The 288358-nt window shown below is 43.1% G+C and overlaps 10 protein-coding genes across 20 annotated transcripts; 6 read left to right on the top strand and 4 right to left on the bottom strand.

Moving 5' to 3' along the window:
- The first annotated feature begins 70465 nt into the window (after positions 1–70465).
- LOC140992102 (sodium- and chloride-dependent GABA transporter 2-like) lies at positions 70466–87453 on the top strand. The gene is made up of 15 exons (XM_073462352.1): positions 70466–70526; positions 71647–71894; positions 72206–72340; positions 75150–75290; positions 75384–75471; positions 75551–75683; positions 77712–77846; positions 78654–78757; positions 79204–79328; positions 80350–80462; positions 80560–80697; positions 80807–80909; positions 83824–83924; positions 84831–85001; positions 85183–87453. Exons 2-15 carry the CDS (start codon positions 71678–71680, stop codon positions 85336–85338), a joined length of 1860 nt encoding a protein of 619 aa, XP_073318453.1. The 5' UTR covers positions 70466–70526; positions 71647–71677; the 3' UTR covers positions 85339–87453.
- Positions 87454–93191: 5738 nt separating this feature from the next.
- On the top strand, positions 93192–109368 carry adamts5 (ADAM metallopeptidase with thrombospondin type 1 motif, 5 (aggrecanase-2)). Its single transcript, XM_073462474.1, has 8 exons — positions 93192–94271; positions 103506–103638; positions 103874–104041; positions 104561–104844; positions 106731–106914; positions 107009–107184; positions 107274–107449; positions 108637–109368. Exons 1-8 carry the CDS (start codon positions 93192–93194, stop codon positions 109325–109327), a joined length of 2892 nt encoding a protein of 963 aa, XP_073318575.1. The 3' UTR covers positions 109328–109368.
- Positions 109369–115963: 6595 nt separating this feature from the next.
- On the top strand, positions 115964–122238 carry adamts1 (ADAM metallopeptidase with thrombospondin type 1 motif, 1). Its single transcript, XM_073462752.1, has 8 exons — positions 115964–116930; positions 117808–118148; positions 118257–118389; positions 118502–118959; positions 119177–119363; positions 119561–119739; positions 120025–120200; positions 120315–122238. The coding sequence occupies exons 1-8, from the start codon at positions 116306–116308 to the stop codon at positions 121054–121056; spliced, it is 2841 nt and encodes a 946-aa protein (XP_073318853.1). The 5' UTR covers positions 115964–116305; the 3' UTR covers positions 121057–122238.
- Positions 122239–127854: 5616 nt separating this feature from the next.
- cyyr1 (cysteine/tyrosine-rich 1) lies at positions 127855–138025 on the top strand. Its single transcript, XM_073462527.1, has 4 exons — positions 127855–128202; positions 132280–132379; positions 134126–134286; positions 136499–138025. The coding sequence occupies exons 1-4, from the start codon at positions 128115–128117 to the stop codon at positions 136630–136632; spliced, it is 483 nt and encodes a 160-aa protein (XP_073318628.1). The 5' UTR covers positions 127855–128114; the 3' UTR covers positions 136633–138025.
- Positions 138026–138276: 251 nt separating this feature from the next.
- appa (amyloid beta (A4) precursor protein a) lies at positions 138277–177415 on the top strand. The gene is made up of 17 exons (XM_073495478.1): positions 138277–138470; positions 157095–157262; positions 159413–159542; positions 159788–159900; positions 160012–160202; positions 160544–160878; positions 161437–161604; positions 165440–165573; positions 166444–166518; positions 166612–166770; positions 167975–168103; positions 168205–168304; positions 169237–169449; positions 169892–169945; positions 171286–171377; positions 174369–174515; positions 174874–177415. Exons 1-17 carry the CDS (start codon positions 138411–138413, stop codon positions 174973–174975), a joined length of 2370 nt encoding a protein of 789 aa, XP_073351579.1. The 5' UTR covers positions 138277–138410; the 3' UTR covers positions 174976–177415.
- A 738-nt stretch (positions 177416–178153) lies between these two features.
- Positions 178154–180362, top strand: atp5pf (ATP synthase peripheral stalk subunit F6). The gene is made up of 4 exons (XM_073462762.1): positions 178154–178229; positions 178912–179081; positions 179366–179490; positions 180257–180362. Exons 2-4 carry the CDS (start codon positions 178912–178914, stop codon positions 180283–180285), a joined length of 324 nt encoding a protein of 107 aa, XP_073318863.1. The 5' UTR covers positions 178154–178229; the 3' UTR covers positions 180286–180362.
- A 2395-nt stretch (positions 180363–182757) lies between these two features.
- jam2a (junctional adhesion molecule 2a) lies at positions 182758–198623 on the bottom strand. The gene is given in 11 exon segments (XM_073462696.1): positions 182758–183745; positions 183949–183982; positions 188666–188681; positions 188843–188950; positions 189441–189543; positions 189767–189954; positions 190043–190192; positions 191565–191675; positions 191871–191936; positions 198229–198322; positions 198324–198623. Coding segments are annotated over 11 exon segments (966 nt in total). The 5' UTR covers positions 198387–198623; the 3' UTR covers positions 182758–183712.
- Positions 198624–203530: 4907 nt separating this feature from the next.
- Positions 203531–211347, bottom strand: mrpl39 (mitochondrial ribosomal protein L39). The gene is made up of 10 exons (XM_073462633.1): positions 211186–211347; positions 209855–210061; positions 209599–209738; positions 208448–208547; positions 208119–208186; positions 207334–207446; positions 207083–207148; positions 206770–206923; positions 206265–206312; positions 203531–203683 (listed from the first exon to the last, which is right to left on the bottom strand). Exons 1-10 carry the CDS (start codon positions 211220–211222, stop codon positions 203600–203602), a joined length of 1017 nt encoding a protein of 338 aa, XP_073318734.1. The 5' UTR covers positions 211223–211347; the 3' UTR covers positions 203531–203599.
- A 1768-nt stretch (positions 211348–213115) lies between these two features.
- LOC140992329 (ras-related protein Rap-2a-like) lies at positions 213116–226958 on the bottom strand. Its single transcript, XM_073462634.1, has 2 exons — positions 226645–226958; positions 213116–213380 (listed from the first exon to the last, which is right to left on the bottom strand). The coding sequence occupies exons 1-2, from the start codon at positions 226956–226958 to the stop codon at positions 213143–213145; spliced, it is 552 nt and encodes a 183-aa protein (XP_073318735.1). The 3' UTR covers positions 213116–213142.
- Positions 226959–229262: 2304 nt separating this feature from the next.
- On the bottom strand, positions 229263–288144 carry mbnl2 (muscleblind-like splicing regulator 2). Of its 11 annotated transcripts, none has more exons than XM_073495481.1 (10): positions 287944–288144; positions 277184–278079; positions 251641–251805; positions 249836–250039; positions 246427–246687; positions 242660–242713; positions 242125–242275; positions 239359–239394; positions 238137–238231; positions 233091–233193 (listed from the first exon to the last, which is right to left on the bottom strand). In XM_073495481.1, the coding sequence occupies exons 2-10, from the start codon at positions 277355–277357 to the stop codon at positions 233179–233181; spliced, it is 1155 nt and encodes a 384-aa protein (XP_073351582.1). In that variant the 5' UTR covers positions 277358–278079; positions 287944–288144; the 3' UTR covers positions 233091–233178. The 11 variants fall into 11 exon arrangements, with proteins under 11 accessions (XP_073351580.1, XP_073351581.1, XP_073351584.1 ...); XM_073495484.1 differs by having other exon boundaries at positions 238137–238189; XM_073495479.1 differs by lacking the exon at positions 238137–238231 and having other exon boundaries at positions 229263–233193.
- Positions 288145–288358: the final 214 nt, after the last annotated feature.

Here is a 288358-nt window from a genome sequence, read left to right as displayed (position 1 = left end):
TAATTAGAAAATATATATATGTAGAAAAGTGCAGAATAAAAGTATCTCTTTTCTTTAAAATCATTATTATGATTGTTTCTACTTTGTCACTATGATAATCCAGATCAGTGGCGGTCTCAGGATGTTTGAGGGGCAGGGGCGAAAAAAACTGAAGGGGCACCAGCACGCAAAATGGCACTGGAAGGGCACCTCGAGGGCACTTTATCATGTTTTATCTACCATAGGGACAACCAAGAGGGCACTCAATCACCACCCTGTTGTATATTGCCAATGTACGTGTGATGGATGACCGGCAAGCCACTGAAAAATACAGTTAACACTAATAGTTTAATCATGTAGCTCACTACTCCCCAACACTGATATCTATTAAATATGTACACAACACTGAAGCTTACGTTTATCCTCGGAGCATTATAAATCATGTTAAACCCACCCAGCAATCTGTAAACCAGCATTAGTGTGTACCATGGGACCAGATCTGTGCTCATCAAGACATGCAAATACTTCCAGGCAGAGTTACACACACACACACACACACACCGGATCTGAAAGTACATTTGCCAGCATATGTCAGTATGTGTTTATCCTGCAGTTAGTGGGCTGTGAAACCTGAATGAAATGTCCCGCTGTGTGTTAGCATGAACAAGGCTCTTCCACATTGTAAGCCTGACGTGCGAGGCAAGTGAGTTTAAACCCTTGTAGGACACACTTCCTATACTTGTTTGCTTAAGTCAGAGATTTATAAACTGGCCTTTTTGAATGCAGAAAGGTCAAACTCAGTTGTTTCTCTGTATCAGGAGACGCTTGTTCTGATTCCTCGTGGCCTATTTCCTTTTGTCTGTTTGTGTCTGCACTTATTCTCTGTCTCCTCTCTCTAAACCAGACGCCAAAACCACGAACAAACAGCTCTAGCTGCCAACCAAATTTGACTCAGCCACTATAGCCTAACGATATTAGATGCCGTTTAACCAACCGGCCCCGGGCCAGTGACGCTGTTTTGCATATTCCACACCAGGATGTATTAACTTGTGGAGCGTTCTCCGAGGCTCGTGCCTCTCTGACACTTTAATGATCGAGGCTGATCGACTAAGCCGCGTAAACACCATCCAATCCAACATCTCACAGATTGTCAAAAGAGAGTGTGTCCATGGATGTGTGTGTGTGGAGCCCTCCAGATGTGCTGAAGAGAAACGGCTGCTCCTCAAACAAACTTTCCGTCACATGTTGCTCATCAGAGTGTGAGACACGCTCTCAGCTGTTTGGCCCGCGCTCGTTTCTCTCCCTCCTTGTTATTTTTAAAAATCGGTCCGGCCAACGTTTACTGGACATAAGCTGGTGTTGTCCGGTAGAAATGTTACGCATCCCCAGTTGGGCCTTTTATTGTTGGCTGGATTTTATACTCACTGTATCAAATTCCTCTAAAGGTCATATTTAGTATATTCTGCCGTCCAAAATTATGATTCTGTGTCCATGCTCCCAGAAAAAGGTTGTATTTCTGTCTGTTTTCTGGTGATGAAAACTAGCTACAGTGATACTGACATTAAAGGGGCTCTGTGGAACGTCTGCGTTGTGCTCAACACGACCAATAAAAGGTGATTATTACAGGTAAATTGCTACAGATTGTTCCATAGAGATGGATTTTTCTTTTTATAAATATTACCATGATCTTTCTTTCTTTCTCGGCCGTGTCTGACTCTGTAGAGATCATGCCCTCTGCCTGTATTTTCCATCTTTGTTGACATTTCTGGGCATCAGCCTCTGGGCAGTGCTTGTGTAGCTCCCAGCCAACAACAGCGCTCAGGGTGGGAAGGCGGGACGCTATAAAAATCCAGCAACCAGGTGCCAGATCGTAAACATACATCCATCTGATATCACCAAGGAGGACGCCAACTTTCAATGTTGTGTTTACAAACCGCGGAGTCATCCTGCCTTTAATCAAGTGTTATAGATGTCAAACCATTAAGTTGATGTTAAACAGCAGTCAGAGTGTCTTTAGCGTCTGTAATGTGACATACTGGTGAGTGAAATGGAATATATGGGCGTTGTGTTGCAATAAAAAATGAATAAATGAGACCATGAACATGGTTTTTTTTTGGAAATGTAAACAGAGTTATTGCCAACTGGCATCTAAACACACTACTCCAAACCATTATATTGCTCTGTAAGCTACTATGGCTCAACAGCTAACAGTCAGGTGTGATTTTACATTATGGGAAGGGTTAGCTAGTCCTGCCAAATCACATTTAATTACATGTATATGCCCCTGACTGCAGGATGAGTCACTAAAAATATATGAACATTTTACAGGAAGAGAAAAGAGAGAGACTTTGAGATTTACCAACAATAACAGAACAATTAAAGCAACAGTATGTGACTTTTTTACCTTAAAATAACAGCTTGAAAATCATTTTGATGGTACAGTGTCTTGTAACAGGGTGTATGGTGTCTCTGTCACAGATCTGACAAACAGGAGCGGACCGCCCAAGTGGCATCATCATCATGTAGCCCACATGATGATGATGAACGTGTCTGGTGTGGGCCAGATCTGGGTCACAACAATTACATACATTACAACAAATTATGCTTATGTCAGTGGTGTACTCAGTTGCACTCAGAAACTGTAGGGGGCGCCAAATCCCACAAAATGCCAATTTCTACATAATGTTCCTTTAACACAGAATAAGAAGAAGTTATTCCAGCAATTTAATAATTTACTTCCAAACAGTTGGGTCACCCATAAGACGCAGATTATAAAAGAATCAAAATCAAGTCAGTAGGTGCAGATATCCTGAGTTTTTGTGCATAGTATATGACAAGCTCCAAAGACACTGGATCCTACATTTCCCATAATGCACTTCCATAGCATCTTATTGTTTGTTTTGTTAAAATATCCTCCCTGATGAATGTTCACATCTTACGAACAGGGACGTTATGTTATATGGTATGTATAAATAACCCTGATGACATCACTATGGCATCATCAGGCTTGTTTTTAAGACTTGACAAAGCTCCTCTAGAGCCACATGAGACACCGTAGGACTGTTTTCCCAGGCTGAGGATCACTCTACATGACTAAACCTACCCTCTGGTAACCCCCATGAAACACAAGTTGTTTGTGTGTCGTCTATTTGTGTAAAGAAATAGACGACAGTTTGTGGGGCCATTGGGCCATTAAGGACACACTGAGCCTGAAGCAGCAGGTTCCTGATGCTGGTCTATATACTCACCACGATTCCATATTTTCTGAAAACTTGTCTTTTTGGATTTTTTTTTCCTGCAAGACACTGCAAAATCCACCCACCCCCACCCACCCATCATTCGCTCCTTCCCCTAGCTGAGCCCCACCCAAGCTGGGCAAATGCGGTGCTAGGCCTCCCTGGAGCTCCTCACCACCGGCTCTGGTCACCAGCAGGTCAGCCTCACCACCAGACCTAGGTCAAGGGCTTTAATGGGTCCACGTAAGACTGGAAAAACAGCCTGAGGCCTGGAGAGAGAGCCTGGGAATCTGGCTCGTACCTGCTGCAGAATAAGTGGAAAGACGGACGGAAAAAAAGAGAGAGACACATTAAACTTGACATCTTAACAAGTCACTTAATCTAATATTGTGTGCTCAGAACTTGTTTTTGTTAACGCGTGTGAAAAAGTGATGATGGGGTGAGATAACTGCACCTAGTTCCAATACTAATCTTGTTTCAAGAATTTTGTTTCAAGACATTGTTGTTCTTTATGTGATCCACTTAATTGGGTTTTATGGTATTTCGGTGTTGGCTTTGTTTTCAGTAATCTCATTACTGAAGCAAGAGCCCACATGAAAAGGCATTTGTTTATGTCTTTGGAGAAGAATGTGTGTTTATACTTACAAAAATAGGGAAAAAGTCTTAAGATGGAAATTGTTTGGCATCACATTGGCTTTAAACTAATTGCATGTGTGTATAAGTGTGTCCATATGAATGTGTGCAGCCATGGGTTGGGCAGGTCTGTGCGGTTGCAGTGCTGCGGTGCTGTCGCTGCCACCCAACTGCCCTCTGCATTTTGTCCCAGTTGGAATGAATTTTTTCCATCACATGGCAGCTTTTTTTTTTTTCTTTGCCTGCTTTTAAAAATGTCAGTTTTTTAAATTCTTCTAGGTTGGTCAATCAGTGCCATGTGGTTTATGGCAGGCGAGAGGTCAGAGGTGTAGCGGGCTGGTGAGCGGCTGGAAAAAATGTGCACTCTGGAAGTTATTGAGGAAAATTCTTCCATTCTCTATGTGACTAAAGATTACAGATGAGCACAAAGACTTTGCCTCAATCTCCCTCTTAACTCTGTCCCCTTCTTTTCTGCTGGTTTTAACTGAATGCTGAATCTCAACTACTGGATAGAAGTCTTTCTCCTAAACAATTGGAGCTCGTGCACCCGCTTCAGCCTGGTGAGCGCTAAAGTTTTAAGCTTACAAGCTAAAATGGAGGTTTGCTTTAAAAGGGTGTAAATTGCCTCCTTGCAATGTTTTTCAATTTCGAATTCTGGGAGCTTCGATCGGCATGGGGATGAGTAAACAATGACAAAATTTTCATTTTTGGGCGAACTATTCCTTTAACTGAACCCAACATGATTTTTTGAAAAGAGACCCTATCCTAAAAGGACAGGAAGATGATTGAACATGTTGCAAATACACAGAAGGACTATTAGTTCAAATCTATAATGCTGTTTTCCTGTACTTTGCAGTTCACGCCCTGAAAATAAAAGAAACGCTAACACCAGGAGCAAAGTTAACCGTATAACACAAGTGTTACGCTTCGCCTCGTCTAAGTGTGAAAAGTCTCATTCTGTGGTCGGTTAGCAATAGTCAATATGCAACATCCGGTTAGACTTTCAAAATAAAGCTAGCTGAGAAACATATCAGGTGGCGGTTGCAATTTGGTAAGATCTGGCCACCAAAAGCACTTGGCTAGGTTTCAGAGAAGAACATGGTTTAGGTCAAAATAACCACGTCCCCTAAAGCAATTAACACTGACCTATGGTTCAACAAGGGACACAGACAGGTATTATATGCAATGTTTTGGTCTTCATCCAGTTTGTTTTTTTGTTTTTAAAGCATTTGTTTTTTATTTCACAGCCAATTGACCTTTTCTACCATTTTCTACCTTTTCTTAACTATAACAGTTCCATGGTTTCCATATAATGTTTGATATTTGAGAAACAGACTTTCTTTCAAAACCTCCTCTAGAAAATATCATCCTTGTGAGCAAACTTGAGTTTTTCTGCCCAGTATCAATGTTCTGAAAGGGTTGCACCCCTACAGGAGGACATGGACTAGTTCCGAGAAGATAAAACCAGACCTGCTACGTCCCACTATTTTATCAAGCACTTCAAAACCTTCTTGGGAAAAACATAAAGCACATTTTTCATAATGCACTCTCTATTTCAGGCAGCGCTCTTATCTGGACCGTTCTTGATTAAAACAAGGCTTAAGTTAATCCCTTTTTATCAGAAGTTCAAAGTTCAGTTAAAAAGCTTCCAGGTAAAGGTTTGCCCTCAGGGCAGAAAACATTTGGGCTTCCATATCAGGGCTTTTCTCTCAAAGGCATGCACTTTGTCAACATTCCTGGTTAATTAAGGGTTAAATAAGGGGGTATGCAAAGAAATGACACTGCTGGGTTTAGGCTCAAAATAGAGTATTTCCAAGGGGTTTTCCATAAAAAGTGCTAAAGTTGCAACAAAGTATTTCTTATCAGGTCTGCTTTTTCTTCCATGGGTATTTATTTGTATTTAAAGAAACCGTTGTTAATTATCTTTACTCAAGAAAAAAGAAATGGCATTCCAGTAAGCAGGCATGTAAAAGCAGCTCTCCATATCACTGCTCAGATAAAACAAAAAGTTATTTATGTTGAGGAAAGCATGTAATAGCTAAAAGATGGTCGTTTAGCCGGCGCTCATTCACAGAAAACATACCATAGAGACAAATGTGACTATGCATGCGCACACACCCATGCATGTACCCAAGGTCATACCTACAAAACACACCCTCAAATTACTGTTTGGCTTACCAAGCAGGAAGTAGGTAAGCCTACTCAATCTGACCGTTGTCGCGGCAACGGCCAATGGGAGCGGGGGGTTAATGAGGGGGTCAGTAGCCTGTCTAGCCAAGTGGGATTGTCAGTCATTCTCTTTGTTGGCATGAATTCAAAGAATGTGGGCAGAACAGCAGTGGACGGGCCGAGCAGACTAAATCGGGAAAAAAAGAGAAGGAGGATGTGAGCAGGAGAAGAAGAAGAAGAAGAAGAGAGAGGGAAGTGAAGGAGGAGAGCTGAGGCTGGAAAGCACCTGAAGTGTGAGTCAGGGGAGGAAGAGGAGGAGGAGGGCTGGTCGCAGCTGCAACAACACTGTCTGGCAGTCCGAGGGGGAGCTGCTAGACTTACAGCGCACTGTGTACACACAGACTCACACATATACACTTAATGTGCATGCTCGTCTATACGCTCTAAAAACATTCTCTCATCCGCCAAGACTCACTTGTGTCATACTGTGTGTGTGCCCTTTAGAAAACACATATATAATAAGCAGCTGCCTCCTCTCTCTCAACACAATGCAAGAAATACGCCTGTATATGTCATTATAGGTATATATACACACACACGGACAGGCCCAGGTCAGCTAGTGCAGCCAGCCACAGGCATGGCCGCAGCCGCTGATCCACACCCCCACATCTGGCAGTCCGGGGTCTGGCCTTGGCCTCGGTTCACAGCCTGCGGTGGTCTGCTCCGGGTCTGGGTTTCCCAAAAGCATCGCGCCTTGCGTCTTGTCTCTGCGTCTTGTGAGACATAGCTGGACTCGGAGGACTCTTAGAGGACGCTGCGTGCTGTTTACTTTGGTCATAGAAGCACTAAACAAGAGTGTGAATCTTGAGTGTTGGCATAATTTGAGGTCAGGGTGGTAGCAAACATGACGTGGATGTAGACGTGTGGGGATAGAAAGGTCACAGTTTGTCAAGTTTCTGTGTTTTTGCTTTCTGTTGTGCTTGCAGAGGTGCACTGAGAGGCTGGGCTGGGTTTTTCCTTCACCTGAGCTGCTGACACACACACACCTGGAGCAGGTTGGCAATCAGCGCCTGCTTAAAAGCCCTGGTCTTCATGCTACCTGCTGCCAGATGATTGTGTCAGTTTGACGTGGTACATGGCTCCTGCTAAGTCGCTTCATAGCTTCTACTCAGTGTTTTTGTTCTGTCTCTCAGAGATCTAACTTTTTCTTAGTTCTGCCTCCAGCGATCACCTGTGTTCCCAGCCAACAGCCTCGCCCTGTGCTCACCTGAGCCTCCACATGCCAACGCTATCCACCAGCGCCACCGTGAGCAACCTCTCCGCCTCCTCCTTCCTCTCCAACAGAGTCTCCAGCCAGAGATTCTCTCCACCCTCACCTGCATATACCTTGCACAGTATAAAAAAAACCTCCTTGCACTCAACTCCCTGCCTCTTTGTCTGCTTCTGGGTCCTACCAAACACAACTGATTGTAACACAGTTCAAAGAAAGTATTCAATATGTGGTGGAGACCAGGCTGGATGGCAGCTACAGTTGATTTTGTCAAGCCTTGGTTGACCATAAACAGTCCTTTTCTGTGCAGCTGTTGGGTGAATGTGACATGTTTTCACTCTGGTGATTATGTAACCTCACTTTACTCGCTTTGTGAGTTCACTCACATTTAAACTTTACTACTCTGGAGAGTCAACCTCCCTCTGCAGTGGAGCTCAGCGTAGAAAGTAAAAATGTCCTCTAATGAATTTTTGTGTTGAGTTTGATTAAACCCATTCACCGATCAGCCACATTAAAGGGACTAACAGGTGAAGTGAATAACATTGATCATCTCATTACAATGCAATGTTCTGTTTGGAAGCCTGGTACTGGCAATCATGTGGATACTACTTGACATGTACTTGACCCGGCCACCTAAATCTCCAGGCACAAATCTGATCAAGCATCTGTGGGACTTGCAGGAACAAGTTTGAGCTATGGAGGCTCCCCCTCAAAACTCACAGGACTCAAAGGATGTGCCACCATCGCCCTGGTGCCTGACACCCCAGAGGTCCTGTGTCCATACGTGGTCAGAGCCCAGTCCAATCAACGGTGGGGTCTCCATGACATCTGGGGAATTTAGAGTCCATGTTGATGCCTTGATCTCTTTGTCAAGTTCCTCCGGCCGTTCCTGAAAATTTTTTAGATCAGTGCAAGGTGCATTGTGCTGCTGGAGGGTGCATTCAAGTGGATGCCGCTTGAATGCACTTGATCTGGCAACCTGATTGCTCAGGTCCTTATCTGATTGAGCATCCGGTGGACTTGCAGGTACAAGTCCGATCAATGGAGGCTCCTGCTCACAACCCACAGGACTCAAAGGATCTGCAGCCATCATCCTGGTGTCAGATACGCCAGAGGTCCTGTGTCCATACTTGGTCAGAGCCATGGATGTGACTTGTTCAGGCCAGTCCCATGGATGCTCAACCAGATCGAGATCTCCATGTCGATGCCTTGAGATCTTTGCCATGTTCCTTGGGCTATTCCTGATCCTGCGTTCTTGCACGATGCATTATCCTGCTGGGGGGACATTTATGGATGCCACTTGACACGCACTTGACCTGACCACCTAATCCCCAGGTCCAAATCTGAACTAGCATCCATGGGACTTCTCCTGCCAGGGGGGCGCTGCCATTTGGGAGTGTCGTTGCCATGAAGGTGTGTACTTGGTCTGCAACAGTGTTTGGGTGGGTGGTGCATATGAAGTGGGGCCTCCATGGATTGGCCAAATACAAAGATGAAATAAATAGAAGCACTAGATTGGTTTAACTTGAGTTTCTTCTCCCTTTTCACCCAAAAGTGAATAAGAACTGAAGACAAACAAATACAGCACTTCTCAGTTACACAGTAGAGAGTGAAGAAAAAATGCTAAAGGAGCTGTTGATTACACACCACAGTCCCTTCATAAATCTGCCCAAGGCTTTTGATATTAAAATAGTTTGTTAGAAAAGCTTTAGCTGAAACAGACATCATTCCCTAGTCTAAACCACAGTGTTTTTGATGCATCATGCCACAGTCCTGACCTTTGTCTGCCTGCCATCCACCCCCACCACCTCACTGTGGCTCCAGTGTGGTGAATAAATGTTGCCGCTCGTTTCTTCTGAACATTATCCAGCCAGCGATTACGTTTTTCATCACCATGTAATTGGGAAAACAATTTAGTAGCATATAAACATAATTTCTAGGAGGCAGGGTTAGCGCAGCTGGTTCATATCATATCGTTCTGGTTGTTGACCATGGTTTAAAATCCAGTCTGTTAATGGCTGATGAAGGCATCCCACAAGGATCGAGATTAGGTCCCCTGCTATTTACAATATGTATTTTCAAACTTGTTTTTTAACATTCCAAATAATGATAAAACAATTATCTCTAAAAACTCTTTACTCTATTTCCACTGTCACAGACAATTAAACTAACAGAGGTGTCAAAGGAAACATATAATATAAAGCAAGATGCTTCTAACAGCTGTACAAAATGAACAATTAAGACAAACATTAAAAACCAATTAATCCAACAGGACACAGGACTCAAGTGTTTTCCTTACTTTTTCACCTTTGTTTACAGCTGTTTTCATCTGAGCTTGATTTGTGTGTTTTAATGTGCGCACTAAAAACACTTGCCACTACACAGTTGAGTAGAAAAAGAGAGAGAAAAAAAGAAAGGAGAAAAAAAACACATCAAACAAAGATGAAAGCAGTTCCAGGCGCAGGAGGGAAAACACTTTGGGGAGGTATGTTTATGAACGCAGCTTAAGATCATAATCGTGAAAACACAAGCTCACAGTGAGGCCTGAGTCGGCTGAATGCCCTGCGTCCGGTGCTGCGAGGGGAAAAAGCTTCTCCTGCTGTAACACTGAACTCTGCTCCTGCTGCCGCTTTTCTGTGTGCTCAGCAGATGTCTCCCACTGATGACATGCACAGATCTGAGCGTTAGACCCGTGAGCCGGCCACAGATCAGCGTTCGGCTTTGTCAGAGACAGCACAGAAAAACAAGGAGGTGTTTGAACGTGGTTCATGTGATACTTTCACCTAAAACGTGAGGAGCAGCAGGAAAGAGAGAAGAAAACACTGATCTAGTTCAGGGTCACTGTGTATAATATGTATACTGTATGTAGCCTATCCTACATTCAGGCAGTATTCACAGGTGAACCCAGTCTCTAGCTGCACCCTCCAGGGTTGACAAATGAAGCCAATGCAGAAGTGCTAAAACTGCAGTTCCTCTAATGACCACTTGAGGCTGGCTAATTTTCCAGTTTATGACAACTGTATGGAGGAAGATTTTTTTTTTTTAAATAACTTGCTAACTAAATTATACTAATGCTTTAAGTCGCATAATAATGCAATAAGAGAGCTGGTGTTGTGAGAGTCTCCAGCCAGAGTTTCTCTCCACCCTCACCTGCATATACCTTGTGCAGTATAAATAAACCTCCTTGCACTCAACTCCCTGCCTCGTTGTTCTGGGTCCTACCAAACACTACTGATTGTAACACAGTTCAAAGAAAGTATTCAATATGTGGTGGAGACCAGGCTGCTCTTTGAGTTGGCAGCTACAGTTAATTTTGTCAAGCCTTGGTTGACCATAAACAGTCTCTTTTCTGTGCAGCTGTCTGGTGAATGTGACATGTTTTCACTCTGGTGATTATATAACCTCACTTTGCTCTCTTTGTGAGTTTGTGAGAAAAGCTGCTAACTGTTTGCTAGGCTTCACCTCTGCTAATTTGAGTCACTGATCCTCACCTCTCACGGTGTTTGTGGTGTTGATGCCTTTTTGATAACTTTTAATGCAAATATTGGACAAATAATAATAAATAATAATAATAATATGGCTTGCTGTGTGGTTATTTAACTAATTAGCAATAGGGTTTCAGGAGGAATAAACACCAGGAGCTGAGGAGAGCACATAGTTTATGTTTTAAATGTTTGGGATTAAAAGATGGATTCATCTTCACTCTGTTCTGTGATTCTCTCGTAATTGGCTGCTGATTGGAGTGGGAAATGTACTTTACGTAATTTGTATACAGAGAGGAGATGTAAAAAAGAAAAGACACTGGAGGATAATGCAAAGAACCAGAGTTTCTGGTGAGTGCTGACTTTAGTCAGAGGCAAACCAAACACAAACACCCTTGTTGTTGCCTGTTGTTGCTCGCTGGCCTACAACTAATGTACATGAAGGTATCCTGGCTGTTTGGGTGAATAAACCTGCAGTCAGACTCACCCAAGTGTGAACACAGCTAGCTTATTAGCCTTAGCTAGCTTGGTAGCTTCCAGCTAGGTGGGCGTGATTCAATAACCAGGCTTCATTTGGCCTGCCTCTGCTCCACCTACACGCCACCTCTTTGTCCAATTTCCAAAAGTTAGCCATGTGAGATTTACACCCACTCTTCAGAAACCTATGGATGACATCTTGGTGTCCCTGTCATCTATTTTTTACAGTCTATGATCAGTATTTAAACTACTCACATCAGCTTTTTATGCTTTGATTGAGGATTGTAGGTCAATATCCCACTGTGGAAAGTTCACACAAACATTTCTTATCATGCTCATTCTGTTGCAGGAAATGTATCTGTAGATTAACCCAGGAGTAATTTCTTCCTGGAATGATTATCAACATGAACCCTAGTAAACACTTTCCCCTCCATGCCTCATTTGTCCAGTTTCTTTACTGCTTGTTCCTACCCGGGGTCGAGGCTGCCGTATCCCAGCGTGCATGGACCAAAAGGTAGGGAAACACCCTGGACAGGTTGCAAGTCTATTTGGAGGCTCAACACTTTGCCAGTATAAAAATACACTCCGCCAGACAACAGACAACAATGCTGTCCATGTTAGCCTGCTAGCTCGTTAGTGATGCTGTAGTTTACAAGCAGTCTGTTTCTCACTGTGGAAAAGTTTTTGCAGCCGCTCGGAGGCCAATCTGGTCCCTGTAAACAGGCTACTTATTCAGATTATTTACAGGGGGCATTAAATCATAAGAGGGCTCTTCCTGTGTGCAGGATACACACTGTGTATAACCACTGTGTCTCGCTCTCTCTCCCACTCTCTGTTGGTGTCCCTCTCCCTTATTGAGCAGCTTTTTGTCCTCCGAGGGGTCTGCTCCCATGAAAATGCTCTACGATAATAATGTGGCGACTGGAAATTCAGTTCCTCTCATAAAAGTCTAATTGCTCCTCCTGGTACTTCCGTGCGACCCCTTCCACCCCTCTGTCAGACAATCACACACACACGCACATAAACATTAAATTGTCACACCACAGCGCCAAATGGAAACACCTTTCGGATTAGTTTGTCATAGCTGCTGGCGCGGACGCCGGAATCTTTGGATTTTAACACAACGCTGTTTCTAGTTTTATGCAGCTCGTTCACCGGGATGGGCCGCGTCCACAGAGCATTTAAACATGCAGAATCGTCCCTTAATAAAGCTTACAAGACCCTAAATACCAATAATTAACTTCATAGATATCAAGGTCCAAAAACAGCTCCACACTGACTCGCTGTGAAATATTCTAAATGACATAACAACATGTTTAGACTGTTTTGGCCATCATGAAGGAAAGTAATTTACTAAAAAAAGACTTTTCAGTTATGGTTGACATGTCACTATGAAAAGAGCTGTTTTTTCCAGATTCCTCTGGGCTGAAGCATGTCACCGCTGCCGTAGTGCAGTAGCTAAAAAACAAGTCTGACTCACAGAGCCACCTTTATGGTGCACCAACAGCCAACTGGAACCCAGCGAAGGACCAGGGGACTTTTGCCACTGCATCATACTTCAGACTGAGGGGGGTAGAAAAGCTGCACAGTGTGCAAAGATGAGTTTTCTATGTGATCTAAACTTGCATTAACAGCTCTTGACTAGAACTTAGAGGTGTATGAAGTGGTCAGAGGTGAGACCTATAACTCATTTAACAAGCCTGGTTTCCAAGAATGAAAAAAAACACACACACTGGGAGTAAACAGAGAAAAAAGACTCACACAACCTCTGCCCCAAATTCAAACAGCCTTTAAATATAGAAGACGAGGGAAAGAAATATAAAAAGGCACATAAAATCTCACTCTTTTTTTACATGACTCAATATTTTTACTGTAATTTTAGAGATCATGTATTCCACTTCACTTTTTCCCAGTGGCCACTTGTGGTATTGCAGCAAAAGCAGATAATGCATGCTAAGTTCACGGCTTATCTTACTTTAGCACGTTAGCATGCTAACATTTGCTTATTAGCACTGACAGAAAGTACAGCTAAGGCTTATGGGCATGTTTTCTGGGTATTTGTTCATAAACCAGCGTATTGGACAAAACAAATGTGTTCATATGCTTAAACTGCTTTAACAACTGCTTAAAAGGCAATAGTGATCTAATTTATTTCTCTTAGCACTGGAGTGGTCACATCAGCACCTCAGACATCACTCTGGTGCATTCATTCGTTAGCAGCGGTAAATTATGGGTAATTTTTTATGTATCAAATTCTGTCGAGTAAGTTACAACATAAATGTTCGTGATCTGGAGAAACTCACAGAACATGGGAGGGGCTGACGTCATAATGGCAGTAATTACATCTTCAAGCATTTTTCTTTTATGACCTGCATCGCCATTATGGGAATATTGGTCATCAGTGGTAATAATAGTGGCTAAATCTGACTGTTTCACAAAATTCACAGGGAACCTGCTACATTCCTCCAGGAAACATGAGAGTGAAAGGGTTAGAAAAGTTAACAAATAACGCCACAGGCCACACCTGACAAGTGGAGCTGAAACGACGGACCACACAGTGTGCGCCCCGAGAAACTGGGCTATAAGATCTATTAACACAACAAACCACTGGGTGTAATTTCCCCACAGATGAGCCAGCTTCGCTCTGCCAGGGAATGTCCTGTGGATGTCAGAAATAAACCTCAGAAATGCTCTGATTCTGTGGAGGAGGTGAGGGTTTCGTGGCATCAGTTTGTGTGTAATGGAGAACGGAGAACAGAGAGAAGAGCCTGGGAGAATGGTATTAAATCCAAGTAGGAGTGAGGACTCAGAGGCTGACCATTTTTGGTCGCATATAGACAAAGATCCAGTTTGTAGTCATGGGAAACTATGTAAACTACATCATCAATCAAAGAGTTAATCCAGATAAAGCTACCTGAAGCTGAGACATTCATATAATGAGCCCCAATCCTAAACATCTGTCTAACTCTTCCACAATGTCATACTCAAGGGGAATGTAGTTTTATGGCATATACATGTATGGACTACAAAGTATAATGGAAGAGACAGAATGAATTGCAGTTATGGACCAAAGGAAAAAGACATTTCAGTGTTTACAGTATGCTAGCAGCTTTTCAGAGGCTGTATGGCTCAACAATGGTTTAAACCAAATGCTAACATTAGCATGCTACCATGCTCACAATAACAATGCAACCTGCCAGGATAAATGTTGGCAGTGTACATCCAGCAACCCATGGGTACCTAACCTTTTTTTATGTTTAATAATCAGTTTTATGTTGTGACGACGCTGTGCTTAGCCTGGTTAGCTCGACCACCATTCCTCCTGCTGCCATGAGAGTCAGCATCTTGACATGAACGTGATATTGTAGAAATGTTGACATGAAACGTGCGACGCCAACATTTCATTCTGGCGACGGGGCTGGACCATGCTAGGTTTGCACGTCAGCATGCTAACGTTTGCGAACGATCCCTGAAAAGATACGAAAATGAAAAATTTAAACCAAAAGGTAGAAACTCTTCTGCACCCTCGATCCAAACGTTTCTTCCTTACCAACTTTTCGTCCAGATCTCTGTGGAGCTAACATTTTCAGTGCTCTGAGAGAGCTAGCTTTAAGTGTTTTGGTACAGTATGAGGAATTCAACACTGGGCAGCTCTTTAAAATCCCCTTGTCTTGTCTTGTGGTGTTTGATGGCTCATTCAGTGCAGATACAAGAGGTCAGTTTAAACAGTTTCACTGATGAACTGAATGACAGAGCCACTCTCTCCTCTATTAGACTCTACACTGATCTCTGACCTCACGTGGAACAAGATGTACCGTAAGCACATGGTTCGTGTTTTGCTTCCTCTGCTATCGTTCATACATCATATATGGTTGGAGGGGGGCGAGTGGAGTATTCCTTACAAAGAAAGCCCTGGGAAAGATTTGTGTCCTCATTAGAAATATGTATTGTGCACTGAGATCTGTTTTCAGCAGCGAGTTGGGAGGACAGATGGGTCCATTTCTGTAATATATTATGGGCTATCAGCACCCCTCTAGTTTGCAGAAGCCCCCGAAGGTATTTCTTGCCGTAGTTCCTCGAAAGGAAAATGTAGAACGAATGGAAAAAACATGAGCGATAGTCTCAAACCACATGCTGTGACTTCAACTTTATGGAAGTTCTTAGAAAGTAATAAAGAAGAAGAGAATGGAAAGAATGTTTGTGGCAGGTCCACTGATTTTTTTATTTCACCGATATGCAGCGTTGTTTGTTGTTTAAAGAAGGTCCAATTCTGCCAGAATTTTTTTATATACTGTATATAGAGTATAGCACCGAATGGATGTATAAAGTCATACATGTATCAAGTTTTTCACTGTTTCCTGGCTTAAAGGAGACATACGATGCTCATTTTCAAGTTCATAATTTTATTTTGGTAACTAGGAATAGGTTTACATCAGTTTTCTCATACTGTCCAGTGTGTTCTACCTCTGTTTGGGATGCCCTGTTTTAGCTCCTGTCTCTTTAAGGCCCCCCCCCCCCCCCCCCCCCCCAAATACCTACCCTGCCTCGCATTGGTCAGCTCACACACGCCTGAGCCAGCACCGCTAACCCTGTCTCCCATCGTCTCTGTCCTGTTCACTTCGACCGTGAACGTTGGCATAAATCATGCAAATGTGTGACACGGTGATGTAATGTGATGTCACAAAGTCACTGAATAAAAGGCGGGGCTACTGACGAGACGTTTCAGGAGCAGTTTTTTCAGTGGGAGAGAGGAGCGGACTTTGGACTTTTTAACTTTCAAGACTTTTTATATACACAAGAACGTATTTAACACACTGAAGGAAGGGGGGGGGGAACAAAATAAAAACGTAATAGGTCTCCTTTAAAGTGTTTCAATTCACAGAACACTAACAAGTGTCCTTGCTTCTAAATGTTGCTTATTTTTCATCACGGCAACCTGCAGGTAATCCTGGGTTAGGCTCTCTCTCTTGACATTTCAGCTCGTACCCATTTAACCGGTGGCAGGAAATAAAGTGAAACCTTAAAAGGCTCCGACACCTCGCAGTTTTCCACACCACCTTGGTATTTCAACGGCGGCTTCGAGCTGGGTGTTTCAAAGTCATGCGCCAGGAGTGAGATCATCCTGAAGTTGCTGCACCGAGAGCGCTGGGACAAACTTATTACACATGTGGGCCCCAAGATTAATGCTGCGTCCACAGCGTGTGGGCGTCCCAGGAGATATGCAAAAGCACGGTCGATATTCTTCACCCACTAGATGTCAGATTCACATACAACTCATGCATACGACTCGCACATACTGTATAATGTGCTGTTTGTTCATCGTGGTGCACACACTACAGGTTTTAGAGAACTCTCCCTTTAAAGAGGCCAAGCCGAGGCATTTATTTATGACAGATGACAGCAGACCGTGTCCAATCACTCTGCTTTGTTCCTATTGACTTCCTGCTGTTAATAACACCCGCCCCCACCAACAAACAATCTACGCTTTGAAAGGAAACCCTCGTCAGGACGCTGACCGGGGCCAGCTCCAGCCAAACAGTAAAGATCAGAGGTCAAGTGTCAATGTCAGGGTTCATCAGATAGATCAGAGACAGAGCAGTTTGAAGGTGAGGGTTAGGTCAACATTTTGTTTGTCTTTAGCTGAGCCGGACCTCAGTGTGTGCATAAATTATGAAATGGAAGGCGATTGATTAGTTTCTAACCAGAACTGTAACAACAAAAAGACAAAGATTTAAAGAAAATTAGATTTTTGCGTGTATATTTGCATGTCGGGTCAGAAAGAAGCACTTTGAAATCTATCTGTGAATCAGTAGTATGACGGTGCAACACAATCCTCCTATTCTTTTTTTGATCATTAATTGCTTCCTCTGTGCATTCAGAGTCAGTCAGCCGTCAGCCTCTGATGGGATAAACATTTCTGTTTTTTTCTCTTTTACGCACCTGCTGGTTTTGGCTTTGTCCTGTGGGAGGCTGCCCATTAGACCAGATTAGATTACACACACACACACACACACACACACACACACATGCGCTCACACTTGCGAACTTCAGTCATTAGTCACTGTGGTATCGTTTTCAGTTCTCAGAGTGGTTCTGGGCACGTCCCAGTCCAGCATGTGGAACACGATCAGGGACAAAACGGTTCTCAGAGATCTTATGATTGTACATTTTGTACAATCATAAGATGTTGTTCTTTCTCTCCACTGATGGTAAACTTGCATCATAAAATGGGATAGAGTGGATTTGCCCAGTGGAAAAGCAGGACGTGGCTCAAATATGTGCAAACTGACACACATGCCTCCACAAGAACTTGATAGGCATGAGCACCGATACAAAAGCGGTATACTGACCAAGTTGCATGTCATCTTGGACAATGTGTGGTGGTCAGCCACAGGAGTACACTCAGTCCTAGACTGATCCCACCAAGATGCACCACAGAGCGCCACAGGAAATCATTCCTGCCTGTGGCCATCAAACTGTTCAAGTCCTCGCTCTGAGTGTCAGACAGTCTGAGTCAATAGGATGCCTCTGGATGCTTTGTTTCTCAAATAATGTGCATTAACCCATATTTCAACTGTAGCATTATTTATTACACTGTATATACAGATATATTTCTAGTAGAATGTGCATTTCTTACATTTTTATTCTATTTCTATTATTCTTGCTTATATATAGTTTTATTTTTCTGCATATTTTCTAAGACTTTTGAATGGGAGCAGCTGTAACGCAAGCAATTTCCCCTCGAGGATCAATAAAGTATTCTGATTCTGATTCTGATTATTATTATTATATTATTCTGATTGTTAGCTATTATGCTAACAAATGGGATGAAAATGCGGCAGAAATGCACACAGACTCACACTTCCAGCATGTACTTGCATCGATTCAAACACACACACGTTCCCGCGAGTAATGTACAACACCAGCCTCACACACCCATCGTGCAAATTGCCTCGTTTTCACCCACCGCCTCCCCCCTGCGCTCTGTTAACAGGGTACAATCAATCAGGGTCATTTCCTGCGCAGAGTGGACGTCCTGTCTCACAGGATGTGGCTTAAGAGGATCATGGGCACAAGAGACTCGGTGGGCAGCGGCAGAAACCCCCCCCCCAAGCCCTTCATGTCAGGAAATCTCTACATGCCTACTAAATACTAAACTGTATGTACGTGTGTTATGTATACCCAGGCGCCTGAGTGCAATAAGGAAATATCTGGACATTGGTTCATGTTAATATAAACAGTGCATGTAGTTGCATGTTTAATGGAATGGGAAATTGAATCTCGGTGCTTGTTACCTCAACTTATAAAACACTTTGCAGCGCCTACCTTGCTAGTTTCAAGGTCCTGTTCCCCTCGCTAACTCCCAGTAATACCAGGGTGAGAGAATGGAAACAGCATATTAGCGTGTGTGGGTGCAGGTGGTGCCTTCAGCATGAGACACGGCAGTGTGAGGTTGTGTAATGCCGGTGTCGAGCCGTGGATTCGCACTCGTATGCGATACAGAGCAAGCTAACTGTCAGAGACACGGCAGCTTCTGGCTTTTGGAGGATCTTGAGGGACGCTGGATTCCACAGAAGTCAAGCAGATTGTAATCGTCGGACGATCCAGCACCACAAGCCGCTTTTTCAGCCTCGGTTTATTGCATTCGAGCTCTTCTCGCTGGTGGTCTGCAGCAAATTGCATCCATGTAAAGGGGCCTGAGCTTCTGTTGAGACACTTTCACACCTCAGGAGGATGTCTGCCTCGTATAACAGCACACTTGTGTCAGTAAAAGCCCTTTAAAGGCCGACTCCAAATGAAGATGAAGGAACTCGGATAACTCTCACAATATGCTTTCATTCATTCGTTCGGCCTCGTTTTTCATTCTTCCAGTTATTCCAAAGAGGGACGTCTGCTCAAACGAATGGTTTCAGGTCAGGCCGCGGAAACTTATGTAATGATGAGTGAACTTACGCGCTTTCGGAAATATTTCACAACGTTTCGGGGAGGGCAAAGGACGAGCTGCTTCTGGGAAGGAAAAAGTGGAAAACGGTAACAGTGGAGCGATTCATGTGACGCCAGGGATCTGGTTTTTAATGTGGGGATTTGTGTAGTTTAGAATGGGGTTTGGCACAGTTCGGGGATGCCATCTGTGTCCCAGGTTAAGTTTATTACTGTCAGTGGAACGGAGGCGAGATTATCCTGATGAACTTCAACCATCTAAAGCAGATCCCTGATGAAACTCACAGAATTGACATTTCAGATTCCCATAAGTCACCGAGTACACAAAAGTAAAGGTCCAGTGTCCACCGAACACTGGCTCTAGAGAGGGCTTTTCAAATTTTTTCGCGTTTTTGCCAGCAACCATAGGGGAGGGTGAGACGAGGGTTGTTCAGCTGGTTGCATTCTGCGATCTAACCACTAGATGCCACTAACTCCTCCACGCTGCATCTCTAAGAGCAAGACTAGATAAACCTGGTAGGGTGCCCCGGGGCAGAAACAAGTTATTGCCCTCAGATGAGCACCAATTCCTCCTAACAGGCAACACATGGCAACTTAATCATACACAGTTTGTGATTTGTTTTAAATTTAAAAATAAGTTTTTCAGGAATAGACGTCAACTAACAACTAGGAGTAAGGGCTTGGAACAGATACCAAAGCAAAACTTCTTCCAATTGGTTTACTTTGAAAAATAAAAACATGTTTTTCTCAAAATCCTTTTTTGATTTACAAAAAAGGGTCATAATTTCTCAAATGTCAAATTGTGTCTGCACAAGCAGCTGCAGTAAAAACTAATTGCCTATAAATGTCTGCGATTGGAATGAACAGTGAACCATTTTGGGTACTAGGCCGACAGTGTCACTGTTGCACCCGATTCCTACATTATTCTCCAGTTTCCAGTTTGCCTGTCTAGTTTCTTAACTTTACAGTTTTAAAGCAGCCTTTAAAGCATAGATTTTGAGACAGAGAGACAAAAAATATCCCATTTACTTTGGGATTACATCCATAGTGGATGATTCAGCACTTTGTGACTTATGTACAATGCCAAAACTCAATGCCCATGCAGGAAGTAGTCTACTTTAGCCATTTGTTTACTTGTCATCACCATGTTCTTCACCTTACCTTACTTAGAAAGAATTTTTAAAATGCTGAAGCTGGACAAAATCCAGTGTTCGACCAACACCAGCATTCCTATCTGGTGATAACTGGTGCATCAGATGCTGTTTGTTCACACTGACTCTGTTAAATATACACTTCTGTCACCACCACATAACCACATACCTGTGATCTGTGCACTCATGATCAGTCTAGAGACATGACCACTCCAATAAAAGATGGGTAAGTACTTGGTATCTTCCCATGTTTGTACTTAAACACGTCTTATCTTGTGATATTAAGCTCCCTGGCAATCTACCTCCAGATGGGTTTATGAAGTTAAATGAGGAGGTATCATGCAAATACTAATTATTTAAACCTAATGAATCCACCCGTCCTTGCAGCACTTTCACCGCAAGCGACAGGAATAAATAGAAACAGGGTGCAGCTCAAGAAATGGCCAGTTAAAAACGTTCCCACAGAAAACAATGCTATCAAAACGGTTTCATCTGTGATGCTCACTTACAGTACTTCACATTCAGTTCGGACAGGCAGGGCAACTCTTTTGGTGGCACATGCATCCAAAAATCTGTCAGGTGCGACTAAAAATGTTCAAAGGTCGCACCGGTGCACCCAAAATTTAGATCTGACTACAGAAAAATAAAATATTTTTGAGGTTATCGCAATTTCTTGGTGCATGTGCTGCGATTTAAATGAAGAAAAACATTAATCGGCACCATTATCCCTCTTTACAATCATTTAAGTTACACTATGCAACTTTTTTACAGGCCTACATACAAAAAGACGGGGCTCTTGATATGTGGAATAGATGTTTGGAGGAGCTTCAGATGAAGGCCTACTTTAAAGGGGCACTATGTAGTTTTGGGGAAGAAACTTTAATATTAGGTAATAATACAAATATTTTTTCTATAAGTGAATAAACAAGCTGTTCTCAAAGGAAAATAAGGTCCTCAGGACACTGTTTGAAGCTAGGAAGGTGGCAGGGTCCGCCACATATAAACAAAGTAAAACAGTATAAATTGTGTTGTCCTTTAAGGTCAGTTTGTTTATTCAGTCATGAAAACAAAGAGAGTTTGTTTACTTAGTTGATCTTCTGATTAAAATTTTTAGAGATGAAATTAAAATGTGTTGTCATGGCCCCTAAACAAAAGTTTAGGGGCCACGACAGTGTGAAAAGTTGGCCCCTGAGAGAGCTCACCCTTCTTGATGGTAGTCCAGCCTCGTCTAACAGGACTAACATGGCTCTTCCACAGCCTCTCCAACTTTATTCAGATGGTTTTTTTCCCACACTGCACCACCAACACTGACAGAACTAGAGTCAGCAGTGATTGCAACTTCCCCGACACTACTCTGCCAGAAAACTCAGCATGCACATCACAACATATTTGAGTTACTTATTCAAACAAGTTGATGTGCATTTTTTTTCCCCTCCACAGTGTGGGTGCAGCTAATGAAGACGCTGACAGCCAGTCCTACGCAGGCGAGTGACTCAGCCGCGTGCTGATTAAGGGATCCGCCGGCAGAGGAGCCATCAATCAAACCCGGGATCACTCCTACTCTCGCTCCGCAGACCGCGGCTGTTATGTCGTGTTTATCCAGCTGCTGGCTCGGTGCCGCGGACAGAGACCCCTGCTCCTGTCCTGCCCGCCCGGCTGTCTGACGGAGGTGCGCAAAAGAAAAGCAGGAGAGGGCTGGAAACTCAATCCACGCGGTGTTACATCGCCAATTTGAGTTTGGTTTACAGTCATATGTTTAAAAGATTACTGCTAAAAAACTGTGTCACAACCTTGTCTCCGTTCCAGACGTACAAAATAAACAATGTGCGTGTGGTGTGTAAAACAATAAGCTTTTGAGACCTTTTCATGCACCGCTTCCAGTAAGGAGAAAACACACAGTCCAGCGAGGCTCTGGGAAAGTTGGAAAGAGTGCGTTTCGAATCTGAACTCACCCACGTCGATGGGGATTTACAGCTCAACACCCAGCAGAACAGACATATGGCTTAGCGGTTTGGAGCTGAGATGTGTCGGAAGCAACGGAGACTGAAATCAAGAATGCAGCGAGAGAGACGACACAAATGGAGAGCAGATTCATTTCTATTTACTTGGCCGTATTTGACAAGGTTACTGCTGCTGAAAATGAAAACCTCGCTAAATAAGACAGTCTGTGAAATGATACGATGGAGGTACTGTGCAACGGATTGAGATCAAGTGAGCCGAAGAGCTGGGAGAGACCTGAACTTGTGAGTTTTGCACGTCCCCTGGGAGGCTAGATGGAGTTAAGTCAGAGAGCAGCTGCAGTAGGCAGGATATAAAGCCAGCAACTCCCATGGAATCCCCCAAACTCCTCCAACTAACACTGCAGTAAGCCCAGCTCACTCCTGGGCTCCGGGGAGTACATGACACCGGGCGAGGAACGTAAAAAGTTTGATTGAAGTCACTTAAAACTCTAAAATAATATCCTGCTGATTAATACTGTGGCTGTCAATCAAGCAATCAAGGTTTATAGGCTGGAGAGATGCCAGAGGAAGCTGGAACTGTAATGACACCCAACAATCAGGAAGAAAATCTCTAGTGTGCACTCTCTACGGGCCGCACAGCATGGAAGATCCAGGCTTTTCCTGTTCAAGAAGCGGCCTTCAAAGTTGGTCCGGCACCACGCAGTGTTCTCACTTGTACTGCTTATGTCTAATCTCCTCGACCGAGCTTGGATAAATGTTTGAGCGTAACACATCTACATCTCCTGAACCTTATTCAGTAGCGGGTTGACCAGTTCTCCAGAATTCCTTCACACTGGCGACTAAAGCACGAGTCACAACTCAAAACACTTGGTTCGGTCAGGGATGTGTCAGTGTCAGCCTGCCCTTGAGACAGAGATCTTCTCCAATACAAGTACATCCATATTGGATGATTCAGCACTTGGTGACTTACGTACGAAGCCACACTTACTCTGTTAAATATACACTTCTGTCACGTCATGTAAACAAAGCACATACCTATCATCTGTGCACTCCAAAAATGTTTGACTCAGCTGTTTGCAGGATGCATAGCAATGAGCTAATGTATCTCTTTGTTAATAACTGTAATTTGACAAGTAAACGTGCTGTGAGAGCGCTCAATTCATCCAGCATCCACCATAAAAAACTGTTTTATTACTTATCCGACTTGGATAGGTTGTCCATGTTTGCTTATGAAGGTCACATAAAAGCTAACGGCACATGGGATACAGGCTGTGAACACTGCACCCAGTAGCACCAGCTATATAAGTTCAATCATAGCTTAATTCGGTATGCAAGTAAGTCACCATGTAGCATAAAGTTAAAGCAATTTCTAGATATTTTGGGAGATTGCTCTGAGCATCTTGCCGAGAGTTAGACGAGAAGGCCGATGTCACGCTCATGTCTGTCTGGTAAGTAGAAAGCTACAGCTAGCAGCTGGTTAGCTTAATGTAAGGAATGGCATGTTGAAGTGTCCTTGAGCAAGATACTGAACCCTAAATTGCTCCTGATGAGCAGTTGGGATGGATGGATGGATGGATGGATGGATGGATGGATTTGCACAGAGCCAAAGTTGCCCTGTTTCATGTCTTATGTGCAGCTAAGCTAACAGGCTAACGGCAAACTTATTTTTAACTATGGGCTGTTTGATGCCCACACACACACACAGGCAGATAGATAAAGAGCCTCAGAGGCAAACCTACACACACTCAAGCAAACAGGTCGACACCAAAAGCACCGTCAGCGAGTTCTCAGTTTGAACCTTTGTTTTGTCTTTAGACTCTCCCGACTGTGAAAAGCCATTTCCCTGCAGCCAGCAGACGGACTGATGAGAGGTATTCTCAAATCCCACACCACCCTGAACACACACACACACACACACACACACACAAGAAAACACACATTATTGTACTTGAACGCACACTTTTCCCAGCCTTCACCGGGACTAAATCAGTAGCCTGACATCACTCATGTTACACATTGAGACAGACAGCTTGTCCCATGGGATTAGTCTGGTGTTTCCCCCCTACACACACATACACACATTGACATCATCTGGTGCCAGCCATGGCCACAGTGTATAAACTGTTTGTCTGTGTGTACATGTGTCTGTTGGCCTGTTCATATGTGCAGAACATTTTTGTGCATATTCCTTTGTTTGTTTTGTCATCAGGGAGAAGGTCAGAGAGGCCGCGTAAGTAGAGAGGTCGCTACTTCTGTGAGTCAAGGCAGCATAGTGCAAGAGCAGCTGAAACACTCGGTTGTGTGTCCAAAAGAAGATATAAAAAGAAGTTTTATAGCCAGCTAGCCTGGCTCATCCAACTCTTCTGTTCTAGCAGCGTAATCACCAACACGTGTCCAGTGCTTCGAGCTCCCAGTCCGGACTGCTAGCTGCACGGCTAACTGAGCTAACAACAGTTACAGTTGGCAGCAGTTAGCGGTTACTTTGATATGCTGCACCCTATTTTTATTTATTTATTTTTGAGTATGAATTTAACAGGTGGCCAATTTCCAAATATTGCACCTTGAATTATTACATTAATGGTTTTGCAACTACAGCTTTGTCTCTTATGACCAGTATCTTATGCCGCCCAATGTTAGCAAACATTAGCTAAACGCTATTTAACATTTTTTGGCAACAATAATTGACATTTTATATTTTTGAAAATCATTTTTGAAAACCTGTTTTTTTTTTCAAAAGGTTTTAAATTTTGAGGTTTATTTTTATTTGCAACTTTTTTGAACTTTTGCTTTATTTTAATTCATTCACCCATTTTTTAAAAATATTTGACATTTTACCCTGCGTTTTATTTATAGTTTTAATCACCCATTATTAAGCCTAATTCCTCTTCCAGTTCTTATGTCAGCCTGTTTATTCATACATTTATGTGTATAATATTGTTACTGACTTTATGGCTTGTCTTGATTCGTGTACCTGTACTGCTGTCAACATTTCACAAGTAAACACGGTGATCTCTTTAAAGCAACACACACAGGAGAATCGTTGGAAATAAAGGCAAATACGTGTTTTTATCCTGTAATACCGCTGACGACCACAGTGGCTGCTGTTCCGCAAAAGTTGCATAGTCTAGCTTTAAAGAGTTAGTTCACTTAAATTACCAAAAAAAAGGATATTTTCTCACTTTAAACTGCTGGTATCTGGTCATGTGGATAGTTTTGGTTATACTTGCCTACATTTTAGTTTTTAATGGACTTTAGTTGCGTTGTTCAAAGTATTGGAAAAATTACATCTCAGAGCTTTAAAAGCAATTTGTCTCTCCAGAAAAAAGTGTCTTCCTGCATCTGGATAATCTACAGAACAAACACACAAAAACATGGCTTAAAGCTACTGTAAGTGATTTAAAAAAATTCAATAAGTGTTAAATAGCTCTTAATTCCAGCTCCATGTTTCCCATATCCCTCAGGCTCACATGATGTATTTGCGCTCTCCCACTGACATGACTGTCAGTCATCAAACATTACGATGACACAACCAGTATGTGCACTTCTTTTCTTTTTTAACAACTGAGCCTAACTCTGAGTCGGGGGGCTCTGCCTGCCTGGACTCCCCCTCTCAGCAGCTCTCTGTTTTTGTCTTCTCTCGTCTGCCTGTCACGTCTGGAGAACAGATTAGAAGCAGAGAGCAGAGCCAGTGAAAAGAGGTCACACATGTCCTCCTGTCTTCTTCTCTTATTACTCTCCCTCCAGGTTCCATCACTCCACGAAAATATCTAACCTGCCCAGTGCTGGAATGTAACTAAGTACTTATACTCAAGCGTTGTCCTAAAGTACACTTTTTGGGTACTTTTACTTTACTTGAGTTACACTTGCAAGCAAAAAGATTGGAATACTTCTGCCACCAGTGGACCTACCTCACGGTGACTCCTGCTAAAGGGAGATACACAGTTTCTGGCTGCGTCCGGCATCCCACTGTGTGGACTGACCTCACCGACTGACTGTCTGTCTGTCTGGCTCAGCACTTTATCTTGGTCGGGACCGGCCGGACGGATCAGGCTGAACATAGAACTGAGGGACGTAGATTGTAAATAGTCATCAACAGAGATGAAGGTTGTTGTTCCTCTGACAGTTAAACTTAACTTTAAGTCCATCTGGAAAAGAGCGTCGACCTCAACATGACTTCAGATGTTTCTCAGGTTTGTTTAAGAAAATAAAAAATCACATTTGAATGTGCCATAAGTGATATAAACTCAGCCAACCTCAATCAATTCAGTGTTTAACTGACATCATTGTAACCAGGGTGTAATAATGATTCACCGTGTGGCTTGTTTATTAGAGAAGACCCATTGAAGTTCATGTTTGAGTTGGATGGACTTCTAGGAATTTAAAATCTATGTGCCCCCCAAACATGTAAGCTTTAATCAGAGGTGCTGACAGAGGAGTTTTTATAGTGTGTGTGTGTGTGTGTGTGTAGGGAGTTGTAAGTCGTAACAATTAATGGGTCTCTGCTGACAGACAGGGAGGACTCTCTGTCGGGAGGATGGAGACTGAGAACACCCACACATACATGAGAAAAACATGTACAACATGGACACAGATAAGAGACCGACAACACATCTACACATGCAGCACACACACACACACACTCACATATGTGAGCATGAAAGCGGTGCTGGTGCGTGAAGCTCATGTCTGATGGCTGTTATCTTTCAACGTCTACCACTGAGGTGCACATGAGCAAGGCACCTAAGGAAGATCAAGTGGCTTTTTCTCAGCTTAGCAATTTTTCCAAGGATTTTCAGTGGAGTGACTGAATGGGAAATTCACCTCCAGAGCCAGGGCTGTTGAAAAGGTGGGTGGTCACTGTTGAATCTATTGGACACACTCCAAATATGCTGCATCCTACACTTCCCAAAATGCAACTTGATAGTGTTTTTTTTTTAATTATTTATTAGACCCTTCCAGCCAGTTCCTTCATTTGTAAAACTGTTGGAGTTTTGGATGAGGGATTTAAAAATTAAATATTGACATCATATTAATAATACACACAGGATTAACTCTCTCACATCTGCCATTGTAGGTGGTGGGTAACGCACCTTAATGCTGGTTGCCAAGCCACCATAAAATTGAAAAAAGAAGAAGAAGAAGATCCAGTAACTAGCTAGTGTGTGGCTACTACCGCCATGCAAGATCGTTTCGTAGGAGATGATAGAAGAGCGAGACACGGCACCAGAAAAAAAAGTTAGTTTGCCTTCACTGATCTTTGAAGGGAAACCAAAAAGGATAAAAATTCAATATGTTGGTTGGAAGCCAGCCTGCAAAATCTAATGGATGCATTACACAAACAAGCTGAGTGATAATTTTAGGCCGCAATTAAAAATAAGAATCATAACCAATTGGAGAGATGACCCAAAGTGTTTCAAATAAAAACTCCAGAATGCTCCTTTAATACCCAGATTCCCCGGTACCCAGCTGCAGGACACTTAAAGCAGGACATTGCTTTCCTTGGACGAGTTAAACACAGTGTCCAGCGTTCATATCCACACCTCTTCCACTCTAAACACCCTCAGTCTTGTGAAGTTTTATCAGTGCCAGCCACAACTAACCTCTCACCCCCAGCTATCTTCCAGGACACTCCCTGCTTGATTAGATTTCCTGCTGTGGGTCAAAATAATAGAGGGAAGGAGGAAAGGTAGAGGGAGAGAGAGAAGGGGAAGGAAAAGCAGGAGGGCGGAGGAGAGCGTCGGAAAAGAAAGTCAGCAGCTTCGCTCCTTCGCTTGTCTCGCGCACACTTTCGGTTGGAGAATATGGGTCACAAAAACACATTCCAGCCTCTGAACGTTCATATGAGTTCTGTGAAAGCAGATGAGAGGGAAGTAAGTGCACTTTACTCAGAAAGCATGAGGAAGGGGGGGGGAGGAAGAGGAGAGGAAGACAGGAAGACGGGTCAAGAGCAGGTAAAGATGAAGGAAGAAAAGGAGCCAGGCAGTAAATCATTGAAAAGGTCACTTGAAACTTCATTTCTGAGCTGCGGGTTTAACTTTAAGAGATACAGTAATCCTTAGATATGACATGCCTGACTCCCGTGAAGTGATCTGGACTCCCGCTGTTTGAAAGCAGCCCGCCCCGGTTCACAGTGTATCACTTCAGACAGTCCACGGATGATGGATTTGCCTCCATGATCGGTGACGGATTCCATAACATCTCTTTTCTCCCGGCTTTTAAATAGTTAGGATTCACCAGCAAGTGGCAAATTCTCCACTTCAACACGAAAACCTGCGTGTGTGGATGTACTGTATGTTTTAGCCTCTCGCAGCTGAACTCGGCACCGGCTGTACACCGGCTTTTTTCAGCCCGTGGTGTTTTTGTTCTGAGCTTCTCCAGGTGCGAATGATGTCTCACGTCTGTGTCCTCACACCGCCTTGCATTGAAGGGCCGCATTCCTGAAAAAGCTCCTGATCCAAATCTGTCATACTTAATAAAACTTTCAGTGTAAATCATAAGCAAGCTAGCACCACAGCTAGGGAGCTAATCTCCTATTGACCCCTTTTAAAGAGCTTGTTTAGCGCAGGCTGTGTGTTTGACAGTGTTGTTTTAGAAGGTTTTCTTTAAAGGTGCAGTATGTAAGAGTTGGCCACCTGTCGAATTCATACTTTAAACAAGTGGAAGGTAGAAAATCACCAGAGTGACCACTAGCTGCTGCTAACTTTAGCTGCCGTCAGCTAATTAGCTTAGTTAGCTGTGCATCTAGCGGTCCTATTGGCGTCCACCTCCGGAGGCCTGAGCTTTACTGTAACGTGGTGTTACAAGCCAGGACAGGACTGGGCTAGCTGGTTAGCACGCTAAATTAATTAGATAGCTCGTCAACACTATACATAGATATAAGGTCAAAAGGGTTATTACTTTACATTCTGCTATAAATGTAGTTTTTAATGTTGTAAATAATGATCGACAGTATGGTTTTTCAAGGCGGATAATACCAATTATTTGTAATCAAAGAGATCAATAACAGATATTTGGAACCGATATACCGTACATTTGCTGTAAAAATGACTATATTCTTAGTTTTAAACGAAAACCCTTGCATCTTGAACCTTTAAAAAGTACATATGGAGGTTTTTTTTCTTCTTTACAGTGTTGCAGTGTTGTTGGCTGTTCCTCCTCCTGCAGTCATTTAGAACAGACTCTGGGACCTGTACTATTAGAACACACTTTAAAACATCCCTGCTTAACTTTTTGAAATCACAGTAATGTCAATTAAAAAGATTTTGCAGGATTTTAAATGGAGCTCCTCTCTGCAGTGCTGCTGTGCAGAAAACTTTTAAAAGACAGGACTTTGTCACGGCTACATCCACAAATGCATTCTGACATGTTTAAGAGTGTGAGAGACGCTCAGCTGCTGCAGAAATGCCACAGCATGTCAGAGCGCTGATAAAGACATGACATGCACAAATACACAGCCAGTGGCACTGTTGATGTTAAATGTCTGGCTGACATGAACCATGCTGCTACTCTGGTGTTTGCTTTGTACTGTATGTAATGAGATAGTGAAAACACGCCCGTCGCTCTGTGTGTGTGTGTGATTTCCAGCTCCCGTATGGATTGTGTGTGTTAGATACGGCTCGAGCAGCATCGTTGCAGCTTTCGTTACTCAGCACAGCGAGGTCAGAGGATGACACCGAGTAAAGATTAGAGTCAGCTCACACCAGATATTCAATAAACCCAGTTTCAGCGGAGACAGGATGCTGGTGTGTTTTCGCCTCGTGCCATTTTGATTAGCGTGAAATGATGCTACGGTCACAGACATAGAGTAATCAGAAGGGACGCTTACTTGAGTTCATTTTTTATAATTAATATGTAAGTGCCTTACTTCTCTGACATCCCCTTAACTTTTGATTTCAGCAACTTTCCAACTGGTTTCAAAACTGATTCAGGCTGGAATGTTCCTTTAATTTCACACCCCTGTGTCCAGATTTATCAAACACCATGTTTTGGCTGTTCTGATAATTGCGGTGCTGTGTTGGCAGCCTGACCGCTGCCCATGGGCGCTGACCTACTTCTCCAAGTGCTCGCTGTTCTTTTTAGGCAGCTCATAATGATTTACCAGACCAGAGCGTGTGTGCGTGTGTGTGTGTGCGGGTGGGTGGGTGTGTTTGTGTGTGGCGCTCGGTGGATTTCATGCGTGAGTGTGTCAGTCTGTCAGTGTGTCAGTGTGTCAGAGAGCACCAGGCATGGGCGGGTGACACAGTTTGCCAACAGGGCTGGCGACTTCCTGTCATCAATCTTTTTCAGACGCGTACGCACGCACACTTAAAGCATGTTGACAGACGCAACAGGGAGAGCCCCCTGTTGAGGCACTTGCTATGGGTGTCCTCTCTAATCCACAGCCCGCTGTACTGTAACCGAACCAGACGGGGACTCTCGCAGGAAGTCGGCCTTTGACCCCGAGGTCGTTGACCGTGAGACCCAGACGCACAACAACAGGAAGCGTTCTTTTTTTTCTCGCTGCTAAATCAGGCCAACAGACGCTGATCCTGCACGCTCTTCCACACATGCAGCAGAGGCTGCGAGTGACCGCGGCACGACATCAGTGCCGAGTCACACAGCCTCAACAACAGCCGGCCAAACAGAAGGGAAGAGGGCCCACAAGTTAGATATCATATTATCAGCTACAGCTTCATTTTCCCGTGTCGGTGTCGTGTTTTCGCCCTCTGAAAATGCAAAGAATGCCTCAGTAAATACAACCAGACGCTCTGCTCACAGCTCTGCCACAGAAGACAAACCGCTAAGGCCCGATCGACTTCTGACCCGCGAGTCCAATAACATTCTTTCATGTGGAGAAGTCCATAAGAGGAGTTCCCACTTAGCGCAGAATAAACAGTCAGAGTCAAGGGTTGACGCGCTGATAGACAGGCGGCTGGTGAGCTGACCCGTGCGAGGAAGAGCACCCAAACATCCCCGTCCAAAGATACAGGGTGTGTTTTTATGAACTAGCATGTCCAAAACTTTGCAACTCACACCAAAACAGTCTAGACGGATGAATGGCACTACAGGAAAGAGGCTTATTACAACTTGGTGCAGTTGTAGGAGGAATCCAAACGGCTGTGTTTAGCCAATTCTGCCATTCGTCCAGGGGTATTAGCCGGGTGGGAACACGATCCTGGAAGCTGGGGAGCATCAGGAGCCATTAAAGGGAGGTGAGGAAAAACAGAGCACAGCCTCTGGACAGCATCACAGTGAGTCCACGACAGAGGGAGGGGAGGAGCGAGTGGTTATTGTGGAGGTTAAAGAAGGATGTTGCATCAATGATGTGCTTCATTGGAGAGGACATATCTGATGTTTGAAAACAAACGCTCTGGCAGCTAAAATGGAAAAGCAAGAAGTATTTAGATCAGAGTGCGAGTTGGCTACTGATGAGGAAAGAATTCAATAATATTTTGAAGTCAATCTGAAATATGTGGAGGAATGAACCCACCCATCTGGCAGAACAAGCTCGCACAAGTGCTCCAAGTCATTGACACAACCGAAATTACTCAACACGCTATTCTGAGTCCAAGCCGTGTCACACCAGAGAAACCGACTCAAAAAAGGCACCCAACAAGAGCATAAAAGAAAAAGCAAGGCGACATTTCATCAGATCTCTGAGGACTGCTGAGCGCTAAGCTGCGAAGTGCAAAGTTCATTCTTGAAGCGAGGCGGAACCGGCGCCCGCGGTGAAGTCATGGTTGCTTCCAGGGATGAGGACATGCGAACAGCTGCGGCCGCTGACCTCGTCCTCTGGCCCTCGCCTGCTGCAGCAGCGCTTACACAATCCCTATGTAACGTTGTGAGAACGCTGGTTTGGCACCCGCAGCTGACATTGCCACACGCTAATGCAATGAGAAAGGAGAAGAATTCATATGTGCGCGATTAAGCAAGTGAAACACACACACACACCTCAAAAAAGACTGGGGTTTATGGGAAAGAGCAGCGTAAATCACCGTCAGCTGACCACTAACTATCAAAGTCATTTAACCATTTTTCATCCTTCTCTTCAAACGCGACCAACGTAACCGACCTGACTCATCGTACAACCACTAAAAGCAGAAAGCTCTCTCTCTCTCTGTCGTTCTCTCACCAGCATCCAGCTTTTCAGCCCCCCTGCTGCTGAAAACTCAACAGTCAGCATTTTGACAGACACATACACACACAAAGAGGCGCAACACGCAGAGTGCAGATCGTCTCCAGATGTCTAATTGGAAGAGAGACATAAATAGGGTAACAATGGCGGCGAGGGAGAGTCACAGAGTCAAGCTGAATCAGATGAGAGGCTCGTGGCCGCCTGTCTGTGCAGATTAACGATTACCGGCACACACATGTTCGTACGAATGCAAGAGCACACTCCGACATATGGAGCGAAGGAGAAGACGAAAGTCTCTTAAAATAGAAATGTTTGCGTAAAGTAGGCCTACCTCAAAATTTAACCCATGCGCTGTACTTTAAAGCCCCTGAAATCTAAAGTATGTCCACCTTTATCTTAATGATGTCATGGTTTGTTTGTCGATTTCCTGTTTTAATTCCTAGTTTTATCCTCTTGTGTCTTGTTGTCCAATCTGCTTCCTGCTCACCTGTGTTCCCAGTGTTCTGCAAGGAACCTAATAAAGAAAAAAAAAGGGTCATATGTCATCGAATCTTGCTTTAATGCCAGAACGTGGTGTGACTGATGTTTTATATCGACAAGTCGCTTGTCCCTTGACTTAGTTTGTGAAAAGCTTGTGTATTTGCAGTCTTATCGTAGATATTTGGTCGGACCTGCCCAGTTTGGTCATGATATTATTGTCCCTAAAAGAAATCAGTCGTTAACCTACTCTCTGAAGTGTGCTCTTTGACGTAGCATCTCTCATAGACTTCAATACAGCTGTCACCGCAGTCTGGCACCAAAGCAAGACTCAGTGACGTAATGACCCCTATTTCCTTTTTTAGGTTCCTTGCAGAACACTGGGAACACAGGTGAGGAGGAAGTAGAAAGTGACAACAAGACACTTGTTTTTTTAGGTTCCCTGGCGTTCTGTTTCCCTCCTGTGTTCCTGTGCTCCTCTCCAGCCTGATTTCCCTCCTCATACCTGCCTCACATCAGCCTCGTTAGCACTGCCCTGTTGTCAGTGTCTCTCCAGCTGCACCTCATCCCCTCATTAGTTTGTATTAAAGCCTGTGTTTCATACAGAGCCCCCTCACTTCCCTTGTGTCAGTCCTGTGTCTCCTGTGCTCCTGTGCCTGTTCCCTGGTCCTTAAGTGTTTCCTGTGTTCCTGACTTGTTCCCTGTGGTTTTCTGGTTGACCTCAGTTTTATTATTTTACTAAATTATTACTTAATTTTCCTTTGCCTGCCTTTTGTTGTTCACACTTCTGGACTTTAGACTCACACTAGAGGTTTCTTGTCTGTCAGGATATAATATATTGTGAAATCATAATAAAGCATTTGTTCAACCTATAAAACCCTTCTGTTTTCATTCCTTTAAGGGTCATTGTAACTGACATTCTAACAAAGCCCAAAGCCTGCGGGCGATGTTAAAGATTATGAAGGGGCCAGTGTGAAGGGTTATCTCTGCGAGCAGCCGGCTAACATTGCAGGGAGGTTCTCACAGATCGTATCTCCATGGGAGACAATGAACTCTTCCAGCGCTCTCCATTAAAGACCGACATGGCTGGACTTTCTCTGCCCGTGTCAGACTCCCGCCTATTAAATGTGATTGCAAATGGTTGCTGCTTTTAAAGGCCACCTCCCAGAGACCTCATCGGCCCATTCAAATATCTATGGGCAGGAAACATTTGGTACACCAAGTTTGTCGGTATAACAAGACTGAAAATGATGGAATTTAAATGGACTTTGGTAACATACTTTGGTATCGATGTTCTAACTAACTTTCCACTGATTTACATCACTAATTATTTTAAATAGCCTACGCAATGTGTAGCATTTAAAAGATCCTGTCCTTAATTTTTGGACATCATTTTAGTTAAATTCACACAAATCATTGGAGAAATGGTTTCAACATGTGAAGACATGGAAAAAGAGACATTGTGTTGTAACCAGCAGCCACACCACAGTTTGGATAATAACAGCTAGCTTAACGTTAGCCCTAGGGACTAAGAACAGCTCACACTCCATTCCAACTCTGATCAAAACTAGGTTTTCCTGAATGTCGACATGCCTGTGGCTGGCATTAACAAACCAGCTGAATTTTGAGACAATTTTGGAGTGTCCCGCAGACATATTTCTCCTAAACGCCTCCGGCCCTCTTCAATCCTTGCGTCAAGCTGGCATGTCCCAAGCTAACCAGTCTTAGTCCTTGTAAGTCAACATGTTGACCCCCGAATGGTCGAGGTAACAGAGCGTTATTGAGGTTAGTAACTGTAATGTAACTTGCAGATTGGAATCCCTTACACTGCTCGTCACAGAAAAATAATTCACTAAATAATGCGTTACTGCCCAAAACTAGTTATTGATATTAAATGGCACAACACTACCTGACGAAGCCCATGTGTGGTACTCGCTCCATGTAAAGAAACAGGTCTCCAGAGGATCTGTAAATCATGGACGCATTAAGAAAACTGTCCACCATGTTCCGTTAGCATTGGAGTCATTACTCTGATTACAAAATCTGATCTACACCTCTTCCTTTGAGTAACGGTTGTGTGGGAAAAAGTCTTCTAGTGATGGTCAAGTGACCTGCAATTCCCATTGTGACCACTATGTGAATAACGAGGCAAAGTCTCTCCATTTGCTGTTTGCCCCATCGGAACCTTATTTCGAACGGGATCTAAAAATTAAGTGCTTCCCGTCGTTCACTACTTCAGGTATATAGGCCAGCTTTTTTCTGAAATAGGGTCCCATGGTGGTCCACCAGTGGAGGAGGGACCTCGCTGCTCTATATCACCTCACAGCCCAGCACTTTCCTCTGGGATTTGATGTTAATCTAGGTGGGTTGATAGCTTCAGAAAGAAAAGAGGGGAACCTTGCATGAAATATCTGTTGAAGGGGCCTCCAGGCTGTATATCATCCTCTGTAAAGCAAAAAGAAGAAACTGTAACATCATAAAAAGAGAAGGAGGGAAGGAACCGCACTTCCTCTTACAACAGTTACCATAGATGGAAACGTGGCCAATGGAAACAAGAGCGGTGGTGTCAGGTAGAGGTGAACCGTGCCACCTGACACCTGCGCTCATTTGTTTGTTGTAGTTAGGCATCCGCTTAAAACCAAACGGTTACTCATGGCACCTTTAAAGTCGAGTTCAAACGTGCTGGGTGTCTCAGATACGCATTCGAAGCTGGATCGCACCGTGATTTCAATATTGGGTCACGTCAGTTTATGGAGCCGAATCAACCGCTGTAACGTACTCCAGCTGTGTTTCCCCTTTTTAGCTCGATTCCTGACTGGTGTGCTTTCATGAAACCCTCAACAGCATGCCATCCTGCTTTTAAAAGTGGGTTATATTGGGAAAAAACAGACAAGAGGAGAACTGAAAACCACATAAAGGTGGTAGGAAATAATGGATGGATGAGAAAAGAGGCACGTGGCTAACGAGAGCCGGATGTTTTCTGACGGGAGGACGGAGAGAGAGACAGACAGAAAGTGAGGACGGATAAAGATAGAGCGTTTCCCCCGTCCCTGATGTGGCCAGACGAATAGAAAGAGTGAGGGAAGATGAGAGGACGGACGACCTGCCAGCCGAACGTCATCTGGAAAGCGTTTCGTCTCTCCTCGACAGATGTGGCGGAGCGTCTGACTCTGGTTCGGGGAGAGGAGAGGAGGACATGACGTGAAAAACAGAAAGATGAGATAAAAGGAGGGAGAAAGAGGAGAGAACGGGCCCGTATCACATCTCACTGTACGTCTCCACATTATCCTCCCTGGATGAGAATGAAAAGCATTCCTGAGACCACCGTGGCCTCTTTTAAATGAGAGTTTAGCTTTGGTGGCGTTCCAAAGCAGGGACCTCCTGTTAATCCTCCGTTTATTGACAACAGGTGCTGGGGTGGGAGAGGCTTACGGCTGCTACGGCTGTTTGTATGTATGTGAACTGAGACAGGACATGACATACTGTAGATCTAACGTTATTCATCTTGTTTCTTCAGTAGCGTACCAGCAGCTGGAAGAGCTGCAACCAGCAATTACTGTCATCATCAGTTCATCTGTTGATTATTTTTCTGATGAATCAGTTAATTTTTAAGCTTCTAAATGGCAGAAAATTCAGTTTAGTTTATTTTCTGAAAGTAAAAAAAATCTCAATTCTTTTGTTTTTTAAATAACCAGATGTAATGTTTTCATAGGTAGGATAGAGATGTATTTTTTATCTCCTACGCCACCTGTTGTCCTTGTTTCCATTCTGCATGCTAAGATAAACTAAGCATCTGCTTGATGAGCACGAGAAGAAAGCTATTTAGCGTATTCCCCCAAAATGTTGAACCACTCCTTTAAAGGTGTTTCAGAGTTGGCCACATTTGTAGTCCAAACAAAAAGGGGGCAGCGTAACCACTAACTGCTGCTAATTGTAGCTGCCATTAGCTAGTAAATTCTTTTCTCTCGGGACTGGGAGTTCAAAGCAGCGTGGGGAGTGTTTGTGCTGTTTAAAGTTAAGACTAGGGGGCTAGCTAGTTAGCATGCTAACTTATCTCTGCAGCGCAATACAGAGACATCTTCAACATAATGTCAGAACAGTTATTTCATTTCGTTTTCTTGATATTTTTAGTAAAGTTTTTGAATGTTTTAAACTGAACTTCCAGTTCTTTTTCACACTAAAGATCCCTGCCTTGTGATAATCTGTCTGTGGCCTTGACTGACTTATATTTTGCATTCTTTCTTTAATTATGAATTTATCGATTTCTAAAATAGCTGTAAATGAATTTTCATTGATTAGTAAACAAACTATTTTGTCCATAATTTATGAGGAAACTCCTTCCTTCTGTTTCTTCTGTCTCTGTCTCCTATGATCAGTACAGTGTGTTGCATGCTTATGAGTCCTAAAAAGCAGTCCACCTTCCACCTGTTCCTAATCACATTAGCCGAGCCGTCTTACATCTCCGCTCCGATGGCCAAACTGCGTGACCAATCAGAACCCGTGAGTGATATCACCGTGGCCATTATCATCATCACTGAAGGCAGAGAGACATTCTTTTGGCACTCGGGACGGTCCGGCGGTCTGGGCCAGCGAGCGCCACGCACGGCATATTTTTTCAACAGCTTCCCAGAAGACCAAACCAGAACCACATGACTGGATTTTCTAAGAAACGACCCTGTGGAAGCACCTACATTTTTCACTGTCATCTGCGCCGCTCAAACATGCCTGTAAATGTCACACAGGTGTAATGCAGCATTTATTGACATAGAATGTAATTAGGCAAAACGTCAGCTGAGAGCGACTCTGGGTGGTTCTAACTGATGAATGCTCGTTGTGCGTCCTCATGTCTCATGCATGAGCCTGTCTAATTTGTTCAAATATACTAACGTTGAATGGCATGTTATGCTTATACTGAATCCTAAAAGGTCTGCTTCCCCAGGTGGGATGATTTACCTGACGTACTCCGGTCAGGGTATGTTTCTTTAAAGCTAAAAACCAGACCAAATTCGCTCAGTGACTTCTGTAGCGCTGGGAGTTGTTCTTCATGAGGCGTGACGTCCAGCAGTGCTTTTGCTAACAAATTGAGGGTTTTCTTACCCTGAAAGTTGGAGGATTTCGAGCTTCCACGGCCGCACTTGTGGACCCGACGCAGATCAAACACAATGTGGGCGTATTGATATTGGCCCGCTGAGTGTGTGAAAGAGGAAGCTGCTCCTGTCACCGGGGGAGAAGAGCAATGTGTACAGTATGTGTGTTTCCATATGTGTGTGTGTGTGTGACCGCAGAAGATCTCCCTGGCTGCATCTAAAAAGGATCCTTCAGCGAGGGGACCCTCCCTTCCAAGCTTTCCGCTTCCTTCGCCCCACACCCTCCAGACCCTCCACCCAGGCCTCACTGGCTCTGTCGCCCAGGAATGGGCAGCCGATCCAGGGCAGCGCTCGCTGATTGTTCCCCCGTGTTATTCCTTCAAGAGGGTCAAGGCGAGCATTTGCATTGCATGTATCGATGGTGTGTGTTTTCAGGCCGTTTGCGAGGGTGTGTCAGTGCCCACAGACAGGAAGAGGACAAGGTAATGACCGCCATCTACGTCACGATGTGTGCACATTCATTAGCCCTTGGCCCTTACTATTGTTCAGCTTCACACATTGATCTGCCCCGGTGTGTTTTCTTAGCAGAGATTGGACATGGATATGACCTCATAGGGTGTTTTGTGTGTGTGTGTGTGCGTGATTGCTGACTCATTTAATGCATTTCCAACTTGGAGAATCTTGCTGTGTTGAGACAAATCTCATATTTCTTCCCTTATTTGCAAGTTTTTTCCCTTACATTTGCAATTCGCACTGACCTAACGTTACTTGTGTGAACAGAAATAAGATCTGTGACACTTCTGCAGCTCGTGTCGTCGACCAATGCACGTCTCAGAGCTGTTGGAGCAGTGACGTAAGCGTATTTTTCAGGAAAATCCCAAAGGCGGACACACTGCTTCCTCACACCACACATGCCACCTTGAGTGTGTGTGTGTGTGTGTGTGTGTGTGTGTGTGTGTGTGTGCATGTCCTTTTCAGGCTGTGGGAACTGTAGTTGTTTCGCATTCCAGCCCCCACGCCCATGGCAACCAAGGACAAACTTCATTTTTTTCTCTGTTTTATGAACACCACACACATGGGGCACGTCATGTACAGCCAAGTCAAAATTTAGAATTTGAAAGCCTATTAAAGATTATTATAAAGTTCCTTCAGGTGTGTACATTATCCCATATATTTCCAAAAGTGCTCAAACTGTCAGGTTTACTCAAGGTTAATTGTGTATTTCATTTGATCGCCTGTCGCTATAACTTCAGGAGAGAGACAGAGTGTGGAAGTCGGCTCAGGCGGAAATAATGTGAGTAAAACATTTCTGCCTGAGTCATGTAGACAGGTTTTCATCAACAAATGTAACTGTTTAATGGTGTGTTCACCAACAATGAGGATAACTTTACTGTGCATTAGCCGTGAGCTAGCAGGCAATGGCACACACTGTGAGGTTTAGGTCAACCTCTCATTGAAGTCAGCACGCACCAGAGGCTCTGGTTCTCTTTTTTTGTTTTCCCACTCCTCTCTGTATCGAACTGCAGTGCCGCAGAGCACAGGTTGATAAATGAGAGAGAAGATGAATCACTTTTTAATCACAGTAGTCAAACCTTTTGCACACCTGTGGATCGACAGGTACGTAGGAGAAGGAATCGAGAATTCATTTTAATAGCGTTTCGGTACAAAGACCGTCAGTTATCGTGAGATAACAACGTTTTGGTACATGAAGAAATGGCATTAATATGTGTATTAATTAATCTTTTAATTTTATAAAAGAGTCATACTTTTTGTTTACTTTTATCTGCAGAAAAGAGTAAAAAAAGAAGTGTAATATGTCATATACAGAGGAATTCTATGTGTTGCACCACATTTTATCAATTATGTCTAATGTGTAAGTGCGTCTGTGCTGCGTTAAACCAGCAGAACAGGAGCCCTCCTATCAGCCCTCCGACCCAACAGTCTGCTGAGTTCTACACACAAAGACAGGCAGGGGTCAGGGGTCAAGCGCACGCACATCATCACACACCCGCACCTTTCATCCATCATAACAGCACCGGGCGGAAAAACAGCAAATCCCCCTGCAGACTTTAAACACAACTTGCCCATTGACCATCTTGTCAAGATTGATGAATGATCTCTCGGTGAGTGAGTGTGTTTGGGTGAGCGTGTGTCTGCAGTATTCAGACTGTTCACATGGCTCGTCAGGTGATGTACGTGGCCAGCTACCTGCTGCGCAGCTGCAGACTGTTTTTGAGTGCAGGTCTGGCACCAGAAATCCGAGTAGATACACACTCGTATTGGGAAGTGGGAATAAACCCAGACACATCACACGCAACTTAAATACACACACGCACACACGCACACACATCAGAATCATATGGAGAATCTCTTTAATTTACACATACACAGAATTCAACTTAGATAACCTGCGGAAACAACACAAGACGGTTACATAACACAGGAATGGCACAGTACATTAGGTGCATGTTAAGCCAATCAAGACGTCACATATAGTGCAGATAAACACACCACACACACACAATGTTAAACACCAACACTGCTGCCTAAAACTGATGTAATGGCATTAGCAAATGTGTTTAGAAGTAAACCTAATGACACCTGGGTGTGTGTTTTTATAATAATATAACATGCATATAATAAGGTGTTTGTATTAAATGTGCCTGCAGACATGCATTTTTCTTGTTTTCTGTACACTGTTCTCTCCAGGAAGGTTAAGTGCGATTGAGGGAACACTCCACCCATCACAACAGAGTCTTGCTCGCAGGTCTTGCGGAACACTTCCGCATGAACACGAGGCTCGTGGCTACATTGGCATGTAGCATAACACACCCAGATCTCTGACTAAACTGTCAGCGGGTGAGTTGCATTGTGAGTAATGTTGGCACCAGGTTTTGACAAGGATGCAAAGAATAGAAAAGATGTACAGTTTGGGATGTTTATATGATTTACGTTCAGGCTTTTTATATTGGATAAATATTGAAAAATGTCTTCTTTTTTTAGTTATGTTTGACTTTGTTGTGCTGTAGATACCCAGACCCTGCACAGGGTCTTTATTTTGAAAACTGACTGGATGCTCCGTGTCATTCCTGGCTCCACCTGCTCTTTCGGAGACACTAGAACGGCGGCAACAGCTCCGGTGGCTGTATCGCGGCCACAACAGGACCTGTGGAATCTTGGATGCAGGTCGCCCAATCATGACCTTCACTCTATGATGTTTCTGCAGTATAAGGATGAACATTCAATTCAAAAGTCATGGCAGAAATATTTTACAGTGTATTTCCTCCAGTAGTAGTAGTAGTAGTAGTAGTAGAAGTATATGAATTATTTCATAGGAGACAGGGTTGCGAACACACTCAATCATATTCCCACCACTTCATTCTCTGCTTCATACATGTTCCCTTTTTTCATTTTATGACACAGAAGATACTGAGTTTGCAAGTTTTGAGTTTTATTTGTGATAAACATTTTGGACGTTTCTGATTTGCTAAGTTTGAAGGAAGAAAGATATATGAGGGAAGTACGGTTTCCACTTCACTGTCAATATGTCGAGACAGTCATCAAAGCATGATGAAAAGGGTTCAAAGAGAGATGGGAATAGATATTTTGTGGTGTACAGTATATGTGCATCTTGGAGGTGAAATGATATGAGTGACATCTCAAAGGGGAGAGTATTTTGAGTAATGACAGACCTGTTTTTTGACGAAATTTGAGAGGTTTGCTGAGGAAGTGCTGTCTGCATTCACTACAGAACTTAAAGGCCTCATATCATGCTCATTTTCAAGTTCATGGTTTTATTTTGAATGTGTTTTAATGTGCGAAAAACACATTATTTATCTCATACTGTCCGTTTCTGCAGCACCTCTACTCCCCCTCTATCTCCGTTTTAGCGTCTGTCTCTTTAAGGCCCTCCTCCTGAAAAGCCCAGTCTGCTCTGATTGGTCAGCTCTCACAGACCTGAGCAGACACCCCTCACCATGTTTCCTCATCAGCTCTGCTGGCGATTTTGCGACCACGGCCGTGCAGGGGGGCATGGCTGTATAGTTGTGACATCACAACCGGCTTGTATGAAGGCCCAGTTTCTGAATACGGGCTGTGTCCACTTCTCTCTGGACTGTTTTGATACTTCCACAGTATTTATATAGCAGCTAGACCTGCTTTATAATCAAAACATTAAATCCCACTTTCTACAATATGGGACCTTTAAAACACTGAGGGTGGCAATTTGGAGAAAAAGACAGATGGGAGGGCTGCACACCTGGCAACCAAGATAATAGCGAGCATGTTTCCATTTGCAGCATGATGCCAAGCTCACGGTATAACAAGCGTGCCTGCATGAATGCATGCACACACACACACACACACCTTTGCACAATTGCACCTGAATCATTCCGTTGGTGCTGGTGTGACTCCAGCACCAAAAGAAGTCCAAAAGAAGCCGAGACCACAGCCAAAGAACACAGCAGCAGACTGTGTAGAAAGAGCAGTGTGTGTGCATGTGTGTGTGATGGGTTGTGTGTATACCTGATTGCAGGAGCGTGAATAAGCATTTCGTGCATGTTCTCCGCCGTGTGCGTGCCTTTGAATTGGAGATCACACACACACACACGCTTGGCGGTGCAGAGCAGTGCAGCAGGTCGGGAGTGTGTGTGTGGGCCCCGGCCCTGGACGGCTGAATAATAATGTCAACGGGTTGATGTGGTGAGGCCTGTCATGAGAGCGCTGTAGGTTCGCGCCGTCAGCTGTGCTTCATCAGGGAAAGCCTCACCGCCAAACCTCCCGTCTTCCTCCTGGGCTGCCGCGCTCCTCCTCCACCGCTCTGTTTTCCAGCTCTTTTCCCCTGTGATCCTCCATCTGTTCTCCCCCTCGCCTCCACACTATCACCTTTGTACTTTCCCCCCCTTTTTTATCAGTTCTTTGCTGGGTCGCTGGTCAGATTTCTTGCGCTCGCTCCTCTCGGACATTTTCACTTTTGTCTTTCAACAAGTTGTAATCAAAAGTCACAGAACATGGCAAACCGGCTACCTTCCTCCTCAGATCTTCATGCCCTATCCTCTTTCTGTTTAGCACATCTTCAACTTGTTGCACCTTCTGACCTCAAAACATCACTGGCATCCATATCAGCTTCTGCCAGAAGCTCCAACAACGTTTGATCTGGTTTATTGGACACATCCACTCTCCGTATGTACATGTGAGTTTTTCTGGGACCACAGCAGAGGAAGGGAAGGCCCCAGTTCGTATTTCCCAGAGGATGTTGAAGACTGTTTTTCTCACGGTGGTCTGGGCTGAGCCATAAGCTGGCACGGCGTGGCATGGGTTGGCACAGGAAATGGCTGCCTGAACCCCGCAAGGGATTCAGGCCAGTTCCACTTCCTGTTTAACATCCTCCCAGAGGAAAGGAGCTCTAGGACATTAGAGATAATCCCACAGTGGGAGCAACAGAGTACTAATGGACTCACTGCAAATTTTATTAAACTTCAATCACAGAGTAAAACACAGTGCAGCCAAAAACAGTCTGTATTTGTTTAAGTCTGGGTTCACCCAAATTACAAAAAATATTCTTGTGTAGCAGTGCTACAATTACAAAAATCACCCCAAAAAGCCTCAAATCAATAATACTAGTGCCTGTGATGTGTACTCTGTGTCGGGACTGTGGTCCTAAGAAAACAACAGCATCATCTTTTAACAAATTTCTCGAAACACCTCTAGAAAGACCTCTAGTGGTCATAGGAAGTACTTAGAAGTACTTAGTACCTTGTATTAAATGAGCTTATTGGGTAACTACTCGGTATGATGTCTCATTTTACTTAAGGGGAAACTCAAAGAGTAACTAATGATTAAGTTATTAGTATTTAATAGGTCATTACTAGTTCATGTCAATGAGCAGGTGCTTGATAGTTAATGAAGAACAACTCTTGAAAAAAGTGGTCAGTACTTGTTAAGTAATTATTACCTAATGATTCATTAACATAGTATATTATATTCTGTTCTCCAGTAACTCTTTATTATCTACTATAAAGTCCTCGAACTAGGATGGAGAAAATACATTTCAACCAGTTAAATGAACAGTAGGAGAGCCTTAACACCAGTGGAGCCAGTTTTCCATCAAGAAAAGCCTTCAGTGCCGTTCTTTGCTCTTCTTTCGATGAAATATGCTCTCCAGTTCTGGTACAACTTCTGGTAACCGATGCTACAGCAGCTCACTTACCTCTTGAGGAGTGTTTCGTCAACTCCAACTACTTCAGATTGCCGCTGCCAGGGTCCTGACGAAATTTGACCATATTACACCTATCCCACAATCCTCACACTGCCTGCTGGTACCTCAGAGAATTGTCTTCAAATTCCTGTTACTTGTCTACAAGTCAGTCCATGGCTCCGGACCAAAATACATCTCTGACATGCTCTTGCCTCATGAACCATCCAGAAGCCTCAGGCCATCTGGGAGAGTCAAATCTCCCATCAGATCATCATTTTGTTATTTTGCAACCAGGCGTGGATAATCTCCCTGTTGTCGTTAGACAAGCCGTGACTCTCACTTCTTTTAAATCACAGCTGTTTTGCACTGCCTGCAGTGACCAGTAAGGGCTAAAATAAATCTTCTAAACTTGGCTTTTTATTTTATTGTATTTCTTTTCTTTATTTAGTTCTACACTTATGAAGTGTAAATCTTTTTGTTTTGCTGTATTTTCATCCTGTAAAGCACATTGAATTGCTTAAATGTATGAAATGTGCTATACAAATAACTTGCCTTACCCTGACTTGTTTGTTTTCAAACCTTGCCTGTAGCAGCTGCCTCTAGCTACCATCAATTCCTGAAAAGACGCTAAATGGTTTGATGCCTGTGTGTTCAGCTATAATGCTTATAGCCTGACAAGATAGCCTTGCAAGTCAGCATTTCAGACTTTTTAATGTGTACAGCCATGACTGCCCTCCCAGACATTAAGATAACGACACACCCCTCTCTGTTCCTGTTGGTTCCTTGGAATCACCATTACCGAGAACCTATCTTCGTCATCACTCATCACCACCCTGGTTAAAAAAGCACAGAAAAGGCTCGACTTCCTCCGGAAACTTCAGAAGGCAAAATTCCGGAGCAAGAACCTGGCCAACTTTTACAGAAGAGCAATAGAAACCATCCTGACTGGAAACATGACAAACTGGCATGGGTCATGCACTGCCCAGGACAGGAAGGCTCAACAGGGGGTGATTAAAACTGCCAAGAACATCACTGGTACCCATCTATGGAACATCAGTGACATCAATGAAGTGAGATGTCAGAAGGATGCTGAAAGACGACACCCACCCCAGCCACAGTCTGGCAAAAGATATAGAAGTATCCAGTGCCATACCACCAGACTACAGAGCAGCTTCACTCTCCACGCTGTTCATCATCAACACTCCATTTTCTAAAATAGATGTAGCAGGACTCAAAGGATTCTTGCCATTTAAAAAAGTGAATGTTTGAATGTCCACATACGGTCCGGTAGGGTTCTTCTAAAACAGATTAAAGTGTTTTCCCTGAGAGTTTTAATTTGACCCATATGGCACAAAAACTCAACCACACCCATTCAACTTGTTTGGAAGTCTTTAATTGAAAACTATATTTACAAAACAGACTGAAGTCAGAAAGAAATGTCATTTGCATATTATAAATAATTGTCACGAATGAAAGAATTGTTTTGATGTCATAGTTGTTATCTAAAGAAGCCTGTTGGAGATCTTCCCACAGGTATATTTACGGTATCCTATTTTCCAAGGGCTCATATTCCATTAGGCCAAATTCTTCTCCATCAGATAACATTGCTGCACAAATCCTCACGGCTGATAACACGAGACATCTCTGGATTTTCTCTTGGGGGGGGGGAATCATGTTTGTTTCTGCCAGGGTTTAGCCACATTTTTGTGGGGCATGCTCCGCTATCTCCTGCCGCTGTCTGGGTCTCTGTCTCCTCGGCTCATGTTTTCTGGGTGCGGGCCAGGCGAGACGCAGGGCAGAGTTTGCCTCTGTGGTTTTCGGTCATGCATTCTCTTACACGGCATTCCAGACGGATCTCCTTACATCCACACATTTTGCCGTTTTTTCCTCTCTCTCTCCATCCTTCTTTCCTTGAGCGCAACATACCACACAATTAGCGGTTGCCACAAATAGACTAAGCAATTTGTCTGTTTGTTTGACTGCATTAGGAAAGTCTTGCTTATCAATGTAGCTATGTACTCACTATTCATGAAGATCCACTAGTTCAGAGTCTGAAACATCCAATCACAACATGACTGCTGTGATACGAAGCTTCATTTGGAGTTAAACTCCTTGTGTATGTTCTGCGGTGCCAGCACCGCTGAACACAAGGCCACAGATTCACGAGGAAAAGCCGTTTTTGGTTTTATGACGTGCTAATGTTGAGGAATGCTATTCAGCCGGCTATTAAGAGCTTAGATAGGAAAGAGGCCCTTAAGTTCAGGAAAAAAAGAAAAAAACTGGATTCTCCTAATAGAAAACGTGAGCGGCGGCATGTCGTGCAAGGTCAAGTTTAAACTATGAGCCGAGAGTATCAGCGGAGAGAAATTTCCTCTCACCTTGTAAGGGGGTCAAGTTCATTCTCTTGATGTACTGCCTTATTTTGAGGACATTCCTTGAGGTAAAGGCAATCGGCCCTGGTTTTTATCAGGGAAAAGTAAGACAAAGCAGCTGTGCAGGGACAATTCTCAGCGTTGTTTGATAGATTTATGGTCAGAGGAATGCAAAAGAAGACACACTTATTTGGTTAAGAACCTGCCAACCTGCGTATTGAACTTTGCATTCCTTAAAGTTCCAGTTCTGGCCTTGAAGAGTGCCATCACTTTTGCGAGAGTCGGAGGACGGCGGGTTCCTATTGTGTCTGGGGGCAATTCATCACGAGGGGAAGGTAATGAAAAGCCTGAAGGGGACGTGAGAGGTGACTGTAAATCTAGCCAAGCCGCAACGAGCTGCAGGCCGGAGCACTAAGTCAGTGCGGATGTGCCTGTCTGTCAAAGTGTGTGTGTGTGTGTGTGTGTGTGTGTGTGTGTGTGTGAGACAGCTCCTCACTTATTCTTTCCATTCCAGCAACTGCTCACAACATTACATGCACCTTGATCAGTATTTTATGTTCATTATAATGTTATATAAGTTTGTTAGGGTTGATGTTTTGCCGGACCCACATGCAGAGAGCAGAGACAGACGTGCAGTCCAAAAAGAGTTTATTTACAACCAACAAACTCGGAGGTAGAGGAGCGAGGAGGGCAGGCGGGATGGAGAGGCTTGGTGGCAGCATGGCGAGGTTCCAAAAGTGCAGGTGAGACTGCGGGCTGAGGAAACAGGTAGGGAGGAAACAACTGGAAAGACAAGAACGAAACAAGCTGCCACGGCACACACCGTGTTGATGTTGCACACACTTCATATCAAAACTCTGAACATATATTGTAAATAATTGCCCATTTAAAGTTTTATTTACCCCCCCCCCCCCCCCCCCCCCCCCCCCATAATATTTAAAGACAGACAACCAAATGAAACACACTGTTAACTTAACCGCTGTAATAACATATTATTTTGGCTACATCATGCCACATTTTCAACAAGTTTCCATGCTTTTCTTGTCCTTGTCATCAGTTTCTAACCACTTATCGATTTCGTTCTCCACACTGAACGACCACTCTGTAGTTTTGAGGTTTGGTTTCCTGTGTTGTGCGTTTGTTGCCCAGATGTTCCTGTTGTCCTCCTCAGATATGATGATGACGATGAAGTGTTTTCAGCCTGACCCAGACTATAGAGAGCATGTTGGATTCTATATTGCTCCCTTGCTGTCCGATGAGGATCTGTACAGTGGAGTTTTGCAGGAGGTTACTATTTTATTACGTAGCTCCATTTGAAATTAAACACTTGGGCTTTTCATGAATCACCGCTCTTGGCTCGGATGAGGGCAAAAGGACAGAAACTACACAGAGGCTTTTATAAATGAGGTCCCGGCAGAGGATAGTAAGATTGTAAGCCTAGATTTGGACCAGAGTAGCGGACCCTCCCTCCAGTTGTCAGATATGTTTCCTCTCCTGCTTTGACATACTATGAATACATGGTGGGTCACAAATCCTATTTGTCTTCTTCTGCTCAGCTTGACAGAACTTTTGCACTACGAGATCAGTAAAGCTTTCAAGGGTTTCGAAATGTCCCACGTGCATTCTAACAATTTAAATTTGTCCTTTAGCCAAAATATCATAAACACATGCCTCATTCCACGACACCACCCCTGTCTTCTTGGTTCTCTTTACATGTTCTCTGAATGCTAAGAGACTGGAGTCGTGTCTTGACAGCAGGATTGTGGTCGTTGATCACAGACCTTTTGTATACTGCTCAGGAATCCAAATGTGTCATTAAAACACAAGGCTCTGCTCCCCTCCCACCGCCTGCTCTGTTTAAATAAGTGGTTGTTGAAAGACCAAATCTCAGCGCTTGTTTTCTCCCACAAGAGCTTGTAAATATTTCCCCCATAAAGAAATGACTTCAGTTTACAGGTGTATGCTACAAGCTAGATAGGCAGCTGGTATATGCTCTTCTGTTTGTCATGATGACAAATTATAGGCCTGATTCTATAATACAGAGATCTGACAAAGTTGAACAATCAACAGAATGTGAACAGTTCTGACATCTATGTACCTTGTTGCAGATATATCTACTGAAGTTAGCAAGCTAATCAGCTAGCCCTGCCCTGTAAACACCAACGCTTCCCAGTTTTTCCAAACTCCCACTCCGGACCACTAGCTGCATGGCTAACTGAGCTAAGTGGCTAGTTACTTAGCAACAGTTAGCGGCCACTCTAGTGATATGCTGCCCCATATGTCTTTTCTCTTGTACGAATTAAAGGGAAATGCGCTGTTTGAAAATACAAAGTGTTAGCATGCTAATCAGTCTGATCTGCCTTTTTTGGTTATACCTACATATCTCAAGTTCTCACTAACGCCCCACTGCAATTAAAAAAACAATGTTGTTTCTTTACTTCCATGTCTTCCATGGGGATCATCCGCTAGTGAGGATGCTAGCTGTTCTCCTGGAACGCAAGCGACTTTAGCCTTAGTCTTTTTGCATAATACCATACCATCAAGTGCGCATTAACGACCCCATTAGGGTTCTAGTTTTAAAACTAGTCATTTGGAAACATTAAAAAGTCAGTTGGGGGCAACATTAGCAATTAGCACAATTAGTATACAAACCAGGTGCCTTTTGTAAGACTTGCTGACTGGTATTTTTGTTTGCGTTGGGTGCAATATGTGAGATTTCTTGTCTAAAACGTTCAAATATTACATTTTCAACAGAAAGAAAGACAGAACGGTCTTGACATTATGTAAAAGAAGTATATGTGTTGTGTTGGAGAGACATCTATTGAAGTTAGCATACTAACCAGCTAGCCTCTTGCCATTTTGTGACTCAGGAAGTGTGAAAGTAAACAACACCAACACTCCTCCGGTGCTCCGACCTCCTGCCAGGGCAGACTCAGCTGATATGACCGCTAGCTGCATGGTTAACTTAGCTTACTAGCTAATGGCAGCTACAGTGGCAGCAATTAGCGGCTATGTTTGGAGTTGTTTAGAGTATGACAGGTGGCCCATTCTTCCATATTGCACCTGCCCATGTGAACAACACTATTTCAATAAATGACATCAAAAATGTAACGTAATGAAAGAATAACAGTGGTAGGAACATTTTTAAAAATATACGTCTTACAGTTGTTGACCTGGCTTTCCCCCGCCATTTTTGCTGAAATCGTCTACTGCGTTGGCTGCAGGTGCTTTTACAATAAGGTCTTGGTCATGGTTTAAGTTGTGGCTCTGTTATTTCCTGGGTTTTTTTTTAAGTTATACCCTCAGGTGTCACGTCTCATTTTTTGCTTCTCACCTGTGTTCTATCGGTCAATCACCTTGTGTATCTAAGTCCTTGTCTTCCTCTTTTTTGTCTTTGTCGGTTTGTCTGTTTTGTTGTCCTGAGTCTGTTCCTGTGTCTCCCTGTCCCATCTCCCCATGGTGTGTTTCTGGCTTTTGATTCCTGGTCTGTACTTTACTTTGATTTGTACTTTATTTTTTGGTTATGCCTTTGTTTCCTGGATTTGTCTGGTTTTGTTATTTGCCTTTGCCTGCCTTGTGTTGTTGCTGGAATTTGGATTTCATAGACTTTGGTCAGCTTTATTTAATAAAGCTCTCTTTTTGTTCCTCGCCCGCCTGCTTGTGCGCCTCACGCTTGGGTCCAAGTCTCCACACATTTATTTCAGATGGCGCCGTGCTAGTGGCAGCCTGTTGTAGCAGCTCCCGGTACACGGCACCTTATCCTCTCACACCTTATGTTCCACTTACCTTTTCTCTTCTACCTCAGTATTTTTATTTTACTGTATAGCTACTTAAGCATTTTATTGTATATAGTATATTATTGTGTTTTTATATTGTATATAGTACATTAATGTTGCTATCTATCTATCTATCTATCTATCTATCTTGTGGAACTTCTCAACTCCTAAACTTTTAAGCAAATTTTGGATTTGCCATCAATTTTGGTAAAACTACCAGTGTTTGAGATCTACACAGTAATTTCTCGCAAATAGCATATGAAAATTGTAAAAAAAACTTGTTTTGTGACCATTCCAGCGCTTTGCATTGTGGGACAGTGCATGAGGTAGACTGGTCCAATGCACAACTGAGATTTTTTTCCAAATCAACACAACATTCAGGTATTTTCAGCCTATTGCAGGGTTCGCTCTTGCTAGCATACTGAATTCTATATGCTACATTTGGCCAAATAGGCGGTTTTGAATGCAACCAATGACTTTTAGTAACTATAGCACTAGGACATCTCACAAGCATTTTACACGTGTGTTTGTATGCTTTTAGCTTTGCGTGTGTTGGACTAAACTGTAACTCAATGAAGCATCTGTAATCCCTCAGGTGACAGCATGTCAGACTGTAGTAAAACCCTTTGAGCAAATATTCATGGTATGCATTTCTCCCATTGTCAGAAAGAAAAAGGGTGTGGATACACAATAAAACTGACTACACTTTAATAATACAGTAATTACAGCTGACAGTTCAGCACAGTGATCGATGAGGGAATTGTCATTGTCCTTCCATGCTGAATATATTTGATGTGTCTCTTAATCTGACCCGCCTATCATAACGTTCTATTCATCCATCATAAATGACATCATCAACGCCACTAATACAATTTGAAGAAAATTAAAGGCATGATGTATCTCATTCTTGATTATATTTACAAAATTACACAAACTAGCTCAAGTGAGGACGCTGTTGATAAGTTGTTTCATATGTCTAAGTGTCAGATGAGTTATTGGACACACTGCTGTGCAGATTTTGGAAGTTATTTATTATGCCAAAGGGATAGAAGTGTACATGATGGAAACAGGATGACAAACACTATGTGTTGCTCATTATCCAGAGACCCACATGTTTGCTATTGCCTTTTTTTCCGAAAGCCTTGACAGTAAATCTGACTTCGATTTCAAGCAGCAAAATCAAGCTAACTGGAAAAATTATTCATAATTTCAGGCCTCCAGATCTGGCTTGGCAGTTGTGTTGTGGCAAGGCTCGGCATAGCTTTATTTGGGTCTGATGTGATTTTAAGCAGGCTGTGGAATACATACTTGACAGTATTGAAGGTTATTGAATGAAGCAAACAATTTAACCACAGACTAAGTGCCATGTTTCCCCGTTTTCTTGCCATCTCTTTGCCTTTTTATTGCCTCTCTGCCTCTGTGACCACGGCGCTGTGCCAAATGGGTTTCTGCAGTCTGTCCATTTCCATTCCAGCTCTGTGACCCTAAACAACCAGATAGAAAGAAACAGCAGACTGATGCAGTGCAATCTGGGTTCTTCCATTTCTGAAGGCTACGCTGGAGCCAGAAGCTCCAAACCTTGAACATTAAAGGGCAGCTTCACCAATTTCAATTCTTCACACATTAGACCTGTAAACAGTCATATAGACCAGTCTACAGCAACCATCTGTTGCATAGCTAACAGGATTTTTTTCCAGCTGACTCCATTTTGCAAGACACTGTCATAGAGCTCTTTGGACAAGTTTAGGAAATACTTTCCTCAAGAACATGTGTCTGCGTTGCACAAAAGTCTGACCTCTGGCTCAGTGACTGGGAAAATACATAGCCAGATATACAAGATACCAACTCCGAGCAGAGGTTACATTATGTCATCCTTCAGGAATGAGACGAAGATATGAAGAGTGCACACAAGGACAAGAAGGCAGTCTGTGAGGTTGATATCAGCTGGAAGCATTTCAGCTGCAGAGCATCTTCAGGCAGTCCATCCTTCGTCGGCCATCTTTCAGTATTGTAATTGGTTTGCAGGGTTTTTAAGCCACGCTAGAGACATTTCACAGACGTTCATGGTCCCCAGAAGATGAACTCTAATTGCACGGGTCTGGTGCCACCATGACACTGACACTTGTTGTTTTGAGTGGAAACGTCTCAACAATTGTTTGCTCGTGCACCAAATTTGGGTGAATCGTAATAACCTTGGTGATCTCCTTATCATCTACCACTGTCATCAGGTCAAAACTTCCGTTTTCACAATACTTTGGTTTGTGGCCCAATTACTGGCAGCATTTTCCCATCATCCTCAGCTGTACTTTGTGTTTCGTGCTAATTAGCACGTGAACCTGGCCAGTATTACCAAAACATGTCAACATCGTCACTATGAGCATGTTAGCATGCTGATCTTAGCAACTAGCTCAAAGCACAACATTATTTACACCTTTGATGCACAGCTGAGCTTGGGCTAACGCTTTTAGCTTAGCCACGATGAAGAGTTGGCTTTAAAAATGGTGTAGATAACATTGTTCGTCTTAAGGCTTCGGGCGACTTGGAAAATACCATGGGGCAATATTTTTTTTTTTCCAAGCCACTTCAGTTGTTTAGGAGAATCCTGCAACGGCATGGGGATGAGTAATACTGACGTAATTTCTTTATTTGTTGGTGGACTGTTCCTTTAATACACAATAACGCATAATACATCTTCTTTTATGTCGCCATATATTTAAAGTCACATAGACATTCCCGTGACCTCCACTGACATTTGGAAGAAATCGTCAAAAGTGAATTCAAGGCAGAGCTACAGAAGGATTAAGATACGGGAAAAAAAAACAGGCCACTTAACCAGAGAGATGCAGAGGGAACGCCGGCGACAGAGCGCGGTGGAAAGCTGGTTATTAGAGCATGTTGGTCTTGTTTTGATGGGGCCCTGCGCTCCTAATGACAGACCGCTCCGGCCTCTATCAGCCGGCATCTCTCTCTCTCTCTCTCTCTCTCTTTCTCTCTCTCTCTCGCTTTGTCAGAAAACCACTGAGGTGAAACAGATACAGGCTTAATTGGGGTTTTACAATCACGTACACGGTGGGGAGCATGCATGCGCACACACACACACCAAGATCCACAACACACTGCAGCCTGGGAGGGCCAAAAGTTTAAGGCTGACAAGACTCGTTTCATCGATCAAGCTGATTTATATGTTTTGAGGACTGCTTGTGCTTCCATTAAATCACCACTCTGAAATAGTAATATCAGTGGTAAGTTACTGGGAACATACCGTTTCTACCTGGACTCCACAGAAATGTTGTAAACCTGTGTTTACATGAGCACAGCCAGCCTGTATGTGTTGAGATTATAAAGCTGTAGGGGGGTCATCAACGTGCCACAATAGTCTGCGATGACAGGCCAATAAATGACAGAGCACCAACAGGCTAATGTAGATGTAATAAACACAGACTGTGGAATGCTGTATGTGGCTGCTCCTCACTTCTTTTCACTCTTTTATAACACTAAACCTGTCTCTCTCCTTCCTCTGAGACAGAATTATGCACCATCGTTCTCTGAAATGTTGCCGGACAGCGCTCATCACCACTCCAAGTAATTGTCTCGAGGTCCTGACGGCACCCTCCCGTAATGACAGGGTTTCTCTCTAAACGCAGGCAGCAGCACATTAAGGGCGCTGGTTTTGGTCTCTGCCTGGCCCGCTGACCTCTATGAGGGATGTTTCCATGTACAGCTTCTTGGCAGAGTAGAATTTAGCTGACAAGGCAAAAGGCAGTAAGAGCCACATCCTCTGGTCATACAGTTAGGACTATTAGCATGCTAACATGCCAAAATAGGAAGTAAAGACATTAGTATGCTAACTCTAAGCACAGTTGGGAGTACAGCCTGTTGACTACTGTATTGTTGAAGTTCTATTGTGGGAGTGACTTAAATCTGCATTGTTTCTGAAGGTCAGCTGAGAGTGACTCCACTGGTTGCAAAAAGAAGTCTGATTGTATATAAGGTTATGAGAAAACAACTCTACTTCTCACCTAATTTATTACCTCAGTAAACAGTTTCCTAATGAGTTTATGGTCTCAGTCGCCGGTGTCCAGAGTCAAATAGATGAAGTCGCTACGACAGCGTCTTAGTCGGATCCAACCACAATCCCATGCAGCTACAACCTGATCATGGTCATCGTCACATTTCCAGCAAGAAAACACATCTGCTAACGTTATATTAACTTAAACAACACGTATTTTCCATATATATTGCTTATAAATTGTTCTAAATTTCTTCTCCCTGCCAGGAACCCCGCTGCCTTTCCATAACTACGGCTAGTTACGGCTAACGTACATCAACGCTGCTGCAGCTGACGCTGCTACACAGCGCTTGGATGGGGTGCTTTTTATTTATTGCTCTGGTACTTTTGGCTATTTTTCACAACCAAACCACTTTATTGATGTCATTTACAAAAGGCAAGGACTAATAATAGTTGAGTCCAACAAAATTACAAACATTTTTGTAGTTGGCTGACACGTTACCGGAATATTTCAAATATGAAGCGATGGCGGTTGAGGTAGTCGGATGGTGAGAACTTAAAACTGCTTCCACCCTTGTTGATCAGTAATAGTAACTAGCATATACTGAAACATTATCAGAGACAAATCCTTCCAATACGCAACCGGAATATGACCCTTTAGGTAACATGAGAAGCTCTGTCTTGTATCTCAAGCTTGAATGGAAGTGTAATATAATATTCTATACATCCCCCGTGTCAAACACTCTCATCCACAGGTACTGTAGGTTAAACAGGACATTTTTAATCAGGTGCATCAGTCATGAAATATATTTTTTAAAATTCTACACACGTATTGTTTACAGAAAGCCTGATGCCAAAGCAAACAGCAGACACTGCCATGCAAATCTCTAGTGGCTGTCTTTAAAACCTGTTGTACACTATAGAGTAAAACCTGTTTTCTCACTTCACCAACCTCATGTGGCCTGCGGGGGATAATGCACTCATTCTTATTATGTGTACACTGCTGTTGCCAAGTGATCAAGAAGTGTGTTTGCACACACAATTACAGTCACTGTGTATACTCTGACCCATGTGTCATTTTAGGTATTTATCCAGCCTTTAGCGGCTTTTTTATTTGTCAAGAGCCGGACCGAGTAATGTTTCTGAAGTGACAGGACACGTTGAGGTAAAGCTTTTAAAATCATAAGCACATGGCCTGTTCTATGCTTATCAGTTCAGGGTCAGTTTGTCTTTATAATGTACACAAAATCATTGTCTCAAATCTTTACACTGTCAGTTTTACCTTAAAGGGATTTTTTTTTTTTAATTTTGTCTGTCATATCTGCTAACATCTGTTTCTAACAGGGCTGCTGTTTGCAGACTGGTGAGGCCAAACAATGCACAGTCATGGTGAATAGTAATAGATGAGAAAGAGAAACCAGTAGTCAGTGATTCAATCTGGTTGCACTTGAATACCATACGATATGTGGCTGTTAAGTAAGTAAAATACTGTGCAGATAATAGTATATATATAAGTATAAATGTAGTAAATATCCGAATTTTAGAGCCACTTTGCAATGATTTAGCCATTAAATGCCATCCTACACAAGGTGTTCAGTGTAAACTTAGAGTGGACCTGTGTGTGATTCAGAACTCATGCACACACACGTTCATACTTCCACATCTGCACACCCTGAGTTGTTTAATCACTTGGAATAAAAGAAGCTGATTAAAGCCCCTGAAGAGCTCAGAAAGGAGGTCACACCCTAAACAGACACAAAAGGAGAAGAGAAGACGAAATCACTTCTGATTTCTCACATGATCACTTTATCGGTAAACTGCGCACCAGCCCTTTCTCACTTACTGTACGTCACTAGCGTAGCTGTTTTAAAGTATGTATGATAACCAAACCACAACCGTTTCACAACGTTAATAACAGTCCAAAAGTCATAATATGTGACCAGTTTGTCAGCAAGGTTTATTTTGAATGTCTAACCTGACATTGCCTATTACGTGTTATTGCTAATTCTATTAGCTTAAAGGTACAGTGTGTATTAAATTGTGTATTTAGCCGCATCTAGCCGTGAGGTTCTAGATTGCACTCCATCGCTCACCTCTCCCTTTCCGAAGACGCTGGCGATGCTCCAGAAGCTACGGTGACACATAAACACAACTTATTTTCAGGTGATTATCCACTAAATAAAACATACTTATGAATATTTTGTTCCATTTCTGCCAAGTCTGTTCTGCTAGAAGCTGACAGCTGGCTTTATGGGATCAGAAGAAAAAAGAACAAACTGTGTTTAAACCTCGTTGGGCTCCTGACAACCTCATTTTTGCAGCGCTCTTGGGTTTTTAAAAAGCATCTCTGACCAAGTACTTATTGAGCCAGGGCGACACCAGCCACACCGACTGCCTCAAGGCTCTGTCAGCTCCTCCTCCTTCATCCAATACACCTGCGATGTCTTTAGTGCCCTCAGCGTACTTCAACTCAGCTCCTCTTCAAGAGAGGACTGTCATTGACGGGCTTTGAGCCATAACCAGATGAAAACAAATCCACCCCACCTGAATGTTTGAGGCTTAGCTCCTCCCTGCCTGTCCTATGTGTGTGTATTTACTGCAGCTACTGCACTGACTGATTTCTGTGATCCAACACCTGAAAAGACTACAGACAGAACAAGTTTCCACTGGTAAGTACAAGATATTAACATATATTTAAGATATATAACAACAGTATAATATATTGTATAAAATATGTTAAGAAGGTTTGTTGTGTCCTGTGTTCTCCTGTGTCTCACCACTCCGTGGCCACAAGCCCACAGCCGCATGACACAGCAAAATATCAATTATCATAAGTCACATTATCAACAAGACTGTGATACAGATACCTGTAAACACATTTTTTTTTCAAATAAAAGCATGAAAATAGCATAATGAAGGTTACAATTTACCTGCTTTCCCAGGTACATGGCGACATATTTGAGAGAATGAGAACAGTATGCTGGTCCAAGACACCTGTCTGTATGTTAGAAGTGATTTATGTGTTTATACCACCTGGTTTTGTTTTGAATCATTGACCATGTGCTGTAAACACTAAGATAACAAATGCAAATATTACAGTACTCGTGGACCACGTGAGCTCAAATACATGACACGGACAAAAACTTCATTTGAAGCTGTAGAGATGTGAACAGGGTGAAAGACAGCGACGTTCAAGACAATTATGTCAATAAATCCAAAGCAGTTTTACCTGAACATGACTGCATTGAAACCTAGTATATGGTTGGGCCATGTATGGTCATATGCCCCTGAGAATGTAACTGTAAAACTTAGGACAGATGAAGTTGAAGTCATTCGCAGTCCATCCCGGGAGCTGAACTGCATTGCTTCACCAAGGAGACTTTAAAGACACATTATGTAATTTTTTTTAAACCTCAAAATAGCAGCTTTAAAATCATTTTGATGCTATAGTCTCCTGAAATAAGGTGAATGGTGTGTTCAGGTTAACAGTATTTTTTTTCTTTTCTGGGGACTGTCATGAATTCGATTTAATTTATTTAGCAGATCTTGTAAGTACTCTTCTTCACACCCAATACCCATAAACCACACAAACTGTTGTCATTTAAGGGTTGATGGTTATAATGATAACTAGGGATGTCCCGATCCCGATCCCGATCCCGATTGCGGGGCCAATTTTGAACGTGGACCCAAGCCCGATTATTTTTACGTCAGCTGTCGTCAACGGAGCACAATTTGTGGCAGAATGCAGTCGTGCTTGTAACGTTAGTCTGGAGAACCTGTGGATAAAATGTCTGCAGTGTGGAAATATTTCAAATTAGAAAGCGAAAGCAGTCCAACGGCAACACGTAATATCTGCAATACGACCGTTTCGCGAGCTGGTAACAAAAGAGCTGCATTTAATACTACAAAAACATGAGTTCACTCAAGCAATACAGGCAAAGGCACCGAAGCAACAAACACTCGCGGATACTTTCAAAAGGAAAGAGAAATATCCTCGAGTCAGCGACATGGCCACAAATATTACAGAGAAGGTCATTGAATTCATCGCTCTGGATAACCAGCCCACTTCTGTGGTAGAGGATCAGGGTTTAGTTACTGACTTTGTTTACTTGTTGTTTTTGTTAAAAAAAAAAAAAAACTAATGAAAACCAATGTTGCAATATGCAGAATAAGAAAGAGCCATATGAAAGTATTTACTTTGTTTCAACAAAATAAAAAAAGCTATTAAGAACAGCTTGGATGCAAGTGATTTTTTTCTTAATGCAGCTGTATTATCTAAGAAAATATTAGTTAGGGCTAAGTATCAGATCGGGACTCGGTATCGGCAGATACTAAATATTAAATGACTCAGATCGGGATCGGGGTAAAAAAAAAACCTGATCGGGACATCCCTAATGATAACATAATGAAACGCTGCCTTAATTTAGATAAAAGCAGGATATTTAATTTAGCAGTGTTGGGCAGTGTTTTTTTTTGAGCACCTCCAGCTTGTGTGTTCTCCTGTATCTTACTGCTTTCATATTGGCTGGGAGCTAAACTGCATTGCTTTTATATTGGCTGGGAGCTAAACTGCATTGCTTTCATGTTGGCTGGGAGCTGAACTGCATTGCTTTTATATTGGCTGGGAGCTGAACTGCATTGCTTTTATATTGGCTGGGAGCTGAACTGCATTGCTTTTATATTGGCTGGGAGCTGAACTGCATTGCTTTTATATTGGCTGGGAGCTAAACTGCATTGCTTTTATATTGGCTGGGAGCTAAACTGCATTGCATCATCAAGGAGAATTTAAAGCGACATTATGTAATTTCTTCCCCCCTCAAAATAACAGCCTCAAATCATTCTGATGCTACTGTGTCTTGGATTAGGTTAAATGGTGTGTTTAGGTTGCCAGTATTTCTTTCATGTGTTTTTTTTTTGTTTGTTTGTTTGTTTACTTTTCTGGGAACTGTCATGAATTAGATTTTAATTTATTGTGCAGATTTTTTGGAAATAACCCTTTCTTTTTTTCCCACAGAAATTCCCAAGAATCGCACAAATTGTTGTCATTCAAGGGTTGATGGTGTTAAGTCCAACCTGACTTTTCTTTTGAGCTTGGCTAGCTAGGGATTTAGCTTCATTGGGTGCCTCCTGTTGAAACATGTCCAACCTTTAATGAAGTCAATGCACTCACACAAGAAAAAAACGGACTAGACTCGCTTGACCTGTTTGATAATCTATTGGAAAGTTGCCTTTATTTAGATGAGGGGAGAGATTTTTTTATCAGTGTATATGTTTGGCAGGTTTGTTTTTGAGCACCTCCAGTTCCTGTGTTCTCCTGTCTGACTGCTCTATTGTATGAAAGACTTCCGTGTGCTCCATGACCACAAACCCCACACCTGCATGACTCAGCAAAAGTTCAGTTTATCAGGAGTCAGATCATCATCAGCGGGATTATGATATATGTAAAGCATGATAATAAATAGCAACATATTGAGAAGAACACTTTGCTGGTCCTCTGTCAGTACATGGATTATGTCAGATCTTATTTATTAAGATCTGACATAATCCACCTGGCTTTGTTTACCTGAGTAAGAATCCTTTACCATGTGCTGTGGGCACTGAGCCTATGTGAATAGCTGGTGGGAACACTGCATGTAGTGTTGTGCAGTTTTGCCAACAACATGGTTGCTACATCTATACAGATAAAAACACATGTAAGTAATTTCTTCACCTATACTTCACCTCTTTGTGCTACTACAGTATGATGTCATTTGTGTTACAGTGGTGGGTGGGTTTTATTCGCCTCATAGACTTTATAACGCCTGCCAATATTTAATTTATTAAAAATAAATTAAATAACGCCTGCCAATATGACCACGGATCTGTGATCCAACCACAGCAGCTGTTTGGATTTGGCAAATGCACTTTTCTGTCATCACTGTGTGGGAGGAGAATTCAGCAGAATTTAACAAAATAACCGTAAGCAGTCATATGGGCCCAGTAGCCCCCAACAGCACTGAACAGTCGCCAAGATTCACTCGTAGACCCACTGTATGTCAATGGGACAGGGAGGAACTTGTTGCTGAGGTGTGTTTATGAATCATAGCTGTGTACATATGAGCTAATACAGCTGCAGGAGGCTGTTTCTGCTCTGTATCAGAGAAAGTATTCATCTGTGTCATCCTCCCATTGTGGGATGAGGAACTTAATTTGAAATGTGTGTCAAAGAGGCTATCTACTGAGGACATTCAGTTTCCTGGCCTGCACTCTCATATCCCAAAAATAAGATGAATCATCTACATAGTGATAATATTTCTACTAGTGTTTGTGGTGTCTGGGCAGAATAACAGACCTAAACTTGGAGATTATGAGATTATGCAAGTGTATGTAGTTTCATGCATTTTGTAAATAAGGAAATGAAGAAGTATAATGAGTTTTTACACGTTACTCTCAGGCAGGGGTGTTTTGAGGTCGGAAGATGGCATTTATTTTGCCAGGCGCCTGAATATTCCCTCAGAAAAACTAATGTTAAGTGTGTTCAACGGTTGTTCAAACACCCACTTTCCCTAAGTACAGACATGACAGGATATGAATTTTTGAACTTTGAATGCACCACGCTACCTTTCTCTGCCATTTTTTTCAGAGAATCGAGGGGCCCCTCTACAAATCCCCAGTGGAGCAGAGTGGCCCTCAGAGCCCCTTGACCGCGGTGCTTAACCTCTATTAAGTCTCTCGCCATCCGAGCGTACGTAACGGCTGTCAGTGGAATGCAGTACCTTGCCAGCGAGAGCAGAGAGCTCAGTAATGAAATAATCAAATCAGGTTATAATGGAAGCGATGGCCTGTAATGATATAATTACCTCGCAGGTACCCCGCAATGCTGTCATGCGCGCAAGAACTGAGATATGTGGGGTTGAAGTCACTGAAAATTAATCAAATTATTATTTTGACGACTTAGCAGCTTCCATCCAGTTAATTCATCAACCTGCCCACAAAGTTAGATTCCCGCAGGGTTTTCTTCTTTAGTTTTCTCCCGTGGGGAATGAAAAACAGGAGTCTTTGTGTTTGCTGTCAGTGGTAGCGGGACGGGGGGCTTATTATTTGATGTTTTGAGATAATCCAGCGCTGCATTCCTCCCTGGGGCAACCTCAGCCCGGAGTGTGAAAGTCTGGGAGCCTCGCCCACACTTTCACTCTTATCCGTCTTTTGGTAAAAAATCAATCTAAGCAGCCCCATGAGTATGTCCAGCACCGCTGATACAAGTATCAAATATCGTACTCGTGCCCTGTATGATATATTCTAAATAAAAAAACACCACCGTTGCTGCAGCGTTAAGATCAGCTTCCCGGGCGACACAAAGAGGATGTGAAACGGGTTTGGTTTGTTTAGCGCGCCTAGACTTCCCAGTCAGCCTAGACTTCCCAGTCAGCCTGACTCGGCAGAAAGCTGGATAGGCGGGGCTGTACTCGCTTGTCTGTAAAATGATCCCGATGACCGGTTGTAAATAATACATCACATCAAGGTGCTACACTGAAGGCTTAGTGAGAATCCACATGAACAGAGGTAAGTTCAGCACACGGACAAGACTTTGAATCTTTGCTTGAGAATCACACTGATATCAGTGTTTCAGCATGATTGTATCTATGATTGAGTAACTTAACTTAAGCAATATGTGTAACTATAATGTGCGATCATAATGACTGCATTGTGGAGGCTCATTTCAGACTATACGGTAATTCCAGGATGTAAGGTCTTTAAACTATGTAGTAAACATTCATCATCAGTAGAAACATGCTGGCGTCCCATGAAACGATGCTCAGACTGTTTTTAAATCACATTCTCTGTGTATTTCGTTTGTTTTAGATGCTGGTTATAGCATGATATGAGGCTCTGTCCCAGAGGGGATGTTGGCAGATATTTTATATTTTTTGCCGAGAGTCAGATGAAAAAAAAATGATACTACTGTCATAGCTGCACAGTAAATGCAGCTGGAGCCAGCCGACTGTTAGCTCAGTGGACTGGAAAAAGGGGGGAACTTGCCAGCTTGGCTCTGTCAAAAGGTTTCAAATAATAAAAAAATCACCTTTATATTTTTTAGGGTTTTTCTTTACAGCTTAACGAATAAATTCTACTTTTTTAGCTAGCTTTCACCTACTGCTTTCAGACTGTGATGTCTATATGAGCAAGCAGACAGTAAGCTCAGCATGCCGACTGGAAAAAGGGGGAAACTGTTAGCTTAGCTTTGTCAAAAGGATTTAAAAAATCACCGTTATATTCTTTTTATTTTTATTTTTTATTTTATTTTATTTTATTTATTTATTTTATTTTATTTTTTATTTTTTTTTCAGCTTAACAAATTTAATTTAGCTTTAGACTGTCATGTCTGTAAAAGCCAGCAGACTGTTAGCTTAGCGTGTGTTCTGGAAAAAGGAGGATCCGCTACTCTGGCTCTGTAAAAAGTTGTTTTTTTTTTAAATCACCTTTATATGTTATCTTTACATTTCAGTTTTTGTACAACCTAAAAAAAATTGCTTTGGACTTTGCACTCCTGCTGTTTTCCGACTTAGCTAAGCTAACTAAGCAAAACTGGCTAATCATTTGCATTAGGTGATAGATGACTTAGCTGATTTGCACTATTTTGCCTATAGTCGAGTGTGCATTTCCACAGGTGGAAATTTACTGTACACACTGAATAACAATGTTCCTTCTGTGAATTGACTGGAGTAGGTTAGCATTGGGTTGCAATCACTTATTGGTCCTTCTGAGCAGCGTAGAGAGCAAATACCTCTGATAATACATGAAAGAATGTAAATTGGGCATTGTTCCATATCATCACTGCTCTGATGTTGACTGGTGTAAGAGTGTATAGACTCCTTAATCTGCACATACACAAAGAAATATTCATAAGTGCTTTAAATTGTTTGTCAAAGCACTTAACCACAGGTGCAGACTGACCAACCTTGCTGATCAAACTTTTGTCGCACAGAATAGCACTCACATATTAAGTGTGGTCTTGGAGCCAGTTTTAACTCACAACCAGTACAAAAGAAGAATTAAGACCAAAAAAACAACAACAACAAAAAGGAAATGAACATTACCTTTGAATTTCCGCTCTGAAAGCAGCACTAACACATCACAGGGCAAACAACTGTGGTTATAAGACTCATGCAGGGACTTGCCCCTCAAAACATTCCCATAAAATCTACAGGAAAGATTATCAGCAGCAAATATCTGGCCTACCACAGGCCTCAGGAGAGCGCTGTACAGTGTGGACATAAGGCCAGAGGTTACATTTAAATGACTCCTCTTTTACAAGGTATGCTTTTCACGCAGGTTGGAGAGGAAAGGGTAGAAGCCACAGGAATGTTTACCTATTTAGGATATGGGAAGTAGAGTATGGGAAGGAGGTAAGGATCTAGAGGTCTGATGTTGACCACATCAGGACCTCCACTTGCAAAGGGTTCAAAGGAGGCACTTCAATTTCGTACAGTGTGTTTGATGTAAAGGTTGGAATCATCCTCCAAGTACTGAATTACATTCACCCAGGGACAGACATAGACATTGTGAAGGGGCAGAGGCTCAAGAGAAAAAAGGGGGCACTCGCCCCACCCACAAATTCTCTATTTCCACTCCGATATTGCCAAACGGCATTCACAATGGCATACTGTTCATAACCGCCAGTGAAGAAACCACAAGTTTGTCTGCTGCTATCAGACCAGGGCCTTTCTCTGTTGGAAATAAAAGCACCATTCCCCAGGAGCTGCTTTTAGGAGTCCGGACCCATTAGAAAAGAAAGCACGAAGGCAGTTGACTGAAGATGTTTTCAAGTTATAGCCGACCAGTTTGGCGCGTACAAAACCAAAGAAGTCTGTGTACTTGATGATAAAATGTGCCTAAACAAGATACAATGTCGAAATGTAATAACTCATCTGAGAAGGTTGTCATACAGGTAGCTGTGGGGGGCGAGGACAGATGCTGGTTAAACCCTTAATCGAATCCAGCTCCAGCTCAAATCCAAAATATTATTTTTTAGATTATTTGATGGGATATTTTTGATGTTTCGACTGTCTGGAGAATACAGTATCTGTGTGAAACAAGCTGGCATAACGCATTCAAGAAGATGTTTATGAGGTTTTGGATAGGGGTGTGTGCCTGATAATAACAGGGGCATGAGACGGTTGGTGAATTAGCAATACAATAACAAAGATTGATTGATGACATGCACCTCCAACCGATGCTGGCAAGTCTACAAAATTCCCAAACCTGCAGAGACGCCACGCCATCTGAGTAGACTAGATAATTAGCGATGAGCGTCCCTTCATCACTAGTTTGATGACAAATGACAATCGCAAGGAGTGGCCTAGTTTTGATAATGTGGCAGTTTTTGTTAATACCACTGTAGGCCATGTTTTCCTCATAATGTTAGTTGAAAAATAATAGCCTATATCAATTAACACCAGACAAGAGGGGTCTATCTGTGCACGTGTCTGCACTCACCTGTCTGGTGTGAAAGTTAGCAGACTAGCATCAAACGGATGGTCTCGTGTTGTCGAACATTTACACTGTCGAGGGGCTTTTGAGCAAGTCAGCTGCGATGTAGCTGCACCGCACCAACCCTGACCTCCGATCTCATCCGAGGACGTAAAGAAAAAGAAAATCCGTCAAGTAACAAATGAGAATTATTTAGTTAAATCCTGTGTAAAGCTGTCAAACTTGATTAATTTTAGTAATTTTGTGCGTTTCGGCGGGAAAAGAAAAGTTCCGATGTTTTCTTACAAAGAGTCAAACATCTTAGGAAACACGTTTATTAATTTCCTTTCTGATAATAAAATGAGAAGCTCAATATCAACTACGTCTGTGCGTTAACTAGCTGGAGCCAGGATGTGCTTAGCCTAGCTTAGCATTAAGGCCGGAAGCGGGGGAAGCTGGCCTGGCTTTCACAAATTTCATATACCTAACACCTCTAGAGCACAGTGTATCTTGTTTGTTTAACTTGTTCTTAAACAGAAATGTCGAAAATTGTGATTTTGGGGGGAACTTCATGCTATAAAGTATTCTTTGGCTAACAGGCGGATGTGGTGAATGCAGAATCGTGTCGATACGGTGCCAGTAACGTTTGTCAGGATGTGTTTATTTGTTACTATCGTACCTATACGTACAGAGGCCTATACAAAAACCTGTACTCACGGATCTTATCTGACTACCCACGCGACTGGACAGGTAAACTGTTACATACCACCCTACACATATACGTCATTAGCTTCTGGAAGTGAAAGGTTAGAGATTGTTCGCTAAGATTTTATCTGGCAGTGAATTCCTTGTAAGACCCACAAAACAGATTACATCTTTTTCAAAAGATTGTCATAGTGCAAAATCATGCCTGTCACATGGAGCAAACCTGTCCGGCTGTCTTTACACTGATGCAACCCTTTGTGCCGTACATACCAATAGCTCTTGTAACTTGCAGGTCATTATAGCACTAGAAGGGTGAGTCTGTGACAAGTAATCATGTCTCTGAGCCCAAAGTGTTCCTACATCAGGAGTGTGTTTGTATAGCCATGTCACCATAGACATCTGGTGGGCAGCCATGCGGTTGGCTTACAGTGAATGAGCAGGTGTCAGATATCTTTTCTGAACACCCGACATCATGAGACATCACTGTTGGACGCTGTAGTGAACCTGAGACCTTCCGCTTGTCAGACGATCTCTTTAACCAATCCCAAAACTTACAGCCATTGGGGTCGGGTGATAACTGTAACTTAAAGACCTCTATTCCCACAATTCCTTTAACTTTAAAGGTGCAATATGTAAGAATTGACCACCTGTCTATTCAAAACAAATAGCATATTGCTAGAGTAACCACTAACTCCTACTAACTTTAGCTGCTGTTAGCTGGTTAGCTCAGCTAGCCATGCAGCTAACAGACCAAACTGTGACTTTGGAGACCTAGCACAGGAACTTCTGACCGGTTGGGACTAGCTGGTTAGCATGCTAACTTCAGTTATCATCTTAAATTTTGAATGTTTTCTACTAAATTTCTTACATTATTGCACCTTTAAGAAAATAACAGTTTTGTCATTTCGATATCTATGTACTATGTTGCAGAAATATCACCTGAAGTTAGCACGCTAACCCACTAGCCTCTGCCTGTCTCGGTCCAATATTCCTGTGCTCTGAGCTCCCACTCTGGACCGCTAAATGCACTGCCAACTGAGCTAACTAGCCAACGGCAGCTACAGTTAGCGTTTAGTCTGGTCATATGTATGTTTTGAGTATGAATTCGACAGATGGCCAATTCTTACATATTGCGCCTTTAATTTCACTTCTAAGTTTTCATATCTAGTAGCTGAACTTGATTTGGACTCAAAAACTGTGTGTAATATGAGCAAGTATTTCATTGAGTGCTATAGTCATATAGTGTTTTCATGTTTCTGAATTTCTGCCACTTCCTTTTCTGCTGCAGAGATGCTTCCTATTAAAAACCTTGCAGCTTTACAACATGATAGATGCAGGCTGGAAGACTTTCACAATGCCTACCACTGTATATCAGGGACCCACTAACCTTGTCTTGGATGCCAGACACCAATAAAAGCAGCCATAAAGCATGCAGAAACTGTGTACGGCTACGGCTGGTCTGAGTTACACGCCGTGGCACCACATTTACAGGGGCTACAGGTTTGTCAGGACAGAACAATGGCGACTGTATTGAAGGACCCTTAATGCTGGGAGTTTTATTTGGCCCCTGGGAGGCAAAGCAGAGTCTGAATTTAAAGAGACGATATGCAGGCTGTGCATGTGCAGGCCTATTTAAGTGGAGTGTGCACGTGTAAGTTGAGGAATTTGTGCATTGTATATGATTGTTAGACTTTTTACCACTTCCTGACTCTTGACCCTTGACTTTTAGATTTTTTCTTTAAGGAGGTGGGGGGAGTGAGGGGGGTGGCTCTCGGCTAATGAGGGCGACTAAAGTAAATTTTGACATAATTTAATGAGGGACTTAATTGCAGACTTAAGCCGAACATAGAAATAGTGTTATTTTAACAGGTCTGTAAATCTTTTCTTTAGCTTGATGAATGTCAGTGTCTTTGTGGATATTGTGATTTTATTACATTTCTCAGATTTGCAGTAACTAAAGTAGCATTGTGTAACTTTTTTACCTTAAAATGACAGCTTCAACATCACTTTGATGGTACAGTGTCTTGAAACAGGCTGGATACCGTCTCCGTCTCAGAAACATAAGGGGGTCGAAGTGGCTATGTAACTTAAGAGGGTAAGAGGGAATCACACCGTCATGTACACGTTTACGTCAAGATACAAGATTTTAAGACATGAAATTGTTGTGGTGTAATGAATTTTGTTTGTAGTTAGCGCCTACATTGCGTCTGACAAATTGGGATTTGTATTTACAACTGTGGCGTTGCACTCAGAAACTGTGGGGGAGCGAAATCACCCAAAATACCAATTTCTACATAATGTTGCTTTAAATATTTTAATATATATTATTATTTCAAATGTTTTATAAGTCAGGAAGCATGCCCCTTTAATGCTAGAATGGCACTCAGTAAAGTGCATACCTGTACGCTCTAAACTTGAAACCGACCATAGCTGCTCAACGAAAAACGCAGCCCGTCTCGCAACATTAAAAGAAGTTTGACAAAATTCCTGGTTCCATCCGTCTGGGCTGAGACCCCATCCTTCATTCAAGTTTTGTGGGTATCTGTTCTGTAGTTTTTTTGTGTAATCTTGCTCACAAACCATTCAACCAACCAACAAACAATAGGACACTTGTGTATGCACCCAGGGCTGTAGATAATAGGGTTTTTCCAATACGCCATTGGTGTTTTGTTATGCATCTATGTGTATGGACTTGTGTATGTAGTTATGGGTGTGATGTGAGAGTGTATAGATGCATGCTTTTGTGTTATCGTTGCCTTTTGTCATGTGATCTGAATGCATTATATTTAATATTTTAATGGTATCCACTCATAACCCCTTATCATCATATCCATAAAGGGCTTCCATCCACAGAATTAAAAACAAGATAAGACGTCCTGTTCCCGCTATCTTTGAGCGATCATGACATCAACACTGATGACACAAAAACTGTTTTGATTCAAACCACTCATTTGATACGAGGTAGTCAGAAACGTGTAGTTTTTAGAAATCTATTTTTGAAAATTAGTTTTGTTTCATTCATGAAATCTGTTTAACCCATCTGAAGAAACATCTTCTTCTGTCATTGGCAGCAGTACTCCCTCTCCCAGGTGTAATTACTGAGGATCCCACATTCACAGTAATCAGGAGACACAACTTCCTTACTGATAATATGATGAAAACACACCAGGAGTCTGTTTCCTGTAAAACCAGCTTTCCCCTTTTAGCAGATCAAGTCAGACCTGCCAAGACAACAGATAAGAGCTACTGTAATTAGCAGAAGTGAAACTAGGATTTGTTAAGGCCTAGAGGTATGTTAAATACAATAGCAATGAGAATTAAGAACACTTGTGTACTATCATTAATGTCACTGCTATATCACACACCCCTCATAACCTGAAACACAGGTATGCATGTGTGCATATATCCACAAGTTCGAGTACAATGAATTCCACTTTAGCATGTGATTTATACACCTAGTAATATAACCTAATAGGATTATACAGTGGAATGCAAGTTTTTTTTCTGAATGAAGTCCTTGGAGCAGAGTGTAAGCTGGAGCCTGGACTTTTTACTGAGGCTGTAAATGCTCAGCTGAATGAGCTCAGGCAATGACACAGGCCGTTAAAATTTGCTGAGAGCTGCTTGAGGTGGCCTAAATGGTTAAGACGCAGAGACCATTTAAAGGACAGGGTCCCTCTGTGCGGAGATATTCTCACATGAGTGTGTCCATATTAAAGGATAAGTTCGCCCCAAAATATCAATATTCAGTCATTATCTAATCACCCCCATGCCCATGGAAAGTCAGATGAAGTTTCATAGTCCGCAAAACATTTCTGGAGCTTCACAGCAAAAAAAGTGTCCTTCTCCTGAGGAACTGAGGTAGATTGGGACTTGTCTGACACTCTTTTTAAAGGGGCACTACGTGGTTGCAAACTCAGAATTTCAATATTTACAATATTAATGAGGTAATAATATAAACTCAGAAATATTTTTTTTTCATAAGTGAATAAACAAGCTGTTCTCAGAGGAAAGTAAGGTCCCCAGAGCACTGTTTGAGGCTAGAAAGGTGGCAGGGTCCGTCACATATAAACAAAGTAAAACAGTATAAACTGTGTTGTCCTTTAAGGTCAGGTTATTTATTCAGTCACAAAAACAAAGAGTTTATTTAGTTAGTTTGTTTAGTCATAAAAAAAACAGTCATGAAGATCTTTCTCTTCTGATTAAAATGTATTCCCCAAAACTACATAATGCTCCTTTAATGCTGAAATTTTGACTGTAGCTGCTAAGCTAAAAGCTCAGCACACCCTGTCTGAAGTGGGTGCACAAGCACAACCGTTTGTCGAGGATGTAATTAACATCTTTTCAAATCAATTTGGGCTCACGCTTGAATTACACTGTAATAGCTGTATGGAATTTTGTTTTGTTGTTTTAAAAGTGGTCCCCATCTACTTCAGCCCCACGATCCAGGACATTTTTGATTTTGTGACATTTTTGTTAAACAGTTATTTGTGGTTGTTTGTTCAGTTTGTTTAGGGATTTAAAAAAAAAAAAAAAATCAGCCAATGAAGATCTTTCTCTTCTGATTACTATCAGTCTTCCCCAAAACTACACCGTGCACCTTTAATGCTGAAATTCCTGTTTGTCCTGTGCGTGATGGCGTCACGACTTAAAGCAGCAGGTTGAAATATACATAACGGAAGTACAGTCACGATTCTACTGTAATATCCTCATTAGCCGTGTCAAAGTGTCTAAAATCATGACGTTGAAGATAACTTTAATAACACGTCTCAAGCTCCATTACTAATATACACTGTACGTGTCAGAACTTTTGTTAAAATTATTAATAACTCGCTGTTTTATAACATTATCTCCTGGGTCCTTTCATAACCTGCTCGTTGCTGGGAAGTAAACACGCGCGGGGTGCGCTATCTCCCAACATAACGTCTCTGGAGTGAGCCTCGCGCTGCACCAGCGGCTCCACACACACAGCCCGGAACAAACCATTCGACCACCCGGACACGGGGGTGGCGGCGGGGTAGAGACCTACAGGAAACGCAGAGGTAGGCAACGTAACGTCGAACTCTCCGCAATTTATCCTTTCACACGACATACCTGGATAAGGTTAATGTACAGTTTGGCGGTTTTACGCGTGAGACATCAATTACAGAGCATCTTGAGCCTCGAACCACGCCTGCCTGCATTTCCTCACAGATAGCGTAGCTTTCTTACGAGACGGTTACATGTGTAGCCTTCAATTTAGGGGACAGACGTACCTATAAATTAGCCCGTGTGTTTATGCAATGTCATTATCCTCTTTATTCAAGCTATTTTTATTCGTTACTGGAGTGCCAGTGTGGCTTGTGCTCGTTGCGTTGGTATTGTGTGTCAGCCGGCACAGCAGGGGGACAATGTGGAAGAGGAGGAAGGAGTGGGACTGAGGTCATGGTCACAACTATCAGGCGAAGAAGTTCTCCTGCTGCCACATCTGCGGCAAGTGCAATAACCCCCCAACCATGTTATGACTGAGGGGTATGATCTTGAAAGAGTGGACATGTACAGGGTTTGTATGACAGAAAGACAAATCACAGCTAAACATGTCTGTCTGGTACTAAATGCATCATAAAATCATCCAATAATACCACATGAGATGACATTAGAAGTGTGAACAGGTCACTATCAACAAAGAGTTGGACTACAATGCACAAAGACGCCCTTTTAAGTGGACATTGTCATTTTTGTCATCCGGCTTCAGGTCAGACTGTCAATAAAATCTTTCTTGAATTAAAGTCATGAATAGAAAAAGATGTACTTCGAGCTACTTTTTTTTTTTTCTCGTGAAATAGTGAGAAAATAGCGGGAGCAGTTGTTCCCAGCCAGATGCACGTCAGAAATCGATGTTTTAAGTCCTTGAGCGTGCTTGCGAGGTACAGATAAGGGACACACACCCAAAAGTCTGTCCTTGAGACACATCACAGATAAATGAGGCGACCAAACCAACTGTCAGAAAATACACCCAAACTCTAGTTACTCAATCCCGGCTGTGAAGATGTGAGAACCTTTATTTGCGCTCTCTCTTCCTTTTATACAATAAGTTACCTATCTGTCGCTTGAGGGATTATATTGCTTTGGGTGCCTGCCCCTTAACTTTTCTTTACATTTCTTCTCTTTGTCTTTCCTCAGGGGTGTGTGTGTGTCTCTGCCAGAACCAGTGATGGTCGACAAAATGCCTCCAGAGCAAGGAGACTCGCTGCTGAATAAGTTCCACCAAGGGAGCCTCCCCAACGGGAAAGAAGTCGTCAAAGAAGACGGCCTGCAGGCCAGGGGCCAGTGGGCCAGCAAGGCTGAGTTCCTCCTGGCCGTGGCGGGGCAGATCATCGGCCTGGGAAACGTCTGGAGGTTCCCTTACCTCTGCTACAAGAATGGAGGAGGTAAAGTGTGTGGGAGAGCAGAGGAGGGGAGGGAAGAGAGAAAGGTTCAGCTAAGAAGTGTGAAAAATGTTCATTCTTGTAATGTAAATTCTGCCCTTGTCTATCATCTGTCCTTATCTTCTTCCTCTTTCTTTCTTCCATCTGAGAACTGGGAATGGAATTTAAGTTAAGTTCTATAGCAGTGTAAAGATTAAGTTTGGATTTCAATAATAATAAAATGGGGTTAAAGTTATTTCAGCGTTAGATAATTGACTGACTGTAATCCCTGAAGGTTCTCACACTAACAGCACCTTCATTTATTCTGTGTCCAGGTGTGTTCTTCATACCGTACATGTTGTTCCTGGTGCTGTGCGGCATCCCCCTGTTTCTCATGGAGACCTCACTGGGACAGTTCACTAGCCTGGGAGGGGTCAGCGCCTGGAGGACTATCTGCCCATTATTTGGAGGTACCCCTATCTTATTAGGTCATCAGTAGACTATTTTTGGCTGCAGATGTGCTGCAGATGTGCTGTTGTTGTTGTGTTGCATTACATATTGTTACGTGTACCCAGGCTAACGACTATTTTCGTTATTCTTTTGTTGTTCTTATTCGTTATTGCTATATTCTAAAAATATTCTATATTATTCTATTATTCTATATTCAAATGAGCATATTTTGGTGCACCAACTGATGTTGAATTGACTATTACTGTATGTGAATGTAGGTATATTTTGTCAAAGTACCAATTGTCATCCCTATAGTATTGTCACCATATCGGTATTTTGTCAAAAATATTGTGATATTTGATTTTGTTGTGTTTTTTAGATATTTATCATGCATATAGTCTACAAATGTGCAATATTATTTAGGGTCATACGGCCCAGTGCTAGCTGACACATATATTTGCAAAGCAATTAAATTAAGATTAAGCTAAAACACAGCGATAAGGTAAAAGCTTGAACACACATGGAGACAGCTGCAGTATAATAGTGGCTTTTGGTTTGAGGTGGCATGCCTCGGGGCTTTAAACCCGCCTGCTGCCACTGTTTTCTTTTCCATCTTTTCCTCCCTGCTTGACTGCATTTCCTTTCTTCCAACTCTCACTTCCTCTCCCTTCTACTTTCTCCTTTACTTCCCCTTGTCTTTTTTCCTGATTCTTCTCTCTATTACTTTGTCAACATCAATACAAAACATTGCAGACACGCCTAAAAGCAAGTCTGACCGCAATCTGAAGTTTTGTCGTGCCATGCCAGCTGCTTGCGTGTTCAGACCATATTGAATTTCAGTCTGTGTATCAAAACAATTTAAAAGTTCAGAAGGCAACAGGCTCACTGCCTGCCAACAGAAACACTCTTGTTTTCATATCATCCTGCTATCCCAACAAAGGATTTTAGTTGATTATTAACCAGCACACAATGAAACCGGTGGAACAGAACCTGCTGAGATCAATGTGATGATTTTTCAGAGAAATAAACTTATCACAGATGATCCAAACCCTTCAGTAATGGAAGTAGGTTTACCATTAAACATTAACATTAAACAGACTCCATTTGTTTTCAGTTTTCTTCTGGATATCAAGCTGGACCGCTCATTAGTAAAGACACATTGGTGGACTTCGATCCACCAACCTGTCCAGCTGTATTTATGTATAGACACAGCTCAATGACTGATTATTGGGTAAATTATAGGACTTTAAACAACATTAGCTGATATCCATGCTGCCATGTGTTGACTGACTGAGCTGTGATTGGTTGATGTTTAAAGGTGCAACATGTAAGAATTATAGATGACGACACTCGAAAATGAACTAGTTATCAATGTGAAGGAGGCATCTACAGAAGTTAGCATGCTAACCAGCTAGCCCAGGCCTGGCTTTTTCATATTACCTTAATAAGACTGAGGAAAGAAGCTGCGAGTTGTCATCTGGTGGTACGGTAGTAAGACAAGTTTACTCTGTTTCACCGTTGTTGTTTTACGGTTATTATTTTACGTAGCCATGAATGGATAATTACAAAACCTAGTACTGAACATATGTTGCCTCTTTCTTTCACCAGCTTTTAAAACAAATGCACATTCGAGCCAGATCAAGATCTTTAGACACAAAGCGGTAGTGCTTTACCACCTTTGTCCACAGGGGCCGCCAGAATCAACACAAAATGAAAGTTCCCTGGAGCCGCTTTAATGTTTAAAAGCCGATGTTCAAAGTTTGTTCTCGACTCTGAAAACAGGAGTTCTGCAGACAGTCTCACCACAAGATCATTTAGCTGCTGTTCTGGAGCTTTTCATTATGTTACATGACCTTCCATGACAACTGGGCAAACTCAATCTGCTTATAAAAATCTGGTCATATGATTGAGAGAGAATAGCCAGAACAGCTACTAAACTCATCTTGTGGTGAGATTGTGTTCTTAAATTTTGATATTTGGACCTTTTCAAGAACAGCCCAGTTTTAAGTCGACAAGAACTCACTTTTGCCACTTGGCTACCATGCAGTTCAGCCGTTCAGGAGGCCCAAAGAGGTTAGAGGAGACTAAATGTTCCAGTTGAACTCATTTTTGTCCGTTTCAAAGCTCTTGTAAAGCAGGCGTTGACATTCTCATGTGCAGGTGCAGCTAGCGCCAATAGCATGCTAGCCGGACCACCTGGGAAACACATATGTGTGTGCGCCATACTGCTTTGTTTTTTCACCCCTACTCATTGACAAATATTTATGAGTGTGCCAACATGTGCTGCTCTGCCCCTCGGTCCATATGGCCTGCAGATACACACACACATTTGCACATGCTCACAGTGTTACCAATGCTCTGTTGACAGCTAGTCGTGTGAAGGCCATGTGTTTAGCACAGGGACAAACTCTGCTGTACCAGAGACTGTGCAGCACTGCCTCTGGCACATGTGGTTCTATATAGACACCCTGGTTTGCACATTGAATGTGGCGTCATCAGATAATGGCTTGAATTTCATTAGAGGGTACCACAAACAGCTATTTGTCTCCAGCCCACACCCTCAAACCCACTCAATGCATCATAAGACCATCATTCATTCTTAATAAAGATGTACTAGATGTGGGCTGCAAGTGGAGTGTCTCAATCAATGGATGCTTTCATTTGAAACTCAAGTGACTTGGAAGTGATAACAGATTATTTGTGCATGAGTGCTTTGAAGGCGATTTATTTGTGTCACTGCCACCTATCTGGTTGTGTTTATCCTGCTGTACATCAGCCAGCGATCACACCTTATATCTGTGTGTCTTGCATCTCCTTATGTCTGTGCAGGTCTCGGTTATGCCAGCCAGGTGATGATCCTTCATGCTTGTGTGTACTACATCGTCATCCTGGCCTGGGCTCTCTTCTACCTGTCCTACAGCTTCCAGGCAGAGCTGCCCTGGTCGCACTGTAACAACACATGGAACACCGGTCAGTAGAGACGTCGTCGTTGCAATTTAAGGCAGCTGTGTAAACCTAAAGGGGTAATTAGAATGTATTGTGTGTGTGTGTGTTCACCTGCAGAGTCCTGTGTCCTGTTTGACCACAATCAGACAGGCAATGTGAGCAGCCTGCCTGAGAACGCCACCTCCCCTGTCATGGAGTTTTGGGAGTGAGTGTAGCATCCTTGGTTTCTCATCAGTGTTTTTTGTGGTATTGATCATGCATTAACAGCAGTTTGTGTGTGCCAGGCGGGAGGTGCTCCGTCTCTCCAGCAATTTAGACGAGCTTGGTCCAATCAGCTATAAGCTGGCTCTGTGTCTGGCCGTCGTCTGGCTCATCTGTTACTTCTGCATCTGGAAGGGAGTCAAGTCCACTGGAAAGGTGAGCAGAAAACACAGCGACACCATCACAATGCAGGATGACAACTGCCTTGCCTATTTGTCTGGGGACATCACAGCTTCTAGGTTGTCTCCTGGCTGGTTTCTTAAAGGGTAACTCCACCAATTTTACACATTACAGTGTGTTTACAGGTCTTTGTGGAGTACAACTGTGTATGTGAAAAAAGTAGCATGAAGCCTTTTGTTCGTGTGATCTGATAAATTACCTCCAGTGATGTCACTCAGGGGCTAAGTTGCATTGTGGGTAATGTATGCACCAGGTTTTAAAAAGGAAAGAGAATGCATGAAATAAAGAAGGTGATATCTCTGGTTCAGTCAAACTGTCCTTAACGAGTCCAGCAGTGTTATAGTGCAATGCTAGACAAGTGGACTGCTTTTCAAAACATTGTGCCTATAATACCCACAGTGCACCACCACTTAGTGACATCAACGGAGACAATTTATCAGATTACATGCAGCTTCCTCTTGAGCCACAAAAGGCTTCATCCTTTTTTTTTATCACATATGCAGCAGTACTCCCCAACACCTGTAAACACACTTTAATGTGTTAAATTGGTGGAATTACCCTTTAATTTTATAGATTTGTTTCTGATATGAATATTTCACCATCATCCTAGCAGCAGCAAGGACGTTTAGCAGCGGTTGACAGGGACAGGTGCATGCCGGCGTTTTGAGAACAACAGGAAGTCAGTTAATGTGGCTTTGCCGTGCTTATCAGCCTGAGGTTACAACAGTGGCTGTGATGGAAAGTTCATGAGGTCAATGAAGATTTCCATCTAAAACTAATCTGAACACACAGACATACTGCACATATTTACAGATTCACATTTTATGATGATATTATCTCTGTATGTATTAAAAGTCTGTAAAGCAGTTTAGAAATCATATAAAACAGATGCCTTTTAACATCACATTTACAAAGTAATCCAGTGATAGCTAAAACATAATAAACTGCTTATCGCTAATTTGGCTAATAAGCCAAAATAAAAACAAGTAAACTCGACAAGTAAAACGACAGAGCTCATGCTCAAGCCCACAGTGACACTCACTGAATCCATAAGAACATCTCACAAAGCATTATGGGAACTGTAGCTCCAAAATTTAGAGCATGATTATCCCCCAAATAGACAAGGGGTACTGTTAGAGAAATCAAAATCAGAATCTTCTTTTTGTTTGCCTGAGTCTTCAGACAGCAGAGATCCCAAGGTCAGATAAACAGCAGTGTCCATGAAACTGGTAGCGTCTCAGTGTCTTGCTCGAAGGCTTTTCAGCAGAAAAGAAGCAGATGCTTGCTGCACATTGCTGGAGTGTTGATAAAACATTCCTCGCTCTAAGACCTGCTTTTTTTGCGTATTCCTACCTGAGCTTTCACTGGATCTCAAGAACTCTGTAGAAAGTTCAGCTTGATTTGTTTGAGATGTAGTTTTTACACTCAGCACTCAGTAGAGAAACTGTAGTCCCAATAGTTCCCGGGTGATCAGAAAGTACTGACGCAGGAAGTATCGACCAGGAAATGTTGTTTTACTGGTGGCCTTATTTTCCAGTTACTTTTTATTTAGTACCTTTCAATATAAATGTACTGTTTCCGCTTTGAGAGAAGAGAATGTGCACACAGGGCCATGAAGGAAGTCATTTGATTGAATGATTACTCTTTAGAGATTTACGATTAGATATTGAGAAATCCTTTAATTTCTTGTAGCATAAACTTGTGCAACAGGAAGTCTTTTTTTGGAAATACCAAAACACTGACTGTTGGCAAAGTGGAAAACAGAACATAAATCTTCTTCTTTCATATGGCTAGTAAATGAAATGAGGGACTGGGCACTGCAGTAATTCTGTAGAGCTTGTTTGTTGTGTCACTGCCACCATCCGTCAACAAGTTTTTAAGACTCCAACTTTCCAGGGTTCCCTCTAGTAGTATTTTAGCTCTGTTTGAGGACATCACAGACGTGTCCCTCCTGTCTCCCTGGCGTCCTGACCACATCCCCCCCGCTCACTGTGTACATTCTAGGTGGTGTACCTGACAGCCACCTTCCCATATATCATGCTGTTTGTGCTGCTGGTGCGCGGTGCCACCCTGCCCGGAGCGACCCAGGGCATCATCTACTACCTCAAACCCAACCACACCCGCCTGGCGGACCCACAGGTACAGACGCACACACAAACACACACATGCTTTGAATGTGTTTAGACTATGCACCACTAAAAAAAACCTCTCTTTTGGAGAAATTCTTCCAGTCATTCTTCCAGGTGGTATAGCAGCTCCTACAGTCAGGGGGCCTAACCTGTCAGGTGAGAAGGTGTATTGTCAGGTCTAGGAAACGATTGTGGACTCTTGTCTTAGCATCGCCCCATGCACAGTCTCTACTCCCGAAATAGTGAAAATAAAGTGTTTCTCATCACAAAAAACAGATATAACAGACCCCGTGCCCTTAGTTTTAATTAATGGGAGCTAGTAAGAGACACATTATTTCCTCATACAAGATAAAATGATAAGTTGATTTCATTTTCATTTCATTTTTGCTGAATATACTTGAAGACGTTTGAATTAGAAACAGATATATTTGGTGTTTGACAGGATACAGGAGCAATCGCCAAAACTACAATGAAACACAGATTATTATCTTCTGTTGTCGCTGTACAGACCGCCGAGATGTTGACAGGTTGATTTAGCTCTTCTGACTTTAATGAATTCTCAGTTTTATATAAATCTGCACCCTGGTTTTGCAGACCAAGGACACCCTTAGTACTTTATATGTTCACACATTAACAGAATAGTGAATGGGAGTTAATTATGGATATTCCTGATTAGTCGACTAAAGGTCAAAATTGAGCATCATTATCACCATAATGAAATGTAATGGTCTGATAAAATATTGCCTGTATATTTTTGCTTTACTTTAGTCCAAATAAGTCCCTCTCTGTCTCTCTCTGTCCCTCTCTGTCTCTGTAGGTATGGATGGATGCAGGTACCCAGATATTTTTCTCATATGGGATCTGTTTGGGAAGTCTCACAGCCCTTGGCAGTTACAACAAATACAACAATGACTGCTATAAGTGAGACACTTTGTCATGCATGAAACACACAACAGCCGTCCCTTAGCCACTCAGCATCTCCTCACACTCCACTCCAGACAAACCGCGTTCACTGAAATGTACGATGTGAGCTCCCACCGGTCAGATGGCTTCCACAAGGAATGGCTGGAATGGTCAGAGAAAACACACTGACATAGCCACACCTCAAAAGAAAAGCCCTCGCTGCCATGTTTCCCACACTCTGGTGCTCCCACACACACATAGGAAGAGCGCTTTACTCTTAGTGTGTATTTACAGTAACAGGCCAGAGCTCTACAACACAAGGCCAAAGACCAAGATCAAGCCCTCACTTGTTTCTGTTACAAAGCCAGTTCAGCTAAAGGCACTTGCTACTTTTTGGCTTTTGTGTCACGTTGTCTGAACTGTGAATCCAAATTCTTATATTTTGTGTATGTGTGGCCTTCCAGGGACTCTTTCCTCCTGTGCCTCCTGAACAGCTTCACCAGCTTCCTGGCTGGTTTTGCCATCTTCTCCGTGCTGGGCTTCATGGCTGAGGAGCAGGGCGTGGACATATCCGCCGTGGCCCAGTCAGGTAAAAAAAAAAAACGGCGTTGGTGGTGGAACCAGGATTTTCTCTCTCAAGAAGCTAAACTTTTTAACTAATGAATTAATCCACTGCAGTATTTCATGCTGACCTTACCTAAAATTAATCTAGAAGTATGAGAACAAGGCAAGATTAAAAATTTTAGGGCTTAGTTGAAGGTATTATCACATGCCATAGCAGTCTTAGATAAAGGCTTCCCTGGGTGCACGGGTGGCACAGAGGCTGGGTTTTTGCTAGGTCTCGCATTCCAGCTAAGCCTCATTGGAAAAAAAAAAAAAAAGTGATACAGCAAAATGTAATCACACCAAATAAGTTCATGCCAGTCAGGAGGTTTTTTTATGAGAAAGCGATTCCTGCTATCCATAATAAGGAAAGAGCGTTTTAAATGTTATTAACATTGTTAGCTAATGAGAAGACCCACTATCGCTGAAGTGGAGTGAATCTGTGCACACAGACGCAGAACTTAATATATCACCAAAATATAAAATGTACAAATGATAATTAATACCATCAGTTGATGTTTTAAAGGAGTGCCACCTAATTTGTGACAGCAAATTAATGTCACTGTGTCACTTTAAGCCACTTAAAATATTCCATTCTTCCATATTTTGCTTATTGTCAAAAACTTATAAGACCAAAGCCAACAAATGAATTGATCCTACCAGCGAGTATCGTCTGTGTCCAAAGCCTGAAATAACTCATTCCTCTGTGCCATAGAGCTCTATAAATGTCCAGAAACCTTTTAATCTGTATTAATCCGCGGCTGAAAATAGTCCCAAACAAACAGCCACGCCACTGACATAAATCCAGCCTTCTTCTTACAAATGCATATATTTATAATATTTATATTTTCCTTTATTTTACACAAAAACCTCTGCGTGTATGGCTGTAAATGGTGTGTTTCACAACATAAAATCCATAAAATCAAGACAGTACTACTGTTTCACATTATATGTTTGACAAACATGTATTTTCATCATATTTTTCCTCTGGTGGCGTGTCCCCTCAGGGCCGGGCCTTGCCTTCATCGCCTATCCGAGAGCTGTAGCCATGATGCCTGTACCCCAACTCTGGGCTGTCTGCTTCTTCCTCATGATCATTATGCTGGGACTGGACACACAGGTAGAGACGAACACGCCGACTATGATTAACTACTTTTGGTGGCATTGATGTAGTATCATGTAAAACGTATCGACCCCGCGTCCCCTCTGTCACTCAGTTTGTGAGCCTGGAGGCCCTGATGACGTCGGTGTCTGACCTGTATCCTCATCTGATCCGACGAGGCCACCGCAGAGAGCTGCTGCTGCTGTGTGTCTGCATCGTCTGCTTCCTGCTCGGACTGGTCATGGTCACGCCGGTAAGTGGATGGATGTGTGCATGTGGTGTAAATGATCCTCCGACTTATTTATCATGGAATAATGTCATTTTCTGTCTTTTGTGTGCGTGTTTGTCTCCACCCGATGTAGGGTGGTCTGTATGTGTTCCAGATCTACGACCACTTCTCCTGCAGTGGAACCAGCCTGCTGCTCCTCGCCATCTGCCAGTCTGTGGCCATCGGCTGGATTTACGGTACCAAACCCAACTCCTCTCCTTCCTTCTTTCCTCTCCTTTTCCTTTCCTCTCTTATCCTCTAATTTCCTTTCCTTTATTTCCACTTCCTTGCCTCCCATCTACACTAATTTCCTCTCCCCTTTTCTCTCCTGTCATTCCTTGTTTTCATTGTTTTTTTTCCTTTCTCTCCTCCTAATTCCTCTCTTCTTACCTTACCTTTCATTTCATTTCCTCCTTTCCTTTTTTTCTTTCCTTTCCTTTCAACCTCTCCTATACTCTCCTCTTCACTTTGCCTTTCCTTCACCTCTCCCTCCTTTGTCCTTACCTCTGCTTCCCTCTTCTCCTTTCCTTTCCTTTCCTTTCCTTTCCTTTCCTGTCATCTCCTCTTCTACAGCCTCACACAGTCACTTTGTTGTTTTTGTCTTTTTACCCTGAATCCTGTTGCTTCTTAACCCATTTTATCTGTAGAAATGAACCCACCCTCCCATCCCATGTCTGAATTTAATGAAATTCAGTTGAGTCTCATTAGTCTGACAATAGGACTCCAGATTCTGCTAAATTAGAAAATGCCTTAATAAATCTCAGGCTGATTGTATTCAGGACATAAAGAAAATATAAAGAAAGAACAGCACCGAGAGCTTTTATTATCACTCCACTAATGAAAGTAGTTCCTAAAATCTGATAAACACACCCAGTCAAACGGTCCACTTCCTCCCCTCCTCCTGCATTCCACTTGGAGTCAGTAGACAGTATATTAACATGGCTGCAGCTACCCACTGTTGTAAGGAGACTGGCTCCTAGCCAGGCCCCTGTCTGTCTCCTCCGGGCCCTAAATCAGCCCCCGGGCCCCGTCGCCTCTCAGTCTCAGCCTGGCGGCCCCAGGGAGCCCCTATCCCAGCCAGACCTGGGGCTCAAGAGCATTTACAAAAACATTGTTTGTTTAAGTGTGAGATGGGTGGAATGTGCCATGTATGTACATCAGGACAGTACATTCAGTTCTCAAACATTTGGACAACTAACTTCGTGTTTGGTATAGAATTAAGACCCAGAAAGGTTGTGAAATATAAAAAAAAACCAGTGTAGTGCTATCACAGGTGAAAACAAATATGTCAAGTAGATTAGCAGAGAGTGTGTGTGAGTGTGTGTGTGGGGGGGTGAATATGAATACCAAGGAAGCCTGTTTTTACAGCTCTCCCAGCAGTAGGTGAGTGGAGCAGCAGAGTGGAGGAGAGGGGTTTTAAGTGGACCGGGTAACACAGCGGTCAGGACTCCAGTGCACCTTTCCCCTCTTTTTATGACTGTGGGATTTCACGGTTTTCTAAGGACTCTAACATACACTGACACTCCTCTGCTCCGCCGCTGGTTATGTGCTCCTGAAGGAATTTCACTCCACAGGTTCTGTTGTTTTAGAAAAGGGACACCTACTGTCAATCAGTGAGCCATCAAAACGTTAAAACCTGCTCACAAAGAATACATACAGAAAGGGTAATTACTTGTATTTTAACTTACTGCTGATCATTACGATGATTACGAGGAAACGACTTCTTGTTTTCTCGCGATTAACGAGTTGATTCATTATCTCCAGAAGACAAATCACGCTTTCTCAAGGAAACGAGATAATTAACTCATGATCTTGAGATAATGGGGGGAAGCATGGTGGTTCTTAGCTTCTATAAATAAGACACTTTGTGTTTTTCATTATCTAAGGGAAGACAATTCATGTTTTCTCGAGAACAACTTAATTAAATCGAGATAAAAGGGGGGAAAAAACAATTTGCGAGCATGCCAGTTCTTGTCTTCCGTACATACGACACTGTGTTTACTGTAAAGCACATTAATGTCAAAGACAGCCATGTCTGAATGACAAATAGCCGTCACTTTAATACTGGATGAAGCCATCAGTTCCACCTACTCCATGTCTGAAAAGGGTTTATTACTACTTTACTACCAGTACTTCAGTTAGTGCTGCATGTAGCAGCAGAGATAAGTTCTGCTACCTATGGCAGCTTTTTTAGGATGATTTTATGTTATGTTATGTTTATGTTAATGTCAAAACTGTTATTTCTTCACATTCTGTTGATGATTTTAGTTAGTATTCTATATTGTACGCCTTTTTAATGAAATTTTCTTGCATCCTCGTTTGTTATACCTTTTATATTTGCCAACAAAATAACTGAGATATAGAGCCATAGAGTGTCAATACAATAGATGTCACTAGGGCAAGTCATCAGACATCAGGCTATAATTAAATCCTTGAATTCAAAACAACGTAATTGGAAGTGAAAACCAAAGTGAATGTTGATGTTATTTCACAAACTGTCTCAAGTAAATGTCCATTCAATCTTTCCGAGTTACTTCCTGTTTTGACTGAGATGTAGAACTACTACAATGTTTGCTTTACTAGCTTCTCCTACAGCTTCTAACCACATCCAGTGATCTTTATCAGTGGATTAAGTTTGTTCAGTCTCTAAATAACATATGAAATATAATTATTATTGTATATATATCTATATTTTCAATGGTGTGTTTTAGTTCTTTCTGTTAAAAGCAGTGGGCGATTAAGTATGTAAGTTTGTGTCTTCATTTACTTTAGATAACTGATTCCTTCTTTCTAGCCATTACTACTACAAGTACTGCTACTACTACACTGCTTAACTCTTCTGTCACTACTTATACTGCTACCATTACTGCTACTTATCACAAACACTACTGCACTTGTTCTACAGAGCAGAAACAATTCAATGTCAGATAAACATTTTCTTTTTCAAGACCTTTCTCTAGTACCTTCCTCTCTTGTGGTGGATACTGGCAAAATAAAAGTATTCTAACCAGAGTCAGCCACCGCCACCAAAAACAACAAGCAAGTCATAAACCAAACCATGATGTCAAACCGAGCCACAACCACTCATGGTGTAGTTGTTCTTGCCCACAGGAACCGACCGCTTCAGTGCCAACATCAGGGACATGACCGGCTACACCCCACTGCCTGTCTTCAAGCTGTGCTGGAAGTACTTGACCCCAGCTGTGTGCACTGTGAGTGACCCCCTTCCCTGCTGACAGCACACACTGTTTGGTGCCTGCTTGCTGTGAAATAGTATACACATAAACGCATGTTTGGGATGGCATACAAATTCCTGCTCGTGCCTGTCAATCAGGCACAATCTGCCGTGACACGTGTGGTCTTTCCATGTGTCCACATACTTATGTTATACCAATCAGTGACTGTTTGCACTTCTTGCCACCACCATTCCAGAACCATCCCAAAAAATATATTTGTAACCATCCCAAAGTGAATGTAAACCATCCCAACAACAAAATGCTGTTTCTTTACCAAGTTATTATCAAATATTGGCATTCAAAGTACTTCAACCTTCAAACTGTACTCAGCTGAAGTACTTTGGTATGTTTATATTTTCATTTTTTCTATTTTTACTGAAAACTGTGTTCATTTTTATCTGACAGACGTCTTAAGTCCTGCTGTGTTTTTAGCTCTGTTACCTCTCAGCTCCATTAGCCAGACAGGTCGCTGCTGCCCACCGCCTGCTAACAGCTAATTAGCTCTCCTCCTGCAGATTTCAACACAGATTTGTTGTTCACAATGTAACATTATCAGGGAAAAAATGGGGTGAGTCTCCCGTCTATAGTGAGTTTTCTGCAACCTTTTGGATTTTTACGCACCAAATTATTTGCAGGTCTCCCGATGAGCAACCAGCAACGATAGTAACTATAGTAACTCCCTTGAAGTCAGCGCTCGGTTCAAGTTTGTCATTTACAAAGTGATAGTTATAGATATACACATACAAAAACAAAAACTTTCATCCCGTCAAGTCCTGACGAGAGTATGAACATCAACTGCCTTGACGTGCGTGTCAACATGAATTGATTCAGATTCTACTTGCAAAGACTAACTGACCCACTCCTTCTTTCTGTCTCCTGCAGGCTACCTTTCTGTTTTCCGTGGTGCAGTGGTCTCCACTGAGCCTGGGCAAAGGTCTGGTCGCTCCAACCTGGGCCACCGTACTGGGCTGGCTCCTTACGTTTTCCTCCGTGTCCCTGATTCCCATCTGGGCTATCTATGCCCTGGCCACCACCCCGGGAACCCTGCCACAGGTTACACAAGAACTCTTTTTAATTAATTAAGTACCATGTGCTACTGATTATAAATGATTAACTCAGGCAAGGTTTTTTTTTTTTTTTTTTTTTTTGTTAAAAAGAGATTTTTCTCAGTGATGAAGATTAAAAAATAATCAACTAACTGTGTTTTTTTTGTTTGTTTTTTTTGCCCCCCCAGCGCTTCAAACGTGTGTGCAGCCCTGCCAAAACCTCATCGCTGCCCTCCCGCCACTTCCCCACCAACAACTCAGCACTCCCCTACGGCCCTGTACTGCCCCTGACTGAGAAGCCAAAGCAGCCAATCACTGACATCATCCAGGATCATATGACCTGATAATGGTCAGTGGCGATGTAACAGTGGATGCTGGTCAGCCAGTCAGGTGTGGCGAAGGGGAGGGTCGAGGTTAGAGATAACGCCACGGGTCCCAGTTGAAGGATAAGCTCACCCAAAAATGAAAATTCTGACGTTATCTACTCTCTCCCATGCTGATGGAAAGTCGAGTGAGGTTTCATAGTCCACAGAACATTTACTTCCGTAACTTCTGTGCATGACTATGTGACAGGTGTTATATAAATATATATATATTTATATATATATATATTATAAAACATTTACACTCCAGTCAGTCAGCAGACACACAGTTGCTACTGCTGTAGCGGCATTATTTTAGATCACACTACCTTGCTCTGCATGACCCACCCTACTCTGCCTCTGATTGGCTACATCCTGCCTGTTAAGTAATGCACATGTGCAGCTCTCACCAATGATTGAACAGAGGCGAGATGTCTCACAACGGAGCGTTTAAGACACGGTGTGAAAAGGGATGCTGCAACAATGCACCATATGAGAAAAATAATGTTTTTTTTTTACTTCTCTTTAAGAAGTTATAAAACAACAGAAAAATAAACATAAAATGGCTCCATACAGCTTCCCGGTGTAATCCAAGTCTCTGGAAGCCCCAAGATCCCAAATTGATTTTAAATCTTCGCTGTAGCTGCTAAGCTAAATTTAGCATGCACCCCATCTTAAAAACCCAGTATTAAAGCAAGTCCCCATCTACTTCAGTTGTTTAGGACAATGCTGCTACGCTGTTTTGCTGTGAAGCTGCAAAGCTTTACCTGACTTTCCACCAGCATAGGGCTGAATAGGTATTGAATTTTACTTTACAAGCGATCTGTTACTTTAAGGTGCACTATTGTAGACTAAATTTGGTGTAATAGACTGCAGATGCCTATTTCACCTCAATGATCCATTATGTAATGACGCATTCAGGCAATTCTTACAAGGTACCTAAATTGGGAGACAGTTTACTTTACCCTTAAGACCTGCCCCACCTCCTGTTACCGGCTACCAGAGTTAGTTATTCTAGACAGCACACACTCCTCAATCTTGACAACTTTGCTTAAAATCCAAAACATTTGTTTACCAGTTAAATCACTGTACTCATGGACCATTTAATCACAGCACTTCTAGCCATCAAGCTAAACAATAACGCTAATGTTTTCTTTTTCTTTATTTTGCCAGCGTTAGGGTAACTCAGCCTACCACTTTACTCTCTATGAGAGATGACAGCGTGTGTTAGCTTGTGTGCTTAGCGTTGGCTCTCCACTGAATATTTCTGGTATCATCTGACTCTGTGAGTCGGACATGTTTTTATAAAGTCATTTGTCTTTTGAATGTATGCTGCACAATCTGTGATTGGCATATCATGGAGTTCAAATGGTTCATAACATGCCTTACAGTGAGACCAAGTGGTGCTAATGCAAGAGTTGCATTAGACAAATACAACTTCTTACTGCCAATATATCAAGTGCTTAACTTGGTGTCATGGTTATACGTTATCACTGACAAAATGATTGAACTGTGCAGTAGCTGTTTTCATCCATTCTACACATTTGTCCTGGTTAAAGAAAGTGGGCAAGAAAGTTGTTAGTACGTTTTATTTAGTTGTTAGCATTAAGTGTAGTTTCTGCAAAATAAAAAGCATTGTTAGAATATCTTTGTACTGTACCAAAAATAATTATAACTTATCAAGCTGGGAAACATGCAATCATAGTATCTGAACCAGCATACAATTTCACAATATTGCTGCTGTCATGTTGACAAAACAGTTTTTATTCTATGCTACAAATGTTTAACTTAAAATTTCAAAGTAGGTTTTAATGAGAAAATGATTGCAAAATAACTTAATCACTCCAACGTGATTCATTTTTACAGGATATTAGAATGTCTTTAATGGTAACATGCAGTAAATGCAGAAAAGACCTCTCTGCAGAGTATGGATGTTTATATTTTTCAGAAGAGTGTGAAGAATCATGTTCAGATTTATAGATATGTGGTACCATGTTTGTCTTTTTCCTTCATTGACCTTCTGATGCAGAACGAAAATAAGAGATTAAAATGAACAGTGCTGTGTTTCTATCAAAATAAAAGACCTATCTGCTTTTAGTTCATAATAATCTCCCCTTACCTTGTACATAAAAACAACTTCAGTTCATAATGTTTCTTTTCATATATCACTTTTATAGAGGCTTTAAAATGTCAGAAGGCAGTGTTTCCCCTGGGAATTTTAACAGCAGTGGTGCTGAAATATGTGTGTGTGTGTTTAATTTTGCACCAATATTTTGCGCGTCTGTTCACACGAGAAGGGCTGTCGAAGTACTTTAGCAATCTACACAGGAAAAAAATAGTAACTCCCATCTAGCACTGTCATATTTTACATTCAGGATACAACATTCCTGCCTCCCCTCTGTCATCAGTGCGTCACCAATCTTTCTTTTCCTTACCAACCAGTTCAACAAACTCATCTGAAAATTAAGAAATACATATATATAATTCAATTAACAAGCTAAGTGTACAGGGATTTATAGTGTTGGTCTGTCAACACTAGCCAAAATTACACATATTTTCTATCTGAAATAAATACACAAGTTGAAATGTGTTTGAAATTCGGTTTTTAATGAACATGTGTTGAAAATGTGGACATTATTGAGAATTATGCCAATGAATCAGCCAAAACCAATGCCTGCTCCGCATTAAGAACTCCCAGTCACATCCACTGCCAAACATAAAAACTCTCCGTGGCCCTTTTTACACAGAGATCACATAAGAGTGCACTCTTTACACTGCCTTTGTTTATTTACACTGAAAAAAAAAATAATGACGGTATGATGGCAACCCATTATGTGATTTTGGATAGCATGCCACATTCCACCAGCAAAGCAGGCGTGTGACAGGACAGCAATGGCGTCCAGTGTGACGTTCTACACATGCTACACATCCAGAGAAAGTAGGGTTTAGTGTAACTTTAAGATATCTGATGCTTTGGATATATATGCTCTCTCTGGCTATGCAGTTAGCTAAATTACAAACTGCGCATAAAGACAAATAGGATACTAACAGACTAAATGATCCTCAACCTTCCCTGACTCTTGCTTCTTTAAAGGTGCAACATGTAAAAATTGGCATCCTGTCTAACTAATTCTCAAAACATAGGTGGGCAGCAAATCAACAGAATAACCTCCCACTGCTGTGGACTGTAGCTATTGTTAGCTAGTTAGCTCAGTTAGCCGTGCAGCTGGTAGTCCGAACTGTGAGCTTGGGGATTTTTGTTACATACGCTGCTAGCACATTACATTCTGACCGGCACAGGCCATGGCTAGCTAGTTAGCATGCTAACTTTGTCATGACATCAAAACCGTTATTTCTTCACACTCTGTTGATGCGTCGATGTTTTCAACTAAAATGATTACATATTGCACCGTTTAAGTAGAGATAGCGAGTTTATTGCGCTTTATGGAGACTCTCATAGAAGCAAATCATTTAGCCGTGGTGCTGCGCTGCTGTTAAATGCATCCAGGGGGAAACACTGTGCAAAGAAGGTGTTTTGAATAATTGACTTTGCCTTTGCTTTTTTTTTTTCATCACCATGAGGTCTTTCCAGAGTCTCAGTGGGGTTTAGGTTATGACATCACCGTGAACTTACTGTACCTTAAGTCGAGGACAGAATGTACTCTTCACTGGGAAAACATGTTAATATCCAAAAGTTGAGGGATGGGGAATATTTCTTGGGTGTGATGTGTTTGATAATACAAACTTGAAGCTGCTGTGTTTCCTCAAACTGTCATTCAATTGAGATCCTTTCAAAACGCTCCTCTGAGATTAATTTAACGAGAAACAAAGTGCTAAACCCATCTGGTGTCTTTTAAAAGGCTTTCATTTACTTCCAGTTGATCCAGGTGTGTTGTTGTCTCTGTTTACAGGTGTAGAGATGCACCTCTTTATTTGAAAATGGGCTTCTTTTGTATGCACTATTGTTATTTTCTTTTTTTAAATTTGAAATATATATATATACATTGTGGATAAAAGAGTTTGTGTTGTCATTTCTTTCAAGTTGCATGAGAAGCTGTGTGTGCGCGCCACGTGTGTGTGTGTGTGTGTGTGCAGGTGTGTGTTTGAGAACAGTATACCTGCGGTCGATGCTGGCTGTCACCCAGGAGACGTTGCGCCTCTCCCTCGGCGCCATGGTAACAGATGCTAAGAACACACCTGGCATGTATATATATATATATAAGAACGATGGAGGAGAGAGGAGTTGGGAGAGTACACACACACACACACACACACACACACACACACACACACACACACACCATCAGCCATTCAACCATCACAAGAACAAGCGCTGTGATTGCCTTCATCTGAAGCGTTTTCATCCTGATGGGAATTACCGGTTTAACATCCATGAAGGGACAGAAGTGAAGGACGGAGGGAGAGATGGAGCAAGAGGAGGATGGAGAGTGTATGTGTGTGTGTGTGTGTGTGTGTCTGTAGAGGAGGAGAGGGAGTCATGGAGACTAAAAACGGGAGGGAGAGTTGCAGCGCCGCGGGGGTGATGAATTCTGACACCGCCACTTAGATATAGCCTGGCGGTTATGTAAACGGCTCGGCTTGTCAATTAACCGTATTGGATTCCCTCCCCTCCCAGCCGCCGTAGGAAGTGGGCCGGTCCCACACACACGTGGCTCGGCACGCGGGGTTTCGCGCACACAACTTGTTTTGGTGACGCTCAATACTGTATGCAGACTGCTTTGCACGTGTGATCCGGGTTACTGTGTAATTGTGTGTGTGTGTGTGTGTGTGTGGATAACGGGGGCGGTTTATGTCCATATGGTGGCTTTGGCATACATCTCGGTTTCAGATGATAGGGATTAAAAATGATCCAATGGGCTGAGTGTGTGAGATTCAAAGGGGAGAGAGGAAGAGGGAGGGAGAGGAGGACATTGTAGGGGTATGAGCCAACGCATGCATGCATGTGTGTGTGTGTGAGCGTCGTTCCAGTATAGCATTGAAAGATTCTGTGGAAAGTTGCCTAATTTGTGCTCAGGCTGTGCCACTATACATTCCACCACATGTATTAACAATCCTGTTTGTGTATATAAACACATCACACTTAGTCACATGTCTGAATAATGTCAGGAACCACTGTCACACGAGGGGTCCGTCTTGACATCACACTGTCCTGATCAAACATCCTCTCTCACACACGGCTCCGGTTTGCTCCAACTTTACGGGCGTCCGGATTTTTTTTCTTTTTACTGCAGGTAATACACTTGACAGTTTGGTGTAAAGGAGAAGCAGGCGGCAGCGGGGGGTGGCGGCTGGAGACGAGACTCGAGGACAGAGAGGAAAAGAGGCGGGTGGTGGGGGCGGGTGGTGCGTTGCATAACAGTAGGGTGATATGGACGTGGAGTTCAGCTCAATACTGGATCCACTCTGCAGTGGTCTACATCGTGAAGTTGTTGGAAGATGAGGTCACGGTATTTTAATGTTTGATACTGGGCAGCAGGGCCGTAGCAGAGATTTTGGTAATGGGGCCCTAGCCCTCATTTTCAAAGGCCCCCCCTGAAAACAGAACAGAGTAACAAGAGGTTGTGGTTGAAATATCCCTCTAAGGAAATGGGACCACCCTTCAAGACCCTCATATGTCACCAGTGATCCATGACTTTTGTGAAAACAGACGTGACTGGACATATACTGTTTCAATCCTGGTATTCTCGCGATGACACAATGTGAATGCTCGCAATTATTTCACAACTTCACGCTATCAAGCAAGTCAATAAATAAAAAAAGAACACTTGCATCGTTTAATTTGGGGCGTCACATGTCATCAAACGGGGGGAATTCAACGTCAAAATGCGGAAGTGTCGTGCACAAAGCAGCAATACCAAGGTAACGCAAGCTAGCTATGTAGTTCCCTATCGAGGCATCAGCAAAGTAGTGGCGATTGTTTTCTGCTTGTTATGAAGAAAAGGACCATAACACATTGAAATGACAGAGTTCTAGCCATGACACTTCCCAACAAGAATTTACACACCCTGCCCTTAGACATGAAGCACAAAACGGAGAGTTAGCGCTAAGTGGTAGGGGCTAGGGTAAAGGTGTGTATAGGGATCGAGGCCCCTAACGCAACCTGACCCCTAGTTTTGACCGGCACAAGAGAAAAGTCCATACAATTTTCTGATCATGTGGATTCCCACTGTTCAGTTACACTTCCTGTAAATGTGATCTCTCTACATAAAATGTTTTTTTAAGCCCTGAAGGTAGTGAAATTGACATGTCTAAACCTGCTTCTGTTTTCTGTCGGCTGAACCTGATCCGTCACCGTCTCTCTGGAGGCTCATCTGACCGCGGAGCTCGTCCCCTCGGTGTGGGACGTTTCGTGTGTGGATCGTACCACGGTGGGATTTGACAGGGGCGGCGAGGCTTACGGTGGCAGCACACCGTGTTCCGCTTTTTGGCCGCATGCGCTCCCCGCCGTCCGCCCACGCGCTCTCACGCCCACCTCCTGGCTGCGTCCCCTCGCATGCAGCGGGCCATACTACCCACACCGCTCAGTCACGTAGAGGGGGCTTTGGATTAAGCGCGGCGCTTTAGGGAGAGCCGCCGTGGGCTGTCGCCGTTGTTCGACGCGAAGCTGAAACGTAATATCTGTTCTCGAGTGCATCCACAAAGAGAGGCCTCCCGTCTCGGCATGCAGGCACACACCGAAAACCCCCCTCTGCGGTGTGCAAAGGTAATAGCTGTTAGGTGACTCAGCAAATGAGCAGTGTCTCGGAACTTTTAGGACTTTTAAGAAAAGCCACTCTCCACTCGGCTGCCCTCTGAGAGTGTGTTTGTGTGTGTGACACAGAGTGAGCTACGCATGGCTAAATCCCTCTCGGCGCACAAGTATGACATCCCATTGGCACCGGCACACACACTTCCCTAAAGGCACGATAAACAACCAAGACAGCTCCCGTCACACACCTGCAGACACACACACACACACCAGTGGTACTGTATGCACGCTCACACACACACACACCATTAAACGTCTCACACAGGAACGGTGAACTCCCAGAACTCTTATACAGGCACGGCCATAAATTATCTATTTCCCCTCTAGTTTGCTGAAACTCCCGATTCATGTTGGACTTTCAGCCTTCAATTATTAAAGGAGTCGAAGTGGTAGAAGTGTTAAAAATAACAGTTTGGAGCTGACATTAGTGGTGTTGGACCTGGTGCTTGTTTTTGTTGATACCATGAAGTGAGTCACTCATGAGTTTCTGATTTATTCCCTCAGACTTTCTTCCTCTCGGTATGATTTTAAAAGAGGTTTGTGCCGGACCCCTTTTTCCTGCGCTGAGGCACTGGGAAAACCCTCCAGTGACAGCATTGTTCAGGTTTTTCTCTCCTCTCCTTCAGCACTTGACTTTACTCTGATTTGAGGAAGAGAGGGAGAGAGAGGGAGAGAGACAGAGAGAGGGGGGGGGAGAGAGAGAGAGGAGAGAGAGGGGGGGGTGGAGGAGTGGTGATTGAGCGCAAAGGGGGCAGGACTTTTTCTCTCCGGGTCCTATTAAGAGCAAACTTTGTGTTTTTGTTCTCCAAGTTCAGCTCAGTGCTCTCCAGCCTGCACACAGTTCCTCTCTGCTGCTCTTTTTTCTTTTTCCATTTTTTTTCCTCCCTCTCTCCTCCTCAATGGTTTTGTTTGCTCGCCTGTTGGTTACTCCTGTGTGTGTTTTCATGGGGGATTTGGACACCCGGAGGATGCGCTTTTTGGAGGAACGCACGCTCAAAGTTGTCTCTCCGGCCGGTCCCGGCTTGTTTTAGTGGATACATAGATGTTCTTCGGGTTGGAATGAACAATGGTGCGGCTCCTTGGTGCTCTGGCCGAGGGCATGCTCTGGTTTCGGCTACTGTTGCTGTGCGTCGTGGAGCTGGAGCTGGGAGCCGGGCTGTCTACTTTCCAGGGTTTCTATCTTCCACCTGCGAACGGGTCGCTCCTCGCACCTGCCCGGAGGACAGACGGGGTCGTGCGGACCATTGACCGGATTTACCACGGAGGAGGGAAGGTGGGCTACCTGGTGTACCTGGATGGGAGCCGCTTTCAGCTGGACATGGAGCGGGACGAGTCGGTGCTGTCGCATCATTTCAGCCCCCAGTATGTGCTCGCTATGATGGGGGACAGCCCCGCGCCTCTGCAGCGGGAGTGCGTGTACCGCGGGACAGTGGACTCCAACCCGGAGTCCCTGGCGGTCTTCAACCTCTGCGGAGGGGGTCTCGAGGGCTTCTTCGCCGTGAGCCATGCACGCTACACCATCACGCCGATCATCAGGGCGAAGGGACACGAGCACGACGTGCGCGCCCTGCAGGACAAGGACGCGGAGAGCGCGCTCCACGTGTTCACGCGCGAGAGTTTCAGCTTCGAGGCCACGCGCGAGGGTCGCGAGAGCTGCGGGACGCGCGACGGGCGCAGAGGACGCAGGGATGCGGTGCGGAGACGCCGGCAGAGAGGTCGCGGGAAGGGGACGCGGGACGGAGATGACCACGGAGCGCGCGGGCGGAGGCGGTGGAGCCAGCTCTCCAAGGCGGCCGCTCCGGAGCGTGGCGCGCGGCGCAAGAGGTCGGTCTCTCGCGCCAGGCACGTGGAGCTGCTCCTGGTGGCCGACGACACCATGGCCAAGAAGTACGGCAAGGACTTGAACCACTACCTGCTCACGCTGGCCTCCATCGCCTCCAAGCTGTACGGGCACGCCAGCATCGAGAACCCCATCCGGCTGACGGTGGTGAAAGTGACCACGGTGGCGGAGAAGGAGAAGGGGCTCGAGGTGTCCAAGAACGCCGCGGCGACGCTCAAGAGCTTCTGCAAGTGGCAGAACCAGCAGAACCCGCTGGACGACGACCACCAGCACCACCACGACGCCGCCATCCTCTTCACCAGGCAGGTAAACAGACTCCCCTTCCTCCTCCACCTGTGCGCTGCCCTCGCGGCGGCTCGGTGTGACGCCACGGTTTGTTTTTATTTTGATGGTGCACGCGGTGGCAGCTGGCTGGCTGCAGCTAAGCGGCTGCAGATTAAGCTCCGGGGGGCTTAATGCAAATAGCTTATAAACGGCAAAACACACTGTAGTGAGAAATGACTGACACACATCATCTGCTTTAGTCTGACTGCTCACACAAAGTCATGCTCCACCTGCTCCACGCACGCATCCACCCCTTCTGTATGTGTTGTCTCTCCCTCCTTCTCATTCTTGAATCCTGCGCGTAACGCAGCGCAGCGCTCCAAAAAAACTGTATTTCCTGCGCCTGGTGTTTTTTCTAGGCGGGCTCTTCTGTCTCCAGCCTCCCCCTCCCAGTCCCCTGACAGCCCCAAAGCCTCCAAGTGTGTGTGCGTGTGTGTGTGTGTGTGTGATGTGAGGCGCGTGCACGCACATTCTTCTCAAGGCAGGAGGTTTGAGATCAGCCGCTGGGTGCACTGCAGAAATATCCCTGAAACTCCCCCTGAAACTGCACTTAATTAGGCAGTCATCCCAGCCTCTCCTTCTCTCCCTCCCTCCCCGCTCTCCCCCTCCCTCCCTCATCACTCCAGTCTGCACATTTTTTCCCAGTTACTTCTCCAGCGTCTGTCAGCCGGGGCTGGGGAGCTGTCAGAAAAACAAACACATCCGTCCTGTGAGAAGCCGTACGTTTACCGAGACCACACTCATTTATCCCTCCTCCTCCTCCTCCTCCATCCCTTTCTTTCCCTGGTGGAAAGCCTGCAGGGCAGCAGCACATCTCCGTGCATTTTTCACCTCTCCTCGGGTGTGGCTTCATGGTGGTTTTGCTCCAGTTGACGTGTCAGATAGCTCGCCTTGGACTGCGGTGTGTTAAGCTCATGCAGGATCTCATACTGGCCTCGGGCGGAAAAAAGCAAGCGCCAGGGGTATTACCTCGGATCTCCTCGGCGTTTGGCAGTGGCCTGGCGGCGTCATGCATTGGCAGGGCAGCCGGTAGTTCATACCTGAGGTCAGCGAGCTGGCGAAGTCACCCAGTTCTCGTGTGCCAACCTTACTAACCCTGTTGCCACTACACCTGCAAGGGCAAGACTGGGCAGAAGACGGTGCCATTCTCTGGTGGTTGGGTTTTGGCAGGGTTGGCGGGGTCAGGCGGGCATGGAAACAGTTATCCAGATACTTCTGAGGCAGCCTCAGGACAGGAAGGTAAAAGTCAATATGGACGGGAAACTAATTGAAACATGACAGGTGGTGTACTGTTGATGTTACTCTATTATTCCTCGGCTGTGATCCTATTAAAATACCCATTCTAACCCAGGCAAAGCAATCCACACTCTATCTTTCAGTTGACGTAAAAGGCCTTTTCATCTCCGAACACTTAATATCTCATACTGATGTCATTATATTAGACCCTTTTCATACCAAAACCTTAAAGGGACGGTTCACCATAAAATCAGAACTACATGTATTTCCTCTTACCTGTATCGTTGTTTATCCATCTTGATTGTTTTGGTCTGAGTTGCCAGATTTTGGAGATATCAGCTGTGGAAATGTCTGCCTTCTCCACAGTAAAATGGAAGCGACAAAAAAAAAAACTTTTAAAAAACTCGAAAGTAATCTCTCTTTCCAGAAATGACGTTCCGGTTATTCAAGATAATCCACGGACCTATTTTCTTTGTACCAAATTACACCCGTTAAATGTATCACTGCGCAGAAAGAAGCGCGCGTCTACTCATGGACGAGTGGCTCTTGCTAGCATGACATGTAAATATGGCGTCCTCCAAGGCTGAGCTGTAACGTTAGCTAGCCTCTGTTAGCTAGCCTCTCGTCCATGACGCACGCTTCCTGCTGCGCAGTGATACGGAACGCTAGAAATGTAAACATTCATCAACATTTTCTTAAGTTTTATAGACCAAACAACTAATTAGTTAGAAAATAATCAACAAGTTAATCGACTAAGAAAATAACCGTCAGTTGGAGCCCTGAAGTGCACCGTATTACACGCAGAAGGAAGCGTGCAGATACTATCTAAGCTAACTTAGCTAGCTAACATTACAGCTCAGCCAGGGAGGACGCTGTCACTGCCGGATTTGAGTAGCGAGTAGCGTAGCTCATCCACCATCTTTGACAGCTAGTGTATTGTATTTGCCAACGATTATTTTGGGCAGCGGTAGCATAGCATATTGTTCTATGTTTATGTTGCGATTATTGTGTATTGTCAAAGTATTCTGACAAGTTGTCTTATATTTTCCGTTTTTACTGAAGTTTTATGTGTGATTGTCCAAGTGGTGTTGCCGTACCTAGCTAGACAAGATGGCGGACACACCTGTGCATGCGCTACTGAGATCCAGCAGCCACTCATATCGGGTATTAGCAGACGACATTAATGTTAGCGAACTAAGCTAGCTAACGTTACAGTTGCGCTGAGGAGGACGGCATTAACGTTTACATCTCCAGTTGTCAAGAGTTGAGCCTCTTGTCCATGAGTACATGCAGTGTACTAGATGGATAAATAGTGCTACAGGTAAGAGGAAAAATGTGTGTTTTTGCATTTGGGGTGAACTGTCCCTTTAAAGTCTATAAAGTTTTCTTGTGATTTTAGTTTTTTTCAAGAGAGAAAAGACTCTAAAACTGTATGTAGACACATGAACAAACAATTTAACCTACAGTTTTAATGAATGGAAGAAAGATATTACCGGCCATTTGATGAAGAATTAACAGTAAGTTTAAAAAAACAACAAATGACCAGTGGAGTAACTCAAATATAAGTTTTGCAGACTGTGTTTTATATCCCTACATTGGCCTAACCAGCACTTAATTTCTGTCTCACCTGTCGCAGCACTTGCATTATTCATTGACCTGTCTCCTGACCTTCATTCACACACGACTCATCTCCACCGTGGAGGTCATACTGTAGATGTTACCTGTCAGCAGTAGAACCAGGTGATCCCACTCTCATGTGCACAGAGCATATAATCATCTACCATAGCACTGTAACACAGAACAGACCTCTGTTATTGACATTTCTTCCCTAAAACTACATAATGCACCTTTAATAAGCCAAGAAAAGCAGACACTACCTACCTTAACTTGCTGTTAAAGGCCATTTTTTCAGGATTCTGTGAGTGCTTAGGTAGTTTTACTTCACCTTGTCGATCATCACAACATGCCAGAGGAGCCTGCCCCGCTCCTCCAGCTGTGTGATTGAGCGAAAGTGAAATCTAAAGAGTCACATTCTTGACTCATTTTCTCGAGGAATGTGTGTTTGCAACGGTGCTGCGAAGGAAACGAATGTGGAATGTGAAGATGGTGACATCCTTTATGAGAACCACACTTTCATTTTGCCATCAATCATTTTAAAAGACCGGCTGTGAGAAAAAGATTCGGTGTCGAGAGCTGCACAGAATTCATCACAGGACTCGGCCGTAAGAGTTTCCACTGACAGAACGCCACTCAGGAAATAACTCGATTTTGCTCAGGTGCGTCACACCTCGCTGAAAAAGCAGTTGCAGATACACGAGGCGCTGTAATGTGTCGGTGATTCTCTCATGCCTCTCTCAGGAAAATAACTCTGGTTGATGGAATCCTAACAGGGAAAGACAAACACTGATGTGCTGCAGATTCAGTTCAGATGTGTTATGGGAAACTGTCTGCCTCCATTGTACTGAAAGTCAGAGGTGTCGAGTAACCAAATAGTAGTTTATTATGTCTGAAAAGAAATAACCTTTTTCATCCGTGTACTCGGAGCGGCTGTGAAGCGGTCCGCTGAGCTCGAACTGAAGCCCACTGAAGACTTTGTGACTGTGAAGTCAGACCAGCCCATTGTTCCCAGATGGGGAGGTGGGAGGAGGAGTGGACAGGGCTGGAGGGAACTCGTCTCTTTGTGGTCAGGTCCAATTACTCTAACACCCCGTACCCGCAGTGAGCTGACCCGTGTGGCGGTGTCACCCTGTTCCACACATACCAGCACCGGAACAAAACAACGGGCACATTGAAGGGACTCGGGAGCGTTCTGAGCGTGCATTCGTGTATATGGGAACATTAAGTGTTATGCATGGCTGTGTTCAGTTGTTGTGAGCTCGGACAGTAGACAAAGCCCTACTGTAAGGTGGCCAGAGAGAGCTGCAGGGCTGCGGACATACTGACGTCCACGTCCATTGATATTTTTTTTTTCATTCGCTTCTTGCAGCTTTAGTTTAAATATTTGGATAGACATAACTAGCAGGTACTTGCGATGCCAGAGATATTGAAGTGCTCACCTTTTCAACCTGGTCTGAGGTCAGGACGCTGTCAGATTTGTAATAATACCTGTGAATTATGGTGCTTTTTTCTTTACATTTTAGGCATTTAGCTGACTGCCTTGTCTAGAGTGAATAAAAAAAATAGAGCATACATTATTGCAGAGGTTAAGAAGGAACTTGAAGTGAGCTTATTAAGTATTTTTGGATCATCAAACACCAAAAACGTCTTAGGTCGCCATCTACTTAAGCTCCTCGTTTGCTGATGTTATTTACACCCTGGTCGAGCTTGTGCACCAATCAGACGGCGTACACACTAACGCTTTTAGCTTAGCCGCTAAAGTAATTGCGCCTTTAAAAAGTGTAAATAACATCTATTGGTGTCTCTGGGCTTCTGGAGACTTAACCCGACGATCTGTACAGAGCCATTTTATGTTCTTTGGGTTGTTTTTACGTTTTCAAACGAGTCCCCATCTACTTCAGCTGTCAAATCAAATTTTCCAAAGTCATTATTGTATACCACAGCTATGTGATACATGAGCCCAAAGAAAAACAGATGGCACGATAAGATAATTCTGTGTTCTCACCATATGATTCCACTGAGAGCTGATAATAGACTGCAGAAACACATAGATGGCCCTTGCATAATAATGATTGATGTAGACATAACATGTACGTATACACAATCAATTTCCTCCACACGTGTTAAACACATAGTTAAGTCATTCAGAATGTGCACGTGTACAGTCTGGACTCCTGTGCACTTGTCTTCCTCCTCTCCTCCATGTGTTTGTGTGCGTCTGTGCATTAAAGTGTACATTTCCCAGCCCTCGCCCCCATCACAGCTAGTCCCTCTATTTGTTGTAACTGTTCTTGATATTTCACACGTGCTATACGTCCACTGGCATATGTTGACAACCTGCAGACAGCCCTCGGATCCCGAGGCCTTGACCCCAGCCCCGGGTCTGTCGACAGACACGGCTGGCCCGACAGTAACAACACATGAGCCTCACCCTCTTTTACACTGTGATGCATCAGTGACTGTAAACTGCACTCCTGTTTACCGTCATGACCTCAGGTTTCCATTTAAGCAGTAACGGTAGGCCTGTTTCCTTACCATTTACTCAGCTCAACTAGTCATACTTTTAATGACTTAGTAAGTGGTTTCATTTCTGCTTTTAAAAACTTGATCCTCGCTCAAACAGAAAGCAGCCAAAAGTTTTGGATGGTACCAATAGAACGACTCCGCTCCATGCCATTATTCACGACCCGTCTGTTGAGGTTCCAAGTAAGCTGAGACGATGCTAAAAGGTGAAGTGAAAACACTGCAGACCACTGATTTGTCTGAAAGAACTGGAGCACAGTCGTCTTGTCGTCTGTGCTGTAATGGAGGATTTCCCAAACTCCTGTTTTTTCCAGCAGTCTTGTCGCGCAGCCTGTTGTCAGTCTGGCAGTAATGTGTAGTATAGATTACAGAGTGTCAGTCGATACATACTGCAGCTTCTCAAGACAAAGAAAAGTCTTGTGTTGTTTCCAAACTGCTGGAAAAGCTTACCTATAAGAGTACTGCCTGCTGTCGAAATGCAAAATAGATCTCGGGTTTCGGTACGGGTTTCAAGGGTACTATACTCAAAGTGTTTGGTGGAAACAGAGCTTTAGGGCGTTTTAGGAACATCATGGATCTCAAGCTGGAGTTTAAGTGGTTTGGCTCATATCTCAGTGGCGGAACTTAAACTGTGAAATACAGTAATGTTGCAACCTCTTGTTCTAAAGTTAAACATGGTGTTCCTCAGGGATCAGCACTGGGACCACTGTAACAGCTGATGGTTCACAGCTGGCTGAATCGTTGCTTGTTGGTCAAGACAGGCATTTACAAGAATGTCTCTGTTAATCTTGAAAGATTTTTTTAAATCTGAATTTTAACTACTTACCTTAGCTGTGTGATGAAATTGTGGAGTAACAACACTAAATTTATACTATTTTACGCCTGGCGCCAAGTGGCGCCCATCTGTGCACCCATGAGTGTGTTAGTCTTAAAGTGAGGTGGGGTGAGGCGCGTTGATGGTGCTGTAGTAGTAGTTTTCCTGCTATTTTAAGGGCTCTTTATTAAGATAGTAAGATGCGCTTACACATGCAGGTTAACCATGCACGCACAATCTGATTTAATGATTGGAGAGGCTGCTTTCAGTTATGTTAAACATTTCCATGCATGCAAATCATGGCCCATTTAAACAGCAGAACTAAAGTCTGTAGTTATAAACTTGACAGGACAGAGGAAACTCTGATGGAGCTTTATTCTGAACAATTTTACTGTCCAAATCTTAACTGTGTGTGTGAGGTTGCGATGTGTAGATGACCACAAAGCATTTATTGAAATTAGATCCTAGCTGAACCTGTCAGGAGATCTGAACAATCAGTGAATTTAAGCTACTGCATCTTGTGCTTAATGCGCACGCTTAGTCTGGATCATAGTGGTTGACCAGCGGTCCATATTTGCATCTCTAGAGCTCTGAAGCTAGCGTGGCTAGAAAGTGCAATCTTTCCTACTGATATATAATAGAATACAAGTATAGTATAGTATGCATGGAATGAAATATACAGACAACCTGTAAATCACTGGGGACCAATCATGAGTAAGAGATAGAGAGCTGTTTTGTTGATTTTGATTAGCAGGTTTGTTGAATCAGCCTGAAGTGTGTTTTCATCACACAGACTGAGCTAAACTCTGTGAGAGGTTTTGTGTGTGTGTGTGTGTGTGTCTGGGTCTGGCTGGCTGTTTGTTTAACACACGCCTTGGCTTAGATTGTAAGTGATCTTGTAACACACACACACACACACACACACACACACAGCTCTGATAGTCTCCTGACCTTCGCAGCCAGCTTGCCACCTGTTCTCATGTTATTTCTGCCAATATTTCTGTAACTCATTGTTCTCTCAGTTCTTCTCTTTAATTTCCTGCAGCCCTCCATCCCCACCCACCATTCCTGAGCACAGCTCTCCCTCCCTCCCTCCCTCCCTCCCTCCTTGTATGTGCTTGAGAGGCATTAAGACTCTAAGGGAAGGGAGTGAATATCACACAGTTATGATTTGAGTTTTGGGGTAATTTCATTTATTTTTCATGTCACTGTTTAATTTCCAACGGGAGATTTCCACTTTCTGCTTCTCACCCACGTGTCTCCTCTTACACTGTGTTGTAGTAATGAAAGCCGTGTGGATGAGCAAGATCGAAACACTTCTCGTACGAGAGCGTGGGAGGGGGGTGAATGAATAAATAAATGAAAATGGAGGGAGGCGTAGAGGACGTCGGGTTGAAAGAGTGTGGGAAACAGGGGAAAGAGAAACAGGCGAGATATGAAGACAAACGCCTCTATACGTTCTCCATGTGAAAACAAACAGGCTTGATGCTTGTGTGGAAAAGTTCAGAGAGACTTCAGCACAGTTTGGCCCACATCAGCTGCCATCCATGCAGCGAGTGTGTTTGACTTGCTCTTTGTTTGCTTCATGTGTATCCAGCAGACTTTTGGCAAAAAGCTGGCACTCTCTTCCTGCTCTCTGTATGTGTGTGTCTGAATGTGTGTGTCTGTGTTGCACACGCTTGTATTTGCAGGTACGTTCTTCTGAGTGTGCTTGCATGTATGTGTGTGTTGTGTGTGTGAGGTGGTCCCACCCAGTCAGTCATGTGTGTGAGCGCAGAACACAAGGCAGTTTGTTCCAAACCGATCTGCCCTGAACGGGTAAACACCCTCCCCAGAGAGCCTCTCACACACGACCCAGCAGGCCTGTCAGCGCCACTTAACATGACGATCCATCCTCTCCGCGGGATGTGTGTGTGCTCCCCCCTTTTTGGATGTTCTCATGTGCACATTGCATGGATGTTTGTCTCCATATGTCTGTAATGTGTGCATTCAAAGCATGCTCCGAGTGTGCACACAGACAGGCCCGTGTTCAGGCGCATGAGTCCGGCGTGATTAAGTGATCGATCTCTGGGCTGAACAGTGCACCCCGAGGCCTCATCTGCATGGACATGTGTGGGAATCAAAACAAAGATCAATAGTATGTACTGTGGCACCCCGTGAGGCAGACAGAGAGATGGTGGAGGCACAGGAAGGAAGTTAATCTAAAGGGACGCTCCACTGACATCACTTGAATATCTCAGCTTGGGCTTCTGTGTGACGAGCTGGGGTTGTGGAGTTTGAAATGCAGGGAGGCTCTGAAGCATTGCATTATGGGAGGTGTACCTACTGTTTTTGGAGCGTGACTGTCTTGTTTAAATCTGTCCCTCACAAGCCCTCCAGCTTTATGGCATTGCAATACTTAATTGCAGGAGAACCTCTGTCGGAGACGCTCTGTTTTACAAAATGTGTATAGCAAATTGAAATTCGGCTTAACAAAACTCTATATAATGTAGGCTATTAGTCGTGACGCGTAACCAATCAGATCAGGGTGGGATATTGAGACGCTTGAGACAGTACTGCACATGATTTCAGGTACAACACTAGTTGTAGGTACTGTATGCGTACTACTCTTGCCTGTATTTTGAGTTTGAGTTGCTCCTGTGTCGTCTCTATTCTATCCTTGTTCTTATTATATCTGTACTTGATTTTGTCTGTGCTTCTGTGACACCCAGATTTCCCCTCTGGGGCAGTGGCAGACTCAGGATGTTTGAGGGGCAGGGGCAACAAAATATAAAGGGCACCAGTTGTATGTGGTGGGGCACCAGCACGTGGAAAGGTCACCCTAGAGGGCACTTTATCATGTGTTATCTCCCATAGGGGCATCAAGGAGGCATTTATTCGAACATGGGGGCACCAGTGCCTCTGTGGATAAAATAAAGGATTATCTTGTCATAAAATCATGTTTTACCATTTGAGAGGGGCTATCTGGATACAAGACTGATTGTATTTAAGTTCTTATTTAAACTTACAGTATTTCCTTTGTCCAGGACCTCTGTGGCCACCACTCCTGTGACACCCTGGGCATGGCGGATGTCGGCACCATCTGCTCTCCGGAGAGAAGCTGCGCCGTCATCGAGGACGACGGCCTTCACGCCGCCTTCACCGTCGCTCACGAGATAGGTAGGCATGGATACACAACACACACATAAGCATGCAAAGATATAAGCGTGCCAGGGCATGCATATGCACATCTGTCAGCACATCTCTCTTGTTGATTAATATCACGGGAGTAATGTCTGATGTCATGTACCTGATACGCCTCAGTGCTTGGTGTTCTTTTCCCAATCTTGCTGCATGTGCAAACACGACACATCAGGACCCGTCACTTATCTCTCACCTCCTCTCTGTGCCACAGGTCACCTGCTCGGTTTGTCCCACGACGACTCCAAGTTCTGCGAGGAGCGCTTTGGCGTGAACAGCGACAAGCGGCTCATGTCGTCCATCCTCACCTCCATCGACGCCTCCAAACCCTGGAGCCGCTGCACCTCGGCCACCATCACAGACTTCTTCGACGATGGAAACGGTGAGTGTGGGAGAAAAAAGTAAGCATGGGAATAGAAAGGTTCTTTCCCAGCCAGTACAAGTTGTATTTTCTCAGTGTACAAATTGCATCCATGCGAATTTGCTTTTCTCCCACAGTACCTGTCACTGAGAGCTGTTTACTAAGAAACAAAGCTTTAATCTCTGCTAATAAAGAGTTATTTACAATCCTGTTAACTTCCTAAAAAATGTAGTTACAGTGCAGCCAAAGACAGATCACTGGCAGCAAATCTAGATGAGTCATTCTTTGCTTTCCCGTTTCATCAAGTAGTTTCATTCATCAGGGCCATAAAGCATCGCTTGTTGACATTTTGCTAAGAAACGAGTTAGGCATTACTCATGTGGCAACACCATTGTTTCAAACTCGACAGTGCAACTGCTGCAGCTCCAACACTTCTGGTGACCTTATAGACTAAAATAGATTGTAATATGCCACTCACCAGCTCAGAGTATTCAGGTAGCAGAGCCCTTTTTTAAAATCCCTCTCTTCTTTTTTCCACAGCCGAGTGTCTCCTAGACTCTCCTCGTCAGCCCCTGTTGGGCCCCGAGGAGCTCCCAGGGCAGAGCTACGACGCCGTCCGCCAGTGTCGGCTGGCCTTCGGCCCCGAGTACACGGTCTGCCCGGGCATGGACGTGTGTTCTCGGCTGTGGTGCGCCGTGATTCGCCAGGGCCAGATGGTGTGTCTGACCAAGAAGCTGCCGGCCGTGGAGGGGACGCCCTGCGGGAAGGGACGCATCTGCCTGCAGGGAAAGTGCGTGGACAAGACCCGCAAGAGACACTACTCGGTAAGACAGATGGACAGTATCAGAATATAAGGTTTTTACGTTACACTGTGCTTATGGCCTGGTTAGGTTTAGGTACAAAAGCCCTTAGTTAGGGTTAGGAAAAATCGTGCTTTGCAGTGGCGGCCTCATGGTGTTTGAGGGGCAGAGGCGGAAAAAGAAAGGGGCACCAGCGAGCAGAAAGTCAGGTTACATTTATAGTGAACTGGAAGGGCACCCTGGAGAGTATCGTGTTTTAATTGCCATAGAGGCATCCAAAAGGGCACTTTTGCTTTATAAAAAGCTTAAACATCGGGGGCGTATTTGCAAGTAGCACAGGTGCTCCTACTTAAAAAAAAAAACTGGGTCGCACTGTCTCCAAAAATGGCAACAAAATGTGACTAAATGGATGCAGTCTGGACTCCTCAATTGAGGTTATTGCAATTTCTGCTGTGATTTAAACGAATGAAAAACATTTGTCTGCACCTTTATTCCCATTTAAATGTATTACTGGGTGCACCTAAATTATGTGCTGGTGCACCCAAAGGAAAAAAGTAAGGCGCACCGGTGCAACCAGTGTGAAAAGTTAGTCTGGAGCCCTGTGAAAGTCCACTCAGAGGGATTTGAACATAATATGACAAGTCTTGCAGAAATGTCAATATGATATGTGTCTGCTGTATAACCCCGTATTGATGTGGCTTGGCAGGAGTGAGGATTGGAAGAAGACATGGAGGTAGACGGTGAGACAAAAAGAGAGACAAAAATTTAAAATAGATTCCTTTTTATAGTTCAAAAACTGATATTTTAAGCACGTATTGTCCAAATTTGTCTGCTGAAGACAAAGAACACAGGGCAGCTAGGAAAAGAAGAAGTAGAAAGAGAGAGAGACACTTGAAGAGGAAAAATAAGTCTCAGATTCTTTATGTGACTTCACTGTGTGGTCTGTGTTATTTATGCCACTGCTGAACTGTGCTATTTATGCTCTTGGCCTCACTTAAACAGATCTAAATTGAATTTGGCCATAATGAGTTAAAGGACCAGATCTGTTCTTGGCAGGCTGTCGTCACTGCGGGTGTGTGTGTGTGTGTGTGTGTTGTGGAGGGAAAGAGAGTGAAAGTCAGAAAGAATGAGAGAGGGAGAAGGAAAAAGTATTTTCTTTGTGATTATTTGTCACATGACATTTGATGGGTCTGACCCGATACTTGGCAGACGACTGTTCTGTGTGGATGCGGCCCAAGTTCTGACACGCTTCATTTCCACTGCCTTGTATGACGACCAGTTTACTGCTCGGAGCGACGTTAAGCCCCTCCATTTTAGACCTCAGACTCTTTAAACCTCCATATATTTCTTGTAGTATGATTGCGGATTAAGTAGCCTTTTACTGTGGAAAGAAAAAAAGGCCTCGGCAGTGGAACTAAATGGAAAAGCCTTTTCCCCAAAAGCTTTGCAGAACTAAATGCTACTGATCCAGTGGTTTTTATCACTGATGACTCATGTAGCACTGGTTGGAAAAAAAGCACAAAAATAAGTTTATCACCTGAAGTATTTCATTCAGGCTGTTTTCCTCAAGGGAAGCATGTGAGCTGTTACGCCACAGATCCAGTCATGCTGTCTTAATAAGGAGAGCCTCGTTCCTTTTCTGTTTTCCACACCACAATTATTGCCACATTTGTCTTTATCACAAATCTCTCTCCAAAGGGCTTTCCCTGTGACACGTGGCTTGGCCGCCAACTGCTCTGACTCCCGGCATGATAAGCACTAATTGTCCTCTCTCATCTCCCCGTTCCTTTCTCTTCATCCCTCTCTACTCTCTGATCTCTCCTCCGCTGTCATCTCCCCCCCCAAACTCCTATCTCATCTTTCATCTCCTCCTCTCCTCTTCGCTCCTCCTCCTCTCCTCGCTCTCCCAGGCGTCCAACCACGGCAGCTGGAGTTCCTGGGGTCCTTGGGGTGCGTGCTCCAGAACGTGCGGAGGCGGGGTGCAGTTCGCCCAGCGTCTGTGCAACAATCCGCCGCCACGGAACAACGGCCGCTACTGCACGGGCAAGAGAGCCATCTATCGGTCCTGCAGCGTCACACAATGTCCTCCATCAAGTGAGTGTGACAGCTTTACGATAGTACTAATGTTTATTCATCATACAGGATACAGAGTTTGATTTGTAACCTTTCTAATGGAACTTTTCTGCAGATAAGAGTTTCCGGCAGGAGCAATGTGAGGTGCGCAACGGTCCCCAGACAGATCCTAAAGGGGTGAAGACCTTTGTTGAGTGGGTGCCAAAGTACGCAGGAGTCCTCCCTAAAGATGTGTGCAAGCTGACCTGCAGAGCAAAAGGAACAGGATACTATGTGGTGTTCTCTCAGAGGGTAAGTTAGTTGTTTTTTTAATAAGAGTACGGTGTATTTAATGGAGAGAAAAAATGGCAGATGTTGATTTTGTGACTGCTCGTCTTCAGGTGGTAGACGGGACCGAGTGTCGTCCTTACAGCAGCTCGGTGTGCGTGAAAGGGAAATGTGTGCGGACCGGCTGCGACGGCATCATCGGCTCCAAGCTCCAGTTCGACAAGTGCGGCATATGTGGAGGCGACAGCACGGGATGTATACGCGTGGTGGGCAACTTTACCAAGAAGAGGTACGAAAAATGAGCCTTAACTGTGCACTGTATGTCTTTATATTACATGCACATACAGGCAGGAGTCTCAGTCCAGTGGAGGCAGGTTAGCACACGCAGAATATGGAGAAATATTGAAAGTATTTTTCAGAGGAGATATCTCATAGGTTTCACAGTGTGATGACATGATAATGCTGCATTCATTTCATGTGGGCAGAATGGGAAGAGCATGAAAAAGCTCCCGAGACAAGGACACGTATATTGTTTGAAATTATTTGAATGCAACCCACATGGCCTTATCCTTGTAGGTACGTTGTTCACTTAGCTCACAGCGCCTCTGCTTCCTCACTTGAATAACAAGCTAACAGGTCGCTTCAGATTTGTGGTGGTATTGCTACTATAAGGATTTTCCATGTATGGTGTCAATGCAACAGCTTTCTTCACATTGTCTCTGATATGTCTTGGTGTAATGAATCCATTCAGCACGGCTTCCTAGTTTCCTACATTTTGTATTCGCTAACGGAGTGTTGCTAACAGAGTGGTGCTACATACTAAGATTTGTTTCAGTCGCTATCAAGTAATAGCATATTCAAACAAACTGTGTCTAATTCCTTATTAAGGCAACATCGAGTTGAAATTTGTATTTTTTGTGATTTTGCGTCCCCGTTTCCGAGCGCAGCACCTCTATCCCTACATGTCAGGTGGGCTAACTTCAAACGTAAACATGCATGCTCAGACATTTTTTTTCAGTCGAAGTCTGCTCAAGCGTCAGAACAGTAGCATGCCAAGCTAACATAACCGGAACCAGAGGCAATATGCTGCTAACACCTCGCTATAACATTCTACCAGCTAAACCTCTGTCTTAATGGGCTAGCTTGGATTGTCATCAAAAACAGATGAGTTGACAACTTTGCTAACAAAGCCAAAGAAAAAGCAAGTGCAACAACACAAGACATTAGCAAACCAGCTAATTTACTTAATGAACTTAGTAGTTCAACAGCAAGAAGTCCACCTCAGCATCTGAATTAGCTAAATCGGCTTTATTTGTGTTAATATTAGCTTCTATTTTGGTCTAAAGCCAAGCCAGCAACAAAATTAGCAAACCAGCTAATATAACTAAGGGGTCCAACAGCAAGAAGTTAACAGCACGACAACACTGTTTTGCGTATAATTCTGACCTCTCTTCTACTTTCTTTCTTGCCAAACAGTAAGGGCTACACTGATGTGGTGAAGATCCCTGCAGGCTCCACCCACATCAAGGTTCGTCAGCACAAGGCCAAGGACCAGACCCGCTACACCGCCTACCTGGCCCTCAGACGCCCCAACAACGAGTACCTCCTAAATGGCAAGTTCATGATCTCCACCTCTGAGACAATCATCCCACTCAACGGTTCTGTGCTCAACTACAGTGGCTGGAGCCAAAGGGACGAATGGCTTCATAGCATGGGTCCCGGGGCCCTCCAAGAGGCCTTGGTGGTCCAGATTCTAGCGACAGATGCTAAAAAGCCCCTGGATGTTCGTTATAGCTTCTTTATGCCTCGCCGGATAGCCCCACAGCAGCCGTCAGCTCCGCTCATCCCCAACCCAAAATCAATCCCTGTGCAGAGCACTACAACAGTCTCAACCACGACAAGAACCACCACAACCACCACCAGTCGCACAACTACAACTGCTCCCCCCGGCCTCCTCCCGGGGCCACCTACAGCCCCAGGTCCCTCCACCCCAACCCCAGGGCCCCAGTGGGTAACGGGGACCTGGATGACCTGCTCTAGGACTTGTGACACTGGCTGGCAGAGCCGGACAGTGCAGTGTAAGGACCGGGACGGGAAACTGTCCAAGGGCTGCCTGCTGGGTTCCCGCCCCTCTGCCTTCAAACACTGTCTGGTAAAGAAATGTTGAGGCGGCAGGAGAGCAAAAACTTTTGTCAAACAAGAAACACTTTGTTGGAAGAACCTTAATCTGTACATTTGATAGAGGTCTCAAGAGCTGGAAGTAGGACTGTGGACCAATGAATTTAGGTCATAGAACCTTCAACAGGACTGTGAATGTTGGCTGAAAGCGCCTAGGGCAGATACACAGAGACTCAGAGACAGATTGGCATGGATGTGCCTGACTATATGCCAGAGGAATGTCCTGGAATCATAGTGGCTATGCAGAGCACAAGTAGGACGGAGGACAGTTTCCGTATGATAATGACAAGTATGGGCCTGGCATAGCTAAGGACTTAATTGCATGTCATTTCCACATGGACAGTAACTGATTGTCTTTACTTCTGTCTCCAGATCCCGGAGGCTTAGTGTGTGTTGCCCTGTAATGGCATGCGTGTCGTGTTTTTTTTTTTTTTTTTCTATGCTATTCCATGTGTTCTAATCACTGTGGGGATTTGGAAGTCACACCCCTGTTGTCTTTTGTTGTGTGTGTGTCCGAGACAAGAGCCCCAACGATGGGAAGCACTCGTTATTCACCGTGTCGTAATTTCTGCCTGTATTGTAGCCCTGTCCCACCACCGTCATGCTACATTCCATGGTCCTTGACTGTAATTCCCCAGCACTTGGACATTTCGGTGACTGAATGGCTCACTGGATGCGAGAAAGGTCTTCGAAAACATGACAAAGTCAAAGGCTGCACAGGATTATTTTTCGTTGACCAACTTCGGTGCATGTCGGCAGCGGTGCTGTCAGTGGTACTACTGATTGCCAAAGGGTGTATTTGGGTGTGCGTTATTACTGAAGAGAACGGTGGTCTCCTTATCTTCCAGGTGCTAAGAAGATTGCCAACCAAAAATCCTCCCTTCATGAGCCGCTAAGTGACCAAAATGTCCAAGTTGCAGGAGATGTACGTACATCGTTTGTATGACGGTCCTAGATCAGGGCTACCATTATGCCCTGACTATACATGGTCATGTCTTTAATTGACTGATCTATCCAGCTGAATTCCAGAAAGGGAGCCCAAGGAGATGGTTGAAGGTCGAGATGTACCGATACCATTGGTTACTTCCCAAAACCAATTCTGATACCTGAACTACCTGTGTATTGGCCAATGGCAAGTACCAATTTAGCAGCTATTGGCTACTTGTGCAGTAGCAAATCTGTCAGCTTGCATGCAGGTGCACAGGACGCTATTTGGACGTAAAGGGCTCCATTTCTCATAAATAAATTATGTGGTATTGAATCGGTGCATAGACTTGCCGATACCGATTCCAGCATGTATGGTATTGCTATCGGAAGAACCCTAATGGGAGGTTGACTTTGCGACCAAAACAGATTGATTGTACCCAATCTTTAACTGTTCAGATACTTCTTCTTTCTCAAGCCCTTGAGAAGTTGAGAAGAAAAGTCTTCCTAATAAAACTAGTACTGATTGTGCTGAAACTGATAATCAACTGTACAGTGTAAAAAAAAAAAAGTTGCATGGTGTGATGGGATGGGAAAGGGAGCATACGGTGGCCTTCAGAGGACAAACTTTTCAACAATTAAATTGACAAAGGGGCAAAGTAACCACGACACTCCTTAACTTTTATGGAGGTTAATGATGACTCACAGGTTTGGGGCAATGCTTGATTTTTATGCGTGTGTGTCTGTGTGAAGTGTGTGTGTGTGTGTTTGTGTGTGCCAGCACATTCACGTTTCCAGGCCTGTGTTTTGTCAGCACTTGCAGTATGTACCAGGAACATGATGTTTTCGTCCTCTAATGCGTCTTGAAGCTTACTTCACTCTCAGTTCCATTTGTATCAATCATTAAGCTGGTGCTGGGAGGTTTACGGTCCTCATTTCTTTGTGTTGGTCAAAATCTGTTTGTTTGTCTGTTTATCTGTGTAGGAAGCGATGCTAATATGACAATGTGTGCCCTGGATACTCGCAACAACAGCAAGAGAGATACTAATGCATTCATTAATGTCCTTTTGCAATTCAACTCTCTCTTCATCCTCCTTTTTATCACTCATTCTGTATTTTACTACTTTACAAACCAGGATTTAAAAAAGGTTGTTTTAACCTGTTTCATGATGGGTGCTGTTTGCCACATTACATCAATTGTGCCACAGATTGGATGATTTTAAAGGGTCATTTCACTCAAAATACAACCCCAGTAGATGAATGGAGAAATTTGCATCTCCAGGAAAAAAATACCTTCTTTGGTCAGACAATTCACAGACCTCACTGTTTACAATATCTTTGGAACTACTTTGTACTGAAAAAAGTCCCTATGATGACTGCAGGACACTGATTTTGGAAAGTGATGTTGTGGTTGGCATGAAGAAATAGTTTAAGATTTTTGAGAAACAGTTATCTGTTCTGAAAAAAATGAGAGGATTGATACCACTCTCACACCTGTCCTTTAAATAAAAATCCAGAGGCAGGCAATGGTTAGCGTAGCTTAGCATGAAGACTTAAAGCAAAGGGAAACAGCTTGCCTGGCTAGGTCAAAAAACTGAAAATACACTTGCCAACACCTCTTAACATGTTGTTAATTAACATCTTGTTTTTTTTAACCAAAAGCCAAAGTGTAAAAATTACTATTTTTCCCCTGTTTACTCTCTTAATGCTAAGCTAACAGGCTACTTGTTCTAGCTTAATGTTGAACAGACATATTCGAGTGAGGTATCTATCATCTTGTCTAATTCTCAAGACAGTGAATAATAATGTTTAATTAATCTTCTAAGTGAAAAAATAGAATGATCTGCATCACTATATACCAGTGGGGTTTAAATGTGAAAATGTGTTTTTGTGTCATTTTGGTGAACTTACCCTTTAAGGTCCTCCACCAAAAGCTTTAATTGGGTTATTTAATAAGCAAGGCATTTAGAAGGTAGACAATGAACATATGCCTCAAGACAGAGCTTCCGTTGGAAATAAAATATGAAATAACATTTGTGTAAACGTATAAAAAATGTAATGTACTCTTAAAGAAAGAGTATTACCTCAACTTTCCAAGCATTACAATGTGACCTTAATTACATACACCTAATGGACTTAAAATACCTTCCTGCAATTGTGTTTACATTTCTGGCACCCGTTACATTTTCCTGTGGTAAACTTCACCCATCTGTGCAGGAGAGAACAAAGCATGAGAACGGTTCTCACGTGACCCGGGTCAACAAACCACTTACAAAGTGTTGTCTTTTCTCCCCTCACACATTCAGATTTATTTACATTATGTAGACATTTTTGTACAATGACTAGATCGTTCATATATTTGTTAGTATTCAACCATATTTACACCGAAATGTACACACACAAACACACGCCATCGAAACAATCCATTGACGCAGTATTTCTGTATTTCAGAAAACCCTCTCACACACACTCCATACACACAAACACAAACACACAACCTACTCTGACTCTTCCAGTGGGGAAACCCCTCTCGCTGAACAACAGAAACACAGCACTGAACTTGTAATTTATTGTTTGTACAACTGGTATGTGTGAATAAAAAAACAATGAGATGAGTTTTATTTATTATAGTAATTTTGTATCAAATTACTATTTAACTTAGGAGTATGACTGTGCAGAATCATTCCTTTGTAAGAATATAGTGTTTCTTTTCTAGTCATCCACATGAATATATGTACATAAAATCTATATATTTAAATATCTTTGTGTGTGTGTTGTTCATTTTGTCATGCATTCATATTGTACTGACCTTACATGTGTTACAGTCACTGTCGTCACATGCACACTCAGCAAAGTTGAAGTTGAGGAAGCAGGACTGGATTAACTGTATTAGGGCTATAATCATATCAATGCAGAGAAGAGAAGACAGGAACAGGAAGATGTCAATATGTTCAGCATATTGAAAATCAAATCATGCTGTAGTGAAAGACATACTCAAATCTACAGAAGGAAAAGTAATACCTTTTTATAAATATACTCCATTACAAGTGAGCACAGTATGTAATATCTGCAGCTGGGGTCTCAGTCAAAACAAATTAAAATATGTTAGTAGTGTGGGATCATGGGAGTTGCTGTCTTCATTGTTAAACAACCACAGTTGCTAATGAAAATATCAATAAAGGTTTAGTAGTCTTTAGATATTTTATTGCAGAAATATTTATATCATATATCCAAGTAAAAGCACTCATAATCAACATTGGCCCATTTGTCACTATATATATAGGATGGTTATTAGTGATGATGTACTGGGATGTAAGCAGTACAATGTTTCCCTCCCAAATGTTAGTGAAGTACAAGTAGAAGTACTTAAAGGGGCAATATGCAAGAAATTCAGTTTAAAACATCCAAACCATTAACGAAAATCATCAACATAATGTAAATAAATAGCAGTTTATGTATTGTGTTTTAGAGATATCTACTGAAGTTAGCATGCTAACCAGCTAGCCCCGGCCTGTCCAGGTTCAAAGCTCCTGTGCTTACACCAAGGGTTGTCCTTGTCCTCACTAGCTACACGGTTAACTGAGCTAACCAGCTAACAGCGGCTATAGTTAGCAACAGTCAGCAGTTACTCTGGTAATTCTCTGCCCCGATTTGTTTTGAGTATGAATTTGACAGGTGGCCAATTCTTACAAATCTTTAAGAATTGTACTTAAGTACAGTATACTTTAGTAAATGTACTTAAATACTCCACCACTGGCAATGGATGTAAAAAGATGTTATAGCAGCAGGAGCATGACTTCTACACCCCGTCAGAAACACTCATCAATTTTGGATATCACATTGATTGTTACTTTAATATTTATGATAAATAATCTATTAGAAAATATTTTAATTGCAGTATCTCATGCTTAATGCAGTATATCTGTCATAGTTTGATCTTACAGGTCAGGGTGGAAAACAGTCTTCTCTACCTCTAATTTCACCCAGAAGCCTTAGTTAGAAACTGCCTGAAGGTTATTGTAGTGTGCTGGTTTCTTTACACTGATAGTAAAGTGACCTTAACTCCAAATGCAACTCATACAGTTAGTTACTTACTTACTAAAGTGGATAAATGTGCACCATTTTGATCTTCTCTTAACATAATAACACTTCTTTACACAAATAAAGTTCCCCTTGCAGAATGAGCAGGTATATTCACCTCATCCAGACCTAAAATGAAATGGAAAAGATACTATCCACTGTCACCTGTTCATCTCCCTAACCTGCAGTTCTGACCCAGGATCAGCGCTCTCAAGCAGAGGCACCATTCTCCACACAGCACATTAGTGAAGCATGGCTGCCCCCTTGTGGAGCGTTTTACCTTTACAAGCTCCCAAATGTGATGCCGAGGCGCCACCTGTCGGATGAACTTGTGATTGGTCCATGAAGTCATGGAAAAACTCCACAGTAGTTTCGTAAACTCATGCCTACCATCTGCTGGAAAGTTACAAAATCACATCTATTCACTGTTTGTGACCTGTTGCTTTTAAGGTGGACTTCCATAATCCGTCCCTTCAGAGGCTGATCAGGGAGGTTTGCTCCACTGAGACTAAAGTTACACTACAATGGAAATCACCATCATTTTTGGCTTATTATATGATATTCTTATATTTTGATCATAATTCTATCATTATTTGTTTAGTTTCGGGTGTAGGTGATATTCTACCCTTCAACATATTACAAGAAATATCAAAAGATGTATTAACTTCCATAAATAACTGTTCCAGAACAGTCTGAATTACACAAAAGAAGTTATTTTTATTTGCTGTGAATGGAGTTTAATTGATTTCTGATGTCTCTGGCTGCGCAGTTGATAATAGGATTCCAGTGTTGCCAGTTATTTTTAATGAAACTCCAGCGTAAACTCTTCCTGTCTTCTGGAGAGGGGGAACAGCCCGGGCGGGCGGGGTGAGATGCCGGAGGACAGGGGCTCTGCCTGCCTGGATTTGCGCGCGGAGGCAGCCCGATGGAGCGCCCGCTCCACCTTAAGACCTCGGCGGCCCCTCTCTGCTCCCTCTCCCCGGGGAGCAGAGCTGCGGAACCCGGCCACGGCGCACCACAGCCGGCTTGGCACGGGGAAGGTGAGTACGGCTCCCGGAGCCTCGGCCAACACGATATGGTTACCATTCCCGACCCGCTGCCATCTCCCTTCTCCAGTTGCACTGACACTACAACACTGCTCCACATCAGCCACTGCTGCCTGTCAGCCTGATTTATGTTGGGACAGGAATGAGCTTAATAAGCGCTTTGTCTCTCATTAACACAGTTAGAAAGTAGAACAACTGTGAATAAACACATACACTCATGGCACATGTAAGAAATCTTTGAGGCTATATGAGAAATATGAATATACTCTGTAATAATATTTGTAGGTTGTGAGTGTATGTAGTTCACATCTTGTGACAGACAAACAGAGTTTGAAGAAGAGCTCGTTTCTCTGCCCAGAGCTTTCTTTCCTCCACAATGATTGATTATTATCGAAACGCTCCAGATCACTGGTGCGTTTTCGTTGCGCACGGGATTTGGCCCGGCTCACATCAAAGGGCCCTCAGGAAAGGGGTGGTCCCGAGGCAGGGGGATATAAAGGAGGCACCGGCTGTGTTCTGACTGCAAGGCAAGAGCAGAGAACAGACTAAACGGGCCAGCAGAGGAAAAACCTGCCCCCTAAACTCAAAGACAGAGCTAGAAACTGAGACATCTGCTGAGTTTTGGAGAGAAGGAGACCTGTTGGAATTTACTGCCGAGAACCAGCTTTTATTTTCATTTCATGAAATGACTTTTTTTGCAGCAAGTCAGACCTGCACATAACTTTGAATGAGATTTGCACTGGATTTGATCCCTTTTTTAGATTTTTATACGCGTGCGTAATTCTGGGGACAGTTTTGTGGAAGTTCAAAGACTTGGGGTTTGTAGCTTATAGTGGAAAACCTTTTAAAGGATTTACTTGCTTCCTCGTAGAGACTTTATAATCAATTTATATTTCCACTTGTCGGATTTCAGTTATATGATGATGTTTTTACAAGTTTCCATTGGTGTGATCGCCGCTCTGTGCGTCGGCATGGCGCACAGCGCCTGGGAGGAGAGCACCGTGGTGCCGGTCAGACTAGACCCGTCGGCCCGGTCAGAGAGCGAAACCGAACCGTGGCGGACTCTCTCCCCTGAGGAGAGGGAGAAGGAGGCGGAGATGAGGGTGTACCGGTTGGACGTATTTGGAAAAGAGCTGGTCCTGACACTAGAGCCTGACCAGACTTTCTTGGCACCGGGTTTTGTCTTCCACATTGTGGGGAGTCCCGAATCCGAACCGACGCAGGAACCCAAGACAGGAGCCGAGCCGGGTTGTTTCTTTTCGGGCAAGGTGAACGGAGAGGAGCACTCTGCCGCTGCGCTCAACCTGTGCCAAGGACTCAGGGGCGGATTCTACTATCTCGGTGAAGAGTATTTTATTCAGCCCCTTAACTCCAGTGACTTCCTTGGCACCGAGGAGGATGTCCACTCAATCCGCCGGAGAGGTCGGGCAGCTTTGGCTGAGGAGGGGAGCACCAAGTGCGGGGTCAACGAGGACGAGGAGAGGGTGCCAAAGAATCTGGAGAAAGAGGCCAGGCAGGGAGCCGCTAACGCAGACCAGACAGGTAAGGCTGGAGAAACACGTGCGCATTTTTCACACTATCACTCAAAAAAAAAAGAAGAAGAAGAAAAAGACAGCTTAAATTATCAGATCAGAAACTTTAAAATTGGACAAAGAAACAAAGAAAGTGATTTATTTCAGTCATAAAGTGTCGTGAAATGTACTCCGCTTTTCTATAGCTGAACACAAACAAGCAAATTACTTCTAAATAAATCACTGGCTATAGCGAATATGCAAACCAAACTCCTGTCAGATGGAGTTGTGCGTGCGCCAGAGCGCACAGCATGCGCAATGAACTCCCTTTCTTGACAGCGCCTCTCTGCCTTACCAGAGATGAGGAAGGGAGGGGAGGAGAGCAGGGAGAGGGGGGCAAACTTCTTCAAGGGGAAAGAGGAGGAGGAGGAGTGACGGAGGAAGGGGAGGGGAGCAGCGGGGTTGGGACCAGCCAGAGCCCGGCAGCGCTGAGACGTGTAAACTCGCCTCCTGGTACAACTCGCACCGGCAGACATTTTTCCCAAGAAAGGATTTTCTCCCGTCGCCCTCTATAACTCGCATAATTTTCCACCAGAGAAGGTCATTGCAGGAATGTGGACCCTGAGGAGGAGGAGCCGCCGGTGGTGTGAGGCTGAGTCACAGCCAGGCTCCTCCAGGCACATCCGGAGCTCTTTTTGGAGCCTGAAAAAACAAAAACTAGCCATTGTATCTGCTATTTAGAGCACTGGCAGAGCTTTGCAGTGGGCAGAGTGATAAAAAAAATAAACCATTTCTATAAAAATGCTCCAAAAGTTAAACTGCAATAGAACCACAACTAAAACCTGATATCAGCTACATGACCCATGAACCTAGTTTGGTCTGACCTCCCCTCTCTTCTCTCCCTTCAGCCCACCACAGGACCAGGCGTTTCGTTTCCACCCCTCGCTACCTGGAGATCATGCTGGTAGCCGACCAGTCCATGGCTGAGTTCCACGGTGCCGGGCTCAAACCCTACCTCTTGACCATCATGGCAGTGGCATCCCGCCTCTACCGCCACCCCAGCATCCACAACTCCATCAGCCTGGCAGTGGTGAAGCTGCTGGTGGTGTATGAGGAGGAGCGAGGCCCTCAGGTGTCATCTAACGCGGCCATGACCCTCCGCAACTTCTGCCAGTGGCAGCGGCAGCACAACCCACCGAGCGACCGCCACCCCGAGCATTATGACACCGCTGTGCTCTTCACCAGGACGGTAAGTTGAAGTGGAAGAAGAGGAAGTTTGTTAGAGATGAAAAAGAGGAAGAGACGCAGCATTCAAGAGTAATCTAATATTAACTTTATTCTTTCTCTTCCTGTTTAGGACCTGTGTGGTGCCCACTCATGTGACACTCTGGGCATGGCTGATGTTGGCACAGTGTGCGACCCTGACAGAAGCTGCTCTATTATTGAGGATGATGGGCTGCAAGCAGCATTTACTGTGGCACATGAACTCGGTAAGTAGAGAAAAATCCATGTTCCTGTGTGTAATAAACCTCTGAAATGCATTTTATATGTCACTTGGATTAGAGGTGCTCAAAGAACTCTTATTTCATCTTCGTCCTGCAGGCCACGTCTTCAACATGCCTCATGATGATGCACAGCTGTGCTCTGGCGTCAACGGTGCCCACTGGGGCTCCCACATGATGGCCTCCACCCTATCCAACCTGGACCAGCAGCAGCCTTGGTCCCCTTGCTCCGCCCTCATGGTCACCACCTTCCTGGACAACGGCCATGGTCAGTGCCTGCTGGATAAACCGGTGAAACCTCAGCCACTGCCCCAGCCACTGCCTGGGACGGTCTATGACGCTGACCATCAGTGTCGACTGACCTTTGGCGAGGACTCCCAGCACTGCCCGGATCTGAGTACCACGTGTGCAGCTCTGTGGTGCACTGTGACTACATCCAACGGTTTGCTGGTGTGCCAGACTAAGAATTTTCCCTGGGCTGATGGAACATCATGCGGACACGACAGCTACTGCCTAGCTGGACACTGTCTCACCAAGAGCCAAGCAGCCAAACACCAGGTAGGAACGAGTCCCAACCCAATTACACTTGAAAACATCCAAAAAACATGCATTATCATAAAGTAGTTAAAATATTGCAGCATAATACACAGCAAAAATGTCTTGTGCCTGTTCTATTTAGCCTGCATATTTAATGAGTCATCTCTTAACTTTTGAATTGATCAGCTAACTCCAACCCAGTTCAAAATTATAATTGTCATGTCTCTTGTGCTTTCAGACTCCTGTCAATGGTGGCTGGGGAGTGTGGGGTCCCTGGGGTGACTGCTCTAGGACCTGTGGTGGAGGAGTGCAGTATTCGTTTCGTTCCTGTGACAACCCTTTGCCTAAAAACGGGGGCAAGTACTGTGAGGGCAAGAGGATCCAGTATCGCTCCTGTAACACTGAGACCTGCCCTGATACTAATGGTAAGAGATATTTGTTTAGAAAATAATTCATCTCAGATAAGATTTGAGAAATGTTCTTAACACTTTCTTGGAAGTTTATTCTTTAGCTTGAGTCTAGAAGTCAGGTTTTGATGTACCTTGCACATTAGTGTGAAAGTTAGCGATGCGGGTCAGGCTGACCAAGCAGTAAATCTGACCTCTCTGTCTCTCTTTCTCAGGCCTGTCATTCCGTGAGGAACAGTGCCTGGCCCACAACGATATGTCAGCCCAAGTGTCGCTGGGTTCAGGCGAGGGTGTCGAGTGGGTGCCCAAGTATGCTGGAGTTTCACCCAAAGACCGCTGCAAGCTGGTGTGTCGGGCCAAGGGGACTGGATACTTCTTTGTCCTCAAATCCAAGGTGAGAGTTGCTAGATGTTAGATTTTATTAATAAACTCTTCTCATTACTTTGTTTTAGAATGGTGATAAAACACCCTGGGGATCTTATTTTATCTCATAGCAGTCCTCTTACATGTGTAGACCTGCAAGTTGAAGGTTCAGTTATTGTAATTTCTCTCAGCCCCTAGGCTACAGTCTTGCTGGGAGAAAGACTTTTACTTTTTACTCTTTGACTCAGACGCTTATGTAACAGCTTTACTAGACATAAATCTAAAAGTTCCATTTGTGTTTCTCTGCTGCCCCCAGGTGGCTGACGGCACACCCTGCAGCCCAGACTCCACCACAGTGTGTGTTCAAGGCCAGTGTGTCAAGGCTGGATGCGATCGTATCATCGGCTCTAGCCGGCGCTTTGATAAGTGTGGTGTGTGTGGTGGAGATGGTTCTACCTGCAAGAAAGTGTCTGGCTCTCTGGAGCGTGCTAGGTAAGCATCCAACAGCCTTTTTTGTTAATATCTTCTTGAACCTCATTACATGTATGTCAAAATATAATATATATTGTAATGGCTGAGTCTGACCTCTGTCTGTTTCTGTTTCAGGCCTGGGTACCAGGATGTTGTAACTATCCCTGCTGGTGCCACTCATGTGGACGTCAAGCAACGTGCCCCAGGCAATGGTCGTCATGATAACAGCTACCTGGCAGTGCGTCGCCAGGATGGAAGCTATCTGTTAAACGGTGAATACAAACTGATGACCATGGAGACCGACATCGCCTTGCGAGGGGCACTATTGCGATACAGCGGCTCCTCTGCCACCCTGGAGCGCATCCGGAGCTTTGCCCCACTTCCTGAGCCCCTCACCATCCAGGTGCTTTCTGTGGGGGAAGCCCCAAGGCCCCGGGTAAAGTACAGCTACTTTGCACCTAGACCCAACAATGCTGCTTCCGGATCCAACAGTAACGGAGGCCGCCGCCAGTCCATCAATGCCATACGAGAGGTGGGTGGAGCTGAGTGGACCCTGAGGGAGTGGGGGCCATGCTCCCAGACCTGTGGAGGGGGTACGCAGCAGAGAGAGGTGGTGTGTCTAGATCCCCATGGTCGTCCCTCCAGAGATTGCCCTGAGGAGCTGCGCCCCTTGGCCTCCCGGTCCTGCGCCACTCAGCAATGTCCCTCCTGGCTTCTCGGAGAATGGTCGGTATGCTCCAAAACCTGTGGCAGAGGCTTCCGCAAACGCCAACTGCGCTGCATCGGCCATGATGGGCGCACACTAACCCATGACAGCTGTGACCCCAAAGACCGGCCGCGACCCCTGCTGGAACTGTGCAATCAGGGTGCCTGTTAAGGACTGCTTTCACAATCTAACCTCCTTTGATACAACCAGCTTTCAGAAAGACTTCAGATAAAGACTCTGATCTTCATTGCCTCTTTTCTCCCGTGGACAAGTAGAGGCTGATGAATGTTTACATCCAGAGCAAGATCACTGCAAAAAAAGGGGGTTCCAGGTCGTCTGACAGTCCCACACGTCAATGGGTCCACAGTGACTGAGACTGTAAAGGCCAATTTTTACCCATTCCATCCATCCTTCTTGAGGCCAGACATTGGACCACAGCGGCACTGCCACCAAGTTGCAGCAATAAAGACTGATAGCAGCTTGCTGCCTGTCTGGCCTCAGTGCAGCAGTGGCACATTTTGCCTCCCATTAGGGGAAGAAAGCATGGACATTCCTGATTTCCGAAAGGAGCGTGCTGCTTACCGTGCCAATGTCATGCTTTTGTGTGTGTGAGTGTGAGACTGTGTGTGTCAAATTTTTTTAATGCATGTATATGATGTTTGTCCAAGCTGGGCTGGACCAACATGTTAAGGGTTGGGGTGGGGGAGGTTATTGCAGAGTATATAAAGAAACAAATGAAAGAGAATAGCTCATATTCTACTTGCTCACCCCATCAGGTATGGAAAATAACATAGCTTATAGTCAGAGTGTTTATGTTAAAACTTGCCAGTCTACGTTTATTTATCACAAACCTGTAGCACTTCATCTTTGTTTTTTTGCCAGCGGCACATTGTAACACCCAGATGTCTCTAAATGCCTCAGTACACAGTACTTAATCCTTTAGCCATATCTTACCCTCATCTACACAACCTTCAATGAGGGAACTCTTCAAAGACCAAAGAGGAGTGTGAGAGTGTGCGAGTGCATGCGTGAGTGTGTGTGTGTGCGTGTGTGGAGACCTAAAGAGGGACTTGTCTCCTGCTACTACTTCATAAGTAAGTCTCTCCTGCCTTCTGCGAAGGCACCTTGTTTTTTTCTATCAAGTCTTTTCCTTTTGTACAGAATATCCAAACATTATTTATTTTTGTACAGCCTGTTAAATATAATCATGTGGCTTTTTTTTTAATATTATTTTTTATTTGTTATTGAGATCACAGAAGGGAGTAGAATATATAGAGTATTTATACAGTGTTATATTGATATATATATATATGGTCCTAGGTTCATGAATAAAGTATCACATTGACTTGTGCAGCTAATGTCTCTAGAGTGGTTTGTTTGTTTGATGTTGGAATGCGCAGTGATTTGCGCGCACACACACATGCACACACACACACACACACACACACACACACACACACACATTTTAAATCCTTTATGTGAATCCACCAATTGCCTTAACAGTGTCTGCAGGACTTGAATATTTACAGACGCCTGACATATTCTTTGGCGCTCAAGGGTAATACAGGACACCACCACCTACGCCAAACAAATTTCACCATCTGTCTAGCTTTTCTTTGGTAGGAAATCCAGTCATAACCCACTGAAATTCTGTTTGTGAACATGTCCAGGGTTGCCAAATATCAGTATCACTAATCTACATTCATATCTCGTAGCCAACTTACATTTGTTGATCAGTCTAACAGAAAAAGCTTCATCCATGCACAAGTTGAAAGCTCATCTCTGATTAACACTTCTGCTTTTATCCAGAAAATCAATCAACACCAGGAGTGTATGATATGTTACAGAACAGGTCATGAGAAACATTAAACCATCCATACACCACATAGGAGTGTTTGTACATGATATCGTCTCTTGGTAACCCCTCTCTGACAGCACAATGTCACAATGAGGATGGTTATTTCCAGAGCACGATGTACTTCTTAGGCAACACCTGTAGTATGGCTTTCAAGGTAAAGCAGTGAATGGCTTCAGCTACAGCTGCACATCTAATGAGACACTGTGGTGAACAAAGTTAAGAGAGGCCCACTCACACTAACGCACACTTTCTATACTTGTGAGGACCCTCATTCACAAAGTGCATTCACTAGCCCCTACCCTTAACTCTTAACCATCATTGTAAAATGCCTACCAACCCTTATCATGAGACTAATATAAGATGTTTCTAACTTTAACCATAGAAACATGTCTGAAACGTACTTTTAATTAGTGAGGACACAATGATTAATCTAATGGAAATTGATTTGAGGCCAAATATTTTCTATTGTTTTTTGTTTGCTAGATGTAGTTATCAAGACAGGGGTGAAGTAAAGTCCCTGTAATTGTCTCTTGTAAATCCTCTGGCTGCCTTTAAATAAAAAAAAAAAAAAAGGAAAAAATAGTGAGGACAGGCCAAAATGTCCTCACAATGTAGAGATGTCCTCACAAAGATGGTATGAAACTGGTCCTCTCAAAGACAGCAAAACAAGAACTCATACACACAAAAACAAAAAATATGAGGGAGTTTAGGGGACGCTGTTTGATAGCTTAGCATAGTTTTGGAATGATGTGCTGCACCTACCCAAAATGTAAACACAATTCTTTTAATTCAGGTTTCATCCACTAGATGGGAGTATTTCAGCATGTCATACAGTTTGGACGCCCAATCCCTCCACAACCTCTCAACATTTCATGAAAAGGGCACTCCAGTCAGAGCTGTGTCAAACTGCTAGAGGGTAAAACTGAACTTGTGGGCTCATAATCACTTTTTTCATGGCCCCTATACTGTCTCAGGGTTATGGGGTAGTCTGTTAGCCAGGTTTGTAAACCAGCCCTGAGTCTAAAATTGCATTTTAAATGGTGCTTTGCTAGTATGTCTTGCAGCCAGACTCACATCAGACTGTGAGGTATTAGCCTGTCATTCCTCACCCAAATCAATGGGGCCAGATTCTAATGTCCTTTTGTTACATTGATCCAACTTTATGAACCCTTTTAATGTAGTTTTTATGTCGGTCTAGACTATATGTGCTGTGTTTCCCCTAGATACAAACAGCAGAGGCGGTGCACGGCTACTGAAATCTGACCGCCGCTGCTGAGGAGGGGGAGAGAGGAGAGTGTATAGAGGGCTGGGTTTTATCTCTATCGTTTTGCACTATGGATGCTCCATATCTCGGTCAATTAACTCTTGAGAAAATGTCATATAATTGTCCCATCCATAGGTGATATTTGATTTTCTTTCAAAAGACTGGCTCTATGTACTTAAGAGTCCCTCTGCTTCCAAAAGACACATAGAAACCTCCCGGACAGCACACAAATTACCTTTCGAATGCCAGAGATTTATTTTTACGTTTGTAGCTTCGTTTTAAATTCCCTGTGGTTGGGCATCTCCCCTGAACTTTCTGGACCCCAGCTGGGACTGGAAAAATATCTCAGCGCTGTCACTAAAAGCTGAAGCCTGCACAGCACTTCCTGTTGGGCCCCGAGGAAGATGCTCTCCCGCCTTGTTGGCTCCCACTGCAGCACAAAGGAAATCATTATCCTGTAATTATAGATGGTTAAGAAGAAGATTGGCCATCTCTGTAATCTGCGTAATAGCATAATGTGTCAGCAGACTCTGTAAATCTAAACAACTGCTGTAGGCGCGAATGTAGGCTATACCGCGTTTTTTTTGTTTTTAACATTTGACAAAGAAAAACACACAATAGGTGGGGAAAATGTCTTCATTAATATGTATGCCTAATTGCATGCCGACTTCTTTACCTGCTTGTGTTTCCATGTCTCAACGTCACGATTACAGCTTAAAAGGAACATCTGGAAGGCATTATGAATCATCGCTGCTCAATGTGGGTGGCATTTCCTGAGACCAAATTATCTTCCTCCTTTTGCCACCCTTGGTTTCCCATAAAATTTTGTTTGAATTGTGGCAAATTTCATCCAGTTTTCAAACTCCACAAGAAGCAGTGTTCCTGTTTGAAAGGTCTAAATCCATTGTGACCAAAAGCTTCAATGTGTTTGTGCAATAAATGTCCAAGCAAAATATTGATTATGCCTACGCACATTTGTGTAACCTACCAATAAAATCTCATAATTAAATCATATCAAGAAAATCCATTTTAATTGTCCAGTCAGGACTCCAAGCATACTGAGTGTTTACATTGCTGCTGTCTGGTTGGTACTAATTTAACTTAAAATCAAGTATGGTTGCAAAATCATCATCAGAGCAAGTTTACACACTATTCTTTAATGCACACCATTTTTGGATGGTGAACTGTAATGGTTACTAAAGTTCACAGCCTACCACTGGCCTTTTCCGAATTGTAATTTAGCTCTTTAATCATCAGTTTAATGACTGTAGTTAAGTCCCTACATGTTAGCACAAGTCGCCTTTTTGATCCCAAGTATTCCCAGCACAGAGGGAGGAGTGTGGGGGTTGGTGGTCTGCTGCTGCCCTTTTTCTCTATAGGTGCAAGGGTGTCGTCTGTATGGAAGTCCACTTCTGCCCATGTGATGAAAAAAAAACAAAGATCCTGTGAGGCATTACAATGAGAAACTTTCTTGAAATTACTACTTCGTATCTCTATATTATTACTCAGTATCTCTTAATAATTACTTAGTTGAGTATCTTAACACAATAACTTAGTGTCTCAAAATAATGGCACAGTATGCAAAAATAATTACTTAGTATCTGAAAGAAATATTTAGAATTTCTTAACAATGACTAAGTATCTCAGAATATTTAGTTGGTAGCTCAAAAAAAATTAGTTAGTATCTCAACATAATAACTTAGTATCTCAAAGTAAGAGTACGAGTCCAAGACAAATTTCCCTACGGGGACAATAAAGTATATCATTTCGTAACGTATAATGACATTATCTCAAAACAATTAATCAGTATCGCTTAATAATTACTTATTATTTCAAAATATTCAGTTTGTATCTCAAAATAATGACATAGTATCTAAAAGTAATGACTTAGTAAATCCATGTAGTCTTTAATGATGGTATCCATTTGGGTTTGATAAGCCTGGTGCCAAGTGGCAGTAGCTTATCACTTTTTGCCCAGTTGGAAACCCTGCCAAGGTTGTGAGAGCATCAGTTTCAAAGGTAAATCAAAGCTTTATTTATTCATTTACTTTAGATGTTGTCTTCCCACTATATTGCCCCTTCATTGCCCTCTCTGCTCCATTTACTGTTGGGTATGGCCCTCCAGGTCGGGGTTAGATTATTTGTCTGTGCCCCTCCTTACCAGAGATAAGAAGAACTTTGTGACATCAAAACAACAAAGAATCTCTCCAGTCTCATCAGGCGTGTGTCCTGTTTTTCACAAAGGCTAAAAGCTGTGTGTCGCATTAGTGTTAATGGGATGATGTTTTCAGGTTGCCAGATCTCTGACATAGTGGCTCCGGGAAACATTAAACCAAACAAGAAAACAGAGCGATTCATGTTGTTTTGGTTCCTGAAAATAGCCCTGAGTCACATCGGGTCATTTCAGTCCGGCTCCTCTTTCATCTCAGTAAAGGTCGTGATATGACGGCAGCATGTAGAGCAGTGGACATGCACATAGGAGGGTTAGGGTTAAGCCTGTGCACAGGCGTTTTGTCTTAATGAGTTTGACAAACACAACAAGAATAAGCCCTGAAGTATGGTAATTCAGCCTTCAAAATAAAAGCATATCTCCAAAACTCTGTTGTGGCTGTTGGTGTTAGTTTTTGCAGTACTTCCCGCACTTTTGGCACTGGTCGGCCCCTTGTCGGTGGGTTTTCAGCCGACTGAGCGTGTTGAATCTGAAGCCCATCAGTTTGACTGATCAGCTAAGCCAATCAGTGCACAAGAGGAGAACGGAAAAAGAAAGGGAAAGCCCCTTGAGCAAGTCACTGAAACATCTCTATGACCGATAATTTCAAAACCCAGAAACTCACACCAAAAACAATCTAGATGGATAAATAACTACAGGTAAGATTTATTTTTGGTTTAGGGTGAGCTGTCCTCTTTAAATGTACCATATTGAGAGCATTATTAAGGAAACAATAGGCATACATGTATGTCATACTTAAAAATTCAGAAAATTGAACAGTGTGCTTTTAATGATGAAAACTGTTTTTTTTTTACATCATGTCAAAGGTGCACTATGTAGATTAAGGTGTTTTAATCTGAAGAGAAAAGTCTTCATTGATTGATTTTCATGCTTAAACACACTAAATAATCTCTCTTTGTTTCCATGACTGAATAAACAAAGCGATCTTAAAGGACAACACAATTTCATACTGTTTTACTTTGTTTATATGTGGCGGACCCTGCCACCTTTCTGTTCTGGGGACCTTATTTTCCTCCAAGAACATCTTGTTTATTCAGTTATGGAAACAATAAATATTTCTGAGTTTGTATTATTACCTTATCAATATTGTAAATATTATTCTTCTGATTTTCTGAATTATTTCCCCAAACTAACTATTATCGGCATTTATAAACACTAGTTTTAATATTTGTTGTCGGGAGAAAAAACAAAGACAACACACTTACAGGAGGATTTATATTCGAAAATGAGATGAAAAAATATAATAATTATGGGTTAGAGATACATACAAATAATAATACTAACCATACAGGACTCAATTAAAGTCTTATTTTGAAAATATTGACCAGAAGCCTTTTCTTCAAATGTGTCTCACTTCACACTGCTCTCTCTCTCCCTCCCCCCCTCTCTCTTTCTCCTTGTCTCTCTCCCCCCTCTCTCTCTGTCTCCCCCTTTCTCTCTTCCTCTCCCCCTCTCTGTCTCCCCCTCTCTCTCTGTCTCCCTCACTCTCTCTCTCCCCTCAAGAGTAAACTCTGACGGGTAATCTGAGCAGTCGGGGCCTGGCGGGGGGAGGGGAGGGGAATAAAAAGCCCAGCGGGCAGTCGGAGGTGTGGGAACAGGACGGAGCAGCGGCTCAGAGGAGGCTCACACGTGGAGGAACCCGGAGCTCCACTGCTGCTGACGGAAATGTGAAGACGAGCCCAAGTCACGGAGACCAGTTGGCTGAGTTCAGTAGTGGGCCGGGGGGGAGGAGGAGGAGGTCACAGCAATGCTCCTGGAAGTAGAGCCGAGGAGGTGACTTGTTCCAGCCCCGGAGAGGAGCGCTGTCTGCCGTCTTCTGTCACCGAGTCAGAACACACGAGCAGCCCGCAGAGAGGGCTCGCAGGGACCGCAGGCTCATGGAAACCCTCTGGAGGAGGAGGTGGAGGACGCAGGCGGTGAGGTGGAAACTGCTGAGGAGCTCACTGCTGCTCTGTTTACTCACCGGTGAGTTTTCTGTCCGCGTAGCCCTGTCCATTATTTACCACACAGTCATGTTTTATTACTGATGTGACTCCTGCAGCCTCAGAACAGGGGAGAGCAACTCTCAGAAAGTCAAGAAACTCCTTTAAAAGTCAGTTTAAAAGCCTCCAAATACACAAACCAAACCTGAGAACTGCTGCAAACTTTAAAAATCTGAGTCAAGTTTGTGGTACAGTGCTGTGGAGGGGGGCAGGGGAGAGGACCAGAGAGGGTGGTGGTGGTGTGAGAGAGAGGGAAAAAAGGGGGTGGGGGTGAAGGACATGGTGCCATTGTCTCCAAGCGTGTGGAGAGACAGGAGCCAGGACCTCCGAGGACCACCCAGACAGACGGAGCAACACCAGAAGTCTGCCTCCTTGTAGGCATTTACACGGAGCTGACATGCAGGGGTGTAGTGTTAACTCTCTGACCTCCATCATGGAGGAAACATCCATCAGAGCTGGCTCGGACCACAAAAAAGTACAGAAAAATGTGTGTACACTCACTTTCCTCTACTTTTTGGAAAATCACTTGTTTTCCGTGTGAAGTTTTCAGCCTCTATGTGGACACCATGTCTGGAAATGTGCACATACGCCTCGGGGCACACATCATTTGAGTGTGTGTGATTGCTGAGAGAAGGCAGATCCTCGGCAAACACTGACACATACGCACAGAGCTTGTTTTCTTTGCAGCGTGTCCCTCATTTGAAGCGCGCCTTGACGCTCTCCAGATTGTGAGACAACTCGAAATATTGTCAGCTCACGAGGTGGTGGTGAGAAGCCTTCCAGTGTAAAAAGGCTTGTGTCGTGGCAGCAGGTTGAGACGAGTACACAGAGGAGCGCAGCTGTGTGTACAATGCCTTTTTTTTTTTTGAATATGGCTGAGCAGGAAGAGGTGGGGGTTTTGTGTAATGAACCACATTAATCACACACACACAAAAGCGTGTAATAGATCCAGTGTGCAGGAATAAGCATGTTGCATGTGACACGGTCGTGCTGGTGCATGAGTGGTTAAACATTGGCCCTTCGAATCGTCTTCGTACGACCCCCACGCAAACACACGGCAGTGGTCCTGTCTCCTGTTTTAATGACCTCCCACTCGAAAAGTAATTAATTCAGTCGTTGGATCACTGCGGCTCACGATTCAGCAGCAAGCGCACAGTTTTCACGCTCTCCATCTCTGGGCAAGGTTTTAGAGCATCCTCCATCGAGCTCCCAAAACACTAGATACACTGGAACTACAGCTCCCAGAGTGCAGTGCTGCCTGGTAAATGCATTGACCTTTAACTGTATAAAATATGGATGGAGCTTCCGGGTCTGAAAGTGAAGTAGACGCTGACATCCCTTAATTCTGCTTTCTGTCTAATGGCCATTAAGGGGCTACTCCACTGGTTGCAAAAAGAAGTCTGATTGTATGTAAGCTTATGAGAAAATGACCCTATATTTTTTACTTGATTTATTATCTCGTTAAACCTTCTCTCAATGAGTTTATGGTCTCAATCTCAAGTAACAAGTCTTCTTCAATACAGCATGAAGTTCATTTTGTAGATTATGGTCCCATTGCTTTAAGGTGTGGCTACCTTGTGATAGTCAGTATCCTCCTCAGCTCCACCCTCTTGTCCAAATATGGTCACTTCTGGCCCCAAAAAACCAAGATGGCGACAACCACATTGCCATAACCGAGACTTCAAAATGGTGGTCCACAAACCATTGGGTGACATGGAGGTGGTTTTTACCAAGCTCTTTCATAATAGTCCCCTCATGAGGAATAAACTTACCCTCGTGTGTTAAATTGGAATGCCCCTTTTTAGACATAAAGACATACTTTCAATTAAACTGACTTTATTTATTAATCCTGCAAAGATCTCCTGGAGAAAATATTTCTGTTAGGACCCTGACACGCCAGGCGATCATTAGATGTCGGCCATGTTTGGGCCTTCAGTGAGCGTCTGCATTAGTGCATGAGAGTAGAAACAGAAAAAGAAACTTAAACCCTCTCTATCCCGTCGCTGTAGAGACGATGATTTCACCCATTAAGTGTGGTTTCAAACACTGTATATCCCTGTTTGAGTGCTCCAGTTGACCTTTTTGAATGATGAAAACAGTCTACCGCCACCTGTTGATAAGGAAAGGTACTGCCTCCTACAACAGTACAAGGTAGTCGGACGTCGGCTGTAGTCTTTGCGTTTGGTTTCATGTCCAGCTTTATGGCGGAGACACAGGCAACATGAGACGATGCAACAGTCAGCCTTTGTCGCGTTGCAGGCTTTTAAACTCTGTGTGGGAGTGTCCTTACAGAGTCGTTAAGGACATGTGTGAGCTCTGAGTTTCAGAGTCTTTAGGGCCACTTGTGGGTCTTTGATCCAACCGGCCTTCATGTGGGTTGCTAGGGCTGGGTGAGCCCAGGTGTGAATGGTTGTCAAGCTGTCTGGGGAGGGAACTCAGTACTGCATTGTAAGTGGGTCACAAGTAATGTCTTAGGCCACCTCCTCTGTTCAAAGACGGTCTTTCCAGTTTGACACAGATGGATTCCTTTACTCCTCTTTCAAACCATCTGTCTTCTCTGGCCAAGATGTTTACATTGTTGTCCTTTAAAGGGCTAGTTCTCTTATATCAGTTGGGCCCGTCTGGCCCCCTTATGGTGGCACTAATGATTATTTTCATCACTGACTAATCTGAGAAACTGGAGCCAGTGAATGTTTGTCATCTTTGCTTGATGATTAACCGATTTTTAAAGCCGGTTCATTTTTCTGCGGCTTGACTCATCATTTTAATAGACAGATTGTTTCAGCTCAAATCTCTAACAATTGTCATAATGGTATGAAAGTGTAAATCAATGGCCACCGAAATCCCTTTTGATCCATATCTGTCTGCCAAGTTTTATCCAAATCCCGTCATCCAACAATCCTTCTGACAAGACAAACTAATCAACAGATGGATGCAAACTTTCATAAAAAAGCAGCTATTATGTCAGCAGATTCCAGCAAGCAATCCTGGCGACTGAATATGGTCCAAGCTCATCAATAATGCCATGCTATTATTATAAGAAAATTACTAATTTTTCAGGCTGTGACAAACGCTCGTCCGTCATAATGTTGGATTCAGCTGCTCGGCCATGTGTGCTGACTCGCTGTGGAAAAACAAATTAAGCATGTCTACTATTAACTCAGCGAAATGCTGCGTGCATGGCTTTTTACACGGCAACGATCGCTTGTTGCCATGTAATCTTTGTTTTGTATGATATGTCCACTCTCTGAGGCCATTTGTACTTGTGAATTCAAGACAGGATCAAATCACCACAAACAGGACCTTGTCGCCTTTACAAATCTCTGCTTGAAAGACAATTGGAAAGCGTCCTGCTGCTGCTGTAGATGGAGACTTATTTAAACCTCCCAGTGGTTTTATTTTGGCTCCTGATTAAAAAATCTCGAATGTCGTCGTACAGACCCGCAGGGGTGACCGAGTTTATTGGCTCAGAACCCCTACGTCCCTGTTCAAGTTCACCACAGAGATCTTTTTCTTTAACTTCCTCATTTCCCCCGACGCTCCACAGGTATTGATTTGCTTCTTTTTTAAAACAGGCGAGTGCTTCTCCAGTTCTCTGAGCTCATAATAAATCGACTGTCTTCGTGCCTTTAAATCAGTCTTTGAAGGTATAAATAGAGGCTGCTGGTTGAGGGATGTGTGCTTTGAGGTTCGTTCATGAAAGCTTTCATTATAGCTTTCAAGGTATTTTTTTTTTTTCATCATCTAAGGGACGGGAAAAAAAAAAAAGTTTCCCCAGATAACGAAACGTGACTTAATAGTTTCTTTTGAAGGGCTTCTTTATTTATAAGTGGACACTTCTGACTTCTTAACAGCTTCAAATATACAAGTGCTGAGGATTCTTTCTTAATAACCCTCTTTAACTTGAAAAAAAGTGTTTTTGTCACAGGCTTTTTCTGTTTTCTACTCTATGCACCAGCACTCACTCAGGGGACTTTCAAGCGATCTTTGTTTCCACAAAATTTACCACCCTCCAATAGCAGATTCTTACAGTGTGTGCATGTGTGGATGTGTGTTGCAGGTGGCAGCGAAGCCCAGTGTGAAGGCTGCATAGAGTACTGCTGCGATGGAACGCCACCCTTCTGCTGCTCCTACTACGCCTACGTGGGGGACGTCCTCTCGTAAGTTAGCGCCTGGACACAAGAACAAGCACATTAAAGAGAATAGACCAGTAGGGGGGGCAGCATGTCATTATAGTAACCACTTACTGTAGCTGTCGTTAGCTCAGTTAGCTGTGCAGCTAGCGATCCAGACTGGCCAAGCCAAGCTGGTGGTCAGACTAGACGCAACGTAGTGTTTCATGTGTATTTACTCAATGTGGCGGACAGTTGCTGTTGGATCAGCATGCTAGAGATGGCCTGCAGATCAGAGGCAAAGAAGGATGTGTTGTTCACGGGCGTGCTAGTAGTGTGGCTAAATGCTACAAGGGGAACACAGTAGACATTTCTTTGTGTAACGGAAAGGTTTTCCTATAATCACTAAGTTCAGTCTTGTGCACCAGTTTAAAACCCACTGAAAGTATATATGTCTTATTATATATAAGCAAATGGGCCATGGAATGACCGCCACACAACCCTGCCGCTATTTGCTGACATTACAGGTCATCAAAATGTGACCTTTTCTTTATTGTTTTTGAAAAGGCTTGATATGTGATTACCACAGGGTAAACTTTTATAAATAAGGCTGAGGCGAGTTACATGGCCATCTAGATCTGCAAGTGGGTATACATGTGTCCAAGCAGCTGGTTCAATATGCACTTGTTTATATTCTCTAGTCCTGGGCCACATGGGCCATGGAGTCCATGCTAAAACTAACCTCAATTAATCCTTTTCCACATTCAGAAGTGATGAAGTGTCTCCTGTTATTGGTTCTTTTCTAGCCCTTTTTGTGTCTGAATCTTCATCATCATCATCTTTGACAAATCTGTTTGTCCTTTGTGAAGACAAAACCGTGACTGACTTGAGGCCTCAGTGCAGCTGTCCAGCCTTGGATTTGCAGGGATCTGAAAATCACTTTTTTATACTTTCGCTGTTGTCTTAACAACACAGAAATGTCAAAACAACCCATTGTGTTGTGCGATTTGCTATCAGAAGCAAGAGAACACATGACACGTTTTGGTGGAAATCATCTGTACAGCCAGACTTCTGACCAGATAGTGTGATTTTGCACCAACCACCATTCAACATGAATATTTCCTTTTATTATTTGCACACACAGCCTGTGGTTTGTTGCAGTTCTGGGTCCGGCGGTAAGATTCAAATGAGAGAGAACAACTAACTAACACACCAGCTGTCTCCTAGCATGCCAGAGGACCCTTCAAAGGATCTGACCTATGACCTCTGCCTGCCTTGATTCAGCACAGCTGCCTCAACACTTTCACCCAGTTCTCAGACTTCTGTTTCCTTTAAGATAGGGTAGCCTTTTTTACATACGTTTTGAATGATGTGTGTATTTGTAATCTCTGGTTGTAAAATTGTATATTTGTATTAATATTCTTAACGTAAACTGGTGAATGACTTAGTCAAAGTCAGGATTTGCTGCTCATGAAAGAAGCCTGGGCTGAATCTGACATGCTGACTAACGCTGACTATGAAGACGCAACAAACCTGCTAATGATGAGTGTTTTCCTCTGGTGCCAGTTGACAAACTCCTCTGCAGTGACACACACCAATGTGCACACGAGCTGTCACATCGTCACACACTTTTGCACATGCACACATCACACCGCTCGGTTACATCAGATGCTGCAGTCCATCTCCATGGCAGCGACTAAGAAGTACTGGTAGCATGTCTGTTTGAGACAGCTGCCTCTCATCACACTTGACTGGGTGGCTCACAGTTTGTTTGTATGTGTGTGTGTGTTCCAGAGGCACTGCCATCTCCGGTATCGTTTTCGGCGTGGTGTTCCTGATGGGGGCGGTGGCGGCCTTGTTCCTGTGCGTGTGTATGTGCATGAAGAACGGGCGGGGAGCGCGGGTCGGTGTCTTCAGCACCTCCTACATCAACACTGTGACCCAGGGTTACCCAGGTGGGTCTCCAGGGATCATACACACATTCATTTGTGTCTGGATAAATGTAAACGGCAGCAACAGGGTGGTGATAATATGGTCGGCATCTTCAAATTAAAACTTCAACATGAGGTAAACTCTGCTCGTCCACTTTGACTGTGTTTTAGCATCAATGATGTAAACACGGAATCCACCTCCTCGTCCTGCCAGAGTCCTGCACCGTATCGGCCTCGGAACACGCTCCACCTGTAGAGCGCGAAAGCGTGATCCAGGATGGTGCGGTGGAGACGGGTCTCTGTAAACATGTGGGCACAACCATCTCTGATTTCCTGTTGCTCGGCCAGCATTAGACCCATTTTGTTCAGTTAATTTTCCTGCGACCAGACACTGGCGCCCGTCCTGGATCTCTGTCCTCACCTCCCTGGGTGGGCCGGCTGCTGTGGCTGAATGGTCAAAGGGTGGTTTGGGCAATGATCGTCTGGAAAAATCCACTGCTCTTAATCATAACCCTATAATACATTTAATATACTTACTTTAAAAATATAGTCAGCCAAAGCTATTTTTCACAATATAAATTATTTCTATCACTGATATTTTATACATTAATAAGTCATTAATGTTAGTGAAGCATTACAGGGTACAACTTTCCATACTTGGCGTCCTTTCCACAATACTTTTATTAAGTTTTACCTTTGTAATAATTTCTCACTGATCTATAAATTACTGATGAATAAAGCTTTAGTTACGACTTCACATAGTATTACTAATCAGTGGCTCCCATGTTATTATCATTGTCTACATAATGATTAACTACAAGATCTGTTACACACTTCCACAGTGACGCCTCATCTCCTGTCCTTAGGCGACCACATGAAAAGAAAACGGCAGCTATAAAAGATGTATTGCCGTACTGTGTTGCATGGCCCACCTTGGCCTTGAGCACTATTCCTTACTTGTAACACAAAGAGAGCTATTTCTGTTCAGCCATCTCAACTTAACCATGAGCTCAATGATCTTACACACAGAAATTCACATAAATAAGCCTAATATCTGTTACCTACTGCCTCCTGCACAAGCATGATATTTTTTTTCTGTTCCACCCTGTGCCTACATTGTACTCGCGGGAGACATCGTCTGCACATCAGACTCTGTGACTCTGTACTCTGTGACACTCTCCAGCCACAGGAATGCTGGGTTTTTTTTCTGGGGGATCATCATTTATTCATCACGTTTCATTCTCCTCGGTGTATCGCCTTCATGCTACACTGGACCGGCAGTCTTCGCTCTCTCCTGCAGCTCTGATCATGTTTCATAAACATGACGCTCAAACACACAAAGCGATGCAGTATGGATGCATATGCATGTCGCTGCAGTGATATGAATTATTTTCAGTCTTGACAAAGGATGCGAGGAGGAGTTGTGCTTTTATTTTCCCGATCAACTTGCCACAAAGAGGAGTCGATCTGTATTTATAGATGGTTTAATCAGAAAGTGATGTGTCGATTTTTAACGGGGGGATGGAGCCAGTTCGTTTCATTCACTTGCAACTAACGGACTGACTCTTGTGGGTTTTTTGGGTCAGATGAAGGATCAATCCGTCAGGCATACCAGACGAACATATTCATCTCAACAACGTATTTGCTTCCCACAAATCGCTGTATTTACGTAACAGTGTTCTGAAAATGTTAATTATTTATCAAGTAGCCTTTTAATCGGCTTGCAAAGTCTAATTTTTGAAAAGCATCTCGTTTCAGGTCAGCACTGGACATTTCAAAATAAAGCTCCCTCTGCTACCTGTCAGGCTGAGCCTTATTAATAATAATAGTGTCATAAATGTGAGGTTTAGCTGATGCAACCCTTTGGTTTGGAGCCAGGCCTGACTAACTCCATTCATCTTTTCTTTTCATCTCCGCCGCTTTGATGTTTCAGTGAATAATGTAAGTTCCCCTGGTGAGACTGATGCATTGTGGTCAACAAAAGGACTTTTTGCTGCCATATTTTTTGATCTACAGTGCTGGTCCCTCTCTGCAGGGGGGGGTGCAGCGTCTCAGTTCGACCACTAGAGGGCGCAGCTGTCCTATCAAACCATCTTGTGAAATGGGGGCATGTTTCCCTGAGCTTAAATGGGCCTCATTCACATTCTAACATGTTTGTAATAATGGAGGAAAGAAATGACTTCGACCTCCCATCTGAACTCATGCTTCTTCATATCTGCCTTTCTCTTGAACTCAGGTCCTCCGCCTCCATACACCTACGACTACGAGATGTACCCTCCCGCGCTGCACCCGCCGCCTTACACCCCAACTCAGCCTCGGCCGGCCAACTACTCCCCCCCTCCTCCTTACCCGGGTTGCGCTCGCAAGTGAATCCCCGCGGCACAGATCATCCATCGGCCAGCTCAAAGGAAACTCTTGGCGTGGCTTTCCAGACCTTTTAAAGCAGTGCTGTTGCTAACAGGGTTAAAGACAGTTTAAGGGGCTCACAGAAATCTCCATATTTTTCACAAGAAGGGTGGCCCAGTGCAATATTGTTCAGCAGGCCTTAGTTCCCGCGACATGCCTGCAGGGGTGTTAATGTCACTGCATTTCTGCTGTCTGAATCTGGACCTAATGGTGGGGAAATAAAATAACATTTAACACGATGTTTGGCAGGAGAACCAGCCCAACACGTTCACGTTCTGACGGACTCACCTGTAAGCAGCCATGCTAGCCCCGCAGCTGGTACTTTTCCCACCCGCTAATAACCGATATCTTTAGCTGTCCCCGGCTGTGCACATCAAAGGGACGGCGCCGCTTTGATGCAGGTGAAGACCACTTTTGTCAGCATGGATGGCTGTCTCACCTCACGCCACTGGAGGACAGAAGTCTTTCCAGGACACAATGGAGATAGACTTAGTGAAAGTTATCTATTTTTTTCCCCAAAAATTTTTTAAAAACTTGATTTATGTCAGTGGCTGAGGTGGGAGTTGAGGATTAAAACAAGTCAGGTCTGGACCTGTCATGTGTGGACGCAAAGACTTGAATATAATGCATAATAACACTGACATTAAAGGTGCAGTATGTAGTTTTGGGGAAGAAACTTAAATCAGATTTAATTGACTCATTTCTAATGCCTAAATAAACAATCTCTTTGTTTTTATGACTGAGTAAACTAAATAAACAACCCACCTTAAAGGACAACACAATTTCATACTGTTTGACTTTGTTTATATTTGGCAGACCCCGCCACCTCTCTAGCCTCGAACCTTCTTTCCCTCTGAGAACAGCTTGTTTATTCAGTTCCGGAAAAAATAAATATTCCTGAGTTTGTATTCTCACCTTATTAATATTGTTAATATGTTTGAATTTCTTCTCCAAAACTACATAATGTGCCTTTAATGGCATGGATGACTTGAAAGGACTGTGCTGTTGGTAGTGAACTGTTCTTAATTGCCTTACTTGAAACTATGAGTGTGAAACTGAGCTGGGGGGTCGTGTTCATTTGAACCAAAGTGGATTTTATTAAAATGTTTGTTTTTTTAATTGTAAATCTTTTCCTTTTTTTTGCAAAATTCCCGAAAATGATGATGCATCCATCTTTTGAATTGCAGTTTCAGGCTGATTAAGGTTGAAACTGACCTCACAGTGCTGTGACTGATTCGTGTGATGGATGTCTCTGATTGATGGAAGGGATTTAACTGTTAATAAATGATTTCAAGTGTTTCCTTAATGTTTTTTTAGTGGCTGTGTTGTAAATTAAAAGATGCGATTGAGTACGAACGGTGACGTCTCCTCTCCATTTCTTCACATGAATGATCAATAATGTTGACTGTGGGAATTTTTGGTGCGTAAAAAACAGGCGTGTTGATGGAGGCTGCGTGCGTGTGAGTGCGCACAGAAGATAAAACCGTGTGTGTCAGGGAGATAACGTGGTAGACTGTGTGTGTGTGTGTGAGAGAGAGAGAGAGCGTGCGCGTGTGTGTGCGTTAATCCCACTCCGCTGTGGTCAGGTGATCCGGCGCTGAGCAGCTGTGCAGCCTCGGTATCGCTCTCCATCAGACAACGGGAGTCACCGGCGCCGAACACACTCCGCTTCTCGCCCGTACGCAAACGTCAAACCGTTCGGTGAAACGCTGCCTTCAGGAGCGTCGTGTCAGCGAAACGACATGGGGGACCGAGTAGCTTTGCTGCTGCTGGCCGTGGCGGCGTCGGCCCTGGCTGCCGAGGTAAGAAAAATCCCTTTTTTTTTAGTGCGAGAATTTGTAGTATTTTCCACCATATTGTCGAGTCAAGCTAGCTGGCGTTAGCCGCGAGGAGACCGGAAGCTAATCGGTTGCACCTTCAGAGCTAAAGCTAAGAATGTGTTTGAAGGGGGGATTTAAAAAAGCAGGTCACTTAAATTAAATCAAATTAAGTAGTAGAATTGTATATAACAGCATTAAGTTTGTTGTTTAAATCGTCTGTTGCGTGTGTTAATTTGAATTTAACGTTAACCATTTACATCTCAATTCTATAAAGGTCTTAATAGTGCGAAAATGAGTTATATAAAAGCAAAAGTGATATTTTCACGAATAATTGAAGCCAGTATAATTCCCACATTGCTACTTAGCAAAGTGAAAACTGAAAAAAAGAGCAAGGTCTTTCGCTTGTCGTTTTATCTTGAAGGTTTTAACCGGAAGTCTTGTGTAAAAAAAACTCCCCATCTTGACCCTGATTGTGAACACTTGGGTATTTCTAAATCAGAGACTTCATACAGTTTTGTACATTACACAACCATTACGGCATTCTTCAAATATTAGTCGTCGTTTCTTTTGTAATTAATCACCTCCAGAAGCACGAGATAAAGATTAATAACCGCAGATTTGTTTAAAACGCCTGTTCCGATGCTCCGTAATGCCTTCTCTCGGGTAAAGTCTCCCTTTAAAAGGCTGTTGCAACTGATTTATTGAGACTGTGTGACAATGGGGAGAACGTCCCGACACCCTTGATTTAAAGCTACACCCACAGTGTTTCTTTCCCCTTTGTGTAAAAACCCAGAAGCAACTTGCCTCCTTTGCTTGATTTCAACGTTTCAACCGAGCTGCGCTTGTCAACAAATGATTTACCGTCAGTAATTCTGCGGGATAATGGTCCTGAACGCAGCACGCGTTTTTAACTGGCCATCCGGGCTAATTCAATCTAGCTAAAGTCATTACGGGGAATAAAAGTCCCATTTTCCATATCCCCAGGGCTGATTTTAAGGGAGTGGGCGTGTTTTTGGGAATGAAAATAAGCCCAAATATAATAAGAAGACGTTTTGTTGCTTATTAATGAAGACCCGGTGGCTCATTCTGTTGTGGTCAAGTGAAAGAAGCCGTGAAGATGACACCATCCCTCGCAAAAACAAACACGATCATCGCTCTCCGTCATATTTCAGCCAGGAGGAGAGAGGAGAATAGAGAAGTAAGATGGCGGCGGTGCACTGCAGCATTTATCGAGGGGTCGGGAAACTGGGAAGCCCAACAGGAGCTGTGACTGCCTTTGCTGCCTTTTTTTCTCATTTATGGCAGAGTTAACGTGATAATAGCCACGTTAGGAATACAAGCTGTCCTTTAACAATGTCTTAACAGTGTCACATAATCACTGCTCATCCATTTTTCAAGCCAAGAATATCGCTTTGTTGATACACACTGCAAAAAATAGCCCATCTATTTTTAACACGCCATTCAGTCCTGTGCTGACATGTCACTCAAATGACTCAAATCCCCCTTATGTCACCAAATTCAGCCATTTTAACGCGCACAGATGCATTCAGATGTCATAACATCACTGTGTAATTATCTTGGTAGTGCTTCAGTTCCTCTTTTCGTGGAAGGCTGCAATTTTTTTTTTGCGTCTGGAAAATTCCCAACACTGGTGAAATACTTGACGCATGGGGCATTTTTTTTGTTTCACCCATTATAACGGATGATTTTAGCACTTAAGGTCGAGCTGCTGAGGGGAGTTCGGTGTGGGCTGCGCTGCCTCAAATATTCACAGTGTGGCTTTGTTGTGAGAGAAATGACACATTCCTGTGTGACCGCCGGGTGCCACATTGTTTCAGATGGGACCTGCAGTTGTGGTCAGGGAGCAGCTACAGTTCAGTGTTTTCTTGTGGGATTCCTGGCTGTAACCAATTACAGCTCGTTTATGATAAAGGTGTTACTCGTAATAGGTCCACACTGCCAAACGATTGCGATCGTACCCCCTTCAAGGCCTCCTGTTTTCCTGAGTATTTTTTTCCTCAGATGAATCAGGTGAAACGTGGAAGCTGACCTTCATTGTCTCCCTCACGCAGCCTATAATCAGTGCGCTTGGAATGAATAGTTTGGGCTCCTCATCAAGCACAGAGTTGGCTTTGTTCATAATCCGTCGCTTAGCTTACTTAAGGCACTCTTTACCCTTGGACTCCAGTATTTACATTACAAGCATCAAAGGCACAAGTGATGAAATGCGATGGAACACTTTTGTTTAAAAGTTTCGGGAGTAATATAAGGAAGATTAAATCAGACTTAAAAATTAGACGTTGCAAGTTTTTTGATCTTGTTCGGGCCTGTTTATAGCCTTTCGCCACTGCACACACACACTCTTTTGAACACACGGCTCCAGGAAGCTGCTTTTCCTGACGGGCCCGCGGTGTGGAGCGTGGGAGTTGGATGCCAGCCTTTGTGTATTTGTAAATCCTTGGGAAATGGCTCTTGGATGGGCGCAGGCAGTCTGTTTGTGTGCATACTGCAGTCTTTCAGCCTGGGGCGGACCAGCCCTCTCCCCTTATTAGTGAGTTTAATGCCATTATCCCTATTGGCACTGCCAGTGTTTCTCTCTGGCACCTTCTCCGCTGCTCACGCTGCAGTTTCATTTCTTTGAAGGAGAAAATCCAGCCGACACTAATATATCTCCTCTCGCTTTCCATTTTCTTATTTTACTTTTTACTGGCCCCACTTACGACTGCCTCGCCCCAAACTTCTGCTTCAGTTTGTAATTTACATTTTGCAGAATCCAGCGTTGTCCGGTGTGAGAAAGCTCTTAATCAGACTGCAGCACGTCTTATGGCTGTGCTGTATTCAGGTCAGCTGAGGCTAATGTCGGTGAATAATTCAGTTTCTCAATCTGTGGATTTATTTCTGATTGTTGACTGTTGGGCTGACCTGGTAACAGACGCCTTTGCTCTGATTCTGAGAGACTTGACACCAAAAACCAGATGTTTGCTGCTGTGTTTGTTGTCTTTTTTTCTATATCTAACTCTCTATATATCTATCATCGAAACGGTTTCAATACTCATTTTCTCCAGTATTGATAAACCCATACCAGCTGAGCTTTCTCGGTCTCTCCTCTGATACATGGAACGTCATGTTGACCGATCACTCATTCGATTATTAACAAACAATCAAGTTTAAAAGCACTCAGAGCTGCCAGACATGCTGGTTTCAGATTCTAGATTCTCTTCTCCCTGCAGTGTCTCGTTGTAAAGTGAGTGTACTTCGGCTTTGGACTGTTGGTTGGACAAAATGAGCAATTCATACTCTTCACCTTCAGCTTTCAGAATTTGTCATTGACATTCTGACCACACGATTCATCTTTTAAATGAAAAAGCTGCCATAGAAATGAGAAAATAGGTTCGGGTCGTGCCAGTCAGTGTAGTGATATTAGCTTGCTCTCTATGTGCCTCTCTGTAAACAGTGGATATTGTCATGTGGCAGGACTGGATGTTCTCTTCATAATGAGACATGAAAGCAGTTAGTCTCCAGCACTTCCTGTTTTTCTCTTACGTCCTTTGTCTTAACCTTCATGTCCAACCAGTGTTGAAACGTCCCCTGTTCAAACGGCACATATTGTCCATCTTGGTTGTGTCAACAACAACAATGACACCGCAGCGCTCCCAATTAATGTTCCCCTCTGTATCCCCCTCTGTCTGTCCTGGAGAAAAGAATTCCTGACCTTTTGATACTGTTGTTTCTGTTGTCATGGTCCCTGGAAACAGGGATGACACTGATGTGTTTGCTGTCTTTTTGGAGCTGCATGTCCACTGCTTCCCTTCTCTGTCCACCTAATGACACTTCAGACAACCGAGTTCCCTGGTAGTGATGGGAATCAGCTGTTCATGAACACTGAAAATGGTTTTATCTAATAGTCTTTGCCTCTTTTTCTGTGGCCATTTTTGCATAATTCCCCCAATCCTGAGTCTTCTTTGTGTGTTTTCCTACTGAAAGGTAGCATCCCCCCTTTGAAAGCATGTGAGGAATCTGGTAGTGCTGATTTCAGTGGTAACAGACCAGTGCGTCGCTCAAAGGCATGCTTTGTGTTTTGCAACCAGGTCTCTGAATGAGATACGGTTGGATGCCAGAAGGTTTGATTAGATTCAACAAGTATCTGATGGCAGGAGAAACCGTTTACTCGCACGTTGACTGAAGAGAACATTCTGATTTATGGTGCAGGTCTGTGCTGAGATGCTTTACTGAGAGAAAAAATGCTGGCCACTGAGCAGGCATACAGGGTACTCAGCCACTGTTGTGAGAATTATTCTTTAGCCAGTTTGGGGATCAGATCGAAGGCTCATTTGTGCTCAACGTTAGATACGTACAGGGATACAGTTGAAGCCCCGTCTCTACTCTGTGACCATTTCATCCATATTGTGGCCATTTTCTGAATGTGTATGGACGCAGACGACACAGCGGTACCATCGGAAAACATGCGGGATAGTGTGGCGAATAGTTAAAGCAAGACGACCATAGGACATGAGAAAGAGGTTTGAACAGTGCGTCTTCCGAAAGCACTTGAAACGATGTTCTGTGTCAGTTTCTCTCATTGGTAATATTGGTGAAGATAATACTCTGTCCACAATTTGTGGTGTATTTAATGGTCTTGACTCTGAGCTGCCCTTTAGTGTATGTATTGCTGAGCATTCATGCCAACATAAAGGATGCATGGATGAACGTGAGCAGTTATGGTTACATCATTTGAGACAGATTAAGCTATGTAAAAGCATTTTTCAGCCTTAAGAGCCTAATTTTCTGACTGCCATGAAGAGCAAACCGATGCTTTACAGATACAGTACTGCCAAGTTGTAAAAGATGGCTTCTACATGGTTTTCTGCAGAGTTGAAGTCTGGTTGCATTAATCATGCCAAGACAAAATGTGAATGATACAGCTTGTGTACAGAATGTTCCAACTCGCTACTTTGAAGTTGCGAGTCAGTCCCAGGAAAAGCCTCTTCGGCACGCTCACCTCTTCATGACTGGCTCGTAATTAGCTCCATTAGGTCAAACATGTACACACCCCTGGCGTTACCGCCTGGCGGTCTTCAGGGAAACCAACATTATCCCTCCCACTTCTCATATTAGAGCCAATCTCGCACCAGGCAGCACCATTCATCACCATCGGAGCGTCATTTCCATCTGTAAATATCAGCAGTGCGCCACGAAGACACACACTTCATTTTCGCTGCTGCTGAGTAAGCAGCTGTTGGTAGAGAATCTGAATAATAAGCCGAGAAAACAAGTCGCTCTGACCTGCGCAATTACTCAGCGGCAGCGGCACATCCAGCTTTCGCTTCATCACCGAGGAAGCCGCACACACAGTTTTCACGTACATCTCATCTCTATATGTCTCCATAAGTGTCAGGTGTCCCAGTAAAGGCTGTGGTGTGTTGTGTTTGTGTATGTGTGTGTGTGTGTGTGTGTGTGTGTGTGTGTGTGTGTGTGACTGACCTTCCATCTGACCTGAGATATGACCCAGCCTGTCATAATCTGACCAAGGCCAATACAATCAGGTGTTAATCATGGATTTGGCCTTACAGATGCAATGTTGTCAGTGTGTGATGGATGAGTCAGTATATAAATTTAACTGTGTATGTGTAGATAGTGTAGATGGTGTTGCAATCAGTATATTATATTATACACACATCCTGACTCGGCCTCGCCTCAGAGGCATCTGACTTAACGATGCAGCCCATTCAACAGGCTGCTCTGTGTTGGATCCCAGACTGGAGTCGTGTAATGAACCAAAGAAAGGCCGGCTCACCTCTAAGCTCTCACTTATAAGAGAGAAAAGGTTCTGCCCGCACCTCTGTGCCAGTTTTGATATTTATTTCAGGGTAAAGTGCATTAAGGCTGATATGAAGCGGCTGGCCTTGAGATGACTCCATGAAACCAGAGTGGCACGCAGCATATTTGATACCTCTGTCCTATAAAAGCATACTCGAAAGTGGGTTAGAAATGCATCTCTATTTTCAGTTTAGTAGCTAAGGAGAATACAATATAGTCGCAACATCCCAGATTCAGTTTGCAAGCAGATCTTTGTTGCATGTCTGCCCCCTTTTCCCTCCATGTATCCTATCTGCGATCTCTCCTAAGTAAAACGAGTGACAAACCAGCATTATAATGGAGTTCTGTAGTGCTGCAGAGATGCTCTGACCTATAACAAAAACCTGTTTGTTTGGTAAAGACCTCAACAAATGTCATATCATCATCATATCAGGCTGAAATATCCCCCAAACAGTGGGTGTATTCAGACAGGATTTAGAAATCAGACTTAAGTCCTGTGCTAGCCATTACAACACATCCACATTAAAAATAAAAAAAGAATTAGATTAGAATTATATTAGTGCCCAGACAGATTGTATGCAGGCGTCAGAAATTTGTCATGCACATATTTCTACTTTGAATTAATAAAAAAATCTCCCATAAATTAATATTTAATTCATGAATGTATTAGTTTAAATTTGTAAGGCAGAGTTCAAGAAGAGCGCGTACTTCTAATGCAACTTTCACTGGCCACTGCCAACTCCAGACACGTTGCCAGAGGCTGTCGAGGTTTGCGACCAAAAGGTCAGACAGCCACAAAAAGTTCAGAAACGGACCACAGAAGTGGGAGGGGAAAAAAAAGTATGTCCCTTGATGTTTTTGGATTAAATATCTGCTTGGTTTTCAGTCGGAGCTGAATTAAAATGAAAGAAACACATTTAATTTAGAATTCTTTATATTATTGCAGCAGTTTAATGTGACAGCTCAAAGCTCAAAGCACAATCTTTCCATCAGAACCAGTACAAACCAATTCCTCCTAATGAACCTTAGAGATATTTCCTGGAATCACAGTGGAGCTGGACTCTCTGTTCTCTCCTTTTCCTTTTACTAGCTTCCTTCGTTCTCATATTTTCATCTTCTCAGCACTCTTATTTTTTTATTAAATGGATTCACACCAAGAAATCGCTTTGCCCCAGCACATCTTTGATTCCTGCTGAGGTTGCTGACTCATTACTTTAAAGATGTGGGCTCTTTTTGAGAAAGTTTCTCCTCGATGGTGAAGTTCTTTCGTTTAACCAACTCCACCAGCACACAGAAATGCCCATGAGGGCCCTTGTTTTCCTCCATTTCAGAAATGATCTCATCACCTCGTCCTCTCATTTCTCTCATCCCAGTCTCCTCTCCCCTCATCGTCCTGGGTGTTCAGGGTTGCCATAGCACTGGAGTCTTCCCCAGGTGCCTGGCACTTGGACTATAATTAGGCTGCTGTGTGTTATTCCCGTCGTTCTTCACACCCATTCCTCCCTTTCTCCCTCCTTTTACCATTTTCCACCAGAGCGATTTCTCACATTTTTCTTTTTTTCTCCAAAACGCTGTGTCATCCATACGGTATGTTACTGATGTGCTGCATGCCCTCGGCTTGAGATTCACAGTTCAGAGGGTTTATGAAACTAGTACCTCTTCGTGTCGGGCGACACACCATCAATTGTAGATGACAAGTCCTCTCGGAGTCCAAGTGTGAAATTGGAACACTCGTTTAAAATGCCAAGTTGTGTGAGTGCGTGTGTGTGTGTGCATAAGTGTGTGTGTGGGTGTGTGGGTGGGTGGGTGTAAATGAGAGAGGGCGAGATGGAGATTTGCGTCAGAAAATGGACCGGTATTCTTGACCGTGTCCTGCTATTTTTGGATCCGTTTCCTGTTTGGTCGCCATGATACAGGCGGACTTCCTGTGTTTGTGAAGTGGGAAGGCTTGATGCAGAACTAGCCGTGTGTGTGGATTTGTGAAATACAGTGTTCTCTTCTTGTTAAACCAATATTAATCATAATTGTATTATTTTAGTAATACTAATGAATAACCTAATGTTGAAGTAGGTAAGTAGGACCCTCTCGATACAGCAAGTGTATGTGACTAATTACTCTTTGTTGCTGATGAGTATCCTGGTGGAAATACTGACTGTGTTCCCAGTTTACCTGCCGGTCCTGTGGAGGCGGTGCTCATAACCACTGATGATAATTCCAGTCATACACACCCATCAACACCCCGGGGCCCTGATTCACAATGACGCTGATTAGGCGTTCCCTCGACTCGCAATCATATTTTTCGCTTTAAACATGGTTATTTGGCTTCTAGTTTATACATATTTAATTTCTGCCTTTTTTTAAATGGAACTCTGCAGTCTTTTCAAGGACAGAAAATTGCTGCTTTCAGCTTCATTTAGCCTCTTCTGAGATTGATGGTGGTGAGCACATTAGGGGAAATGGCTAAGTTGAAGCAAGTCGTTTATTTTGTGCTTTTTTTCCAGCATTTTTGTCTGATAACAAACGATTTTCATTGTTTCCAGTTGGGTAAAAGGACACTCTTACAATTAGAGAATGAAGATGCTGTTGCTACAGATGCATGGATGGGGGAAGGGTTGACATGTACGCACCCAACAAAAGGTTAGCTAAGTATAGAGTTCTCCAGGGACGTTGTGTTGTTGCAGACAAACCTGGAAGTTAGTATCGCTCTGGTTCTGTTAACAAAAAGCCAATAGGATTTTTCAGATGGATTTTGGATTATTGCAGAAAATAATCTCTGTGGCAAGTGAAAGTCTATGATACTTGCATGTTTTGTCCTGTATGGTAATCTCCACTTCTTCAATCTCGGCAGCCTTTATTTTAGGCATCTAACCAGAAAAACCCTTTCAAAAAACCCACTGACTTCAAGAAAAGGGAACTGGAACTGCAAAAATGCCAACGTATGTCTATGTTTTAGGACTCACTCCTGTGACACTCTATCGGGAGTTGTTTTGTTTTTGTGACATAGCCCATTGCAAACATAAGATGATGTAACAGGATGTAAAGCGGGGGGGTATTCTAATGTGTCTTCTAGGTAGAATAATCTTCAGAAGAAGGCGGGAATAGTTGCAGGAAAACAAGTGAATAATATTTGATCTCACTCATCCATCAAGGTTTTCAGCTGCGTTCCTCCCCTCACTGTAGATCAGCATCATTAAAAGAACAAGCTTGTATCACGGATCGGCTCTGACTCGATCATCAGTCAGCTATCTCATGACACGGGACAGTGATGCATCTTTTCAGTTTTGGCAAAAACAGCCATCATCAACATATTTTTAGGTGCGATCGTAAACAGATTTTCCCAAATTCTGATCTGAGCGGCCACAGTTCATGGTGTGATCACTGAGTGCCTCCTCAGTGTGCGTGCGTGTCCATCTGTGTGTGTTGGCGGTCCTCTGCTGGGTGCCTCTAAGCCGAACACCAGTGAGGTCAGAGTCAGTTTAGCAGTCTGATACCGAACGAGTCGGCCATTACACCGGCTTAATCTGAATTCTTATGGTACTCAGAACACCTACCCACACACACACACACTCCGTTTACGTCAGCAAACCGACCCGATGATGAAATTCCTGCTCCCAGGTGACTTGGATAATGGGTGTCGCTCAGAGGGAGGTTATAACAGGCAGTTCCCCCAAGGCTTGAGAGCTGGCTCCATCTGCATGGCGATTATAACTAAGGAAACCAAGAGTCCCTCCATCACGTCTAGACGAATTAAGTGTGCAGAAGTCAGAACTGTTTCTCTTACACACTTCTAATCAGATTTGGAACAGATTTGTCTGCGATGCTAATTCCCGAGGAACCCCCCGAGACAAAGCTTAATCGCATTGCATATGAATGAAGATAATGCTTCAAACAAACTTAAAAATTTTTTTCCCTCACTGACTCCGTGAAAACTTTTGAAGGGGAGGACTGCTGGGACAAGCACGAAGAGAGCCAGCACCAGGCGGGCGTGGTTGATCTTAGATGTGAGGCAAATCAGCATGTTTACAGTCTGAAATAATGCAATGGGTTACTTTGAACTTTTATGCTCGATAATCCAGGAGATCAATATTTATCCCACGCTGACTCAGATCTATTGATTTATGCCCGAATGAACATGATGCAATGGAGTCTAAGGTTCTTCAGGTGCTCGGGTTTCATCATAACCTGTTCCACCTCCCAGACTTCACTTCAGCCTGCAGGAGGACGAGCCAGACAACCGGTCCCACCTCTCAGGAGTTCATTTTTTCCATCACATATTTGGTTCAGAGCTTGCGTTCGCCCCGGTATTTATTTATTTATTTGATGAAGGCATTCCGTCTGGTTTTACATCAGGTCTGTAATTGAACGTTCGGCCAGCGGGGGAGTGTGAGGGGGAGGGAAGAGGGTCCGTCTGCTCTGTAATCAGTGAAACGCACTAGCCACTGGATCTGCTTCCCAAACATCAGGCTCAGATAGCATCACACACACACACACACACACACACACACGCAGACACACCGGAGCGGGATAATTTAGCACCCACACTTAAAGTCCAGTCAAAGATGATCTGAGGGGTTTAAGTAACAGCCACGTCTGCTTGCCAAGGTGACTCCAGAGTGTGTCTGTGTGTGTGTGTGTGGACGTGCGTTGCTGCCGCGAGCGTCGCGCCTCTCTGTCACCTCGCCAGTCTTATCTAATTCAGCCGTCACACATCCTCCCGAGCTAAAGCAAACAAATTCCCACAGTGATGCATCTTGTAAACAACCCGCAGTCAGCCGCGCTTCTGCTCGATTCCACCGCAATTGATTGATTAACGACTCAAAGCGGAAGCAATCTAAGTTTATTGTATTGCATAACACGTTATCCCGGTCATAAATGTTTAAAGGCTACCCCGGATAACTCATAAAGACCCTTATTTGCATTGTGTTGCTGCCTCGTGCAAAGAGATGCCTTTTTTTCCTCTCTTGGGAGCCATTGTCAGCCGTCACCAGTTGACAGTATCTTGGGCGTGGTGCATTGTGTCCTCAGCCTGGACAATAAAGCCTTGTCTTGTTAGCTACTAGCCGGACATAGCCACAGATTCCTGTTAAAGATGTGTGCCAGCAGAGAGGGAGAGAGAGAGAGAGTGTGTGTGTGTGTGTGGAGCTCCTGCGACACATCTTGCTCACCAGGGAGTCTCCCCCTGGGATGAGAGCTGATCTAAAACACCCTCCCCCCTCGTCGCCCCCTCCTCCACCACCTTCACCCAACTCCCCATGGCAGGCCTGGGCCACTCAGATAAGACTGTACAATTAATAGCACCGCAGGACCAGCGCCCACGGGGACACTTTAAACCGTGTGTGAGTGAGAGGATGCGCGCATGTGTGTGTGTGTGTGTTTTCAGTTTGTAAGTGTGACGCAATATTTCTCTTTCTGACAATCCCCATTTACATTTAATGGGTGATAAACCTTCTCCTGCCGTTTTCTTAGCTTTTTTAGTGCTGCAGATCACATCTGCGAATGTGCCAGCCACAAGCGGGTTCGTTCAAATGTGTCGGTCCCTTTACACAATGACTCTTGGATGGGAATGGTTAGGCAATTTTCCATGACGGGGGAAGAGGAGTTATTATGTCTCACAAAGAGCCACACATGTAGAGGGGCTGTGCAGTTGCATAGAAAGAAGAGCTGAAAGTCAAACAAAGAGAGGTCTTTCTGTGGAGCAGAGCTGCAGCCATTAGTTGATTAATGTAATCAACTATTTCAATAATCAATAGTCGTTTTCAAGCAAAATGTCAAACATTTGCTGGTTCCAGTAAGTATTTGCTGCTTCTCTTTGTCATTTATGACAGTAAATGAACAGTCTTTGTGTTTTGGACTGTTGGTTGGTCACTTTTTGAGTGATTAATGGGATAATTGTGAAAATGACTGACAGATTAATCTCTAATGAAACATAATCGATGGTTGCAGGCCTAATGTGGAGTCTTTTCTGTCCGTTATGACGACATGGTAACTTGGTTGCAGTCAGACAATCAGACAGGTTGTAAACAAACCAACATTTAAGACTGATAGCCATTAGCCAGATTATTTTGACTGAGGATTTTCTCTATTGATCAGCCCCCTTAACTCAGTGTTTTTCGATCCTGGTCTTGAGTGCCCCCCCCGCCCACACTGATTCAAATGAATGGGTCCTTATCAGGCGTCAGCAGAGCTTGATGACGTGCTGATCATTCAAATCAGGTTTGTCGGAGCAGGGAAACATCTGAAACATGCAGGGCAGGGGGTCCCGGGAACAGGGTTGAAAAACACTTCCTTAACTCATCCACACTTCAAATAGAAAAAAATAGTTTGGTTTATAATGACTTCCATATCTGTATATATATATCTGTATAGTTTTTTATGAGTAGCATGTAGGGACTACAAAGTTCTTCTCATTATACAACCCTGTTGCAAAATTAATTAACAATTAAAAAATAAATTAATCTTTAATCTTAAAAATAAATGAACTAAAAATGAACTTTTGCCCAGATTTGTGGCCTCCACTGCACATACACTGAGGATGACTTTACAGGGAAGTAGGAGACATCTTGTGTCCAGCACTTGTGAAAGGAAATGATGTTGATGGAAAGCTGGAAATTTTAATGAGGGATACATTTGAGGATTTTATTGTAGTAATTATACTTTCCTGCAAAAGTCATGTCAGACACACAAACATTTGCAACAAGCAATGCAGCAATCTGCAGCATTCTGCAGCATGGGGACTTGATTTAAAACTTAAACAACCCACCAAAACCCCATAACATGAAACGGCCCCATACAGCTCGTTCAGCGTAATCCAAGTCTCCAGAAGCCCCAAGATCCCAAATTGATTTTGATAAGGCGTTATTTACACCCACTACAGACCGGCTCTGCGCTAACGCCTTTAGCATAGCAGCTACAGTGAAGATTTTGTTCTAAAATAGGTGTAAATAGCATCTTTTCAAATCAAATTGGGATCTAAGGGCTTTCGAAGAGTTGGTTTAAGCCCGACGAGCTGTATGGAGCCATTTTATGTTGTCATTTTTTCAAGTTTTAAAACACATCCCCAGCTACTTTTTTTTTAAGAGAATGCTGCAACGCCCCACGTTGCTGTAAAGCTCCAGAAATGTTCTGTGAACTATGAAACTTCACCCAACTTCCCATCTGCATGTATATAATGACTAAATTTTCATATCTGAGTGAACTTCTCCCTCTTTACATGTGTGTAGTTGATTTTCAAGGCGGAACATTTGACAGCCTGTCTTATCTTTGCTTCGCCTGGGTGTGATTCAGGTTGTGGTTTCCAGCTGTGGAAATGGGTCACCTGTCTGAGACGGGAGCCTTGATTTCGACTCGTGGCGTGACATTAAACTCACATGCACAGTTCACGCGAAACGCGAGCTCGTCGTCCTCATCACAAACCTCCTCAGGGTAGCAAAGCACTCTATCAAATTGCACTCGCAAATAATCTCACTTTAATCGCTGCACAAACTTGTATTGTTGTTGTATTACATTATTAGATTGTTGCTCTGTCCGTTTGTGTTTTCTTTCCTTATGTGCCTCCCTCCGGGTAAAACAAATTCCATTCATCCTCAAATTATTATGGGGATGTTGACTGCTTTGTATAGTTTATAAACCAACATTGCTTGCCCAGCTTTAACAACTCAGACATGGTCTATGTGCAATTTAATTTTGTGGTCCCATATGCGTCAGCAGGCCTGGAAGCTTAGGTCTGTGTTTTCTTTCCGTGACTGACTCGATTTTGGACACAAGGCTGAATGTTTTCTGTTTTATTGTGGAATTTGTTTGCTAGCTTCCCTCGACTGCAGTTGTTTGGTCCGTGGCTCCCGACTATAGAAGCATTTCATCAGACGGCGTGGATAATAAAAAGCCGCAAGAAGCTGGGAAACATTTTTGATGGATCACTGCTTCAGTTGCATCACTTGTATTTTCTGTTGGGGGGGGAGGGAGGGGGAATTAGCACGCCAAGCAGTATGTGAGCAGGGTTTCTGCTGACTTTAATTCAGCTATCTTTCTCGGGGTCAATCTCATAAAGCATCAGCCTCCTTTCCCCCTGGCTTATTCCCTGTCGATACGGTGATGGCTATCATGCCAGATTGAGACCAAAGGGGGATATTTCTCCTGACCAGGCTGCCGTCCTAATCCTCAGTGCCCAGATTATCGCTCCCTCCCCTCCCTGCGGGACAACCAGGCTGGCAGACTGGCAGTGCTGTGAACCAGAGCTGAGATCGGATAAAGATGGAGAGAGGGAGAGGGAAGGAGATGAGGGAAGCCTGCCGTCTCCTGCTATAATATAGATTTGTCTAACACTCGGCTGCTGATGTGTCTCACCATTTGTCAGTCTGCCTTTCTTTCAGTCCATCTGTTGCTCGCTCGGTTGTGGATTCCCAGCCCCGCCAGGAGAAAACAAAAAAACAACCCTTTTACTCTCGCTGTCATTATCTCTTCTTTTACGGGGAGGATTTGCAGAATGCAAATTGAATGCAATCCCTTATTTCTCCAGTCGTTTGAAGACGCAGAAGGGAAGTGCTGTGATTATTTCCTGCGCGCACTATAATCAGCAGCGGTGCTGTTTGTCTGGAAGATCTTTCATAATTTCATGGTAACCGGCGCTGAACTTAACCGAGAAAAGATGCAGTCATTCTTTTTCTCTAAACTACCTCTGCCTGACACCAGAATTCCCCATCCTTTCTCCACTCAGCCCCGCCTGATTTCCTCCAGCCTCCCTCTCCGCCTCTCACCCTGCGTCCCCACATCCTTTCTGTTTTACAGAGCGCTTGACCTTCTTGCTCGCGCCCGAAGGCTTATTGTCCAATTCATCTGTTCTCCAATCTCTCTCCGTCTCTCGGCCATTGTGGTTATTGTTCTTTCTCTCACTTTCTCCTCGCGCTCTAGCCTTCGCCATCATCCTGGGACCCTGATTTATAAGCTTGCAGCGAAGGCTTGGCTGATCCTCCCCCTCCTCCCCCTCCTCCACCTCCTTCTCCTCCTCTTCCTCCTCCTCCTCCTCCTTCAGCAGAAGACAGAGCAGTGGAGAGATAGCGGTGGAGAGGCTGAGAGGCAGGAAGGAGAAGGCAGAGCGATTTGGCGAGGATATGATTTGCCAGCCAAAAGAGGATGACACAAAGAATTTGAATGTCAGCGAGCACTTGGCACTGATTTGCCTACCTGTGCCTCGAGCAGAGGGGAAGCTCGGTTATCTCTTTCAATAAGCGACAGGGAGAGGCCAGAGGGTGCGCAGATAAGGTCAAAATGAAACTGGGCACCCAGAAAGTAAGTTAATTAAAAGATAGCTCACATGCAAAAGGACTTTTTAAAAGATTGTTTGAAAACTTTCTGCTCTCCGTTTGCCTTCGGTTTAATGAGCAGGATGGGATTTGATCTATGCCCCCGTTAGCGCTGCTCACTCACAGATGGCCGTGTGGGAATCGAGCGGCAAAAACCCCTAAATAACCCTGTGTGGTGCAGATGGCTCAGTGTCAAGACTGATGACCACCAGTGTTAAGTTGCCATGTGTTGGAGCTGAGGAGGGGGCAAGAGGGGATTTTACCTACTCTGTGTGTGTGTGTGTGTGTGTGTGTGTGTGTGTGTGTGTGTGTGTGCGAGGGATTTACTCATTTCCGTGCTACTACAGCTTGCGGCTCACCATGTCGGCCTGTGACGGATGTGAACTTTGCAGGTGCATATTTGACCGCTGGAATCAGGTTACGCCGATCTGTCTGTGTGCCGTTACTACCCCCCATCTGACAGTTGGTCGGTTGGTGTCGGACCTCCAGGAACACATTTTCACACTGTTATGATGGCTATTCATTGAGAAGCAGAAATGATGAGTTAGAGAAAATGATCCTCAAGGCTCCAAACTACAGTCAAACGTTTAGGTGACTGACTTTTCTTTAAGTGGAAATTAGTTCAGAGTGAAAGATAACTGCCCCCAGGAGACACATTAACATAGACCCAATGATATGGATACAAGGCTTCCTTACATCTGTTAGTGGATGTAAGCAATCTGTTGATAGTTTTGTCAATTAATTAATTAGTTGTTTTGTCTTTTGTCCACAAAGGAGTAAAGAAACCAGAAATGATTCACGTTTTTCTTTTCTCAAAACCCCTCAAACCAATTGATCAATTAGTTTTGCAGCTCTAGTAGTAGATAAATAGCCATGTCTGATGACCACAATACAAAATCTGAAGCATTAGCAGATGTAAACCTTGATGAACTCTCATATAGTTGAAAATAAACCAACACACACCCATCCCGAGTGAGTGTATTTCTCAACAGCAGAGGTGTGACTCCAGTTCATGAACTCCAGGGCTGTTTTGCAAAATAAACTCGAAACACATTTTGCAGTTATTTTCTGGTGACATTCTTAAAGGCTGAAGTAAGCAGGAGGAATCTGCTCACTGACGCTGTTCAATGTTGAAGTCATAAATGAGTCACAAGGAAAAGTCATGTGAATAAATGTCGACAAATGTGTAATATATCAGTGGAATAGTGATCATTCTGCTCAGTATTAGAACATATTTCATCCTGCGTCTTATCACATGAACAGATGTTTAATGCAGGTCTTTTTTTAAAATAACAGTAGCTTTTACCTCGAGATGTCTGTCTTATTTTCAATAATGCCGCCATTCTTCCATTTCATGAATATTAGGCCTTAAAAGTCATTAAATAGTCCGTGCAAACATTGAATCTAATCTCATTTATCCACCTTTGTATTTCTCTTTTGTCAAAACGAGTCGAGCTCCTCCGCTTGAAGGTCCACAATGCTGATGTTACAAATCTTCAAACATAACACTGAACCTAATGCTGTCTATTTACCATATATCAGCACTTACCCGTTGGCAAAATGCAGATAAACATAACTCACTCTGATAACCATATTCCCACAAAAACCCTTATTCTGCACATTCAGGACCACTTACCTTTTTACTGTGCATCAATAAGAAAAACATAAGTCATCTTAAATTTGGTGAGAAATGAACTGGAAAAGGTCTCAAAATGTAATGTCTGTGGACACCCTGAATCAACGGAAACGTGACTAAATGAGTGATTGGCTTTTGCGTTAGTCGATTTCGTACAGATGCAAAGTTATCACCTGGAATACATTGTGATGTCTGCTGGTCTCAGGTGTGAATCTATAAGACAGGAATAGTATCAGATGATGCACAGGTGATCACACTGGCAATCCAACACGAAAGCCCCGCAATAAATTCTTTGTTTGTGAATCTTATTAATATTTTGCATCCGTCACAACCTCCACCATTCACCTCTGGAGGCTCGACAAAATATGACTGTGAAATATAACGCAGAGCGGTAAAGCAGCATCCTATAAACACATCACATCTGAATTAATCACACAGGTGTTGATTTATGTGAACCTGAAGCCCCTGTTCTGCAGATCTGAGCCTTCTTCCTATTCTTCCACCGAGTGTATAAATACAGCTGATGTGTATAAATGGTATATAATAGAAGCTGATAAAGTTCATCTTTCCACTGATAGAGCAGGTAGACGCCTGCTAAATCGATTGAGGCTTTGAGCTTCATATGTATCCAAGCCGATGGCCCCCAGCAGCTATTCTCATATTGGAGGGAGGCCTTCATGCCCCCCGGCTGCTTCAAGTCTGGAGGAAAAAATATGCTATCCATCTCACAAAACAGCATTTGTTTGCCTGCCAGGGCCTTCAAAACCATTAACAAGATTAGGGAGCACACAATGGCAACAGTCCCTCTCCTCCCTCCCTCTGTCTCCTTCTCTTCCCCCCCCTCCTTTTCCCTCCCATTTTGTTCTCGCTCATTTGCCAGTACAATGCAGACATTCAGTGGTTTGTCTGCACCTCCTCTCCTGAGGGAAGTTCAGCACAAAACCTCCTTATGCAGGCAGACAGCAGTGGCACACACACACACACACACACGCAGAGGCAGAAACCAACACAGGAGCGTAAATTAACACAAAAATTAATATATTCATGCCAGAGGCGGACTTTCTGTGTCTCACACACACACTCGCATGTTTGCACACACACACACACACACACACACACACACGCACACACACACACACACACACACACATTCTCCTTCCCTTCAGCCAACCTGCTCACTGTGTGCTGCACTAACAGAGAGAAATGAACCAAAAACAAATCAACAGAGGTTACATAAACACTATACTGTCCTGGAAGCACTCTTTTTAAAAAGCCTGCACGGACCCAGAGATGTACACTATTCCCATAAATGGTGTTGCGCAGGGCAGCTGAGTGGGAGTGTGTTCTTGTGCATGTACATCATAGACAACAGAGGGTGTATTGGATTGCTCCAGGCCTGTTGTTTGAGGCAATTTATTCCTCTGAAGCTATTGATTTTTGTGTCCATCACAGTGTTTTTCCAGCATTTCTTCAACAAGATCTTTGACAACTCCCAACGCCAGATATGAACAGAGGCATCCAGCATGATGTTAGCACTGCAGTGGTTAAGAGTTTGATGATAGGAAAACGCAGATCGAACCTGAAATGTCAAAGAGATCGGGCGAGGAGAATTTGCTCCCGTGCTCCTTTTCGCCAGCACCTCGTCTTCGGCTCTCCTCGTCTTCTCCTCCCTCCGCTCCTCTCATCTTACTTTTCATCTAACGCGCTAATCTCCTCTCCTCTCCCCTCTCTGTCTAAGCAATAAAATTTAATTGCATCCGTCTTGCATTTTTCAGCGCTCAGTGCTCAAGGAGGTTTAACATGAGTGGTATATCTCATTAAATCTCCCTCTCTCGTCTGTGTCCTCACTCCTAGGTGCCTACAGACGTTTCCATGGGTCTGCTGGCGGAGCCCCAGGTGGCCATGTTTTGCGGCAAACTCAACATGCACATCAACGTGCAGAGCGGCAAGTGGGAGCCTGACCCCTCAGGCACCAAGAGCTGCATCGGCACCAAGGAGGGCATCCTGGAGTACTGCCAGGAGGTAAAGTGTGGGGAGTGTGTGGGTGTTTTTATATGTACAACTGTTTATTTCCCCTGTAGAATCAATTAAATCTGATATTACACAGTCGTATTAATCCACCCTTTCAAGCCGATATGAATCATAATTGTGTATTCTACTAAATCTGCCTAAAGGGGTATAGATATATAGATAGAGAATGTAGGGGTAGTTAGGTTACTGACCATTTGTAACCATCATTTTTAGTGCCTGTCATACCCTCAAACGGCTCTCATTTGGCTACGTGTCCTGTGATATATTGAATCCTTAAACTGTAATTACCCAGTGTTTATTTTGTTCTGAGAGAGCAATAAGCCCGGGTGATAAATTTTTATAGTTGTGACATTTTAGTTGGATTTTTGGGTCGGATAATTTACATTTCAGCCGTTAAGCTGACACTCTTGGTGCAAATTAGAATGATTGAGCAGGTTGCAGCGCAGATACTTTATTGAGAACACTTTAGGGGGAGTGCACAGCAAGCAAAATTGGATTGTGTTTTTTTTTTTTTTTTTTCTAGAAGTTTCACAATTTTATTTTGGCAAAAAAAAACTCAAAATGTGAGTTTTTCTCCGCGTTTACACAGCAGGAACATTCCCCAACGACTAGGAACCTTTGGAGGAATTAAGTGCGTTTCCACCGATTGACTGTGGATTGAAAGTCCCAAAAAGTCCCTGCTGGAGAGGGCTGTACTTTCCAAAAGTACAGGAACTTGCAGCTGAACATTTCTTATTGGTTGGGTACTCACAGTATTTTGTTTCAGGAACCATTTTATCAAATCTGCACCCTCGAACCAGTTTATTTATTGCGCTTTGACACATCAATATGGAGTTACAGAAGAAAGCATACATCGATGGACTTATGATCATCATTGTAGGATACTCACGCTAAAATGATGTAAAGACAGCTTTTCATAGACTCATTTGCCTCATCTTCTTGAGTCGATAGAACATTAAGTTCCTTAAAATCACGTTCCCTGGAGTAAAAGTTCCACTCTCCTCTCTGCAATCAGCAACTCAGCAAAAAGAAAACTACTGTGGATATTAGAGGGCAGACGGAACAGTTTGTTCTCGCTCGTTTGAGATAATATGAGAGCTCAGCAAAGTGAGTGGGTTACAGAGTCTGCGAACAGATTTGTTTTTACGCACCAAAATCCCCCAATTTGGCAGGATGACACGAAGCCAAAACTCTGCTCAGTAAACAAGCTGCTTAAGTCCTTGTGACTTCATTTTAAAAGCTCTGGATGGCTTTTAATTAGGCGGTGTGAAGCTACCAAACCAAAGGCAGGAATACACACAGTGACCTCGTTGTTTGGCCAAAGAAAAACTGAAGCTCTGAAGACACCACTCATGGCTGGCGGTCATGAATTAACTGTCGTGGTGACTGAAACTGCGATCTTTCAGCTACTGTAGTCGTCAACCGCAACACCACACGTCTGTGGGGGAATATTTCAGCAGGCTTTCACTGAACAAATGCACTATGTCTGAAAAGTTGTCTGATAAGAGGTGATGCATAATAAGATTGCTCTGAAAAGCATGTAAGAGAGACTCGAAGGAAGATAAGCTATCTTTCTGTTGTTACCACTGATAATAAATCCAGTGATAACAAACAAGTCCCAGCTTTACACGTTTTAACATTTTGAACTTATTATATCAAAATCGAAAGCAGAGATACGAAGAGCTGTGAGGATTTTCCCTGCCCGGAGCTGAATGGAAAAGCCGATTTTGGCAAACGTGAGAGTGACAAGGAAACCAAGGGGGAATTATTATCTGCATTCGGAGAGGCTTGAAGGGAGAGAAAACAGAAGAGGGGGTGTCATGAAAAAGAATGAGGGGAAGAGGTACTTGGGGAGGGACGACACGTCGACTCAGAATATATTGTGCAGAGGCAGATGTCATGCATGGCTGAGAGGAACATAGAGGTAAACACAGCCGAGTCTGCCAAGCGGAACCGGCATCAGGGAACACCGTGGTAATGGAAAGATGGAAATATCTTGGAGAAAATACAAATTTACAGAAGTAGCGGAGCAGAGTATGTAAATGTCAAAGTAAAAAAAATGGCTCAAACAAACTATTAAGAGCTTTTCAGATGTTTGTGACTATGCGACGCTGTTATAATATTTAATTCTGTGTGTGCAGGTGTACCCAGAGCTCCAGATTACCAATGTGGTGGAGGCCAACCAGCCAGTCAGCATCCAGAGCTGGTGCAAAAAGGGACGCAAGCAGTGTCGCAGTCACATGCACATTGTGGTGCCCTACCGCTGCCTGGGTGAGTCCCCTATATATTTTTTTTTTTACTGATTTGCAGTTTTAGCTCTTATGTGAAGCATTTCTAGGAAAGCAAGAGAGACATGAAAAGACCGGATCTCGCTGTGGTTACAAGAGCTGGAGTCAGCTCTGCTTAATGGGAGTTGTCAGCGTCGGTTAAAGCGTGTCTTCAGGCCGTCAGAAAGCCGCGCTGAAGCTGCCCATTGTGTATGAATTATAAATATGAATATTATTTTTTTGCTGCAGTGGGAGAATTTGTGAGCGACGCCCTGCTCGTGCCTGACAAGTGCAAGTTCCTGCACCAGGAGCGCATGAACCAGTGCGAGAGCCACCTGCACTGGCACACTGTAGCCAAGGAGGTGAGTACACACACACACACACACACACACTAAAAGTTCTGGGTACTTTCTGTGGAAACATAGTGATAGACTTATCAGGGCCAGCAACTGATGTATTCTGTGTCTCCGTAGTCCTGCGGAGACCGCGCCATGAACCTCCACGACTACGGCATGCTGCTGCCGTGCGGCATCGACCGTTTCCGAGGCGTGGAGTTCGTGTGCTGTCCCGCCGAGGCCGAGCGTGACGCCGACAGCGCCGAGCAGGACGCCGATGATTCTGATGTCTGGTGGGGCGGAGCGGAGACTGACTACTCTGACAACAGGTACACACGCACACACACATACATTCACACACACACAGATAAATGAGGGCACAGCGGCAGCAGAGTAATACATCAGCGCTCAGATGATCATAGATACTGCCACTTTCATTTTCAACATTGCCGTGAGGATAAAATTTCTCTCCTTGGAAGCAAACTGCAGGTTGGTTCTAATTTAAAGTCTCTTTCCTCCCCTCCCTCTCATTCATCCTCCCTGCCTTCCTCATTTCATCATCCCTCTTTCTCTGTCACCTTTCCTTCCCCCAATCGCTCATGTTCTCTCCATATGTCTCTTTACCCTGTCCCTCCCTTACCTCCATTCCCCCCCCTTCCTCCTCTCTCAGTATGGTGCGGGAGCCTGAGCCAGCGGAGCAGCAAGAGGAAACCAGGCCATCTGTGGTAGAGGAGGACGAGGAGGAGGAGGAGGTGCCCGAGGAAGACAACGAGGAAGAGGAGGAGGAGGAAGAGGAGGAGGACGTGCTGGACAACGACCAGGACGGAGACGGCGAGGAGGACGAGGAGGCGGTGGAGGAGGAGGAAGAGGAGGACGAGGAGGGAGACGACGACGACGACATCATCGACACGCTCGACGACAGCGACGACGAGCCCACCACCAACGTTGCCATGACGACCACCACCACCACCACCACCACTGAGTCCGTGGAAGAGGTTGTCAGAGGTGAGGAACACTTCAGACGTGGGCACGCGTGTCGAGTTTTGGTCTTCATCTTACATATAGACTTATCAGGCTGCCTTGAGGTCCTTGAAAAAGCTCTGGAACTGTTTTAAATTTAAGGCTTTAACGAAAAAATCAGACGACAGGTTTCTTCACATTCAGATTAATTTGGAACAAGCTCGGCGGTACAACATCGGAACATGTTTTCCTCTCCATTTTTCATGCTTTGCTAAACACAACTGAACCTCGTGTTCCTCGACAATTAATTTCCTGCCGTCATTTTTCTTATTGTGCTCATTTGTCATCTCAGAGCTTCTATTAGCTACGTCCCATTAGAACCGGGATTGGTTGTTCCAGCCTTGTTTCTTCATTTCAGTTGTTAAATTGCTCCTAAATTCCACTGCCCTGTTCTGTAACATCAAGTCTTTGATTTTAATGTGTCTCTGAATTGAAGTGGCATGTTTTATAGGTGAACACGCCACAAAAAGATGACGCTCTGAAAGGGATTATGGTGAGCTAAAGAGTGTTGTGACAAGTGTGTATATGTGTGTGTTCTCCAAGATGTGTGCTGGGCCAACGCAGAGACCGGTCCGTGCCGGGCCATGCTGCCCCGCTGGTACTTTGACCGCCAGGAGGGCCGCTGTGCTCAGTTTATCTACGGCGGCTGCGGAGGCAACAGGAATAACTTTGAGTCAGAGGAGTACTGCCTGTCTGTCTGCAGCAGCGTCAGTAAGTCCTGACCTCGACCGGCAGCTCGCTGCTCTGAATGCCGGTCGTTTCAATCTCTGGTTTGTCTCTAACCCTCACGTTTACTGGCCGTCTTTCCACTCGCCGCCAGACCTTAACAGCTGCTCACTTGGTGTGCTTCTCTTCCAGACCTGTCGGCTCCCTTTCCTGGCTAACCTTTACTTATTCACTCACTGTGTCTGTGTGCGTCTGTCAGACAAATAAATGTTTGCACTAAAAACAGACTGTACCTTTTCTTGTAATCCCTTGTGGATTCATAAAGCCACCAACCTGATTGTCTCACTTTTCCCTCTGCATTCACGCTCAGTTTGACACTTTGTAGGTGGAATCCTCGTAGCGTGTAAGAAAGCTATATGATGTTTTGTGAAACACATGTTCCCTTGAGCCAAACTGTACCTAGTTGTGTTTTTGAAAGCTGAGAGCTGCAGAGGTGTTTTAGCAGTCGCTGTGTTAAAACCACAGCGATGAAAAGCTTTTTCTGAATCCTGAGTAAAGGAGTCTCCTAGAGTTTGGTATTTCTGATTGCCAGATTAGGTAAAACTTCTTAGAGCTGCGAGGATGGATTGTTTGGTCCTCAACTTTTACAGCTACTTTCATAATCTATCAGTCGGTTTAAGTTCTTAAGAAAGAAAAGTCAAAATTCTTTGATTCCAGCTTCTTAAACATGAATATTTCCTGGTTTTCTTTACGTCTCTATGACAGTGAACTGAACATCATCTGATGAACGTTTTCCACCATTTTTCTGACATTTAATAGACCAACTACTGATAATTAATCAAGAAAATAACTAAAGATTAATCGTTAATGACAAAGCCCTAAAATTGACTGATATCCACATTAGTAGTGAAACGTGGCACCAAAAAACTGCACAGTATGCCCTGATAACTACGGTTGCATACAGAAGACTTGCCTTCAAGGCTGAGTAAACTCTTTACATTGCCAGGTTTACAGTGTTAAGAGCAGGTATGATAACTACTGTAACTTCTATGATTGCAGTCACCTCATGGGCATCATCTCGCATATTACTTTAACATGAATATGAGCTGTAAAATCAACCAGGCAGAAATTATGTAGCAGTAATCCTCACCTGGCTGCACACCCTCCCTTCACATCCCTGACGTGTCGCCGCCTTGCTTACATCACTCCTTCCTCGAGGAAATCAGCTGTGGTTAATGTTAAATTGCCGTGCTGCGATTTGTGAAAATAAGAAACGTTTCCAAGGTAGCGGTAAGGAAAAAGCTCATCAATACATCATTACACGCTCTCAGCGCACACCTGCTTGCTACATCACACTATGATGATTGATTTTCAGTGGCAACACGGAAGCCGGGGAGTTTGCTCGACGGTTTTCTCACCTTGTCACAACGTGTGGCCATTAGGCTTTAAAGAAACAACATTTCTCGCCACTTCCTGTTGAGTTTGACGCAATCATTCAGTCACAAAATGAACTGATTAGATTTCAAATAGTAACTCCTGTGTTTTTATTGCCAGGAGAGTGTGTGTGTGTGTGTGCACAGAGGGAGGGGGGGGGGGCGGTGTTGTGCGTTACAGATGAGGAGAGGAAGGCAGTTTAAGTGTTCAGCTCCAATGATGATTTTAGTGTTGTGTAAGGTTCAGCGACCTTGGTGTGTGTGTGTGTGTGTGTGTGCGAATGTGTGTGAGTCTGAGTCACGAAGTGCATGATATGCCCCGCAGCAAAATGGAGTCCTGCTATCTCCATCTCCCTATATTTTGATCTAATTTTAACCAGAGTGAGTGTGTGTGTGTGTGTCTGTGTCTGTGTGTGTGTGTGTGTGTGTTTAGGTGTGAGCGTGCATGTGCATGTGTGTGTTTTCGGGATGGGATTTCTGCTCTGCTGAGCATAGTGGAGGTGAGAAAGTGCTGCAGTGTCTTTTTTATCCCCCGAGCCAGCACACACACACAAACACACACGGACACACACTGCACTCGCATGTGTGGTTAGCTAACAATGATTCACAACTGTTCTATTGTTTAAAGCAGCTTTTTGAAAATATAAAGCATATGGTAATTACATAAACAGGCACAGAAACACTGACTGACCACAAATACCAACACATTTGTAATAATGTTAATATCTGTGCAGCCTTGGGTTGAAAATCCCATTTTGTATCTGTTTCTTTTTATAGCTAAGGTACTTTTGATACCACTGAATGCTGATATTGTATCATTTAAACACATGGTATCAAAACAGTAACCTTACTGCCATCACTTTGCACAAGTGCTGGGCAATACGGCCTTAAAATAACAGCCTGGTATTTATATTGTTTGCTTCTGTCTTTTGAAATCTCCATTAAAAAATCTACCATATACCCCCATATCTTTGACAAAATACCTCAATGACGATAGTGCGACAGTATTGAAGGGATTGGTACTTAATATTAGCACAATGGGATTTTTCATAAATAATCATCAGTAATATGATGACTAAGTGGGTAGAGGCAAGTATCATTAAGTAAATTGCATCACTTAACTGTGGTGAAGCCTTTTAAAACCAGGAAAAGAAAACACTTTTGCCGTATCAATAAATTGCCCAGCCCTACTTTGTGCCAGCAGTGACAGCTGAAGTGTCTCATAACTATAATTTAGACAATTATGGCATTGCATTGTGGGATTTTTAGCTAGAAGTAGTATATATGCTTATGTATACAGCATTTTTTATCTCCTTAGGCTGTTTTAATGCACTTGGGGGAACTCGGATACAAGAGTGAAAAAGATCAGGTAGCAACCAGGGAATAGCAAAAGAAGAAATGTCACAGTGCTTCAGTTTTTGAAAAAATGTACAGTCTAGAAACACTACAGCGGGGGGAAAAAAGGGGAAAATCTAAACAAGGAATTAGTGGATTACCACTTTGCAGTGGAGTGTACAGGATCAGTTCACCCAATTACAAAACAAGGACATTCTCACTTACCTCTCATTTTATCCAACCATGCAGAAATAGCCCCTGTGAAAAGTGTTCAGTGTGTTCTGTGGATGATCCAGAGCAACAAGAAGTTTTTTAATCAGAATTTTCAATTTTGTGAGCACCACTAGCTAAATCCCCTTCACCTCCATTATATTGGTTGGAAGCAGAAATCTCAGAGATTTCTAAACTGGGTAAATAAAACCAAGACTATGATCACCAGGAAAATGCTTCATATGTTGGGTGGACTGATCCTTTTTGAGTGATTTTAAGGAACAGAGGCTAACAAAACACTCAGCTCAGGTCAAAGGAAAAAAAACATCTCCCCGTTGTTTTTCTGTCTGGTGCAGTCATGCGCTCTCATCCGACATAACCAATTTCACATGATGCACAGCCGTCACACACAGATTCACACACGCACCGCAAACCACTTTTGATAGAGCGCTTGTGAAAGATAATCAACTTTCCACCGATTAAACCCAGGTTTCATGCAGTTGGCGGTCCATTTATATTTCTCGCTGCTGAGTCGACCACAGTTCAGTCTGCTTTTTGAGCCCACAGGATATATTCCAGCACCAGTGTTTATGCACGAGAGCAGCGCTGAATAAAGTTATAGAAATGAGAGAGCGGTTTTGTCTCTCTGTCACAAAGGACTGAGGGTCATCTGAGGCATTCACTTGTTTGCTTTTGGAGGTTGCTGGCTTCCAGCTACAGCTTCTATCTTGTGTTCTTTCTTTCCTGATCTAACACTAACCCTATTAACCCATTTTGGACCTTTTGTCTTTGTCTGTGCCGAGGCAGCACAGCCAGTCCTAGATAAGCTAAATGAAAAGCTGCTGCAGTGAAAGTCTTTTCACATCCCTGCCTCCTTTTTTTCCTCCCCCCTCTCTCTACAGTACCCACAGCCACACCTAGCTCCCCTGACGCCGTGGACCACTACCTGGAGACGCCCGCTGACGAAAACGAGCACGCCCACTTCCAGAAGGCCAAAGAGAGCCTGGAGGCCAAGCACCGCGAGAGGATGTCCCAGGTACTGGTGGAAAGAGGCAAAGGAAATGAATGAGGAAGGATGATTTTATGCTTTTACTTTTAATTCAGTAGACTGAAAGCTGATCAGCAGGGAGAACAGAAAGCAGGATTTTCTTTGGGAGCAGGCGAAGGACAAAGATATGTCTATGAATAGAACGGAGGTGTGTCAAGTAAAACGAATAGGTGTGTTTGTTAATCCCTCCCGGGTGAGCCGACTGAGCCAATTCAACTTTAATTGTATTCTTTAATCAAGGGGCTCGCTCTCCGGAAGAGAGCCAGATGGTCCGCAGCAACGTCACCGTTTTTGTTTTTTGTGCGCCTCTCTGGATAGCTCTGTTTGTTGTGCATGGGTAGCTACAGGCGCAGCGTCGTCCGATTTCACACAGTTGGCTTCACCCTCAGAAATATTGTCTTTAGTAAAGTCCTCGGTTGCATTAAAGAAGCCACCCAGTGAGTCAAGGAGGATGGAACTGAGGCAGGATGTACAGTCATCTCTCAGAGGAAGATGTAACTAGAAAAAGGGGAATAGAAACTGTTGATTTGTGTCATGCTTCACTTTGACCCAACATGTAAACCCCCCTGTGATTTTAAAAAAAGCAGAAACTCCCTCATATCAACATTCTCAATCTGAAAGGATTATATACTCAGACGGGAAGGATGTGATATTCCCTCCTGCAGCCCACACGTTTCATAGCCTTGTAAAATGTCAGATTGCCTTCCTTTCTGACAGCCGTGCAAACATCACATCCACGCCACAAAGAGCGCTGACATGTTTCACTCAAGTGTAAAATCAGGCTGTGTTAAAACATATGGAGCGATAAAGCAGATTGACAAGTATAATTAATGTTTGCCTTCCTTTTCCTGTGCTCAGGTGATGAGAGAGTGGGAGGAGGCTGAGAGGGAAGCCAAGAATCTTCCACGGGCTGACAAGAAAGCTGTCATCCAGGTGAGACCTGCTGGACACGTATACAGAAATACCTCTGCGCTTTTGGACCTTTGGTCGATCTTAACGTTGATGTTTGCGCGCGTGTGCATGCAGCGTTTCCAGGAGAAGGTGGAGGCGCTGGAGCAGGAGGCGGCCAGCGAGCGGCAGCAGCTGGTGGAGACCCACATGGCCCGGGTGGAGGCTCTGCTCAACGACCGCCGCCGCCTGGCTCTGGAGAGCTACCTGACCGCGCTGCAGCAGGACCCACCCAGGGTACGATGTAGAACAGTTCAGCAGCGACACAGTCATTATCAAAGTATCTCCCCTTGTGATTATCAGCACTTTTTAATCTTTGTCCTGCCATTTCCAACCTCGTCGCTGGTGTTTTTAAGATCGTCAGCTACTCATCAAGATACTTCTTGTTCTGTTTTTATTTGAAGTGAGATATTTTCATGATTCTCTTAATCTGAGCTGCTCATCTGCTGCAAAACACGAATAACTTCCTTGCTTGTCAAAAAATTTAAGGGTAGGAGGGCTTCCTGGACTCAAATTGAGTGGAGATGCATGTAGAGATAAAAGTCACAAGAACACTCCACAGCAGTCTCTTTTAAACCTTTAAAATGCCGTTATTTTCACGGTTAGACGTCGACCGTAGACTAGTCTTGTCTCCCTGACGAAGGCCTAACATTCTGTGACAATAAAGGCATTTTAATCGTTTTGTCACTGTATAAATACACTCAGCTAATGGAGCCCTTCATACAGTAGATGCTTTTAAATCAGATAAAATGTGTTGGATTCCAATCTATAAAAACATAGTTTTTCTCCTCCTTGGAGAAAACTTGGCTAGACTTGTACTTTTCCAATTAATTAACACAATAAATCAAACGCCACCAAACTCATACACACATTAAACTCAGTCCTTAAACTCTAATGCACCGCCATTCTGAAGCATTTGACGGATGTGTGAGGTTTGAGAAACATTATGAATATATGAATTAAACTCATCTTCTCAGAGAAGAGAATAGAATTGGAGAAAAACACGAAATGTACGTGCACAGATTATTTTGGTTACTGCCTTTATTCAGAAAAAGAGAATGTTTCTACTCGAGTGTTAATTAAAATTATTCCTATTTGAAAAAGTCAGTGATGTGATAGCTGCGCATATCCAAAAATGTTTTGATATCTAAGTTCGTAATGTTTTAGAGTAGGTATGTTTCTCCTCGCAAACTCTGGAAAAAAAATGGAAAATGCTACAGTCGGAATGCAGCCTAATTGGGAATATCCATACAGAATGAGCTGTTTACATGACCCCTATATTGTCCTGTTAGTATAAACATAGTCACTGTTACAGACTGATTTGGGGATTTGGATCAGCATCATGCAAATTTTGGCTTCAGCTTGAAACCCCACCACGTGAATCCTGTCCTCTGCTCTTAACCATCAGTCTCGTCTTGTCCTCTCTGTGTGTCTCCTGTAGCCTCGCCATGTCTTCAGCCTGTTGAAGAAGTACGTGCGCGCCGAGCAGAAGGACAGGCAGCACACCCTCAAACACTTCGAGCACGTCCGCATGGTGGATCCCAAGAAGGCTGCGCAGATCAGACCTCAGGTAGCATCGGACACATTACGCTTACTCTTATAACATTATGCATTTTTTTTGTTTTTCTGAAGAAGCTGATGCAGTTTTATATGTGTTTACGCGTGTTAAAGGTGCTGACCCACCTGCGCGTCATCGAGGAGCGCATGAACCAGTCTCTGGGACTCCTCTACAAGGTGCCCGGTGTGGCCGACGACATCCAGGACCAAGTTGGTGAGTTAAAAATTCATCCGGTGCCATTTGGTGACTTAATTTGAGCGCAAACATAGAATCCAGTTTATAGTAGACACTGAAAGTAAAACATTAGAGACTTTAAAACATCCAGGATACAGTCAGATAACTACAGAAGTTAAACTGAGAAAAATAGAGAGGAGTTTTTGGCTGAGAGAGCAGTTAACAGGTAAAAATCTGACAGAATGACACAAACCACATCCTGTAAATCTGAGCTCTGGATGCCTTTCCCGCTGACCCTGACATGAGAGAGATACGAGGGAAGACACACTGTCCTGATTGTGCGGCATGTAACAGAGAGATTGAATGCTCTAAATTCCAGCCCGCAGAAAAATGTAATTTATTTATTTTTTTTGGTTGATAAGGTTTTGGAGCCATTTGGCCTAATTCTTCTGCTCAGAGTCAAATGAAACTGTTTGTAGGGAAGATAAATCCCCTCCCTCCCTCCCTCCACCCCTCCCAGCCCCTGCGTTTGTGAGGTTTCTGTGGGTTTTTGGGTTTATTGGAGTTGCATGCGTCACGCAGCCATCTGTGTCTCTGTCTCGGAGACTGTCACATTCTGTGCTGCACGGCAAAACACACACGCACACAGGAACAAATATACACAGAAGAGAAGGCACCATTCAGTCACTGCTGGGTGCCAGGTCTATTACAAAATTAGAGCGAAACAACATTTCTTGGAGGCCGTCTGTCCTCTCCGACATTGTGTGGGATTTTTTTTTTTTAAGCACAAATATAAACACATTAGCAACTTTAAAGATTCCATCCAAAAAAGATCCACAGAAGTTATTATAGCAATATTTTTATCAAAGAAATGTTAAAAATAATTCAAAGCAAAGATAAAGGAAGTCCCCTTCCCTCTCCCTTCGTCTCGTCTCCTCTGACCTCTCTCCTTCCTCGTTGTGTCCGTCCAGAGCTCCTGCAGAGGGAGCAGGCGGAGATGGCCCAGCAGCTGGCCAACCTGCAGACGGACGTGAGAATGAGCTACGGCAACGACGCCTTGATGCCCGACCAGGAGCTGGGAGACGGCCAGACCGACCTGCTGCCCCAGGAGGACACGCTGGGCCTGGGGGGAGTCGGCTTCGTCCACCCCGAGAGCTTCAACCAGCCCAACACTGAGAACCAGGGTACTTACTGAAGCACTTACACTTTGATTCACAGTTGAGGCTGTAAAGCAACATGCAGGGTCTGAACAAGGTCTTGAAATGCTTATTTTTAATCGTTGTATTTTCAAGGTAAGGAATATGCCTGGATTTGAAGATAATCCTTGAAAAAATATTGATTTTCATTACCACAGTTGTTTCGTCCATGTACATGTACATCACTCATGTAATCCGAAAAATCTGTATTTTTCACAATTGCATTTATAGTAACAATGCAGATGTGATTATAAAGGCTTTGAGAGTGTAGAATCCTTTGGTTTAGATACCTTAAAAGTGCTTGAAAAGTGCTTGAATTTTTAAAAAGCTGTATGAACCCTGAACGAAAGATCTAATTTTGGTTTTGTAGGATCAAACACATTTTCACAATTTTGTGCTTAAAATAAAAATATTTTCTCTCTCTCTCCAGTTGAACCAGTGGACTCTCGCCCCAGTCTTGACAGAGGCATTCCCACACGGCCAGGTTGGTGCTATTGTTATACAACTGTGCCAATATTGCATATTTAAATGTATTTATGAAACCAGATGGATGGGGTCTATGGCCTGCAGATATTAGTCTGTTGCTAGGCTACTAACTCTAAAGTGTAAGGACTCCTTCTTCCAGGTCTATTATCACCGTTTGCTCACTTATGTGTAAAGATGGTTCTTGATATGAAACAGTACACCCTCTGGTGGTAATACTGGAGGTCCTGTAGCTCTGGTTTGGTGGCCACACATGAGTCACAGGGCAATAAAAGTTAAACAGCTGATTTAATCATAAACCGTCAGATTTAGCTTTATGGACATGGCTGAGTTAAATGTATGTGTCCCACTCTCTAATAAATCATCTTTTAAGGGTGTACAAGTTGTAACTAATAGCTTTATTCATTACTTACTCTCTCACAGTGAGACTTCATAGATATGTTAAGAACTTTTTTGTTGCCAGGTTGTAAAAAATCTCTTTTATTGACTGTCATAATTGCTGATAACTTTAGCAAATGGCCTACAATAACATGATACATTCATTAAGATTTAATAATTACTTTATTTACACGTGTAACTGCAGAATTGGAAGCAAATTTCCTCTTTATTAGTAACTTATTGGCATTTATTATGACTCAACAGCAAATAGTGTTTTTCCCCCTTTGGCAACCTAAAAGTTGTTCTTAATAGGTGGCTTATTACTGCTCTATATAATTAGTAATTTATTTTTTACTCACTAGTAACTTATAAACCCAAAATAAAGGGCGCTCTGTAAGAGAGTGCTACCCACATGTATAGTTTGATTTGGACTGTAAATGATATTATCTGCTTTGCTAGGAGGCATTGTCATGAAAACATACAGTATATAAGCATATATAGGTAATAGTATGTATCGTAATCATGTATAGATTTTACCTAAAGTTCAACAATGATTGTTAAAGAAGCTTCCAGGCTAAAAACTTACATTTGTTCAGGTTGAGTCCGTTCCCTTAAAATCCATCACAAGATCGTTTTAAAGTAGATTCTTGTGGTAAAGTCAAGACAGTATTTCTGGACTATCTCTTAGCCATTATTTGCACACAGCCAACTCTACTTGACCTCCATGAAGGAGCCAGTTGTGTTTGTCAGGAGACTTGCGACAGCGCTGCAGGCTCTGTGCTTACTGTGCTATATATATGTGCCATATTCAGTTCATACCACTGTTACTGCCAACTCTCCGCTGTCTGTCCGGCTTGTGTGGGTGAGTTTGAGTCCAGCAAGAGTGTGTGTGTCTGTGAGATAAAGAAAAAGCGGCTGAGTGTCACCATCCATAATAGATGGTACTTTTCCTTCCCCTGCCAGTGACTGGAATGAAGATGGAAGCTATGCCTGAGCTGCGAATGGAGACAGAGGACAGACAGAGCACTGAATATGAAGTTCACCACCAGAAATTGGTAAACAAACAGACACACACACACACACACACACACACACACACACACACACACACACTCAGCAGCTCACTCTGACACAAGTAGACTCATTTAAAATTCACAGATTCATACATAAATAGACACAAACATGCACACACACACAGGAATATGCATTTACTGACACATGGGAGTTTGCACTCTGCCCTCTCATATCCACAAGCACACACACACACACGCACACACACACAGTCAGGCCCATGTCTCCACTCTGTCCTCCTGGTAAACTCCCAAGGTTGTCACCATGGAGACAGGTGTCCATGGAGACGGCCGCGATAATGCGTGCGTCACACTTCTCTGAATTCCTCCGTCCTCTGATCAGAGCGAAGTTGCGTGCCGTCTGTGTCTGTAAGTGTTTTCCTGGTCAGCCACAGGTTATTGTACTCAACATTCCACGGCTTTCTGACCCACTTCAGCATTCATTCATTCATTAATCTCATCCTGTATTGTAATGCCAGCACAAAAACCTCAATCCATCCTCAGTCAAATCCAAATCCGCGTACCTTATTCCTCTCACCTAAAGGCTTTAATCTCTTAATCCCTACATTTTATTACATATCACATTTCTTGCATTCACAATGAGCAGTCGGAGTGTCGGCGGTCTCCTCAACTCAACTCCTTGATTTGATATTCACGGTAACCCCAATCAGCTTTCTGTAGGATTATTCTGGAGGAGGCTCAGCAGCCCCAAATTAAGTCCCCACTCTGTGCAGTGTTTGACACCAGCAGGGGTAGCAGCGCCGAGATGTCAGCACGCATTTCTGTTAGATTATCTGCAGTTTAGTGCTGTTTTGAAGTTGGTGCCAGCTGACTGCGGTTCTGTCCCGTTATCCCCAGTCAGCACAGGTGGATATCACGAGTTGTTTTCCTCCCTTCAGAAGCCATTTGCCTCCATTTTTTTGTTCTGTTCGACAGAGAAGCATAATCTGTGACAGAGGGAGGAAGCTTTCATTTGCTTTTTGTGATTCTTTTTTTCTTAATCGTATTGTTTTGCAGCTGAGTCATGCTGCATCACTGTTGCCTTATGTTCTGCTCCCCTTCCTGTAAATCACCTGACAGCCACAGGAAGAAATTAAAATCTCCACCAGTAAAAATTACCCCTCAGAAGTCCCCCCACGGTTATTTTAATGTGTGTTTCTGTTTCACATCTTTTTTTTCCCCCAGAAGCAAAGTGGTAATTTTCACGCTAGATTTCACTCTGTAATGATTTTATTTCAAAAAATGACAAAAAAAAAAAATTACACACAGCATGCACTGCAAAGTGATTTAAGCAAATGAAAAGTGGAAGGAAGCGGAAATAAATGGGATGGAACTCTGAATGTCACAAGTAATCTCCCCCCAAGTTAGTGACAGTGATGGAGGAAGTATTTCAGATCCTTTGACACAGTAAAAGTGCTAATACTCCTACAAGTACTGCATTGAAAATGATACAAGTATAGTATAGTCATCAGACTATAGAGTGGTGTCGGGATGACGTATTTTTTGTAGGCTAAGCCGCAAGTTAGCATCAAAAAGCCTTTGGGATTTTTCAATTGGATTTTGGATTATCGCCGAAAATAATCTCTGTGACAAACACACGTTTATGATACTCACACGTTTTATTCGGCAACATAATCTTCACAGATCAACACCACTTTTATGATTTTCGAAGCGTGAATTAAATCCCTAGAAGAAAGAAGCTAATGTTAGGCTGTGAACAGACTACATTTTGGTCGCATGACTTAAACGTCACCACCACTCAGCGTCTTACTACACAGTTACTGCACACGTTTTCTATGAACTGATCAACCTACAGGTGTAAAGTTAGAGTTAGAATAGTTTGAAACTAAAGTCCACCTGTAAAGACGGACTTGTGAGTTGGTGACGTTTAATGTCCCCTGCTACCTCTGTAGTCTCATTTAGCTGCTTGTTAGCAACTGCCGTTTATAAGACACGTAAGTGCTTTATAATTAAATAATAGAACATTTAATGATGTACTTTATGTCATAGAACAAAACATGTGAATATTTTCAGCCTGTGGTAACCACGGACTGTATTTCAGACATTTAAGTGAGAATCAATTAAAAAAAACCCACAGACTTTGACTACAGCACTCTATTATGACTCATGCATTAATGTCAAAAGCAGGATTTTACAGTTGTAGTTGGTTGAGGTGGAGCTCAGTAATGATTATTTTCATTATGGTTTGTTACAATTCTTAAAAAATAGTAAGAAATACTGTCACTCAGGGCCCACGGTGGCACCTTCACAATGCTTATTTAGTCCCAGGAGTAGTATAAATTACATTTTTTTTTGTTTTGTTTTCAAAATGATTATTTTTTAATAGCAAAATTATTACAAATACATTAAAATGATCAAATCATTCAAAGAAAAGCAGGAAATGATCACATTTGTGAAGTTTTAAAATGAAAAAAGACTTAAACCATCATCAAATTAAGTGAAAATTCATTTTCTGTTCAATTGACTAATTGATTAAAAAAACTGCTGGATAGTTGAATGCATAACAAAACATCATATTTTATAAACTTCATATTTACAAAAAATGTAATCAGTAAAGTAACTAGTAACCAAAGCTGTCAGGTAAATGTAGCATATTACAATATTCCCCTCTGAAATATGGTGGAGCTGAAGTAGAAAATGGCATGAAAAGAAAATACTTATGTAGAGTACAAGTACCTAAAATTTGTACTTGAGTAAATGTATTCAGTTACATTCCAGCAGTGGTAGTTGCAGCTACTGGAGCTCACTGGACGAGAGAAGAGACATGCAAAGTATTTCTAAGCACAGTTAGCTGTCTGCCCCGCTGTGCTGAACGCTACACTCATACACTCAGAAAAGACCTTGGCGCTGCATTTCTACTGTCCATGTATTAAAAACCATCCCGCTGGCTGCGATTGGTCGTGTCCATGTGACTGACAGGTCGCCCGACCACTGTCTGTCCCTCGCCTCCCACAGGTCTTCTTCGCCGAGGATGTGGGCTCCAACAAGGGCGCCATCATCGGCCTGATGGTCGGAGGCGTCGTCATAGCGACCGTGATCGTCATCACCTTGGTGATGCTGAGGAAGAAGCAGTACACCTCCATCCACCACGGAGTCATCGAGGTGAGAAACGGCTGACCTGTGCGTTTGTGTGTGTGTGTGTGTGTGTGGACAAGCTGTTCTATACGGCACGCAGTCTGGTGTGTGGGGGGGGGGTGATGCTGTGCACATGCATGCACGTGTGAGTACAATCTGTTGTATCAGGCTATATATATGTATATGTATGTATGGATTTGACTGTACACTCTTCACACTAATATTTTGAAATTCTATCTGTTTACAAATAATAAAAGGATTCATTTCCTGCCTTCTCATCCAATTAAAAATCACTTGAGGAGGCATTCAAAAGGTCTTAAAATGTCGATTGTCTTTACATTTATGCGTGCTGATGTAACCCTCCCCCTCTCTGGCTCCCCTCCAGGTGGACGCTGCGGTCACCCCCGAGGAGCGCCACCTGTCCAAGATGCAGCAGAACGGCTACGAGAACCCGACCTACAAGTTCTTTGAGCAGATGCAGAACTGAGGAGAATGTCTCACGTCCACACACATAAACACACACAAACATCTCCTCCCCCACACATCAAGCACCTCCTCCCCTCTCCTCTCCTCTCCCTCCTCCCTCCTCTCCCTCCTCCTCCTCCTCCTCCTCCTCCCAGACGAGTCCCACGTCTCCAAAAGGCAGTGTGGCTTAGACGATTTGCGTGACTGAAATAGTCGGTCACAAGCGTACAGAGCGACTGTAGCCAGGGTTTTTATGCCTGGGCGGACGCTGCGGCCGAGGCCAGTTTGCACCAAGTTTGTTCACTTTATCGGAGCAGGACGCCTTTTAGTTAAAGAAAGGTGTTTTTATATGTTTGCTCCATCTGGGCCTGCTGACGTATGGAAAGAAGGCCCCGCCCAGTGCATCGAAACAAACCCACTCTCTGGGGGAAGAAGCGTGCTCTCTCCACACTGATTCAGGGCCAGTGTATACTTGGGTTTTTTTGGCTTGGGATGGTTTTAAGGTGTGGACTTGTGCAGGCAAATCTGACCACTGATCAGTAGGATTTTTTTGGCACACGCTCACCTGGGCCTCATTTACAAAAAACTGGAATCATCAAAAATCATCTCAAATCATTTGATTCATCATATTGTAGTGATTATAGAACGAAACAACGGCTTAAACCAAGCAGCATGATTTTTCTAAATGATGCCCAGCGTTTCCCCACAAGATGCACCACTACTGCACTCACTCTACAGTCTACACTGGAGTATAAGTGAGCCTCCCCTCCCTCCCCCCATCCTCCTCCTCCTCCTCCTCCTCCATCATCCCTCCCTCCATCCTCTTTTCTTTACGCATTCTTACGACAGCTGGGCTGTGCTAAGTCACACAAGGCTCTTAAGGATATCTGGAGACGCTGACGATAATGAATATGTTGATGACGACGGTAGTAATTATGTATTCTGAATGAGCTGTTTTTATTTTTTTTTTCCTCTTTCGTTTCCAGTTTTGTTTTTCAAAAAAGAATGAAAACGGAGAAAAAAAAGAAGAGAAGTCAAAACCGATGTAAAGTCCTTTTTTTAAATTGCGTGTAATGTTACTGAAGTAATGCTGAAGTCTTTAGCTGTTCCTATGTAGTGCATGACAACAATGACAACAACAAGGATTCGGAAAAACAGAAAAAAAAAAATCAAGATCTTATCGCTGCTCTCTCTCGAGATCCTTTTCTCACGTATAGATTGTCATTCTAGCAAGATTGTACATTTAGTATCTTCTCGTGATCACGTGACTTCAAACAATGATGAAAAATATATATAAATCTAGATGAACGGGCTCTGCTTTGATATCATGTAAAATACACATTTAAAAAAAAGATCTGTGATTTTTGGAAATTAAGTGTGTTCCTCATTTCTTGTATTAATTTTTTATTTTTAAAAAAACCACGCTACGTTCCTGAAGCTTACAGGAGGGGGGCTGGCTTCATCTCTGTTTGTATATTATTCACTGAGATATATTGTGTTATAAATCATCCCCTTTCATTTTTGCTTCTTTGTTCAATCCATGTCACTGTGTATTTTTTTTGTTTTTTTTAAAAGGGCATGTTGTGGGCGTGAAGGTTAAAGGGAGCGGGAAGGGGAACGTGAAAAATAGGAGGAATCCAGTATGGGGGGATGGGTTAGGATTATCTCTGCCTGTATGTGTTTTGTCATTTTCAGTCTGGTGTTTCGTCCAGTTGTAAGCCGACGCTGTCTATTTTTTGTAATCATTTTGCCGTCTGCTGATGGAACAGGTGGAGCACTGGGAGGAGGAGGAGGAGGAGGAGGAGGAGGAAGGAGGGCGAGGTAGAGAGGAAATGACTTGCAGTTCCGGATGGATAGTCAGCCAGGCAGGCAGTCTGTATATATATAATGGATTTTCACTCCCCCCACAGCACCTCCCTTCCCTCTCCCTCCTTTGCCTTCACTTCCCCTCAGGCATGCTGCTCACCTCTCTGCCATCAACGCACACTTGACTCCTCAGAGGCAGAGCACTGTAGTCTGTATATAGATGATAGGCGTTCACCATCGAGGGAGAGCTGAGAGGCAGGCGGGGGACGTGAAAGCAGGGATCGAGGTAAACGTTAAGAACCCCCCGTTCATCTTCATACAGTCAGCTCAAGGTTTGCCACCACCGAAAGAAAAACAGTGTGACCTCTCTCTCTGTTATTAGAGCTAATGGCGAGTAAGATCTTCGAGGGAATGGTGGGTGAAGTGTACATATGGAGGCTGCAGTGGGGTGGGTCCTTGGTTTTCAGAGGGTGCTCATTAGAAGCCCAACAGAGGGCAGTAGAGTAGAAGAGGAAGCAGGATTTTCTTTCTATCTTTTTCTGTGGATTATATATTGGTTTTGTTTTCCACTGTGTAATATTGTGCAGGCCATTTGCATTGACTGGGAAAACGCTTTCTACACTGTATTCCATAATAAAGTTTTGAATGTACATACAGATGCTGCGTCTTTGTGTTTTTATGATGTTTAAATCACAACACATTATATTTTCATAATCGGTGTCTATGTATGGTCTTTAATATCAGGCAGGTGATAATAATGTGAAAATTGACTCTGAAGGGGAATTTTCTTTTTCTTCCCTTTTATGTAAAAGAGGTCAGAGGTCAGACGGAGGCAGAGAACAGCAGAGTAGAGCTGACAGGGCTTCCTGACACAGATGAACCCGGCTCGTCTCACTAAAGGTTGAATTATTCTGCAATAAAGTGAAACCCAACAAAATGTTTTGGGTGGACCAAAGCCACAGTCACACCAACATGATATATGATTTTATTAAATGAAATAAAACCAAAGTCAAATTAACAATGGTGTTTATAAAATGACTAACAAGTGAGAATGTTTAGCTACATCTGTAAAGCTACTTGTGCCTTTTTTTCAAGTAACATTAAAAAAGTGTAAGTGCAGGAAAACTGCAATGACAGTGGAGTTAAAAGTAAAAAAAAATACATAAATAAATAAATAAATAAAATACTTTAGCTCAACTAGGACCTTCTGCTCTGTCGTGATTATCAAACAGCCACAGATAATGACACAACATAAAAAACATTTTTCCTGTTCAAATACATTTATAGGATTTGCTGCTGTAGTAGATTAAGGACAGCTTGGTGTTATGTGAGGTCAACCTAAATCTGCGCAGCGCTGCGCAAAGGAGCCGCCATTTTGACGTCCGCGAACGCCTCCTTTTCACCCCCACAATCCCACAATCCACCGCGGTCCTCCACATTTGGATTCTCTGCTAAAGTGTCAAATCCAAGGTGAGTACTGCGTTGCTGAAAGAAATGCTATCAAACATTTAACTTAGCTCTGTCTGTCACAACGGTGCATACTAACAGACGCATGTTCATTTCTGTAATGAGTGAAACGTTGAAATCATTTATTGTAGCTCAATAAACGACGGAGGACACAGTTAGAAGGCTGTGTCGCGTCAGCTAAAGGTAGCTTAGCATGTTAGCAATAGCAGTTGTAAACATGTAGCTTAGCAAGCTGCAATGAAACATTCTAGCTGTCTTGACTTTATTGAGGTAAACTGACAATTACATTATGCTTTCCAAAATTCCTTATTATGCTGCAACTGTGTATTATGTAGCTAACTCAATGTCATTAAGCTAAGCAAGCGTTGTTAATGACAGCAGCTAACTTATATTAACTTGAAAGCTAGCTAGCGCCAGCATTAATTTGCTCCAGCTAACCAGCAGCACGTCCATATTAGTGATGCTGTAAGGTTAGTAGGTGACGGAGTCCTTCAAGTTTCGATACACTTAAATGATTTAGCATTTTATTATACAGGATTTCGCTTCCAAACCCCAGCTAGTTGTGAATTAGCAGCTACTTCCTCCTAATGCAATTCCAGGCTGCGTATTTCCTATTGACTTAAGTGTGATCTGGAGACAGGGTCACAGTGTATTGTCCTGACAACACGGCTCCTTGCTCCTTCAGATGGCACTTCACCGGCTATTCCAGCTGTCCTCCGTGCTGCGCTCCGCAGTGAGCCTCACCCTGCGCAGGAACATCGGCATGTCTGCTATCCTCTTCCAGCGGGCCAAGGAGCTCGACCCCGTCCAGAAACTCTTCCTGGACAAGATCCGCGACTACAGCAACAAGAGCAAGTGAGTGGATCATACACAACTTATGTCATACACCCACATTAAATGTCCCTGCTTTGTTTAGGCAGCTTAGATTTTAGACCAGAGTCCAGATAGAAGTTCAGTCACTAGTGAAATATTAACTGTATGCCCTTGAAAGCTGTTTGAAGCTACTGTCTGGCTTCTGTAGCATTAAATGTTATTTCAGTCCTCGTTGTTTGCATTGTATTCATGGCATCTCCTCCACTCACTGCCATCACACTCATCTCTCGAACATATGATGATATTTGATGCCTCGGCTCTCCCAGGACCTCAGGTGGCCTCGTGGACGCAGGACCTGAATACCAGAAGAACGTGTCTGAAGAGGTCACCAAACTGCAGAGGCTATATGGAGGAGGAGACCTCGTCAAGTTCCCCGACTTCAAGTTCACAGGTTAGTTTGAGCTTATGCTGGTTTTCATTGTGTACTTTGTGTGTTTTCTGCCTAATTGTTACATATAGTTAGTGGCAGGAATACGTACAAAATTACATTTAATTTAGACGGGGTTTAATTTACTGATCATTGCTTAGAAAATATGAGTATAGGAGTCACTGATTCAATTTTTAAACATAGCATTACCAGAGCAATGAGCAAAGGTTTAACGTTGGCCTTGGCTTACTGACGTACAAAGGAGCTTTTGAAGGACAAAGTGACACAGACACTTTATTTCTTGATTGTTTTAGTCCAAGCTGAGAGCTGCAAATGTCTAAAACAAGATATTGGACAGAAATTGTCCATCACATCACAGGAAAGTTGTGACGTTTGATGTGCCACACAGTCGGAATGATAATTAAAAGATTGTGTGTGCTTTGAAGTTATTCTTTGCTCTCACACAGTTCCCCCCTCATAAATATTTATCCCTTGCCACTGCAGAGATGCACTGTGATTTGGGGCTTTGTCTGTGTCTATATATAGTGACATGTATCAAAGCGAGATGATTTTCTCATTCTGTTTGAAATTGGTTCAGGAAGCCTTTATTTCTGAGCTTCACTGCATTTTTGATGAACCTACATCTAGCTAGCTGCTATATATCGCTGTAGTCCATGTCTACATGTAAAATATCATATCAAGGGTATTGTACAGCCACAGTATGTCTCACTTTAGGGGATTCAGTCATCAACAACTATCACTAATGGTTGTCTCTTTACTTTTTTTTCAGATCCCAAGTTGGATGAAGGAGCCAAGTAAATGCTTTCCATGTTGTATATCTCCTACATGTCACCAATATGTTGTATTTAATAAAAAGATAGTGGCTTAAACCATTATACACTTGTTGTCATTGAAGCTGCTTCTTGACTATTCCCACACATTTTGCAATGCTAAAATCATAACTGCACAAAATATCTCCAATTATAATGATGTCACATTTACTGTTATGTAACTTGTCAAATATCTAATTTTATGTTTTGTGATCAGTCAGAATATTTTCAGATACAATACAGGCTGCTGTGCCTGCCAGAAATAGAAACTGCCATGGATTTGAAAGTGTTTATTCAGACGAGTAAAAGGTTGCTCAAAGTCCAGCTGCAATGATTAATCAATTCGTTTTCAAATTTTTAATTAATCGCTTTGAGTAGTAGTATCTTTACTCTATGATGGTAAACTGAATATCTTTGGGTTGTGGACAAATGAGACATTTGAGGACTTCATCATGGCCTTTGGGAAACACAGATCAACATTTTCCCCCAATTTTCTGACATTTTATTGACCAAGGAAATAATCGATTAATTGCCATTAGTGTCGCCCGTATTTTAAAGCTCATCTGTAGATGTACCCACATATGCTATTTAACACAAGTGAAACTATGCTACATTTGCATTAGAATTGGTTGTAATTGATATGCAGATATATTTAAATAAATGATATATGACAGTGTGTCAAGTGTTGATTGACCTAGATTGAAATTGGCTATCGCTCTGAATTTTTCATAAGTGTGCTGCATTATGACAAGGTCAGAGATACATTAAAGCCCCTCCCAGGATGAGTTTTTGAAAAAGCGTCAGAAAGGGTGAGTTTCCGTCTGACCTGGTGCCTAAAAATTTTAGCGATTGTGCAGCCGAGCTTTAATGTCGAACTCAGAAAATGGACCGAGATTTGGGTCACTGATCTGCAGCTATGCAGGGTCCAGATTAAAAGAAGGCACTATATGCATGTTAAATCTTAAAAATCCTAATCTTAATCAGACTTCATTTATTCTGATGGCCACCAATAGATAATTCATGGAAAAGATCATGTGAAAGGTTCAGTGCTGTGCTGGTATAATCAACAACCTTGTGTGAGATACCGCTCTAGTCCATATTGAGTGAATTATTTAAATAAAACTCAAGTGGGACGACCTGCGGGTTAAAGCATTTTATTTATAGCACTTACTTTTAAATATTGAACTGTGATTTGGGGACTGAACTCTCGCTCCAAGCTATAACTGTCTGTCAACCTGTCTCTGACGCTACATGCCTGTCAGCAGGAAATGCACTTGAAAGATTAATGAACATCTTTTGCTTGCTGAGCTTCAGTATGTCCCTCTGTGGGGATACAGAAGAGGCTTTCAGCATGTATGTGATAATGTGTGGATGAAACAGATGCAGTTGCTTTCAGGAATAAGGCACTAACAATAAAGCACAGCTACAAAAAACAACTTGTTATCCAGCTTTAGTGTGAAATATCAGTGCTGTGCTTCATCATTACTACAGGTGGGGGTCATGATAATAATTGCTTGTCATTTTGATACTTGTGCTGTAATTGCGGTGGTGGAAAAAGTAGTAAAATCCTTTTATTTATGTAAAAGTAGCATTAGATTATATACACGAGTACAGTACGTGAATGTAGGGAGGGATGGGGCAAAAAAAAATGATTGTCATGTCAGTTATCAATCCTGTTTCTTGAATAAAATAGATATGTTTTGGACATTACATGTTGTAAATACACCCACATATGTTACATGTGCATTTACATCAAAACAAGGTCATAAACTCAGCATAATTGTGGATCTGAGCCACTGTGACAAGTCTTATAAATGCCTAATTGCTGACTAATGTTAAGTTTAAGCCACAAACAAACACGTTGGACACAAAAGCACATTTAGACAAACATTCTCTCTGAAGCTAACGCACAAAGATTACAGTTAGCAAGTCCACATAAACATGGTTTTACTGAAAAGTATGAGTTTTTGCCTTTGTTCAAAATAGTCTATTTATATATATATATTGGTATTTAACTGTGGCTGTTTACCCCTAGTGGACTCATTTTACCCCCACCTTGGGCCTGTAGGACTACTTTATTTGATTGGTCATTGTTCTGAAACCATCATAATTACATATCTTATTTAAATGTCCATGGGTACACAACAACCTGAGGTATATATAGTAACTATTATTTGAAAAAATACACCTTTTTGCAGTAAAATAAATGTAAAATGTAAAAAGTGGCTCATTTGACCCCGTTCTCCCCAACTCCTAGCACTTTATAATAACCATCATGAACAAAATGTAAATTTAAAGTTAATTAAAGATTAGTTAAGTAATTTCACTGTCAATGAAACGCTTTATAATCTGTTTATGAAGCAACTGTTCAGTACAAATTTGTATGCAGGACTACACATGCTCTCGTTAAGTACTCTCACCACTGTGTTATGGTGATTATAATAATAACGGCGAGTGCGGCTTGAATAGAAAAACCTTTTTATTACTGATACACCATTCAAATAAAACTCTGAACAATCCATTCACACACAGTCTAAAAACAGACACTCCATTTTGATAAACATTGACAAACAGTGGCACAAAAATAGAAAGACAGAAAAAAGTAAGGCAAGTTCTTTACAAAAAACTGTGATCCATAGATAAATATGACAGACAAATTAAAAAGGCACAAGGTATATATATATATATATATTTATATATATAAAAAGACCATGCAGGCACATTAGGATGGAATGGGGTTGGTCTCAATATAATTGGCTGGAGGGGCTTCCCGTTCTCTTGGGCCTGGTTCCATGTTGTTACCAAGATCGCGGGGATCTTGCGTTGGCCCTCGGGAAGCTGCGGCCCCCAGTGTTACAGAAGACGAAACATTGGCAGACGCTGAGGTAAACTGCATTTATGTTTGTGTGGATTGAAAAAACAATGCTCTCCGTATGGCTTCGAGCAGAACTCCCTTGTGATGATTCAATCTTGTAAAGCAAAAACTTAAATCAAAATGGTCAGTCTTTGGTAAAGGAAAACAAAAGGTAGTTAAAAAAGATTGGCCTGCAGAGGGAAAAAACACAATCTGAAGAAAAGCTCTGCTGGACCCTGGATCATTCAGATCAACTGGAATTTCACCGTGTGACCACCAGGGGGGAGCAGAGTGCCATGAAACTGGACTTAATCCCATAAGAGCAGAAAACGTCACTGACAAAAGGCGACCCACACATCAAAGCAAGAGTAAAAAAAAAAAAAGCCTTGTAAATTTGCTTGTCATAACCCATCCGAAAGGAAGTGGAAGAGGAAGATTGAAATTAGCAAGTTTTGGAAGATCAAGAGCTCGTTCAGAGTCCAGAGTGAAAATAATAAATCAGAGAATCCAGTGTTGGCACCTTATCACGAGGGTGATGTGTTCTCACAGGAAGGCCAGCTTCTCAGAGCATGAACGACTGGGTGTGTTTAAAATCCTGAGGAGGAAACAGAGAAACAAGTCATTGGATTGTTTAAGAATTATGGCTCTGTGACTGTGTTGTGATTTCAATCAAAAACACAGCAACGTTCATTAGTAAATGTGAGTCGCCTGCGCTCGAGTCAGCACTTTTTGCTCATGAACCCAACATGAGGAGAAACCGGAGGGGAAGGGGGGACGGAGAAAAAAAAGACAACTTACTTCTTGGGGCGGAGGGATGTAGTTGACATTGGACCTGAAAGACATAGACATGGTAAGCACATCGGACAGTTTGACACAGTCACAAAGAGGAGAAGACACTCGAGGCGGACAGCTGTATCCTGACTCATGTCTTGCCTTGCATAAATAATGCACATCATACATGGCAAACCTACCAATGGGTATAAAAAGGAGAGCCTGACTGGACTCTCAACGAATGAGCAGGATTTTAATAAGCTGGAGAGGAATGTGTAAGGAAAGTGGACTTCAGTGTTTTTGACAGTTTAAGAACACCTAGCTCCAACTCAAGCAGACTGATAGAGCCACAAACTGCAGTCACCAACAAAAACTGAACATTACAACCTTCTTTAAAGTCAAATGTATGTCTGGACTGTTGTATTAGGCTGCATTATATCAGTCAGGTGTTGCTAATAAACTGGCAACTGAATGTTCAAAAAAAGATTATTTAAATCTTACACGCACTTGAAAACTATTTCTAAATCTTAACCTCTATTGAATACTTAAAGGAATAGATCGACATTTTGGTAATTATGCTTGTGCTGCTGTCTTGTCAGGCAACCAGCAAAGATTCCAAAAAGTCACCACCAAGGAATAGTTTGGCACACAAGCCTCCGTAAAACTGCTAATTGTTCATTTTCAGTTCTTTTTTTGAACAGGTGAAACAAATGAGACATCACCTGTGATAATTACAGACCTTTAAGGGTGTTAGTAAGCATTTTTTTTACCCTCAGGAAGAGCCAAGCTAGTTTTTTTAGCCTAGTTGCAGATTTATATTTAACAGAAAAGATATGAGAGGTATCGATCTTCTCTTCTCTCGGCAAGAAAGCAAAATGGTGTATTTTTCAAAATGTCAAACTTCATGTTGAAGTATAAATAGCAGAATTCAGAATTAAGTTCAAGATTTTGAAAAATACGCCCTTTTACTTTCTTGCAGAGAGTTAAAGAAGAAGATCGATATCACTCTAATATCTTTTTGTTAAATATGAATCTGCAGCTAGGACACTGTTAGCTTAGCATAAACACTGGAAGCAGCTAGCCTGGCTCCACTGAACAGTAAAATATCTGCTTACCAACACATATAAAGCTCACTAATTAACACTTTGGACTCATATATATATTGTATATATCGGACTCAAATAATTATGGCTGTTTATTGCTTCTGTATATGTCTTGTTGGCCTAAGGGTCACACTCACGTGTCCTCAGTTCTGTGCAGGGTTTGGCTGCTGATGTGGGCTGCACCATGACACTGGGAGATCCAAAATGACCTGTGTGGGTCATTGTGTTGGCTTTAAAAAGGGTCAACAAGAGGGGGGGTAACTTTGTACTCACACTGCACACCATGCTTGATTGGAGTGGGGGGTTATTAGTATGTAATAATTATATCATTCATAAAGGTGTGCTAGAAAATAGACTTTTATATTTGATTTCAAAGGATGTGCTTTAAAAGAAGTTTGTCGCCGTGATCCTTCTGTAAAATTGAACATCTGATTTGTACCTGTGTTTTTTGTTTTATATATTATTTTTATATATTCAGGTCATTGCTTGCAGGTTTATTTTTTTAATGACAAACTAATCAACCTACCAACAAACATGAACAAACATTAAAATAGAAATCAAATGTACAATTTACAGAGCTAGGTTTACAGCGACAAACGCTTTGAAATAAAAAAAAGCTTAATATTAACATTATGGACTCCATTTTCAAGCGCACGTTCATGAATGATTTAATATTTCACACTAGTGGCAATGCTGTATAGACATGCAGCCGATCGTGATGCAGCAGAGCTGAGCGAAATGTTGCGGTGAGCAGGTCAAGTGGTGAGCCAATCACATGCAGCAATCCAACACCCCAATGTTTAAATCCAATGAGACTCATTTAAAATGCCTTTCTTTTAGGTTTGCATTACAGCTGTGGAATATATGGGTGGACACCTAAACATGCACACTTATCGTAACTGTGTGTTTATTCTTAGGTGGCGTTCTATGTTCGGTGTTCCCCAAGGCTCCAATTCAGGCCCCTTAGAGTTTGCTTTATTTATTCAGTAAAGGAAAATATCCTGGCATGCCATCACACAAATCACTTGTTTTCCAATAAAAAAAGTTTAATCTGTGTATTAAAATGTTATTTTCTTAATATAAGAATTTAACTTTACACTGATTGCCATGGTTCTTTCTTTTATTTTCTTCTACTGTTTTGTGATGCAATCGCAGCTGTTTCCCACTAAAAGATTTTCTTATGAATAAATGACAAAAATACAAGCATAACTGTAGCACAAGGAATGTAACTTCAAATTGTAGTGAGTCCTTTATTTTATTTGGAGAGAAGTCAGACATCACTACGGTCCATATCTCCAAAACTCAGCAACTCACACCGGCACCTGCTTCCTGTGCAAACTCTACAGCAAACGTTCACAGTCATCTCAGTGCTTTTTCATCCATAACTTAGTTAAAATAGTCTCAGCTTGCATTGTATATATGAATGGTTACCATTTGTTTTTGTACATAGTGTTTTTAACATTTTAGATCTTTTAGATAGATAGCCATTAGCGATGTTATATCACGCTCACATTAGGGTCGATATGGCTCGTTTTTACACTAGGTGCTAAGAATGAAAGTGACTGATGTGTGCCATCTTGTTAAAAAAGCAGTAAAACTCTGACTTCAATGCTGGATATGGGGTTTAAATCACAAATCAGACAATATGGTGAATGGTTCTTCTATTGTGTATATGCAGCTAGTTGTGTAACCTTGCTAGTTGAAAACACCTAGGCCTACAAGATTATCTAAATGATCAAAAATGTTAAAAACATTATATACAAAGATGAACGGTAAACTGTTAACAATATACACTACTCATAATGAATTAGGGATGTTTGGATATTTTAGTGTGTCACATGATTGTGTTTTCTGTGACATTTTATTTTGTGTTTTGTGAATATTTTTGGTCCCCATAAATAATGTGACACATCTGAATTTTATAGCAGTCCATGCACATGCATATGCATAACACCCCTACCTAATTTTGAGCAGCGTATACAAAGCGAACTGCGAAAGGTGGAGTATTTTAACTCAGTTAGGAATGAAAAAGCACTGAGATAACTCCAGACGTATAGTGTAGAGTTGTAAAGTGGATATACATCACACTGCATTGTGGGTGAACTGTCCCTGTAGTGTACCTTTTTGGTATAACCACTGTGGGCTCATGTTGTTAAACTTCATGGTCGATATTTATGTGACATTTCATTTGAGTCGCAAAGTGATCTGTTACTTTTATAACATAATTATTTGGCACCACAAGGAAATGTTGTCATGTTTATATTTGCGTCGCCACATTCCTCAATTATTCTCCCCTCTGGTCCTACTAATGTGCCAACCACATAGTTAGGCTGTACAACTTTCAAAACTGTCAAACTGAATGAAGCGCTTTTCCGAAAGCAGCGGTGACGTCCGAGGCTTTGGGCGTCATCAGCCACGTCATACTCCTCATTTGAAACACTGCATGTCAGTGGAGGGAAACAAGCTTCAGAGCTTTGGTATCATCCGCCTAGCTCTAATTTTAGGATCTTAAATTTCAGGAAAAAAAATGCACAAATTCTCCTTTCTCACAGCAATCATCAACAATTTAAAACTGGTATGTGGTCAGTATGACACAATCTGACAAACATTCATCCATCTAACCAGTTTTTCCTCTAAAATCCTAGATCTGCACTTCTACTCCATTAACTTGTGCCTACTATTGGTGCATCAGATATCATGTCACATTGTCTTTGAGTCTTTGTGAAGAAGCCTGTTCTATAAATAGGAAGTTGACACTGACAGCTCCAGTTAGCTCAGTGGGATAAGCATCAGACTTTAACCTAGACAAAGAGCTTTCGCATCGGCTTCAAGGGGAGCTCCGCGATGACTCTCCATCAAACGCTCGCACGGTAACAAGCCAGTAATCAAATAACATGGAATCAAGCCAGTGAGGGCCAGTCACATGAGGACAGGCATTTATATCTCTGTGGTTTTCTGGCTCAACGGCCAGTCAAGCATCAGAAAAACGCCCTTACGCCCACCCACTGTGGTGTGTTTACAGGACAGGGCCTTTTATTGTGTGTAAAGGCACACAGCACTAACAGCTCCTCTTTTACACCACAGTCTCGTTCTTCAATCTCTTCAATATCTAAATCATCCATTTCAAATTACCCATCCAATCAGTTTAATTGCTTGCAATTCTGTCTAATGCCAATATTTTCCTCCTTCTGATTAACAGCCGGTAATTATTCCATAATTAGGTTGCGCTGATTATTTCTCCTCCTGTAATTGTCTGCATTTTTTCTTTTAGATCGTCTGTCCCACTACGTTTTTTTTGACACGATTTCAACAGATGCACCTCTGCCGAGAAGTGGCGATCGATTTGAAAAGAAAAAAAAACCTTTTCCCAGGTTTTTTTTTTTTACATCTGTCGGCGCCAATCACAGGATGAGTAGAAACACAGGCGCTGCTGTGGGCTCGGAAAACACACACATATAGGGCACACACACGGCCACAGCTGTCACTCTGTACAGTCCTGACTCAGCACGCAGACACGCAGTCTAAGTGCAACAACACACCCATCCTCCCCCACCCGACCGCCTCCTGTCTCGATCTCAGTGTGTAGGGGTATTAGCCTGTGTTTGTTCACATCAATGTTAATGCAATCACAGAGCTCTTACCTTCCTCTGTGTCCTGCTGATGGATGAGTCAAGAGCAGCGTGGAAGAGAAAACAGAGTGAATGTCAATTTTGTTTTTTGGAGAGAGAGAATAAAAGACAATATCTCTATTAATTGATTCTGTTCATGCAAGCAGACTTATTGGATTGGACTAGTCTGAACTACAGAGGCAGACTCACGGCTGAAGAAGCCGTTGCGGTGTAAGAGGAATCCCCCGCAGCTGCAGATCACGATGACCAGGCAGACCACGACCACTGCTGCCACCACGGCCGAGACGTTGACGTCCTCTGGAAGTGACAGGGAGACGGGGACGGCGACTGAGTTATAGTCAGTTTAGCACATGCAGCAGTGAACGGATGGATAAAAGCTCTACATTTCCAACAACTGTACCTATAAACTCTCCAAACAGGAAGGGCACATTTAAATGCAGCCCTGTCTGATGCTGCTCCTGTACTCCAATAATTTATTAAGTGCATAAAATGCTTGCTTGCATTAACCTAGAGTACATTATATAATTTATTAGAAAGCTTTTTTTAAACAAAGCAGCGTCATTTCGGTAATTTCTCCCAAAATAGATGCAGTTGCCCTTTAAATTTTAAGTGAGTTTGTAAAGGTGCTTCAGATTTGAGGAGCAGGGTGAAATAAGTGGTGTTTCCTCTCCACTGCATCCCTGATTTTCTCCAGTGCTGAAAGGTGTGGGGGAAGAGGCAGGATGAAGTGTGGACACACACACACACACACACACACACACACACACACGCACACACACATACACACCTATCGTCATGTGCTTGCCCTCGCACATCTTGGGCTGCCCCACTCCGTTGGAAGCCAGGCAGCTGTATCGGCCGGTGTCCTCTTTGGCTACGGCCTTAAACTCCTGAGGTGGAGACGGAGAGGGAGGAGGAAGAAAACTTTTATGCTGATGTGGTCAGAAAAAGACGGTGCTTAAAATCTGAAGCATCTGCTCGGCTGAAGTTTCAAGAGCAAGACTCAGAAACGATACTTGCTATCAAACCACCTTGGATAAAGCTCGACAGGCTCATTTCCTCGACATGGAGACAGAGTATACACATTTTCCTTATCTGCGGACACACACTCACCAGTATCCCTGTGTGTGAGTTGATTACATAGGTGGCGTTGGCGTGGCGGGGCGCGCTGATTGGCTGGCTGTCCTTGAACCAGGAGTATGTAGCAGGCGGGATGCTCTGCTGGTCCCTACAGCGCAGCTGCACCACTGAGCCTGTCACTGCCCCGCTGGGGATTTCGCAGGACGGGGTGTGTGGGGGCACTGGAGAACAGGATAAGGTAGTAATTACAGAAACATAAGCAAAACATTTTATCAACCTTTCATTTTTATTATCATCTCGCAGTAGTACCCAGGACTTTGAGCGTGACGTTGGTCTCGCCCAGGCTGACGGAGTCATAAGGAGCACTGATCTCACAGCGGTACTCCCCAGCGTCCTCCTGGGTCACCCTGTGCAGTGTCACCGTGGCCCCGTCGATGCTGGCCCGGCCCTCGAAGGGTCCTGAGAGAAAGGACAGAAGATCAAGAAGATCAGGAGGAAGAAATGTCTTCACTGGCTGCGGGCTAAATCCGCTGTAATCCACAATCTATATTAATGCAGCCTTAATATGAAACATCACAATTTAACAAGGTTCAGACCTCATGATATTATTAAAGCAGCGATAAGAGGGATTTTTACAGCAATACTGAATGACAATATGAAAGGAGTCAATCATAGTGATGCAGCAACAGAAAATCAGCACTACAGGAAGTTGGTTTAACGTAACAGTTTTGTCTCACTCTCACTGCTCTCATAGCAGATTTTTGGCCGCAGTGCGCAGCTGTTTTCAGAGTAAAAGCTCTGAAAACCCACCGCACACTACCTGCTCAGCATCAAACGGCAGACAGACGCAGCTCGAGGCTAGCTGGTGAGCATAGTGGAGCATTTGGCAGCTAAAGAGCCGAATATTTCCCTCAGGAGCTGGTGGAGACCAAAAACACATTTGAAAAGAGAGTGAATTTTATATTAATATTCCACTGCTCCATACCAGCTGGATGTGTGAAGAACTGTTTGCAAACAAGTTGGCCTCAACATTTCATAATACGATGATATGTCCATGTTGTTGTCATTTAAAAATCCTCATTGTTAAAGATTATTTTAGCTCAACTGAACCAACTGGGCACAGTGGGCAACGGCCCCCAAACCCCCAGACCTCCAGGAACCCTGAGGCCCTGGAGGCCCCATAACATGATAATCCAGTGTATAAATAATGTATTACTTTCATTTTTATTTATAAACTTATATATTTATAACTCTTAGTTAGTCTGCATCTCTTTAACCTATTTCTTGTTTGTCCTTGTTTTTCTCTGTTTCTTTTTACATTGCGGATGGATCCGTCATTTATTCATTTATTTATTGTTTCTTTGTTTCGGTTAGAATTAAGAGTTCCCACAATATTAAGATTATCAGTTTAAAGATGATAATCCAGCAAGTGGGATGACTTTTCATACACTTACAAGATACTTGGTTGCCAGTTGCTCTTTCCAGCCTTGACATATTTGAGAGAATTGTCAGGCTAACTGCGCTGTCTATAAAAACGACTGACTGGGCGACAGCTACTGTATGATTCATTATTTATTTCTCCCATTAAATCCACATCCTAAACCACAAAGGAGAGGAGATCAAGGAGAAGGGACGGGTTAAGATTTTATGCCTTGACACCATTGACAGTGCTGCAATCTCCCTTAACTCATCATTCCTCTCTCGCTCGCCCTGGGTGGAGTTTTTCGCTCATCCTGTGTGGCAACAACTTCCAGCTGGTACTGCAAGCTGATTAAAACAAATGCCCTGTTGGCCACCCCAGGGGATAAAGAACAACAGGCCGCTTTCACACCTTTGAACTGTCCATCAAAGTACACGAAGGAAACATCCTTCCCCTTCTTCTTCCACTCGATGCGTGGGTTCGTATCTTTCTCGGTGTGGAACATGCAGGACAGCACCGCATCTGAAAAACAGCAAAGCGAGTAATGAGATATTTATGGCAGAACAGCAAAACCTTCAATCAGTGGCATTTTTAACTGCTTGGTCTATTTATAGCCTCTGTCGGAGAGATTCTGACAGAAGCTGCAACTCTTGAGGGTAAAAATGCCTTGAGAGTGAGACGAGGCGGCTCGGAGACGAGCTGCTTCTGCTGCCTCACCTGTGAACTCGCGCACCTCCACCTTGTGTCTGTTGGTCGACACGGTGACAGGAACGGAGGGGGAACCTGGTGTTGGTGGAGAAAGAGAAGGGGAGGGAGAGTGGGTGATAAAAAAGAAGAGGGGTGAGAGCAGTTCAGAACGCAATATTGCTTGTCATCCATTAGGGGGCAAGGTGAATTAGGTAAAGTGCTCCACGTTGCCCGCCAACTGCAAGAGGAGAATGCTTAATGGCCGTCTTTGGTCTCTCTTGCACTACTGTCTGAGGCAGTCCGAGTCTTTCTCCAGGAGATTTGAGGTGATGGCAGGATTACTCCCTCCTCCACTATAATCCGGCACGGTTAAGGAGCAGCCCGCCGTATGTCAGTTTGAGCTCAGGTTAGGACAAGGTCACCAGGACTCTCACCAGTGGCTTGTCCAGATTAACCTGATGTATGTGGCGCACGGCGCGCTGCCCATGTTTGTTTGCCCTGCCATCTGTGTGTCACTGATACCCCACACCCAAACAGGAAGAGGAAGCAGGAGCTGCCTTTCCTGTGAGTTGATTGGTTTACGGGGTGGATTATTGTCTGGTCGTCCTGTTGTTAAATACAGGTTAAATGGGGGTGAAGGATACCTGAGGGAGAAACAGGTTAGAAAACATGTGCACTGTAAACACTCTCTGCTCCAAAGCCAAGAACATCTCCCAAAAGCAAATTAAGAAAAGGAGGGAAGATTTTTAGATGGAAGGCCATGCATTTTTGAAATTCAATTATAAATGTTGAATGGGCTCAGGGGTACTTGCTCAGAACATTACGAGCTACGGAAAAAAAAATCTAAGAAACTTCTAATTTGGCGTAATAAAGACGTCGCCTTCATATATTCTTGATAGCAAAAAGCTTAACCCTCCCCACGAAAGTCAATCTCTTCCTGCCATTGTCCCTGCAGACGGTATGGAAACACACAGATTCAAATCTCGCCCTTCTAAACTTAAAGGAACAGTTCACCCAAAGATGAAAATGTAGTCATTATCTACACGCACCCAAGCAGATGGAAAGTCCGGTGATGTTTCGTAGTCCAGTAAAACATTTCTGGAGCTTTACAGCAAAAAAAGTGTCACAGCGTTCTCCTAAAGACTGAAGTAGATGGGGACTTGTTTTCAAAGGTAAACAAACAAAAATAATGGCTCCATACATTCTCCTGTGAGATCCAAGAGATGTCATTTACACGCTTCTTGAGGCCGAAATCTTCACTTTAGCATTTAAGCTAAAATCATTAGCATGCACCCTGTCAGAAGTGTGTGCACAAGCTCCTCAGGTGTATAAATAATTCATTTTCCAAATCAATCAGGGATTTTGGGGTTTCAGACTTGGATGGAGCCATGTTAAGTTTTTTCTGTTGTTTTTTAAAAAACAAATCCCCACCTGCTTCAGTTGTTAAGGAGAATGCAGCTACGCTCTTTAACAATGAAGCTCCAGAAATGTTTTGTGACCTACAAAACTTCCCCTGACTTTCATCATAGCTGAATTTTCATTCTTGGGCAAACTTGTCCTTTCCCAGCCCACGGAACACACTCTCTTACACACAACATCTTTAACGTTTCCTGCCATTGTTTCGGCAAATGGCATGACACATGCAGATTCAACTCCTCCACTGATATAACTGTTAGTTGTCCGGTTTCCTGTTTGTTATTAAATTCCTGTGAAGGCCCATTGTTACTGGATTACTATGACTTACAGATGTTTTCTCTCATGAAGGGAGGGGCGACGTAGAAGAATGGAAGGCAAACTGTGTAACAAAGGGCAGGAAGTGTTGAAAAGAACAGGAAGGTGGCCATGTTGGGCCATACGCAAAAAGCATGCCGCTTCTATGCATACCCAAAGGCACTCGCTCTAATTTCCACGACAACTGCTATTTTAAAATTACCTTTTAAATAAACAACAGCCTATACAATAATAATGCCATCTGTCAAATGCAGCGTGACGCACGCTCAAGTTTTTTAAAAAGCTTTTCCTGAAGCTGGCTCAATTTACAGCGGCTTCACTCGGTCAAACTTTGAGCTAAGCGAATTAAAACTGCACGCCCTCCCTCCAGACGCTCCCGTCTTCCCCTTCGCTTTGCCATGTGTTGACTCCTCGACACCCTCTGAGGAGCATTGTCTCACTAAAGGATGAACAAGACGAGGGAGGGAGATACAATGAGATTAAAAAGGGACGAGAGGGAGCGACAAAGGAGAGATGAGCGGCCCTAAGAATAGAATACAAATGAAGTGGAGTGGAGGAGAGCGAGGCGGAGGGGGGACCGGGTGGAGGTTGGTGGAGGGGGGGAACCAGAGACCCGCAGAAGCATGAATAAAAGAGAGAGTGGGATTGAAGGAGAGTGAGATCCTCTTAGACAGTAGGACTGTGAATGGGAGAAGCTCTTGTCACATAGTGTGAGACCAGGCCTGCCGCCACCTTGAAGGGTGTCTCTTTTAGAGAACAGAAATGTAGCAGGGCTGACAACATGCCCGCACTTCGCCACTGCTCGACACACACACATAAAAGCGCACACATCAAAAAATGAGCAAAAAAAAGGCTCTGCATGTGAGGTCCCGCTGCCCCCGTGTCGTGCTCCACTGTGTGCTCTACTGCTATGAACACTGTCAGCTCCAATGGCCTCAATTAACTACAAAGGCGTCGAGGCAGACAATGAACACATGGCCTGTTCAGATCATTTCACAACTGCATGGTGGGTAATGTTAACATGGTGTAGCTGCCTAAATAAAAGGCCTGTTGTCCAAGAAGTCAACAAGACATGTTTGGAGACAAAGTGCCTGGTAGCATGCACACGTTGACCCGTGGAGTGCTGGATGTCACTTCGGTTTTGTTCGTCCGGTGACGCTCCGATGTAGCTCAGTTTTTTGGATGTATTTCCTCGCAGTAGCACGAGTTTAAAACATGCAAACAGCTTTTAGCAGATTAAACATGCATGAGACATCCGAATGTAAAATATAAACCCACGATACAACCACTGACAGCTGAAGTGAATTACACTGACCGTGCCGTTGCAATGTGCTTCTGGGACACCTCGGGTCCTGGAATTGACACGCACCACCCACCCAAACACCGCTGCAGATCAAGTACAACCCATCAAGGAACGGTCCAAGAAATGAAACATTAACCTCAAGCGTTGACCTAGCCTACAAATTCCCTAGATCCCGATCTGATCAAGCACGCATGAGACAAGCCAGAAGTCCAATCAATGGAGGCCCCACCTCACAACCCACGGGACTCTAAGGATTCACCATCAACGCCCTGATGCCAGACACCACAGGACACCCCTAGAGGTCCTGTGTCCATGCCTCGATGGGTCAGAGCCAAGTCCGATACATGGTGAGGCTTCCAAGGATAGGACTGGCCCCGACATGTCCCACAGATGCTTGATCCGATGCGGATCTGGGGAACTTGGCGGCCAGGAGGACGCCTTGAGCATTTTGTGGACATTGCCATTATGGAGTGCATTTGCTATGAGGGGGTGTAATTAGTCTGCAACCATGTTGGGGTGGGTGGTGCGTGTCAACTCATTGGTAGTCTCATTTTAACCTTGTAAAAGTTGAAGAGGTTGTTTTTTCCCAAAGTAAATCAACATAAACTAGCTCAGTAGTGAGTGAATAGCCAGCTGACTCAGGCTGATTGCAGCTGAGTGTCGGCACAGTTGGCTGTGAGGACCAACTCTGAGCTGGAACTGTCCCATATATGGCTGCCAAATTTGGTAAGGTGACAGCAGTGCAGACTCATTTGGGGTAACAATCAGCTCCAGTTAACAACACTTGAGCCCGATTTGGACCATCAGTGGAAGCCAAAATTAAACCAAGATTTCGTCATCAACCCATCAGGGGGTGAGTCCAGAAACAGGCCTGCCGGATATATATCGATGTTGGGCCGAGGATTTTCTTCCACCTGAGCAGCTAAATGTAAACTTATATCAACTTAAAATGGCTCAGTACTTCCTAACAAAGAAGTACTATTACAGATTTACTAACATAGAGCTATTAAAGGTAGTGTTACCCTCTGGCTGAACATCAGCACACTTGACTTTGAAGACCTATCATGGGGTGAATCTGGTTCTTAAACGGCAGCCAGAATTGGTCAGGCATTGGCAGTCTGGATTGATTTGGAACCATAATCAGCTCCAGTTAGTAGCAGTACCTGGACCAGAGTCGGGCCAGTGTTGTCACCTGGAATTAGCCTTAGATTCCATCACATCACTCTTTAGGAGTGAGTCCAACAACAACAACGGGCATGCCAGACTTGGGTCACTGTTGAACCCAGCATCTTTGGCTACCTGAGTAGCTGGCGGATCTGGTGGCCTAATCCAGCCATGTAGTGTTTATTTCACTACACTTGCCAAAAAGATCAAAAATGGCTTCTATAGACTTTAAAAAAAAAAAGAACTTTTTCATGTGTTTCACAGCAGAGGGTCTCTAATGGTCCTCCAACGTGGCATCAGATATGGCTAGTGAACTAATTAAAATGCTCCTGCTATGGGCTTGTTGTGGCTCTGAAGCACAGAAACATCTAGACAAAGGCGTCAACACAGACAAGCTTACACACACACACACACACACACACACACACACACATCTCGTGCGTGGCATTAACATCAACCAAAACACTGCGACAGCTTAAACTCACAGAGGGACAGCCACCCTCTTGCCTGAGCAAAAATAGAAAGATGGCACACTCGCTCCTTGGCACGCAGCTTTCCTCTCATTACGTGGTCCGTACTGAGTGTTACAGAGACTGGGGGTGGGTGTTGCCAGGGCTGTGCCGAGGTCAAAAGCATGGCGCAGTAATAATTAAGGCACTTATTCAAATTAACAGGGAACAAATGAAAGAGGAAAGGAGATGGACCCGTAGGACGTACCCTGTCTGGCTGTGTGATATAGATAACGTGGACGGCGCACACGTTTCAAGGCTGTTGGGGTACAGAGAAAAACAGGGTGAGGACTGAGAGTGTGTGTGTGTGTCCGTCTGAACAAAGCCTCTCTGTTTGACTGTAGCCCTGTGAGCAACAGCTGTCTCAGTCAGACACGGTGTGTGTGTGTGTGTGTGTGTGTGTGTGTGTGTGTGAGGGGTTGACATAGGGGAAGCAGGGTCTCCTGCCACAGTGTCCCACCCAAAACATTTCCTTCTGGATTTTTTGGTTTCAAACAACACACTCCACAGGCGGCCAGTGGAGAACGAGGCCGATCTGATGCTGCTCTGTTGAAACTGGTGACATCTATCCGTGCAGCAGTCGATGAGTGATTTCTGTCAGGTTGTCAGAAGCTGGGCCTGGACACACACACACCTCTGTGAACTCTTGACCTGGTAGCCTGACAGGTGGCAAAATGTGGACAACACAGAGTAAAATGTGCATCACTCACTCTCACTGTCTCATCACATCCTTCTCAAACTGCTACTGCTCCCTTGGAGACCCAACGGCACCTACACTGCTTTCTCTTTTCCCTGCGTGTCACACAGATTTCCACACAGGATCACCAGGGAAAGTTAGGTGCTTGTCTCTTAATAAAGAAAATGTTTTTTTCCACTTGTATTTTTCCTGTTTTTGTTCTCAAGCCTTCAGTCTCCTGGTAACATCACCGCTATGAAAACACCTCGTCACGAGGAAAAACAGTGTGAGGGTTCTGGTGCTAATCCAACCCAATGACTTCATGCACGGATCCGCCACCTTATCTGCCAAAATGTGTGCCCACCTGCCACCGCCGTGCCGCCCACACCCTAAGGTGGCACACGGCCAAGCACAACTTTGGGGCCAACTTGAAGGGACCCAGCATGGCTGCATGGTCGCCACAGCCCACTCTCACAGAGAGGCTTCAACTGAACTGGGAAAGTGTGGAAAAACACCTAACAAAATAAAAGCACGGAGAAAAAAAAAATGTTTTCTTTCATTTTTCAGTTTAACTTGAAATTTTTGATCGTGCCACAAAAAATTCCAATGCACACTCACGTTTCTAGATGTTTTTATCTTTTTTAGAGACAAGTGTGAGGCAAACTACGGCTGAGAGACTTTTAAGAAAATGCCATTAAATCAAAGAAAAAGAGGAACGCTCCTCAGTAAATAAGACTTGAAGTCTAGAGCACTAAATTAAATGACTTTTTTGCAGAGTATTGATCCAGGATGTAAACAGACAGTTATTGTAAAAAAAAAAATTTAAAAAAGGGAAATAATTATAAATAAAAAGTAGCCGGATCAGTTAAAATACACTAAAGCTGGAATCCACTACTTTAATCATCTATTTCCTGTCTTTTACACCGTGGAGAGAAGTAGAGGAACACAAATACAAACAGAGAAACAGTTATTCCTCTGAATGAATAGTTTCCATTTGCCACTTACATTGCATCAGTAAAACAACAAAAGGAAGATACAGGGACGTCCCCTCCATCATCGTCCACAACTCTGGCTGAGTCTTGTCTTCCCTGGACGGAGCGAGGCGGCAGATCCCGATCCTCAGCTTTCTTCTCGCACTTGTTCACAACTCTCCAATAATTCATCCAGCTTCCAGGGAATAAACTGTTCTCCAGGGGGGAAGCGAGCGGACCTGCCCGGCGCTGATCGGAACGGCGCGGAGCTGCTGGCAGGGCGAGCGGATGAGCGGGGCGCACCTCCGGGACTGATCGGGGCTGAGAAGCCGGTCTCCTGGCTGAGAGGTTTTGGCTGGGGAGCCTCGGGTACAATCGCAGACGCGGATGGACGTCCTCTCTCTTCTTGCGGTGCGGTTTCGGCGCTGGTTGAGGTGGAGATGGAGGTGGAGGGAGGGCGGAGTGTGCTTTCAGACGAGCAGAGCGGCGGAGCGCCGAGAGCGCAGCGCCGTGTCCAAGACGCGCACTGCACTACCAAATGGCCACATAGCGGGAGGCAACTGGGTATGGCAACAAGGTGTGGCACCCATCATACCTTGGCCCTGAGTGGGACCCGGTTTGACCCTCAAAATATCAGTAGACAACATAGATTGAGCCCGCAGATTTATCTGCAAGCCACACACTGAACATTTACATCAAAACGTCTAAAACAGAGTCAGATTTCCTGTTTCTCATCATTTAGGGACTTCTATGGAACCTTAAAAGTCATTATGCTATTAAAGAACCTGGTAATAAGGAACCTTTATAGCCTAAATGATTTAAAATGAGATCTAATTGTTGTATTTATGGTTAATAAATCATTTAAAAACTAACTTATCCGTTACAAGACATTATAAAACAACTTTCGGGTTGCCAGGTCTCAAAAAAACCTTTGATTTACTTGATATATATAAAAGGCCAGGACCAAAATCAATTAATAACAACTAAATAAAGGAAAAGTTCACCCAAAAATAATAAATGAATCATGATCGTCCACAAAACATTTGTGGACATCAGTGTTGAAGCATTCTCCTAAACAACTGAAGTAGATGGGGACTTGTTTTAAAGGGGCTCTATGTATGAATTTGCAGCAATTTATGTGTATTAATCACTTTTTTATTGGCCATATGTTAGCAGACTGTACCATGGTGCGAGACATTAGACCTTCCCGTCTCTCTCGTTGCCTAAACAAACCTGTGGATGATTTGTTTAAGGTGTTTAACGCTGCTGGACTCTGGATTTCTTTGTGAAGGACTCAGTTTTTCAGTTACGGTCCAAAGGATGTGACTTTACCTACTGTACATTATCGAGTGCCTCGTCTCAGCGCCTCTCTCCGCTCCGCTAACGGAGAGCAACAGTAGTTTCTTGACTGGAGTCTGCTAACGTGAACTAATGACCGACTTCCAGATTAATACAGAAGTCCCACAGAGCCCCTGTGAAATGTAAGATAAAGAAACATGAAATGGCTCCAAACAGTACAGTCAAAGTCTCCAGGCGCTCCGAGATCCCAAAATGATTTAAAAAGATGTTTTTCAAACTCTTTTTTAAAGCCAAACTCTTTACTGTAGCTGCTAAGCTAAAAGTATTAGCTCTCTGAAGTGGGTGCACAAGCTCGACAGTGCGTCAAGTGTATTAATAATGTCCTTTTAAATCAATTTGGGATCTCAGGACTTATGCCGGGCAAGCTGTATTAAAATGAGTCCCCATATACTTCAGTGGTTTAGGAGAATGCTGTAACGCTGTTTTGCTGTGAAGCTCCAGAAACGACTGATTTTAATTTTTCCTTTAAGCATTTTTTTAAGTGGATTACCAACATGTATACAGAAAACAACACCTCCATTTAAACCCCAGCCAAGGGATTTTTCCACAACCTGGCAACAAAGCTTGTTCTTAATTAGAGCTACAGGCCCACCATCTATAAATCATCAAAAACAGCTCATAGCCACTGGTTACATATTAACATGTTGTATACAAGTTCCTTATTAGAAAGTGTTATTGTGAGCAGACAGGTAACAGCAGGTGCACAACAGGCTGAGAGACAACTCAGATGTAAAACAGTCTTTATTCATCTTTTGTAAGGTATGGAGGTGTTTCAAGGATTCCCTGTTAACTCTAAAAATAATCTAAAAAGCTACAGTAAGCACTTCATCCGGTCTCTAATTGTTAAGGTGAAGCTGAATTCTACCCTTAAAACGTCCCTATTAAGTGTTGAGAGTTTCTGAAGATGATGAAAACATGTTCAGCCTCGGATCAAGATGATGAACTTGAGAGAAGTGCAACCGAAAGAGAATTAAAGGTTCATGAGACAGAGGGAAGGGTTGGCGCTCTCTCAAGGCCGAAATCAGAAATGTATTCAGTGTATTCAGAAACTAATCTTTCTCTAGATACTATGAATGCAGGGATTACATTTATACTGCGAAGAAATGTTTCTGTTTTGGCAGGAAAAGGCTCTTCCTTGTCAGTTATCACTTTTTTTATGAATAGAGGAATTTATTCTGAAGAGTGAAAACTGTGGCTATGTTTTTGAAGATTTCTGGCCCCTTTTTATTTGGAAAATGTTCAGTTGTGAAGGTGTTTGTACTCTTCATGTGATAATCTAATATTTCAACTTAATGGGTTTTTTTCCCTTCAATGTTCAACTGTTATTTAGAACTACAACAATTCATTGATAGAGTAGTTGCCAAAAAACTACACTACAAACTATTGTGATTGTCAATTTATCGGTTTGCATGGGATCTAGATGTACGTGGGCTATTTGTTTCTAAAGCATAGCATGTTTTTCCTCATTTTAAGTTGTTATTTTCTTGTACTCATCTCAATGGAGGATGGACATTGCTAGCATTTCTTAAGACAGAGCACAGTCATGAAGTTTAGGGTTGTAACCAAAGGGTAAAGTGCTTTTAAGAAACGCTAACACCACATTTGAAATGAGAAAAAACGTGAACATCAGTTACATTTCTGAGTAAGAAGCTCAGCACGGATTAATAATGGTAAGTTCAACTAATGCAGCGAACAGAGAACTGTTTCATTAACCCGAGTCCAGCTGATCAATGATTCCCCAGTGAATTACTATTGACTAAGCAGGTGTTAACACTGAACACTGGATCGGCCTACATTAAGACCGAGCTTGACAAACACTTCCACTGCTTTCCATCAGTCCTTTCACTATACAGTTAAATGAGGGAACCTCTAGGGTGAATTCACTGACTTCATGGAATGGAAAACAGCAACACATTATGAATTCATTTCCAGGAATGCATTATTCCAGAGTGTTTTAGTCGCTATTCAAATTTAATCATGTTTGAGCAGCGGCATCGCGGGCGCGGCAGGCGTTCCTGAACATCTCTCGAGTGCTGCAGCAGCAGCGAGGAATTCAGGGCACCGATTCAAACATCTCAATCGGTGCTGGTGGTGTGACTGGCTCTAAGTCCGAGGCATATGTCCCTGGGTGTGTCTCACACATTGTCAGTGTGTGTTGGTGTGGGGGTAGTGGTGGCGGGACTAGGATGCTTGAGTGGGAGCAACAGCTGCACAGAGGCTAACTTTTCTGGCCCGAGGCTCTGCTCGGTCTCCAGACGTCTACTGACGAAGGGTTTGGACTGTGATCGAACGCTGGAAAAATGTTCCCCCGTCATTGAGAAGTAGAACATGAGAACACTCCTTAAATCATCTGAACATCAAGGTGTTTTTTTAAGGTTTTAACGTGACGTGACTTTCACTTTTTGTTGACAGACACAGCGGGAGAGGCTCGAATGTCAAACAGTGATATGTAGCGTACAATTGGGGGTGGGGAGAAAGAGGAGAGGGTCTGTTTGTGTGGCTCAATTTCCTTTCTGTCATTGGTGATCATTAAACATTAGCAGCTGTCTGTTACCACCTGTACTGTTACACAAATGTTGGGCTTACAGCACCGTGCTATTAAAAACTATTGGTATTTTAGTATTGTAAGAGTGTTTACGTTGTAGCTAATGCTTTATTAATACTGTATATCACCCAGCCAGACTCCAAAGGTTTAAAAATACGTCTACGACGAGCTCTAATGCTCAATAATCAACATTTTATGTCTTGTTTGTTTAATCTGATCACATTACAGACGGAAAAACAATAATTTGTGAGGAATTTGCTAATTCCTTCTAGAAGAGCCATTAAAAGACCACCTTTTTCTGCAAGGATCTTTGTCTGGTGTTTATCCTCTGTTGACCGACTACATTTTATCATCTTGGCGGAGAGAGGACACTCATAACGTGTGATATTGATCGTCTGAAGCCACCTGGAGGTCACGCACACAAGCAGAGCAGCAACTGGAGGATATCATCGTTTAGTCCGCCAAAGTATTTATTTGATTTAGATTGAACATATGATCTATGAAATGTCAGGAAATAGTGGAAATGGCTCATTAGGTTGTTGTTAGCTTGTTGTTGAGCCACATGTATCGTCAAAAGCTCAAGGATATTCAGTTTACCATCACATAAGATAAGGAAAGCAGTAAATTCTCTTCTAATTTACATTTTAAAACGTTTCATTACCATCTGTTTCTGCACAATTGGTTGTTTATTAGAACGTTAGAAACATAATGACCCTTTATCAATGGATTATTAGAAACCAAAGGACCCAGGAAACTACAAAGATTGTACTCAGTGAGTGACTAATAGACATTAATCAGAACTTATAGTGTTTCCATAAAAAGCTGTATCATTGGAAAGTGCTACAGTACCATCAGAGCCTGTATTTCAGAGCATCTCTACACACTCGTGATGCACAGTGGCAGCAGAGGGTTTGTTTGATCACAGGGTGATCTCTGACAGAAACCGGGAGCGTTGTGTCTAATGTGTCAAATCGCCTGGAATCCTGGAAAAAAAAAAAAAAAAAAGGAAAACGAAAACCGCCTCATGGCTCCGATCCTCGGGCCTGCTCACACTTTCTCACACTTGACTCACAACACACTCTGAGGATTGAGAGCCACCTGTTTGACGAGTGACAGACACAACAGCTGCACTGCTGCCTGACCTTCATCCAACACACACACACACACACATACACACCCTTTCGCTTTTGTTGTTAAGCAAACTGCTGACACACACACAAGCGCACATCCACGCGTTTCCATTTTCATTCCAACACACCCGCCATCAGCTGAAGTCCTTACCCTCCCCCCCCCGGGGTGTTTATAACATTTTTTCAACACACACCGCAACAAAGACGCGCGTGTATTTTTACGACAATGAAGTCACGTAAACGATTCCTTTCGATTTGCAGCTATTTCGATAAGAACGAGATAAATGAAGTGATTTGTCAGATATTTTTTACACATTTATTGAACAAATAGTACAGTCAGATACATGTCGTGTGTATGTGTGTGTGGAAGGTTACACAGGGGTCGTTACAGGCTGGTCAGAGGTGGAGTCAGGTTGAGAGGGTGGAGCTGCTTCTTTGGGTCTCGACACCTCAACCTGTATGAAACAAAAGAAAGAAAAAGTCAAAAATATGTAACAATCATGTAATCTATTATTTCTAATAATTGTTACGTCCTCTCCAACATTTTTTCTGTCGTTTATGTGAGTTTAATAAGCTTAAAACCATCTTTAAAAGGACTTCTCTACAGAGGGGGGTGTGGAGGCATCTGTTTGTAGCGTGGGCGGCTGTGTTTTGAGCGCCAGCTGGAGGCAGACGGGGAACATGCCTCCCTACTGCCTGCAGCCGGCTTACAAAATGCGCCTGCCCACGCCTCGCTGCTTTCATAAAGCCGTTTCTGGTAAATTCTGTACATACAGAGGGTCTGATGTATTACAACAGTCTGAAAAAGTATAGAGCTGAATCACTGTCTCTTAAAAACAGTCTCTAAAATGTTTGGCTGCTGGACAGGATTGCATTTGATTGTTTCTGTTCTTTTGTCCATCTGGATCTAATGGAAAACAATGATGTGCGTAGTTCCAAGGCTAAAAACTGCTTATACAATATGAAATGTGTCCCTTCTGAAACTTCTAATCCAAGTCGAGCCACAACAAAAGATTGTTTTGCTATCAAACTGTTTTAGTTTAAGTCAAGAAGTTTAAGGAAGAAGAAAACAAACTCTAAACAGTACAACGTGCTGACCATCCTTTGCACACACAAGATTATTAACAACATTTTGGAAGAGCTCGCTTTTAGTTTGACCTATAACAACAATGATTTAGATATTCTGGCTACACTGCAGGCTTGTTCACAACTCGTGATTATGGGACCGCTCGTGTTTTTTGCTGTAGTTGTTTAACATTAGCCTCAGCTAACTGAGACACATGATCTCTCTGACAGTTTCATTCCTCATTACATTTGGTAATGCTTTTGATCACAGCCTGTATATTAAAGTGTAAATATTCTGTACATATAGGCTACCAATGAAAAGCACCTTCTACTACACTTTCATTTGCCGCATGTAATCGAACTACCGACCCAATTTTTTTGTCTGATTACCTGATATAAATGTAGCTGTCTGTTAAAAACTGATTCTAAGGGAAACTTCAGGTTGGTGCCTTCATAGGTGAACTACGACACCTCTACTTTGAATGTTTTGTTTGCAAAAAGCAGCTGACAAAGCCTGGACAGTTTGCCTTTAAAAATTAAAAAGGACAGCTGAATCTTTCTCCATGTCTTGTGTTAAAATTACAAAAGCGAGATCTAACTTGTAACATGTGGATAATACTTGAATGTGTGAGAATTCTGAAGTGAAATACAGATGAGCCCATGATTCAGACTGTGTTTTCAGTCCAGTCCTTGTAGCCGTTCGTTGACAGTTTGATGTCTGTCACAATGTTGGCAGTTTTTCCAAAGAAAGAGGAAACAGATATTTTAACTGCCAACACTGAGCATGACAAGACAAACAAGTCTCCTGTGGTTTTATCGTTAAACGATCTCAGAAGCATCATGTGCATTAAGGCTTTATGTGACTACATATAGTGAAAATGCTGCTGTATAAATGTCCTTCAGAGAGATTCAGTTTATAGCTTCTCTTCTGATTAGTGGTGATGCTCTGTTAACACGTAGGACGAAAAGGACAGAACAACTGCCCTCTATACATATCGAATACACAATCAACACAGTAAACATGTAGCGCGTCAGACGATAATATGGAACAGTGTCCTCTCAGACCATAAAACTGATGTCCTGCAGCTCCTGCAGCTCCTGCAGCATGCCAATCCTGTGCTTGTAAAAACTCCGGAAAGACGTGATCCAAATATACCCCGTTTTAATGTGGTTCCAACTCTGACGTCCACACTTTTGTCTTTAATAAAGTGCTATTTCAACTCCCGGAAATAACCGACACTCTGTGAAAATAAAATGTAGGCCACAGAGCACTGTATGTCATCAGTTGCCAAATCAAGTGTGTCTATTAATGAGTACATCTTTTTTTTTTTTTTATCATTACGCAATCAGTGATGCACAGAGAATGCCAAAAAGGCTGCAGCAAAATATATTTCGCCTAGATGGCTCCATCCAAAATTAACTCGTAGCCTAGTTTGATTTTGAAGAATTTATGCGTCTCTTTAAGCGCTCCAGTCCAACTTGGTTATGCTCAGACAGAGCGGATTCAGCTGCATCAATCTGTGATGTACAACGTCGTGGAATGAGCCTTGAACCTGGAAGGATTTAAAAATACTTCCTCCTTGGATCTTGTGTCAGCGTCTCTGTCTTTGATGTCGAGTTCAGAAAAACAGCAGTTTGTCCTTCATGACGAGGACGACACCTGCTTTTTCCTCAACGCTGCAGCCCGTGTTGAGTCTGCTCGCTCTGTTTTTGCCAAAATATGAATGCAAACCAATAAAAAATAACCATTAAATCCTGTCCTCTGGCTACTTTGTGAAATCTGAAGTGATGGCGGCATCCAGGGTGAATGTGGACCAGGCACTCATTTGGATAAAATCCAGCATCTAGACCAGACTGCTGCCCCAAAACACTGACATCCCTCCTTCTCTGAGTTGGCATCAGTGCTTTGGCTTTGATGTCACTGCCTCTGGAATAGTGTGAGGTAGAGAAGGAGATCATTTTTGTTCTTACCAGTTTCTCTGCCCGCTGCCTCAGTTTCCTCCAGACTGTGTGATGAGCCTGCAGAGAAGATGACAACGTGACTAACAGACACATGTAGACACAGATAAAGTCCTTTTTCTGTGTTATTATACAGGATGCGCTTTGATATAAAAAGACAATTAAATGCTGCTTTAATTAATAATCTTGAGGCAAACAACTGCAGACTGCTAAATATATATGTTAACAAAAATAAACCGACTTTCCCTTGGTGACACTGAAACCTGTGAAGGTGCCAGCAGACATTCCACACCAATAATCACCTTTGAATTTGACATTTTTTAAGCTACAGAAACCGTGGTGTAATCAGCTTTCCTGTAAAATTTAGATCATCCCAAGTCTAAATCCTTGTCCTAATAACACTGAAATCAATGGTCAAGTATTTTAAACAAGATTAAAAAAAATAAAAATGAAACAATCCAACACACACAGTATTTAGGTGCCATTACGTCACCATGTTCCACGCACACGTCCCTACCTGCAGCTGCAGAGGCAGAGAGAGGCCCTGTGCTCGACGGTGGAGACCAAACGGTCCCTGTCCCAGACTGTGGAGGGCCGTCACCTCGTACTGGGAGCACAGGCCTGTCCTGGCCACCAGGGGGTCCCCGCTTAGAAGCACATGATCACCACATCTTCAAAAGAAGACAAAGGGTAAATGATTAAGATTGGAGAAGAGGTGGGACATTTACAAAAGACATACCCTCCTTTAGAAAAACATGAAACTGACAGAACACTGGAACAATGAAGGCAGAATTTAAGTTTAAAACCACAACATGTGCATGAAACGTCACCTGTAGAGCATCACTTTCCCTCTGGCATTCTGTGCTGCCTTCTCTTCCACCTCTTCCTGTTTACACCTAAGACAGAGAGAAGAAATTCAACAAAAGTCATCATGTGGAGGGATGATGCAGGAAACAAAGAGACCCATGAAAACTACAAAGAAGGAAAGAGGTGTGAAGTGAGAGGAGGTACAAAAATAGCCAGTAGGCAGTGAAAAGAGCTATGATCAGTATCAGTGATAGACAGGACTGAGTCCACCTACCTGCTGTGTGAGAAGACCTCCAGCGCCACAGAGGGCGCCACCTCTAGAGGCTCCCAAACCAGGTCCTGGTGGATCAGCTGCTGGGCCCCTCGGGTCAGAGACCGCAACGACTCCTGGAGAGGGGAAAAAAACATGAACATTGGTTCGCAAACATCTTTCACTAACAAAAGACCAGGACAGTGAGCAATGCAAGAGCTCCACAATCTGAGGCACGAAGCAACAAATAAAAGCTCTGAGTCATTCCTCCCCTGCATCTGCTGGTGATAATAAAACTAATAAATCACCAGCTGTCTCCTTCTCACGCAAACACACATTTAAATAAAGACAAAAATCTATATGAGATACTTAAATACCCAACAAGATGGTCTTATTTTTGCCAAAATATGGCTAAACAGAATTAAGCAGGAGTTTAAAGGAGGACGTGAGCACAATACAGAAATAATAACTGCATGACGACTGACTGAGCACTCGCAGAAGTTTCTTTATCTGAGATTTTTGGCCAGTGTAAAATCCTGTTACCATTGGAATCCATTTTAACCCACGTGAATCTAATTCACTATAGTGTCTGTCATTTGTGAAGGACACGACCTTTTAAGCCTTTGAAATCTACAACAGGCGAGTATTTGCTACACTGACTCAACATCAGCTGAAAACTTTCAGGTTTTGCTGACCTCTAATGGTTGGAATTATAATGAACCGTTTTCAATACTGGAAAATGTTTGCAAATAGATGGAAACATGCGAGAAACGAGTACAGAGGCATCACACACACAAACAGACACACACCTCAGAGGGAGTCCATGAATCCAGCTGAGGGTCGAGGACCACGTCGCAGCAGAAGGCTCCTGATGTGACTGCAGGGAAACACATGAAAACTGTTAGCTAAAAAAACAAACACTTATGTTCAGTCAGTCTAAATTATTATTTTTTACAGAAACATAACAAACCCATCTGTCAGAAATGTTGTTCTATTTGTCCATCTGTTATCAGGCAAATACCAGACACAGCATCTAAGTTAGTTCCTGGCAGTGATCACTGATGACTAAAGCTACATTCTGCAGCTATCTGACGGCTGGTTCAGGGTACATTTGAGATATATAGAGAAGCTCCTCTACCTGGCACCTCAGGTGTGTTCAGCAACTCCACAGTGAAGTCGTCCTTGAACGCAGACTCCAGCACCTGGCCTAACAAGGCCGCACAGGAACGCCAGTAAGCCTGAGGGGGAATAAAAAGGACACGCTGAATGAATCTTTTAATGATGTCGTTCAATGATTTGTGGTAAAATTGAGACCCAAGAGAGGTGGAGAGAACAGGCCGGTGTAGAAATGTCTCAGTTTATCAGTTTCTGTTGTAGGGGATTCATATCATGTTTATTCATAGTGCAGATGGTGGCACATACATATACAAACATACACCCCAGGCTAACCTACGCTAGTGTCTCTGTCAATGGCATTTCTGCAGGATACATACAGTGGACAGCTGTACACATTCATGACTTTTCCAAGACTTTGAATAACTAAGTCAGAGCACTTCAGGACACCCAAAAAAACAATTCCTTCCTAATTAGTTGATGTCTAAAGGATAGGTTCCCTTTTTTCCCAAGTAGAAGACTCACATATTTATATTTAAAGAGTTATTATTAAATGTAATTGTCACCCTTAGTCATACTAGCTGCACAGACATCCCTTCTAAAAGCTATTTGAATGTGTGTGATCAAGGACAAACTCTACAGTCTTCATTCTCTTAAAAAAATGCATTTTAAGTTCATCCAAAGAAAATATGAATTCCAGAGGCCTAAGTTCCCCAAATCCAGGAAGTTGTTTGGTACAAATTCACTCCCCTCTGGGCAGAACTGTTCCTCTGAGCAAGCAAACACTGTTAGAGGCACAAGAACCTATTTTACTATGAGCTCAAAGATGCCTACAAGATTTGGTTCACTCAGACTTCCAAAGCTTCATAATAGCTTTGTCTGAAATAAAGAATACATTTTTACACAGAAGAAGGACTGTCCCACATTAGTAACACAGAAGGGAGGAAGGGATCTCTTTATGGTCCCTGTAAACAAGAGGAACAATGACAGGAACCAACACTCTGGATGTATAATAGTCATGTCAGTGTTGTATTAAGATAGACTTTGTGAATGTTTTAAATACATAACAATTACCTATTTCACCTGAAAATGTATAATGTAATGTGTTTACAAAGGAAAAGGAGGAGATGCAAAGAATTTGAAATCCTTTTAAAGCACTTTGTGATGTAAAAGTACCTGGTTGACCAGCCGTGGGTCACTGTCTTTAAATGTGAGCAGAGTGAGTGAGCAGGAGTGGGTGAGGGGCTGGTGGAGAGGCCACGGTTCCCCGTCCACCAGGGCCAGCACCGAGCTTTTCACATGATGCTCTGTCAGGTCTGAGGGAAACACAGAGGAGTTCATCCGAGTCCAAAACAAGTATTTAAATAGTGAAACACACAATAATGATAAATGTAAACAAGCTGGTTTTGCATTCACACTCTCTTTTACTCACGTCTGGCACAGCTCAGTGGAGTGGACATTCCTTTGTTCATGATGAGCAGGGTACCGTCCAGCCCCGGGCCCTGCATGGACACCTCTATCTTCTCGATGCGAGGGTACAGAGCTCTCTGTCTGTCATGCTCTCTGGAGAAGATGGCGTTGCGCTGGCTGCGGACTTCAGCGGCCGGTGGACGCACAGCCGCTGCGGCAGAGGCAAAGCCTGGAGGGGGGAGAGAATGGATGGATGGAAGGTCTCAAGAGTAAAACATGATGCAGAAGAAGTCTTTCATTGTTAAACATGGAGATTCCCACATAGAGCAGCATACTGTTTATGTCATATATACACCAATTTATTATTGGTGTTACGCAAAGGGATCCCTTCATAATTTGACTTGTAAAAATCTTGGAGACTACTAATCTTACGTAAACAGTTGTGTTTGACACTACAGTTTATATCAGAAAGCCTTTTTATAGTGTGTTTCAAAGTGGGGTTGTGGACTTTGAGGATACAGGCACCAAACAAGCTATTAAGTTGCATTCTGGGAAGTGTAGGCTCCAGTGTTTTTGGAGCTCGACCCATATTAAGGGAAACGTCAGGATATGTCTTTGCTCTAACTTCATAATTCATGTCAGTATAAACTGTTCGCCAACTTTAACAATATTGACTATTGTAAATGAGGTGTTTTTAAGGTTATTCACAACCTGCTTCGTTAGCTTTCGGGACAATATGTATAAAAGTCATTGCAGTTTATTACACAGTCAAGTTTAAGGTTAGACTATCTAAGGACATGCTAGTGATTACACAGGTTGTCAAGTTGAAGTTTTTGATATATTTTTTGCAAGGTTATACAATAATTCAACCTACTACGAGTATGAAATAATAGAAGAATAACTGGGTGCCAAGAGTAAATCCTGAGCTAGCAAGCAGCTTGCTAACCGAAATTATCAAGGCTTATTAAAAGGAGTATGCTAACTTATGTTGTATTTATGACTTAAAAAGGCGACTTGATATGACATACGACATCTTACAACTTTTAATAAACTTTAAAACGACGGCAGACATTTTAACGTTATGGCAGGAAAAGCACAGACGTATTAATAAGGTTAATTATGAGGCGTCCTTGTATTGTGGACTTAGCTTAAACGTTAGCCACTCGGACATTTCATGATAAAAAAACATCATTAATGTTAGTAATTATGCTTCTCCTGCTATGTCAAGTCAAAGTGTCTGCTGTTAAATGGTCTATTTATACAAACCCAACTGCAATATGCAGCTACGACCTGTCATTTTAACCTAGCTAGCTCACATGCTAACGCTACGTTAGCTAGTAGTTAGCTACTCACGGCGTTGGAGCACTTGACACACGGTCCTGGTCGCCATTGTGAAGAATATTCCTACAAATATATACAAAATAACTTAAAATAGATACAGAGGGCGAATAGATAAATGTCTGTCACTTATGCCTCTGACTGAAGGACGCCATGCCTGTTTCATGTGCAACTAATATTTAGGTCCGTGCAGGAACTGAAGTCAGTCGGTGGAAAGGTCCGTGTGGCCCCAGAGGATGGAGTGCTGTGTCAGGTTTCTGACAGCAGGTGTCGCCGTTGGTAGCCGTTTCAGTGAAGCTTATGTAAAGGAATAATACTGCAATAATTATTGTACTCTGTAGATAAGAGAAAAAATCATCTTCTCTGTCAGCAACATTTAAATCAAGACAGTCCCTACAACATCATATGTCTCTCTATAATACTTCTTTGATTTTCTTATAGGCACTTGTACTAAAGTTTTCATATTTATGGCGTCCCTCTTGAATTTATTTCTGAATTACCTCAGTGTCTTGTCTCCAAGTGTTGAAAGACTGTTGCTCTTATGCTGATTGGATGGAATCCAAAGTTATGATCTTGGCTCCAAAGTCTCACATGTCCCCAATTTCATCCTCTAATGGACTCTAATGGCACTCAGAATTTGACAAATGCTTGTTGGAGTTTTTCAGGACCAGGATCAGCAGTAAGTGTTGGCACCAATGGCAGCAGCAGGAGCGGCTAGGAACGCCGGGCCAGGGAAACGCCGCCGCAAGACCAAAACATCATAAATCACGTCGACGCGGGCAGAGATAGAGCCAGATAATCGCTAAATAGCAAAGCTGAAAGGCTCTTTTAACAATGAGCGCTAATCGTGTGACCTCTGGAGGTTAAAGGAGAAGGAGAGAGGGAGCTTCAGAGTTGGAGGCAATAGGAAAAATACATTTTCATTCAAACAGAATTGAACACACGCGACACATTTGTGCATAAAGATTTATTTTTTGTTGAAAATAAGTGTTTCTGACATTGAACCACTAACATATCTTATGTGACTTAAGATAAATGAACTATACACTGACACTGATGTTCACTTCATACAATGTAACAAGGCATTTGTATCATCTGTAAGGTGTAAAGACAAGTGTCCGTACGTTTGAATGACTGATTGATTGAATGATTGATCAGCTGATTGATTGATATTGTCTCTTTGGGTGAGTTTGATTGTACTCAATGTCAGTGTGACAGTACAACGTCATGCACGCGTCATCCACAGTATGTCAACATTTGGGATCTTCTGAGTGAATTTCCCCAAAGGTGCGTTTTTTTTTTTTTCTTTTTAAACATTCGTTCAGCTATTCATTCATTCGTAAGTTAGGCGGGCCTGCTGTAAAACTGCCTTCCAGTACGACTCCTTCACAGTGGTGTTACTTGACATCCGTTCAGATACTTGGTGACTGGTCTTGCACTGTCAAAAAGGTCCCAAAAGTGCAAAAAAAGAAAAACACAAGCAGAAGAAAACAGGACCGATAAAACTGCTGAGCACACTTCCATCCCTGCTTGGGCCTATGGCTGGTTTCCCGAAAGAATTTAGCACTCTGATCCTCTTTGTCGATGGCTTTTTAAGATGGTTTTGGCACCGTGCTGCCTTCGGGAAACCCCCGAAAAAATTTCTCTCAGGAGGGCGGTGGTGAATGCGGGAGGTCAAGTGTTGGTTTTTTTTCTTTCAAGGGAAAATCCACCCTGTGTCCGAGGAGTGATGCATGTTGAAAATAAATTTTCCCTTAACCTTCTGCTTCTGATTTTCCTACATTTCCCAGAATGCTCATCCACAGCACAGGCCTCAACTGCTAGATACAGAAAGCAGGTAGAAATAGTTTAAGAGAGAGTGGATTTTTCCTTCAAACCCCTCCATCTTCAATCTATCAAACATGAATTCATTTGCATTCTAATTTCTAACCGTCCTCCCATCCATCACCCCTCCAAGCGGACCCATCGGCTGCTACTGTATGCTGCAGGCGGGGCAGCAGGTCTCCCTCCGGTCCGGCAGAGGGCAGAAGTCCATCTGCCTCACGATCTCGGCGAAAAGCTCGTCCACCATGGTCTTGCTTTTGGCCGACGTCTCCATGAAGGGGCAGCCCCAGTCCTCGGCGAGCGCCTGGCCCTCGCTGGGGGACACTTCCCTCTCCTCCTCCAGGTCCACCTTGTTGCCCACCAGCACCACCGGCACCTGCTGGTACCTGGAAATGAGAGAGCGAGAGTAAACATCTGAAATGTAATACCTTCTCCCCCTGCTGGGTGTGCTTTGAGACTACAGGAACTTCCTGATACCAAAGGGAGAAAACGGGAGGGAAAGAGAGACTGAGTGACAACGTGTGTGTGCGTGTATTGTTGGCCTACATACTGTATTTGTTAGATGCTGAAACAATAAGGTTTGTGAACAATGCACAATGGAGCAAGAGGAGAGGGATAAACACATTCAGTCCAAGCTTCCCGGGGGGCTTCCATCACTCTGCGGGCGTCTAATATCAGCAGGCGGTCCCGTTAGAAAACTGTCATCAGGAAAAAATAACTGCCTCGTTTAAACGCTGTGATGTTCTATTTATTCCCGGATACATTATACATGTGTTAGCACGGCATGCGAGCTGTACATTTAATGGATTCCAATTCTTGTTTAAAATCATTAGCTCTCCACTCCGCATCATCTCCATCACGCACTAAGCATGTCTTAACGGATCAAAAGCTTTCTTCTCCTCAGCGTGTGGCTGACGATCCCAAGTCCTCCTCCATCTGAGCCATCAATACGAGGAAACCAGGCTGGGGAGAGTAATGGTATAGGTTATTGAATAATTGAATAAAGCTAATGTGCTGCTCTCACATGAGGGGACATGAGCGTCGGCCTCGTACCTCTGAAATAACAACAGTTTTTCTGCTTAATATTTCTCTTCCGTGTGCCTTCATTTAAAAACTCTACAGGGGAAGTTTAATGGCAAAATTTAATGTGGAGTACCTGAATATTTTAGGGAAAGAGCACTTACTTGTAATTCAATAAGTTTAGCCAAAGAGCAGCTCCGGCGCTCCTCGGTGGAAGCTGCTATCTAACCCGCCAACCTGGTTACTCGTACGTTAACGTAAAGTGGAATTACACATTTACACAAAAAATGGGTAATCGCCACAGTTTTAAAGAGGAGGTTAAGTTATAAGTAAAATTATTACCCAAGATATGATTTATATGTTAGTTTTGTAAATTTGTACCAAGGTAGAGTTGGTATAACGGGAGGAGGATTTGATATGGAGAACAGGTGTTGTTACTGAAGTAGAGATATTTGATTAAAGCGACTCTATAATCAGTATTTTTAAATTAACAGAGTACTTTAATGTGAGAGGGGGAGCTCATAGCAACACACCAGCAGAGTCGCTACTTCTTTAAAGTGTCTTTTAGCCTCTTTTAGCCAAAACTAGCTTTGGTTTAGTTAGCAGCTTTATTGTTTTGGTTCATCGTCGTCACTCCAAAAACGTCGTCTTTGGCCCCAGCAGCAAAAGAGGGCTACAAAAGGTCTAAAAACCCATTCTGCACTTCATATCCAGCAGCAAAAGGCAAACAGAGCGATGAAGTTAGCGAATAGCTGACAAACATATTGGAGCATTTAGCAACAAAAGGGCCAGATGTTTCCCTCAAGATTTATTGGAAACCAAAATACAATGAAAAAGAGTGAATATTGGTTACTGTTACTGTTTAGTGAGCTAAACATTCACTTTATGCACAGTCACGTTTGTTGACTTCCTTCCTCCCTAGCTTTTCCAGAAGTTAAGGGAGCCCGATAAAATGAGACACACCCTCGCCTGAAGTAAACGTGTACATTTCTCTGGGTTTGGACATTGGAAACGTATAGGATAATTTAGATCTAGTCTTTTTTAGACATTTTAATGCAGAAATGCTAAATATATCTCTAAAATGTTCTGATATTGGAGTGTTAAAGGGGCTCTATGTAACTGTTTGTAGCAATGTACATGTATTTATCACTGTTTTATTGGCAAGATGTGATTTGTGATTGAGCAACAGTAGCGGCGTTAGTTTAGAAATGCAGCCCTCGAACGTAAACTAGCAACGGACCTCAAGCACAACGGAGAGGTTCCACAGAGCTCTTTTAAGTTTGCTGCCCCCAAGTGGCCAAAAAGTTATTGCAAGTTCATTGCTCCAACTGACAATGACATTTAGCAGAACGGTGAGCGCTTACCTCTGTTGCAGTTGTCTCGCAAACGTGTACAAAGACAGTTAATGTATTCAGATACTGGGTATTTCATTTCAGTTAGACGCCCTTCATGTTTTCTCTGATTAAATAACTACAGCATGTCAATTACAGAGGGTATATATTCTCACAACAGGTAATGGCGCAGACCACCTATTAGCCTCGACCATCAGTCATTCCTAAGTGCATTCAGAGCCCGGGCTTATTGATCTGCTGGTGCTATTGAGAAATGGGCTCTTATCTACAAATTGGTGGCGTGCTGCCACACCGCTCAGCTGGGAGAAGAGCTGAGGCGTGGAAAAGAGCTGGCAAATGTCTCACTGAGCTAAAGAGGGCCAGAGTGCTGGAGGAAATGAGTGCAGGCAGCGGGGTGGAGACGAGCGCAGAGAGGTGTAGTGCACATGCCGGACCTGCTGAAATGTCCTCGAGCTAGACAGTGAGAAGCTTTTCTCTGGCTGAGCTCGACTTCTGACGTCCCAGTGGAATTCACAAGAGAGGAAGCCATCGAAAAGGCAAAAATGGGAACTGATTCAAAATGATGTCCGTGATTTCTTTATAATTAGTCCACAAACGTGCTTTAAGACCGTCGAGCAGAGCAGCCTCGCTCAAATGCCAAAGACTTCCCCTGCAGCTTGACATTTTCTCCCCACAGTCACTGCACTGCAACAACACACACGCATACAAACAGCAGCTGACCTCAGCAGGACAAGCATCTCGCATGGACTATGTGTTTGGAAAGCTGGAGTCTAGAGGGTGTGAAGTGTGAACAAGGAGAGCACCATGCAGACAAATGCAATCTGACAGCTTTGCAGGAGAAACTCTATATATAACTACAAAGACACAGGGAGAGCCAGCTTCTCTTGGGCGGGGTGGGGAGTTTGTATTGAGAATGTTTGTTGCAGCATCAAACTACCGCTCCCTCCTCAGCCGATGAGGAGAAACTGAAGCAGCTCAGCGCAGCGTGAACAGAAGTTGCCCCATGGCTGATATCATGTATTATTGAGGAAAATGTCAGTCAATGTTGAGGGCAATTGGAGTATATTACAGTCTGTTAGCTGGGGTGCTACGGTGTTATGACTGAAATGTTAACTATTTTTACATTTTTATTTTTTTTGTGTCTTTTGTACTCTTTCACTCCACTATACATAAAAAAAACATGTGTTGTCTTGCTGAAGACTAAACTACTCCACTGTACATACAGTAGATGAAATGAACTCCACCTTGGCCAGCTACAACATTAAAATGTACATGGTAAGGTTTAAGTAAGAAAATAATATAATAACATAGAGGCCATTGTTTATAATTTGTGCTTTTATTTTGAAATTGTACAGCTGCATTATTCAAAATTTTATAGTAACAATCTTTGCTGTGTGCTTTGTGCTACTTGGTTAGCTGCTGAACATCAGGCTCAGGGGCTGTGTGCTTTGTGCTACTTGGTTAGCTGCTGAACATCAGGCTCAGGGGCTGTGTCGAGTGAGCGCAGCGCATTGTTGTCATTGCTAACATTATCATAATCATTTAAACAACCAAAATGGCTACTCAAGCAAGAGGCTACTCACCGCTGTCAAGCTAGCAAGTTTGCATTGGAAAATGTTGGGCTGCACTTTCCCTGCCATTATTGTGCGACTAGCTTGCTTAGCTTCAGCAGTATAACCACGCCGAGCCTTGTGGGAGATTCTGGTCATGATCGGGCACACAGGCAGAGTGTTCGCTGGTAGTCAGGTAAATACACAAGCAGGTAGGCCGCAATAACACATTAAAGCACATGCCTACACTGCATTATAACACATTATGAACATACTAATAATGAGGTACGGCCTTATAAACATAGACAGACACACTCATTACTTTTCACAATGCTTTATAACAGTAATCATGACTTATTATTACACCAATGTTTATAATGGATTTTAAACATTAGTATAATTATTACTAAGCCGATCATTGTATGATAGTACCTGTTTATAAAAATAAGTTTACAGTGTTTTGTGCGTTGTTCTTGCATTGACTTACCCTTACTTTTTTCACTTCACTTATAAAGCAATAACCATGCACTAGTAACTTATAATCACATTATTATGCATCATAATGGTGATTATAATGTATTACAACTACTACCATTAACTATGATCCAAAATAGTGAGTGACGAGCAAATATAAAGTATTGATATTGACCTCATTTTAAGTCATAATGACACATTTTTTAACGACATAACCTTAAGTCACTATACATTTTTTCATAATGTGCTTTGATTACTGTTATAAAGCATTCTTAATATTTATGATTGCTTATAGAGAGCCGAAGTCACGCCCCTTTCAGTTTGCGCCATGGGACCTCATTTTTCCGTAAGAAACGTATGGTAATGAATAGAGACAAATAACTTTTTGATCCCACTTGCATTGTGCCATGAACTACACATTTGATGTCTGTCAGTTTTTCAGCTTGAGAACGTCGCAGTTTGTCATAAAACTACTGAAATATAAGACTGTGAAAATATGTATTTATAAAGACGACACAGTCGCATTTGCGACAGTCACCAAAATCCGTAACTTAAACCCTGTAGAGCTGCTCCTGTGTATAAGCAGCTCACAAAACTGGCAAACTCTCCTTTCACCTAACTGCAGTTGTCGAATTGGCCAGTTTTATTGTGACTTTTATCTTTTTAGTACCTTTTCTGAGCTGAGTTGGCGGCCATGTTGGCGTTAGTGACGTGTGTTGAGCGAGATGATGTAGTTGACTGAGTGGTGTAACATAAATCTTGATGGTATTTTACTTGAATTAAAACAAACTACGACTTTCTTGACTTGGAAAGTTATCTCTTAAATTGACAAACATCATATGTGTGGTTCACGGCACAAGTTTTTCCGAAATAAAGTCCCATGGGATCCTCTGGTATAGTATTGGCACACTATAAAGCATTATAAGTATGTTGCATTGCAGTATAGACATAGGTGCCACAATGAAGAATTATAATGCGTTATAGACACAGGCTTCATAGAGTGTCACTAAGAATTCTTCTGAGATCACAAACTTTACTTAAATGTTATAAATATTTCTAGTATATTTATCTTTAGCTCTATATTTAGTTATTTATTTATTTATGACTTTAAATTTAATCTGTTTCCTGTCCGCTATCTGCATAACGTCACTACTTCACACATCTGTTCTGTAACTAATGCACCACCGAGACACCCGTAATCCCATTAAAGTGTTTTTACTCTCCATACTGTGTGAATATAAAGCAGGAGAAAATAACAAACATTGGCAGCTCGTTCCCGCGTCCAGCACAAGAGTTGGCAATCGTGCATTGTGGGAATTATCAGCACAGTTGGAATGTGTTTGGACTGCTCGGCTGAAACTGAGAGCTGTATGAACGCGCAGCTCTTTTTTGTTCTTAAAAAAGGAAACGGGAGAGGAGTCAGATTGTGGATTTATGGGACAGACAACAGCAGGTGGCCGACAGCTTAAGATATTATACGGAGATATGGATGTTAAAATCTGAACTGATTTCTGCAATATTGAAGCGAAAAACTCTTCCAGGGTGGTGCTGAGAGGAGGCCAGGCGCTTCCACGTTACTTAGTGCTCCGGTTTCTTCTGAAGCCATTATCCGTACATCCATTTGTGCAAAGCCACAGGTTGTAAAGCAGCATCCTCAGTAATGGATGTGGACTCCTGAACAACTTTTGCTCGTACACATTTGACCTTTCAGAACAAACGTTACTGCCATTTGCCTCTGCAGGGTGTTATTCCAACTGCTGGGAAGAAGAAGGCAAACACACAAGCCTCCCACACACAGAGAATCTGGGTTTATAACTCACCAAAAAAACATACACTCTACATTTTCCACTTAGCCTCGAGGCACAACAGCCTTATTAAGGCTACCTGCTGTGATAAATAGCTACGGTGACTTCACTCACCCGCTTTCACGAGCCCCACAGCACCGGCAAACACATACGAGATACAAAAGAGCAGTCAGGCATCTCCAACGTGAAGCCCCTCCAACCCTGCAGCCGCCTCTTTGCTCCCCGCATCTGCTGTTAATTAGCAGTTGGAGCAGCTACACCGCGTGACAGTCAGCCGAACGCATGCATCTGCTGTGACCGGACAGGAAAATCACAGAACCTATAGCGCCTACGCTGTGTTAAACTCCCAAAGGGTGTTACTGCTGGAGAACAAAGCGTCTATAGCTAACGTTCCTGTAGCGCCTTGGCATCCCGGCTTCATGAAGAAGAAAAGCGAAGGAAACAATAATAACACGACCGCAAACATTCCTCCGATAAACAGACAGAGAGAGGGCCTGCACGGCAGATGGAGAAGCCCCTTCGGAGTCTGCTTTTACGATGAAACCCCCAAGCCTCATTTCCATCTTTAATGGTGCAGCCCGGCTCCTCTGGATGATCTTATATTCTTTACTGCAGATGCAAAGACAGTATAGGCAGCATGGGAGTTAACATTAGTTTTATTGTTCCCGCTGTTAAAACACACAAGAAGTGAACACAAAGAGAAACAAAGAGGAGGGTTTTCTGCTAAAGCAAACCCGAGCGGGAGTGTGTGGAAACTTAAATGTTATTAATGTCACAGATTCCCTCTTCCAGTGTGTGTGGAGGTCCAAATATCATCAGGGGGTTCTGGCTTTCTCTGGATTGTTTTGTTTTCTGTTGCCCAAACCGATGAGTAGTGCTCACTTTCATGTGACACAGAAACTACGAGCGCCAGGCCTCGAAGCCAATTTGATTACTTCAGTGTCACATGATGCACGCCCGCTCAGAAACACTTCTCCCATAAGCTTATAGTGTAAAAGAGGCGGCTGTGAGAAGACGGGCACGCTACGCAGAAGATCCGGGCAGTTTTACACCCAGGAAGTCAAACTTCGTGTGCTTACTGGAAACCATCTTAAGCTACAGGAGCTCGCTGGCTGAATTCTGCATTGTTTACGTCCATATCCGCTGGCGAGCGGTCTCCTTCTTCCCTGTCTTTCCTGGTGTTTTCTATGTTTCTCCTGGCATATCATCACCATCAGTGGAGCAGCACGGAGCTGGAAAAAATGTAGATCCCGCTGTGTGTAAGATACAAACACACCGGGGACCCACCGATCAAAGCGTTGCTCTGTAGCGGTGTGAGACTGCACCTTTAACTTTTGTCGCGTCAGTCGAAGAAACGTGTTGATTCAGGGGTTGTTATTTCTGAAAGCCGACTCAGACAGCTGCACCGATCCCGATCACGTTGTTGAATTTATAGCAGTTTATCGCTATTTTCCTGGCTCTAGCCATCAGGATGACTCTCTTCTTCGGACCCACACAGCGACACTGGCTCGGTGATTTTTCCAACCGAGCGAATGTTTTCACATTACCAGAACTACAGTTATCCAGAGAAAACAGCCCCGGCAGTCTCCTCGACTCTTCTGTCAGCTTCCCTTAGGAACTGGAATCACAATCAATCTCTGTTTTTCAGTTTGTTAGTTACGGCTAACGGTGATAACCATCGTAATGTTGGAAATCCCAGATACGGATCAAAGCGACGTAATTAATTCCTGAGGGGTAACGAGATAAACCGGAGTGGTGACTTGGTGCTCAGCGATGGGGAATACGAAAGAAATTTTCATTTTTGCTGCTTGTTTTTCACACTTTTCTCTGATCTTTGCTTTTTAAATGTGACATCTTTACCTCTCCGTGGCTCTGACACAACCTGGGAGAGGAACACGCGTCTCCCTTCTATGATTTAAAGACCCAAAAAAGTTGTGTCGGGATTAAATAGATGCACATGTGTGTTTTCAGAGCTGCCAGAGAGCTCTGAATGAGATTAATGGCAGAGAATGGAAGCGTAGTGCAGTGCTTCACACACCGACAACCAGCACTTTCCCGGTGGCTCTCCTTAACTCGCATTCCAAACCAAGATGGCCGCTTTAACAACTCTCTCCTGCCTGATGGTTAACGCTAAAAGCCTGAGGTCAGGAAGTTGCTTTGTACCTACACCAAAGCCCCCCCTGGGATACGTAGTTTTGGTCCCTCCACCCTAATTCCCACTCAGCAGCGCGTGATGCTCACCTCCTGCTATTAGACACAGCATCAGTGCAGCGTGAAAACGCAGCTCGAGCGCTTTGAACGCGCTTTTCCTCCTCTCGGGCCGACACAACAATAAATCTTTACATGCAAAGCGAGGAGATTATTAGATTGGGAGGAGGGCTACACCCAGATGTTGTTTTCATAGATAGCAGCTGACACTGGTTAGTCTGCGAGGTGCTTAAATCTACAGAGACGTGTGTCAGAGAGGGTGTTTTTAAAGATAACATATGCATCAGTTTAACATAAATGTAATTGAAAACCCCCAAAAATGTCATCATGCAGAGTGTCTAATACAGATTTTGGACCATTTTTGTAGTTGCAGTGCACTGCTAACATGCTAACTTATCTTATATGTGAATTTTCCTGTTGTTAATATTAGCGGCACTAAACTATTCAAAATGTTCCAATGAATAGTAATGGATAGTTTTACTGTATGTGGATTCTAATTGAATTGTAGTCTTGTTACAGTAGACTCAGACAAAAGTGCTAATTTCTATAGCACAGACACAGGTTGGATGGGAGCTAAGTGGGGGGGAAATGCTAACCATGCTAAAGGAATAGTAAGACATTTTAAGAGACATACTTGTTCGCTTTAGGCTGTCCTCATCAGAAAAAACATAAATGTCAACTGTGAAAGCAGCTTATTACGACCAATATTTATGTTTTTTGTTAGGCAGTGACCTCAATAATTGCTATAGCAGCAAAGGAGGAAGTCAGGCAAAGTTGTATAAAGAGTCTACGTAGGAAGGAGGTCGGGGACAGATGATTGGGCCAAACAAGCAATTTCAACTTTTTTTTAATTGTAACTTTTTGCAAAAAGATAGCCTCTATCATCTGTAACCCACCTATCTGTTGCATGGTCGCTGGAGTCAATCCAAGTCAACAATGGGTGAGTGGCGGGGTACGCCTCTTTGGTGCCTAGATCGTGAAATACCAGTCAAAGTCAAATGCTGGATGTCTTTGGCGGAGGACCAGAACCTTTAACCCAAATCATTGGTATTGGACAATCTGCAATGAGACTCAGTGAGTTGCTATAAGTAACGTCACATACATTAAGTAACTGATCAACGTAGATATTTTAAGACAAACCATAAAATTTTCCAAAACCTAACCAAGTAGTTTTCTTGCTTTAACCCAACCAAACTGAATGTACCTGGAGCTAGCAGCTTGTTAGCTTCGCCTCACATGAAGAAAATGAAACCCAGAAACACCTAGCTTGACTACGTCCCAGCCAAGTCAGACATAACCTCTTGTAAAACGTGTAATTAATGTTTTTACAGCACTTTTGTACAGATTAAACAAATTAGATAAAATGCGTAACATATTGAGCTTTATAGGTGCTAGCAGGCACACTTTGCTACCACTGGGTAGCTGCTTCCCCCTGTTCAAAGTCTGTATGCTAGGCTAAGCTAACTAACTGCTGGAACCAATTAAATATTTAGAGCACAAATGAATGAAGACAATAAAGGTGATGCAGCAGGAGACGGCGGCTTCACAGCACCTGCACCACACACACCAGGATCATATAGGATCCTACCACTTTCCCATGCTTCCCCCACAGAGAGCACTACATAAGCATTGTGGTTTATATGTCTCCCTAATGGAGGCCTGATGTCTTCTTGGCTTCCCACCCAACACAATCCCATTAAGTTCTGGTGAGTGGGCACATACTATATCTCTGCGTGGTGCACGTTGCTGCTGCTGGCTCAGCAAGAAGTTTGGGAGGAGGGAGGCTGATCTCCTGGAGGCGGCTAATGGGGACCAGGAGCTGATTGTGTTGCTTGTTTCATTACAGATGGAAACCCTGTGAGCCCGTCCTTACTTAAACTTCAGCTTATAGTGGTGTCACATGCATGTGTTGCCACTGTGCAGTGTTCCCCTGAGACAAGCAGGTTTGGTAAATGAGCTGTACAGGCTGGGTTTCATTATTGGGGGGCTGTGGCCTCCCTGGCACCCCCCTGGGGGCACCACTGGACATAATTATTGGGTTTTCTCTGAAAAGAAATACAAATAACATTTCCTTTTTAATAAATAATAATGATATAGACTCAGGATCAGTTGATAGTGTAAAAACACTATATAGTTTTGTAATTTTTTTTGTATATTCCTTTATTTTTCCTGAATGACATCATCGGTTGATGACAAGACTGACTCATCCTTCCTCTTTGCAGTGAACTTTGGGAGGAGGGAGCAAATTTACAAAGATTTCTGCATTAAAAACATATGAAGCTAGTAAAATATGATGTTTTGTTATAAACTAAATGACCCGACAGTATATAGAAGAAGTACAGCTGAAAGGATTAGTCGATTAGTCGATGGAGGGAAAATTAATTTGCAGCTATTTTGATAATCATTTAACACGCTGAGACATTTCATGGCTTCAGGTTCACAAATTTGAGGATTTGAAGTCCTGCTTTTACATTAATGCAATAAGAATCTAAGATACAACGTGACATTATTTTCTCTACAGAGTATGATTTATATCCACACAAAGACATTTTTCATGTGTGTAATGAGACAGATATAATGCAATAAGGATCCCTCCAATGTTCCCAGAGCCAGACGCAGACATCTTTAATTTGCTTGTTTTGCCCACCAGTCCAAAAACATTGTACATATTTGAGAGCGTGTGACTTGTTTGCAGTTTTGCACTTAGAGTAAGAATCCCTCCGTCAAACCCAGAGCAGTGTGAAATAAAAGAATGAAATATTTATAGGTATGCACTTGAGGACACTGGCGGCCGATGCAGCGTAGGCAGCTGCATCGGGTGGCTTTGAAGGCAGCTGGTATATTTTTTGGGGGGTTTCAGAGGAGTTCCCTCGTGCACTCACTCGTCCCCGCCGCGCCTCGTCAGCCGTGACGCTCTCCCCGCTTCCGCTCGGCCTGTGACGTCTGAGCCACGACAGCATCCACTTCACTCCGGGGATGGAGGCGGAAAGCACTGCACCAAACCATGCAGGTTAAATTATAGATCGTTATTACACAATATGCAGTTAGTTGAATGACGGCGCCTCGGCCTTGTTGCATGACGTTATAAAACCGACTTTTTAGATGTTGTTTTACTGATGAGAGCTGCAGACTGCACCAGAGAGAAGACTGATGGAAGAAACAGAGCACGGGAGATAAGTAAAGAAATGATTAAAGGTGTGGGCCAGCTTAGAAAGTTGAGGACTACCTGTTTTCCATAAATTAAAGGTGTACATCATTAACTTTTTTCTAATTTTTCCCCAAATCTAATGACCGAAACTGTTCCCAAAAACATCTGGTCCTGATCTTAGAGGGGTATTAGTGTAAAAGGTCACACAACCTTTCCCAATTTTATTAGATCGAATGGCTAGACTCACAGTCAAACATAAAAAATCATCCACCGTTTTACAGTTTCACAATGTCAGCTTATGGGAAAGCGCATCACGTGACGCTGTAATTACACTGTCTGGCCACTAGGAAAGTTGGCTCCAAAGCCTGGCGCTCTTCCTGGGGGCTCGATCAAGACTATTGGAAGTTGCCAGTTTGTGTGGGAAAAAAAAGGTAAAAATGGCTGATTTCTACAGTGTGAGCCCAGCATACTGCACTAGCCTAACATTAGCTAGCTAGCGTTAGCAACCTTAACATTAGCTAGCGTAGCAACTTTAACGATAGTAAGCCTGTGTAAGCAATTTTAACATTTGCTAGCTAGTGTTAGCAATGTCAGCTAGTGCAACAAACTGGCAACCATTTGAAGGGGCAGATGATTCGAACGACAGCTGTGATGTAACGTGAATGTGATGTGACGAGGGGAGATGGAACTGAACATTTAGTGGATGATGTCGTCAGTAACGCTCATCTTGACACATCAAGATGCATTTATAATCATTTTATAATCCAATCTTAGTCCTCTGAATCCCAGACAAAGCTAGGCTAGCTGGCTCCCTCTGCTTCAAGTCTTTATGCTAAGCTAAGCTAATCGTCCCTTTCAACTACTTTTGAATAGACGCATCCTTTAAAGCTGCTGTAAGTGATTTATTCTCATTATAATAAGTGTTAAACAGCTCTATATTCTAACAGTCACCACTATTACAGAGTGTCTGGTCTGTAACTAATGTCTCTCGTCCACTCGCTCATGCAGTAGAAGAGAAAATACATTTTCTGGTATCCCTGCCCGCTTTATCCAATCAGGACAGAGAACTCCATAAAGAGGCGGTCCTGCTTGCTGGTGATTTACACTGACAGAGAGTCTTGGAAGTTGCCAGTTTGGGGGATCTCCGGTCATATCTGTGTGACGACCAGTGATGAATGAATGATGACTATCCTCCATAAAACACCATTTTACATAATTATACAAAACTGAATCTAGGATCATAACTGCAGCGTGCATCACTGATATAAATATTGTTATTGTGATTTCTCAACCAAATATCCTGCAGCCACCTTTGTCATGTGTGTCTCGTCCTTTGTCTCGACGTGGCACCAGCTCTATTAGACGTGATCTACTCGAGGCCTTCCCGTGTTAAGCTTTCTTAACTCGCGGCCTGCGGTCGGAGCTGCGTGCTGTCTGTGTCATTAAACAAATTAAAGGAGGCTCTGAGCCAAAAACACCAATATGCTACAACCAGAAAGGACAGATCCCAGTTCTCCTTCCACCTCTCTCCCTCTCTCTCCCTCCCTGCCATGGGATGAGCTCAGTGGATTTGTTGAGTAATGGCCTGAACTGATCAAAGCCATCCAGAGTTAGTCATGTGTGAGAGACAGAGAATATCAGAGCCGGCGAGGGTTCAGCGGGTTGATGTATGACAGGTGAGCCGCAGCTGGGCTCTTATGAGGAACATATGAGCCGGGCCGGGGCTTCTTCTCACGAAGAGGAGGGAGCAGAGAGGATGCAGGGGATGAGGAAGAAAACACTCCTCGATGGAGGGGCTCTTGGACGTTTAGGGGCCCCCGGGGAGGCTCCGGGGGGGCCCTCCGGCAAGACAATGAATATCTTGATCTAATTGTTTTATTTCACTTTAAATCAATTAACGAATTGTGATCATAACTTCCCCTCACACCCACAACACAACCAACTTTTGGAGGCCATATTGCTGCCAGGATGTGTGTATTCATTTAAGAGGCCTAAAGCATGATAAATAATATAATAAGACGCCTCTTGCATCAGAATACAAGCAGCCAACAATAAGGGGGGGTGCAGAATAATAAAAGTGGACAGTGTCTCACCGTTTGACCCTGATGATCTGGTCTCTCATGGGCTTGATGTCCTGAAAACTTTGCTGGTTGACCAGACTGTAGACCAGGATGAAGCCTTGGCCGTTCCTGATGTAGAGGTCCCTCATGGAGGCGAACTGCTCGGTGCCGGCCGTGTCCAGGATCTCCAGCACCGACGGAGAGGAGTCCACCTCGATCTCCTTCCTGTAGAAATCTTCGATGGTCGGGTCGTACTTCTCTATGAATGTCCCGGTGACGAACTGGACCGTCAGCGCGGACTTCCCCACCCCGCCGCTGCCGAGCACCACCACCTTATACTCCCGCATAGCGCGCAGCCCGTGGAGCGGAATCCGGCATGCAGGGGGGGGGAACGCAGTCTACAGCAGCAGGGTCAGAGAAAACGCATCCCCTCACGCACAAGCACCCGCACTCACACTACAGCCATGACACAGGGAGCAGCCCGGGAGTGAATGAGATGCTCAGCCACAGCCTCTTACTGACAGATTCCCACGCTATCTTGCAGGGACACCATTCATCCAGAGGCATCCATAATGCAATAAGGCGTCGGTGTGGTAAAAATAAGAGAGGCTATTATTAGAAACGACCATCTTTTAGATTTTTTTTTTCTCCTTCTCTAGCACTACATCTCTCTGCACAGTGGGGTACAGTCGAGTTAAAGGCAGAGGAGCCTGTTTATCCTGAAGAAGGCGACAGCGCTGGGAATCCACGCCTCTGGAGTCGGTGCATCCACTGGATGTTGGCTGTTTCCTGGAAGGTATGGGGTGTGATCAGTGCCACAAAGGAACACTGGGAGGGGATGGTGGGGATGTTTGTGACAAAAGATGGCAGCCGGCTGAAGAAGCAAACCGTGTCAGACTGGGAATTGAACACGGTGAGCTTCTTTTTCCGGGATGGTTTTTGCACAAGCAGCCGTTTGTCTCTTTTAAATGACAGCATCAGTAGATACAGCACAAACTGATCGATGAATAATGCAGCCAGTCTGGAAAACAAGACTATAATAAAACTCATTCTTGAGTGTCATTTTGGTTAAATGTATAATATGTAACTTTTCCACATTAAAATCGACATCTTTCCAGGAGTCCCTGATTGTACTGACGTGGCGGTGCATCCACCTGTCGCTGTTTCCTGGGGCAACACCAGAGAGTGATGAGAGGTAACTAAACTTTAAATACGTTACCTCATCTGTTGACACAGAGTCACAACAGACTGAAGACAACAACTCCCATGATCCCGCACTGCTTGCCGACGTCCTCACATTCCTCTTGTTTTCATCGTTTTTGATTGAAAGCAGCAAAAAATAACAAATTGCACGTTTAAAGCAACATTATGTAGTTCTCGAGACATAACATTGTCACGATGTCATCAGTTTTTTTATCCAAGTTAACACCTACATTAATTCTGACAAAGCGTTTACAGACCTGGGATCTGTATTCATGTCAGTGGTGTTGCACTCAGACACTGTAGGGGGCGCCAAATTGCACAAAAGGCCCATTTCTACATAATGTTGCAGTTATGAAATGTAATGTTTTCTATGTCAGGCTTGTATGTATGTATATATAATAAAAGGAAATATTGTACTTGGCCAGTTGAGATGTTTAAAATCTAGAGTGGCATGACTGCTAGTGAGCTAAATCTGCTCACATTTATACTCCCTGTTTACTACCTCTGGCTGTGCGAGCTGCACACACTGACTGTGGCTTTGACATTGTTGTTTTTCAGTTTTTATTTGAAACAAATGTCACACTGGACATATTTCAGCAGGAAGTGATTACTGAAAATGATGTTTGTTGTCTAATTAAAATGGCATCGAGCTCGACGTTGTGAAATGAGCTAATGGAGGTCCTGGGAACACTGCGCAAGAGTGCTTTTTCATTGTTACGTAACTTTTATTCCATCTTTTCAAAACAAAACTTAACAGAGATGAGTAAAGCAGAAGGTTGATGGACAGCTTTACTGCGTTTAACTATTTTTCCAGGGACAGTTGAGTCAAGCGCTTCCTCACTTCTTACATTCCTCCATTGTAGCTGGCAGAACGACCAAAAGCTAGCCTCAACTACCGGCCGAGAATCTCCCTGCTGTCACCGTGAGATGTGGCCTGACCTTTCCTCACGTCAAAGTTAGATAGTTTACCAACTGTACTATTAGAATTGTGGTATTAATGACCCCTCATATAGATGTTTTTCCCCAAAAATGCTCCACTGCAGTAACAGGAAATGACACAGAAAACAAATGAGACTTTACTTGTCCCCGTCTGAGGCCTTATCATCATGTGTATCATCTGTGGCATAAACTTCATCCTGTAAAGCTCAGACCAAGTTTTTGTCTTAAGTCTCTGTGTGCGTGTAGAGTCCATGATATGCTGTTTATTTACTTTAATAGCAGTGGTTTCCTAAGTGGACTTCAGGGACCAACAAGGGCCCCTAAGGATTACTAGGAGCCACAGACTTTATAGTCACAGGACCTTTAGCCTAGCTGGTCCACAGTATACAAATGCAATCCTGCATCAGGCTACATATCCTATCTGGGTCATTAAAATGAGTCCAGGACACTGTCCGGACTCAAACAGGACCTTTACGCAACACAAATAAGAGATCCAGGCAAAAAAACAATTCATTTGATTTTCTTTATTTCTTTCTTTCAATAGATTTTACACTATCTTGCTGGAACCAAAGAAACATTTGACTATAGAAACATAAAATAGCACAAAATATATGCAAAAAAAGAATACATTTAAAAATGATTACATTGAAACTATAAATCCGATGAGGGTCTTCTTATCAATTTAACTTTATGTCTTGACTTTGTTGGTAGGGTACACTGCAACAATGATGGCACAGGCAGTCACAATTCATAACCTGCAGTCTCCAAGTGTAGCGCCCTCTGCTGGCTAAAGCTGAGTATTACAATCTCTGAGCGGTTCCATTGTAAGGCAATGGGACATAAAAGATCTCACTACAGATTTGGGAGACCGGAGGTAAAGACCAATGACTGTTCACTCTGTTGCAGTCGCCCCTTTTGGCCTTGCGATGCGCACATTAAAACCTTTTTAAAAAATGACTTTAGATATAAAGATACATATTTGAAATGAAACTGAGAAGGGATTTGAAAAGAGAGACCCGTTGGAGTCTCCTGAAGAAATTTTTATAAGAGCTCTTAAAAACATAAAACCTTAAGCACGATGGACTCAAGATAAGGCAAAGTGTTTGGATAAGCTGAGTCTGCTCAGTTGACCAACTGCTCAGAAAGTGCTTACATTTTTCTTTTTACCATCAGTCAATCATTGCCAACACATTTTCAAAAAAAAACAAAACATTACATCTCAAGAGGATTTCCATACACAAGGGCATTGTGGGTCACCAAATGAGGACATTTTGTGTACAGACGTTTTTTTTTTTTTCCACTAGAAACATTCAGTACGTTATCATTTAGTAAGAAAAGAAGATCTTGTTTTTCTCATGCAACAGGTTGAATTAAAGTTATTCACCGGTAGTATCTGCCTTTCATTGATGAACAGATTTTACTGCACTAGCAGGGGGCAAAAAACCTCTTAAAGGAAATGAAAAACAGATCACATCTTTAAACAATATGAAAAGTGCAATCCTTAACTCTAGTGATACATACGCCTCGAATAAAGTGTGGAACCTAAAGGTCCTTTGTCAGGGGAAGAGTTGTACATCTGAACTTATTAATTTATAGATTATTTAGTTCTTATATATATATATTCATATATAATCTATGTAACATTGATGACTTTAAATCTATTTAAGTGTTACAGTCACAGCACTATAGAGGCTGTTATTTGCTAATGAAAATATTAGGTCATTGTCATAATCTCAGTGAAGAATAAGAAATGTTCATATCTTCTTTACAATCTACCTTGTGTACAGTGTTCTAGCAAAAAGAAACAAAAAATCAACTTAACAATGTCATTTACAAAAATACCGAACTTTAGTAATTGCAACATTTGGTTGCCACAGCAACAACTTAATATTGTTATGAAATACTATTATACTAGAGTGAAAAGTACATCTTTTTTGAAATTTTCTTCTCTTTTTTTGGTAAAATGTCATCTATACAATAAACATTTTTTTTTCCAACAACACAAGCAACTCTATAACTATGCTCATTACTGCAACACCGTGATCTTTTTTAATCGATGAGAAGGCAAGAGAGATCCAGTAGCTTTTCTATCGGTGGGCTGACTTTTTAAAACCCCACCCCTCAGACGTGTGTGCGACTTCTCATTCGCTGACCTGACAGGTTAGACCTTGAAATGACCAACCGTGCAGAATGTAGCACAGCTCAATAAATTACATTCATTTCAAAATAGAATAGTTAACAACATTGTTTTTTGACTAAAATTTGACCAAGAGTAACATAAGATAAATTACAACAAAATAGAACTTTTACCACCTTCCACAAATATTACATACAAATCATAATGTGAAGACAATCAGAGTGAATGAAACCAAAATGTGAAACCAGAGTGCAGCACTCTTGTCCCAAGGTATGATTGTGGATTGTCGATGTTAATCAAGCACCATGAAATTACATCTGAATTTTTGAGAAATGGAAAATAAAATTTAGTATGAGTTAAAATTGATAAAATGGAGAAAAAAAATATAAAATTAAAGAGAGGGTTGGTCTAAAATAATAAAATGTATGGTCTTGGCTTAAAAGACAAATGATTGTTCTGGGTGGAGGTGGAGATGGTGGAGGGTTTGTGGGGTTCACACATACCTTGATAATAGACACAACACAAATTTTAAATAACTTTGAATACATTTCTAGAACCGTGAATATAAACTCTCAAAATAAGAGACACTTTACATACATTACACAGTTTACAATACATTTTTTTTTCTCACTCACGTTCCTCATGTAAACTACTCAAACCATGGTAAGAAAACGATGGTACACCATGAAAGTCACCAAACATTCTACAAAGCTATTTTTGATTTGTCGTTTCTTTAACTTCTTTTTGTTTCGATAAAGTCACTTGTGATGTTCATGAGCGGTTACTAGAAAACCGTTTTTCCAGGAACGATTCGCAAAAATGTGATGTCTTTCCCGAAAAGGTCCATGTAGCTTCTGAGCCAGTGTTTTTGTGTCTGTGACTTTTAGTGATACACTCTGGATGCATGTGTTGTTGATGAGCATTTTTTAGGCACTTCTACAGTTTTCTAAAATGGAACAGGATTATCGGTGATAGTAGGGTTGGACAGGACAACCGACGGTCACAGATAGCCCTCCAGTCGAAGTTCAAGTCATCTTTTGCTTGACGAGCATCGTCAAATGCACCGTTTTTTTTATTTTATTTTTTAAAATTTTTGTTTAGTCTTAGCACTTAAGTCCCTCACCCTCCCCCCTCCCCAGAAAAACCCCTCCTACCAGGCCTGGTGTTGTCATCACCTGCTAGACCTCGCTTCGAGTCCCAGTCTGCCGGCAGACCATCAGTCTCCAGATACGAACACACATGCACGCATACACACAAGGCTTGGTATGTCTGGAACAAACCCTCAAGCTTTGTTAAGCCCTTGGCACAGACCCAAGCCTTTAGGCTTTTTCGGTAATGGCCACGACTATCTTCTGTCAACACTGGGCACTGTCTTCCCCAGTCCCGACTACATGCAAAAATCCGTGCACAATCTATCCCACCACTCCTCCTGAACAAAGAACTGAAAAACAAATAAAGGGTTGTTTCTGAGCAGCTTTCGCAATGGCAAAAGAGACAAAAAAAAAATGATCAGGGTGTTAAAATGTGGCTCTGCTTTTCTGGCAGGTTGATTCCACCGACTTCTTCCGAGCTGCGACTTTGGCAAGATGTTTCCGGAGGTGAGAAGTTGGCAGGGTGGGGTGGAGGGGATGATGAGCTTCATCATGGCATCTTAACAGCATCTGGGGCAGATGAGGGTCACAGAGGTACCCCTCGCAGGGACAGTCACATTAAGAAAACATGAGCCTGTCTGCCCCAAGGACATTCAACTTTGTAGAGAGGAAAAGCAAAGACCGCGAGACGAAAACCCACTTGAAAGCGCCGAGTGCGTTGGTGTGGTTGTGCACGGGTTTTTTTCTGTGACTCTTCCTGTTTTCCACTTCAACATCAAGCACTATAGTTCTCGTATAGTGCAAATCAAGCATCTTTTTGTTTTACTAACCAAGGGGATGAACGTTGTGCAGCGGTTTTTAGAATAAATATGAAAGAAAGGGGATCCACGGTACTTTGGGAGAACAGTTGTTAAAATGACCTCTATAGTGTGTTTGCTATGTATGTAGTACTATACATAAGAATATTTTTTACTTTTTCATGTTAATAGTTTTTTTTCCCTAGCAATACATACAGTATATATCTTTTTTTTGTGTGTGTGTTACACCGGCACTGCAGTTCTTATGGTTAAATTGAAGTGTTACACTCTTAGCATGCAGGTTGCTGGACCTCTATGGGAGAGGTAAGGTAGTATTTACACAGGGGCTGTTTTGGGTTTCCTAGTGCAGCTTCGTGACACTCCATTCCCTTCCTGACACTTACTTCAGGATGATCTGGAGAAGAGAGACAGAAACAGGGGAGAAGGAGAGAACACAAGGAGAGACAAATTTAGTCGACCTGTAAGAGAGACATGGATAATATAAAGTGATATACTGAGAACAGAATCTGCTTTGTAAGACGACATAAGTACATGGAATCAATGCTTTTATTGTGTTTGGTGTCTCCTTGAGATCTGGATCAAACACTATTTGCCTTTCTTCTGCATTCTTAAGGCCTCAGAGTGCTTCAAACAAAGTGCTTATTGGATCATCTAACAACACTTGAAAACACCTTAACGACAACGTGATATGTCAGGTTGTGATTTTCTGAAACGGACAATCAGACGATCATACCCACTTGATGTAGGATTGGCTGGGTGTGGAGGTGTAAAATTAGGCAGAATTTAAACTCATCTTTAGGCCCCAATCTCACCGAGACTTGTTGTAGCGAGCACAGCTGCTTCAAAACTGCTTTAGAATCGTGTGTGGGCGGAAACAGCGTGGTGCGCCCGTGGCTGTGCAAGATACCTGGGCCAAGTCTGACACTGACAGGTAGCGCGACTCCTCACCTTGCGCTGAAAAGTTGAGTATTGTCAAGCTTTTATGCGACTCAAAAACTGCAAGGAAAATGTGATGTGATGGCAGGCACCACAGGAAAACAATGATTTTGCTGTCAAAACTATTCTAGTGATTCATTTCGTTGTGATCGGCCGCTGAGGCATTTCCAAACCTATAGTTTGTTTGCTCTGGTCCAAATCAGTGGATGAACTGGTAAACTCAGTGTGTTTTCCTGTTGATTTGGTTTCTTTTCACACATTTTTTAAAATCCTGTTAACCAAAATACATCATCACTCCACTTATTGGATAGGTGTGTCTGGGATGGGAGCCAGACAGTAAACACAGGAAGAAGGTCAACCTAAATATCAGCAAGGCAGTGTACGTTGTTGGTGGTCTAAGCCTTGATTTATTACCTGATTAGCTGCTGGTAACTAATTCACAAGTGGCTACGGGAGCCGTTTAGCTCAAACTTGAAGAGAACGCTCTGTAGTCGGGTCAGATCAAAGTCAGATCATGCTCCAAGCAAAAACAAACCACTCCAACATTCTTTTGTAACCCACCTAACCACCTCCTCTCACACCTCTTTTCCACCAATATGGAACCGATTCCGTTCCAGGTCGTACACCTAATTTTGAACCATTTTAGAACATTTCAACCAAAACTAAAGTGGTGTGGAACCTAAGAAAGTTAGTTCCCAGCTGGAACCGGTGCAAACTGTGGGTCTATCAGATTCTACAGGTCGTTGTGCATTGTGCGACTCCCTCGGTTGATGACGCATCCTTGATGACAACGGTTCCGCTCAAAACTGGTGAAAACGTGGGCTGGATTGCTTAGATAACAACAAGGTTACAAGAATCTTGAATGGTACCGGTTCAGGAACCAGAGCTAATATGATCCGTACTCCGTACCTGAGTGTGACTGTTGTGTTCAGATCGACCCAAACAAATTGCACCCAGAGGGAAAAACAAACCAGAGTCCGATTCAACCAGATTAAGAAACGCAGGTTTGAACGCACCCTCAAGCTTTTTAAAACTACTTCAGTCACTTTTTGTACTCATACTATAATCTTTTGGTGGAGCTACAGCTGTCAGAGTCTGCACTGTTACTCCCATGTGTACGACACACTGCGTTCTGATTACAAAGACAGAGCTCCTGGAGAGACCTCAGGAAAAGCAGTGGGATGCAGCCAGGAGGAGGCTATGATGGCAGTTTCTTCACCGCACCTTTGAGTGTGGCCGCTCAGGACGACGTGAACACTGTTACCTTTAGATGTGGTCGGACATCATGTTTGTACTTTGTTGAAGCATTCTGAGACATTCAGGCATCAGGTGGGCAGTGAGTACCACAGAAACTATGTCCCAGAATGTTGTGACGATCACAGATAGACATTTGTCAATAAATAGTAGTTTTCTGTCTTAGAGCTGTGGTTATGCCATCTGCCTGCTGCTTCATGCAGATAAGAGCAAATGCTTCTAATTATTTGCAAATAGCATTTGACCCAGGTCCGGTCACCTCTGTGTGTATGCTCTCTTTAGGAGATAAAGGCTAATCCAACACATGACATAGAGAGAGAGGGAGAAGAGAAGAAGAAGAAGAAGAGAGAGAGATTGTCTGTTGGGGGGGGGGGACAGGTAGAAGAACTGCTGGCTGCCATCATGTGGTCGCCACTGGCAGCAAGCCAACACAGAACAAAGCTGCATGGTGCTTGTTAATAGACAAAAGACAGTGAGCAAAGGACAGAAGCCACTGGTCACATCACACATCACAGAAGGTCACCACAGGTGGAGAGCGTGTGATGTGCACGGGCTGAGAGGAAAGCCCGCTCCATAGAGCAGTATGGAGATAGGAAAATATTATTGGATGCCAGATGGGTGGGATCATCCAGACGGGATTGTACACCCCACCCGTCTGGCACCACAGTGGGGTAAAAACAAACACCAAGAATTGTTTGCAGGTCCTATTTGTCTTAGCTTTGGCGCAGTAATACTGTCAGTGTGTTTCAGGCCAGAACGAGTCAGGAAGGTGGCACAGTAGTTGGATTACAGAATGATGGAGGAGGTTTGAAGTATTGTATCTTTTTTCACAGGTTTATATCAGATTATTATTCTAATTGCACTGGATCTTAGTGACCTAGTCTGATAATTTGAATATATGTGACAAGAATAACGACAGGTTCCTTCCACGGGGAGGTGAGAGATTGAACCCTGGTCCTCTAGCTGGAGAGCTGCACGATATAACAATCCCTAATTCTATTTAATTATAACAACTTATCTTCCTATCAGTTCAGTCGCCAGAGTGATCACATGCAGCCTGGAAAGTATGTGATGTAATACCATATTTAGACAGTCGAGGGCGCTGCTGCCTCACAATCTCTACCAGGAGCAGTGACGTTACCAGAGACCCCAGGACTGTTAGCAGTGTTGCAGATGTGTTAATATGAGCAGGAACAGGGAATGACGTGATTGGTGACTGCTTGTCATGTCACAGAGGGTCATGACTTGACCAGACTCTGAACCCCTCAACATGTCTGCAACATGCTGCCTCTCTATGCATGTGTAGAGATGCATCATCATGATTATATATGTGATTATAATCATTTGATAAGTTCTGTCTTGACACGTAACATTGACGGGATGCTAATGGCCGATACTAACCAGCCAGCATTAGTAGAAACTCAGGATTTTCAGCTCAGTTATGGACTGAGAGGTTGTTTTTCAGCAAAAACAATGACGTCGGCAGCATGTGATCTTTAGAAAAGAAAGACAAAAAAATCAGAATCTGGGGTGTTTATTTTGAAAAAAACAAGACGAGGATGACTGTAGTAAACGAGGCGTGTGGTGAATGCAGCACAGCTTGTGATTCTAAGTGTTAACTATGTCCTAGCTGGAGGGATCTTTATGCAGGGTGTGGAGAAGGGGGGAGAAACAGAGGGGGGCAGACGGAGACAGACAGCGAAGGCTGACGTCAGTGTTTCTCCGGCTCCTTGTCCCACATGCATCTTTAAAGAGCAGCTCTGCTTCCTGCTGCTACTGCTGCTGCATGCCAATTACAGGAAGAGACGGTGACTCACAGGAAGTGCACGCACTGCTGGCCTATGAGGGGCAATAAAGCACAAGGTGCTGTGGCTGGATCCATTGTTAATGATGGAAGGAGAAAGTCGGAGAAATTGAATTTTCTCTTTTTAAATTTTGAAATGAACCCGTGATTTTCTTTGGGGTTTTCTTCATTCCAGATGGGATATTTGTACTGTTTTCAAAGGTTTTTCTTTGACAGTTTAATCTACTAAAATTGATTAGTTCAAAAAGGAGTTGGTAACAAAGTGGTGAGAAGAACTGGTACAAAAAGGTCCCCACAACTAGTACTAGTCACGCTATACTTTACACATACATTTACTTGCACTTTGATTAATAAACAGAGACACATACAAAGACACTCTATCTTTGTTGGTCTTGAATGTCCTAAATTCAGAAAAAATCCCCATGCTCTGTTGTGGAAGACTTTGCATTCACTGAAAATGACGATCTTTTGTTAGTACGCTCCCACCTGTGGAACACTTCTCATCTTTTCATCCGTGTGTCCTCAAGGCACCTCAGTACCGAACTACCAGTAAATGATTGCCAGCTGCGTGAGGCCAGGGTGCCAGCATTGTGCTGAAATTTCCGCGTTTAAAATGGGGCACACATGCGTCACTCTGGCATTCGAACCTGGCCCTGCTTCCCCTGGCTCCTGCTGACACGCAGCAACAGGAGAACCGCCGATCAGAGGGCCATTTTTAGACAGCTTCTGTGATCATTTTTCCTGTGTCTGTCTCAGCCTGACAAGCGCGGCCTGTAACTGTTTCCTCACATGATTTATTCTCGCTTTTGTCCCGCGACCAGTAAAGGGTAAAAAGGTGAAACTGGGAAGAGTAGAAACAGGACAGAAATCCAACATGGCAGCTGTTAAGTGCTGCAGGAATGGCCTGTATGTACTGTATTTGCTTGAACGTGTGTGTGTTTGCGTAGCACACAAGCAGTACAAATGATGCCCCCTACTGCAGATGGAGAGGCTTATTTGACAACAACAAGAAAAAAAAGTGGAAAATTAAAACAGAACATGCAAAAACAAAACCAGGAAGTAGTGCAACACAACACAACTACTACTTTGCAAATGTGGGAGCTCTGAAGAAGTGCTTGCGAGAAATATAAAACCGGTGCACTGGCACCGGCTTGCTGAGGTAGATTCTCTGGAAAATACCCACTCACAGGCTTTCGTGTCAGTGTGAGTTTGCCCAGTGCAGGCGGATGGATGGATGGGCGTGGGCTCAGACTCAGCTGCAGGTTATTGCAGCTCACTATTAGAAGGCAGCACTTATTCAGAGCTCCGGGGACTGATGAAAGAAAGCTTTAAAAGGAGCAAACCTGATTGGCTGGTGCTGTTGCTGCGTAGGGGACACTTGTGGCAGGAGTTGTTGCTGCAGAGACAGTAGCAGGCGTAGCACTGTACATCATTGGGACTTTTGTTTTGAGGGTGGGAAAGGGGAGGTGGGGGGAGAGGGAGGAGGAATGGGGGAGAGGGAAGGGAGGTGGTAGCAATGGACAGGTAGGTGGAGCATTATGGTAACCATCACAACCGTTGTGATGTGTGTGTGTCGACGGTATCGTTTGTTGTTGTTGTAGTTGTTGTTGATGGTGGTGGTGGTGGTGGTGGTGGTGGTGGTGGTGGCGGATGTTACAGAGAGCCAGCAAGCCATCGTTAGGGTTACACCGGCAGATGGCATGCAACCATTCACAATGCAAAGCAAGGAGGACAGAAAGAAAGAAAGAAAAAGAGAGCATGGGAGAAAAAATAACAAAAAAAACAAAGAGGAGAGAAGCTGATTACAATCACAAATAAGGAAATTTATACGGAAAATCAGTTTGCTGTTTTTCCCAGAGAAGTTGAGTTGCACAAGACACCAATTACAATGAATCAATGACATTTTTGGCAGCAGGGATGGGAATTTGATTTTTTTTTAAGCCATGTGGGCTGATAACAGCAGGACGCATGCCAAAAACATGCAACTTTGATGGATTGTTGGAATAATATGTTTAAACTCATTACTCCTGGTACTTAATTTTTTCCTTTTAGGACCTGCTGGCGAGCCGACTGGGACTTTTTGTTAATTCCCATCCCCTTTTAGCAGAGACAAATGCTCCAGCTATGTGGCTGAGATCATTTCTCTGGGAAACTGATTTAAATTTCCTGATAAACACAGCACAGCAAACAGACAGTAGCTATCCTACAGCTTAAGAACAGATCAGTCTGCAGTATTTTATCCACACTACCATTTCAGTCATTAACAAACAGTCATTAGCGAGAGAGTCAGTAGGGAAACAAGAGAGTCACAACTCTTTCAGGTGACACAAAAAGTGTTTCATATAATAACTCAGCCAAAAAAACAGTTTGATGAATATCAATCCAACACATTTTTAAAAAGTTTCATCACCGCCACAGGAGGTAATGTGACAAAGCGATGACCTTTTGTCTCACCTGCAAGGGCTGCAGATATTACCCACTCATCCCAACTCCAACCACCCCCCTCCTCCATTTTTATACATCAAACAAAGTGTGTGAGAGAGCAAAGGGAAGGTCAGGACCTACCAAGACTGCTAGCAGGAGTCATGCACAAGACTGACCCTGTTGTGTTCATGCAGAGAAAGACAGAGAGAGAGGGAGAGGGAGGGAGACAGAGAGGGAGAGAGAGAGGAGGAAATAAATGGGTTAATTGAGGGAGGAGAACAACAAGGTTAGACAAAGACAAAAAAAAAAAGCTCGAAGACTTCACTCAGCTCAGATGCTACTGTTGCAGTGGTGTTGTGAGCCAGCTATAATTGCAGGTAATGATAGCAAGCAGAGGAACTCCCTTATTTTGTTATGGCATTGGTGAAAAAAATACTCTTTATATCCAGCTGCATCAAACATAAAGCAAACTTAAGTATACTGTAGGATATGAAATCGAGGTAAGTTTAGCAAGCTGCAAAGCTGGTTCAATGAGATTATTATTTACTGTTTGCAAATGTAAAAGAAGGAAATCATAGATTAGTAGTCACTTATTTAGAGTTAATATGAGGGAGCCAGTACACGCTTATTTTTATCTGCATTCGATCTGTACTCGCAAGGGGCGGGGCTTTAACTGTAAAGTCTGTTTGACAATTTGAGCCTAAAATTGATATGGATCGATCATTAGTTGCTGTACTTTTTTATTACTTATTAGAAAACTATTTACAGTCTCAGAAGGAAGCTTCAATTTAGTGTTCTGCATCTGCGGCGCTAGTTCGTGCTGTGTGTCTTGCACAGCTGGCACTAGTCCGCCCTTGTGGGCTGCTTTTCAGACATCTGAGCAAGTAGTATTGGCTGTGATGCCTGTTGGTGAGAGATATCACTCTGATTGGCTGTTCACCTAAGCAAATCACTGAAGTCTCTTGAGCCTGTTGCCTTAGTATCCCTGTATCCTTAGTATCCAGCCATTTACTGTGGTTTTTCCTTAGTTTCTCCTTCACTGCTGCCTCTTCGCCAGTGCCATTTGCAACTTTTTATCAGATATATTCTTGATTAGAGCAGCTATATTAGCAGGAAGAACATGAAAATGATGGGCAAAGGCTGCTTTATCATGACAGTGGTTTATAGTGTATATCCGTGGTCCTAAATCTTTTTAGGTTTCTCTTTCTGAATGCAGACAACTACTAGACTACCACCACCCTGTGGTATGGAGACTTATTTCCTCTCATGCAGTTGCAAAACATACAAGCTAGTTGGCTATCAGCTGCAGTCTTTGTGTTGTGTTCAAGTGCAGCTTTTCGGCTGAGACACAGGCAAAGTGAGGCGACGCAGTCAGCTTTTGTCTCTGCTACTTCTCTGATGTTGGTTTTGTCTCAGCCAAGTACTCGATCAACCCCAGTTAATATCATGATATGTACTTATTTACTTTAAATTATCATTCTGTTTCTTCAATTTTTTGTGTGGAGTTTCCTTATCCATATCTCAGGGAGTAATATGTTTGACCGATTGTTGTGATTTCAGACTATATAAATAAAACTGATTTGATCATGCTGATGTCTTGCACATTTTCTCTTTATATACTCTTTATATATTTACAAGTGTCTTCTTTCCCATAATTTTTTTGGTCTTATGTGGCCACAAAGCCTTGCAATTAAATAACTACTGTATACATTTTATTAAAAAAAATGTGAGGAAAAATAATCAAACAATATCTAAATAAGTAATGTCTAAGAAAACGAAGAAAAAAGACTAAATAACAGAGAGCCTAAATCTAAAGAGCTGAGAGAGCAAAACAGCAGCATCGTGCAGTGTCAGTACAATGATGTGCACAGGCTTCAGATGAAGAAGGGTAGGATTTACTGCATCAGAACAATTCATATATATGGAGAAACCCCACTTAGCAGATTTAAAAAAAAAAAAAGGTTTGCAAGCACAACTTTAACCCAGGGCTACATCCCACCCACACACAGATACAGAGGCAGGGAGGGAGGGATGAGGGGCTGTCAGGCGTCTCACACCACAGGGACCCAAAACGAGCAGGTAGAGAGAAGAGTGAGGGATGTGAGTCTCATCCTCGTGACTCAGTGTGGCTACAGGCTACCGTATTAGCTGCAGTTAACTCATTTAGTGTGTGACCCGAGGGGCTTAAGCGACTGTTAGTGTCTATGAGAGGAGCAGACACAGAGTGCATTTTGTTTTGGGGGGAAATAACTGAAGAGAAATAAGGGAGCAGACTTGAATTAATTTGGGGGAAATGGCACAAAATTGCTTTTTTAATATACGTTGGTTGTTTTTCAATATCGATGCCTGTCATGATAGTTTAAATACAAACTGGAAAGGCCATGTTTGCTCCAAACTTTAAGTCATTATTTCCTCTAATCGGCTTATACTTTCTCTTTATTTTTCCAAACTGGAGCCTAGTTACGGAGCCTTTGTGTTGGAGACAACTAGTTTTGTTTTGCTCTTTTGTATGCTCGGACGTTACACTGACAGGTGTATCATATCAAGTGGTACTATATCATATCTTTTATTGCTCTGATCAAAGCCTGGTCTTCCACCTGGCAGCAATTACTTGCTTATATTGGCAGGCACTAGATCAAAGTTTGAATAGTTGTAACATTAGCACACACCATCACAGCGGGATCCTTATGTGCATCATCAAAAAGGAATATACGACTAAACAGACATGAATGATCATGAGAGGCGCTCTCACTTTAGCATAAAAACTCCAAAAAGATGCATTTGTGAGGGATAGGGGGTTAGCTGGGGCACATTCAGGGAGTGTTATCTGCGTCTGTGTGTGTGCTTGCATGCTCTGCATACCTATGAGTGCTTCTATTAGCATCTGTATCGATCGGGAGCTCTTACCTGTGGGAAAGAAAGCGGGCTGCTGGAGCTGTGCGTTGGCCAGCGCCTGCTGGTAGTGCAAAACACTGGGGTTGAACAGGGAGCTCGACCCGTTGCTCTTCTCAAGTGCCGGTCTCTTTGGTAGGGGCTGGAGGACGCCGTGGGGGAACGCCTGTCCACACACAACACAGCAGATTTGAACAGTATACTTACAAAACTTATATTCATAAATCTGTTATTTGTCTATGCACAGCACAACAAGGCAAAAATGGAAACTTGCTCTAACTATCACAAGGACAATGACAAACTACACCATAGCAAGGCAATCAACAACAGAAAAATAGTGTGTTATTTTAACATTACATCATAGTTGTTCATTTAATAAATGTACAGTATAATCTAGAATTGCCACTGGTGATCATAAATGATAAATATTTATACTTTAAAGTGTCTTACAGGGTTTCACAAAAACAAAAGAGCCAACTTAAATTTTGTGAGTGGCTACAGTACAATTAAAGAAGCTACATGCAAAGCAAAAGGTGAAAGGTCAAAGTACCAGGTCTACAGTTGCCTCGAGGGGTCGCTTCATTGCTTTGGCAGTCGACTGAGTCTTTAATTAGCAGGCAGCGAGCACATGATGGCAGTGGGCCAATGGGATTCAAGCGTATTAACATACAGGTAACAGCAAGCAGAGGTGCGTCATGGGGGACAGCATTGCATTGTGGATAGGTGAGAAGGAAAAAAACAAAAACAAAAATAATCTGAATGCAAGTATACCACATACAAAACAATAGGCATGCACATAAACAAAAAATTGTTTTGTTTACTTTAAAGAAACATTGCTACTTTTTGAATTAGTACAAAAGCAAAAAAAAGCATCTACATTAACCTTTGGTTAAAAAAGCAAGATTCTATGATGTATTTCAAATCTACTGGGAGAGCATTTAGTAGTAACGTCAACTACTTCTGAACAAATCAACTTTTTTAATATCTACGCATGAAGAAAATGCAGTAAACACAACTGATTCAGACTAATACTGGGCTGACACTTGATGTGAGATCTGGACACAGGTTATCTACAGTCCTACACACACAGTAACTACAGTGCTACTCTATTTGAAGATGTGAGGTGGTTTTTGGGCCCGAGAGATGTCAACACCCACAACAGATTGGGATGTGAGTGAGCTCTGGTCAAAGCCCCTCGATTGATTGAACCCTGCCCTCACAGCTGGCACCAAGAACTGGACGCACTTGTGAAGGCAGGTTTTAAAACTGTTACTAGCGAGAGAGACTGTTGCGGCGGCGACAAAAAAGTAGTTTAACAGTCACATCCTTTTTCTGTAGTGGTGTCGCTTCAGGTCTGAAGTAATGAGTGACAACTCCTCAAACTAAATCTGCATCATGAGCACATGTTAGTGTGACTGATGAACTTGGGGAGGTGACGCAATGTGAGGCAACGTTATAGTTCAATCACAGAATGTGGAGCTCTGTTTATTCTTACATCTTACAAATATGTGTTTACAAATTACAGTGTTTACAGATCGAATATTAGATCTAATAGCTAAGCTAAACTGTTTGCTTTTGTTAATTTAGTACAAATGTCCTTACATTTGATGTCACTGCTGAGAGGAAAAAAAGATGACATGATGTGATGAGCACAGCACTTAAAGGGGTCCATGCACAAGCCTCTTGCTTCATGTATGTGGATTTTCTAGTAGTATATAACAACAATTATCCTATTAAAGAGCAACAATGCATTGCTGATGCACTGTGGTGTTAACAGACTTAAACACTGTTGTTAGTTCAAATGGAAGATGGTCTATTAAAGTGACATGAAAAGCAAAGATGGCTGACTTGCGATGAGGAAGAAGTTCATAGCATGGCAAGCAACACGTAATGTGGCACAGTAAAACAACTCAATAATAGGATCTTCTTACTGAATCAGTTTATGTGTAAAAATATCTATAGCACACTTTAGCCTATTTGCTTTAGATTTTTAAAAAAAGTGAATTATGGGTAATGATATTACCTATTTGCAGCAGTGCAGCAATACAAGGGTTTATGGGTCTCTGCCTCAATAAAAGCACTTCAGCTTAGACTAAGGGCTAAAAGAAGATTGGATCAAAGGTGCTGACTGAACAACTCATTGTCCTACTGTTAACCCTGCTCACCTCTAGCACAGCTTGTAACTGCTGATGGTAAATTGGGAATTGGGTCATAAAGTTGATAAACTGGGGCATATGAGGAACACAGGAGGAGTACGAGGTATAGGCTTGTAAGGAGAATGCACTAGGAGGATGAACTTAATCTTGTTTGACGAAGCTTCATGTACCTGATAAGTCTTGTTAAACTAAGGTACTCGGTGTACAGAAACCAGCGCTAACAGGTCAGGCTCTCTTTTTATAAAAATCCACTTTTCATTTTCCTGTTGTTTCATGCAGCTGCTACAAAGTGCACAAACAAAACTAACCTGCAGTCACGGTCGCCTTATCATCCACAACAGTGGATTTATGGAGGAAGGACAAGGAGAGCAAGCAGCGGATGGAGCCAGCCAATGAGAGAGGTATGTGCAACGCGTAAAGCATGCCCATGCCATGGAGGAAAAAAAGTCAGTCAGCACACACTGGCGCAGTACAAGGTGTGCGAGTGCAGCAGCCAAAGGACCAGTCAAAAGAAGCCACTCAGAGCCTTGAGGGGAGGGTGGGGCACAGCCAAGACACACTGCCAACGTACGTTTCTTTCTCACTGTCTGTCTGCATTTCCATCTGCCTGTTTTTCTCAGACTGTTGGGGGACTTTTCCAACTAAAGGCAGAGGAGGCTAAGCCCCCACCCACCGGTGTGGCTACATCCTCATCTATCCCTGATTCAATTTGCACTGATCTGCAGAGAGCCGCACTTATCATTGAGAGCACGGGGGGGAGGGTGGGATGGGGAGAGGAGGGGGTGAGCCAGCACATTGTCTCTGTATGAACCAAGGGCATTGGAAAATAAAAGCAGACTGCGGTGAGATAATAACAGATTGTTCTTGCGGCATTATACTGATGCGTTTAGGTCTCACTAAACCCTGTTTATTGTATACAATGGCCTCACTTTGGGATGACTATTGTTAGTGAATTGTACACTGGAGTCCACTAGAATAAACCAGCAGAGGTGGGTATGTTGTTTTATACAGTAATAAAGCAGCGCTCCACATTTTATGTTACTGTGGGTGTCATCATCAACAGCTTGTGTTTAAACCAGGTTTTGTAAACTAACATGATTTGCAACAATGTCATGTGTATTCAGTGAGTGTGATCATGTGAATTTTAATTGCTTAAAGGATATCACCAAAAAACAACTTATAGTAACTCCAAAACACAGGGATTGGTAAGACATCATATAACAGAAGGTGTTGGGCTTTGTTCAATAAGCTACCAGAAATAGTTTGTATCCCTGGACATACAAAAATCTCTTATCTCATATATAAGGGGAGACACTACAGGTGAATAAGGTAAACAATTTGACTAATAGATATCACCATTAAACTTCCCCAGTTGATTACTTATTAAGTTTTCCTACTTTTTATGTTTACTTCTGTAAATTAGTTATTATTTAATGAAATATGTGGTAATTTGCATGCATTTGCATTCCATGTTTTTAACAAAAATCTGAATATTGACATAGTAGAATCAAAGATTTTTACAGAGGAATATTTGTTATCTCTTTTTATCACTCCATAAATCAGAAAATACTGTAAAAAAAGTTTTCAGGAATTAAATGTTATATAAATCAGATTTCAGAATAACGATAGGAATAAAACTAGAAAGTCTGGTGTATGTAAATGCTGCTGAAATCAACCAGTGCATGAAACAGCTATGTTTTCACCTGAAGTGTCTCTTCCTTAACAATCTTTGCTTTGTATAACGCGGGTAGCAGCACCTTGGCATAGCAGCCTTGCACCAGAAGCCCTGTGCTAATATGAATGTTATTTAGAGTGTGAATAATAATGAATATATTCAGTTAACTTGCTCATCCACAACCATAAAACCTCCAATAATAACTTGTTTATTTGTTGCCCTATAAAGCCTCTCTGGATATTATTATAAAAGCCTAAGCTCCTCTTGGAAAGTTCAAGGTATTCTGTAAATAGGTGCTATAAAATAGCCTTATTGTCCCATCCAGACCTTACAAGCTCTCGCCCTGTAAGTACTCTAAACAAGCAGAAACCTTGTGAGATTAGTTTTGCTACTACAAGGACACAAGTATGTGTGTGTTTCCTGCTCTACTGCTGTGTAGGCACGGGGTACAGTAGGTATATTAGGTTTGCAGTGCTGTGCTCTCACCATGGCTGCAGCCGTGGCGGCAGCTTGCGCAGCCACAGCTGTCTGGTTGGCCTGGTGTTGGGCGGCCTTAATCTTGGCCTGCAGGTGGGCCGGGGGATGGAAGTACTTGCACTTCTCGCGGGAGCAGCGGCTCTTGATGTAGTCCATGCACACAGTGACAGTGTTGTCGCTGGTGTCGATCATGGGGCTGTCGCTCGGGTGGGCGAAGCGGCAGTCGGTCTCCCCGCGAGCGCAGTTGCCCCGCTGGAACTCGCGGCACACCTGGGAGCAGGACAGTTGAATGCGCGAGCAAATACACACACACACACACACACACACACACACACACACACACACACACACACACACACAAACATAGGTAGATACACAGACACACACAGATGTATGCGAAAAGAGAAAACCGAAGAATACACACAGACACATACAAACTGTGAATACTTGAGCTGTCAGTAGATTTCAGAAACTAATTAGCTAGAATCAGTGTATTCACCAGAAACAACATAAAACTACTTGCACTAGCTGCATCCAATTCCATGTGTTTCTTGTCATCCTCTTACTGTATTGCAAAATCAACCACCTCGTACAGTAACTCAGGCGGAAATTAAAGTGTGGATGATGATATTAGAGTTCTTAAAATGATCTGGGAGTATTTTGGTGTCTGGCTGTTTTGACAATGAGAATCCTGAGAATTTTCATGATGCATATTTAATCACTCCAACAAGCCTTCAGGCCTTTTCACACCAAGTCTGATATTTTTGTACAAATAAACACCAAAAATATAAGACATCTTGCACATAGAATCCAAGATTAAAAAACTTAAACACAGAGCTTTCCAAACTGCATATTCTTAGCCCAGGGCTATCTTTAGCCCTTGAAACTAAACTTCTAGTCTGTTCACAACTAAAAGATAACATACAGCAGAAAATTAAAGATGGCTTATGAAATATTGTATTAATGTTTGCGATGTTATCAATCGCTGCTGCTATGCATGCTATTCTTCTGAGAAATTACTCAAGTCTATGATTCTGCACTAACCTTTCCTAATAATGGAGGATGCTAAAAGATGGTGAAGAAACTAGAGCTGTTCCTAACGACTAAAGGCGGCGTGCACGGTGAATATGGGCTGTCTCAGATGACAGATGACCAACATCAAAAAAAGGGGGCAATATTTTTGTTCGTCCAAAACAGTGGTGCTATGTTGCACTGTGAGAGAGGTTCAAAGTCACAGTTTTGTGACCAAAGACAGTCTGGAACAAAATTCTGACAATGTCAGAAATTTAGGATGCTCATCTCACAATGTGACTAGTGCAACAGCCCATGTCTACTAACCAATTAATAGTCATAAAGCATTAGCTTCAATATTTACAGCTGTAGCACAGCTCAGATGGATGAAACCGAAGGTTCACTAGTTGTTATCATTATACAGTCTGACAGACGTTTTTACTTGGACTCGTATCCAAGTTTGTTAGATCCATGTTGCACAGGCTTACAATAAACTTCGATTGAACTTTGCATTAAGATTGCTGAAATCTCTCTGTTAGCACCAAATTTTCCCTGACTTTTAAAAGGAAGTTTAAACTTAGACTAGTCAACTAATGTAAAAATAAGACAAAACTCAGAAAACAGTCAAAATTAAACACAACATAATCTGTAAGGTTAAACACTGTCCGAAAAATATTGCGTACATTACATCTTAGATGCAACAGTTAGTTTTATAAGGCTACATTTGACTTGGAGGACACGACATTTCAGTGCAAATTATGTCAATATGTAATGTGTCAACAAATTAGGGTGGGAACGTCTAATCGACTAGCCGACTAATAGCTCACGTCCCTAGAAGAGAGCTCCAAAAAGAGAAAAACAAACTATACAACATTAAAAGCAGGTGGAGAAAGATAAGAAAAAACACGACAAGCATATGAAGACTATGTTGTTCTTTCTCTATTCCACAGCATAGGAGGTGAAGTGTTCAAAGTTTAAACTTTACTCTGCTGCAGCAGACTCGTACCAACCCTGCAGATGATCAAGCAGTTGTGGACTCAGTGTGAAAAGGCCTTAACACCATCTAACTAAACCCAAATGATTGTAGGATCAGTGAACCAGTCAGTGTTCACTGCTCAGAGGCCTCGGCATAATCACAGGGGGATCTGCTTTGACTTGAGACACACAAAGTCTACGCACACACGCACGCGAGCAGAACTTTAGCTCAAGTTCACACGCAACATTAAAACACACATACAAAAACATAGACACACACGTGTGCACACACATGCAGGCTTTGTGTGGGAGTGTATACATGTCTCAGAGGGATACTGTTTCATTAGAGCCAACTTCATTCAGTTGCTAAGTGATAGCACTCCCTGAGAAAAACACATACAGACACACACCTACGCATCACCTCCAGGTCTTAGAGAGATTATTGTTTATCTTCATAAATGTAGTGAAGAGAAAGAAAAAAACTCCCCATTTTGCACTGTTTCACAATCAGCAAGCTATTCTCATTCAGAGCTGTTTGCCAGGGGGCAGATGGAGTCCCAGTCTAACTGTGGCTGTCTAGCAAGTATCAGTTTGTGTTGAGCAAATTCCAGCATTAAAATCATTGTAATCTCACACTCGTCTCTTTGTTTCGAATCATGTTCCTGATATGAGCCTTAATTATCTCTGCAAGGGCTAACACAATCAGATGCTCCTTAACTGGTGCTCAAGGATAATGCAGCAGTAAAAACTATTAAGTAAGGGGCCTTATAGTGCCATTTAGATAAATAATTACTTGATTTATCTTTTCTGAAAAGAAAAAATCACAAGGCAAATATCACAGCTGCACACAAAACTTAGTGGTATAAACAGACGTTTTAAGAAGCTAAGATGCTTATCTGGGCTTCTAATTGTATTGATTTAAGTCATGAATTAATTATTACTTACTTGCTTAAAGAGTGCTTAAAACTTTCTTATTCTGTTAAATCTTTGTCTAGGGAAATTTATACAACAAGTAGATGTATTCAAAAAGTAAATTCAAAAGTTTAAAGGCTGCTAAAAATTCCCATATAGCTGTATTTATTTTGTTGCTATGCCAACTTCTGTGGTAACCAATGAGGAAGTTAGTATTTTTTATAGGTTATACTTTTTATATATATATTTTGTGTAGGTTTATATAGGCACAGTATGTGGAAAATCTTTTACACATGCATCAGTGATGATTGTATCACAACTGCGATACCCAGAGGTCTTCCTCTCTGTCACTGCTCTGGAGCTATAAATGATACTCATTAGCACCATGTATCTATAGCATCTGTCACACCCATAATCACAGTAAGATGTTACTAAGATGACCTCAGAGAGAACATTAGTTATGATTAGCCGTCACGCTCGTCTTGTCAGTGAGAGGGAGGACTGTGATTGGGTGGGTCACCTCCAGCTTGTCGGTACGCAGCAGCTTCTGATTGGAGGAAGAGCCACCGGTCACGGAGACGGGCGGGCTGCCGGGGACGATGACGGGAGTGCTGGGCAGGATGTCTGTGGGCACCAGGCCCATGCTGTGGGACATGGGAGTCAGGTAGGGTGTGTAGCTCAAACCTGCGCTGGAACCCAGGCCCTGGCTGACTGGAAACGTCTGCTGAAGATGGAGAGCAAAGACAACACTTACTCTCTCTTGTCGTGACTGCTCTTTAAAGGAAAAGTTCATCCAAAAATTAAAATGCGGTCATTATCTGCTCATCCCCACGCTGACAGATTCAGGTGAAGTTTCACAGTCCACAGAAAAATTCTAGAGCTTCACAGCAAAACAATGTTGCAGCATTCTCCTAAACAACTGAAATAGATGGGGACTTAAACATAAAATGGCTCCATGGAGCTCATCCAGCCTAATCCAAAATCCCAAATTGATTTGAAAAGACAATATATACACCCTTGATCGTAATAATAGTGTTAGTAGTATTCATTCAATGGCTACAGTGAAGATGTCGACAATGACTTTGGGATCTTGGGGTTTCCGGTGACTTGCCAGACAAGCTGTACGGAGCCATTTATGTTCTTTAATTTTCAGTTGTGTTGTACTTAAATTTCTCAGGAGAATGCTGCGATGCTGTTTTGCTGTCAAGCTCCAGAATGTTTTTGTGAACTACGACTAAACTTCGCCCAACTTTCCATTGGCATGGGGGTAAGTACATGATGACTAAGTTTCTTTATTGGGCGAACTTATCCTCTGAAAATCTGCTTTTGTTTTTCTTGCTTTAGCTATTTTTCACAACCTTAATTAAAATGGTCGTCAGGGACGAAAGAAATGTCTGAATGGCAAAGATGTAAAATGATGGATGCAGGAGGGGAAGGAGGGAAGTGGAGGGTGAAAGGCAGAAGGAGGGTATCGAGATGGAAAAGAAGGAGAGAAGTTAAGGAAAGAGGCACAAGAGACAAATAAGCGGAGGGCGCAGCTGTGTAGAGTGGTGAGAGAGGGGAGATGTGAGGAGGGGGGAGAGGGTGTGACAGGTAGTGGGAGAGCCGGGGGAACAGAGAGGAATAGATTTCAGAGAAAAGGTGGCGAGAGAGGGAAGCGAGGGTAGAAACAAGAGAAGAGTTCTTTTTTAACCTCTATGTGCCCCGGGAAGATTTTGCTGAGCTAGCATGTTCTTTTTCAGCTACACCCAGCTTTACATTGATGCACTTAAACACGTTCACACCTGGCAGCTGCCCAATGCAACCACAGTATACCGCAAACTGCCATAGAGAAGTTGGACTGCTCTTTGCATTGCTCAAGGGCATCTCGATAACTATTGTGAGGACAAATTCATGATCATTCACGCCTGAAATGTAACAGGGTAATCTGAGATGAAAGATTAAGTATGTAATAGAAAGCTGTAAGAGAATCTCACATTTTCTTAATGAATCATGCACTGCTTGTCAGTTACAGCTTGTGCCAATTGACACTAAAAGAAATTTAGATTGGCATGAAGGGTAACTTCAGTCAAAGTAATGTCTTTGCACCATCTTTCCAAGTAAACCAGTCAAGTGAAAACATGTAAGTAAAACACAGACATCAAATATGTGATATTGCAAAATGATGAATTCACCTAAACTGGTGTAACTTGATATGCAAAGATGTTTTAACAGGAACAAAGCCAAAGTTTTTTTACAGTGCAGCAGTAGAGTTCACGGCTATTTTCATAGTGAGTCACACGGCCATTGCCAGGCAATTCCCATATTAGCAAGGCCAGCACTAACCACAGGTTGCATGGTGGTGCCGGGGATCATGAACTGCATCTGCTGGGCCAACATGGCGGCCGCCGTCTTCTGCTGGATCAAGTTATTTCGGCCGTTGATCTCCAGCTGGGTCTTCAGATGGGCGGGCGGGTGGAGGTATTTGCAGTTCTCTCGCGTGCAGCGTCCCTGAGTGGGAAAACAAAGTTGGTGGAGGAGAGATGGGGAGGTGGGAGAGAAAGAGAGAGACAAACAAGGTCATGAACAGTCTTGTATGAAAACATCAAGTCTCTGATCAACAGAATGAACAGAAAAGCAGCTATCTTTTGATGATAAACCTGGTGATGAGCAGGTTGCATGTCTGCCTGAGGACATGGCACATATGTGGGCATTTGACTCCAAAACATCAGGTGCCTGGAGGAGGCATACATATTCATAGTTGGGGAGAGTGTGTCCCACAAATTATGAGTGCTAGCAGTGAGAAATGTTTGTGACTATCCAGTGGGGGAAGCAGGTAGCATTAAGCTCAGAGCGGAAACATTGTTGTAATGCTAGCTTGTGCAACTCAGTGGACACAGGGAAATGGTGATGAAGGCTGGGGCTCTAGTTCTGATCCGAGCTATCTCGCCATCACGACTAAAATCTCTGTAGCTTTTTGATGGACAGGTCATCTAGTACTCTCTGTCGAAATGCAAATGCAGAGTTGGCAGGGTCAGTCTCACAGAGACCCTGGTGGATGAAGGCAATTACACTGTCAACCCAGAGGCTAATGGCAAACACAATAATCCAATATGGATCCTCATTGCAGTGCTTATTGCGAGGAGAGTGGGTGGAAGACAGGAGAGAGGTCAGTTGGGAGCAACATAGTGAAGGGTAGGACACAGTAGTGGGAAAAGAGGCTGGAGCTGTGGGGAAGATAGAGAGTAAAGGTGAGGAGTGGTGGAGAAGATGTGGGCAGAGTGGAGTGATATGAATTAGTACAGAGGGAGAAGGAAGGTAAAAGAGAAAGGCCAAGAGGACTAAAGGAGAAGACATGACACGGTACTATGAGAGAGGGCAAGTGAAGCTAAATTAGAATGAGGGGGTCCTAACACCCCTTAACTCCAGGACAAGGAGTCACAACACGCGGGTCTGATTAGCAATGCTGTACAGTCATTTCTCTAATTTCCGCTCATAAGAAAATATGACAGCTCTGCCACACAGTGATGGATTATTTAGCTACTAAAGTGCTGTACTCAATCACTGATTTAAGTCCTGAATCAAACATACAAGTCACCAGACAGAGCCATGGATTTAAGAACCTGGCAGTGAACTAGTAGAACCAGGCTCAAATAGAGCATGAGGATCTATTAATAATTTATCAATATCCTGATATATTTTTTTAAAAATGTATTACATAGAAAGCAGTGAGCTAGTAGTACGAGTATAGAGTAAGAACCAAACATGGTGAGGCTGCATTTGAATAACATGATGCTTCTAAACCACTTTGCTTTCTAAAGATCTTAAATGTCCTCCGACTACATTAGTATCATCACAGGAAAAGCACAGGTGGAATTAATACAATTAAATATAAAAATTATGAAATTTTAAACAACAGCATTCAGTTTAGATGTGTCACTTCCTGGGTCCTGGAGCCGGGCATGTTGTCTGACTAGCACGGCTCACCAGAGAACTTGATGGAACAGAACCATCGTTTCATGTTATTCATTACACCTTCATATCCATGAGTTTCCTGGGGAGGTCTTTGGGAAAACAATTATGGTGCTTGGAGGAGCGAGCGTAAGAAACAAAGTATGATAATAAGTGACACACTGGAGACACCTTCAAGGTTTTAGAAGCAATAGTCAAAAGGGCTACGCAATAATAATAGTGTTAGTAGTTATCACTTGATAAATTTGCTACCCAGGTTCTTCATGATTGAATAATACACCGTAGCAATCACTCGAATGACAGGGGCTAAGAATAAAGTGGATATCTGCTGTCAAAAAGGTCTCGATTACTGCACTGCAACTGTATTTCTTTCTGTATTTTATGTCTAAATAAAATACAAATAGTATATCTATTTTATTTTATTATATTTCCTTTATATTTGTGCTTTTCCTTTTGTTTATCTGAGGCATTTCTTTGTCTTTCTTTGCCTGTTGTAGGAGCCATTTTTTATGTTGTGCAGGTATTTGTTTTTCCACTAGGGGAAGTATATTTCAGTTACTTTCTTTTACCCCAAACCTTGCCCCAGCTGTTGTTGATCAGAAGTGTTGATTAGTTTGAGTGGAGTGGTGGTGGAAGACACACAGTTTTTACACGGCAGCCAGAGAAACAGTAGAATCTCTTTTTGTTCTGTCAATTTACCTTATCCTTTTTGTTCAAATAAACGGGAACCTCACCCAAAGATATTACTTTTACAACTTTTCTTTTTTATTCGCTCTGGAGTCGAGTCAAGAACGAACCATCCCAAACCACCACAGGTGACAAGTTTTGTTTTTTGAATAGTCACCACACCTGTGTTTGACAGCGGCTACACAAATAATCTTGTTAACCTAGTTATGCTGTATGAACCGATTGAGGGTCATCATATCCTTGCTACAATTGTTTCTCAGTATTTAATCTTACTGTGTGTATACATGTTTTGAAAGCACAAAAATGTCATCCCTATGTTACTGACACAATATTGATCCTGATTAATGATAGACTGGCTATGGTAAAAACACTGTGACATTTGGATTTGTCCATATTATCAGTTGAGCCTGTAGTCTGGAGCAGCAAGTGAAAAAAAAAATCAATCAAATAATAGCCTACATTATTCTTATTGCTATACTATTTTCAGAAAAGCACATAACTGGAACACATCCCATGGGCGGAGATGCAAATGAATAAAAATATGATATGGATTATTTTTGTTAACACAAAGGATTAAAAGGCCATAGTGTCACTCCCCATGCCACGGGGATTTGAATTAGCTACTAAACCTGTTAAAATCAATATAGCCACACTGAGACTTTTGTTTTTCTACATTAGGTGGGCAGAAAAGAACTTTTAATCAAGCACAGCTCAAGGTATAAGCCTGGCTTCCAGTGTAAATAACCAATAATCTTCAAGTCTCATCAAAGGAAAAACTAATAAAACCTTGCTATCCTTTTCTTCCTGACAGATATTAAAGACACCCCGCAGAGCATCAAACATACTGTTGATATTTTTACAATTGCTTTTCAACTTAATTGAAGCTGCCACATAGGATATTAAGTCTGTAGGCTTCGTAATTGTTGTTTTCACATTAATAAACAATCAAAAATAAGAATTAAAGTAATTTACTTGGACACAAACTCTGGCGACGCAAGTGTCAGATAACAGATTGGACATTCACAGAGCAGCTCTGTAATCATGAGAGACTGACCTCCACACCCTGGTGATAAAGCTGTGACGAGCCACTGATACCCCCCCAGCGCGGTTCACATGCACAAAATCACACCTGCCCACACATATGCATACTAAATCACAGGATCACAACAAGCACCGCCCACACAGACTGGCAAAGGGATACATGCACGCAGATAAACACTCTGATACACACAAAGACGCGCACAGTTCTGTTAAGTCCTGTCCAGACCAGAGGAATAATGTTAGCGCTGAACCCCGCAACCAAAAACCTCAGAGGTGTCGAAACTAATTGGAGCCTTACAGTATGCACCGCCACTGACGCTGGGATGAGGTGTGTGTTTGTATATGTGTGTCTTGTGTATCTGCAGAAAGAATGCGTAGGCAGGTGTAACAGTGCATGTGTGTGTGTGTGTGCGCGGGAGAAAGTGTGTGGGCGGGTGTGACTCTGTGTGCGTGAGAGAGGGAGCTGCTGCTGAAGCTGAGCTCTGGACGGCATCCCAAACCGAGTCTGCAGGGAAGCACAGCACTGCCATTGCGCCCTACAGAGATCACAGACACGGACGGACACAAATAAAGACACATGCACACAACACATGCAAACACACACCCCCACGCACACACACGCACCACACGCTTTTGTGGACTCAAGAGTGAAGCCATTACCTCCTCTTTTGCTCCATATTCTGTTCATCTATAGTCTGTGTGAGTGACACATGCTTTTCGCAATTGCTCTTCATTATTCCCCATTTAAAGTGATGAGGTAAATGGTGGTGAAGCTACTTGAGAGACTGTTTTATAACGCACAGGCACTGCTGCACTAAGTGCGGGTCTTGGACTCGTAAAAACCCTCTCCTTTCATCCTGTCAAACTTGGTTTGAGAGGCTTTTCTCTCCGACATACTTATGATCTATCACGGTATTGTGCCTGGTCTTTGCATTAACTAGGCTCGATTTGTCTCCAGTCTTTCTTTTTGTCTAGTTTGGAGTTGGAAGAAGCAAATAAGCGAAGTACCTTCGCTGGGGCTGCCAACAATATTTTCAAAACGGAGAAAGAATTCAGTGCAGCATTCTTTTCTGAACATTCATTATTTGCAGTGTATTGAACAACCTCACAAGGTTATATAAAGTATGTGTGGACTGATGGAGAGGAAAAACAACTTAATCCATCTCCACCGATATCTATATATCTAAAAAACTGTTGAAAGCAGGATGATGACGCATAATATCTAATTGCCACACATTAAAGGTGCTATTTGTAAGAAAATTAGATTTTTGAGCGTCATTGCCAGCTCGTCAAATACTGACGCACTGGGATGGTGTCCAACCCGTCCTACAATCCCAAAGCTTCAGTATATGAAGAGTTGGGAATGAGACTCAAAAATCAACTCTTCTTACAAATAGCAAATTTAAAGGGGCAATAAATAGGGGGCAGAATATCAACAGAGAAACCACTAACTGCTGCTTACTATACTCTTTATTGTTACCAGCTGTGCAGCTATCGGCCCTACTAGCTGATAGGAGTCAGCCTGGACTGCGGCCACATTTAACCAGGGTTGCTACATGTTCCTTATTAAAAGGTAAAATATGAGCCAGGAAGTCCAATTTGAGTAATGAATGACTGTGAAGATGCCAAATCAGACACTAAACAACTACGCAGTGCTTTATAATATTATGAAAGAATATGCGTAGTGTTATGCACATGTCTTTTGCTAGCTTAGACTCCTGGAAGTCTCAATGCCTGATAGTGAAGAGGATATGGATTTGCTATAAATATGGTTAAAGGACACCAAAATGGCTGATATCCTTTGAGGGTGTTAAAGCATTAGGTTACACACAAAAGAGGGGATCAGTTCATTTAGAATAATTTCAGCTGCATTCAGACTGGAGATATGAGGTCAGGTAGTCCAAGACTATATGTATGCTGGGCTAATCCTTTCCTGGGATCGACATCCAGGCATTCACATCCATCATATAACAATGTTGATAACACACACACCCCCTCACACACAAATTCTGATGCATTCATTAAACTCAGGGAGGTGTTAATTTATTGCTACTGTGCACAGCAGTTAAAAAGCTTTCACCCACATCACATCTCTCTGATTAGCTCGAAGTAAGGGTGAAAATCTAACATCTGCTTTATGGGAGAAGTAATTCTTGCTTTAATAAAACATGATAAGGCCAATTGCAAGAACTGCAGAGTGATGGCTATACATAGCAATTACGGTATGTTTGGAGTGTGCGACTATTACTGATGATCATCAATGAAGGGTCCAGGCTGCAGTTTGCCACACTTGGGAATTCAAAGCACATTCGATGAGGTAAGCTTTGTCGAAAGGCGGCACTGCATCACATATAAAAAAGAGGACTGCTTATGGCTCATGCTTTATGCAGTGAGGTGGTCCAGTGATGTGACAGTGACTGTGCTAAAAAGCAACATGCGTGGCTGATGACATCGCGGTGCCATCATGTGGTTTCAGACCTTTATCTTTTTGAGAGGGCGGCAGACGCACGCAAACACACAAACACCCACAAAGAACGACACACACTGTGCCTTCTGTCTAAGCCACCCACTCGGAGCAGAGCAGAAATCCATTCATCGCGGGCATTGCCTCCGAGCTGCCGTCTATGAAAAGGATCTTTGAAAGCACCAAGGCACCTCTGTGATTCACGCGCCAGCCGCCGGTGTGTAGCCATAGCTACACGGTGAAATTATACCTTTCAGCAGGGTCGCTCACATGGCAACCTCTCATTGTAGGCTGCAGCGTTGCCCTAGTGTGCATGAAATGCTATGATCCATGCTTTGGGATACACTAATAGCGGCTTTGATTCAGATTGGATAATTATCTCCTTTGCATCGCAGTGAACAATGAAGGCGAGATCAAAGATAAATTATCGCTTGTTTTCACTTGAAATAGATCCTCTGTCCAAGAGACATTACCGCTGGCACGTTCTTCAAATCCCCCTAGCTATTGCCAGCAAGATAGCACTCACTGTTTGCCAAGTTTTCATACAGTAGTTATGTCAATAAAAATGTGTTCCTTATTAGGATTGATCCGGAGGGGAAGGGGATAAAGGCAGATCATTTCATAAACAGATTAGGATTACACTAACTTCACCCACTGAGGCTCTTTCAATTGTTTTTACTTCTTGTAATTAGGACTATTAATTACTTCTGGAAATCCAATCTGGTGAAAAATTCTTCAACAATAATTTTCATAATCAATCTATCTTTTTATCAGTTTATCAAAAATTGTTGCTTTGCACATTGTAACATTGTAAGTCGGGGTGTTTGTCGGATAAGAAGTCCTTTAAAGGCATCAGTTTAGGCAATGAAACATTGTGTTGGATGCTGAAGTGTTTTGACATTCTTGGATTAAAAATAAATGGATAAATCAGAAAAACTCTCTTGTCTAGTCAGTCTCTAATGAAAATATTTGTTACTTGCAGCCCTAAACTATTGGTTCTTGTTTCCATGTGTGCCATCGAAAAAGAAAAAGCATTCCACTGATTATGCTCAAAATCAGACACAATATATTGTTAAAAAACCTGAGAGAGAAAAACAAGTCACACTCACTGGCATGAGAACACAAAAGACAAAAAACCCAATTCGCCCAAACACAGTGACAGAATGCTGAGGATGGATGCAACATTTCTCCTGCCCCAACACAACATAGCTATCATGCTGCACCACTCCAACTATGGCTCCCAGATACACAGAGGCAGGGCTAAAGAACAGAAAAACACTTGCATGGAAAACATTCATCCTCTGACCATATACATTTTGAACAGCCTGTGACCCACTTCCTTGTTATTCGCTTGTATAATGTTTTCAATGTCGGCTCCTAATGTCTGGATGTCTTTCCACTGTCAGCAGACGGCATTTTAAGAATGAATTTATTAAAAATGTTATCCAGACGGATAAGGAGCATCTCTCGTGAGACAGCTGTGAGTGCCTGATTCCGAGCTAATACAGCTGTGACATTTTTCCTTAAAGCAAGAAAAATCACACAGAAGGTAAAATCAAAAGCAGTTTTCCTGCTGTTCCTATGATACATACTAATGCTACAAGAGCCATTATTAAACTACAACACCTCATGGAACAGACCTAAAGTCTGAGAAACATAATAAGCCCCCCAGAATATGACACATTTACAGGGAACACTGGCCCAAATGGTTCGTGATAACTGGCATTAGCATCCCCTTGCTGGCTTTTACGTTGCCATCTTCATCAGTGGCAGAAACCCTTTCCTCGACCCCCCACCTCCTTCATCAGCCCGGCTGAATGGTCAGAGTGATGACTGTTGTGTGTCTGTGGGTGGCACAGACACAGAGGACCAGTCTTCCACCCCCTCGGCAGAATAGCGCTTCAGTTGTGGGCCCCTCCGTTCACCACTGTAACATTTGCATTTTGCCCTCAATGGGCGCTCTATCCTCTGGCCTGCTGGAGACAGAGAGTGGCTGCCTATAGACTGCAGCCGACAGAAGAGCTGTAAATGTCCTCGTAAAGGCGACTGAGATGTGCCTTCAGATTACATCCCTGAGGTTTCAATCGCCCCTTAATGGGGAATCTAGTGCCCTGGTGATTATCCAAGATGGATACACTCAAAATGAGCTATTGCTTTTCTTTCCCATATCAACACTTCAAACTAAGAAGCAGTATCGATAAATTACACAGTGCCGAATCTTGGGAATCTGGTATGTGTGTGTGCATGCGATTCTCCACTAAGCCCCCTTTTCTCCAGCAACACAGAGAAGCTGGGTAGGCTTTACTTATCCCAGCCCTGGTGATGTCTTTCTGATGCTAGCGCAGCGCTCAGTGACAGGATCAATGGCAGTGTGACTGGCAGTATTGGCGGACTGTGATCCGGAAAAACCATCAGGAAAAACGTAGGGTCAGCACAAGACAGGAAAGTGGCTAATTGTGACGGGTGAATGCACCGCCAAGGCTTTGGAGGCAGCGGTGAAGAAGTGTAGTAGAATACTAAGAAAACACAACAAACCCTAAAGGATACAGTAAAACGCTTGTAGGGACAGCTGATCTGCTCTTGCTAAGAGAGATCTGGCAGGTACAGTAGATTTTTGGATGGCTGTATCCTACAGAGAAACTGTAACAAGTCTTCTTCCCCCCCGATTATCCGATTGTCCTTCTCAGCGCAAGGAGGCCCGCTGCGAGAAACTGACACTAATTTTTCTGACATGAAGCCTGTGATATGTGTAATCCCCTTAGAGCATAGCCGAAGAACCTGTTGTATCCCCACTGACCAGCAAAGGCGGGGGGATGGACAGGCACTCGCTCTTTCTCCTTGTCTTTCAATGTTCCCTCTCGTCTCTTTCTTTCCTTTCTCCCACAATGCCTTGTCCTCGCAGTAGCGGCATTTACATCCTGTCTTTAATGCGATGTAATTTGCATTGTTGAGGAATACGCACAACCAATGCCGATCCTTTGGCTGGGTGTTTTGTTTACAGATATTCGTATTTGTGGCTATAAATACCCAAATAAGAGCATTTCTTGGTTTGCAACAGTTACTGGAACTGATCCTGGAATGATCGCATCCCGGAAGTTATGCCTCATCTCCACAATTCAAAGATGAAAATGTTGGCTTTTCCTTTTTTCGACTTCCCAATATGCTGCACATTTTGCCTTTCTATAGGGCATCAATGAAAAAAGATTGTTCTTGTTCATAATGCGTGCCTTACTTTCTCTCCTTTCTCAGTTTGCTTCGTAAGCGACTTTTTCCAGGAGCACTAGCAGCTGGTTATGGGTCAACCTATAACAGCTCACAAGGAAACCACTTCTTTGAAAGCCCCCGGCTATAAGACACCAACAGGACAGGCACTGCAGTGCTCACAAGGCTGCGAAAAAGTGGACCCAGTGATCCTAGCAATCGGTAAAGTAGCGAGGCAATGGATGCACATGGACAGGGCTTCCCTTCATCCTCAAACTCGGAGAATGCTTCCTCTTAAGGATCCTGTTTTGTTTTTTGGGCTCTAATGGATCCGTTCGGACTAATGGATCTGTTTGAAAGCAGTGAGGCTCCAGGACACCAGGAAACACTGAAAATCCATTATGAAATGATAGCCAAAGGCTTTTTGCTTACATTCAGGCTGGTAATGGAGAACATGAATCAGTGGTGAACAGTGGGTAACAAGGAGTCGTTTAAATGTAAAATTGTAGAGGCACCATGGCCCGGCTCCCAAATCCTTCCCAGCTCTGATTTGTTGTGATCAATTATATTTGGCCTGGCTGTTATACTACAATGTAATCAGTGATAAAACAAACATGAATGTACCCCCAGTGCAAAGGACAGAGACCAGGTAATTTGGAAACAATAGTCTGCTTTCTTTTTACTCGTCGAGCACTCACACACGTTAAGACTGTGTTGCCTCAGCAGTAATTAAGTGCCTTTGTTTCACCAGCTGTAATCCCACAGATGGAGGAGTAGTACTGCTGCTGACGCCCGAGATTACCCAAGGAGAGAGAGAGGAGAGCTAGGAGGAGTGAGAGACAGACAGGGTATAGAGTGGGATAAAGGTGAGACACAAAATGTTTGCCCCTAAAGCAAACACTCCAATCTGAGCTGTGTAATAAAAGCAGCCTGTGCTGATCACATGTTCACACCCAACTATCATAAGCAACTGAACGAGTCCATTTATCTTTCCTTCGGCTGACACTATTTTAAGATTTCATTAGTCTTTCCTTTGGCTCACATTGTTTCCTTGCAAGTCATTGTGGTGAGTGTTGTGCATCAGCTGGAAATCACATGCTAGCGTTGTCACTATGCAGCACTGGCACTGCAGCTAGTGATCAGTTTGCTCAAACTGCAGCTCAGGCGGTTCGAGGAGATGTGGTAGTTGTTTGTCTGTAGTCAAAGTGATAATTAGAACTGCGCTATTTGTAGATGTCACACTAAGGCCATGACGTTAGAAGTGGCACTGAATACATGGCTCTTTTCATGCGAGAGAAAAGAAAGAGAAGAAGAACACAAAATTAGGAAGAGATTTAACAGTCTCGATGACAACAATGAAAAGTCCACGACAATCAATAAAAAGGGCACTCTAAAAAGCCAGTCTTCATCAAGCCTAATGGTGATTTTCTGTACTAGTGCACCTAAATTGTCTGCAGGGTACAAACAATATTCCTTCAAGAGCTGTGACACATATTTGTGCAGGTTATGAAACAAGTTTTTGTTCATCCGTCACAGCGGTTGAAGGATTTCAACAAAGCTTTCATGTAGCCGTGCAGTAGAAAAAAAGCACAGGCAATTTAAAAGTACCAGCTGCAAATTAAGGTGATCAGCTTTCAGGTGCTACCCACGCTGGATGTGCGTGTATCATTGTGGTAACTGTTTTGTAGGGGACTTATGGACAAAGTGTGGCTGCATTGGCACTGTTGTGAGGCACCTGCAGAGTCCAGGTCCCCGCTGCAAATCCAGCTGGAGGCTGAAGCCCTGCTTCAGTTAATCTGATCATCTGTGACCTGCTGAGACATGAAACCCACCCTTCAGAGCTTCTCTAATCTGCGCACACACAGACACAAACACACACGCATACACATAAACACACACAGGGTTGCAGGCATGCAGCTGACAGGTAGACACATAAACACTTATGCCAGCATGTGCTCGCTTGCATGCATACAGCACATTCAAAGTGAAGCAACTGTCTCACTTTCCCACACATACAATCTTCTACAAATACACACCCTGAAAGGAGGCTCAGCTATGACAATGCCACCTCTCAGGCTGTTGATAGGTGAGTCACAGCTAAAAGACTGAGGCATTAGCCTGCCTATGACAGGCTGTCATTTCCCTATGCTGAGAAGATGGATCTTGTCAGCTTTGCGTTGATATGACAGCAGTCCTTTAGCCAACTGGAACTTCAACTGGCCATGCCTGTGATATATTTCATATAAGTAGGTTACATGATGTTGATGCCCTAGTTCGAGAAGAACTGTGCCACAGACCCATGAGGAAACAGCACAGCCAGTAAGGCCTTATTTTAATTTCCTAATTTAACATTTGTTAACAGATACCTCAATTTCAATCAGTCTCAGGCGATAAAAGCCACCACTGCTTCAGGACACTCTAAAAATAACACAAACCCCACTACAAATGCTAATGAGAGAAATTAAACAAACAATGCGAGAAAATACAAAAAAGGCTAGCCTACATCTTCTTTCCCTGCTGACACTATCGACCGCGTGTCAGAGCGTGTTGAGGAGTTGTGTAAATCCATAAAACAGATAAAGGAGGATAATGAGATGGAAGGGAGAGAGCAGATCTATTCATCAAAGCCTCTTTCTAACACACTCAGCAGATAGGGGCAGAAATGTTGTATGGCTGCTTACTCTCCAGTTTGGAGATTAAAGCTTTGGTTGCTGACAAAAAAGAAGTTGAGAGGTTTATGATTCAAACTACAGAGAAACTGGAGAGAGCCCAGTTACTCAAGTAGGAACGTAGAAGCACACTAGTATTCCAGTTATGAATCTTATCTTGTCTTTGATCATATTTTCGGGATATAATGCCTCACAGTTATTAATATCCCTGTCCATGAGATGAGAGATACAACTCAGACTCATTTTTTTTCCTGACTCAAATTATCAACTACAAAAATCACCCACTACCACTAGCTTTTGTCTTCAATTGGAGAGGGTACAATCCAGACCAAATACCAATATTTTTAGGGTCCAATGCCAATATCAGGGAGGAAAAAACGCTGATGTCAATATATTGTCCAATACGCTTTTTTGCAATGATTCCTAAAATGTGGTTAAAACAGTTGTGACAAAGATATGTCACGGAGGCAGGATATTTTACAGTTTAGTGATAAACTTTACTGTCCAAACATCAGTGTACTGAAACAGTAAACTTCAATGGGAACTTAAGAACTATTAATCAACCAAAGCATTTTTTTTCAGCATTATAATCCAAAAAATATAAAAAATATAAAATCTAAAAAAATAAGTTTTCATATTGGTGTATATTGGACAACATAGATGACAACATTGATACATCTGCGATAGCCAAACATCTGTTAATAATACTGGCAAACCAATATATCAGTTGGGCTCTAGTATAATTGGCATTCATTTCTACTTTTTGCCCCTCTTCTGACGCAATTCTATGACGTTGGTGCATTAATACTTTATTATCTGTCTCTGTTCAAGCAGTGTTGGAATATTGTTCTGTCGGCCTGGTTTTGAAACGTCTTCTGGATGCAGTCTAATGAGGTATATGATCTTTCTTCCTACTGTACAGTACAGTACGCTGGGTTCATGCAGAGTAAGACAGCAAGATATCATGTTCACCTGTACAAAAATGGTAAATGGTAAATGGACTGTATTTATATAGCACTTTTCTAGTCTTGGTGACCACTCAAAACACTTTACAACACAAGTCAGCATTAATCCATTCACACACACATTCATACACTGTTAGCAGGGTCTACCATGCAAGGCACCACCTGCTCATCAGGAGCAATAAACATTCATACACATTCACACACCAACAGAGCCACCGGGAGCAAATTGGGGCTCAGCATCTCGCCTAAGGACACTTTGACATGTAAACTGCAGCAGCTTAGAACACAACCATCGACCTTCCCATTGGTGGATGACTGCTCTACTACCTCCTGAGCAAAAACTGCTCATAAAACGGAAGCCACCAATGTACTATGTGTCTCCAGTTTTCCAACAGAGGCTTGTGCAATTTCATTTTGCTATATGCAACCAAATGGGAATAAGGTGCAGCATCGCCTGGATCGGCATGTTGTTTGTTGGTTGTGATGATGAGGCCTCTGAGGATGTTCTCTCCCATGGGCTGAGCAGACTCTGAGCCCACACGGAGATGATGAAAACAGCTCTCATAAGGTTGAGGTAGAGAGGCCGGAATTATACACAGATAAAGTAATGAGTGGTCTTGGAGATGAGATCAATAAACCAGGGCACAGCGACTTTAACAGCCTTTGAGCTGCATGGTGTGTTTCATCTTTAAATCGTTGGATGCAGGTAAACATATCGATCTCACTATTCACCCATGTCATCACACTGCTCTTTTTCTTTGTATTCTTTAAGGTGAGCGTCAGTTCTGTGGAGAGAATGAGTCAAAAACAGAGTGAGAGGCTGACTGAAGTCAGAGCTAGGGAAACGCAAACGGAATGGGAATAGAGAGCAGTTTTCAGAGGCGACATCTGTTTGTTTATCAACCATGAAATGCCTTTATGGTAAAAAAGAAAGCAAGAATAAATTGCTACCAGTACTGTGTGTCTGATGCAACCATTAAACCTGACGCTCTTCCTACCATGGATGTTTTAATGGTTTGCAACAGCAAATGTGGTGCCAATTTATGCCCCCCACTGGTACCACTTCTCTTGTCATCTACCTCTCCCTTCCTCCCTCCCTCCATGCCTCACCCACCATGGGTTCAACCCTACTCTGTGACGGTGCGCGCTGCCAATTAGTGTCCTCCACCTGTCGCCGCGGGTCACTGGTGCAGGCATCTGCTGGGTGTGAAATTGGCCATCTCACTTTCGTCCATGAACTTTGTATGGCCCCCCTGTCGGCCCAAACACATGCGCTCGCACATAAACACACACACGCACGCACAGGCACAGATATGCTGCTATGACCTAAAGTTGACCTTTACGGTATGGCCACCCTGTGTGGTAGGGGCAAGGGGGAAGGGTGTGATACAAATAATACCTCTAGCTTGGACTGGGAATTAAGAAACTATCCCTACTAGAATAGACACATTACCATGCATGTTTTGGGGTATCTAAAGATATTCAAAAGCTTGTTGTTGTGACATCAACACATTCCCAGATCTCAGAAATAAACTGGGTAAGTGCAATGTTACTAATCCCAAAACTACAAACATGAGACGCCAGTAGTAATAAACCAGATTTATGCTTTAATAATACACATCAAGTTTTATTGTTGTTCTGTGAATTTATACTGAGCTCAGTTGAACAAGAGACATTAATAAAGCATCATTAAGAACATCTGAAGTAGCAGAGCGTGTATTGGTATGAAAACATTTCAAACAGTTCTCCCTCTAACTAGACAGCTGTAAGCCTTTCATTCACTAATACGTACAAGTCATTTACACAGACTCCGAGGCTTTCATCAAGGCAAGCTGTATCAAATCACCCCAATTTGGAGCAGCTACACTCGAGCCAATTAAGCTTGATGTTTCCAAGTAAAGGTAGATCGGCCTTGAAAAAATTGCCTACTGCGACAGAGTTATTGTTTTTGGGTAATCAGACATTTTAGGCCAGACTGAGGCAGACCTAACCTGACACACCAGATGGTTTGTTACACAGAACCATCAGGGAAGTCGCCCTTAGAAACTGTTCAGAAAAGGTCAGGCACTTTCAAAAAATACTTGGCAAGAGGTTGGATGAAGCATCTATCGATCGCCGTCTACCACAGGCTAACTTCAACCAATCAACCATTGTAGTTTTCAAACCAACAGTCACTCTCTCGGGTTGTCACAGCTAAACCATGCCTGTAACAGCAAGCAGTGACCTTGCTAATCCAGCTATCTTGCCAGGTAAAGACACACCTATGTGATTGTACCACTTAACCTCAATCTATTAAATTAAATGACTACCTCTTCGTTATGTGTAAGGTGCGAATTAGAATTGACAGTTAGTGTGATGGAGGAAAGCACCATCTTTTTAAGTGCTAACTCTGAGATGGTGGTCTCCATTCAGCTCGTCAGTAGCAGAGCAGACAGCACAGGGAGCGTTTCACAAGAAATGATGGCAGGCTCCGCTTTTGCCGCGCAGTCCATCACTGCCACTCGTCAAGCCTGAATAGGATATGAGTCAGAACAAGAACACTTCTAGGAGAAAGAATGAGTCCACACAGGGCACACTTCATTGTCACTTTACCATGTTTTTTAGAAGACAGGCACATGTCAATCACTGTCAGCCCAGTTTATACTTATCACTTTATTAACGCAGAGTAATTTTGATACTGATGTACCAGCATATAGGCCTAGACATTTTCTGCACTGACACATGGGATTGGAGTGTCATGCTAGGCCTGGCTCACAACAGCCTGTTGGACACAGACCAATAGTCACTTAGACAAAAAGGTGGAGAGAACCCATTCTGGTGTAGGGCCCCAAAAGATTGCATTTCTGTTGCCTCATTAGATAGAGCCAATTAAGAAGATCTCTGTCTCATTATAAAGGCTGGCCCCTGGGAGACAGCTGGGCCTGTCTATCTAACTGTTTGTAGCTCCCTAGGTGTGTGTGTGAGTGTGTGTGTATGAGCTGGGGGTGGCAGGGTGGGAATTGTAGAGCATCTTAGCGCTGTGTCTTTGTAAGTTTGTCCATTTTATGATCGGAGGAGTATTAAAAGCAGCCTGAGGGGAGCACTCAACACATTTCCTGAGCAACAATTAATTTCTATGTTTAATATGGGCCACAGTAAACACCATATGTTTCAGTATACTGGCAATACATGGAACATACTGCAGCTAGCAGTAGGCATCACTGGCCTTTCCAGGAAAAAAAACAGAAGGCTAAGGCTGCAGATTTTACAAGCATTATATACATTTTGAAATGATATAATGTAAAGCTGAACAACGCAGACAAATAAATGATTCTCTCAGTAGGAATCAGAGAACGACAACCTGTGTGTGTCCCTGATGAGTGATGATGAAACTACGTATTAATATTTAATGAGACCAATACTAAAGGTCAAGCACACAGCAAGCCTCCTGCCTGACTCGCCATAGATCCGCCTTCAGCTTCACTGCAGAGGTGCTCACTCACAACAGCATCGACTACTGCAGCAGTAAGGGAGTTTGAGTCCAGCTGGCTTTGAAATCCACAAATGTGAGGATGGCATTGATTCTGCAGTGCTGATTTAAGTTGCTGCTTTTTTGCAGGGAGAGAAAAAAAAAAGAACATTGCAGAGAATCTAGTACATTATCAGCACTGTGGGCAGCAGAGAGAGAGATGGAAAAAGAGGATGACTCAGTGGTAGTGGGTGGATTGAGACCAGGTGAGACACTGGTACAGCAGATGGGCAGATTTTCAGCACTCAGTCTCTCCATCATGTTGCAGGCGGCTCGCTGGGTGACGAACACCTACTACTCAATCTGACATGACCAACAGTAGTGCCATATATTTTCTGTTTTACAGAGAGGATATAATGGAGTTCAAGCTCTAGTGTGCCAAGCAGAGTGGTGTAGAGAGTAGGCTGATGGCCCTACATATGTAAGGCCTGAGTTGCACTATGGAACTACTGTAGAAGATATATAAGCCTGAATACAAAGAGATATTATTCTGTAAACTTTTGACTTGAATGACATGAGTCACTTTGATATTATCATTGTTAGTAGTAAGGGAGAAGTAACAAACACTTATAGATATAAAGGTCATGCATAATAGTTTGACTCTTGGTCTAATAAGGCTAAACGGTGCTCTTTTTGCTCTTTCTCATTGGGGATAGACCAAGGTTTTCATGTTTACTGCAAATGTATATTGATTCCAAATATCGGTTAAAGGTCACCTTGATTAATGAATAATCATTCCCGTCTGACAAAAACCATATGGGTCAATGCCTTATTCTTTTGTCTGCAATGTTCTTGCTTCATATACACAAAAATGCCTTCACATGTACCACTACCAAACTATTCTCAGTTGTCTCTGTGTTTTATTTTTAGTTTTGCTGTCCACATTAAAGGGCAAAACTGTTTACCACAAAAAAAAAGCTGCGAGAGTACAAGTTTTGCTACCAAATTTTTCAGTAATGACTGAATACTCCAAGAATACTAGTGCCTACAGTTGGCTCCGTCCAGTTCTACAGCTAGACCCAGAGGGCGACAGTGAAATGTGGGGATCACAGCAGACACTCTCTCTCTGTCACGTCACACACACACAAACACACACACACACACACACACACACTGACACACAGATGTGGGTCACTGCGGTGGCCCAATTAAAATGCCAACATGTGCCCTACTGTATCAACTTCTCTGATCAACAGCAGCACAGTGCAACGCTGTAAGTCTGTACTAACATCAATAACCTTTGAGTATCTTCCTCTAGTAAAAATAATTTACACAGATTGACAACACTAACATGAATATGTTACATCACAAGAAGACAGATGAGATAAAAAGACAGAAAAGATAAAGTAAAACAGTAATATCATGGAAAAGAAAGGTAGATTTAGACTTATGTCTAAATACAGTCTGTGCTGATACGATCAAGATATGACCTGTCAATGTGACAAGACTGATAAGACAATAATAATAAATATGGAATGTAAAAGTTGTAAAAGAAAGAAATAGAACAGGTAATTGAGCTGTGAAACTTTCTATGCGCTTTGATTTACACAAAATAAATGTTTTTGTGTTTTTTCTTATTGGTATCAAACATTTTCCAGTGAGCACTTCATTACATATAGGACTGACTGACTAGCACGTCCTGGGTCATGGGATGTTAACACTGAGTTGATCTGACCTCCTCCTCCCTCCCTCTTATCTCTTCCCATCTTTGGAACTTTTTTTTTCAACCAGTTGGACCGGGGCTGCGGGGTGCAGGAGGTGAAATCACACGGATCAAATGAAATTTGGCATGGTTTGCACTGGAAAAACAGCGAGTGTGCGTGCATGGGTCGGCGTACGAGGAGGCCTGTTTAAGGAACGGTGGCGGTGGGGGTCTCCGAGGGGCTCATCAAAGCATGCCGCGTCCGCTGCAGCCCCGCGTTAAGCTCAAGTCACTGCCTCATTGTGTCTGTGTGAATGACCCTGGGGGAACACCAACTCCCGCTGCGCCGCATGCATTCCCCTCCACATGTTTGCTCTGCCCAGGGTGTGGCCCAGTTCGAGAGGATTACGCTGAGGAATGCAGCCGAGCCCATCTTTTAAAACAAGAGGGGAGAGGGGGGCTGAGGCCATGGGCATAAAGTTCATGTTCACTGAAGCTTCCTAAAGATCCCCAAAAAAATGCAAATGCAATAAGCCCAGAGGGAAGAAGTTACAGTTAAGTCAGAGGAACCTCTAAACTTAAAAACAAGCTGTCTTTGGTATCATTTCAGTTTCACTGTCTGGTTTCTGTCAGACTGGTAGCTATGGGGTAACAGAATAACCGAAGGTCGCAGGAACCTTTATTCTGAATCTTGATGACAATCTTTGCTAATTCGTTTAAAAATGTTGCTCTGGTGCCCTGCCTGGCTAGACCTGTCACTTACTCCTGCCATTTCTCCACTTTTTTAGTCAAATCAATGTTCTCTTCCCTTCCTCTCTTAGCCATTCAAATATTAACACCTTCCCTTCTTGCCATGTTCCCTCGCTTCTTTATTTACCCGTTTAAGCCAATCCCACGCCCCCCAAAAAACACTTGTGCTCTTTTAAAGCAGAGTCCGGATTAAGATGTTCTTACCAAGTGAGGGAAACCAGGGCACCTACCCCCAGGGGGACTGTCTGTGACACAAGTGAGTGGTGTGTACACCTGAAAGTCGCTCCTTTTGTTTCTCCTGCTTCACCACTTTCTTTTTGTAAATTGCAACTTGACGAAACATGATAGTGCCAGGATGCTCTGGACTATCTCCCGCCTCCCAGACTATTGGAGCTCCGTCATGCATGGAGGTCGCCTGGTAAAATCTGACTGGTACAAAAAAATCTTAACAGGCCTTGTTATCCATCTCTTTTGTAAAAGCATGACAGCCCCATGTTTTGCAAAGAAGACACCTTGACACATGTCTAAAACTACTCTGCTTCATTTATGATCTGCCTATGTGTGATCTGTCATGTTTGTCCAATGACAAGCAGATGAAAACATAAATTTAGACAAACACTCTGGACATGGACAGTCTTTCACTGCAGAGGGAAGAAATACAACCCAGTCAGCACGGTCAGAGACACCACTAAAGAGAAAGAACTGGAAAAGCAGAGAAATAAGCATCAACAAAAGGCTACTGTCAGAGGCACAGCCAATGTGACATCATCACATGACTGGTGTGATTGCATTTGCTCCATTAACATGGGTATTCTCCCTCATTTCCTCCAGCCCCACCCCCTCCCCTCATCCCCACCACCAAATATGTCATGTTTTCCGTGGTCGAAGTGCAACAAGTATCAAAGAGCTTTAAGGAAATTGCTTCAACCACGACACATCATTTGAGACACTGATGGAGGTGCAGTGCTGCCTGTATTGATTATCTATCACCTTTTTGCAGTGAATGATGTCAAAGATTCAAGCAAGGAGTGTTCGACCCAAATATGAATGATATTTCAATTGCTCTCAATGGACGAGATTTCAAATTTCCTCCAACAAAATTCTAACAAAATGATGTGCAGCAGCTGTGATGATATAAGCTTGAAATTAGGGCTGCAACTAACTAAGATACAAGTGGTTGAAATGAGTTTCCTCCATAGGGTGGCTGGGATCAGCCTTAGGGATAGGGTGAGGTGCTGGGACATTCAGAATTAGCCCGAAGGAGAGCCACTGCTCCTTCGTGTCGAAAGAAGTCAGCTGAGGTGGTTTGGTCATCTGATTAGGATGCCTCCTGGGCACCTCCCTTTGGAGGTTTTCTCGGCCTAGACCACTGGGAGGAGACCCAAGGGTAGACCCAGAACTCGCTGGAGGGATTATATATCTCCTCTTTTCTGGGAATGCCTTGGGATCCCCAAGGAGGAGCTGGAAAGCATTGCTGGGGAGATGGATGTCTGAAATACCCTGCTTAGCCTACTGCCCCCAAGACCCTGCCCCGGTTAAGTGGAAGTAAAATGGAAGATTAAAGGATTATCAAATTAATTTTCTTTCGATTGACTATTAGATCATTCAACTAATACCCACAGCTCTAGTTGAGATATTAGTCATTACTCATGTGCCTTCACAGACCTGAACTCTGTTTGTTGAGCTAAGGTGTGAATGTCATAACCATCTGGCTTTACCATGTCTTTAGCTTGATTAACAAATAGTGATTTAAAACATCTTTGTGTGTGGGAGTCATCTCGTGTTTCCACACTGTTTAAACATCTACAATGCCTCATTGTGCCTGGCAGCCACCAAACCTGTCTCTACATGTTCAGTTTGCAATCAATTTTTCTAATTCAAAAGGTAAAGCAGAGTTGGGACGCACCGGTAGCTCAATAGGTAGAGTGTGCACCCCTTGTACAGAGGCTGAGTCCTTGCTGCACATGATGTAGCCATGTTAGAAATCATATCTGGACATTTTCCACTGCTACTCCTGTTGTTGAGGTCACCGCTGTCATTTTTTCATGTCATGTCTCAAGGGAAATGAATGATAACTGGAAAGCTATATCATGTTTGCCAACCAAATGTGAATACAACTTTAGTTGGACAAAGATGAAGCAGCTCGTCCTATTTTGAGAGATGACAAATGTAGCGTAGAGAGACTATTTCTAAAGCCCACGGTGTAGAGCAGAAGGACAAAAAGAATCCCCTAGACATTACACTACAGAAATGCTGAGAGCAGCATAGTGGAGTTGGGATGTTGCAAGCTTTATGATTGAGAGAGCCGGAGCAAACCTAGCAGGAATGATTTCTTATAGTCGTTGGTCCCATGCAAAGCACACTAACAGAAAATGCAAAAGCACTTTTATTTTGGTTGCTGTTATCTTCCCAGGCCGTTCCTCTGCACCAGATGAATGGAACTTGTGTAAGTGGCCGCTGTTTGGCTGCTCCCAAACCCCCAGTACACCCGTCCCTATTCTCAGCATCTGTCTGCCTCTGCACATGGTCTGCTGACTTTGCTGCCTGATCAAAAATTTGAAAGGCTTGCTTGTTCTCCAGGTCAATAAGGATGGATGCACATATAGGAGCAATAACTTATTAAATAATTCTGCTCTCACATGATATTTAAACCCAACTAAAAGACATTTTCTCTTCATTCTCCTTTCTTTTCTCTTGTTCTTGCCATGAGCAACAACAGCTAGTCCCGCTGTACTGTGTGTAAAATTTATAACAACTCGCCAGGCTGCCAGTTTGCCAGTCAGAAACACTAATAATTTACATAGTAGCATCTAGAACAAACAACTTGTTGATCTTAAAATGATTAAGTCGGATTTATTATAAACTCCTCAAATTTTGAATCACGATTACAAATCATGTCAAAATACATCTAGACAAAGACAAGGAACAAATTGTTTTATTCTGGCAATGTGCTTCAGAGTTCAGAAAGGAGGCACTGTCATCACAGAGTGTTTTTACCAACTCAGTCTGAAAACAACGGCAACAGTCAAATTCTCCACTGAGCTGGCATGCTTGCCTACTGCTGCCTGACAAGTGCAACAACAGAGTTACACCTCCTACTCTACTCCTCTGCTGAGCCGTACCTTTCACGTGTTTATCAAAAGGACCCTTCTGATCATTGGCCAAGTCACGCCTGGCAGCACAACCACCCCTGGCATGATAACCCTATCAGATGAGAAGACCCAGGAAGACGATACGGACGTAATGGGGTGGAAATCGGCCTGCCGTGGAGCGAAACACATTTCCTAATGCATAATAAAGCATTCATTCTCTTAGCTGTCACGAGGAAAGTCTTTGTGAGAGAGGGGGCGAGTTTGAGTTAAAAGTACAGAGAATCCTGTATTCTTGTTCTGTCATTGGGGTTGTGTGGTGAAAAGAAGGTCAGAGCAAGAGTGAGAGAGTACGAGTGGCTGCAATTAGAGACAGTTCTGTCTATACATTTATCAATTTAGCTGCATTAGGCTTTCTGTTGATGGGCTTTCCCAGAGCAGCCGAAATTGAGAGCAGCAAAATTCCTAGATTAAGAATATTATAAGCAACCTTATGTATGCAGTCGTAGGGTCACAGCCAGGAAGCCCAGACAGTAGAATTCCTGTGTGGATGCTGTTGTATAATTCACAGGATATTAAAACAAAAATGAGCCATGCAGGAGCAATTTCCTCAAAGCCTGTATCCTTACTAGGGATCGACCTATAAAGTCCATACCAATATAAATTATTCATTATCAAGTAAACCAATAACTGATATTTGGAACCGATATATTTTCAATAAAAAATAAAGTGTTAGTGTTAATTTAAAATAACCAGTTATGGAATGTAACAAGAACAATTTATATAAGCACTGCATTTATGTAAAATTTGAGGTGCTTACTTGAGTAATTCCATTATCTGCTATTTTATATTTCCATTCCACTGCATTTTGTAGGCAAATATTGTCTTTTTTACTCCACTACATTTATTTGATAACTCAGGATACTAATTACTTTGCAGATTCAGATTATTAATTTATTCAATCTGCAATCGCACAAAAAAACACGGATTGGAACTGATAATTGGCCAATAATCATTCAGTCCCTAATATAGTGCTTACTGGTAGTCATGACACTTGCACCAAAGTAGACTGCTCTATTAGGTGCCAAATTTAACAAGCAAATGGAAAATCTACTATACAATACAGTGTATGCACAATGCACTTCTGGGTTTCAAGAGAGTGTGTTGCCTGCCACCACACAACACAGCCCACCAGGGTAGCTTTCAAACAATGACCTGATGGGGATTGACATCAAGTCATCCACACCCAACACTAGCTGGTTGGATTCTGAGGTTCAACAAGCGATGCTGACAACAGCTGTGAAGTTGCCATGGTGATGCTCTGGAGGCAAGTAAAGACCTCCCTTTCAAATCCTTCAAAGAAGTGTCAGAACAACATGTGTCAGACAAGCAAGATGACCCTTTTGCTCACTGAGGTAAAGTATCCATGGCAGAGACACATGGAGTTTGATGCAGAGAACAGAGCAGACCTATAACCAACATTGCTATTAATGACAGGATTACTGGTATGGATCATATGATGAAAGAGCATTAGATTCCTAATAGTTCATGTTATAAGAGAACTGAGGTTACAGGATGAGGACCCGTTTCCACATAGCATAGTGTGATAGTGTTTTGTGGTCGTTTGGAGCACTTCTAGTTGAAAATGTCAGTAACTTAGCTGTGTTCAGCCTTGGAAGGGCTGATGGTAAAGGCTTAGTAGTGGATGACTGTCAGCCATCAGTGATGGACGATGCCATCGCCCAACCCTACTGGTGTTGTCACAATCACTCTTTTTCAAGCAACAACACATATATTAGATGGGGCAAGAAGATGAAGGAGAAGCTTGTTCTGGTCTGTCTGTCCTGAGCTATATCAGACAAAACTATCACAACAGAGACAGAAAAGCCCATTGGTGGGAGCAGATTGGCCAGGCACTGAATGCTGCTGGTAGGTGTTGTGCTTTTATCACCCTACGCATTGTAAGCTTGTTGTTGTGCTGTGTAGTCAACCTGCTGTTACCATAGCATTAGCTAATATCAATCAATGTTAAGGTTTTTTTCTCTCACAGCACAAATGCTTTATCCCAGCACTCCAAAGTGCCCTGCCAGCGCTCTTCTGACAGAAAAGAACACTACATGGACACGGGGCCTAAGTAACCTCAAGATCTTCTGGGCTTGACAGCTGTCTCTGAGACATCAGGCTCCTCTTTCATTCTGCACATTAAGGTGCAGATGATGCATGAATTGTCGGTGGATTGACTCAAAGACACTATTTGTACAGGAATATCATGTAAACTTATGTCATGTGCAGACGATCCATGTCGGGCCTTCCCTTGCATGGTGCAACAACAAATCGATCCCGATGTGCTTTCAGCTGCTTGCTCATTAAACCATAACGGCATGACAGGCAGCAAAATCTGGCAGCTGGGATGGAATGTCACTCAATGACTGACTACAAGCTATAACACAGCGAGCCTTACCATGAGCAAAGTCTTAGCCAAGAAAACAGCTGATAGCACCATAAAGGCAGCTTGTTTTCAAAGTGTCAAATAAATAATTGGCTTTAGCAACTTGTAATGTAAAGGGCTTTTACACTCTCTAAAATCTTGATGAATTTCAATTTCAAGTATGAAAAATGTGAGTTTGGAAAAGCTTGCCATGCCTTTCAGGAGTACCATATCAGAATTACCAGTATGTTCTGCTCGTTGTACAATGTGAATCTGCTCTACATCTTTCGTCGCTGACCTTGCACACAACCTTGAAAAATGTGACATGCACTCTCCACACACTGCACTGCTGTTTATGGGAATTGCAGCTACAGTTCACTTAAAAAATAAGACAAGCTCCTTGTAGCTGCAGTGTTCTGCTCTAGTTTCTTTGGCTATTTATCATTGTCACAGCTGTTTTTTTGTTATTTTTTTCAGCACAGCTTGAAAATATTGGGTTACAGTCATCTTTTTTTGCAGCATGTGGGGGACTGTGTGAAGCAACCTTGTTGTAATTGGGGAAACTTTCAAAGTGGCTGGTGTTACGCTAATTTACTACATTTTTATAAGTATGAAAAAGCAAAAAATAAAGCAAAAACAAATGTACTGATCACAACAAATAATATTTGAGATTCTGGCATCAATTTGAGAAAAAAAGACGATTAACCATATCTTGACAATGCAATAACTATACATGTTCTTGGAGCTGTCGGAAACAAACATTACTAAACAAGCTCTAGCTGTTTATGTTGGTTGTTGGCTGTGTGTGACAGCTGAAGCGCACCCAGGAATAGAAGCCCTGGAATGACTTTAGGCGATCAGATGTACACTCACAAGTATAAATGATGGACAGGGCACGGTAACATTAGAAGAACTTACCGTACAAAAAACCAAACACACGCACACACACACACACACACTCACACTCACACTCACACACACACAAACACACCTGTGGTGACAGTGAACATGACAACAGACCTCTCTGGCCTTTAGCTTCATAGGTCAGGCCAGTCTGCTAACGGCAGCACAGCATGGAGACCTGACACACATGCTAATTTGAGCAGACAACCTACACCCACCAACCATTAGTTACCACAAAGCTGTAACATTTTACGTCAGATGCTATAACGGTACTTCAGAGATGTAATCCAATTATTTGCTTTACATCAGTCAACAGTTCGATAAGGTTATATATAGATAAATAAATTAGATGTAGAAACCTTCTTACATCTTCTGCAGTGTTCATTTCATGTGTCATGACAACAAATTAACCTCTAAATAAGAGTAGAAAGGTTCTAAATAAGAGTAGATTTTTCTATCTGTACCCAATACTCGTGTGAAAAACAGTAAAGAATAAAAGTAGAGGATAGATTAAGATCATAATATCCCAACAGAACAAAGCAGTTATTGTATTATATTTAAAGTACTTACCTTTAACGAGTCAAAGCAGGCGATCACCCTCCCATTCTCCACCTGGCAGCTTTTGGGTGGGTGGGCAAATTTGCATTCCTCATCACTGCGTGAACAAGTCCCTCTCTGAAACTGCCGGCACACTTCCAGGGTCAGCCATTTTGTGTCCCGTATCGAGGCAATGTTTAGAGCCATGTCAGCGGCGCTGGCTGTGGAGCCGGGGTGGAGTGGAGCCCCTTGGTTTAAGGAAGAGGCTATCCTCTGGGGTGTTGTTTCAGAGTGTTCCAATAAAAAAAAAATAAAACACAAAACAGCTAAAACTGATGGAACATGCAGCTATAAATGATCTGCGTCAGGTCAGTGGATGAGGTTTGTCCTTGCGGACAGGAAAGTGGAGGTAATGGACTGGCAAAGTCTCTGTGACCGGAGCATGGGACTGCACTGCTGTTGAGGGGTTTGTCAGTCAAACAGCTAACTGTTTATCAATCAGTAAGTCTCAGGTGCAGACCTCTGACGAGGCAGAGGGGGCATGCTCGGAGCCAGGCTCTACTGCTTGTAACAACGTCCCCAAAATGTCCTTTATAAGTGATGATATCTGTGCAAGGGTGGATGTTGGGGAGCAAACGTGGTGCTATTTTGAGATGCAATGGCACAGTTTAGGACAACACAAAGTTCTGTTTTTAAAAGTCTTCAGTACCTACTCTATCTGAGCTTTGGCACCTTGGCCAGCAGTGCAGCAGCACCACCTCTTCACTTCTTCGCACTGAGCACAGGTAAGGACAAAGCAAAAAGGTCAGGGGTGTTTGCAGCTGATCTAGGTCCTGTCACGACTGCGGAGAAAAATCTGGAGCGCTTCAAACACGCCCAGGGATCTTCAAGTAGGGATGTCGTCTCACAAGGCACTTTCTGTCAGTGTTCTGAAAGGGAGAAGAGAAAGCGAGAGACAAAAAACAAGCAGAGTGAGGTTATTTTCAGAGAGAGAAAATGGCTTGCTAAATATGATGGGCAACTATTTATCTAATAGGCGTTAACAGTGTTTGTGTATGCGTGTCAATCTGAATCTGTGTGCATACTGCCCCAGAGGGGTGCTAGCTCTGAAGGGTACAGGGTTGATGAGCCAGAGAAAAGGCAGTTGTGAGGTTATTCAGAAGCCACTTGAGTTTAAGTCCCTCAATCACTGCTGTGTGCCATTGTACGGGGTGACTACATACCCAATGGCTCTCCAACATATTGCACACAAAGCGGTGAATGGTAGAAGCCTCTGTGCTATGAGACACTGGACATCCAGTCAGTGCGGAGATAGAAAAAAGCCCCAGGGTCCGACCCGCCCAGTAGAGCCATGCGCGGCGGGATGGTGCAACCAATAGAAAACCGCGCAGCGCAGCACTATTCTGGGCAGCCGTCCAGCAGCCACAGAGGGACCGAGACAGATGCATATGCCAGTGCCAGACACGATTATGACGCTGCCCAGTGTCCAGCGATATTCACTGGTCTCCCACCGTCCAAATTAGATACCGGCTCATTGACAGCGGCCTGTCACTTTACATTCATAGAGGCAATGTGTTCAGTGCTTCTTGCCTCGTCCCGTAAAGGCACTCGTCTCTGTGTCCATTTGCTGTCTAAGGAAAGGGGGGGGGGGGGGACAATTGGCTGAGCAACAATCTGAGGAAGTGACCTTTAGCTTGAGCGTACGAAATCCATTACTAAGCTACTGCGCAGGGAGCTCTTTTCTTGGCACATCTGGAAATGTTTTTCTGCTAACCAGGGGCGGGGAGAGGGGGCTGAGGACACCAGACCGAGGGAGGAGGAGAAGGGGTTGTAAAAACGTACAACTCTGGTTAAAAGATTCCCCCGCCACTGTTCTAAATATATACACGTATCTATGGAAAACAGGCAAAACCAGGGGTGAACACCAAGAAAACTTTGAATACTGTGAGAACAATATCCTACACCTCTTAAGGCACATGACAAGCTCCACTGGGTGTTAATGAAGGCAAGTTGAGACTTGTTTTCAAACCATCTATGCTACTGTTAAGGGAAGTAGAGATCCCTTAGACATACAGGTGTACAGTCCTTCAGGTCTGGGTCTTGGGTGAGGCACAGTATTTTTGTCCTGTAGACCTAAACATCAACTTTTCATTTTGGTTTATCAGTCAAACTTAAGTGTCTCTAATTGGAGACTTCTGAATTCTGTTTGTAGTTCTGTTTGAAGTCTAAAATATCAAAGAGAAAAAGTTGAAAAGACCATAAGAATAAGACCATTTATCCAAAATGATCAATAGCTCATAAATAGGTCACAAAGAAAGGTAGATTGTTTTTAGACAAGTAGTGGCAAAAAGATGCTTCCACTCGAAATCTCCTATCAACACTATACTGTTCCAAGCCTATGAATCCAGACCATTGTCCAGCTAATCATATTGTCCCACTTTAGTGCTGATCATGTGAAATGAGATGAGAAGCTTCCTCGCGCGATCGTACTGACGCCTGGGCTCCACTCTCTAAGGCAAGATTTAATTTCACACCATCTCCCCAGGGAAAGAGCCAATCGCTGCGGAAGAGAAAGTCAGGTAAGAATCATGTCAGATCTGACCTTTAACAATTAATCCCTTCTTATTTTTAGAAGCCAGAAGAAGTCTGTGATCAAGCTAACCTACTTTGTCAGAGCATGTGAAGGGACGATGGCGCCATTTCTCTGTGAAATGACTTGGCCTGGAACGACGGAGCAAGTTGTGTTAAAATGATCAGGGAACACAGCCATCAGTCATGTTTTGTGGAAAAAGCAGAGGTTTACAGCACTCAAAGCTTTCATAGATGGAGTGGGCCGACAGTGTGGATAAGGGTTGGTTGAGATCATTTGAAAAGCTCACAGGGGACTCAATAGGCAACATTTAAGCAATGTTTGTCATGAAAGCTATTCAAAACAAATGGTGGGGACTGAGGATCAAACAGACCCTCATGTGGGTGATGGTAGGATAAAAATCATGCAGGAACATGACCACATGACTACTGAACAGACTACTGTGTGTTTGTGAAATATGCCAAGGAAATGGAACTGCTGTCAAGCAACTGTGTGTTTGTTCAGACACTGACTGAACAGAAAAGTAATCAATTACAATTTTGATTCAATATATAATCATCAAAGTTAAAACGTAAACAGTTGCTGGATAATTGTCAAATTATAATAATATCATATTATTTTATGATACTGTAATAAAAAATTCCAATATCATTAGATCTGTCGAGATACACACATTGTTTGCGATGATCCCTCAACTGTGTCAACTTTGACAAAGATATGTAGTGGATGCAGGTTATTTAACAGTTTAACGGTGTACTGATTTTATCATTTTAATAATTGTAAGTTACCCCAAGCATCTTTATCTGCATTATAATCTCTAAAAAAAAAGAAAAGGTTTTCGTGTGGGCGCATATTGGATATAAGCAAATACCAAGATATCTGTGATATACCAATATTGGTCAACCAATATAACAGTCAGGCTGTACAATTTACAGGCTAAATAAAAAAACGTTTAATCATAAAAATGAAAATAATCCTTAGTTGAAGCCGTGCTGAAAAGCAAACTGTCGTCCTGGGGGAAAAACTGTGACAGTGTCATATAAGAACCCTTCATCTTAAGATCATGAGAAACTCAAACAACCAGTGGAAGAAAACTGCTTTGCTATAATGACTGCTTTGAAAAACCCTCGCTGAGGTCGGAGGCAGTGCTTGCAGTTTTGGTTTAGTCTTTTTTGACGTGTCCTTGGTTTGCAGCGTGCCTCTGGCTTGGCTTAGGCTAGCTTAGCTTCTGCTAGTGCATGTAATGCACCTACAGTAGATGCAGCCTGGCTTGGTTTACGCTGAGCTTAGCGGTCGCGCTTCAAGCACAATGCTATTGATATAAAGGATAGGGAAAGACAGATGGTCAGCAGGTAGGAAGAGACCACACAGCACCCAATGTTTTGACCTCAGAGATTAATGCTCCTGTACACCTTCATGACAGAACCAGGATCTGTTTCAGCAGTATTCAGTCCTTCCAGAGACAAAAATGTGAAGATTAGTAACGGAAATAGAGCCTGTGTCAGGGACTAGTCTAAAAATCTGGCTCTGACAACACAGAAGTATAGTGTTTTAGGTTACTGTGATGAAATGGATGCCTTAATTTTTTATACCAAACGCCCTGGGTGTGTGGATGTTAATATGACTGCTCACTTTGACAAGTGAATCTTTCATCTAACCTTAATGTTCCCAGCTATACAGTACAACATTTTAAATCAAACATAAACAGCCAAATTGTGCACAGGAGTGTATGTCCAGTTTATCTTTAGTTCCTGAGTTCCTGAAGAAGGCTTTGTTCCCTCTGTGTCCTCAGTACAAACAGTGGACAGGCAGACAGGGTGACCTGATAAAGCAGGACAGAGATGTGAAGAAAAGCACCACAGTACTAGACTTTATGGATTACTGACGCTTACTAAGGCCAGCTGGCTGGGGCATTATCTTGGTCAGTCTGCTTAATTGAATGAGAGTCAGCGGGACTGGGGTGTCTCGAGTGAAAGTCATTGGCTTGACCTCTGAATACCACGTATGTAACCCATTAGTCTGGTATCTGTGCGCTCTGGCTGGGCGCTGCAGTTTATCTTAGCTGCTTGTATTTGTTCAGCAGAGACGATAAGCTACCTGCTTTCCATTGGTCGTAAGCCTTGTGACAACGTTTACTGTGGCATCAGCCAGGTGTTGCCAGCGAAATGAAGTAGAAACACAAATGACTGTGAGAGACAAGCACAAGAGCTGCGTACCTGAGTGCCTGCATTTCCATTTATTACCATTTTATGCTGGCAAACCACCCTTCTATGGTCATTTGCATGGCCAAGAGGAACAAGTGATCAATGTTTTTCAAGGCTGTGGAGAGAGGGCCTCATTGTAGAGGGGAAATAGGAAAATGTTCAGTCTCCAGTGAGTAATGGAAAATGAGTGAGCCTCATAGTACAGGTTTTATCAAAATGTCCTCTGTCCTTAACAAACCTAACCTTGCTTATGACATCACCGGCTTGTTGGCTTGCAAAATGTTCCTTTGCATCTTCCAGAGCGGATCAGAGCAGGGCTATACCCTGCAGCCTAATTCGTATTTAATACTATGGATGCTTATGAAATTGTCTTTGGCATAAGCTACAGCTCCTTGAGTTGAATATTATCAAGTACCATTAGCGCTAAGGACAAATGAGGGAGCTCAGCAGAGGCTATACCAGGACTAAGCTACTGTTCTGAGGCAACACAAGAAGCATTTCACAGTGTCAGCAGATAGGTGTGCCCCATATCATAATAGCCTTAGCTAAACCACAGTGACCCGAATGGCCTCGCTCATGATATGGGACTGGGCTTTCCTCACCTTATCAGCGGCATGTTTCATAACGCCGAACAGCTGATGCACCTTTTCCATCATTTGGCAAGTTTTATAAGCATGTTTAGAGATAGTGTTAGCATCAAGGAATGATATCAACCCCAGCACTCAGTGAATGTACTTGTTTAAGGCTTAACCACAGGATACAGGCAAGTCACCAGCTAATTACAGTATAGTTGACTGCTAGAGGTGAACAGCGCTGCTCAGATAAACATGATGATTTACAGGATACCTGAGCTTACTTAATCCAAAAGTCTGAGGTGAAATTTGTAGAAGCACTATACCTATTTTTGATGAGTTCAACTAACACAAGAATCAAGGATAGAAAATACTAGGTTAGATTAAAGCTCTAGTTCATTGAAATATTTAGTGAAACACATCAAATGAATGGAAATCTTAAGCCTTCAAATTACAGCACTTGAAAACATAAGAGCTGAATGATTCAGCAAACTCACCCTTGTGCCATAGAGCAATCAGACTCCCTCTCTCATGCAGAAGATGTCTGAGAAAGCTACCAACCACTAAATCCTTTTAATACCAACTTGAGGTGCAATTTGTATGAGAGTCAATTCAGAGAAAGGGGATTTCTGTCTGACTGGGTCTTGCAGTAAGGACTCGGTGCTTGTCTGAGACTTATCCCATTATTTTCTCAACAGGAAGGGCTGGACTGATGTTCCATTTTGAGAAAACACCCACTTCCCCTTGATCCGCGGCCAGACGTATGACACCACCCTGGCCTTTTCCATGCAGGCGATGATGTCCACTACTTGACCGCGCCGGGCCTAGCGTCTAGCGCGCGCAGCTAAATCTAGACAGACAGCAGAATGCTAGGGACACGTCAACCATGCCCTGTCTAACTCAAAAGGTTAATTATGATGTGGGCCTTATTAGAACTGTGAAGTTCCAGCCTATTCAGGCCATCAGCTATTTGTGTCCACACGTACATAAAGAGTGTCAAAACATCACAACCAATGTTGCCTTTGCCCTTGTTATTTGGAAAATTTGTACACCCAAGAGTTCCAAGGAAAAACTTTACGAGAAAGCAAGCAGAGACAGGGCAGATGCCACACAACACAACAACTTTTTCTCTGGAGAGTGAAAAATATGAAGCCCATGTGGCAAAAAAAAAGCTCCTGACATTTGCACTGAGGAAGGGGCAAGTCAACTGCTGTGATAATAGTGCTTCTCCCTCAGGAGTCAAAAAAGAAAGTCCATTACAGTGCTGGAAACTGCAATAAGGGTAGTTACTGCGTGGCTGCAAGCTCCAAGTGCTCCTGTGCATTTATCCCACACACTCTATGTTTTCTTCCCTTGATTTTAGCCTCACACTCTTTCTCTTGCACAGATAAAACATTCCCTCTCCTCCCTCCCCACCCAGACTGGTATGCAGCACACTGCAGCAAACTCCTGAAAAAAATCCTAGAAAAAGCCAGCCAATATGACGGTTCTTTCCCACCTCGTTTCGCTGGGTCCCGTAGTTCTGCTGTGTCTGTCTGCTGTCCCGAGCACAGGAGGCAGCCGGTGCTTCTGTGACACGCCACTACAGTGAAGCTCTCCCTTCAGCCTCAGCCGCTGGAGTTAATGACCATGTGAACTGTTGTCATTCCTCACGAGCTGCCGACTGCTGCAGCCGGAGGTCCATGCCTAGACAGGGATTCTCTCTCGATGTCTCTCTCTCTCTCTCTCTCTCTCTCTTTCTCTCTCTCTCAGCCGCGGAGCAAGCGAGCGAGGCGGGCAGGCAGGCAGGCAGGAAGCAGAAGAGTGTCTACTCCAACTATCTGGCTGAAACACTTCCAGCCACCCCCCTCCGCCACACACACCCCTAAAGCCAGCCCCTTCCTGCCCACCAGCCTGTGGCAAAGCCCTGCCCCTTAACAGCTCCAGCCAATAGAAGGACAGCTCCTCTGAATCACAGCTTTCTGTGCCTCTCGATTGGAAGAGAGTAGTGATGGGGCGAAAACTGTGCTTACAGTAACAACCTCTGCATGCTGATCTTAAAAGGTATTTCCCCAATTTCACAGTCTGCTCAACTAGCTATCACATTATTTATTCTTTGTCCACCCTTCTTCTGGTGGACTTGTTGATATTGAAATTCAAATCAGCACCTACTGAATTGTTTTCTAACAGGAAACAAGCTCAAGAAATAAAAGTCTAGATTTATTTTTCATACAACAAAGCATTACTGTTATTCAAAGAGTTGCTGCACTCGCATAATGAAGATCAGCCCTGTCCTTGTCCATGTTCTATCATCACATTTAACACCATCCCCCCAGGAAACAAGAGCACTGCACCTACTCCCCCTCCCGACTCTCCTCTACCTCCCCTCAGCATCCGTCCTCTAAACTCATCAGACACTCCTCTCCTCCCATTCTCATCTCCCCCATCCCTCACCTGTGTTTTCCCCATTTCTCAAATCTATCTTTCAAGCTCTATTTCAATCTAATCCCATAGTTTACTGGACTGGAAAATTGCATGCTAGTGAACATTTCTGTTATTGTTATTGCATCAGAATTTGCTTGGAAAAAAGAAAAAAAGAAGACTGGTGGTGACTGGGATTTGAAAAAACCTTAGTTTGTCTCCTCCCCCCACCCGTCCTCTCCCCTCTCTCCACCCAGCCGATGACATGCTGGCTGGCATCATATGAGCCGTGAAACCGGAGCGTCACAGAACTGATGAGTCAGAGATCCAGCTTCACGACTTTTCGATCCAGATTCAATGGAACAGCTGTACCGTCTGTCTCGCTGTGTGTCTCTGTGTCTCTCTCTCTCTGCCTCTGTCTCATACAAAGGTTGTGAATGACGCGGCAGCCTGGGTGTTTCGTTGACACCAATGAGGCAAAACATGCCTTACAGTTCCATGATAAACAAGCCTATTTACCGTCTGATTATGCTTTAATAGCTCTATATAATCTGATGCTGCACAGGCAATAGATTTGTCAAATGGTTTTGGGGAGATGGGGGTTGGGGGGATTAATCTCTCTAGCATGAAAAATTGTTTACCTCAGCAAATGACTGAATACTGACGTCATCTTAGGCATCAGGGCACCTGTAATCAAAATAGACACAGAAATGTCCTGCCTGTACATGAAGCATGAATAGGGAGGCGGGGGAAAACAGCAGAAGTGTCACCTTACACCTTCCGTGAATGTAATCTCACTGTGCTATATCGTGTACACAGATGCAAGAGTTTTGAGAAGCAAGAATGCTCCGAGACTGCAAACAAGTGTGTATTACTGCAGGATGAATCTTGACTGGTATGACCAGAAGAAAAAAAATCTAAATGTTATGATACATCTAGAACAATAGCATTTCTACAGGCCAGCCCACTCCAACACTGCTGATAGATGAAGCTTATCAATTTCTCATTTGGCTGCAACTGACTTCTCAATAACCACATTACTGAATAACTGTCAATAACTGTATAACAAGCCCAGCTTGTAGCTAATTTCCACCGGCAGACCTCAGATAGCCTACCTCCTAAATAGATTTGTCCGACAGGAAAACAAACAAAAGCCTGGCAGACAAACAAGCTGAGCCACTTCCTTCCCACATGGTATCCCCTCCCCTCTTATTATCCCTGTCCTGTTTGACCCCAAACGGCTTGGCTCGCTTGCTCGCACACAGCTAGATTCTTTGGCCCAAAGCGGCTTCATTTTCGGATACAAAATTCTGAAAACAATGGCGACATTACAGCAAATGAAGATTGGCGTGTTAAACCTGTGTTTGAAAATACTCTCCAGCACAGAATACTGCACTCTGAGTTATTACAACTGGTTAAACACGACAGAGAGAGGGAGGGAAAAAAAGCAGGACTCCGAAATAGGGCACCGAAGACAGATCAATGAAAAGGCAGCTGTCTTTTTCTATTATTAGCCGTAATCAAATATCAAGCGGCAGAGAGTTGTGCTTCCTTCCGCTTGAAAGCCATTCTGGTAAATTTGTCACACACCAAGTCCACATGATGATTGAGAATAAACAACTGCCTAATGGAGGCGTTGGCAAATGGTCAATCAGTGGTTTCTGGAGCAAGTTCAAGGCTGTGCATTGAGGAGTACTTATTTTACTACATTAAAATTCGTACTGGCTTGGGATCAAACATTGTCTATTTTCTGTAATCTGTTAATCTGACATTAACTTAATCCTATATGACGTTATTCCCCGATGTTTCATACATCTGATTTACAGCTGCAACAATTTATCAATTAAATGATTAGCTGTCAACTATTAAATCAATCGGCAACTATTTTGATAACCAATTAATCGGTTTGTGTACTTTCTTAATAATGAAAGTCAAACTTTTTCAATGTGAATATGTTCTGGGTTCTTTACTGCTCTGTCACAGAGAAACTGAAATATTTTATAGACCAAACAACTGATCAATTAATCGAGAAAATAATCAACAGATTAATGGACAATGGAAATAATCTTTCGTTGTAGCCCTACGCTGATTACATAAAACTGATTTCCTAACAATAATAAAGGTGGTAGATTGCTTTGTCTTACTCAAGTGTACCATTGCTGTAATAAAGATAACTAACACAATATATTCCGATATAATGTTCCATACAAATGGCAAGCCAAAGACCGCTTTACATTGTTAAACCAATCACTCATTTGAAGTTTAATGTCTTCACTGCGCTTTCAATGGTGCAATTCTGTTCTAAGATGCCATTTTCATAGTGACCAATTACTGTACATGACCTAGCAGCTAGCCTGATCACAACTTATTAACCTTACCCAGGTGTAATAGCTCTTGCACAGCCAACCTGCAGTAGATTATAATAAGCCTCCACTTATGTCTCATTACAACTGCTTTATATTTTCTTGTACACAGTAATTAAACTTAACAATCCATTAATCAACGTGCCATTACATTTATTGTGTTTCCACATTTGCATTTGGAACTAACAACATACAAAAGTTAGTTGGCTGTACACTGGAATATGGCTCCAAATTGTGACAGGGATGACAACGTCATTGCTTAATAGTGGCGACTGTCATTTAAGGAATCAGTAATACATGAGTTATTATCAAATCTATTCCCTAGTTATGGTCACTGGGTACTTCACCAATAACACACAGCATATGCCAGAAAGGATTACACACAGGGACCACTAGGACGTAATGCATGCCGATTAAATCTTTTCCTTCTATGGAGCTGCTTTCACTTGTTTTCATTAGCTATCTGAGCAATTTTCATGAGCTAGCATAGCAATCCAGACACCAGTGCGTAACGTTTATGATACTGGGGTAGCATCATTAGAACCATTTTAGCCACCTCTACTGTCCAAAGAGCCGCTATACTCACCATAACGCCGTAACAAGTGTGTACAGAAACGTCAGAACCAAATGGTGCTAGCTGCTAAGCTAACTACCTGCAGCTTACCTGATGACGAACCTGTCGCATCCAGCTGCACTTCAGCCGCCACCGCCGCTTCTCAAGAGCGCTATTTAGGTTGGACCGGGACCCAATGTTCGGGAACAGGACGGCAAAAAGGCTCTTCGGCCGAGACTTCTCGCTGTTTCCTTATGGCAGCAAACTTTTCCGCTTTCGAAGTGTATTTCAGTGAAAGGCAGAGGCAAGCTATCAGCCGCTACGCGCTAGCTCGCTAACTACTTTTAAGGCTAAGGTAGGAAGCAACAAGCGATTTTGACAGTTCGATGAAATGTTGACTGTGCTTCGGTGGGGGGGTTGGTGCTATGGTATAAACATTAATAACGCATGTATTATCAACTATTTCCGATTGAATAAGCTGCAACTAAACGACATATGGTATGTAATTATAATGCAAGGGCATATT

This window comes from Pagrus major, chromosome 24 (genome assembly GCF_040436345.1).
Source record: "Pagrus major chromosome 24, Pma_NU_1.0".
Lineage (NCBI taxonomy): Eukaryota > Metazoa > Chordata > Actinopteri > Spariformes > Sparidae > Pagrus > Pagrus major.
This window is presented reverse-complemented; position numbering and strand designations above follow the sequence as displayed.

Coding starts and splice junctions, on each gene's coding strand:
- LOC140992102 (XM_073462352.1), top strand. CDS start 71,678: ATGGTCGACAAAATGCCTCCAGAGCAAGGAGACTCGCTGCTGAATAAG. Junction 72,341..75,149: donor TATCTGCCCATTATTTGGAG/GTACCCCTATCT, acceptor ATGTCTGTGCAG/GTCTCGGTTATGCCAGCCAG. Junction 75,472..75,550: donor CCTGTCATGGAGTTTTGGGA/GTGAGTGTAGCA, acceptor TGTGTGTGCCAG/GCGGGAGGTGCTCCGTCTCT.
- adamts5 (XM_073462474.1), top strand. CDS start 93,192: ATGGTGCGGCTCCTTGGTGCTCTGGCCGAGGGCATGCTCTGGTTTCGG. Junction 94,272..103,505: donor CCATCCTCTTCACCAGGCAG/GTAAACAGACTC, acceptor TCCTTTGTCCAG/GACCTCTGTGGCCACCACTC. Junction 107,450..108,636: donor GGCAACTTTACCAAGAAGAG/GTACGAAAAATG, acceptor CTTGCCAAACAG/TAAGGGCTACACTGATGTGG.
- adamts1 (XM_073462752.1), top strand. CDS start 116,306: ATGATGATGTTTTTACAAGTTTCCATTGGTGTGATCGCCGCTCTGTGC. Junction 118,960..119,176: donor GCCAAGCAGCCAAACACCAG/GTAGGAACGAGT, acceptor TTGTGCTTTCAG/ACTCCTGTCAATGGTGGCTG. Junction 119,364..119,560: donor GACCTGCCCTGATACTAATG/GTAAGAGATATT, acceptor TCTCTTTCTCAG/GCCTGTCATTCCGTGAGGAA.
- cyyr1 (XM_073462527.1), top strand. CDS start 128,115: ATGGAAACCCTCTGGAGGAGGAGGTGGAGGACGCAGGCGGTGAGGTGG. Junction 132,380..134,125: donor TACGTGGGGGACGTCCTCTC/GTAAGTTAGCGC, acceptor TGTGTGTTCCAG/AGGCACTGCCATCTCCGGTA. Junction 134,287..136,498: donor TGTGACCCAGGGTTACCCAG/GTGGGTCTCCAG, acceptor TCTTGAACTCAG/GTCCTCCGCCTCCATACACC.
- appa (XM_073495478.1), top strand. CDS start 138,411: ATGGGGGACCGAGTAGCTTTGCTGCTGCTGGCCGTGGCGGCGTCGGCC. Junction 157,263..159,412: donor TCCTGGAGTACTGCCAGGAG/GTAAAGTGTGGG, acceptor CTGTGTGTGCAG/GTGTACCCAGAGCTCCAGAT. Junction 159,901..160,011: donor GGCACACTGTAGCCAAGGAG/GTGAGTACACAC, acceptor GTGTCTCCGTAG/TCCTGCGGAGACCGCGCCAT.
- atp5pf (XM_073462762.1), top strand. CDS start 178,912: ATGGCACTTCACCGGCTATTCCAGCTGTCCTCCGTGCTGCGCTCCGCA. Junction 179,082..179,365: donor GACTACAGCAACAAGAGCAA/GTGAGTGGATCA, acceptor CGGCTCTCCCAG/GACCTCAGGTGGCCTCGTGG. Junction 179,491..180,256: donor CCCCGACTTCAAGTTCACAG/GTTAGTTTGAGC, acceptor CTTTTTTTTCAG/ATCCCAAGTTGGATGAAGGA.
- mrpl39 (XM_073462633.1), bottom strand. CDS start 211,222: ATGGCGACCAGGACCGTGTGTCAAGTGCTCCAACGCC. Junction 208,187..208,447: donor GAACACACCTGAGGTGCCAG/GTAGAGGAGCTT, acceptor GTTTCCCTGCAG/TCACATCAGGAGCCTTCTGC. Junction 206,313..206,769: donor CTCTGCCTCTGCAGCTGCAG/GTAGGGACGTGT, acceptor TCTTCTCTGCAG/GCTCATCACACAGTCTGGAG.
- LOC140992329 (XM_073462634.1), bottom strand. CDS start 226,958: ATGCGGGAGTATAAGGTGGTGGTGCTCGGCAGCGGCGGGGTGGGGAAG. Junction 213,381..226,644: donor CAGATCATCAGGGTCAAACG/GTGAGACACTGT, acceptor TCTCATTTCCAG/GTACCAGCAGGTGCCGGTGG.
- mbnl2 (XM_073495479.1), bottom strand. CDS start 277,357: ATGGCTCTAAACATTGCCTCGATACGGGACACAAAATGGCTGACCCTG. Junction 246,688..249,835: donor TGCGTACCGACAAGCTGGAG/GTGACCCACCCA, acceptor TCCTGCTCCCAG/GTGTGCCGCGAGTTCCAGCG. Junction 242,276..242,659: donor TCGAGGCAACTGTAGACCTG/GTACTTTGACCT, acceptor GTGTGTGGACAG/GCGTTCCCCCACGGCGTCCT.